The 256,823-nt window shown below is 43.8% G+C and overlaps 10 protein-coding genes across 23 annotated transcripts in view; 4 read left to right on the forward strand and 6 right to left on the reverse strand.

Moving 5' to 3' along the window:
• The window catches only part of SPATA22 (spermatogenesis associated 22), a 12,584-nt gene extending 3,446 nt beyond the window's left edge, over positions 1-9,138 (reverse strand). Inside the window, exons 1-6 of one of the 4 annotated variants that reach the window (XM_089772161.1) lie at positions 8,778-9,138; positions 8,063-8,191; positions 6,526-6,580; positions 6,285-6,380; positions 2,879-3,236; positions 562-691 (exon numbers count right to left, since the gene is read on the reverse strand). In XM_089772161.1, coding sequence (XP_089628287.1) covers positions 562-691; positions 2,879-3,236; positions 6,285-6,380; positions 6,526-6,580; positions 8,063-8,191; positions 8,778-8,820 — 811 coding nt within the window. In that variant the 5' untranslated portion in view covers positions 8,821-9,138. Of the gene's footprint in view, positions 1-561; positions 692-2,878; positions 3,237-6,284; positions 6,381-6,525; positions 6,587-8,062; positions 8,192-8,777 lie in introns of all 4 variants that reach the window. The other 3 variants (XM_089772160.1, XM_089772163.1, XM_089772162.1) reach the window with 3 other exon arrangements.
• A 6,503-nt stretch (positions 9,139-15,641) lies between these two features.
• ASPA (aspartoacylase) lies at positions 15,642-67,327 on the forward strand. Of its 5 annotated transcripts, XM_089772254.1 has the most exons (8): positions 15,718-15,794; positions 16,140-16,222; positions 18,046-18,308; positions 20,454-20,649; positions 21,975-22,068; positions 26,652-26,759; positions 27,458-27,567; positions 29,868-30,618. In XM_089772254.1, the coding sequence occupies exons 3-8, from the start codon at positions 18,070-18,072 to the stop codon at positions 30,063-30,065; spliced, it is 945 nt and encodes a 314-aa protein (XP_089628380.1). In that variant the 5' UTR covers positions 15,718-15,794; positions 16,140-16,222; positions 18,046-18,069; the 3' UTR covers positions 30,066-30,618. The 5 variants fall into 5 exon arrangements, with proteins under 5 accessions (XP_089628379.1, XP_089628380.1, XP_089628377.1 ...); XM_089772253.1 differs by lacking the exon at positions 16,140-16,222 and having other exon boundaries at positions 15,642-15,794; XM_089772251.1 differs by lacking the exons at positions 15,718-15,794; positions 16,140-16,222; positions 29,868-30,618 and adding an exon at positions 67,286-67,327.
• Positions 35,752-72,350, reverse strand: TRPV3 (transient receptor potential cation channel subfamily V member 3). Its single transcript, XM_014581349.4, has 19 exons — positions 72,212-72,350; positions 66,876-66,920; positions 66,470-66,592; positions 60,665-60,769; positions 58,659-58,745; positions 55,263-55,420; positions 54,617-54,793; positions 54,262-54,402; positions 50,432-50,712; positions 49,074-49,250; positions 46,538-46,696; positions 44,943-45,044; positions 44,153-44,226; positions 43,289-43,454; positions 42,707-42,773; positions 42,014-42,285; positions 40,546-40,658; positions 39,789-39,859; positions 35,752-36,025 (listed from the first exon to the last, which is right to left on the reverse strand). The coding sequence occupies exons 2-19, from the start codon at positions 66,914-66,916 to the stop codon at positions 35,931-35,933; spliced, it is 2,409 nt and encodes an 802-aa protein (XP_014436835.4). The 5' UTR covers positions 66,917-66,920; positions 72,212-72,350; the 3' UTR covers positions 35,752-35,930.
• LOC102459211 (transient receptor potential cation channel subfamily V member 3-like) lies at positions 67,375-131,775 on the forward strand. Of its 5 annotated transcripts, XM_089772247.1 has the most exons (21): positions 67,375-67,439; positions 71,186-71,257; positions 98,090-98,218; positions 102,904-102,954; positions 107,880-107,954; positions 110,948-111,033; positions 113,039-113,126; positions 116,293-116,399; positions 117,815-117,979; positions 118,109-118,252; positions 119,509-119,816; positions 120,058-120,243; positions 121,185-121,343; positions 122,760-122,891; positions 123,900-123,973; positions 124,498-124,663; positions 125,648-125,714; positions 126,345-126,616; positions 128,250-128,386; positions 129,350-129,438; positions 130,302-131,775. In XM_089772247.1, exons 4-21 carry the CDS (start codon positions 102,914-102,916, stop codon positions 130,322-130,324), a joined length of 2,319 nt encoding a protein of 772 aa, XP_089628373.1. In that variant the 5' UTR covers positions 67,375-67,439; positions 71,186-71,257; positions 98,090-98,218; positions 102,904-102,913; the 3' UTR covers positions 130,325-131,775. The 5 variants fall into 5 exon arrangements, with proteins under 5 accessions (XP_089628373.1, XP_075760750.2, XP_075760757.2 ...); XM_075904635.2 differs by lacking the exons at positions 67,375-67,439; positions 71,186-71,257 and adding an exon at positions 81,017-81,273; XM_075904642.2 differs by lacking the exons at positions 67,375-67,439; positions 71,186-71,257 and adding an exon at positions 81,017-81,273 and having other exon boundaries at positions 122,799-122,891.
• A 9,155-nt stretch (positions 131,776-140,930) lies between these two features.
• LOC102445716 (transient receptor potential cation channel subfamily V member 1) lies at positions 140,931-160,259 on the reverse strand. Its single transcript, XM_075904634.2, has 15 exons — positions 154,861-160,259; positions 153,765-153,931; positions 153,279-153,431; positions 152,648-152,788; positions 151,321-151,619; positions 150,518-150,694; positions 149,822-149,986; positions 148,898-148,993; positions 147,845-147,915; positions 146,964-147,129; positions 146,379-146,445; positions 145,431-145,747; positions 144,214-144,341; positions 142,729-142,844; positions 140,931-141,828 (listed from the first exon to the last, which is right to left on the reverse strand). Exons 1-15 carry the CDS (start codon positions 155,172-155,174, stop codon positions 141,662-141,664), a joined length of 2,544 nt encoding a protein of 847 aa, XP_075760749.1. The 5' UTR covers positions 155,175-160,259; the 3' UTR covers positions 140,931-141,661.
• Positions 160,260-167,535: 7,276 nt separating this feature from the next.
• SHPK (sedoheptulokinase) lies at positions 167,536-183,950 on the reverse strand. The gene is made up of 7 exons (XM_006138684.5): positions 183,573-183,950; positions 178,624-178,765; positions 174,929-175,112; positions 172,676-172,828; positions 170,433-170,608; positions 169,652-169,852; positions 167,536-168,549 (listed from the first exon to the last, which is right to left on the reverse strand). Exons 1-7 carry the CDS (start codon positions 183,729-183,731, stop codon positions 168,134-168,136), a joined length of 1,431 nt encoding a protein of 476 aa, XP_006138746.3. The 5' UTR covers positions 183,732-183,950; the 3' UTR covers positions 167,536-168,133.
• Positions 183,951-184,097: 147 nt separating this feature from the next.
• CTNS (cystinosin, lysosomal cystine transporter) lies at positions 184,098-210,127 on the forward strand. Its single transcript, XM_006138685.4, has 11 exons — positions 184,098-184,223; positions 191,479-191,561; positions 192,843-192,921; positions 194,007-194,091; positions 194,207-194,310; positions 195,410-195,541; positions 199,202-199,301; positions 199,393-199,512; positions 200,372-200,542; positions 200,942-201,059; positions 202,071-210,127. Exons 2-11 carry the CDS (start codon positions 191,498-191,500, stop codon positions 202,202-202,204), a joined length of 1,107 nt encoding a protein of 368 aa, XP_006138747.2. The 5' UTR covers positions 184,098-184,223; positions 191,479-191,497; the 3' UTR covers positions 202,205-210,127.
• On the reverse strand, positions 203,660-215,202 carry TAX1BP3 (Tax1 binding protein 3). The gene is made up of 4 exons (XM_075904631.2): positions 215,063-215,202; positions 211,774-211,893; positions 210,818-210,895; positions 203,660-205,578 (listed from the first exon to the last, which is right to left on the reverse strand). Exons 1-4 carry the CDS (start codon positions 215,099-215,101, stop codon positions 205,441-205,443), a joined length of 375 nt encoding a protein of 124 aa, XP_075760746.1. The 5' UTR covers positions 215,102-215,202; the 3' UTR covers positions 203,660-205,440.
• Positions 215,167-218,532, forward strand: EMC6 (ER membrane protein complex subunit 6). Of its 2 annotated transcripts, none has more exons than XM_075904633.2 (3): positions 215,167-215,300; positions 215,964-216,030; positions 217,666-218,532. In XM_075904633.2, the coding sequence occupies exon 3, from the start codon at positions 217,707-217,709 to the stop codon at positions 218,037-218,039; it is 333 nt and encodes a 110-aa protein (XP_075760748.1). In that variant the 5' UTR covers positions 215,167-215,300; positions 215,964-216,030; positions 217,666-217,706; the 3' UTR covers positions 218,040-218,532. The 2 variants fall into 2 exon arrangements, with proteins under 2 accessions (XP_075760748.1, XP_075760747.1); XM_075904632.2 differs by having other exon boundaries at positions 215,195-215,331.
• A 2,850-nt stretch (positions 218,533-221,382) lies between these two features.
• On the reverse strand, positions 221,383-243,195 carry P2RX5 (purinergic receptor P2X 5). Of its 2 annotated transcripts, XM_006138686.5 has the most exons (12): positions 242,672-243,182; positions 240,138-240,288; positions 236,841-236,912; positions 233,284-233,359; positions 231,357-231,453; positions 230,736-230,816; positions 228,865-229,003; positions 227,596-227,732; positions 226,793-226,886; positions 225,774-225,839; positions 224,297-224,379; positions 221,383-222,219 (listed from the first exon to the last, which is right to left on the reverse strand). In XM_006138686.5, exons 1-12 carry the CDS (start codon positions 242,806-242,808, stop codon positions 222,111-222,113), a joined length of 1,242 nt encoding a protein of 413 aa, XP_006138748.2. In that variant the 5' UTR covers positions 242,809-243,182; the 3' UTR covers positions 221,383-222,110. The 2 variants fall into 2 exon arrangements, with proteins under 2 accessions (XP_006138748.2, XP_014436883.2); XM_014581397.4 differs by lacking the exon at positions 225,774-225,839 and having other exon boundaries at positions 242,672-243,195.
• Between the last annotated feature and the right edge of the window lie 13,628 nt (positions 243,196-256,823).

Consider the following 256,823-nt stretch of genomic DNA (forward strand, 5'->3'; position numbering starts at 1 on the left):
AATGGTTGAGAAACACTGCTCTAGCTACTATGTCCATACCCTTTTCAGACAGCCCACTTTTGATGATGTGCTATCCTCTATGCCTTTACCTTTGCACCCACCTGTATGTGGAGTTGTGGCTGCTTTGCACAGTGCTACCAAATCCCCAGTAGCATTCTCATTCCCTGGAAATTCACACTTCTTTATATCAGCCTAAGCCACTGATTAAATTAGCACAGTTAATTTTATATTGCCCTGGAACTTATGCTAGGAACTATTATTACAGAAATCAAGACAACAGTAGAAATATTATGATAGGAGAGTTTAAATATTGTAGAGTGATACATTTCATTGTGTTACGCTCATATTTTGGTCTCCTTGATGTATGGACAAATGTTTGGATATGAAATTAATTGGATGCCCATGTCAATATTAAAAGGGATATGAGTCCAAGATTAATCAAAATCTGAGAACTGGTTCTTTAAATATTGATACTGTTGTCACACAACCGTAAAAACTACATTGTGCTTGTGGTACTTAAGTATCAGTATTCTTAATTACAGCATACATTACTATACATACCTAATACTTCAAATAAGAGTGCAATTTTATAAGTATACTGGCTCCAATGTTTCATACTTTCAATGACTGCACATATAATTCTCAGAGAATTGTCTTTTTCTTTGAGTTTTAATTGATATGCTGGAATTTTCTTTCAAGGGAAGATGAGAACTCAAGTTAAATAGAGATCTTTAAAGTCTTTAAAGTCAGATAGGCAGTTGGACATTGTTCTTATGTTAATTATCCAGTATTTAAAATAAACACTTTATTTAATTTATTTAGGTTAAAAAGCACCAATATATTAAGTGTTCAATATAACTTGTTTTATGATATCACAAAAGTCACAGAATTCTCTTTCTGTTCAAATAAGTACCCCTGTTCAAAACAATAGTCACGCAACCCTCCTTTCCTACTCACACCCATACAGATGGTAAAAATGAAGATTTTATTTAGGGACTAGACTTTCTAATATTTCTAAATGGCTTAAGAACCCAAGTCCCAAAATCTGCATTAGTTGGAGAGACTAAGTAGGATAAGATCCCATAGATAGGCACTAGACAACTGATATGAGTCCAGCTAAGTGAAAAACAATTTCTGGCAATGAAAGAAACAATGTAAACATGCCAGAAACACACAAATTTGCACCATCTATTTCATGCTAAGTAGCAGATAGAGACAAATTCATGATTAGCAGTTGGCTAAAATACCGTGATAAAGTGACTCCCATTTACTGGCAGAAAAGGGGTTTAAAAAGTCTTAGGAAGGCTGTGCTAGAGCAGCCAATGAGAAAAAGGCTGAAGGGAGCAGCCAATGAGGGCCAAGCCGGTCCATATGAAAAGGAAGCATCAGGGCAGCGGAAGGGAGTTTTGGGTTGAGAACCCAGGGAGGAAGGACTGTGTCTCTGGAGAGCTGAGAGAACTTCCATCGCACTGGGCAAAGCAGTCCTGTGAGCAGGAACCGGCCACGTGGGAGACAGCTCCTGGATGGCTCTGGTGTTTGTAGGCTAAGACCCTGACACAAGGGCAAAGAGGGTGCTGGAGCTATATGGGAGCCCCAGAATAATGGACTGCAGTTGGCCACTCAGGAAAGTAGCTAGACGCTGGACAGCAGTTGGCCACTGAAGGGAAGCAGCTGAACAGTGGACTGCAGATCCCTTGGAAGGGGGAAAGCATGGTGTGTTGCACAGCAGGAGAGCTGCATTGCTGAAGAGGACACTGCAATCCTTGGAGAAACATGGGTCCAAGAGAAGGAGTGATGGTACAGAGGTACCACCTAAGGAGGTAATTTCCAGGACAACCAGCAGGCAGTTCTACCCCCATTACACATATACACATAAATCTAATCAATAATGAAAAGTTATTCTGTTTTTTATTTTAACTGTACTACCATGTAAATCAGCATTGACCAAATAGATAATTATCATTAATTGTGAATGTACAGCATACCATGGGGGTACAAACAAAGAAAAAGAAAATTGTATCTTTAAGTAGGATGGGATTTTTATTTAAAAATAAGTAATGAAAACATTGTTTAGTCTAAATTTGTGCTATTTTTGACAGAAATTGCATGTAGCAAAAGAGAAAAGAAAAATGTAAGACTGAGGGCTGAAGCAAAAGTAAGTAGAGATTTAACGAATTGAAGGAGAGACTAAACTTTTAAAATCAGTCATAATTTCTATTTCCCTGCATTAACAAGAGATATGACGTGCAAAGAGATATGAAAAAGGTTTTGTAAATACATGAGTAAATTAATAAAGATATATATTTGTTCTCCATACAGAAAATAACGACAACTACAGAAACTAGGAGACAAAGCCAGCATTTCTTCAAGCGGGGCAACTCTTCACCATTCAACAAACAGTTGAAGAATAAGATCTATTAATTACCTCTATATTGTATCCATCACAATATGTGACTTGAAGAAGCGAAATTTTATTTCACTAGTAAAAATTATTTAAATAAATTACATTAAGAGCATGTCTTCTTTAACACAAATCCAAAATGTAACTTCCAACATTTCCACAAAATTTCCTGTGATAGTTCTAAGAAAAACCCAGGACTCTGAGCAGAAGGCTGACCAGAGTGAGTGTGTGGTCACAGGACCTAGGGATAATTGTCTTCAAATGTTTGGAAATATTAAGTAATTTTAAAGTTAAATTCGTAATTCCGAGCCCTCCCAAAGTTGAATTCATGAAGGCCTCCCAAAACTATAATTCATGGTAGATTCATCTTCACCCAAATAGTTTCCTCCCACAACAAGCATTTGTTCCCTTATTGTTTTCTTGGGAGATGTCCTGAGGCCTGTAATTTCTTCCCCTTCCTACTCCCCAAATTTTTACCTGAATTGTTTTGTCTTCTGGAACATGATCAAATTGTTTTCCATTAACTTTATTTTCTTGAATATAATGTTTAAATGTATATGCTGGACTATGATCCTGTAGACTTTTTGACATGGTGCTGGGTATAATTGGCCATTGTCCTTTGGATGAACATTTTTGTCCTGTTACAGTTGTCTCAATATGCTGTGATGTCGTATAATGGTCAGGTAGTTTGGGCTGCAGAACAGTTCTCAGGTTATTTGAGGTATTCTCAAACTTTTGAATGATTCCACTATCAGATATTAAATTGGTTCTGCTACTTGGCGGCATATGCTCATTTCTGTTCCAAACTTGAGCACTGTTATTCTTTTCTTCTTCTCTGTAGTGTAACATTATACATGGTTCAGTATCACAATACCTATCACAATACAAGCAATTAGAAACACTATCCCAGAGGACACTACTGCCAACCTGATAGCAGACCTATGTAACTTTGTTCTCACCCACAATTATTTCCAGTTTGAGAACAACTTATACCTCCAGATCAGCGGCACAGCCATGGGTACACGCATGGCCCCGCAGTATGCTAACATCTTTATGGCTGACCTAGAACAACGTTTCCTCAACTCCCGTCCCTTTTCACCCCTCCTCTACCTACGGTACATCGATGACATCTTTATGATCTGGACGCATGGCCAAAAACCACTGGAGATATTCCACAGAGATTTCAACAACCTACACCCCACCATCAACCTCAGCCTGGACCATTCTACACGAGAGATCCACTTCCTGGACACCACCGTACAAATCAACAATGGAAAATTAGACACCACTCTCTACAGAAAACCCACCGACTCATACAGTTACCTACATGCATCCAGCTCCCATCCAGAACACACCACACGATCCATCGTCTATAGCCAAGCCCTTCGATACAACCGCATCTGCTCTAATCCCACTGACAGAGACCAGAAGCTTCAGGATCTCTACCAAGCATTTATAAATCTCAACTATCCACCCAGAGAAATAAAAAAGCAAATTGAAAGAGCCAGACGAATACCTAGAAACCATCTACTTCAAGACAAACCCAAGAAAACCAACAATAGAACACCACTTGTCATCACCTACAACCCCCAACTTAAACCTGTCCAACACATTATCAATAAACTACAGCCTATATTGGAACAGGATACCATACTCAAAGAGGCTCTGGGAGACAGACCCATAGTCTCCTATAGACAACCACCTAACCTCAAGATGATTCTTACCCAACCACCACAGGACATACCACACTAATACCAACCCTGGTACCTTCCCTTGCAACAAACCCCGTTGCCAGTTTTGTCCACATATTCATTCTGCTGATACCATTATTGGACCTAACCAAGTGAGTTATAAGATCAAGAACACATATTCCTGCGCATCCAGAAATATAATCTATACTATCATGTGCCGAAAGTGTCCGTCTGCTATGTACATTGGACAAACATCTCAGACACTTCGCCAAAGGATTAATGCCCACAAAACAGATATCAGACAAGATCACAAAGAGAAAACAGTTTCTTGCCATTTTAACCAGAAAGGACACTCTCTCAATGACTTGACCACCTGCATTCTGCTACAAAGACCTTTTACATCTGCACTTGAAAGGGAATCCTCTGAACTGTCATTCATGTTAAAATTCGACACTTGCCAACAAGGACTTAACAAACATTTGAACTATCTCACCCATTACCAAGACAGTTTCCCCAATTATCACCTCTAATACCATTAACTCACAAACATCCCACTCTCCCTACCTTTAATATCATCAATTCACAGACACTTACCTTCCTTCCTTCCCTCCCCCCCCGCCCGCATCCCCCTCCTGTTCTGCAATGTGATTTGTCCTTTTCATATTTGTTCATTTTTTTAATTGTATCCTTTGGTATATATGGTTGTGACTACTTTCTTCCACTATTTGATCTGAGGAAGTGGGTCTGGCCCACGAAAGCTCATCATCTAATAAACCATCTTGTTAGTCTTTAAAGTGCTACATTGTCCTGCATTTTGCTTCAAATACCTATTGAAATATTGACCTGCATATTCAAAATGTATATAAATGCATTCCATAGATTATTCTGTGGCCTTTTAAAAACACACTGTAATTCTTTAAGCCCAGATAAATCATTTAAATATGTACTTAAATTTATCCTTATTCAGCATCATGATTAAGCATGTGGTTAATTTTACACATGTGCTTAACTTTCATTAACGTCAATGGATTTTAAACGTTTCAACTGATACCTTCAACAGGGATGCTTTCCAGAATCAGAGCCTTAAAATCATTTTCTCAAATTAAATGCACAGTAAAAGTAAGTTCTCCAACTGATAGAAAAGAATACCGGTACCTTTGTGAACTATACCCCATGGTCACCACTCAAAAAATACCTCCTACAATAGGTTGTAAATTTGGCTTTATGATTTCAGAACTGTACACTTCATAAAGAAAGCCAATGAACTGCTTTCACCTCCAGTCTTGCCAATAGAGGTGAGTTTAGGAAGGTTTTGTCAGAAAGATATCTACGCTCCCATTGGTCTTACAGTGGTTATAGAGCGAGAACTATCCTGTGACTGGGAGTGTTTCCATGGTATTGGAGCCTCCAAAAAATCACAACCCCAAGCAATCACATACCTGGATTGTAATATGGCTTGATAGTGACTTTCCAGTTAAGATTCAACTCCCAATTTAGGATTCCCTAGGACTCCCAAGTTAGTCAATAGGTGTATGGCACCTGGGGCTAAATTAGGCCACCAAATTTTAAGAAAAATTCAGCATAGCTACATAATTCTGCTTGAAAATTCATAGCGTAATATGATCTATGACATAGAGGCAGAACAGACCCTTCCATGTGTGCAATATATATGTTTTGGAATTTTAACAATAAATTGTGGGGGTGAGGGGTTTGTACCATTTATCAATGTACATGGGTAGTGGCTTAAAGATTTTGCAATTGAAAATTATTTTTTGAAATAACATCTGAAATTAAAAGTAACAAATTGGAGAAATGGACTCTGGAATTTTTCCTAATTATTCCAGAAATTCCAACATCTTGCTATTTATCACCTTTCATTCTGAAAGCATTGCTGATTCAACAAATGGACAATATTTTGCTGAATTGGAATTGTTTACATAAAAAGACAAATTTGGTTTGAAAGTGTACAGAATACACTTTGCAGTGTACATATCTGGTAATTATTCCCAAAAAGGTTAATATATCATTCGAAAGAAATTATTAGTTAAAAAATAGATATGCAACATTGCCAACTAAGATTCTTTTGACTGTTTCAAGAATATGGAAACATATAACAAATATCAGATGTACTTTCACTTGAGAATAAGTGTTATTCTGTTTAATGATAAGAAGAAATTCCAAATTTTACCAACCTCATAATATTCAGGTTCTTTCCAGTATGTGATATATTAGGCTTTGATGCATTTTGTTGTTTCAACAGGGAAGGAGCCACAGAAGTTTCTATTTGACTTTCAAAGTAACATTTTAAATGTTAGAATGCCAGAGTAGCAGCCTGATTTATAGGTTAAACACGTGAATTGTGTTTTGTGAAATATTTAAATGTATAAGGCATTAAAATAAACACAGAAGGCAAAAAAGTTTATTTTTACATACCCACTGTTTGTTGTTTTCTGTAGTTGAGCCAGCTCTGGCTTTGAAACTTCCCACCCTAATTCTTAAAAGACAAAGATGGATAAAAATTGAAAATACAGAATGTAAATATATTAAATATGCTTAGGCCCCCTTCTGCAAATAATTGTGTGTGCTTTATATGCCATAAGTAATCAAATGCCATTCACCTGCCACAACAAGTGGGAGAACTTGATAGAGCTGGTGGGCAAAGGGACAGTTACAGCAGTGATGGAGAGAGACACTTGCTGAAGGACACCAAGTACCTCCTCCCACACTTTACTGGAGACTTTGGCACCTGTTGTCCAGGTGGAGGGGAGGGGCACTGATTGGCTCACATCCCCTAGCTTCACGGATGGAACCAAAAGAGACTCCAAATGGCCCCTTCCTACCTGTTATATCCCTGGAGCTAGGGGATGTGAGCAATCAGTGCCCCCTCCCCTCCAACTGGGCAACTAAGAAGGAGGAATCCAGCCTGGCAAATTTCACTGATTCCCTATTTGAGGTCAGGAAGGATTTTGTCTCATGAGATTCAATTACCAGAGGCATAGGGAGCTTTTTTACCTTCCTTGTAACCTTGTGGCACCTACGGATGGAGGTTCCCACCCTTTGGCATTCTCTGTCCCTTTAGTGAAGGGGTGGGATTGGTAGGATTCTGAGCAAGATAAGAATCTGAGGGGAGGGAGAGGAAGGCAGAGGAAAGTTTACCTCCAGTGATGGGTTATTTCGTAGGCACCTGTAATCACCATGTTGAAACCACTTAAAATGCATGGTTTATGAGAATAAGGGTGATGAGTGTGTGGCATTCCTCCCATGTTTAAGTTGAATAAAAAGTTTTAGCCTGCCACTTTAAAATCCATCCATGTGTCTGTCTTAATTTCACTTCTGTGCCCAGATCAATGGGGAATCTGGTTGACTGATGTTTATAATCACACAACTTTTTTCAAAGTGAATTTTAATTAACTTTTTTTCTAACTAATGCTTAAGCTATTAGTTTTAGAACTGTCTGCATTTAGCACAAAGAAACTTTTATTTTAAGCTGTAATAATAGGGACAACACTATTAACAATAAATAATCGTGACAGAATGCTGGGTCATAACCTTTTAAAACCTCAGTATTGGGGACAGATTATTTCTCTTTTACAAGACTACAATAGCACACTATACATTTTCCATCTTGTAACATGGACCTTGAATTTCTATTGAAACCACCCAAAAACAAAAGGTCACAATTTCAAGAGAGTCCATTTAAATGCCAGCATGCTACTTCATTCTGTAAAACAGAAAAAAGTCAACTTCCCTGAAGGCACACATTAAAATGGCTTAATTATACAGAGTAGAAAGAAACTTATTGTAGGACAGAAAAGAGTGAAATATTTTTCTCTCACAAAATGAATTTTTCTATAGAAAACTTAGAGCATGTTTATGAACTCTAGATAAAGATTACTTTTTAAAATGTTATGATAAAGTTAAAAATAAAAATTCCATTAAAACTGTTGGGTTTTTTTAAAAGCTTATTTACCTGTTGTTCTAGCAGAAAAGTCATAACTATGAGTCACAGAATTGGTACTTGCTTCATTTTTAAGTGGCTTTGATGTGAGTGGCTGTCTGGTTCTTTTTTTCTGATTGAACAGTGGTACAGGTAGACAACCTAAATATAAATTAAAATAACTGTATTGTATATCATTGGAAAGCCATCAAATCTTTCTGGCTAAGGGATAAACAATCTACATTTTGCATTTGGAAAATGGGTAAATTATAATTATTTAATTAACATTTCCATCCATGATTATTATCTTTATTGTTTACTAGAGGGCTAAGCCATGTGCTGTCTATGCTTGCCAACTCTCGTTTCTGGCTGTTTTCGTGGCCAGAGAGCATGAGTGTGATGACATCATTCTGTCAGCCGGCAGGAAAAGCTTTTTTATATAGAAAGATTTTATATCACCTAAAAGTGTAATATATCACACAGAAGATAAAGCCCTTACCCTGAAACGTTTACAATGTAAAATCCCTGGGCTGCAAACACTTGCACATGTGCTAAGCTCCTTACTCTGTGGAGGTTCCACTGCATGCAACATTACCACTATGATCTCAACGTTTCAATAACATACACATTTAAGTGGAGCTCGGTTTGAACATTAGGGTCTGGCTTAGCAGGAAATATTTGCAGAAATTGGGTAAATACATTGATAAAATGATTTTCAAATTGTACAGTAATAAAAAGTTATTGATACCTGCTGTGCTACGAGTTGAACTGTCACTTAAATTTCTCTTCATTTCTTTCACAATATCCAAATATGTGATAATTTATTCACTATTCCATATTCACCATATGAAAGTTATATTTCAATTAAATCTACCTGTAGGGAAAAAACCTCTAATTCACATTTTAAATATAGCTAAAGTACATGCAGCTTTTCATTAACTTCACTTCATTATTTGTGTAACAGTTGTGTGTACCAATTTAGGCATATTCTTAACTTTATTTTGTGAATAGTCTCAGGATATATCTACACTGCAGTGTTATTTCAGAATAACTGATGGTATTCCAAAATACTACAAGTATTCCAAAATACTGTTGAGCTGGAGGACTTCTTACTCTGACTCCTGTAACCCTCATTTTACGAGGAGTAAGGTAAGTCAGATGAAGAGTGCGCTTTCTTGGACTTCCTGCTTTGTAGACAGCACCAAAAGCTGAAATAAGCTATTTCAACTTAAGCTGTGCATTTGATGTAGCTCACGTTGCGTAGTTTATTTCAGTTTTAGCTCTGCTGTGTAGATGTACCCTCACTGACTTCCTGTGAGTACCATGAATGTGCATAAAATTACATCACATGAGTGTGACTTTCTAGGATCAGGCCCCCATTTTTTAAGTAAAAGGATATATTTGCATAATTACATTTATATCTGTCCTAGTTTATTTTTAATAAACTTAAACCTAAAAATCCTTTGAACTGAAAACAAATCATTAAAACTTTCAATTCAAAGGGTAATTTTATCTAAATCCCTGAGAATAGGAAATTAAAAAGAAAGTGATGACTTAACCATAACTTTGTTATAAGTGTGGCGCTATAATAAATCCTAAAAAGTTAATTATAAAAATGGAATGCCTTATGATTATGCATAAGAACTAAAGTTAACCATTTCATGAAAAATAGTGTCACTGTATAGGATATGAAAATAATGAAAGAGATAAATTTGCTTAGGCCCAAAACCTGTAAAAACTTCCCTTTTGCAGGAGACATTAGATGTGGCCAGAATCCATCAGTGAATAATTATAAACTGGAGATTCTGTAGGTAGAATTAACAAAAGTTAGCTTTTAAAATACATTCACATTTGACATACATGAATTTTTGTTTGCCACGTTTCCTTTCTGATTAATCCATTACATTATTATAAGCAGAAACAGTGAGTTCATTTCACTTTAAATGTTTAAATGGCTTTCATCTCATTGACCTCATGTCACGTATTTATTCACATAAAATCACTATTAGGTTATATCTACACTGCCACGCTATTTGATGTCTTTTGAGTACGCCCATTATTTTGAAATATAACAGGCTCGCTATTCCAATAACCCTGTAAACCTCATTCCATGAGAAGTAAGGGATATTTTGGAAGAGATTTATTTCAAAATGAGTGCTGTGTAGACCAGGGACATAGTGGGGAGGAGGAGGAGAGCGAGGAGGGCAGTTACCCCCAGGCGCCATACTAAGGCTAGAGCAGGGAAAAAGGTGCGGGCAGGTCTATGACAGCCTGGCCCCACCGCAGCAGCCATGGCCACATCAGACACACCCGTGATGTTCTCCCTACGCTTGCCTTAGCACTCAGGGGCACCTGCCCCCCCCTCCCTCACTACGCCCCTGGTGTAGACATAAGCTATTTTGAAATAACATAGAAATAACATACACAAGTTGTGTAGCTCAAATTGAGTATCTTATTTTGACCTATGGTGCAGTGAAGAATCAGAGCGATTAAATTTTGTGCATTTCTAGATGTGGTATTTACATGAGTTTTGTGAAACTTTTGTAAAGTGATACGTAATTGTGGTATTAGAGCAGTGATGCCAACTTTTTTCAATTTATTATGAGTCTTGAGATACTGGGTGTTTTTATGATGCCTCACCTGCTGAAATCAAAAGAATACATGATAATCATAGCATTCATTAGATAGATAGATAGCTTGATCGCTAAATAGATAGATTTTAACCCCGGCTGCAGAGAAAAGTTTGAAAACATGAAACAAGTAATGTATTGGAAAGGGTACAGAGAAGAGCGACAAGAATGATTAAAGGTTTAGAGAACATGACCTATGAAGCCAGACTTCATGAACTGGGCTTGTTTAGTTTGGAAAAAAGAAGATTAAGGGGGGACATGATAGCGGTTTTCAAATATCTAAAAGGGTGTCACAAGGAGGAAGGAGAAAATTTGTTCCTCTTGGTTTCTGAGGACAGGGCAAGGAGTAATGGGCTTAAAGTGCAGCAGGGGAGGTTTAGATTGGACATTAGGAAAAAATTCCTAACTGTCAGGGTGGTCAAATATTGGAATAAATTGCCAAGGGAGGTGGTGGAATCTCCTTCTCTGGAGATATTTAAGAACAGGTTAGATAGACATCTGTCAGGGATGGTGTAGACGGAGCTTGGTCCTGCCTTGAGGGCGGGGGGCTGGACTTGATGACCTCTTGAGGTCCCTTCCAGTCCTATGATTCTATGATACCTTAAAGCCTCAGAAATGTAAAGAAAATAAAAAGAACTCCCAATGTATTGGTTTTAATCTTGTGATTCTTAACTAATCTTTTCATGGGGAGAGGGGAGGAGGTTGACATTTATTTTAAATGTTTGACTTTCTGGTTGCCATTTCTGAGGAACAAAAACCCAAAACACCTGAAAAAATAGGACTTCCTAAAACTGGACAACCCACCAAACTGGATAGCTGGCAGCATTTACTGAGCCCATAAATCTGGACAACTGGCAGTGTTTACTAAGTACCCTCAGAGATTATCCAGGACAGCTATCTCAAAAAAGTGATGATACAGGGAAAATAGGAACAGATAGCAGAATTGGAATTGGCCGTATTGTATAAGACTGATCTTGCAAAATATTATCATCTGTTTGCAGAATGAAGCTCTAAATGATTTATTAAAATTAACAATAAAAATAAAAAGTCACAAACATAAATTAGTTGCCCCTATTCTTAGCATGTAAATACTTATGTACATGTTTATCTATCTCTGCCTTTCATGTTTGTAGGATCAGAGCCCAAATACCTAATACAAAAGATAGACTCTCTAGCTCAGGGTTTCCCAACCTATTGGTCGGGACCCAAATATGGGTGCCATTACATTTCAAAAGGGTCACCAGGTGTCTCCCAGGATGGCTCTTAAAAAGCCATTTTCACATATTTTGAATTGCCCTGGGTCACCAAGTCTTCCTGAATTGTCAAAATGGGTCCCCATCTGGAAAAGGTTGAAAACTGCTGCTGAGTCTAGCTGATTTATGCCATGGACATCAGGGATAAATGTGCATGCATACATTAGGGCAGAATGTGGCCCTGAGGTTTGTAATCATTCATATGTCAAACACTTTTTGGTGGTACCCCAACTCATCAATGAAAATGAATGTGTGAGATTTGCAAAACGAAACAAAATAAAACGCACAGGCAATCCTCCAACTAAATGTTATGCCTTGAAGAGCTTGTTGTGCGGGGTGTGATTTTTTTACAATGACTTTTGCTTTTTGACGAGGTTAAAACGTGTCCACTGCTGAGGACGGAGGGCCAAGCCAGGGACAGGACAAGGGGCTGAGGGGAAACGCAAGAAAACTCAAGCGCCCGGGGGGTCAAACTCTGCCTGGAGCTGAGGGAAGGCGGATTGAGCCCGCCAAAAATCAACGGCTGGAAAAAACCGTTACTCCAGCGCGGGAGGGGCGGAGGCGGGAAAGCGCCGACTAGCGCGCGGTTCCATAGTTCTCGCGCCTTCTCTCAACAGATAAGGGAGCCTCCCTGAACGTGTGTGCGCGGAGCCTGGGGGGGGGGGGGAGCATAAACAAGGAGATTGCACGAAACGAATAAACTCTTGTGTTTTATTGCCTCTCTGCTTGCACAGGACAGTGCCCAGGGGGCGCCAGAACTCAGCCAGAAACCTGCACTCAATCCTCCTGAACACTAATTACCTACACGTATCCCCGTTCCTCCGCCTGTGGCAGGCTTTCCCCTCCGCTCTTAGCTCTGTGCTGGGGTTCGCCTGAGCTTCTTTTCGCTCATCCTCTGGGTGGCTTTTTCCTTCAGTTCTGGGCGAGCTTTTGCCTCTGCAAGGAAAAAAAATTATGAAAATACAACGCCTGGGAATCTCACAATGAAAACAAGCACTCCCAGCTAAAAGAATGGAGATCTGTTTGGTTTTTAGACTCACCCCTACCCTAAGCTCTGGTGCCTTTACAAGATACACAAATGGTATTTCATAAAAAAAAACTTTAAAATTAATAGTATGCTTAACAGGGCTATCAAGTGAGTATAATAAATAAAGGCTTCATTTCTTTGGGGTGAAAAGCTCCAGTTGTCAGGATAGAATAAAACCTACCTAGTCTTTGCAGTTACAAAATGCAGGACAATGTAGCACTTTAAAGACTAACAAGATGGTTTATTAGATGATGAGCTTTCGTGGGCCAGACCCACTTCCTCAGATCAAATAGTGGAAGAAAGTAGTCACAACCATATATACCAAAGGATACAATTAAAAAAAAATGAACAAATATGAAAAAGACAAATCACATTGCAGAACAGGAGGGGGATGCGGGGGGGGGGGGGGGGGAGGAGGAAGGAAGGTAAGTGTCTGTGAATTGATGATATTAGAGGTAGGGAGAGTGGGATGTTTGTGAGTTAATGATATTAGAGGTGATAATTGGGGAAACTATCTTGGTAATGGGTGAGAGAGTTCAAGTGTTTGTTGAGTCCTTTTGGAAAGTGTCGAATTTTAACATGAATGACAGTTCAGAGGATTCCCTTTCAAGTGCAGATGTAAACGGTCTTTACATCTGCACTTGAAAGGGAATCCTCTGAACTGTCATTCATGTTAAAATTCGACACTTTCCAAAAAGGACTCAACAAACACTTGAACTATCTCACCCATTACCAAGATAGTTTCCCCAATTATCACCTCTAATACCATTAACTCACAAACATCCCACTCTCCCTACCTCTAATATCATCAATTCACAGACACTTACCTTCCTTCCTCCCCCCCCCCCCGCATCCCCCTCCTGTTCTGCAATGTGATTTGTCCTTTTCATATTCGTTCATTTTTTTTAATTGTATCCTTTGGTATATATGGTTGTGACTACTTTCTTCCACTATTTGATCTGAGGAAGTGGGTCTGGCCCACGAAAGCTCATCATCTAATAAACCATCTTGTTAGTCTTTAAAGTGCTACATTGTCCTGCATTTTGCTTCAGCTACCCCAGACTAACACGGCTACATTTCTATCAGATATTATTAGTCATCTTCTTCATTGTAATCAATTGATGTCAGTGTAGACGTTCAATTCAGCAGACTACTGCAGTAGTTACTTGTTCACACATGGGATATACTAGCTAAAAAACTGGAGGTTGTCCCTTCCTCCTGGTCTGAATCGAGTTGTGTGCACTCTCCTACCCTAGGGAAGGAGCCCTTATTGTTTTAGTGCATCACCACTGGCTTCTTGTTTTTAAAGTAGTGCTGCAAGGGTCACTCTTAGCATTATGATGCTATAAGCAAGTTGGCAAATATCATTCCATCCAGACTGCACTGACCTATACAGTTAGGGTGGATCTCCACTGCACCCGTAGGTTGAAATAAGATACACAATTTGAGCTACGCAAATTTCATATCTTATTTTGATATAATTTCAGAATAAAGCGCTTTCTGACAAGTCCCTTAACCCTTGTGGAACGAGGGTTACAGGGACGCTGGAATAGCGTGCCCATTATTTCGAAATCTATTTTGAAATAACGGGTGTGTTTAAAGACGTGGAATAGCTATTTCAGGATACTTCCGGTATCCCAAAATAGCGCTGCTGTCTAGACGTAGCGTTACAATGAACATTTTACTGGCCCTAGCATTTTGCTTTCAGGGATAACTATTTATTAGGAGGGATGGAGGCAGCCAAGTTCAGCTCTCCCCAATCTTTAGGACAGCCAGTCACTCTAATAGAGAGCACTGAGGGGAAGAATGCACAGAGGAACCTCTATAAAATGATTTAGCCTAAACAGTTTCTATTATCATTAGTAATAATTGTACAAGTCTTCTCAACCCTGCTCTAAAGGCTTTTAGTATTGTGACTCACTCGCTCTCTCTCTCTCTCTCTCTCTCTCTCTCTCACACACACACACACACACACACACACACACACACACACACAGAGCAATAGTGACTCTCTCTCTCTCTCTCTCTCACACACACACAGAGCAATAGTTATGGAATGTAAAACCAAAACATTTCTAAAATTATATTAAAGAAACCAAAATATGTTCCCGATTAATTTTCCAGGGATACAAAATATAGATGTTGGCACATATTTCAGTAATAAGGCATTATATTGTTGTCAGCATCTTAACTCAGAAGAATGAAAACTCTTTGAATGTTTCTTTTTTCATTTATTGCCATAAAGCCACTAGAGTTAGTACTGGGAAACCAGGAGTTAAAGATTCTTTGGAAGTTAATTTGCTTTAAGGGAATAAAAGAAGCTTCCGTGGCTTTAGTCCTAAACTCATGTTTGGAAATGCATTGTTTCTTTTCTATTAAAGTTCTTCTTAGGAGACAAACTTCTTGCATGTTAAATAAGGTAAGTGTATAAACAAATACCGTGGTTCACTCAGCTTCTTGTAAGGAATTATAAACATTATCACACATTCAACAATAAAATATAAACTGTATTTACTAGCATTGTGTAATTACATTTTACAATTTACTTTCGAAAGGGTTTTAGTGTTTAAATTCTATAAACGAGATTCAAAATGTGAATCAGTTGTTCAGTCACTTTGCTTTGTATCCATGACCAAAAGCAATGGGGTCAAAAGTTGGTACAAAACAGTCTTTTGGTGTAAAATATAACTACCCTGGGTTATTTAATCAATTATTTACTACACTTATTTTCTTTTATGTGACAAGTTACTAAAGTGAAGAAATAATACCATTGGGTGGCTGAATAAACATAGTCTCTCCAGATTAGTTCACTACAAGACTCGGTAAATCAGCATGAATAGGCTGAAATTTAAAGTGTAAGTTTTATTATGTGAATTCAGTGCCAGACGATTTGGTTAAGATGTCTGAATCCTGTGTTCGGCTTTCTCATCTTATACCTTTAACATATCAAATCTTGCTTCTAAAACCTTTTTCATATAGTAGTGACATATTTTTCTGTATGATTGAAATATAAATTTTATACAAATCCTAACATAAAGTAAATTTTGACAAAAAATTATATTTTATGCCTTTGAAATGTAGATTTACTTGTATCTCTGTGGTGCACTGTGAGTCATTACAGAGTTGTAAATACAATTAGTACAGATTACTGTTGCCTATAAAAAAAGCTGGCTTTTCTTGTTGGAACTTTTATTCTCCAGGGTGTGCATCTTGTCTGTCCGTTTGTGAGTCTGTTTGTTCAAGAACTCCTCCTACATGATAAGAAGTAGGACCACCAAATTTGGTATGCAACTTCCTCTTATCTTAACTTAAAGCAAGGTCAGGGTTGGTTGTGCAAGGAAAATGGCAAGTCTCTGAAATGAGTCTGTTTTTCATAACATAGAAAGGGAGGAGGTTGAGAGGAGGGATGCGATACTGAGAGTGACCATGGGAGACAGCAAGTGCAAGGCTTAGCTATACTGTAGTCACCATTCAATGGAGCCACACCACCAAGAGAGTGGCCATCTGGGGCTGGGACTATCTTGCCTGCCACCAGACCAAGTAAATAGCCCCTGTGCCCCAAACCCTTCTCTCCCGACCTTTGGCTGCAGCGCTGGAGGGGGAGAGGGAGAAAGCCCTGCTGTAAGTGGGGGAAGGCCCCTGGTAACCAATGAAGCTTAAGGAGAGAAAAAAACCCTGCCGGCCAGGAGCACTGGGGGGGAAGGGGAGTGAAAAGGACCCTAATGGCTGAGGCACTGGGGGAGTAGAGAAATTCCCTACCAGCTGGGGGTGGGGTCGGAGAGACAGTCCCACTGGATGGGAGCCCCCTTCCTGAGCCCCTCCTCACCCTCCAATCCTCACTTTTGCATCCCCTCACATCCCCAGCCTCCTGGCCTAAGTCCCTTCTCAGCCCCCACTGATTCCTGCACCAATCACACTCCCAGCTTCCTGCTCTGTCCCCCATCTTCAAGGCCCTGCCCTAAATCCTGCACCCCCTCTCCTCCCCGCCAAACTATCTGCCCTCTGAGCTGAAGGACCCGGGTAATGGAGGTAGGTCTTCTAGTATTATTATGTGATAAAAGCCCTTAGGAAAGGATGAGTGAAATTTTTACACATAGGTTAGCCTAGACTTTAGAATACCCCATATAATGGATTGGGATTGCAGATATAATTCTGCTCATGAAATATTGCCAGGATGCCATTGAACATATGTGACAGCTGCATAGTTTAATTTGCTTTTGAGAATATCCTTTGTATATAATAGGTATGGCATATGTATTGGAATCATGGGAAAATTCTGAATTTGGAAAAGAACAAGTTCTTGATCTCTGAAGATATTGAGAGGCACTTCCACAGAGGTCCATGCTAGCAGACCCTATTGCAACACTGAGATCAAGAATATTACATTCAGTTGTGAATATTAAATTTTATTTTTAATTAAGTCCCCTGTAGTCACTGTTCACTAATTATGATAAAACTGTCATACACACACACCTACAAACTCACATGAACAATAAATATATTAAAAAAAATCCATCTGTACTCGCATACAGACTTCTTTGGTAGTCAGTAATGAGCTTTCAGCATTTTGTCTCTTACAGTACCTAAGATGTGAAATCATAACTTCATATTTTGTTGTGTATTTTTGCTCACTATAAGCCATTTTTATTGCATATTGTGCTGCCTAAATGATATAAAACACATGTAAAATAATAATTTGATCTATCAAATTTGAAGTGCTAGCATTCTGTGGATTTTCAGTGTAGAATGTGAACATTACTTTAAAGTACAATTTAAAAATGATACTGTTTTTCATTAGCATAGTTTTTGATTACACACATTACAGACTGAGTACAGGAGTTAGTTATTGAGCTATGTGACTGTATCTTTAGCTGATTTATACATATTATTATCCAAATATGGTAAAAAAAGGGCAGGTCTTGGAAGGGAGGAGTGTCAGTTTACCAACACCGGTGTATTGCAACAGACAACTCTTTAAACTTGTTAGGAGAAATGTTAATACGCTTCAGATAAAATCTAGTCTAGACAGATTTTAAAAAATTAAACATTTTCTGTCCTTTCTTAGGAACAAATGTTTTACTTTGCTATTTTCTGTTTTGATTGCAGCAAACATTAAAGCAGCTTATTAGAATGACTTCCTGTTTTGTCATTCATGAGGCTCCTGTACGAAGAGTAGCTATCTTTGGAGGGACTCATGGCAATGAATTATCAGGGGTATTTTTGGTCAAGCATTGGCAGGAGAATGGAGCTGAGATTCAAAGAACAGGGCTGGAAGTGAGACCATTTATTACCAATCCAAGAGCTGTGAAGAAATGTACTAGATATATTGACTGTGACCTGAACCGTGTTTTTGACACTGCTAATCTTGGGTAAGAATAACTGTGTGCTTGTGTATTTTCAGTTTTCTACCTTAAATGTTATCAGGAGCTTCTTTTATTATTTTTTTTGGTAATTTTTTTGAATAAACACCACAATCACATGATTCAGTGACCCTTAACCTAGAAAGACCAAAGAGATTGTACTTAGTTGATTCATTGTTTATATAGTGCTAGTGCAACAAGAGACAGGTTGCCACAGGAAGTTATACTATATTTAAAATCAATATAGAATTTGCTGTATTCTTGTGGAGCTAAACTAATGCTATTACTCTGAGTGTGTCATTTCTCACATGTCCTGAAATAAACACCGTGAGCAATTTAATTTTGAGACTTTTGCTAATGCCACTTTACTAGCAGCCACATAATCAGTTGTTAAAACACAGAGCTTAAATATTGATAAACATGATGTTAAGTGTCTCTGAGAATGAACACAAATGTTCTATAAATTGTGAAAGTATTTTAAATTTCAGTCACATAAAGTGTAGACTGAAATGTGAAAATAGTCAAGTTTGAAATGTGAATAGTATGGCAAAATTATACAGCCAAAATTGTCAGTAAAGTGATTACACTGTGATTATTTCTTGATTGAAAGAATCTAAAACAAAGTGCAACTATTCAGATTTAAGAAGCTATTTTACAATGATAAATGACATTTTAAGTGAAACTTTATGTAAGCTCTATGTTTGAGATGTTAACTGCTTAAGTGGACTTTGGTAGGTGAACCAAGCATTTTTAGCTATGATATATCTTTGATAATTATACAACACAAAGGTCCTAATGAGAAAGGTGGATAAGAGCAAAGACTATTTGAATTATACATATTGTGTAAAAGTAATTGTCTTTACAATGCATCTATTCATTTTCATTTGGCATTTTATCTAAGAGAGAATTGTTTTATTGGTAGTGTCACTTATAAGATAAATATGACTTTGCAAGAGACTGAGGTCTGCATCAACTTTTTAACTGTTTATGCATAGATATTTTAAGCATTTAGAATAACTTCTTTGTCTTTCTGTTTATTATTTCACCTGCTTTGAAATTGAAATGGTTTCTTAAATGCACTCTCTGGTTATCTAATTTAAAGTATTTCTTCTGAACTACTTTTTGAACAAGTTTTATTAATATTTTTTCAGTAAAACCCGTCAGATAATCCAACCCTTGAGTATTAGAAAGTACCATTAGAAGATTATTATCATTCCCCCTAGTCTCACCCCCAAAGTGGGAGACATACTATTACCTATAGCTTTACAAAAATAAGTATGAAATCCCAGCCCCATTGAAGGCAATGGTATAGTTCTCAATGACTACAATAGGACATGATTTTACCCAGAGTACTTAGATCATTCCCTTATTCCACGAAGTTCTCCATTTCAATTACAGTAATGCACAAAGGAAGTCTATAATTTTATATGACATCATATCAGATGCCATTTTACAATTAAATTAATAAAGTTCAGTACATTCAACTGTAAAATCTCACAACCATAAACTATATTAAAAATAACAGTTTGATTTAGTTTTAAAGACATTGAGATGGAACGTACTAATATATTGAGGAAAAGGATTCCAGATGGAATTCATAAGTATCATTTACTTTATGGAGCAAGAGCACTTAAATCAAATATTTTAGAATCTCTTCAGAATATGACAAGAAGTAGATCAAAAAGGAAACAAGCAATGAAAGACATTATAGATGAGGACCAAGGTTTAAGGACATGAACTAACTGAAAGACTTCTGTGTTCAGCAAATGTTGGATTGGGCCCTAGCAATGACTTTACACGGGGAATAAATCTTGTGCTGCCTTTATGTACAGAGGGAGAACTTTAGTTTCAGCCCTTGTGAACTGAAAGTAAATGCAAAGAAGTACAGCAAAAATAATGTAAAACACAATTTTAGATTAGGTGAGAAGTCTTGCAAAATACTGAATGAGACAGCAAGAAAACATATTGTCTACTAGCATGAATACTTGCTGAGTTCTATCACAACCTCTTACAGGTCAAACAGTTTAATAAGGTAGTTGTATATGATGTATCAATTCTAGTTAATTATGGAAAAATCAAATGAAAAGGTACTCTCATTTTTTACAGCAAAGCGATAGAATTAATTAATTAATTTCTTTGTGATAATATTAACAGTAGGCAAACGACAGAAGATATTCCATATGAAGTGAGAAGAGCTCAGGAAATCAATCATGTATTTGGTCCAAAAGATAGTGATGATGCCTATGACCTTATTTTTGACCTTCACAACACAACTTCTAACATGGGTGGCACTCTTATTCTTGAAAACTCCAGGAATAACTTTACAATCCAGATGTTTCATTATATTAAGGTAAAATTAATTTTAATAAACTATGAGAATAAATTCAGATTTGTATTTGAAACATATTACTGTTTATCAGCTTTGTGCCTTTATTTAAATACATGTATGCTGTTTTGTTTAATTTTCTAAAATGTTTGGTAAAGATATTAAAATTAATTACAAAATGGTATTTTTATTATCACAAATAATTATGAAATTCAGTTTAATACTGGTTAGTACAGATTACAACCTTTCATATAGACAGCACTAGTAAATAAAATTAATCTGTTATTAAGACAAATGTGGGGCCAGTAGCAAAAAATAAGAAAGAAAACAAAATTAGTAAAACCTTAAAGATCATTGCATTTACTTTTAATCTAGTATGCTATAAAGCAAGAAAAAAATAGCGTCTGCATGCAAAATATTGTAAGACACGAGTTATTTACAATGCAGTCTAGAAAAATGAATGAAATAAGATTATGACAAAGGAGGCCCTGATATACATTCGCCACAGTTTTAATGAGTGTTGAAAATGTTTAATTTTGTTGGTATTTTGTGTGGGGTTTTCATGAGTGACCCATGTTGGCCTGTTATCTCAAGAAGTTAATGGTGATCATCCTATTGTATTTAATGGGACAAAAATAAGGTTAATATGGTACATTTTGAAAATCTCCCTCCCTTAATTCATATACTTCAAGATAAGATATTCCATATACTTTGACATATGATATTTAATCTTTCACGTGTCCCATCCATTTGAGATGCACAGTGCTTCTGAGAAAACCAGTCAGGTGGGCGGCCAGGTTCAGCAAGGGCTTGATAACTCTGCTGACAGATACCCAGTTCTGGTCCCCGCACGTGTCCCCCCACAAAGATGTGGTCAGTTTATGAGTAAGAGTATATAAAGATTATCATATAGCTAATCAAAATATAGAAATGAGAGGCAGTAATCTAGAAAGGAATGGCTAGAAAAGCGTTCTGCCAAGACATATAAAAAAACTGGGTTAACTCACTGCATGTGTCTCATAAGAGACTCTAACCCTAGCAAGAAGAAAAATATTTGAAATCTCTCCTAAAGCAATTTGATTCTCGGTAAATTAAGACTGGAACTGTGTTCATGTATATTATTGTTCAGCTAAGTTCAGTGGAGCATGCCTGACATGAGCTAAGGGAAAGCAGACCAACAAATACAGCTTTGTATGTTTTCTAAAGATGTCCTACTTATTTTAGGGCCAGGAAATAAAAGCAACATATTAAAGATTTTGTGTAAATCACTTCCGCATCAGTAGTCTTTTGTAGCACATTTTTAAAGTATTTGCATAACAAAGACTTTTTTTTTTTACTAATCTTCACAGAATGCTTTGGCCCCAGAATGCTGTCCTGTTTTCCTGATTGAACATCCTAACTTGAAATATGCAACAACTCGATCTATAGCAAAACACCCTGTTGGTAAATATGAATATTGAGAATACTTTCCAGTCTCCAGACATTATTAAAATAGATGCTTATCTCCAGACATTTTTGTTTCTAAGGTGTTTCTTTAAGATAAACAAATTCCTCACAATTCTAAGGAAGAGTAGAAGGGAAAACAGCAAAATAGGGACAATGGATTTCAGGAAGGCAGATTTTGGTAAGCTCAGAAAGCTGATAGGTAAGGTCCCATGGGAATCCAGACTGAGGGGAAAAACAACTGAGGAGAGTTGGCAGTTTTTCAAAGGGACATTATTAAGGGCCCAAAAGTAAGCTATTCTGCTGTGTCGGAAAGATAGAAAATATGGCAAAAGACCGCCTTGGCTTAACCACGAGATCTTGCATGATCTAAAAATAAAAAAGGAGTCATATAAAAAATGGAAAGTAGGACAAATTACAAAGGATGAATATAGGCAAACAGCACAGGAATGTAGGGGAAAGATTAGAAAGGCAAAGGCACAAAATGAGTTCAAACTAGCTACGGGAATAAAGGGAAACAAGAAGACTTTTTATAATTACATTAGAAGCAAGAGGAAGACCAAAGACAGGGTAGGCCCAATGGTCAGTGAGGAGGGAGAAACAGTAACAGGAAACTTGGAAATGGCAGAGATGCTTAATGACTTCTTTGTTTCGGTCTTCACTGAGAAGTCTGAAGGAATGCCTAACATAGTGAATGCTAGTGGGAAGGGGGTAGGTTTAGAAGATAAAATAAAAAAAAGAACAAGTTAAAAATCACCTAGAAAAGTTAGATGCCTGCAAGTCACCAAGGCACGATGAAATGCATCCTAGAATACTCAAGGAGCTGATAGAGGAGGTATCTGAGCCTCTAGCTATCATCTTTGGAAAATGATGGGAGACATGAGAGATTCCAGAAAACTGGAAAAGGGCAAATATAGTGCCCATTTATGAAAAAGGGAAATAAGAACAACCCAGGAAACTACAGACCAGTTAGTTTAACTTCTGTGCCAGGGAAGATAATGGAGCAAGTAATTAAGGAAATCATCTGTAAACACTTGAAAGGTGGCAAGGTGACAGGGAACAACCAGCATGCATTTGTAAAGAATAAATCATGTCAAACCAATCTGATAGCTTTCTTTGGTAGGATAACGAGTCTTGTGGATAAGAGAGAAGTGGTGGATGTGGTATACCTAGACTTTAGTAAGGCATTTGATACAGTCTCGCATGATATTCTTATCAATAAACTAGGCAAATACAACTTAGATGGGGCTACTGTAAGGTGAGTGCATAACTGGCTGGATAACTGTACTCAGAGAGTAGTTATTAATGGTTCACAATCCTGCTGGAAAGGTATAACAAATGGGGTTCAGCAGGGGTCTGTTTTGGGACTGGCTCTCTTCAATATCTTCATCAACGATTTAGATATTGGCATAGAAAGTACACTTATTAAGTTTGAAGATGATACCAAGCTGGGAAGGGTTGCAACTAATCTGGAGGATAGGGTCATAATTCAAAATGATCTGGACAAATTGGAGAAATGATCTGAGGTAAACAGGATGAAGTTTAATAAAGACAAATGCAAAGTGCTCCACTTAGGAAGGAACAATCAGTTTCACACATACAGAATGGGAAGCGACTGTCTAGGAAGGTGTACGGCAGACAGGGATCTAGGGGTTATAGTGGACCGCAAGCTAAATATGAGTCAGCAGTGTGATGCTGTTGCAAAAAAAGCAAATATGATTCTGGGATGCATTAAAGGTGTGTTGTGAGCAAGACACGAGAAGTCATTCTTCCGCTCTACTCTGCGCTAGTTAGGCCTTAGTTGGAGTATTGTGTCCAGTTCCAGGCACCGCATTTCAAGAAGGATGTGGAGAAATTGGAGAGGATCCAGAGAAGAGCAAGAAGAATGATTAAAGGTCTAGAGAACATGACCTATGAAGGAAGGCTGAAAAAATTGGGTTTGTTCAGTTTAGAAAAGAGAAGATTGAGGGGGGACATGATAGCAGTTTTCAGGTACCTAAAAGGTATCTTAAGAAGGAGGGAGAAAACTTGTTCATCTTGGCCTCTGAGGATAGGACAAGAAGCAATGGGCTTAAACTGCAGCAAGGGAGGTTTAGGTTGGACATTAGGAAAAAGTTCCTGTCAGGGTAGTCAAACACTGGAATAAATTGCCCAGGGAGGTTGTGGAATCTCCATCTGTGGAGATATTTAAGAGTAGGTTAGATAAATGTCTATCAGGGATGGTCTAGACAGTATTTGGTCCTGCCATGAGGGCAGGGGACTGGACTCGATGACCTCTCGAGGTCCCTTCCAGTTCTAGTATTCTATGTTTCTATGATTCTAAATTGCTATACTGAGCTTCATCCACCTGCTTCATAATCATATGGGCTTGATTTGGTAAATAAATTATCCATCCTGCTTCATAAAGTGCCTCCCCCTCTTTAATAATTAGTCTACTTTTTGTAGGAATATTATTTTATGGGAGATATTTATAACATTTTAGGATACAAAGAAAATTCTGTTGTTTAATTATCAGCAATACTGATGTTTACTTCAGAAGAGGTATTTATTTTTCATAAATAAAACTAGGATGCAGTATTGGTTATAAACCAGAAAAGGGAAAAGGTATGGTGGGATAAAGGAAAGAAGAGTAATGTTTGAACTGAAATGGCTAACTTGTTAATTTATACTGCAATAAACAGTATAACATAAGAGAAATTTTGCATTATTTTGCTTTCAAAGTTAATTAACCTGGTAATTCTCTGAAAGAGAACGAAAGATGAGGAGAAGAGACTAAGAAGAATGTACATAAGTTCTGGATCCTCACTCTAGGGGTATGTCTACACTATAGTGTTATTTCGAAATATCTTATTTTGAAATAGTTAATTCGAAATAAGTTATTTCGAAATAATGCGTCTACACACAAAATGCATTTCTAAATAGCATTTTGCTATTTCAAAATAGCACGTCCACACTGAGTGGACGCTGAATTGCATTTAAGGCGGCTGGAACCAGGTCTGGCAGGGCATCAGGTCAGGAGTTACTTTGTGTGGCTGCTACCTGAGGCTATCTGAGGCCTGGGCTTAAAGGCCCCCCCCCCCGGACAGCCGGTTCTCAGGTTTCCCTTGCTTGCCTACCTCAATGAGGGACAAAAAAGCATTTTGTCTCTGTGTCCTCTGGTTGCCCTCACTCGAGACACCACAACACTCTGCAGCATGGAGACAGAGCAGCCCCTAGGCACTCTGGTGCTTCTCTTGGAAGCGTTGCTGCGAGCCTGGCTGCACTTTCTGCAGGCTGCCATCTGGGAAGTCCATCGGAGGGCTGTCAGTATCCAGGAGGCCCTGCAGGAGAGCTTCCACCCGGAGAAGCACTAAAAGCCTCCCTGGTCTGCCCCACTGGGGGCTTGTGCCTTATTCCTCCCTCACATCCTTCCACTTACCCCTCTCTAACCACTCTTCCTGACGTAAAATAAAATACACGTATTTTCATAAACACAAACTCTCTTTACTTAACAAAACTGGGGGGGGAGGGGAGAATGAAACTCTGGTGAGACTGGGGAAAGGAGGCGGGAGAGAGGAGAAGAGAGGGGACGGAGAAACCTGAGAGGAGGGAGCTGGAAGGGGGAAGCAAGGGTAAGAAGGGGGGGGAAGCTCAGGGCTCGGGGTTGGGGGGTCTCGCCAGACCAACTTGATTTTCATGTGAACCTGCTCCTGGGTTCGCGTGTGGCTTTTGGTGGCCAGGCTGGCAGCTATCCTGCCATAGACTGCCATGTTCCTCCGTCTAGTGTGGAGACCATGGATGTTGGGGGCATCCCCCCAAAACCTGAATAAGGTCCATGATCTCCATCCTGGACCAGGAAGGCACCCACGTTTTCAGGGCCCTGGCAGGTCCTGGGAGCTGGCAGACTGCTCCTGGGGAGAGGTGGAGGGCTGGCTGCCAGTGGCTTGCTGGCTCATGTTTTGGGGCCACTGGGTCAGGGGCAATGACTGCTGGCTCTGGGCTGGCAGGCTTGGAGCTGACACAGGCACTGTGACCAGAGTCTACCCCTTTAAAGGGTCCGGGGAAGGGGGGAGGGAGAGAAGTGTTCTTGGTTGAGGGTGGAGTGGCCACCAGGGCACCCTGGGAAGGCTATAGGCCCCCTATTTTTGAAATAAGTGTCTACACCGCACTTATTTCGAAATAGCTATTTCGAATTTGGTGTTATTCCTCGTAGAATGAGGTTTACCAAATTCAAAATAAGTGCTCCACTATTTCAAATTAATTTTGAATTAGCGATTTGGTTGTGTGGACGCTAGGAAAGTTATTTCGAAATAACGGCTGTTATTTCAAAATAACTATGCTATGTAGACAGACCCTAGCTTAGTATGACAGTTCTAATTAAAGTATGTTACTGAGATTTCTTTAAAACAGTTCGTATAATATTAACTGGTGAGTTACATAGGTTCAAATCCTGCTTATGTTAGTGAAAGAGTCACACAGACTAACTCAAACATTAATACTTCATTCTAAAATGTTAAGTACAGACAGGAATGTATATTTTTAGTGTGCATTTTAAACATGTGACATATAATATGTTTGTCAATATCTACTTCATTTGTACACAGGTGTGGAAGTTGGGCCTCAGCCCCAAGGAGTGGTTAGAGCTGATATTCTGGACAAAATGAGAAAAATTATCAAACATGGCCTTGATTTTGTGCACATTTTTAATGAAGGTATAGTAAATTATGCAAGCATGAACACTACTATTCTCTGCTAGTTAACTCATTGCAAAAGAGTAGATTTTTAAAAAATAAATGAAGCTATAGCATTTTGCAATGCAACAAAAGATGCTCATATTTTGTATTATTTTTGTAGCATTAATAGTAAGTTCATTCATACAGTCTTTAATATCTTATTTCCAATTTATTTTACTTATTCTGAATTACAGCATGAATAATTTATATGAATGTTGGAATTGAGAAGTGCACGTAAGCCTTAAGAATTTCTGTTGCTAATGACCTCTGCCCTTTTTATTGAATCTTGAGCATCTAGAACTATAGTAAAAATGTATTTTAAAAGGTACGTCACTTATAGAAAGTAGTTCACAACTGTGTTCACAACTTACTGTACAATAAGTATACACTAAGGCTGTGTCTACATTGGCATCCCTTTCCGGAAAAGGGATGCTAATGAGACACATCGCAATTGCAAATCCGCGGGGGATTTAAATATCCCCCACGGCATTTGCATTTACATGGCTGCTGCTTTTTTCTGGCTTGGGGATAAGATGGAGAAAAGCGCCAGTCTAGACGTGATTCTCTGGAAAATAAGCCCTTTTCCGGAGGATCTTTTATTCCTACTTGAAAGGAATGTAAATGCAAATGCCGCGGGGGATATTTAAATCATTCTCTAATATATTTATTCTTTTTAGGAAAGGAATTTCCACCATGTACAATTGAAGTTTACAAAATAATTGAGAAAGTAGATTATCCCAGGAATAAAAATGGTGAAATTACTGCTGTTATTCATCCTTGCCTGCAGGTAAAAGTCTATCATTCTTCTTCGTTGCCTGGGTATACCAAAAGAAGGACAGGAAACACTTGATATGGATTTTAATCAGGCCACAACTTTATTATAGATGTCTGAGATTTCCTAGCAGATAAAGTATATAGTGCAGGCAAAATCATGTTTATTGAAACCATTGCCTGGGGCTTGCACCAACACCTCTTCATTTTCCATTCAGGTCTCCTCAGCCAGATGATGGCTTGTACCTTATTATCCACCCCCCTTGCAGATGGATTAAAGTGGGTTGTGAAAACAGGAGAGAGTGGGGTTTGGCTCCTTGCTGTACCATAGTAGGAGTACCCAGTAGTGTTCCCATTATATTGTTATATCTCTATGCTGAATTACTTTCATTATGTGCACCAATATGGACATGATGTATCACATAACAAAAGTCATTCTGCATATGGACAGTGTGTGGTGGAGGTAGAGCCTAAGGATTGGGGTAAGGGCTTTCAGTGGGAGTTTGGCTCTAAATGAGACTGAGCTAGTTTGGTTCCAGGCTCAGCTAGTTTGGATGCAGGAGGGGGTGAGGGCTCTGGCTGGGGGTTTGGGCTCTGAAATAAGGGGTTTAGGGTACAAGAGGGGGCTCTAGGTATGGGGAGAGGCTTAGGCCTGGGGATTTAGGTGCAGGAGGAGGTGCAGACTCTGGGCTGGGACTTCAGATGCACGAAGGGGGTATGGGCTCTGGACTGGGGTTATGGGCTTTGGGGTGTGGTAAGTGACTATGTTTGGGAGGGCTCAGTGTGGGGCAGGAGGTTGTGGCTCGGGCTTACCTTGGTGGTTCCTGGTCAGCGGTGCTAAAGCAGGCTACCTGGTGCTTGCCTGTCTGGGGTACTGGCCAATGGGTGTGCTGAACAGGTGCTTAGCACTGAGAGTCCTGTAAACCCTCCTGCTGTGCTGGCTGTTTCTCCAATGGCTCGTACACAGCTATCTCATCTTCAGCATCTCCATGGTGGGGCTGGAGAGGAGCGGGCCATCTGCCCTGCCACAAGGGCTCCATGCTGAGACCAGGGGAGGGGTGCATCCTCTCTGACCACAGCGTTCATGCTGGGGATGTGGGATGGGTTCCTTCCTCTGCCAGATCAGCACCATTCTGGGGCCCATTGAAGAGCTTTTCTCCCCTCACTGCAGCAGTTCTTTGCTAGTGCTTGTGGGGAGAGGTGCCTCTGCCCTGGCCATGGCAGCTTCAGGGCTTTGGGAGAGATATCTCTCCCCCTGCAGCCTTGAGCCCCTGTGTGGGGCTTAATAGGAAGCTATGTGGCTGTCTCCAGCCCCCAGCCTTTGTTCTGTTCCTTTATCCACCACCTCCTTTCAAGTCCTTTACCAGGCCATTTATCTGGTCATTGTATGTCTTCCCTATGGAGCACCTGTACTGAGCATCCATCCCACACTTATAGAATAAGTTGTGATATGCAGCCTGCCCCTTTTCATTTTACTATTAAAGGTCCTTTCTGACACCTGCTGTAAGGAAGGCGAAAAAAACCTCACTCCACTAAAGTCAATCGAGTGGTGCGGAAAAAATGCCTTCCAATCTCATACACAGAGCTTGCACCTTTATGACTTTCAGATATCACATTTCTGGGGGGTGAGTCAGTGAGGCAAAGCTTACCATCATTCACCTTTTGCAGTGGTCTCTGACCTCATTTGCCTCTCCCCTTTATGGCTATAAAACACGGCTGCCTTCCCAGTCAAAATTGTCCCCATTTTAAGTACAGAGCATTTATTTGCAACATTTTATAGGTATTTCTTTGATGTTTGCTTTATAGCATAGTATGTAGAATAACATTGAATAAGATATTTATAATTATTATTATGTCAAATCCACAAATGGAGAGATTGAATGATTTAGGATCACTCGTACAAGTTTTATAACTAATGGTTTACAGTATTTCAGGAATTGATTTGGAAAGTTCTAAACTCAATTTTGAACAAAAACTCAAGGTAAATAAGGTATGGTATACTTTAATTCTCAACAGGTACTTCCAATTTTGGGAGCCAAACCTTTGAGAAAACTTGTTCCTGATTTTCAGAGTTGCTGGACACTCATAGTTCCTATTTATTTCAACTAGAAAAGTTTAGCACTCCTAAAATCAGGCACAGGATGTTTAAAGTCACGCATACCAAATCAATGATGCCTTGAAAGTTTGTGCCATAAACCATACAAAGTGGTATAATTATACATAATTAACTTAACAATCTTATATGAAAGTTTTCAAAACATATGAAAGTGAAAATATCTATTTTCTAACATAATCTATAATCTGATTTCCTATAAGGATCAAGATTGGCAGCCACTGAATAATGGGGATCCTATATTTTTAACTATGGATGGTGAGACTATTACATATGAAGGGGATTCTACAGTATACCCAACTTTTGTGAATGAGGCTGCATATTATGAAAAGAAACAAGCTTTTGTAAAAACAGTCAAAGTAAAGCTTACTGCAAAATGTATTAGATCCCTTTTGCCTTAAAACTAGGACATTTGTAAAAGATTGTGAAACTTTATATATAGGACCAAATTAATTTCTGATTTCTGCTCCATGTAATTTAGGTGAAGTCAGTGGGGATTTATTGAACATAAGTCAATGCAGAAATTAACCCTTAATTTAAAATTCCGTATTAATTAATTTTGCTAAGGACTTTGAAAATGAGAAGCACTTTTGAACTACAAATATTATTACTTTTAGCCATGTTCATGGTTTATTGCAGATACTAAAATTAAATATTATTAGTTTATATAACTAATTATTGAATGTATTCTGCAAAATTGTGTCTATACAATATATCAAATTATTGATCAGTATGTTATAAAATCTTATCTAAAGTTTTTTTCACAAATGTTAAGTCTTTCCCAAATGTTTTTCAGAATTTTGCACCTTGAAGTCTACATTACTGAAAAAATACACATTGTTTTAGGAAATGCTTTAAATTTGAGTAAGAAAGTTACTCTGAGTAAAATACACTTAAAGGATTTTCTAATTAATGTAAAATTTCTAAAGACAAATAAAAATGGATTTTGTTGAATTAGTGGCATATTTACTGGTACAATATTTCTCTTAATGGTCAACATTTGTGGGAAGTGTAAGAATTTTGATGAAAATATGATACAATTTCTGCATCAAGGAAAATATAAAACTTTCTGCATTTGCAATTTGGATTACATTTACATGGCATAGTGTACGATCAAGCAATTCTTGTACTCCAGAACTCCTGTTATTTCAAAGGAGTTTTATATATACGAAGAATGCAAGATCAGGTTAATATGTTATAGAATTGCCACATCCAATCTGGATAAATAATTAACTTCACAATTAGAAACATGTTGTAAAGTAATTTGTTAATAAGGTCAATTAAACTATCATCAACCAACTTCCACTGGAGCCTGTTGAAAAATATAGGTCAGAGAATTTTCACTGCACAAACCTTTTCCTAATTGTGAACTAATTGTCATAATTTTTTGATGGAGGATGATTCATAACTTCTGTATCAGATATATGAAAAAAAAGATTCCATGTGGAGTTTATCAGGATGCTGAAAATGTAATTTAATTATTCTGTATTTTTAGGAACTAGGTCTGAGTATCACAGGGACGGAAAGAATGGGGGACACGAATTAACTCTCTGAATATTTATTATGATATATTGATGCCAGTCAGGGCAGAGAAAGCATTAAAAACCTTATGCATTATTTTTTATATTTGAAGTAACTAGCTGTATTACTGAAAAAAAACCATGTGCAGTAACAAGTTGGAGATTCAGTTAATTACAAAAAACCAAAAGGTTCTGATATTAATGCCTTTCCTCAAAAATCAATATAGCAAGAACAAAAAAACCACAACAGGATATCAATAGGATGCACATATCATTGTACAATAAAATCTGCAGAAGGAAAAGGAATTTGCTGTTCAGTATTCTCATATTTAAATTTTCCTTTGATTTTTATTTTATTCTTGATAACTTGCTAGCCAAAAATAGTTTCTTACATTTTTACAGGTCCAACCACTGTTTGAACTGAAAAAAGAAATTATAGCTGGATATTATATTTTCTCTTTCACACATTACAGCTGCTGAATTTAAAAAGGAAGGAGAATATTGAAAAAACTGAGGATTGGTGAATATTGTAATTTTTTTCTATTTCGAGTACTAGCTATAATACAGTAAAGAGACAGATTACTTAGAAGGTTTTAATTTAAAATATATTATATTTGTAATTAGATTTTATCCCTCATAAATTAATATTAATTATATGATAAGGCCATTATAAAATACCCTGATGCATCTACAGTTATACTTCATGGTATTATTTTGAATGATGGACCAGAAAGGCTATGTTTACACAGCTGTTTTTTTCGGCAGAAGATATGCAAATCACACACTCATTTGCATATCTTCTGCCAATCCTTTTTGCAGAAGAGGTTTTGCCGCTAAAAAGCCCATGTAGAAGGGGCCATTTGTTGGGGGGAAAAAACCTTTTGAGCAAGATCTCACAAAAGGGTTTTTTCCAACGAATGGCCCCGTCTACACGGGGCTTTTTAGCGGCAAAATCTCTTCCGCAAAAAGGATTGGCAGAAGATATGCAAATGAGAGCATGATTTGCACATCTTCTGCCGAAAAAAACAGCAGTGTAGACATAGTCAAAATGTCACCATCCTTTCCCTTTGACAAGTGGTATATTCTTTCTCCATCACTCCCAGCCAATGTTATTTATTCTTGCTTTGTGTTTCCATTGCAATGTCAAGACAATAATAAATGCAGGAGAAATATATGTTTATTAAATTATCTGATTTATTTCTTTAATTTTAAATAAATAATATATGAAAAGTACAGAATTTGGCCTCCTCTAGCTATTATCATTGTGGCCATATTCCTTGCAATCCTACTGCATATAAACCATCTGATAGTGCATGTTCTAGCTAGGCTCTTTGGCCACAATGGCATAAGTATATCCTGACTGGAAAACTACTAGAAGCAATCACGCAAGATGACCAAAGTAAGGTTCTGTGCATGTGCTGTGCCTTTTCAGTTCTATATAAAGAGGAATGTTCTCCCAGGTAGCTAAGGCTATGTCTAGACTACATCCCTCTTTCGAAAGAAGGAAGTAAATTAGACAGATAAAAATTGCAAGTTAAGCTGGGATTTGAATTTCCCGTGCTTCATTTGCATAATGGCAGCCGCGCATTCTTTAGAAAAAGGTTATTTTGAAAGAACTGCGTCTAGACGGCAGTATCCCTTTTGAAATACCTGTTTTCGAACGAACACGCAGCTGTCATTATGCAAATGAAGCACGGGAAATTCAAATTTGCAATTTTGATCTGCCTAATTTACATCCCTCTTTTGAAAGAGGGATGTAGTTAAGACATGTCCTAACAGGCATAGGTGAAATAACCAAAAGCCAAACATATGGCCATACTGCAACATTCTTGGCTAACAGTTTATAACTTCCACCCTCAAAAAGAGAAAAAAAGCTATTAGCACTGAAGAAATATTCCCACAAGACTCTGCTCTCTTAGGGTATGTCTACACAGCAAAGCTATTTCGAAATAACAGCCCTTATTTCGAAATAACTTTCCTACCGTCTACACAGCCAAACCGCTATTTCAAAATTAATTCGAAATAGCGGAGCACTTATTTTGAATTTGGTAAACCTCATTCTACGAGAAATAACACCAAATTTGAAATAGCTATTTCGAAATAAGTGCGGTGTAGACACTTATTTCAAAAATAGGGGGCCTACAGCCTTCCTAGGGTGCCCTGGTGGCCACTCCAGCCTCAACCAAGAACACTTCTCTCCCTCCCCCCTCCCCGGAGCCCTTCAAGGGGTAGACTCTGGTCACAGTGCCTGTGCCAACTCCAAGCCTGCCAGCACAGAGCCAGCCCCTGACCCAGTGGTCCCAAAACATGAGCCAGCAAGCCAGCCCTCCACCGCTCCCCAGGAGCAGTCTGCCAGCTCCCAGGAACCTGCCAGTGCCTGGAGAATGTGGGTGCCTTTCTGGTCCAGGATGGAGCTCATGGACCTTTTTCAGGTTAGGAGGAGATGCCCCCAACGTCCATGATCTCTGCACTAGACGGAGGAACACTGTCGTCTATGGCAGGATAGCTGCCTGCCTGGCCACCAAAGGCCACATGCGAACCTAGGAGCAGGTTCGCATGAAAATCAGGTAGGTCTGGCGAGCCTCAGGCAGCAGCTCCATGCAGTAAGTCTTGACCTAGAGCCCTGCTGGAATTGGTTCTGGGCAGCCTTAAATGCAATTCAGAGTCCACTCAGCGTGGAGGTGCTATTTTGAAATAGCAAAATGCTATTTCGAAATGTATTTTTTGTGTAGACGTGTTATTTCAAAATAAGCTATTTCAAAATAACACTAGTATAGACATACTCTTACTCACATGTGCTACTAGGATAATCAAACATGATTCAGTCATCAAATTGATACCACACAGGAATGTCCTCCAGTAAAAGTAAGCTTGGCTGTTTAGGATTTCAACTTTGAGGAGTTTGTTTCAGTTTCACTTGACATCTGTACTGGGGCTGTTCATAGTAAGAGACAGACAATACAGGATCTATAGAAATCTGATTACTAACAACATTTACCATCCCAAATAGCTCTGCACCCTGCTCCTTGCTGTATAGGTTCTTTATGTTCTTTTCCCTTAATACAGTAGTCTTGTAGACCAGCTGATCCACTGTGAAGATAATTCATGCAATTTATTAGGATCTAATGCATCTCTTACTACTTTTTTGAATAGGTTCCTTAAAATAGACTGTAACTATGAAAATATTAGATCAGAATCCATGATGATTAAGGCACATTCTGCAGGAATACAATAACAAATGTTGAACATACGTAAAGCAAAAACATTTCTTTTATATATGCACATGTACATAAAATAGAAAACCAAACATAATTCAAAATGACATGTCTTGAGGACTGATTAAATACAAAGTGCTACAGAAACTGCAACATGTGATACTCTCAATAGAGAGAAAGAGTTTAAAAATTCACAATTACATTGCATTCAACTGATTTTTAAAAATAATTTCTTCACAGATAAAAATTTACTGCTAATCTTCCCAAAGTAGCAGGTATTAGGCATTAATTTAAAACAATAACAACAACAACGACAACAACAAAACCACTCATGGAGGTAACAGTTATTCTGTTAAAGCAGTAAAACATGACAAGAGGTGGATTTTCAAATGGTACTAGCAAAAGGCCAGAGACCCAGTCATTTAAAGAAATCCAAACAGCAACCCTTCTTAAATGAATTAATTTTAGTGACCTATTGTTCTTGTAAAAGGGAATGCATATGTACAAATGAAAAAAAAAACCCTAGCCATTATAGATCAGAAAGCGGATCCTGCAGGTTCAGTGAAAGTTGATTACACTTTTTAGAATGAGATCCATGATGATAACACTTTTAGTCAAAATGAAAACAACACTATAGTCAGAACTTTCTAAATTATACACTTTACATTGTGGTTCTAATTCAAACCTGAAATGTCTTTTTTCATATTTTTAAAACTTAACTATTGTAAGTACATAAAATGATTTTTATGCATTAGAGCGATCAGTATAGAAAGTACAGTACCAGACATCAAAGAGATCTGAATAATTTTTCCAAAAGGAGAAAATATTGTATATTACATTTGGTTTTGCTTGTTTAACCAATAGAAAGTAAAGAACTTTATTTAAACATCACCAGATAAATGTTGACACCATGGCTACATCTACATTGGCATGATCTTGTGCAAATACTCTTTAATGCAAGAGTTCTTGAGTTAAAGTATTTGTGCAAGAATACGTCTACATTGGCGTGTGCCGTTGTGCAAGAGATGTGCTTTTGTGCAAGAGCATCCGTGCCAGTGTAGACGCTCTCTTGTGCAAGAAAGCTCCGATAGCCATTTTAGCCATCGGGCTTTCTTGCGCAAGAAATTCATGTTGCCTGTCTACACTGGCCTCTTGCGCAAGAATAGTTGCGCAAGAGGGCTTATTCCTGTGCGGGAGCATCATAGTTCTTACACAAGAAGCACTGATTTCACACGTTAGAACGTCAGTGTTCTTGCGCAAGAACTCCCCACCAGTATAGACAGGCAGCATATTTTTACAGAAAAGTGGGTACTTTTGCACAAAATCATGCCAATGTAGACACAGCCCATGGGTTTTGTTCAAAAGGCTCACAACAGAGCTAAATGCAATACTCTCTTTTCCTTTGGCTTCTCTCTCTTGATATGTGGGTTGAAGTCATATAATCAAAGTGTGTTCTCTGACTTCTGGCAGCTGTTCCATATATAAAGGTAGGATTTCAATAAATATCAAATAAATATTGAGTACTGTGCAACTAAACAGTGGTTTCTATCAAATAATCCATTTCATCAAATGTATTCAGGGTATTTTTGCTATTACTTCTTGAGGTATCTTGAATTCTGTTGTAACCTACAAAATAAAATATTTTAAAAACTTTCTATAGCAGAAATTGTATTTACATAATTTTTTTAATAATCTAATTTTATATATATTCTTTTTACATTTTAAAATTGAATATTTTATTTGTTAATAATTACAGTATAGTTTAATAACATAATTTCATGAAACTGTTTTATGCTTCTCCCTTTGGCCATTATTGAGATTTTTTTCCCACCTAGTAATTAAAAATATTTTAATAGGGCTCTCAAGCAATACAAAATTAATTATGATTAATCTCATGACTAATCCTGCTGTTACACATAATAGGATACCATTTATCTAAATATTTTTCGATATTCTCTAATGTTTTAAATATCTCTATTTCAATTACAACACAGACTATAGTGTACAATCCACACTTTATATTTATTTTCAATACAAATTACTGTGAAAAACAAAAGAATTAGTATTTTTCAGTTCATCTAATACAAGTACTCTAGTGCAATCTCTTTATCATGAAAATTAAACGTACAAATGTAGAACTATATACAAAAAAACTGCATTCAAAAATAAAACAATGTAAAACTTTAGAGCCTAAACTCTGCTCATTTCTACTTCTTGTTCTTCCAATCACTCGGGCAAACAAGTTTGGTTACAATTTGCAGGAGATAATGCTGCCAACTTCTTGTTTACAATCTCACCTGAAAGAGAAAGCAGGCATTCACGTGACACTGTTTTAACTGGCATTGCAAAATATTTACATGCCAGATGCACTAAAGATTTGTGTGTCCCTTCATGCTTCGACCACCATTCCAAAGGATATGCATCCAGGCTGATAACGGTTTCTGCTTGGTAACCATATAAAGCAGAGTGGGCTGGTGCATATTCATTTTCATCATCTGAGGTAAATGCTACCAGCAGAGCTTTGATTTTCTTTTTGGGTGATACAGATTCAGTAGTTTCCATATCGGACTGTTACTCTTATTCTGAAAACAGGTGTTTTGTAAGCATGCTTCACACTTTGTCCCTCTCAGTGCTCATTTTTAGAAATCTCACATTGGTACCTTCTTAAAATGAACATGTGCTAGGTCATCATCTGAGACTGCTATAACATGAAATATATGTCAGAATGCAGGTAAAACAGAACAGGAAGCATACAATTCCCTTCCAAGGAATTCAGTCCCAAATTTAATTAACACATTATTTTTTAACAAGCATCATCAGCATGGAAGCATGTCCTCTGGAATGGTGACTGGATCAAGAAGGGGCATACAAATGTTTAGCATATCTGGCACATAAATTCCTTGCAATGTTGGCTATGGAAGTGTCATGCAAATCGTGACATTGTAAATAAGAAGCAGGCAACATTATCTTCTGCCAATTATAATCAAAGTTGTTTGTCTTAGCGACTGGCTAAACAAGAAAGGGGACTGAGTGGACTTGTAGGCTCTAAAGTTTTGCACACTTTAATTTTTAATTTTTGAGTGCAATTATGTAACTCAAAATCTTTATTTGTAAGTTACACTTTCACAATAAAGAGATTGTGCTAAACTATTTGTATGGGGTTGTAGTTGGGCAGAGTGGCCACCCACTGACCCAGAGGCAGAGGAACCGCCCCAGAAGCCATTTTGGGCACAGCATTGCCTCTTCCAGTCACCTGACTGGAAGCCAGGCGGCGTGGCCAGGACTATAAGAACCCAGCCTGAGAGCTCAGTCTGGGCCCAGCTCCTGGAGGAACCAGAGGCCTGCTCAGTGCTCCCTGCCTGGGAGGCCGAGGCCTTCGACTGTATCTGACTTGGAAGACCTGCTAGAATGCCTGCACCAGCTTGTACCCAGAGGATCAGCCAGAACACCTCCTCCAGCTGTTACCAGAGCACTGGTTGGGGCCGCTGGACCTTCAAGTGGCTGAGGACTGGCCTGGACCCCAGCTGGATGTGACCACCCTTAACTCTCCGAGTGACCTGATGGACATCTAGGTACCCGCTGAGGGGGAGAAGGGAAGTGGCCCAGGGGAATAGCAAGAGCTGCTAAAGACCTTAAGCCAGCATGTATCAGGCTTGAGCCCCTGTTGATCCTGCACTACTGCTTCTAGGGCCTTGGACCTGGGGTGCAGTGGAGTGGGTGGGCCTGCGCCCCCCCAGCCATCCACCAACTGGGTGGCAGGTGCCCCTATCCACCACTGCAGCAGAGCTGCCTTTACCCTTCCTGAACCAGGAGACAAAACTGATTGTTTGTTGGCTGCCCTGCCTGACCCATGGCTAAGGCCTTTAAACTGCTCCTGTTTGCCCTGTGCTGAAGCAGGGCTAGGGCCCCCTTACTCACTGGTGTTGCCTGAAACAAGGCCTGGGCTCCTGAACTAATAAACTGTCAGTGTTTGTTTATCTGTCACCCTGCCTGAACCAAGGCTTGGGTTTATGAACAACTGTCTGTTGCCTGCCCTGAACCAGGGCCAGGGCACTTCGACCTAATTGTAACTGTGTTTGCAGCCTGCCCTGAGCCAGGGCCGGGCCTCGCTATTAACTGTATGTGGTTGTTGCTCCACCCTGAACCAGGGCTGAGTATATAGAATAAATGTGCTTGCTGCCTGCCTTGAGCCAGGGCTAGGCTTCTATACTGATGGGGTTTTTTTTGCTGCCCGCCCTGCACCGGGGCTAGGGCTCCTGAACTGACTGCCTGTTGCTCACCCTGAAGCAGGGCCGGGCTCTGAACAGTGTGCCTCTTGCCCTGACCTGAACAAGGCCGGGTTATTGAACTATTGACTTGGGGGTTTATTTTAAGTGTCTTTACAGTGGGGCGGAGTGGCTGCCCACTGACCCAGAGGCAAAAGAATTGCCCTAAGAGGCCTAACTGACTTACAGGGGTGAACTGAAAAATACTATTTATGTTTTTACAGTGCAAATATTTGTAATAAAATATTATAAAGTGAGCTCTGTACACTTTGTATTCTATGTTGCAATAGAAATCAATATATGTGAAAATGCAAGAAAGCATCCAAAATTTTTAATACATTTCATTTGGTGTTCTAGTATTTTAACAGTGTCATTGATCAATGATTAATTTTTTAAAACTGTAACTTAGATAATCATGTGAGTTAACTATGATTAATCAACAGACCTAATTTCTAACTTTCATGTACTCACATACTGAATCTGGGGCCAACTGGTTAGAAGGTTGAGCCAACAGTAACACAGCTAGGAATTTCCATACTGAAACAGACTACAGGCCCACCTAATCTTGTATACTTCATTTGCTTTTGGTCTTTACCTGTTGCAAAATGTTCTAACCTTTTATGAAAATGTATTTAAAGTAACTAAAGATATTGTGGGCTTTTTCCTCTGAAGCATGAGCTGGCCTGTTCATCAAATGTTTTCAAGAGGCCCAGAGGAAGATTTTCATAGGCACCTAAATTAAATTTCAATGGGAGTAAGACACCTAACTTACTTAAGGTGTTTTTGTAAATTCTTCTAGGTACCTATCTGCATTTTTAGGCACCCACATACCTTTGAAAATTTGGCCCCTGCATATTTATGATCTTAATCCTGTATTTTGTTGTGAACAGGCAATTTTCCTTTGAATTTCACCTGTCCAAAATACTGTTTTCAATACATCTTATTTACTAAAGTCTTGTTTGCTTATACCGTATATATTTTTCCTCTCAGTATTAATAGAATTTTCATTTTAGCAACATTTAAGTTTAAAGACGTAAAATACATTTTCAGGTTCTAATAACAAAAATACGTTATTGATTCATCTAGCATATTAATCCAAATAAGATAGTTTAAGTGAACAATACCTGTTGGCCCAGGATCTTCATTAATAAATGAAACATGTGTTTTCCATTCAGTCCATTTCACTTCATTAATCCTGTTTATATTGTATATAAATTGTATTATTAGCATGAATTATCTTCAGTTTCGGAGCTACACTTCCTCTTTTTTTCTTAATTAGTTTTTTTTGAATTGTCATAATACACCATCAATACACAATTTACCAGTATGGAAATTATCTATGTATTCTGCAGTATTATTCATTGTATTTAGCTAAGAATGTTGCTTATTGAGCTACTTTATATTTTCATTCATTACAAACATACATTTTGAACAAAATATTCTGATACTATTTTGCAGTATGTTAATTATGTTAAAGAACAATCCATTTGTAAATATTAATTTTAAATTAACATTTATAAGAGATTACAACAAATTAACATTTACTGCAAATACTTATTGTGTATTAAAATCAAATATGAATATGAGGAAATTCCCCTTTTTGCCTACAAAAAGCTGAATTGTGTTTTTATAAAACTATATATTACTATCTCTTATTAGCAATTGTGAACTGCAGAATATCTCAAGCTGAATTTTTACACAGTTACCAGTTTACCACAGTTGGCCAAATTTTGTTTTATCTTACAAAAATCCAAATCCAAGAAGCAGAAAAAATGATTTTATAGATTTAAATGAAAAGTATTTTACAGTGGCAGTTATGAACAGACAACCCTGAATGTACATTCACAGAAGACTCACCAAATAGTTCTCGTGTAGTATTACCTTAAACACACTCTTGTGTCATTTTCAGCCACTTTACACATTTCTCCCAATAGGAATTTTTTCTTCAGATATTTTGGTAATATTTTTTCAAATTCCAAAATGGTCTTGGCTCTCTAGTAATAATAAATAGTAACAATATTGCAGTGTTCTTGACCACATTCATAACTAATCTTTTCAACTCTCTGGGATGGCAGGACCTCCCTATCGGGGATTGATGTACGTAGAATAGCGGCAGTCTAGATAAGGCACTGAAGAACCAGTACAACATCCCTTCAGTGTGAATGTTAGCTAGTAGCAGGACTACAATGAGAGGAAGCAACGTACTACTGGACCCTTTTAAACTCTCCCAACACTGGTATTGGGGAAGAAAAATTCAAACCCTGTCATTCTCCTTTTACGTATTTTAGGACACTGAAAATGATATGGGTGGTTCTGAGTTAGAGGTTAAGCTAATATACATGAAATCAAGGTAAATCTGTATATTATGTATGTTCTAAAATAAAGGTGGGAGGATACATTATATAATAGTTACCAGATAAAGCCTAATGGCTAGCATATCAAGAATTAAAATGAATAGTTGAATGGGAATTTACAGCATTAAAATCTGTGCCATAAAACTACTATTAAACTTTTGTTCATAGTTGCTTATGCCAAATTAAATATTTCACACAGTTAAACTAGCATAAATGTTGAGTACTTCAATGATTTTTGTCCAGCCTGTCCATATGTTATCTATCTCTGTGGTCTCTAAGGCCTGGTCTACACTACAGCAGAAGGTCAAAATAAGATACGCAACTCCAGCTATGTTAATTACGTAGCTGAAGTTGACATATCTTAAATTATGTTTCTGTGCCATCCACAGTGGGAGGCTGATGGAAGCAAATGTTCCTGTCAGCTTCCTTTGGTCCTCACAAAAGGAGGAATACTGGATGCTAGCTAGAGCTGCCCTCAGTGTTCGATGTACAGTTCCATACTTGAACCACTACAACGAGTGCTAGAAGATCACCCTCTGGATTATTGATCTTCCGCATAGTGTAGATGTACCTTAAATGGCGTGACTTCAGTGACAGGACTCCAAGTTTACGCTGGTGTACCTTAGAGGTGAATCTGGCTTACTGCATCTATTTTGTAAGTAAGAACAAGACTGTGTGGCTGGTGAGATGCCTGTCAAATTAAACTTTAAATATAGTCGTCATAATATGATAGTTTCTAAATTCAGAGTGAAACTTTGTAAAAATGCCTGGGTTTTGACTAAGCCAAAGAGTACAAAGATCTATGGTAAGAGTAGTCAATAGGCAGACTATGGGCTAAATCCAAATCACCAGATACTTTTGAGTGGACCAGAACATCATCATTATTATTATATTTTCTCTGGACTCTGCATCTTCACTATATCTTAACTCAGAAATTTGGACCCTGAAAAAAGTAGTTGATTACCCCCATCTATAGTTTAATGTTGCAAACAAACCTGGAGTCTCCAAATGTGTTCACTTTCTTTAGAAATATTTTCCACTGTTTCTCCCATTAATGCAATCAGCATGTTCAGAAGGAGAACAAAAGCCAATAATACATAAGTTATGAGTAGAAGAAGAAACAGGACAGGATATTTTGATTTTTGTTGCATCTCCAGATCTCCCAGTCCTATGGTGAGTTTAAAAAGCTCCATAAGAACAGTACCCAAACTGCTGTATGAATGACATTTATTGTCATTGGGACATTCTTCAATCAACGCAGCAAGAGCTATATAAGAAGCAAATGAAAAATCCATGTTAGTTATCATAATATTGCACGGTTATATAACATCTTCTGTAGCAAAGAATCAAATGCTGCAACTGTAAATGCAGCAACTGTCTAGCAACACACAGCAACAAAATATGACAATTTCAGAAAAAGTTAATACCATTTTTAATTGAAACTTATGGACAGTTCAGACAGACAGAATGTAATAGTATTCATCCGTATGTAGCCAGAACACTAGATGTAAACTTGCCTACAAAAATTATGGATTTTTTTTTATATCCATTATTAGCACATGACATCAGCTTGGAAGAAGTAATGTTCTGACTACAAATATGTTGTTCTTATTTGTAAGAGTGAAAAAGTTTTACTCAGACAATATATCAGTGCTTTTCTGCAGTAATAGTCAATACGTTATACTTACCTACGCTAAATCCCAGCAAAAACACAATGTATACAACTAAAAATTTTAGCACATCATGTAAGATCACCTAAAAGTTAAAATGTTTATGATTAGTAGAGTTGCAAAAAGTTATCTTTACAGTTACATATTTTGCAGTGATGAAGATGTACCACAGTCTATATGAGAGTGGTTACATTTAAAAAATGAACACTTTAGCAAGTGTGACATTTTTAAAAATTATTTGGTCAATCACTAGGATTTGACTCCTTGTCTTATACATTTGTGTGCTAAATACATTAATCGAGGGGCAAATATAACTCTGAAGCTAGTAAACATTATACTGTTTGATTCAATTAAATATCAGAACTCTATTAGCTGAAAAATACCATATGATTTATAGATTTAAAATTGTCAAGCTATCACTATTACTTTTTAAAATTACATATGCATACTGCATTCTATTGCAATAAAACAAATCTTAAAGAAAAGAAACTGGAAATTTCAGTGTGGATTACTTATAATATCAGCAACATCTAAATTTTAGAATGTACATGAATTAGATAATGATAAATAGAATAATATGAGAAAAAAAAGTATACATGCCTTTTGGATCATGACACTATAAATGCCCATGGATTGGAAACCCCTGGTAAAGTACAGCATATTTACCCATCCTAGTGCCATTGCTAAGACAAGACACATCAGGTGTTCTTTGTAGGAAAATAAATACAGGAAGACGGAGAAGATCACAAGCACTGCTTGTATAAAACTGTTGGGGAAAAAAAAACCCCAAAGAGTATAAAATATAGTGGAAAATATTATGCAGAACTTCCTTATTTCTTCCTATTTCACTTCTAATTTTACTTTCCACACTACGTCCAAACTGTGCTTGTTGTAGCTGGAAAAGCTATAAAGGTTGCTCTGTCACCTTTTGTTTTCCTCAGTTTTGGGGTCAGCCTAAGGCCAGGCTAGCCCCCAGTGTAAAGTAGAGCAATTTTAGAACTGTTCTTGTGCAATGTCTCCCAAATGGTCATTCCAGAGTCAGGGATCACAGAAACATAGCATCACTGTGACTACACCCTCTTTCTGCAGTCATAGCTTCTATGCTAGGAACAGGAGGAGGTACTGGCGGCATCCCTACCAGCTGATTAAATTGCAACTCATAGAAGATGTAATGGCTATCAAAATCTGGCTAACTTGTTTCTTTTATAAACAAAATAAAAGTCTCTAATTTGCAGTACTTGCGAAGATAAAAATAGTTTATATGTACCAATCCACAATACAATTACTGGCCAGTAAACTATTACTATATAAAACTACATATAAAATTATGTTCTTACCTCAGACAACTGACAGTGTAAATTAAGAAGTGAATAACTTTTAAAAATTCATTTTCTGTGAAGCAAGGAAATATAACTGACAGAGTGCATGTTATTTCAGAAACAACAATTTATATACCAGACTTACAATGCGAAGTGGAACCATGCATCTGACAAAATTGACTGAAGATCGGAAGGTCTTAGCAGAAAGATGGCTACACTCTGTGTAGACAGATATATGTAAACAGATTAAAAATAATATCAAATTAAAGGTGAATGAAAATTCAAAATCAAGTAGCCCACTAAAATCAGCTATAGTATCTAAAATTTCAGAATTTTCAAAGTTTTTTGTGCCTCAAACACTTTTTCAGATTTTTTTTTAAAACATGTCTGCATTTTTTGCTGTACTTAAAATAATATAACTATTAACTTTACTAATTACTGTTACTAATAAATAGCCTTAAATGTCTTAAAGGAAAGTAAGTCATCTATGCTTGTCCTTTATGATATAGATCCTTATTAAAAATGTACTTAATACAATACTTTAAGCACATGAACAATCCTATTCACTTCATGATTTTAAAGTACATTGTTTAAGTATGTTGCTGGATAAGGGTAAGAGTTTAATACGATCACCATACTTCAAATCACATTTTATTCCCAGTCTGTCAAAGAGAAAGGCCTCACATCAATTTCAGATAATATCTTTCAATTATTTTAGTATATCTTTAGGAGTATCAAGAAGGATTATCATCTTTATCCACAATTATCCATTCACCTAGTATTTGTACAATGCGAGACATTATGAAAGTTATAAGTTATAAAACATATAACTACTTAAAAGTTATAAAATTATTATCAAAATTGTCAGTGTTTACAAATCTACAAAACACCTATATACATACAATTATTTTATTTGAATTATGAAAGTGTCTCACCTCTTTTATGGCTAAAAATATTGCTTCTATTATAATAAGCACTTGTCCCAGCAATTGCAGCCATCCCAAGTTGTGTGTCAAAGCTAGTGGATAGGGCGGAGCCTGGAAAAAAGGGTTAGAAATGAATAGTGGGAGTTTAAAGCTAGCTATTTGAAGGCACAATAAAGGAAAAGGTCCCAGACAAAAAATCCAGTCTTTCTAACCCTCTGTGTACAGAAATTCTATTGAATTCAGTTATGTAAAACTTCCTTATTTCTTCATATTTCACTTCTAATTTTACTTTCCACACTACGTGGAGGAATTGCAGGATCAGACTGAAAATAAAGTAAGATTATTTTAAATATATACAGGACTATGTAGCACTTTAAAGACTAACAAGATGGTTTATTAGATGATGAGCTTTTGTGGGCCAGACCCACTTCCTCAGATCAAATAGTGGAAGAAAATAGTCACAACCATATATACCAAAGGATACAATTTAAAAAAATGAACATTTGAAAAGGACAAATCAAATTTCAGAACAGAAGAGGGATGGGGGGGGGGGGGGAGGTGAATGTCTGTGGGCTAATGATATTAGAGGTGATAATTGGGGAAGCTATCTTTGTAATGGGTAAGATAACTAGATCCTTTGTCTCAACAACCTAACTACCTGCATCCTGCTACAAAGACCTTTTAAATCTGCACTTGAAAGGGAATCCTCTGAACTGTCATGCATGCTAAAATTCGACACTCTACATCTGAGTCTAAACAAAGGATCTAGTTATCTTGGGGAAGCTATCTTTGTAATGGGTAAGATAACTAGATCCTTTGTTTAGACTCAGATGTAGAGTGTCGAATTTTAGCATGAATGACAGTTCAGAGGATTCCCTTTCAAGTGCAGATTTAAAAGGTCTTTGTAGCAGGATGCAGGTAGTTAGGTTGTTGAGACAAAGGATCTAGTTATCTTACCCATTACAAAGATAGCTTCCCCAATTATCACCTCTAATATCATTAGCCCACAGACATTCACCTCCCCCCCCCCCCATCCCTCTTCTGTTCTGAAATTTGATTTGTCCTTTTCATATGTTCATTTTTTTAAATTGTATCCTTTGGTATATATGGTTGTGACTATTTTCTTCCACTATTTGATCTGAGGAAGTGGGTCTGGCCCACAAAAGCTCATCATCTAATAAACCATCTTGTTAGTCTTTAAAGTGCTACATAGTCCTGTATTTTGCTTCAGCTACACCAGACTAACATGGCTACATTTCTATTACTATTAAAATACATACTTATTCTTTCCCAATTATTAAAAAATATAATTTTTAAAACACAGGCAGGTCCACACACTGGTATGCATAAACAGTATTTTGTTTGTTTCCTAACTCAAATGAATTTCTCTTCTTTCCTTAATGTTCTCTATCCCTTCACGTGATAAACCCATAGAGGGAAGTTCTGGCCCTATTGAAGTTAACGGTAAAACTCTCATTTCCTTCAGTGGGGCAATACTTCATCCTAGAATCTCCATTTATATTTAAACATGTTAAATCTGATTTAGAGAATATTACTGCATTTTGAAAACAAAATTGGATGAGATTTTTAATTGCTGCACATACCTCACCTCTCCAGGGTCTGTAATAGGAAACCAACGTTAACAGTATGTTATATATGAAATAAAAACAAAATGACATAAAGAACATGTGTCTTGCAAACTTTTTCCATTTCATTCGCAGTAGTGAATGAAGAGGCTCCAAAGCCAACATTTCATGACGGTTCTATAGGGAAAAAAAAAAAAACAAAGAGAAAGTCAAATTTGTAACTTGTGAGAACTGAAGGTAGGGCAAATAAAAAATATCAACTACGTATTTTAAACATTTCATTTCTCTTGCTGTCAGTCTATAAATACCACTTTGCTCAAAGACCCTTGGGCCAGTTCTTTAGCTGGTATCAGTAGGCATAGTTCTACTGAATCCAGTGGTTATATACCAGTCCCCAGCATGAGAAAATGCCTGAGATGATTATCTGCCGAATTAATTGTATCTTGTTCTGTTGAAAATATGATTATATTATACCAATTTTCTACCAAACTTTTATTTTTTCAGGAATTGTCACTTCAATAATTTGAATGTTAGCAATATGCCAAATTCTGCTTTTAAATAGTGAAAATTCCTTGATAATACACTGCTTCTATGCACAAAACACCTATGTATAAAGTAAATTTAATGTTTACTGCTTATTATAGTATCCTTGCTTCCTAATACTATTTTCTTTTAAATAAAGGAGATATTTATATCAAGTGTTTATCGAAGGGTATGTCTACACTACAGCGTTATTTCGAAATAGTTATTTTGAAATAGCTTATTTCGAAATAACGCATCTACATATACAATGCATTTTGAAATAGCTTTTTGCTATTTCAAAATAGCGCATCGACAGTGAGTGGATGCTGAATCACATTTAAGGCCGGCGGGAACCAGGTCATCACGTCAGGAGTTACTTTGTGTGGCTGCTGCCTGAGGCCTGTGCTTAAAGGGACACCCCCCCCCCCTCCGGAAAGCCAGTTCTCAGGTTTCCCTGCTTGCTTGCCTGCCTTGATGAGGGACAGCAAAGCATTTTGTCTCTGAGTGCTCTGGTTGTCCTCACTTGGGACACCACAGCACTCTGCAACATGGAGTCAGAGCTGCCCCTGAGCACTCTGGTGCTTCTCTTGGACACGTTGCTGCAAGCCTGGCTACACTTTCTGCAGGCTGCCATCTGGGAGGTCCATCGGGGGGCTGTCAGTACCCAGGAGGCCCTGCAGGAGAGCTTCCACCCTCAGGAGCACGAAGAGCCTCCCTGGTCTGCCCCATTGGGGGCTTGTGCCTCATTCCTCCCTCACGTTCTTTCACTTACCCCACCCTAATCACCCTTCCTGATGTAAAATAAATACATGTATTTTCATGAACACAAACTCTCTTTATTTAACAAAACTGGGGGGGGGGAATGAAACTCTGGTGAGACTGGGGAAAGGAGGCAGGAGAGAGGAGAAGAGAGGGGACAGAGAAACCTGGGAGGAGGGAGCTGGAAGGGGGAAGCAAAGGGAAAAAGGAGGAGGGGAAGCTCAGGGTCGGGGGTCTCACTGGACCAACTTGATTTTCATGAGAACCTGCTCCAGGGTTTGCATGTGGCCTTTGGTGGCCAGGCTGGCAGGTATCCTGCCATAGACGACCGTGTTCCTCCGTCTAGTGCGGAGATCATGGATATTGGGGGTATCCCTCCCAAACCTGAATAAGGTCCATGATCTCCACCCTGGACCAGGAAGGTGACCACCTTCTCCGGGCCCTGCCAGGCTCCTGGGAGCTAGCAGGCTGCATCTGGGGAGCAGTGGAGGGCTGGCTGCCAGTGGCTTGCTGGCTCATGTTTTGGGACCACTGGGTCAGGGGCAGTGACTGCTGACTCTGGGCTGGCAGGCTTGGAGCTGGCACAGGCACTGTGACCAGAGTCTACCCCTTTAAGGACTCCGGGGATGGAGGGAGAGAGACAAATGTTCTTGGTTGAGGTCTGAGTGGCCACCAGGGCACCCTGGGAAGGCTGGAGGCTCCCTATTTCGAAATAAGTGTCTACACATCACTTATTTCGAAATGGAAGTTTCGAAATTTGCATTATTCCTCATGGAATGAAGTTTACCAATTTTGAAATAAGCGCTCCTCTATTTCGAATTAATTTTGAAATAGTGGTTTGGCTCTGTAGACACTAGTAAAGTTATTTATAAATAACGGCTGGTATTTCGAAATAACTTTGCTGTGTAGACATACCCTTAAAGTGTGTGTGACTTAAAATGAAGTGTCTACCATTAGTCTAAGACTATTTTAGGTGTCCCAAGAAGGCCCAATAAAGGAAAAGGTCCCAGACTACTCCAGTACAACAAACTAATGTCCCCAAAGCTGGCCAAACTAAAGTTCCAATCCTTCTTTTGGATCTGGACCCACTATAATCCTAATGGGACTTTTCATAAGCACAGGGGTTCATATTAGTGGTTACCTGCTGAAAGACTGAGATCTAAAAGTTATATTTTTACTAGTTTATCACGTTCTCCAGATAATTTGTAGGTTTAAAAAAGCTAGGCCAATGTATTGCTAGAAAACATATTGACTTTAATAACAGGCAACTTACACCAATATTTGTGTTATAAACAATAATCTCCAGTAATGAGTTGTCTGCAGTCGTATCTAGTTCTGTCAGGTCATAAAGGGAAGATTGAACGGGACCATACGCCCAATCTGTGAATTTTCTGGAAAGGCTTCTGTTTGGTTTGTCTCTTATTTCTCTACTGAGAATGTATTTCAGAATCTAAAACATTAACAGAATCATATGTAAGTTAATTAAGTCTTCTAAATGGAAGCAAGGGTGAGTGCACACTTGCCAAAATGTGCTTTTTTTTTTTTACTGACATATGCCAAAATGTCACAATAAATTTACTTTGTAATTCAATTAACCTTTTGGTAATCGAGGGAAGACATTACAGATAACCCATCCCTGAAAAACAAATACAGTTTTCTTTAATTGCCCTGAATTTTCTATTAGATCTGCACTTTTTTTCCCATTGAAAGCATTCCACTGCATTCTTTTCTATAACTTTTCTTTAACTATGACTTTCTAATTTAACCCATTGTGAATCATTAACCAGGTACTCCAAGCTTTTGCTTTCAGAGGTCCAAATTCTACTCTTTACTATAAATCAGACTGATTCCATTTATTTCCTTAGAGTTAAAACTGTGTAAGAGAGAACATCACAGAATTCAGCCCTTCATAACACAGATCAAATTTTTAAAAAGAAATGAATTTACAAAATTTAAAAAATTTCCAATCACTATTTCTGCTGTGTTATTGGTTCAGTTTTTGTATTTCAGCTCAGATTGCAGCAACAGACTCTTTAGTTCCAGTTTTTGGCTATCATGTGCAGAACTCTAGTGCTTGAATTGCAAATACTGCAGGGTAAAGTTTAAATTCAAGCAAAACCGGTTTTGGTTTTATATCATTAAAGTATTTCTATTATTGGAAGTGTCATGACATCATCAGGTGTGCTATACTTCCAACTATTCACAATCTTTCTGCAAGTGTTCCTTATTTGTAATAATCCCTGGCTCTCCACTCCACAATTCCACCATCCAGAAATTGAATCTGTGTCTTCCTGTGAATGCTTCAACAGATCCAAATGAGCTTGGACTCCTGTTGGATAATTATGCTTCTTAAGAAGATATGCAATCAGCAAGGGTTTGTAAGATTGAGTTTTTAAATAGCATTTGTATTTTTAGTAATGGGATATTGAGGAAAAGGTGTGAAAATCTGAGAAGCTGAAACAATAGAAATAATGGAGGAGTGGTTTACAGAAAAAAAATTACTCTATTTTTACAGTACAAGACAATCACCATGGTGAACTGCAAATTTGTGCACCTGTAGTGCACACATAGCGACCTAGACTCTGTCTCTCTCTTTAATTTCTTTCATTGGATTTTAGAATAGAGCCTTACCTCTAATTTTCCACTTTTTGCAGCTAGTTGCAATGGAGTTAAACCATCTTTATTCTTCATTGTCTCTAAAGTTCTGTTCTTACTTTTCAATAGAATCATGTCATACATTCGGATTACAAAGTCATTTTGTGTTTTAAAATCCTCTGCTACAGTAACCAATGCATGCAGTATATTGTTTCCTCGGGAATCTTGGGAGGTAATGTCCGTCCTCCTATTGTCCATCAGCAGTTGAACTATATCTGGTTGATTGGTACATGCAGCTAATGCCAGTGGAGTTTCACCTAACAAAATACAGTGCACAATAACTATTAATTTAGAACATAAGAACATAAGAATGGCCATAGTGGGTCAGACCAAAGGGCCATCCAGCCCAGTAGCCTGTCTGCCGACAGTGGCCAATGCCAGGTGTTGCAGAGGGACTGAATTGAACAGATAATGATCAAGCCATCTGTCTTCTGCCATCCATCTCCACCCTCTGACAAACAGAGGCTAGGGACACCATTCCTCACCCATCCTGGCTAATAGCCATTAATGGACTTAACCTCCATGAATTTATCTAGTTCTCTTTTAAAATCTGTTATAGTCCTAGCCTTCAGAACTGCCTCTGGCAAGGACTTCCACAGATTGACTATGCGCTGTGTGAAGAACTTCCTTTTATTCGTTTTAAACCTGCTGCCCATTAGTTTCATTTGGTGCCCCTAATTCTTATATTATGGGAACAAGTAAATAGCTTTTCCTTATTCACTCTCTCCACAGCACTCATTATTTTATATACCTCTATCATGTCCCCCCTTAGTCTCCTCTTTTCCAAGCTGAAAAGTCCCAGTCATTTTAACCTCTCCTCATGTGGCACCTGTTCCAAACCCCTAATCATTTTAGTTGCCCTTCTCTGAATCATTTCTAATGCCAGTATATCTTTTTTGAGATGAGGAGACCACATCTGTACTCAGTATTCCAGATGTGGGAGTACCATGGATTTATATAAGGGTAATAAGATATTTTCCGTCTTATTCTCTATATCTTTTTTAATGATTCCTAACATCCTGTTTGCTTTTTTGACTGCTGCTGCACACTGCATGGAGGTCTTCAGAGAATTATCCACGATGACTCCAAGATCTCTTTCCTGATCAGTTGTAGCTAAATTAGCCCCCATCATATTATATGTATAGTTGGTAGTTCTTTTTTCCAATGTGCATTACTTTGCATTTATCCACATTAAACTTCTTTTGCCATTTTGTTGCCCAGTCACTTAGTTTGGTGAGATCTTTTTGAAGTTCTTCACAGTCTGCTTTGGTCTGAACTACCTTGAAAAGTTTAGTATTGTCTGCAAACTTTGCCACCTCACTGTTTACCCCTTTTTCCAGATCATTTATGAATAAGTTTAATAGGATTGGTCCTAGGACTGACCCTTGGGGAACACCACTAGTTACCCCTCTCCATTCTGAAAATTTACCGTTTATTTCTTCCCTTTGTTTCCAGTCTTTTAACCAATTGTCAGTCCATGAAAGGATAGTTCCTCTTATCCCATTACAATTTAATTTACATAAGAGCCTTTGGTGAGGGACCTTGTCAAAGGCTTTCTGGAAATCTAAGTATACTATATCTACTGGATCCCCCTTGTCCACATGTTTGTTGATCCCTTCAAAAACTCTAATAGTTGGTAAGACATGATTTCCCTTTACAGAAACCATGTTGACTTTTGCCCAACAAATTATGTTCTTCTATGCGTCTGTCAATTTTATTCCTTACTATTGTTTCAACTAATTTGCTCGGTACTGACGTTAGACTTACCGGGCTGTAATTGCCGGGATCACGTCTAGAGCCCTTTTTAAATATTGGCATTACATTAGCTATCTTCCAGTCATTGGGTACAGAAGCTGATTTAAAGGATAGGTTACAAACCATAGTTAATAGTTCCACAATTTCACATTTGAGTTCTTTCAGAACTCTTGGGTGAATGCCATCTGGAACTGGTGACTTGTTACTGTTAAGTTTATCAATTAATTCCAAAACCTCCTTTAATGACACTTCAATCTGTGAAAAGTCCTCAGATTTGTCACCTACAAAGGACGGGTCAGGTTTGGGAATCTCCCTAACATCCTCAGCCATGAAGACTGACGCAAAGAATTCATTTAGTTTTTCCGCAATGACTTTATCGTCTTTAAGTGCTCCTTTTGTATCTCGATTGTCCAGGGCCCCACTGGTTGTTTAGCAGACTTCCTGCTTCTGATGTACTTAAAAAACATTTTATTACCTTTTGAGTTTTTGGCTAGCTGTTCTTCAAACTCCTTTTTGGCTTTTCTTATTACATTTTTACACTTAATTTGGCAGTGTTTATGCTCCTTTCTATTTTCCTCACTAGGATCTGACTTCCACTTTTTAAAATAATTTACAATTATTATGAGTATCAAAATGTACTGGAATAGCTACAGTTGCACAATAATACATTTTTATTGACAATTTCAGTCTTTACAAGCAATTGCCTGTCAACTATTTCTGTATATTTAATGTATTGTGGAAAACTGCTTTCTACTTACTATGTTGTAATTTGTAATATAGTCGCTACTGAAAGTTACATTTCCCAATATTTGATATGTTATTTCAGCACTTACATTAAATGCTCAATTAAACAAGATAAACATACACACTTTCATGTCATTATGTGATGTGCATAGAATTATGGAGAAGAATATTTTAGCTGCCCTGCACTATGTATACCCACTAACTCTACTCTGTGTAAATAATTCATCAAATTCCCTCCTGTCATGCAAATATTCATTCTGAAAGCATGAAGAGTAACTAGTCTTCGGGATTCTGAATTGCAGGGTTGCTGGAATTTCTCTTTGACGTATATTTCTATTAACTGGGCATCTGCTTCATAGTCTATTGAAATTAATGGAGAAGACTCTCATTGACTTCAATGGGCTTTTGGTCTAGTTTTGTATGTACAATAGATGTAGTTTGGGTTGCTATCAACCTATCTGCTTATGTTGTCTGCATCACTGTGGAATCTGAGGGCTCATCTAGACTATAGGGAACGGTCGAAAGAAGATACAAGTTGGGGACATCATAACTCGAACCCGCATTTACGGTAGGCACATAAGTACAGTAGGTAGTGTCGTAAGTTGGGGGTTTCCAGCACCTTCCTCACTTACAAAAGTGGTTGTAAATGTGAGGTTCGGAACTTGGGTGGTTGCATCTCGGGGGACCTCCTATAATTCTGTAGGAGTTTGTCTAAACTACAGATAAGATTGATGCTGCTGTAGTTGACCTTCCAGGGTTCGAAATAGTAGGTCTAATGAAGTCCCGCTAATTCTGAGAAGGCACTCCCATCGGTGCTGGTAGTCCTGCTCCTCTATGTGGATGGCACCAAAATGCAATTTAAGATGCTTCAGCTCCAGCTACATAATTAATCCCATGGACATTTTTATGTCTTGTGTGAGTTTGAAAGACCTATTTTCTGCATTTCTGAAGCTACTGCACTGACTGAATGTTTCATTTTCTTAGGTTAGGTCTACACTACAGCTTTTTCTGAATTTCTTTTTTTTGAAAGACGCTTTTCCACAATTTGGCTCATCTACACTGGGCCAAATTTTGGAAAATCTCCCTCTTTTGGAAGATCCCTTCTTCCTCATGGAATGAGGAAGACAGGGCTTCCAAAAAAGCGCATTTGCACTTACGCAAAAAAAGGTGGAATAGCAAACTCATTCCTTGTATGCGGCTGAGTTTTTTTTTCCGGAATATCGCTGGTATCCCAGAAAAACCCCGCAGCCTCGACATACCCCTAGCATCCCAACTCAATTTTTCCATGGTGATCACATTTCACTTACCAAAATAAAATCCATCATGCTTGCGTTTGGGGTTAAAGAACACACCCTGAGCATGGGCATTGACATCTGCCCCTTTTTCTATGAGGGTATGAGCAATAACATATTGTCTTCTTTCAATAGCAATATTTAGAGCTGTCTGGCCTAGAACAAAATAGACATGAAATGTTAGAGTTTAAAGTCCAATTTTTGCATCTAGCACCTGCTAAACTCAATTATGATGCATATAACAGCATTAATAATAGTAAAAAAGAACCATTGTTACTGTCTTCAGAATGTATCCAGAATACATTAAATGTATGTTGAGGATTAAAATACATACAAACATATACTCTAAATGGCTTCTAGAGGGAAATACCTTTGTATGCTTCTTCTGTGTACTTTGCATTGATAAGCCTTTCCAAAAAACTATTTTCTTCCCCAAAGGAGAGTAGCATTTTCACTATTTCATTCGTGTTCTGGTTGATGTTCAAAAGGGCTTTCATCAGACAGGTTTTACCAGTATCTGAATCTGTTAATTTTTTCATCAGATAATCTACAAAAGCGAATGTTATAATTAAATTACAGTGGGTTTTATTATGGCTAAAGGAGAATAGGAAAAATTCTAATCATATGTTATTGGGAAACATGCATCTAGACTATTTTCCAAACTACACTTCATCTATTCACTCTATTAATTCATCTTTATATTCCATACATACTAAGTGAAGGGACATATATTCATGAACAAACATCTCCACTAAATAGCCCTCGAAAGCTCATGATCCCATCTACATGTTTTATTAGTCTTTAAAGTGCTACCAGACTATTTGTTGTTTTTTAATGTTTATCCTGTACAGACTAACTCGGCTACCCCCTGAAGCTACTATATTAATGCTATCCACAATTTTCACCTAACACCAGTTTGGGGTGCAGAGCTTAGCTGCTCATGTATAAAACCATTACTCAATTCTCTAGCACCTAGATAGTACAAAATTAGAATGTTGATACAGTATATGGCTTACCTTGCACTGTCATATTTCTACATCTATTTGACCTTTCTTTCACTTCCATAAGCAGATGTTGTAATTCCTCTGTGTTCCCCTCAGACACTGCCCTGAACATATACTTCTTCAGCTTTTTTGGGGCATTGTTCTGGTGATCTCCTTGCAACATGTGTGTGCTGAATTAACAAACAAACAAAAATCATAATTCTTGGTTAAGTTTAGCTCATACCGAAGTGTTTATTTTCATTTCTACCTCCTCTTGTTTATTTAGAAAAAGAAATGTTATTACATACCTCAGGGTAATGTGTCATTATCACAAAAGAGTGTTTGTGTGTTCCTCCAAAAATAGTTAGCCATTTCTCCCCAAATAAATTATTTGTATTAAAGCAATTTTAACTGAATGAAGGATACCGTTAACCTTTCACAAGTGATTTCTTTTGTTCTTGTATAATAAGAATTCAGCCCTTTGCACTCAAAGCTGAAGTAATTTGGCTTTCTGGGGAGCAGTCAGGAGAGACAAAGAGTGGAATTAAAATCCTACTGCCCTGTAAACTGTAGAATATATTGGCTCTTGCCTCTTTGCAACCCCTATGCAGGAGTGTTGGCCTACTGCCTCCACATGAGTACAGATTCAATAGCCTCTTCTCTGACACATCTCCAGTAAAGTGAATGCAGAGTCCTCCTTGCACTGCCACTCCACTGTACACAAAGTATTTGTTCTGCTATTGAGGTGGTGGAAGGAAATTTCACCAGGTTTCATAATGTTTGCTGAACATGTTATTACAAAACTGGGATGGTTGGATGACATTTTATATCAATGAGAAATACATTTCCACTTGCGTTGTGACTCTATTCATATTAAGTTCATCTTGGTGTTCAATTCTGCTATCCTGAATAAGACTCTCTCAGACCATGGACCGTTTTTACCTATATGCAAGCCAATGTGGTTGAAATTTGGATGACTCATTTGTTTGGTCCTTCTATTCTGCAGATTATTACAATTTTCTGTCAGCCTTGGTCTACACTAGAACTTTATTTTTAAATAATACCCCCCAGGTCGAAATTATAAGTGGAGCATCCATACCATAATGGGCCATGGAATTCAAAATGTGTACTCCTGCTTGCCATCAAGAGTAATAGTCATTTTGAAATAGTGGAAGTGTAGGAGAATAAGCTTTCGTGGGCAAAGACCCACTTCGTCAGATGCATGTAGTGGAAATTTCCAGAGACAGGTATAAATATGCAGGCCAGAATCAGGCTGGAGATGACAAGTTGGATCCAATCAAGGAGGATGAGGCCCACTTCTAGTAGCTGATCTGGAGGTGTGAATTCCAAGAGAGGAGAAGCTGTTTTTAATCAACTCTGGATTAAACAAAGACTGTGAATGGCTTGCTAACTACAAAAGCAGCTTCTTCTCTCTTGGAATTCACACCTCCAGATCAGCTACTAGAAGTGGGCCTCATCCTCCTTGATTGGATCCACCTCGTCATCTCTAGCCTGATTCTGGCCTGCATATTTATACCTGCCTCTGGAAATTTCCACTACATGCATCTGACGAAGTGGGTCTTTGCCCACGAAAGCTTATGCTCCTACACTTCAGTTAGTCTATAAGGTGCCACAGGACTCCTCGCCACTTTTAATTTTGATATAGTTTCCTAGTGTAGACATGGCCTCACAGAATATTAGATCTATCTGATCTCTGTTCCAAGATTGTCCAAGCTGTCTTCAAGAATATATTATATAGTGTGTGTGTGTGTGTGTGTGTGTGTGTGTATATATATATATATATATATATATAGTATAGTTGAATATTTTAAATAGAAAGGTGGGGTAAAAATATTTAAATAAATAAATAAATAGTACCAAATTCAGTACATAAAATCCCAGAAGTCCTGTTTTTACTGATTAATCTTGTACTTCATAATTTAAGTGAAAAGAAACTCATAATATTTCATTCAATATCTAGTGCACATTTTAAACTATATATATAGTAGCCCAATGTCTGAGAGTCTGTAATGCTGAAATGTTGGTTGTTCCCTCTGGGCGGCCCATGCTGCATGGGGAATGCGGGGCCCAAACAGCCACTTGCTCCACCGTGGTGGCCCCGCTGAGCGGCACAGAAGTCAGCCGAGCACCACGGCGGGAGGGGAAGAAGGGTGGGGCGGTGATGTGCGGCGTGACAGCGGCTTCAGGCCCCACCCCCTGGCTGTGAACGTCACCGCCCTGCCCCCCTTTGCCTCCCGCCGTGGTACTTGGCTGACTTCTGCACCGCTCAGCCGGGCTGCCGCAGGGGGGGGGTGGGGGGGAGAGAGAGAGAGAGAGAGAGAGACACTGAAGGCTCAGGAGAGAAGACCGATGAGGGGGAGAGACCTGAAAATCCTGTCTTATGACAGGCTAATTGGCTAGTTTTAAAATAATAACTTACATTTATATAGTGTCTTTCATCCCGAAAGATCCCAAAGCTTTTTACAAACTACATGCACAAGAATCACTTCACCCACCACTGGGTTTCCTGTTACATTGCTGACTAAGCCCATTCCTACAAATGACATTTTCCAAAATTAGCTCAGCAATTATAAGCAGAAAGTCTTTAATACTTAAATCATATGTTTTGTTTGTTCCATCCTCCCGTCCATTTCTCTCTTCCCTCTCTCTCATAGGAATCTCTGGCACTCATTGGCCACATGGGAGAAAGGGGAGCTGAGCTGACTGGACAGCATTCCCCAGCTTCCAGGATTTTGGCACCCTACCTGAATTAGAAAAGAGAATCTAGCCTGAAAGATGCTGTGGGCCTAGCCCACCTGTTTAGGGGATCAGGAAGGAATTTTTTCCCCTTTCCTGGACCAACTGGGACCAGTTAAATGACTGATACAGGAGACTATGGTTATGGGTGGGCAGTGACTCTCGTATTAAAAGTTTAATAAAAGTTGTAGCCTGCTGCTTAACTCCATGCATATATCTCTCCTTTTACTGCTGGGTCCACATCAATATCTTCCACCCAAACTATCAGTTTTCTATGTGCGTGACATCTTAATGCAGCATTCTTTTAAAAATGGACTTTAAAATGAAAAAGGTTAAGTTACCAACAAATAGTAATGGTGCTTGAGCACTGGACTTGCTTATTGCTCAATATATATAGAATTTAGGTGCAACGTTTTCTTTAGTGAACTAGGAATTAGTGATTTTATAGACTTTGCCTTTCTCTGATCTTGGATATTTAATATGAGGATGCATGATATATACTTTCTAAAGAATTTATTTATTGGTGATGAGGCTCAAATGTATAAATCAATATCTCCTGCAGTCTTATGGGCTCATTTTTAAACCACGACAAGGAAAAATCAGTAAATCCACTCTGTCATACACTTAATCCATAGACAACACACTGCAGAAATACATTATGTCTCCACTTACCAATAACTGTCTACATTTGTGGCATACTCAGTAATATCATCTTGAAGAGATTGTGGGGAATCCATATCTTCCCCATTTCTAGAGGCACTGTAGAAAATACAGAAAAGGTTGAGTGTTTAAGTAGGTGGACATCTTTGCAAATTACACTGACTCATTCGATTAATGGGGGGCAATATCAACAAAAGGGCTGAAATTAATTTAATTTGACAATGTGATTTTTCATACCATCATTTAACTCACTTTGTGTTTTAGAATATAGGCCAAAATTGAAAAAGACTTTTGGGATTTTATCATGTTAACAAGTTTCATATTTGAAACCCTACTTTGTGTTTTTCCATGTTATTTCACTCAGGCTCCTACTACTGTATTTTTTCATTTTTCACTCTGTTTTAATCACATCACTCTTAATACTACATTGTAACACTTAGGCTGAGTCTAAATTATGATCCTCGTCTGCCAGAGGAAATGCAAATGAAGTGCTCATTTGCATAGGTCGTGCTCTCACTTGCATTTCCTCTTTGGATCCCTTTTGCACAAGAGGTTTTTGCACAAAAAAGAGCTGTGTAGGCAGCTCCTTTTTGCTCAAAAACTCCCTTTTGTGCAAAAAAGAGCCATCTACACAGCTCTTTTTTACACTAAAATCTCTTGCGCAAAAGGGATCCAAGGAGGAAATGCAAATGTGAGGGCAATATATGAAAATGAGTGCTCCATTTGCATTTCCTCTTGCGGAAAAGCCTTGCAGTTTAGTCGTAGCCTTACACTCTTCCTTTTCCATGTGTTCATTATTAATGTGATATCATCCACGTGACAAATATGAAAGTGAAATTGTGTAGATATTACATATGCACACAATAGTGTGCAACAATGGCTATTGTATATACTTTCCAGCTTTCCTTAGTGTTGGTCTGACATAAAGGACCACTGTCAATTACTTTTTAGTAGATTGGATTTTCTTTTTAGCTTGTTTTTGTAAGAAATTGAACGCTGATGGAACATCTCAGCTTAAAAACTCAGAAGACTGAAAACTGCTATTTATCTACAAAATGGATACATAAATAATACAGTGGCCCACATTACCCTACCAATGTTCTTCTGCCCTAATCTAGAAGGAACAGTCTTAAAATAAAGATGATTGTTCAGATTCTATTCCCATTCAGTCTGATCTCTCTGCTGAAAAATACAAGGAATATATGATGGATTTTTTAATTTATTTTTTGTTGGTGATTTGGGCTTTAGGAAATAAAACAAGCTTCTCAACTAATTAATTCCACATCAACAACCAAATAATCATTGGAAAAACAATTGGTCATTATTAACCTTGCTTTGATTTGATTAATATGTTGCCATCCAGCCTCCCTTTTCATAATTTTAAATTTGTCCCATTTACAGCTAGTATAAACAACTATTGAAAACCTTGACAATAGAATGAGGCTTTCTCCTGTTATTTTTCTTATCTATTTGTCATAAATGGTGGTTTTTTTCAATTTCCTGAGCACAAACAGTCATGTCTCTCATGAGTTTAAAACATTTTTTGGGCTGTCTTTAATACCGATGAGGACAGAATAGATCTAATAGGGAGTTTTGTTTATTTGTGCTCCCTCTGCTGGTTCTGCAGCAAATCTCAGGTTACCATAGGCCCAACACAGCCGAGTAAATAGTGTGGTTTTCCCAATCTTAATAAGAAACAAGGTACTAAAAAGGAAAAAACATTCAGGCTACAGGGGACTATATTAATTTTAAGACCAGTCAATTTATAGGCCTAAATTATTTAGCTGTGATCCTTTTAAAATAATGACAGAAGTATGAAAGTTTGTCTTTAGGGCAATGAGTGCAGGGGAAGGGCTGGCTGACTGAAGTCAACAGGAGTTTGACCCTGAGGCAATCAAAATGAGAGGCCCCTTTTAACATTTTAGCCTCCTTGTCGTCTAGGCAGAACTTTCAAGCATTTGTTCAAACATAACCATGTGTGCAATGTGATTAAGGAATATACCATATATTATACATACCATGGGCGAATATTTGAATCCATGGGTTTTGAAAACACCGGTGGTGATGTCTGTCTCAGAGATGAATTGCTTTCAAAGCCTTCAATTTCTAAGAAAAACTGTGAACTGTTGAATACATCATGTTGAAGGTTTGTTAGTGGGAAATGAAGTAAAAACATAACATAACCATAATAGAAACAAACTGTGTGGATGCCTAGCTAGGACCAGCTTTTAGTAGAGGTGCTATGCAGCATGGCATCACTTCTGATGAGGGGCTAAAACAGCATGTGATGTTGTATGGAATTTGGGGGGACACTTTAGGATATTATGAATATAAATATTATAGAATGGCAATGAATTATGCCATGTAAGATATCTGCAAAAAATGTTATAACCTCATGGAGATGTTTGTATCAGCTTTGTATTTCGGGTTATGGATGTGCATGTATGTCTCTGTATTACAGAACGTGTGCTCTGCTTCTGGATAGTGATAGAAATGTAGCCGTGTTAGTCTGGTGTAGCTGAAACAAAATACAGGACTATATATAGTCCTGTATTTTGTTTCTGCTTCTGGATGACACCCACAGACAGTTTGGTAATGCACTGCCTAGCCTCCTTGATGACCCAAAGCCTATCAGCTATTCAACTGACCCACTGAGAAAAGGCCAGGGATACGCCTCATGACTCAGCAAGGCATGTAGGGGCTGGACAGCTTGTGTCTGGAATAAAGGAAATGCCAGACACTTTGTAAAAGACTATAAAAGGCAGGAGCACCTTCTCCATTTTGTCTTCAGCCTGGCTACTTACCTCTGGAGTAACCTTTCTACAAACAAAGCCCTGAACAAAGGACAGAATGACCCATCCAAGCTGTGGATGCATTCCAGAGGGTCTTTCAAGTCTGCAAACTCACCAGTACCGCTGGGATACGAACTTCGAAGTCTTTGTATCTATCTGACTGCTTTACCATTCAACATCTTTCCTTTCGTTCTTTCTTTTTTGTCTGTATAATAAACCATTAGTTTTAGATACTAAGGGACTGGCTGGTGGCTTGGTATTTTGGGTAAGATCCAACCTATACTGACCTGGCTATGTGGCTGACCCTGTGGGATCAGAACATTTTGTACAAGTGAACAGAGGTTTAAAATAACTTCCTGTACTGGAGCTAGGTACTGACTGGGAGCCAGAGACTGGAATGCAATAAAGGGGGCTGTGTGATTTCTTTTTCAGCTTCTTGATAACCAGTGTGAGACATGAGACGCACAGTTTGTGACGGGTTGCGGAAGCTAATTTCAGTGTTAACCACCAGGGTTGGGAGTTCCTCTCTTTTGCAGTCTGGAATTTCCAGTGAGAGCTGCCCCAGGCACCCCGAGTCACACAGGGTGTATCCTTTCTAGGCACTGAAGAGCTCTACCTTCACATGCATTGCCAATCAAACATTAAATTCTTTGTGTTGGCAGACATGGGAAAAGATCCTGAGATGTCTTTAGGAGATATGGTATCAAATCCAGACATTATCAGGGGCACCACTGCAACCAGGAGACACCTTTGTATCCAGATTTTGTGCACTCCACAAAATGTTAGTGTAACTCCAAAGAACACACACACACACAAAATATTTACACATCCACACTCTACTCTGCTCTCTGCAGCCTTTGCATTGGAGCTGTCATCCTTCCATCCAAGAAGTGGGGAGGAACCCCACCTCAGTCCACTGACACTGATGAACACCTAAATGAACCACAAAAGTTGAGAGACCACAAGTTAAATAACATGGGCCATGCCACCATCTAAGACTGAAATGTGCCCACCTCCGAAAATGAAACTTTTCTATGTTCAGCTACTGCATTGCTGTTTAGAGAAAGAGGAGTAAGAAAGATAAATGAAACGCTGAAAAACCTGGCATACAGGTTTATGAGGAACTGTGATGACCAGGTTTTTAAAAGCAAGGAGAGATGGTAGGCAGAAGCGAATGGTTGATGTTACTATGCACCATTCAAACAGCTGCCACATTTCACGCATGATGGCTCAGTTTTATTGGTGGATGAAATGACATTCTATGTGGCATTCTATTCTTGTTTGTACACTGGCTTTCTAAATCTCTAAAATGCTTTGAGAGTCACCTTGAAAAATATTCTGGTTCACATTCTGGTATACTCAGTGGGGTACTAATTATTTCTCCTTTCTTTTTTCTAATTTCCCTTCTTAAAATGTTCAGGGCAGTTGAAACAAGCACCCTAGGATCAATTTACAGCATGCTGCTATGCTGCTGCTTAGCAACCTGGGGGCGTATGCCAAAAATAGTGTGGTGTAATATCATCTCTGGTTAACATAGCTTCCATCTTTGAAGGAGGGAAGTGTTAATATGCTACACATGGTATTTTAAACTTAAATGACCTTTTAACATTTCCTATGTGCATGTGAGTTATTCCACTAACACAAAGATTAAAATATCCATTATATTTGACAGGAATGTGTATCTGAAATCATATTGAGGACAACTGTTGTTGGTAGCACAGGAAGTACCAACCTATTTTGCCATTACGTACACACCATGAGCTGGATTCTCAGCTGGTGTGAATCAGTGTAACTCCATGGAAGTCTGAACTTGGCACAGAGGCTGAGAAGGGGTGGTGGAAGAAAGATGACTTTTATGCCACTCTTCTGTGCCCCCTGTCTTTGGATGTCTTGGGACTGCCCTGGCTGGTAGCCAATTGTGTATGGCCCCAATGAACCTGGAGGACAGACAGGAATGCCCAATCTACATAGCGCTCTGGCCCTGTCCTTGACACAGCCCCTGAACTGGGTGGGAGGAGTTGGAGTTCCTTTAGGGCAGACTATGTTAGCTCAACACCAGGAGAGAACTGCCTTATGCTTGGGGCATTCCCCAGGACAGGATCTGCTGTCTTCACAAATCCTCAATGGCAATCTGCCTAGCACAAACAAGCCACAAGGCAGTGATGAATTGGGTCACACGTATCTTGGAGGTTGGCATAGCGTGCATGCCCGAAGCCTTTTCTCTGTTTTATCAGGGAAATGGCCTCTCTGGGACGTACCATGAGTAAAAAATGAGTAACTGCCAACCAATACTTATGTGCTTACATATTCAAACCACGTTACAGGGAACACTAACCATGAAAACAACCTAGTCATGCTCAAACTTCATTGCTGCGCTCCTCCCAAGCCACCTCTAACTCTTCCTATACTTAATTATGTGCCTTTAGTTAATGCCTATGCCCTTGAGTTAAAGAAGGTAGAAATAAATGGTACTTTTTACAATATATGTTGCCAAAATAAAGTATAAGAGAATGAGACATGTTCTTTAGGTCAGAATGAAATCACCACTCAGCTTGCCAATAATGATATATTCAGGGAATGAAATGTTGAAAAGCATTAGAAGTATACCAATACAGAAACATGTAATTAAATAGAATATGATAATGTTTGTAATTAAAACGCATGTGATTTTTGTTTTTTACGCACCCTAGCTCCTAATGTAAGATGGTACAGCCCTCCCATCGTACTTTTTTTCTACAGCTGCAAAAAGCCTGAATCTGGTAAATGAACATAAGTGACTTATGATTAATGGCCACACGTATATACTGTAACTTGTCAGTCTTCTGCAAATTTGCTTCAATTTTGAAACACTAGGGCTACGTCTAGATTGGCATGATTTTCCGCAAATGCTTTTAACGGAAAAGTTTTCCATTAAAAGCATTTGCGGAAAAGAATGTCTAGATTGGCACGGACGCTTTTCCGCAAAAGCACTTTTTGCGGAAAAGCGCCCGTGCCAATCTAGACGCGGTTTTGCACAAGAAAGCCCCGATCGCCATTTTCGTGATCGGGGCTTTTATGCGCAAAACAATACTGCGTTGTCTACACTGGCCCTCTTGCACAAAAGCATTTGCGCAAGAGGGCTTTTGCCCAAACGGGAGCAGCATAGCATTTCCGCAAGAACACTGACAATCTTACAAGAGATCGTCAGTGTTCTTGCGGAAATTCAAGCAGCCAGTGTAGACAGCTGGCAAGTTTTTCCGTAAAAGCAGCTGCTTTTGCGGAGAAACTTGCCAGTCTAGACGCAGCCTAGGTGTATATATTGTGACCAGTTCAGACAGCCTTCCTGTTGCCCACATTGTACTACAAACACTTTGATTCCAATTTAGATGTATATAGGACCACCCTTGTACTTTGGAGGACCAAGAATGCCAAATGAAGGAGGAGTGGAACAAGAACATCAACTTCTTTCTGCACTTAATGACAGAGGGAGTAGTCAGGTCAATCCCCGAGTTTTCAGATTGTGACACCTGCTTGCATCATTTCTGCGTAAGGAGATCACTCAAATAATTAACAAAATTATCCTTGGTACTAAATCAGTATTAAATTCTCTTGAGGCCTAAGGCTTTCTGATTGGACTATATTTTGTGTTTGCACAGCAGTTAACAAAATAAAAAGAATCAGTTGCAGAGTTAAAGTTTATAAGCCCAATTAATCTCTAAAATTCTGTGATTTCAGTGCCATTACATCAAGGACAAATCTTATCACTTGTAGTATCTCTCTCCATTAATACTAGACACAATCTTTATCAGAATATTATTGAACTAATATAAAATATGCATAAATATATGGGGAGATGGACGCATGAAAAATAGTGAGTTGACCATTTTACTAAAAATCTCTATGTACAAACATTTTTCTACATACTTCTCACCCCATATGCTACACCCCTTACTACTCTTCCTGTGTCCTTCCACATTTTTTTCACACTGTCTTGTATCAATCCATATGACCCTATTCTTGGGAGAACCTCTCATTCCTTTTCTGCCAACCTTGCTCTCTTCTTTAAATGCTTCTTTAAACCCCAGATTTTCCCTAAATGTCTCATTACAATCCTTCCCATATTTGAACTGTTGTTCTTTGTGGGGCCTCAATCCTGCAAGCTCATACAAGCCTGCTGACGCCAGTGCCTACAGAGAATGACCCTCATTGACATGAGGCATGGGCTTACCCAGGTAGGGATGTATTAGTGTAATCATTTAACCAATAAGCAAAAGCTTATAGCTTAATGCTAAAGATTACATGCATTCTCCCTCCCCCTTTGCCAGTAAATCTGTAGAAGGCTTGTCAGCAACCTAGCTCAGTTCTAGCTTATGCTAGGTCTGGGAGCTCAGCCTTCCCCTTGGACAGGAGCTGCTGCCACCCTGCACTGCTGCCTCTGTATCAGAGGCAGAAGCGTGAGGCGGCAGGCAACTAGTCCGTGAGGGTAGCTGGATTTTAAACTGGTTCCCCTTGCAGACTAGCTGTCACCTGATATAGAGGCAGCAGCGAGGAGTGGCAGAGACTCCTCAGGAGTGGGGCCGGAGTGCACTGGCTGTGAGCCCCAGCTCTGGGACTATAGAATAGACAAGTAACCAATAAGAATTCACGAGGTTAATTGACTATTCAGTTAACCGATATTTAACATCCCTAGTAGGGAGCCTGAGAGTGCAAGCGCTTCAGAGCAAGCAATATGTCTTTGTGCATATTTCCTAAAGCATGGTATACATTTTCAGATCTATACAGCATATAAAGCCTACAAGCATATAAATGTTTGTTATTAATAACACAATATTAGTATTGTAATCAATATCATATTGATTCATCAGTTACTTTTTCAACATACATTCCATTCATTAGCACTTTCTTATTCAAACATTGCATGTGTGCTGTTATCAATTATTTCAATGTTAGCATCTGCTGGATAACAGATAATAAAAGGGTTTACAAATAGCAGAAATCTGCCATTTCTAATAAATTGTCTAAGGCTGGTCTTGTGAAGCTATGATGTTCTACCTTTTCTTTGTGGGGGTGCTTTCAGCCGGCTTTTTCTCCTGGTTGTTGGTAGGAGGAGGACCTAATGTATTTGTTCTCTTGCCCATGAGTGGAATATTTTCTTTTTTATCTTTAATCTTGTTTCTGTAATAGATAGATTCATAGTTGTTTAACCCCCTTTTTATTTGAACATGCCACATGATCAAATTGCCTATTTCTACTCCTTACACACACAAACACAAATCTTAATTAATTTTTTCAAGGTTCCTCCTTACAAAAGATTAAACACAGCTTAGAGCCAGACACTAAAGGTGCTGAAGGCAGATGAAAACAGAAATTCTGCAAAGTGCTGGATCAGTAGAAGCAATCTCTGAGTAGACAATATTAACATCATGGACAGAACTCAACTAAAAATTAAGTCTTTTACCTGGACAGCCAAGGTCTCCTGAGATCTGGTACCACTCCCATAAGACTAGTACAAGAGAGAAGAAGAAAAGTTATGACCCTGTTATATATGAAGAATGTTCATCGCCCAACATAGCATGAGGACTTTGATACTTGCATCTGCCCATCAACTTTTAGAATGTTAATGCCCTAAAAAATTGTTACCTTTTACAATCATTAAGGATAATTTCTAATGAAGATGTTAATTTTAGGAACTTGTAAGGTATGCTTTTATTGTAAATAGAAATAGAAAGTTCAATGATGTAATCAAGTAGCTTCTCCAGGAAAGTGGTGAAAGCACCCTTGGTAGTCAAGAAGAATGTACTGTAAGGAAAATAAACTGGCAGGGGATGGACAACATGAGTTACAAAGAATGGCTTTGTTTCATTTCAGAGTTCCATGGTGCTGACGAACCTATAGAAGATCTCTTCTACACAACCTTTGACTTAAAGCCTCCATGACTAGATGGGAGTACAGACGGATTTTACATTCCTTTGAGTCTATTCCTTCGGCGTTGTGATTCCTCTAACATAGAAATAACAACATGGTAAAATAAGATTGAAGAGAGTGCATGATAACTGAAGATGGCTGGAATGATAAACAAGGGTGTGCATGCGGCATGCATGACTAGGTGTACGTGGTAGAGCTGCATTTGTGTGTGGAAATATTATCATTCAGCATGTGCAGGGAACAGAGCAGTAACAAATGCTAACGCCTGTCAATGAACTCTTTTTGCTGCTTCTTTTATCTTCACCTGGCATGTCAAAGAACTCAGAAATGCTTAGTAGTCTCCCTGCCCCAGCTGGCGTTGGTTTAAAACATTCAAACAGAAATCAAATAGTATTGTATATTGCTGTTATATATGTTTATAGGAAAAATGTTTAATCAAACAAACACAGCTCAGAAAACCCCAGTATTTGGATAAGTATCATAAATACAAATCATACCTGCATAGAACTCATTCATAAAGAGCAATGGCAGAACAACTTATTTAGTATTTCTATCATATAAACAACACAGTCTCCCTCCCTGTACTAAAGGTGCATAGGAATAGAACAGAGTGTTCAGAGAATGTAGCTGTGGGGGGAAATTGTCCATCACCTTGCAAATGTAGTATATTCTGTAGACCTCAGATACACTATTTATCAGTTATTAAACTGATACTTTGATCTTAACTCAGCCAAGAGCAAATGATTACTGTCTTGTCTAGTTCATAAATAATATTGTTATTTATCTATTCCAGAGCGCCATAAGAATGCAGAGTACTTTATGAATGCATAAAACACGTGATCCTTATCCAGAGGAGCAGACTAATATGATACATGGAATAAATAACTCAAACACGAGTTAGTAAAAAGACAAACATGGAGATTAGCATTAGAAAGGTTCAAAAAAGAAATAGTTTTAAGGAGGAATTGGAAGTAAAAAGAGAACTGCTTGTCGACAAAGACATAGTGGGAGAAGCACACAAAGAGCAGCCCTGGGAACAAGACTAGGAAGGAGGAAGTAAGAGTATAGGCAAAATGCTGTAGCATATAGCTGGCTGAAACATTTCTGAAAGCTAAAATGTTTCAGCGAGATGTATTCGTTCGGATGAAGTTTTAGCCAGGAAGGTTTCCAAGGTCCAGAAAAGACTCTCAGATCACTTCAAGAGGAGAGAGAAACCCAAAAAACCCAAAATAAAATAGGCTATGTTTTCAAACCAAAACCAGCCATTTCAACATAATTTTGTGTCACAAAAATGTCTGAAAGCTTTTGGTTTTGTTCCCGTGAGGCATGAAAGCGTGGGAACAGAGGGCGAATGATGTTAAAAGGTCAGAATAGCTAGATGACTAATGGATTTCTGTATGGATTGGAGAAATGAAAGGCAAGATACAAGGAGGTGAGGTGGAAGTTAACCAGCCAGGGGCCTAGAGAGGAAAGGACAGTTGACTGTGTAGACTCACCCTTAGAAGTGATTTTTAGTTTTTAGCAAGAGCCAAAATATAAGGAAATGGAGAAGAAGACAGTGAGGATTCAAAGATGATATTGAGGTTGTATATCTAGGTGATGGGAAGGATAATGACATTTTCAGTGATGCTAAAGCAAAGAGACACAAGAAAGAATCTGGGAGGAAAGAGGAGACAAAATTTCTAGAAATCTCAGCTGAGGAGTGTCAAAGCTCTTTGAGAGTTCTGGATGGTTAGTCTCATCCATAAGGCCACATTTTTAAACGACGGATCTAATTTTGCACCAGTAATTGAATGCAGCATAAATAGTAGAATGGAAATATCTAACTGCCCGAGCGGTAGATTGTGAAAGATTTACATTTTATCATTTAGTGTGCATATTTAATTGCATCAATTGAAAATAAGCACAAAAATTAGTGGCCAGGTTTGGGACTTTGAAAATATGCCCCATAGAACTAAATTCTTTTCTTAGATATATCCATGCAACTTTCACTGAAGACAGTGGACATTTAATGTATGTATCATTAATTCTGAGATGCCTGTGTATCCTTAATTTTTCCCTCTCTATGTAATTGGTCTAATGACTGAATGATAATCTGTTCATCATTCAATACCCTTCTTCTGCTCTGCTGTTTTCTGTCATTTATACCAGACTCTCTCCAGTATCTTACATCATTCTGATCTTGTAAAGTGATTTTACATGATGAGCACTATACAAACTAAAGTTGGGTTGCTTTATTGTCATAATCTGACAGGGGATGTGCTCCGCATTCTCTGCACATTTCTATTTTTACTCCAACCAGCTATTCTGTCATTATTTTTCAGCCAGTTTTTTCATTACCTATTTGCAGAATTGAATGCGACAATAAAATATTGTGCTGGTTCTTAGCATTAAGAAATAATATGAAGTATAAAGTGAATGTATCTAGAGAATAGTAGATATATCTTGTACTTTAGGTATGCTGTAAGGGCATAATTTACTGTACCAAAATCAGATGATTCCATCCCTACAGTGAGTAGTACTTCATGATGCAAGCAGTCATAGGGTATGTCTACACTACCCCACTAGTTCGAACTAGCGGGGTAATGTAGGCATACCGCACTTGCAAATGAAGCCCGGGATTTGAATTTCCTGGGCTTCATTTGCATAAGCGGGGCGCCGCCATTTTTAAAACCCCGCTGGTTCGAACCCCGTGCAGGGGCACGAACTAGGTAGTTCGAACTAGGCTTCCTAGTTCGAACTACCGTTACTCCTCGTGGAATGAGGAGTAACGGTAGTTCGAACTAGGAAGCCTAGTTCGAACTACCTAGTTCATGCCCCGTGTAGCCGCGCTGCACGGGGTTCGAACCAGCGGGGTTTTAAAAATGGCGGCGCCCCGCTTATGCAAATGAAGCCCGGGAAATTCAAATCCTGGGCTTCATTTGCAAGTGCGGTATGCCTACATTACCCTCCTAGTTCGAACTAGGAGGGTAGTGTAGACATACCCCTATTGAGTAACCTTATGTATACATCAATTATAACAGGCATGTCCAAAGTCCGGCCCGGGGGCCAATTGCGGCCCGTGTTCCAGTTTAATACGGCCCCACAGGTAATTTGGCAATATCTATCTTTTATGGCCCCCAATGAATCCATATGTATTGAGATGACTACATTGTAAAATCTCAATGTCAGTTGGTCTAAATCAGTTATAAATATATTTGGACACAACATGTATACTTGGTGTTATGTTCCTGTTCATATTTTTTGAACTTAAAAGTTGACAGACAACCTTTATTACCAATAATATGTAATGTACTTTACAATGTTCCTGACATATATTTCAGCTTCCTGGATTTTTTTTTCATCTGGCCTTCAGATATGAAAGGCAGAGTGATTTAACACCTGTTTAGATTTGTCAGAGTGATTTAACACCTGTTTAGATTTGTCATCCAGGTGACGAAATGAAAAGTATGCCATTTGCAATAAACTTTGCATAAAATAGTTAATTTGCGTTTAATTTTAATGGTTCAAAGAATGTCAGGCAAAATGGTCGGCCCTCACGCATGTTCATTTCATAAAACCTGGCCCTCTTTGAAAAAAGTTTGGACACCCCTGAATTATAATATAACAGCAATCATCTTGGTTAAGACATAGAGAACAAACAAATAAAAAACCAAAACAGTGAAGTGGGTCAGAATGGAATGGTAGAATCCTCTTCTCTTTTCCTAATTCTCAAAAACAAACAAACAAACAAAAACCAAATAACTACCTGTAATGATTTCTATTCTATGTTTTTTTAAAAAACACTTCTACAATAAAGGTGTTCTTTCTGTTCTTCAGCTCTTTTTATTATTTGTACTACAGGTTGAATCTCTCTAGTCCAGCACCCTTGGAACCTGACCAGGGAAGAACTAGAGAATTTGCCAAACCGTGGAGGTCAGTATTTTCTAGCATTACCAACATTTTCACTGCCAGGTCAAACAAACGTTATGGTACTGCAGGAAACTTGACTACACCCCTCATAAGTGGACATCCAGCTAGCTAAAATGATGCCAGACCACAGATGTTGCCAAACCAGAGAGTGCCAGATTAGAGAAGTTCAACCCGTACCAGAGTATCTATAAAACCCACAAGTCCTGTATGCTAGGTGTTGCACAATATTCACACTTCCTTTAATAAGTTGCAGCTCTCTAATATGTGACTGACTGACATAAACTGTAAAAATGTGCAAAGCAACCCCCAAAGAGCAAAGAATCTGGTTTATCCTCTTCCCTTAATATTGTCATGCTTTTGGGGGGAGGGGAATGTGTATTTTGGGGATGTGACACTAAACTATAACTTAATTTTTCCCAATAGAAAAATGAGTTTTCCCATGAAAAACTGTTTTTACAAATTGGCAGAATCCTCTGTGAAAAATAATTTCTTCCCTAAGGAATACAGGATTTATCGATCAGAACTCTTTTCTTTATAGATCTTAGCATTATAGAAACACTAAGGAACTGATCTGACTACCATTCTGCTTTTGGGAGTGAATGTAACATCTGAGTCCTTCAGAAAAAGATGGAAATGTTTTTTAAATTTAGTTTTTTCCCCAACAGAATTGTGAACAGCTGTATTTACTAGATTATAAATGATAAAAGGTCACTATGGATCAGATAAGTATACATAAAAACATTTTATCTGTTTTCACTTCTACATACTTAGGGAATTAAGATTTGTCGTGTCACACAGCTCTGGTTTAATAAATCACAAAAAGCTTTACTACATTTAAAAATAAGGAACTCTTTTATCCTTTGCCTTTTAAAGAATGGCAGAGTCACATAAAGTCCTCAATCTCCACATGCGTACCATAATGCAATCTGCATCCAGATGAGCTCTAAGATGACTTACCCTGGTTAGGAAGCTCCCATTCGTGTATCGGAAAGGTGGCTTATGGTTGTTAGAAGGAACTCCAAAGCGGTTGCCGCCAATGCTGCTATTGTATCCAAAAAGGTGAAAGAGCACAATAAACAAAAAATGTTTCTTGAAGGTTAAAAGCATCCTAAAAATGTGAGGCACCCTTTCCGTGTCATCTAGTTTGTTTGGGTGCAGTTTCCATTTGACTGTAGTACTTAAAACTGGAACACCTCAGGGTTACGCCTGAAATTGGGCAAGCGACAGACAGACTTGCTAGACAACAATTCCTTCACTGCACTACTCACAAAATTGGGAGATAAAACACTGCCAATAATTATATATTTAAAATAGTTGCTAATAAATCTGAGTCACTTAATGATGAGGCAATGGCATTTGAGTCAAGGGTATACATAGCTTTTTAGTTTCTGTGTTCCGTATTAGTAAGAATATATCCATTGATATTGTAAATCGTGTTATGTCATGCTTCATTTGTTGTACAGGTTGTACCTCCCTAAACTGGGACACTCTGGTCCAGCAACATCTGTGGTCTAGTAGGACCGTGGAAGTTCCTAGACCACAGAGCCAAGGGACAGAGAGGTCTGGCACCAGGGCAGGAGTACAGTGGGTGGGGAGGGAGGCGACTTGGCTGGGGAGCCCCGTGGCACAATGGGGAGCTCTGGCTCTTGCAGCATCAGGGCATCTCTGGGCCCGGTGGTGGCTGGGGAGCTCCAGCCCCAGTGGTAGCTCCTGACCCAGGGGCCATGGAGCTCCAGCCCCAGAGAGCCCCAGCTGGGCCAGCGGCAGAGAGGCGGGGGCCTGAGGGCCAAGCATAGCCAGAAGCAGCCTGCGGTAGGGAGGGGCAGAGGGTTAGGAGGTCTTTAGCAAGAGAAATCCCCTGGTGCGGCAAATCTCCTTGTTCGGGACTGATCAGGTCCTGAGGGTGCCAGACCAAGTTAGTCCAAGCTGTATAATATATAACTATGTTACCTATTCAAAAAGCACAAAACAAATGTGAAAAGATCAATTGAGAGCACTCCAAAAAGAGACAAAGAAAGCAAAGACATGTATAGTTAATTGCTTTCGTAACACATTGGGGCTGTGTCTAGACTGGCAAGTTTTTCCGGAAAATCAGCCGCTTTTCCGGAAAAACTTGCCAGCTGTCTACACTGGCCACTTGAATTTCCGGAAAAGCACTGACGATCTCATGTAAGATCGTCAGTGATTTTCCAGAAATACTATGCTGCTCCCATTCGAGCAAAAGTCTTTTTCCGAAAGACTTTTGCACAAAAGGGCCAGTGTAGAGAGCACAGTACTGTTTTAGGCAAAAAAGCCCCGATCGCGAAAATGGCGATAGGGCTTTTTTGCGGAAAAGCGCATCTAGATTGGCCACGGACGCTTTTCTGCAAAAAGTGCTTTTCTGGAAAAGCGTCAATCTAGACACGCTTTTCTGAAAATGCTTTTAATGGAAAACTTTTCCGTTAAAAGCATTTCCGGAAAATCATGCCAGTGTAGATGTAGCCAGAGAGTTTAGAGAGCCATTCGTTTCCAAATAGTGAGGATACAGCAGATGTTTTAAAGCATTTCCTGTCTTTAAAGGGATTCAAAAGATGTATCTTTAGGCTTCATGAGGATATGAATTTGCATGTTTTGTATCAACAACACTAATTTCAATGCATTGTGTAATGCCAATTCCAAGGGAATGGAATTTTGCAACCTTGCTTGTTTTTCACAGTTTGCTATATAGTTGAGAGAGTCTGTGGGTCTGTCTGTTTGTTCAAGAACTCCTCCTAAACCGTAAGAGCTAGGACCACCAAATTCGGTATATGGCTTTGTCTTATCGTAACTTAAATCAAGGTAAGGAACTGGTTGTGCCAGGAAAATAGGATGTGCCTGGAATGGGATTGTGTCTCATCAAACCATACAGAAAAGATACAGAATTACCAGGTGGGTAACAAGGGCTGGCTGTGCGTGTGCCCTCCTCGGTTCAGGACTGCCCCAGCCTCAAACTTCTCGCTTCCAAGTGCCATTTAGGGAGAGCTGGGGGGAGGGGGTGAGCTGAAGCTCTCTCGATTCAGACGGGAACATTGCTGGCTATTCCCCTTCATCAGGGAGTAAAGGGAAATTGCAAAGTTTGCTGCATTGCTCACTCTGGCTAGGAAGCTCAGGGGGAGAGGAACCTGGACCTCTCCCAGCTGGGGGACAGGTACCCCTCTCCTGGCTGTGCCTGCAGGAGCTGCAGCAGCCATGGAGAGGCACTTCTCACCTGGCTCCAAATTTCTGCCTCTCTCCTCTCTCCTCAGGGCAGTCTGCATCCTGAACCCTTCACTTCCAGGCTCCCCCAGAGCTCTGATTCAAGTGAAGAAAAATTAAAATTAATTGAGTTAAGGACCCGAGCAACATCAGGTAAATCTCCTAATGGAGTAATAATTAACACAATGGACTTCTTTCCTTCGGGCACCTATAAAGCTATATCTAGACTGCAGAGTTGTTCTGGGATACCAGAGGTATCCCAGAAAAACTCTGCCGCCTCCAGGGAAGGCATCCGCCTTTCTGGAACAGTTTCTGAAAAAACGGGCGCATTCTTTCGGCATCCATGTATTCCTCATTTTATGAGGAATAAGGGATGTTCTGAAGGAAGAGGTTTTTCCAACATTTGGCTCCATGTAGATAGGCCAAATGTTGGAAAAGCCTCTTCTGTTAAAACAAGCATAAAATGATATGCAAGTTGCGGTTCGCAATTTGCTTATCTTTTTCCGAAAAAACCCACCCACAGCGTTGACAAAGCCTCACAGTGTAGCCTCAAGTTTTCCTCTCCTTCCCTTGGTTTTACCTTTATCAGGGAACAGTTTGTGTGCATAAGATATGTAGCCATGCCTCGAAGATATGCTTAAGATTCTCTCAATTAACTTCACTGAAGTGACAACTCCATTGGATCTTGAGAGTTATGTACTTAACGAGGTGAGTCTAATGGACCAACAGCTCATGTTATAAAAGGGAGCTAGAAGGCATAAGAAGTTTGGAAAGCAAACAAAAAGCAAATATGAAGAGGTTTTGGAAATGGAAGCTTATGAATGGCTTAAGAAATTGACTCCTGGAATTAGACATTTGTGGCCTGAAGAAAAATTTCACATTCCTCCACTGGTTCCCCCTTCCCTTTCACATCAGACATAAGTATCCTGTCAGAAGACAGGTATTGAGCTAAATGGATCTTTGGTCTGACCCGGGATGGCTGTTCTTATGTTCTTATAAAATACTTGTCTTCACTTTCAAGATTCTTTATCTTGGCCTATCCCCACCCTCTTTCATTCCCTATCAAAATGTCAGCTCCTACCTAGATGGGTCCATGGTACCAGCCTTTATCACACACTTGTTACATTTTCAAAGAGTACCTTTCTCCTTTCTCTCATCCTTCCTCTTGTGCTTGGAAGGAGCTCCCCATAAACCTCTACAAAACCAACTCATTATACTCCTTCAAATCGTTTCTTAGTTATTAATGGTTCACAATCCTGCTGGAAAGGTATAACAAGTGGGGCTCCGCAGGGGTCTGTTTTGGGACCGGCTCTCTTCAATATCTTCATCAACAATTTAGATATTGGCATAGAAAGTACTCTTATTAAGTTTGTGGATGATACCAAACTGGAAGGGGTTGCAACTGCTCTGGAGGATAGGGTCATAATTCAAAATGATCTGGACAAATTGGAGAAATGGTCTGAGGTAAACAGGATGAAGTTTAATAAAGACAAATGCAAAGTGCTCCACTTAGGAAGGAACAATCAGTTTCACACATACAGAATGGAAAGCGACTGTTTAGGAAGGAGTATGGCAGAAAGGGATCTAGGGGTTACAGTGGACCATAAGCTGAATATGAGTCAGCAGTGTGATGCTGTTGCAAAAAAAACCAAACATGATTCTGGGATGCATTAAAGGTGTGTTGTGAGCAAGACACGAGAAGTCATTCTTCCCCTCTACCCTGCGCTGGTTAGGCTTCAGTTGGAGTATTGTGTCCAGTTCTGGGTACCGCATTTCAAGAAAGATGTGGAGAAATTGGAGAGGGTCCAGCGAAGAGCAAGAAGAATGATTAAAGGTCTAGAGAACATGACCTATGAAGGAAGGCTGAGAGAATTGGGTTTAAACTGCAGCAAAGGAGGTTTAGGTTGGACATTAGGAAAAAGTTCCTAACTGTCAGGGTAGTTAAACACTGGAATAAATTGCCCAGGGAGGTTGTGGAATCTCCATCTCTGGAGAATTTAAGAGTAGGCTAGATAAATGGTCTAGACAGTATTTGGTCCTTCCATGAGGGCAAGGGACTGGATTCGATGACTGCTTGAGGTCCCTTCCAGTCCTAGTATTCTATGATTAATACTCTCCTCTGCTGAGGTCCCCACAGAAAAAATCACAACATTTAGACTGGTAATATGCAGAGACCATAGCTTATCCTGCTGTCCATATTGTCTCATTGTTTCTTTGTACTTTCCCATCTGCTTTCCTGTGCCCATCTGTTTTCTCTTTACAACTTACAAGTGATGATAAGCTAACTGACATAGTGCCATGAATAATAATTATTCCGGCATCCCTTATGAAAAAAATTCCTTTCATATCGTAACTTTAAAAGTACAATTACCTAATTACTAAGTAACCACTAATTTCCAAGGAATTAAGCTGGAGGAAGCTGCTAGTGGAAAAAGTTTCCAAGGCTCGTGCATGCGATGCACGCACACCTGATTGGAATGGACGTGAACAACACATCTCAAAGAACACCAGCTACTACAGAAAAGTTAATAGTCTTTTCTTGATCTTTGGACTCAGATTTTCTTAGCGACACGTCCCACCGTAATGCTGAGGGGATTCATGTGATTGATTTTTCACTAGACAACTGTGGTATAAGCAGCCAGCTGTCTCCCATAACAGAAGAACCTTTTATTTTGTGACATCAGAAAATACAGTAGTGGCAGGATATATGTCATCCCATCCTATGCTGTCAAAGTTATCTTGCTCCCTACACTTTCCTTCATATGGCATGTTACACCCACTTTTTAAGGAAAAAAATATAATGAAAAGGAGGTATTATATAAATGAACATTATTAAACATCTCATTTCCCCTTAAAACAGTGTAATGAATGATTCAAACCAATAGGAATATATCTGGCTTGAAACAGAGTAAAGAATTTTTGCTGTGTGTGGTTCGGTCTCTCAATACTCCAAGCATGCAATGTGTGCATTCCTTTGGATACCTGCTGAGATGCATTCCTGCTGAGATGCATTCCGCTTTTCCCTGGCAAATAATATTTTTGATTTATCAAAACACTTGGCAGTCAGTTTCTCACATCAATAATATACACATCCTCTAATAAAAGAAAAGTTCATTTCACACATTTATGTAGTACTTGACTCATTTCCATCAAGTTTTGCCCCGTTTACCCCCTTTTGAAAGTCCCACTAATTATTTGTGTCTTTTTGTTTGAAAGGGTGGAGAGTAACTAGGGAATTTGAGGAATACTAAAAATCTGGACTGAACTTGTTTTGGGGTGCTTCAGACTTTCTGACATATATATTACATGAAATCCCCAGCAAACTAGCACTTAATACATTCTTAGATTCAGTGACTGCAACCAGAAGAATGAAAATAACTTAGACTTGCTTATGCATTAACTATGTAACTTCAGTAACATTCTCCCTATTGCAAAACTCTCATAAGCCCCACATTATTAATTTCATTCTCATACGATCAAATCTTGATACCACCAGACACATCTGAAAAGCTTTTCACCCCTACCAACTGAATAATATTAGCACATACTGAGGAATCTGTTTATGAATATGAGCTGTGAGAACAAGTTCCATTCTGAAAAATGTTTAAGGTAACAAGGTGCCTCCGTGGGGCCCTGTTTCTCTGCTGTGGATGGGCAGAGAGAATAGCATTTTACTTTTCACAGATAAGTAGACATTGCAATCTGTGGGCTCGCCTACATTGGCCCCTTTTCCGGAAGGGGCATGGTAATTTTTGAGATCGTAATAGGGAAATCCGCGGGGGATTTAAATATCCCCCGCGGCATTTAAATAAAAATGTCCGCCGCTTTTTTCCGGCTTTTAGAAAAGCCGGAAAAGAGCGTCTACACTGGCCAGATCCTCCGGAAAAAAGCCCTTTTCCGGAGGATCTCTTATTCCTACTTTGAAGTAGGAATAAGAGATCCTCCGGAAAAGGGCTTTTTTCCGGAGGATCTGGCCAGTGTAGACGCTCTTTTCCGGCTTTTCTAAAAGCCGGAAAAAAGCGGCGGACATTTTTATTTAAATCCCCCGCGGATTTCCCTATTACGATCTCAAAAATTACCATGCCCCTTCCGGAAAAGGGGCCAGTGTAGACGTAGCCTGTGTGTATAAGTTTTATAGAGTAAGAGACAAACTCTAGGGAAATCTTAAAGTCAGATAATATCTGCTATTTTGTGAAATCCTACCAATATTGTTCGCACAGCCTTATAGCACCTGTACCTTTGGGTATGTCTACACTACCCTCCTAGTTCGAACTAGGAGGGTAATGGATGCGTACCGCACTTGCTAATGAAGCCCGGGATTTGAATTTCCCGGGCTTCATTAGCATAAGCGGGGAGCCGCCATTTTTAAATCCCCGCTGCTTCGAACCCCGTGTAGCGCGGCTACACGGGGCTCGAACTAGGTAGTTCGGACTAGGGTGCCTATTCCGAACTACCGGTACACCTCGTTTCACGAGGAGTACCGGTAGTTCGGAATAGGACCCTAGTCCGAACTACCTAGTTCGAGCCCCGTGTAGCCGCGCTACACGGGGTTCGAAGCAGCGGGGATTTAAAAATGGCGGCTCCCCGCTTATGCTAATGAAGCCCGGGAAATTCAAATCCCGGGCTTCATTAGCAAGTGCGGTATGCATACATTACCCCGCTAGTTCGAACTAGCGGGGTAGTGTAGACATACCCTTTAGGTTTTGTTTCTCAAAATTTTTTGCCATGGATACAAAACCATAAACCCCTATTCCCTAAGGAGTGGTGAATGTTCAGCGAGGCTTCTAGCACTTACTTGCTCTCCGTGTTTCCCTCAGCTACACTTTTTGGCTACGTCTACACTGGCCCCTTCTCCGGAAGAGGCATGCTAATTTCAAACTTTGGAATAGGAAATCCGCGGGGGATTTAAATATCCCCCGCAGGATTTAAATAAACATGTCCGCCGCTTTTGTTCCGGCTTGGGGAAAAGCCGGAAAAAAGCATCTAGACTGGCGCGATCCTCCGGAATAAAGCCCTTTTCCGGAGGATCTCTTATTCCTACCTGAAAATTTTAAAAAATCACTTTGACTAGTATAGCCCATTGTTTTCTTTAGCTTCCGAAAACATATTTAGCCACTCCCCCAAAACTGTTTATCAGCTGTGGTTAAGACAGGCAATAGAATCTGACTTTCAAAGCATCCGCTATATTTGGATATCCCAAATCTCACATGCAATGTACCAAATCGCAGCTGTGACAACACGACTCCATACTCCTGGTAAACCTTCACTGTGGGGTTCACTTTTTTGTACGTTTGGCAAAAGTCAAGAATTGAGCAATAATCCGTTGCTCATGGGATTGTGCCACACACAAACAGGATGTGCCCCGCCTTGCTGACTGCTGCTTTTTTCTCCAGAATGTGTCTACTACCATTTGACTCAAGCCACCTTTTGATGATGATTACCAGAAATAGGTGCAGGCATCAGAAATGAGGATAATCTGGGTTTCAACTGGTAACACAGTTGCTTTGGAGATAATAAAATAACTTGTTTTTGTAGCTGCCTTCTCTCCCATACGCACACACACATCTTCCCCCTCAACCTTTGGTCCTTCCATTGTGAAAAGTTGTTTAGAGCTGAAAAAACGTTTTGGTTGAAATCTGAAGCCAAGAAAAATGTATCTGGTTTCAAGCGGGAAGCAAAAATCTTCACAAATTTGTCATACCTGGTACACTCATTTCCAACTCCTCCCAAAAAAGGCCCTGCTATCTAAATAAAATAAATTAATGGAGATTGCCTATCTCCTAGAATTGGAAGGGACCTTGAAAGGTCATCAAGTCCAGTCCCCTGCCTACACAACAGGACCAAGTACCATCCCTGACACATTTTTGCCCCAAATGGTCTCCGTAACAATTGAACTCATAACCCTGGGTTTAGCAGGCCAAGGCTCAAACCACTGAGCTATCTCTCCCACAGACAGTCTTACAATGGTGGATCAAGACAATTTTAAAATCAAGATTGGATTTTTGTCTAAAAGATTTGATCTAAGAAATAATTTTGAAGAAGTTCTTGGGCCTGTGGTGAAGGAGTTAGGAAGATGATCAAAATGGTCCCTTCTGGCCTTGGAATCTATGAATAATTCCAGGTGAACATTAGCAAATTCAAACAAATGCCACTGAATTTGGTTCACCAAAACTATGACAGGCTTCTGGCTAAGACAGAACTCTGCCACTACAACCTGGCTGAAAAGGGCAGTTGAAGCCAGCTGAGCAAGCCCATGCCTGAAGGGCTAATGGGAAACAGCTGTGGGCCTCATTAGCCAATGGGCTAGATAAGGCAGCCTGAGAGGTAGTTGAAGAGGAAGAGCCAGAGAGTGGCTGAGTGTGTGTCTCAGCCAGTAGGAGAGGCTGTCTGAGTGAAAGGAAGTTATTGAGTCCTACCCAGAATATGTGAAATGAGCACCAGTTTAATTGTAAGTGTAAAGGAAAGGCAACATTGTGAGATACAGGAGATAAAAACAAAATTTGATTGGATGACCAACAATAACCCTGCTTTTAGGGAAGTAACTCAGACAGCAGTATGCAACAAAGTACTGATTACCCCAAATGGAGCAGATGAAAGTTTTTGTAAGGGCAGAATGAGACAACAAAAATCTAACGTCAGCAATTGTCAGGCGAGTGGAGAAGTACCAAAATACTGAAACAGGGTATATAAGGTTGGATGGAACAGACCAAGAGCGGATGGGTTGCGAATCTGATCAACCAGAGCTCCCTCCCCGGCGCTGAATCTCGCTGCCACACACAAGCTCCGAAAGGGGAACAACACCTGTTGTAAGTTGCAACGAAAAATTCAAAAAAGGAAAAACATAATGAAAAGAATATCTCCTGAATCTAAGCAATGCTTCTATCTTTCTTAACATGAGTATTATATATTTGTTAACTCCATAAATTGTTTAAAGGTAAATCAAGAGGGTATATCTGTAGGAGAAGTTATTTCTTGGGTTTTTTTAACTGTACTGTTTTTCTACTTTTTCTTTGTATATTATATTGTCTTAAAAGAATCAAAAATAGTGAATTGATTTAAATAAAAAATTAATTATAAAGTAAATAGAAAAAATAAAAAATCTTTGTTTGACCCTAAAAAGAAGTATTCCTCTCTGTGGTTTCAAATCCTTTAAAGAACCAAACCCGGATACCAAAAGCTGCAGGAAGGAACAACCAAAGCTCTGTAAATAGAAGATGGTGGAAAATTGGCACAGACAATAAAAGGCATGGGATTGTGCAACAGAGGGTCTCTGGTTGATTTGTGGCTGAAGAAGGGGTCCCTGGGCGAGGACTTTGCCACACCTAGTCTATGTCTACACTGGCAGCTTTTTGCGCAAGAACTCTTTTGTGGAAGAGTTCTTGTGCAAAAAAATCTTCCACAAGAGTGCATCCACACTGCCATGTGCTTGTGTGCAAGAGATGTGCTTTTCACAAGAGCATCCATGGCAGTGTGGAGGCTCTCTTGTGCAAGAAAGCTCTGATGGGCGTTTTAACCATAGGGGCTTCTTGCACAAGAAATTCATGTTGCCTGTCTACACTGGCCTCTTGTGAAAGAGCTCTTGCACAAGAGGGCTTATTCCTCATGGGGAGAGGACTAACTTTCGGAAAAAGCCCTGTTTTACAACGCTATACTGTAAATTTGCTTGCGCAAGAACACACATACAGTGTAGACAGCCGGCAAGTTCTTGCACAAGAAGCTGCCAGTGTAGACATAGCCCAGGTGATAGAGGTGGGATTCAGTGCTAGCAAACATGGTGGGTGGCCCCGGGATGGAGGAGACCCTGCAGTGGCTGGTCAAACAGCAAGAGCAGGTGCAGCAGGCCCTACAAAGTTTTTAGTAGTCCCACCAGGTGGAGAGGCAGACCACGTTAACCTGGCAGGCAGAGCAGCAGCAAAACCTGCAGAACTTTATCAAGGAGCAGAGCAAGAGACAGCAGTAACTCCTGCAGCAGGTGGTGAGTCCCAAGGAAGGGGATGGTACACGGCCACCATGCTTGGGACTCTGTAAAATGGGGCCAGCAGATGACCTGGATACTTCTTGGGACATTTGAGCAGGTAGCCATGGCTGCTAGATGGGAGAGGGCTACCTCGGCCCTATGTCTGGCTCCTTATTTGGCAGGAGAGGCTCAAGCGGCCTACATGGCCTTGGGGGATGAACAAGCCTGTAACTATGAGGTAGTGAGGGCAGCCATTTTGGATCAGGTGGGTCTGTCTCTGGAAAAATATCTCCAGAAATTTCGGTCAGCCCAATGGACAGCAGCAGTGAGGCCCCGGGCGTTTGCTCTGAAGTTAGCAAACTGGGCAACGTGCTGGCTGAGGCCGGAGACACAGACAGCAGGAAATAAAGGACATGCTTGTACTCGAGCAGTTGCTGCAAGTCCTACTGGAGACTATTCGCTTGTGAGTCAGGTGCCACCAGACTGCAACAGTGGATGCAGCAGTCAGGTTGGCGGAGGAGTACGTCGAGGTGAAGGTTCCCCGTAGAGAAGGCCAACCCTACAAGGACCCAGGAAGGAAGCTGGAGGAGCCCCTTTCTGGGAAAGGCCTGGAGGGGAAGGAGGCACCCTGAGGAGCACTTGTGAGGCTGGCACAATATCCTGCTGGCAGTGCGAAAGGGCAGGGCATAGGAAGCGGGACTGCCCGGACAGCATGGACTGTGTGTATGTGGGTGGACTCAGGAGGGGAGGACCTGGTAAGAGGCAGAGTCTGCCCACTGTCCCGACACAGGTGGGGAGAAATGCCCTTGCCAAGTAATGGACTGCTTGTCAGCCCACTCGCTAGTGTGGAAGGGGCTGGTGAGGCTGCACAGAATGGTCCCCGGAGCACAGGTGATGCTAGAATGCATCCCTGGGGACAAGAGGTCCTGCCCGGTAGCCCAGGTGCTGCTGAAAGTAAGGGGCAGCTTCTGATGGAAGCAGGTTGTGATAGTTGACCTGCTACTGTATCGGGTGGTGGTGGGCCGATCCCAGTCATGACCTACCACAGAGAGAGAGAGAGAGAGGTCTCAGGGAAAGGTGAGAGGTTCCCCCCAACCGTCAATGTAGCTGTTCATGCTCTGGGCGTAGGGAACTATGGCACATAGCAGGGCAGTGCCCTAACCCCATGGGGACAGACATAGGAAGTGTGTCTGGGGGAGATGGGTGGCCTAGCCCCTCCCAAGGAGAGAGGGGACAACTGGATCTTTCCCCAGAGCAGCCCCCAGGGGAGGAGATGCTGACCTCAGGGAGATGAGGGAAACTGAAGCTCAAATGGTACTGCACTAAGGGGGCAGATCTCTGACCCCTCAATTCAGGTTGAAGGAAGGGGGGGTGAAGGAGGGACCAGAAGGCCCTGATGGGGGTGTGACTGGTATGAGGACCTGTGGGCAAGGGCTGAATTTTATGGGCCAGGCCCCTGCCACTGTAATTTTTGTAGGGAGGTAACGAAGGAGCCTCCCAAAGTCCCTAGGGAATGCCTAGGCACAAGCGGGGGTTTGCCCCAAAGGGACCCCCTTAGTGAGGACCGGAGTGGCCCAGGGAGGGTGGAACCCCTAAACAGGATCCCCAGGGGTCACCCAGCCCCGAGTGAGGGACTGCCCCACAAGGACCCCAGGACAAAAGGGGTCGGGCTGCTCCCAAGAGTGGAGAGCTTTAAGGACTGTCAGGCCGCCCTATGGCTACATTGGCAAGATTTTGCACAAATACTTTTAACGCAAGAGTTTTTGTGTTAAAGTATTTGTGCAAGAGAGCGTCTGCACTGGCATGTGCTTTGTGCAAGAGATGTGCTTTTGCGCAAAAGCATCCGTGCCAGTGTAGACGCTCTCTTGCGCAAGAAAGCTCTGATGGCCATTTTAGCCATCGGGCTTTCTTGCACAAGAAATTCATGTTGCCTGTCTACACTGGCCTCTTGCGCAAGAACAGTTGCGCAAGAGGGCTTATTCCTGAGGGCTTATTCCTGTGTCTTGGGACACACAAAGGCTACGTCTACACTGGCCCCTTTTCCGAAAGGGGTATGTTAATTTCACAGGTCGTAATAGGGAAATCCGCGGGGGATTTAAATATCCCCCGGCATTTAAATAAAAATGTCCGCCGCTTTTTTCTGGCTTTTAGAAAAGCCGGAAAAGAGCGTCTACACTGGCCCCGATCCTCCGGAAAAAGCGCCCTTTTCCGGAGGATCTTATTCCTACTTTGAAGTAGGAATAAGATCCTCCGGAAAAGGGCGCTTTTGAAGTAGGAATAAGATCCTCCGGAAAAGGGCGCTTTTTCCGGAGGATCAGGGCCAGTGTAGACGCTCTTTTCCGGCTTTTCTAAAAGCCGGAAAAAAGCGGCGGACATTTTTATTTAAATGCCGCGGGGGAAATTTAAATCCCCCGTGGATTTCCCTATTACGACCTGTGAAATTAACATGCCCCTTTCGGAAAAGGGGCCAGTGTAGACGTAGCCAAAATGTATTCTGCACGTGGATGGAAAAATCCACACATGGATGGAAGAGATTGGAGGGAACTTTGATGACAATAGTAACAATATTTGATTAAATGTGCTGAAAGATGGAGTTTTCACCATTTTTGAAGGTAATTAATTCCACATACTAATGAAGCATGCTCTCTGAATATACACGTCAGAATTACATGATAGTTACAGGCTACATTTGCTTATTTAAAATGTCGCCTTCTTACTAATTAAAGGCTTATTTCTTTTTGGTGTAGGTCAAAATAATTAATAACTCTTTTCTTTTTGTCCTTACAAATTGGTCCCTCAAGAGTCCCATCAAAATTTCTGTTGCCTTTCCCTGAACTCACTTCAGTTTTCAATATCTTTCTAGAAATGAGGAACCTGCCTTTGAGTACAGTATCCCAGCAGAGATGTCGTGAGAAGGGACTATTCTCTCTTTGCTCTTCAACATGACACCTCAGAATATCTAGCCCAAAATTACATTGCCCTTTTCGATGCCACAATATATTGCAAATGTATGTATAATTTGCTTTCCACTCTCACCCTTAAATCCTTTTCAGGATTACCAGTAACACTGTTCTAAAACAAAAGTAATATTCCTGCCCAAGAGATCACCTTTTCATAGAGTGAGCAAAGACTGTGTTATCAGTATGTAATTTGCTTAACTTTCCTAAACTTTATAGCGAGTTCCTTCATGTGGAGAAGTGTCTGCAGTTGCTTGATGTGTGAAATGATTTGTTAATTTGTAAATCTGTCCATACACTTTGTCAATTCTGCCATACTAGGGAGAACAGAGAAACAATATGTGGGGAATGAAAATAAACAAAATTTGTGAGAACAGAAGACTTCTAAATTGCTCTTGAGTTTCTCACAAATGTTTCAGCTTTATCAGCCTCCTATTTGTGGCTCTGTTAAACATCCAGAAGTATGTGGCATTTTTTTTTAACCACAAAAATAGAGAAGGGTGGGGTGAAAAACTTGTATGCATGCTAAAAATCTGGCATTAACTTATTTTGGGGTGTTTCATCTGATTTCACATGTAAAATGGTGATATCCCTGCCTAATTAGTATTTTTGAGATTCTTAAATGCAGTGACTGTCATTCTTCTGGTTAGGATCAAAAATTATATGTGGTGTAGTTGTAGCATTGTCCAACCCAGGATATTAGAGAGACAAGATGGGTGAGATGAGATCTTGTATTAGATCAAATTCTGTTGATGAGAGTGACAAGCTTTTGAGAGCTCTGGGTGGCTTGAAAACTTGTCTCTCTCCTATAGATGATATTGCCTCACCCATTGTGTCTCTAATAACAAACTGCACACTTGACTCTGCTAGAATGACCAGATTCTAATAACACCCTCTAAAAATATAATGATCGTCTACCTTTAGTCCTGCACAGTCTAAAATTACTTTATCATTATATGGCTTCTCAGGACCTTCCTATACCCCATTTATACACTAAGGCTGTGTTTAGATTGGCATGATTTTCCGGAAATGCTTTTAACGGAAAAGTTTTCCGTTAAAAGCATTTTTGGAACAGAGCGTCTAGATTGGCACGGACACTTTTCCGCAAAAGCACTTTTTGTGGAAAAATGTCCATGTCAATCTAGACGCGCTTTTCCACAAAAAAGCCCCGATCGCCATTTTCGTGATCGGGGCTTTTTTGCGGAAAACAAATCTCAGCTGTCTACACTGGCCCTTTTGCGCAAAAGCTTTGCGCATCTTAGGGACTTTTGCCTGAATGGGAGCAGAATAGTATTTCCGCAAGAAGTACTGATTTCTTCCAGTAGGAAGTCAGTGCTTTTGCAGAAATTCAAGTGGCCAGTGTGGACAGCTGGCAAGTTTTTCCGGAAAAGCGGCTGATTTTCTGGAAAAACTGGCCAGTCTAGACACAGCCTACAGGTTTTTCATCTCTGACTAATTGCCTACTAATGACAGGCAGTTGAATAATGCTTTTACTTTATGGCTGTGTCTACACTGGCCACTTATTCTGGAAAATCAGCCGCTTTTCCGGAATAACTTGCCAGCTGTCTACTCTGGCCCCTTGAATTTCCAGAAAAGCACTGACGATCTAATGTAAAATCGTCAGTGTTTTTCTGGAAAAACTATGCTGCTCCCGTTCGGGTGAAAGTCCTTTTCCAGAAAACTGTTCCGGAAAAGGGCCAGTGTAGGCAGCCCAGATTTCTTTTCCGCAAAAAAGCCCTGATCGCAAAAATGGCGATCGTGGCTTTTTTGCGGAAAAGCGCATCTACATTGGCACGGACGCTTTTCCGCAAAAAGTGCTTTTCCGGAAAAGCATCCTGCCAATGTAGATGCACTTTTTCCGAAAATGCTTATAACGGAAAAGTTTTCAGTTTTAAGCATTTTCGTGTGAGGAGAATGGCGTGGCAAAGGAGTTTTCTGTTCACGTTAGGGCAGGGATTCTCAAACTTTAGGATACTGCGACCCCCCTCTAAGTTGCTCATGGAACCCCGGGGGTCAGGACCCACAGTTTGAGAAACACGGCTTTAGGGTATTGGTAATTCTAAAAATGCCCAGAGTGTTGAATTTATAGTGAGGGTGGGCTATATCTTCATTCTAAAACATACAATTGGAAGGTGATTGTTGGTCTGTGAGGGTATGTCTACACTACAGAGTTTTTTTCAGAAAAACAGCCATTTTTCCAAAAAAACTTCACACTGCAATTGTGTTCTTTCAAAAGAAAATTGAAAGAACAGGGGGATTTTTCCAACATTGGTAAACCTCTTTCTACGAGGAAGAAATCTTTTTCCAAAAGAGCTCTTTTGGAAAAGACGTGTGTGGACAGGGAAGAGGGCGTTCTTTTGAAAGAAGAGGAAAGAGGAAAAAGCACAGGTGCCCCGATGGCCGTTCCGGCCATAGTAATCAGCTTAAATGCGAGCTAGCGTCCACACTGAATGGACATTATCTTTTAAAAAAGCAGATTGCTTTTTCGATGTGCTTTGGCAGTGTGGACGCTGTCTTTCAGAAGAAGTTTTTTTCCGAAGATTTCTTCTGGAAAAGCTTCTTCCGAAAGAAGCCTGCAGCCTAGACATAGCTTTACTGACTCTCAGGGTACGTCTAAACTACATGGCTCTGTCGACAGAGCCATGTAGATTAGTTTATGCGAAAAAGGGAAACGGCTGTCGCGCTGTGCCAATCAGCCGTTGTTTCACGAGGCATAAAGGATCTGCCGACGAAGGGTTCTGGGGTCGGCAGATCCCCATTTAGACTGCTCAGCGTGGTGGCCATTTTGATTTAAATGAAGCGGCGATTATTTAAATTGCAGCTTCATTTCCCTTTGCCGTCCTGCCTAATCTACATGGCTCTGTCAATGGGGTTTGTCAGTTGGCCACTCCAGTGCCAGAAGAAAGGGAGGTTGGTGGTGGTGGTGAGAAACCAGAACCCTGAGATGGACAGTCCTCAGCACCAATGGGGAGAGGCCAGAGTTCTAGGCCAGCCCAATGAAGGAGTCAGAATGTTGGGGAGGTCCCGTCCTCGGTGTGAAGTCTCACTGCCTGGGCCTGAGTAGGGCTGAGGTTAAGCAAGAGCTGGAGCCTGAGCTGAGGGGGCAGAGCCATGCCTGGCAGAGAGGCAGCCCAGGGGGCTGGGGCAGGGGGCAGGGGCAGTGAGCAGCCAAGAAAGTGAGGGGGGGGCCCTGGGAAGAAGGCTTAGTGCAGGAAGACACCACCAACCCTGATGGGAGGACCAACCGTGGGGAAAAGGGCCCCCCTCCCCCCTAGATCCTGAGGGCAGGTGGCCGTCACTAGAGCGAGTGTCTGACCGTGGCATCCCTGCAGCACAGCCTGGGCCTAGGCAAGAGGTGTGAGGAACTGACTGAACTGCCCTTGCTCTCCAGAGGTCGCTGTTTGTGCCCCAGGCTGGGGTTTTCCTTTCACATTTCCCCTTGCTTCCTTATTTTGAACTGGGTGCTGCTTAATCACGTGCATTTGCTTTGAACGCTAGGAAACGATCAGGGACGCATCCGGTGCAGAGAAAGTATCCTGAAACTGGGGACAGCCTTTGTCCTGACCATGACAAGGGGAGGGGTGAGCCCTCAGGAATTCTGGGCCCGGCTTTGTCAGGGTTCCAGAGACTCTGTCACGCAGGAACTCCTTGAGGTCAGGCAGGCCTCTGGGGAAAGGACGTGGGGACAAGGACTCAGATCCTTTCGTGACCCGTTCCACTGGAGAAGCGCAGAACCCAGAAAGGGTTGCCACAATGGAGGGAGTACTCTCCCACTTCCGCAATGATTGTGTAACCTGGGATTTTTCAGCTCATCTTGGATATTAATTAGCTAATGTTTTCACAGGGCTGCGTAGGTGTAAAGGGCTATATAAGTGCTAGGGAGTGTTACTAATGGTGTGGTTTTTCCCTGAATCATAGACACATTAGCGAGAGAAGTTCCACTGATTCATTGAGTCTATCCCTTAGGCAACATAGGGTATTTTCTTGTGCTTTTTCCAGCCTAATTTAAAATGTCTTGATTTATGGAGCTTCTACCTTTCTCCTGGGGAGATTGTTACAACCTAATGGAAGTTTTTAATAATGTTTCAGCCTTAATTTTCAATATCTTAATCTAATCTCAGAATAGTTCTTCCCCTTGTTTCTTTTTTCAAATACTCGTAGGCAGCTATCACCAGTCATGGTGAAAGTTGTGGTGAGGTCATATTACCTGTAGCCACTTAATAAGGGATTATTTTAGCTGGCATTGATTTAACTGGGTGCAGATAACCAAATATTTAAGGGGTGACTACATAAGGTGCAATTAAGTGCACCTTCACTGAGAGAAACACCTCGTAAAGAAACTACATAACAAAAATATAATTGTCAGGTGATAATGGGTTCTAGATTTCATAATGGTAGTTTCAGCAATAACAAGGTAATGCCATAGGATCCTGTTCAATGATGATAATATCCAATTTTACATTAAAGAAGCTCCCCGAGACAACAGAATTCATCTGCATTCTGTGTGTGATTATCCTGTTAGTAGAAAACAGTGATGGGCTTTAGAAAATACTGTAGCAAAGTTTAATGGTACCTCCCAAGGACAGCCAAAGAGTGAGAAGAAATTTTGCAACAAACCAATCTTCTCTCATTCTTCTCCCTATGACTAGGCTGGCTAGAATTTCAGACTAGCTGGTTGTGACCATCAGGATGCAGAGGGAATACCTATTCTCATAGTAGATATGTACTATCTTGCTATGCATTTTCCTGTAAGGTGTCCTTCTGCATAGTAGATCAGCCCTTTCCCCTACAAGTAGGTGATTGGTACATCTTCCAGACGAGTTACCTTCCCTAGACTAAAAGAGGAGGGACACACCTTTTGCTCTTAGATGTTGACAGATGTTTGGTTGTGTGTGTGTGTGCCGCCATATGCCTCCCCAGCCCTGCACAGACAGCTAGCATAGCAGAACTCGAGCAGATCCATTAAGGTACAAAGACACTTGGCCAGGTTTATCCTGCAGACTCCACTGGATTACTAATACATGGATGCCCATAACAATGGGCCAGATCAGAGAATGGTGAGGCTTTTTGCTTTTTTCAGGTTATTTTAGATTAAACACAGATACTCCCTTTGAAATACATTTTTATACCTTGATACAAACAAGTTAGTACTGTCTTTCTGACAGTTATTGTAGTTACTGTCTTCTGACGTGGCTAGTTATTAATCACCTTGTACATGTTCATTTGATTAAAACATTTGTACTATGAACTGGTATATTGATCTAATTTTTAGGAGTGGTCAGTGTATTCCTGTTATCTTGGGGGATGTTTTTGTGCCACGTTTGATATTAGGATGTCCTGGCATGACTGATATTGGAGTGTGCTTGTGTGAGTGCTCATGAGTAGGGATGAAATAACTCCTGAAAAAACGATTTCGAAATAAGTTTATTCCCCAAGGAAAGCAAGAGTTATTATTTTGAAATAACCAGACCCTTATTTTGAAATAATGAGCTTGATAGCATGGGTGCTCTGCTTGTTATTTCAAAATAACTCCTTTGTGTAGACATGCCTAAGGTGCCACACAGCCATTTTTTTTCAAGTATTTCTTGAAACTCATATGTACTGTGATGAGTTCCTAACATATCAGGTCCCTATCTTGGTTGTAACTTCCAGGTAGTAATAAATCTTTGTAAAGATCTGAAACTCAAAAGGCCCAGCTTAAACATCTTCACTCTTTCTGCCCATCAATGTAAAGGCAACTAGTGGGTATAATCTTTCCTTTATGAAACCATTCTTTGACAGATTTCTTTCCAGATCCAATATAGCACAGCTCTCTAGGAATAAAAAAACTGCTCTCATATATTCACATAACTGCCACAATGCCACACGGAGAGAAAAAACAAGTCAATATACTAGGGGTGTGTCTAAACTACATGGCTCCATCGATGGAGCCATGTAGATTAGGCTGATCGGCAAAGGGAAATGAAGCCGCGATTTAACAATTGCGGCTTCATTTAAATTTACATGGCTGCTGCGCTGAGCCGACAAACAGCTGATCAGCTGTTTGTCGGCTCAGTGCACTAGTCTGGACGCTCCCACACCGACCTGAAAGCCCTTTATCGACCTCCCCGTTATGCCTCGTAGGATGAGGTTTACCAGGGAGGTCGATAAAAGGCTTTCATGTCGACAGGGGAGCGTCCAGACTAGCGCAGCTGTTTGTCGGCTCAGCGCAGCAGCCATGTAAATTTAAATGAAGCCACAATTATTTAAATCGCAGCTTCATTTCCCTTTGCCAAACAAACAAATCTACATGGCTCCGTCGACGGAGCCATGTAGTTTAGATGTACCCCTATAAAAATGCAACAGAAAAGCAAGGAAATGCAGATGAAAATGCTCTCTAAATCTGGCATCTGGAAGCAGTCCTATAAAAGCATTATACTAGCTTTTTTCAGTGAGGTAGCATCACCCAGTGGCCATTTACCAGAAGTGCATTGTTTACAGTAACTACATGATTTCGTAAAACTCAAGCCTTTCGTCAAATTTAAAACAATTCACAAGTAGATCTGTTTAGAGCTGCAAGGAACAAATAATGAATTTTTTCAAATAGTTTGGTGAATTCAAAAGTTTGTCTTTTAAGACCATCTCAACTCAGCAGGGCACTTCATTGTGCAGAAGAGTTTTATGAATCATAGTTTTGGTGCTTGCACTCTGCTGAGACACTGAATAAGATTACTAGGTGCAGTGATGGTTTCTGATTTAACAGCCTCCTAGCAACTGGACAGAGATTTGCCCCATCCCCAAACTGTGTTTTATAGGCTAATGGGCAGTACTGGGTGGTAAAAATTTCTTCTTCCTAGTGACATGGGCTAGATTTCAACTAAACACCATTGGAAGCTAGAGCATGTCTACACTACAGCATTATTTCAATATTCAGTAGACTTCCGATAATCCGGAACCTATGGGACCTAGGTGGTGCCGGATTATCAGATATGCCGGACTATCAGGAGATACTATAAACTGGTTATATATATACTGTATACATTATATACTGTATATAAAGTGTTCTCAACCCTTTTTAGTGTACATACTGTATACAGTGTACTGTAATGTTTTAGTTTTTTTAAGCCTTTTTTACCCTTTTTGCTCAGTTCAGCTGCTGCTGCTGTTACCTTGTGACTCATTTTTTGCCGAAGCTCACTCACTAGGCTCTTGCCATTTTGAGGCCGGACTTTCAGGAGTGCCGGACTATTGGATGCTGGACTATTGGAGTTTTACTGTAATAGGTGAGTGTCCAGACAGAAAAACTGTTATTTCAAAATTATTTCAAAATAACGGGCTTCTTATTTTGAAATGATAAATCCTTATTTCGTGAGGAATAACGCTTATTTTGAAATTGGTATTTTGAAATAGCGTTAGTGTGGATGCTCCCCTTCTGCTATTTCAAAATAGCTCGCTCCGGCGCCATTCAAAGTAATTGCTCCCCAGTGCTTCCAGGGGCTCTAAATCAAGGTAGCCTGCCTCAGACTAATTTTGAGGCTTCCCTGTCCTGTGGATGTGCTATTTCGAAATAGTTATTTCGGGAGTTATTATTCAAAATAACTTATTTTGAGATACCCTTGTAGTGCAGACGTACCATTAGATAACTAAATACTTTTTTAGGGTGTAGGTCAGTGGTGGGCTCCTCCAGCACATGGCTCATCAAGGTAATTCACTGGTGGGCACGAGACATTTTGCTGATGTTAACTGTCTGTAGGCATAGCTCCCTACAGCTCCCACTGGCTGCAATTTGCCGTTCCCAGCCAATGGGAGCTGCGAGAAATGGAGCAGTTTGCAGCGCTGGCCATCACTTCCCACAGCTCTCATTGGCTGGGCAGAGCAAAATGTATCCTGTGGAACCTTGTGGGGTGGGGAAATCCTGCAGATCGTTAATGTCAGTGAAATGTCTTGTGGCTTGCAAGTGGATTAACCTGATGGTCATATGTGGCCTGCAGCCACTGATGTAGGCCTTGCTACTATTGTTGCAACTTGGTGTTGCTGTGTTCATATTAACTAGGACAATCTAGTTAATCAAGGAAAGAGCTTCAGTTCTATCCTCTGTATTTTCTTTCTTTCTTTCGTGGGACTCCGTCCTGTCTCTCACATCAATACAAGCTTAAGAGGAGCACAAAGGGGACTAGTACTTGCGGGGAATGTTTGTGGTGGAACGAGGTGTACAGATAGTTCGGAATAGGAGGCCTATTCCGAATTACCTAGTTCGTGCCGCGTGTAGCCGCGGGAACGGAGTCCGAACTAGCGGACATTTAAAAATGGCAGCACCCGGCAACATGCAAATGAAGCCCGGGAAATTCAAATCCCGGGCTTCATTTGCAAGTTCGTATGACTACATTAACCACTCTAGTTCGAACTAGGTAGTGTAGACATACCCTTAGTCTACATCTATGCAGCAGGCAGTTATTTTGAAATAGTGTCAAAATACCATCAATCTGGAGGACTTCTTACTCCAACTCTCATTGTACAAGGAGTAAGGGAAGTTCGAGGAAGAGTGCTCTGTTTCGAAATAAGTGCTGTGTAGATGCTCCCTATTTCGAAATAAGCTATTTTGAAATAAGCTGAGCAATTGACGTAGCTCAATTTGTGTAGCTTCTTTCAAGTTAAACCCTGCAGTGTAGACACACCTGTAGAGAAATATCCAGTGAGTCTGCCTCCCTGTTGAAGAGATCTTGAAAAGATTTAAAATTGTTCCTTGTAATTGGGGATAGGGGCGTGATTGTCTTGTCTGGAGAGGATGACAACAAGTGTGTTGGGGGGCATGGTCTTTCCCTCAGTGACCTCCACTATGTCCTCCATGTCATCTTGGGGGCTTCACATGGAAGATGGATGGATGGCATTGAAGGAACAGTTTATTGGGCTCTAGACATGGTCCATGTCCCAGCCTAGCTAAGCAGATGGCAGAAGCATGGGTGGAAGCCATAGGAATGGATGCCATACTTTTCCTAGTCACTGTGGTGGTTGTGGTTGCGGTGCCTTCTTTGGCGGGGAATGGATATCCTTTAGCTCTTACAACTTAAGTGAAAGGATTTATTCCTACAGATGGGAGCTGTGAATAAAACACAAGAGGAGAACTCACAATATGCATTGAACAACACATTACACAGACAACATCAAGAACTGTTACAGCATCATAGACTAGGCAAAGCAGGTAATAGAAACAAGGACACTTGTGTAGAGTTGTCTTCATATTTGCTTGCTCAGGTTTAGTGAATGTTACAATTTTCAACTAACAAATTATTTAGAAGGCTCTAAAATATTTTCAGGTGATGAGGTGATGACTTACAGCTTCTGAGTCACAACAGACGTAATAAAAAAATTGGAGATCATTACCTGGAGTTTTCTCTCTGGGATATAATATGTTGTAGAGTGAGCACCCACATTGGTCTGGGATGGCCATTTTTGGTCTAGTTTTCCCGGAATGTTTCCAAGTATACTGAGGCAATCAGTCTATGTCTACACTGGCGCGATCTTGCGCTAGAGCGATGCAAATGAGGCTAAGCGTGGAATATCGCTGAGCCTCATTTGCATACCTAATGAGCCACCATTTTGTGGAAGAGGATATTGCACAAGAAGGAGCTGTCTACACGGCCCCTTCTTGCGCAAGAAAAACCCTCTTGCGCAATGCCGTTATTCCTGAAAATAATCAGCATAGCGGCATTGCACAAGAGGGTTTTTCTTGCGCAAGAAGGGGCACTGTAGACAGCTCCTTCTTGCGCAAGAGCCTCTTCTGCAAAATGGCGGCTCATTAGGTATGCAAATGAGGCTCGGCAATATTCCAAGCTTAGCCTCATTTGCATAGCTCTGGCGCAAGATCGTGCCAGTGTAGACATAGACTGACCTTTAGACAATGAGGCTAAGCAGCTTCATCCACCCATTCCCATAAGTTGAGGACAGCCAATATGGCATTGCAGGTGTGTTTCCTAGAGCATGAGGAGAATAACTATAGATGGGACACTGGACCTTGCAGGGTTTCAGACATCGAAAGAAGGAACAGGACATAAGAAAACCAGGAACCTCTAGGTGGTGAGCATTTGATAGCAGCTATCTAAACACAATGTGACTTTGTGGAGACCACATGAGTTAGCAGAAAAAAACCATAAACTATAAGAAAATTTATTTTTCAATATTAATACTAAAAGAGAGGATTGTTAAGTGTTGAGTAGGAAGATATAAGCAATAATGAATTAATGCTACAATTCTAGGCATTTATACTTTGTCTCATAACCAGAAATAAGTGGATATTATATCTTTTGTAAGTTGCGAGAGAGGATTATGCTGAAGTATGTGAAATGAGAATTTGTATCTTCACCAACTGAGGAACCAGATATGTACTTTAATGGATCGAACATATTTTTTCCAGCAGAGAATAAAGACACACATAAAAATAACTATATAAACTCCTTTCATTTAAAAATGGAATATGACAGCATCTTCCTAAACTTAGCCACATTGTAGGTCTTATTGCAGAAAATTGTATTTCAAAAGTCTGCTTAATTTTCTGTTTGTTCTGTTTACCTGTCAGTCGATGGTCAGGGCAGCGCGTGTGTGTGTTATACACCTGAGTTTTCAACTGCTAGGACCGGGGTCCCTTCGCAGCGGGCGGCCTAGGGAAGGCCGACGGATGCCACAAAGGATCTGTCCTGTGGAGGCGACACGATCCAAACGCCCAGCTCTTACTGCATCTGCCCCTATGACTGGCTGGAGTTTTTAATTGTGTTGGGTTCTGTTACAGCAACAGGAGGAGTCAGGTTAAAGCTTAAACAATTACAGGTTTATTAAAGAAGCTTATGAATCATATGGTTACAATGGCTATTGCTCTATTTCTTAACTGCTAGCAAATATAGATCTTAAAAGTGGTTACAAAGAAAATAAAGATAGAAAATAAGAATAATAATGGTACCAAGTGACAGCTTAATCTTTAAAGAGCTCTAATTCTATGTGTGTATATATATACTTAAACAAAAGACACATACAGGTACAATTTTTACCCCCTTCTGTGCCTCTCGACTCCAGTGGGTCAAGCCAGGGCTGGTCCCTCAATTTCTAGGAAAGATGAAGATGAGGTGGGCATCCCCGTGGAATCTCGGGAGGCCAATCACCTAACCCGACCAGCAGATAGATGGTAGATTGACATTCAGAGTGAGTGTGCTGCTGGACCCATCTTTATACCCATAGGGGCCCGTATCCTCTTTCTTATCTAAGATGCCAAATTATGCTGGTCCGTCTTTGTGATGCCAGTTCTTACAGGGGAGTTTCAAGTAATTTACGCTTGTAAGAGAGAGAGAACTAAATTAGGAGTAATGGACATTCTTTACTGGGCAGGAGATTCCTCCCCCTGTGGATGACTGTGTGTTCATATCAATGTGGGTTTCAGTCAAGGGCACTCCTCTGCAGCCTCTTGGTCAGCGATTAGCTCGATCACCCTCATATCTCTGCTTACAGTTATCCAGGGTCACTGTGAGCCAGCATATCTGGGCCTCCTGTCAAGGCTTCAAAGACTATGCTGATTTTACTGCTCTGTGTGTGCCCTGTATGCTCCAGGCAAGCAAGATGGATGTTACGGGGGGGAGGACGCCGTCAAGGGGAGGTCATTTCTGGCCCCCCTTCCAACATTCCCCTCCAACGCTGGCCCAACCTCTGGCCTCTTGGCTAGCTTTCCCCTCTCGCTGGCAGCCCCACCACCTCTGCATGCACCAGGCTCCCGCTGCCTCGCCCACCTCGTGCTGCCACGCAGGGTAGACCTGCTGCCTCTACATGCTGGGCGCCCGTTGTTCTAATGGACAGCCCCGCTCCTGTGTGTTGGGCTCTCACTGTCCTGCCAGCCTGCAAGGCTCCCTGGTGCTAGCTCTCCACCAGGACTCTCTGGTCCTGGAACATCCGTGATCTGCTGGATCAGAGACTCCCAGTTAAGAAAGTTTCAACCTGTGCAATGACGTGTATGATTTTTATTCCTTAATCAAAATCTTCTGATAGATCATTAGCTGAGGAGTCTGAACTCAGTCCTGGAAGGTTCTGAGCACTCTGGCCCCAGCACAGAAAAAAGCTTAAGCACACACCTACTCCAACTTAAAATTTCTTATAGGTCCTGTCCTATTGCAACCTAGGGCTGTGTCCAGACTCAGGGGTTTTTTCGGGAAAAGTAGCCTTTTTCCGAAAAAACTTCCCCTGCGTCCAGACTCAAGCTGCATTCTTTCGAAATTAAATCGAAAGAACGCGGCTTTTCTTTCGATGGCGGTAAACCTCATTTCACGAGGAAGAACGCCTTCTTTCAAAAGTTCCTCTTTCGAAAGAAGGCGTTCTTCAACGTAAATAGGGCTTCTTCGAAAGAGAGCATCCAGACTCGCTGGATGCTTTCTTTCGAAAAAGCAAGCCGCTTTTTCAAAAGTTCAACGTGCAGTCTAGACGCTCTCTTTTGAAAGAGGCTCTTTCGAAAGTATCTTTCGAAAGAGCCTCTTTCGAAAGAGGCTTGCAGTCTAGACATAGCCTAGGTCTCTACTAGTTCTTTAAATAGCTCCTTTCTGGGCTTTTGCCATAGCTCAGCCAGCTTTTGCCGGACCAACTTACTTTCACTTCTGGTATGTGCTTAAAACTGTGCATTTGTGCCTTTCTTTGCAGCAACTTCCTCTAGACAGGCAAACAGTCTCAAAATCTACAGTAAATAAAACCTTTGTATTTCAGGTTCATTCGCCTCTACAAGCTCCACCCCATGGATCCACACCAGATTGGGCACTTGTGAAAGTAATACGAGTAATTGGACGTGCTATGCACTTAGAAAGAGGAAAGCTCTACGAACAGAACTACAAACAGGTAATCTATTTTTGCTGCCATTTTACACAAAAGAGAAACTGAAATACAAAACCGTTCACTAATGTGATATTGAGATTACTGTTCTAAAAATTCAAAAGTTGGGAAATGCAAACATTCAGATAACTTTAACCCATCTAGACTGTACATGTGGGCTGTGTCTAGTGTCTAGACTGGCAAGTTTTTCTGGAAAATCAGCTGCTTTTCCGGAAAAACTTGCCAGCTATCTACACTGGCCGCTTGAATTTCCGGAAAAGCACTGACGATCTCATGTAAGATTTTCAGTGCTTTTCCAGAAATACTATGCTGCTCCCATTCGGGCAAAAGTCTTTTTCTGAAAGACTTTTGTGCAAAAGGGCCAGTGTAGACAGCACAGTACTGTTTTCCGCAAAAGCCCCGATCGCGAAAATGGCGATCGGGGCGTTTTTGCCGAAAACCGCGTCTAGATTGGCCACGGACGCTTTTCCGCAAAAAGTGCTTTTCTAGAAAAGCACCCTGCCAATCTAGACGCGCTTTTCTAAAAATGCTTTTAACGGAAAACTTTTCCATTAAAAGCATTTTCGGAAAATCATGCCAGTGTAGACGTAGCCGTGCAGTATGGTTAGCAGCATAATTGATATGGCATAAAGGAATATCTGTTTTTTTAGCTTAATGCAGGGGCAATCAAAATTCATTGCACCATGATCCCCTTGTGATACCAAAACATACTGCACAATCCCGGGAGTGGGGGTGGGGATGAAAACGGGAGTGCCATGAGTGGAGGGGTCAAAGTCTGAGCCTCAGAAGCCCAGGTGAGGAAGGGGTCAAAGCTCAAGGCCATTACATTGAAACATAATGTAAAAACAACATTTAGTTTCCAAAACATCAATATTAAACCAAAAAAACCATAGTTCATCTGACGCTATAAACTGAATTTGACCCACATTCACAAATAATTTCAGTTGACACAAACTACATTTTTCCGTGACTGAAAGATCTTGCCGAACTCTTATTTCTGAAGAAAAATTCCATATTACTGTTGTTCACAGCTCGGGGACAGGACATGTACCCATTTATTTACAAACAGCTCTTTTTACTCCAAAATGGGGTTTGCACAGCTAGGCTACGTCAGAATTATGAGCCATTTCCGAAAGAGGAAATGCAAATGGAGTTCTCATTTACATATGCCACGTTCTCATTTGCATTTTCTTCTTGGCTCCCTTTTGCGCAAGAGGTTTTTGCACAAAAAAGAGCTGTGTAGACGGCACCTTTTTGCGCAAGAGCCCCTTTTTGTGCAAGAGCCGTTCTTCTACACAGTGCTTTTTCACACAAAAACCTCTTGTGCAAAAGGGATCTGAGGAGAAAATGCAAATGAGCGTGACATATGCAAATGAGCGCTACATTTGCATTTCCTCTTGCGGAAGAGGCTCGTAGTTTAGACGTAGCCCTATTATCAGCTGGTTCAGGCTCTAATTATCAACCGCTCATTTCCAAGCACTACTGTACTTCTGTGGAAAACTGACATCACATACCTCCAAAAGGATGATGGTGTTTAAATTTCTTGTAATTTCTTGTGTGTTTTACTTTTTTTCCATTAATTGCACTAAGAAATCTGGAAGCATGACAAAAAAATTTTTGACTTGGGATGCTGCCAGGGTAATATATGGCTCACGCACATACAGGGGTAATTTTGTCCATATCGATCTCAGTGAACTTCTGGATGGAGCAGTGTGGGAAATGGTTTTCCCGTCCCATTAATATATTTGCTCCATTTATTTTTTTCTCCCCACCACAAATCAGGAGAAAAAGTTCAAATCACACACTATGAAATGTTTTTCATTTAGGATCAATTGAAGCTATTTGTCTAGATAATTGCAGAGCCTTTTAGTTAGATTTATACTTTTTCTCAGATTAATTAGCTTACATTTCAAAACAAAAAAGTTGATTCATGCTGGAAAAAATGCACTCAAACTTTCTATAGGAAAAGAATGAAAAAGCGGAAAAGAAATCACGATTAAACTTGAGGATTTAAATCAAGAGTTTCTTCTTCCTAAATTAAAATTATGATTACAGTTGATGATTTAAAGAGCTGTCAGTTTAAAATCAGCCTAGTTGTGCCCTTTGGCCTTCCACTGAATTTTATAATTTAGCAGTGAGACAAATAGTAATCTGGTGTTTTGATATTATCCAAAAGTGCTTGACATAACACAGGCAGCAGCTATCAAATGGGTTACATTAAAACAGCATGGCATCCCCTAGAGAATGTTGAAAATCTTGCCTCTTGTAAATTTGCGTTGAGGGAAATGTATACTGAGCTGGAGGGCAACTTTTAATCTCTGAACACTAGGATACACATTTTGGTCAAGGGCACCAAAGCCCCCCTATGTTTTGTACCAGGATGCTGCTTGCTCCTGTCCCCTTTCCCTCACTAGCAGGGTGTGAGAGGAATGCATGCAGTTTGAATTGCTTACTCCTCTCTCCCCTCCCCAGTTGGGATCAAGAGGAATGAACACTCATCAGTGACCATCTGGGATCTTTCCCTGCTGTCAGGAAATAAACATGAGGTTTCCTACCACAAACATTGCTTAATTTACACTGAAAACTTTTCCATTTTTTCCCAAAGCTCCGTCTTTTGTGAAATGACAATAAAGCTGGATCACAGAGGACCCCTTGGTGTGCTGACATAGACATGTTTATGATATTTATGTTTAAAAATGTTTCCAAAGATTTTCGGTATAACAAAGGATTTTATATCTTACTATGTGACTGATTTTGGTGGAGGGCTTTCTTAAAACTACTTCACAAAGAGTCAGAAGTAAAGAAAGGGAAACTCAGTTGTCCAGCTATCTGAAAGAAAAGGGATATTGTCCCTTTAAGGGCTCTCTTCAACAGGGAAAGGAAGGGGGAGAGATTACTGCAGGGATGGACAGAAGGGACAGAGACTTTGGAAGCAAGTTTTTTTTTGGTACTATAGTAATTACTGTTAAAATGTGTATTTTAGAAAAGGATTTTTTGAATAATTTATTTTAAAATCGATAATGTATGAAGATAAGGAGCACCTTTACTTGAACTCTGATTCTGAAAAACATTTCCACATCACAATTGTGTACAGACTGAGGGTGGCATATTTACCAATCCATTAATAAAAGCTCATTTACTCAGAATAGGGGTAGCCCAAGTCTTATAACTTGGTTCAGGCTCTAAATATCAACCCTTCATTCCAAGTGCTACTGTACTTCTGAGGGAAACAGACCTCACACTCACATCAGTGGGTAGAGGTCAGGCCTTTTGGATATCCATGGCTGAGGGTGAAAAATTAGTAATTAGATCAAACTCCCTTTGATTAAGCATGGACTGTATCATCATAAAACTTTGATTTTATACGGCATACATAACTGTTTTATTAATCTTTAAAATAGTTGTAAAAGTTAGTATTTTTCAACATCTTGCTTGGCTAGCCTATGGCCCACTCTGGATAAAAAGTATTGTGAGCTTTCGTGGGCACAAGAAGTGGGTTGTGTCCATGAAACTCATGATACTATTTATATTTTTCTTTGTCTCTAAAGTGCTATAATTCCATTGTTGTTTTTTTAGTTACAGACTAACACAGCTACCCCTCTGAGACTGGAAAAAATGTTTTATTTCTCAGCTTGTCATCATGCCAGAAGTGTTCAGTTGAGGCATCTCTTCGGAGACCATTCTCAACTTCAAATACATTTTTCAAAGTTTGGTAGGGATGAATTTAAAAATGATAACTCATAAAGGAAAGAAGAGGTTGACTTGAAAATTCATTCTGTGCTGGGATATATACATATCCGTATAGCTATGTAAGATGGGTATCTAGTATAGCTAGAGTGTGTTTGGACATGAGTGTGTTCATGGTGTGTTGGCAATTGAAGCAGGGACTTTCAGTTTCAAGCAGCCAAGAAGTATTTGTACAAAACAACTTTGTTATGGACTAGGAAACTATAAGAAGAAACAGATGGGGAAAGAACACCAAATGGACAGCTATAAACATATATAAGAATTGGTGGAAATTGCACAACTTGGATCATAGCATTCCACCCAGGACTGTTTAAGTGGAATTGTGTGGGTGAAAGGAAACCGAGATAAAAGACTAATGATGTCATGAAGTGAACTATAAATTAAGCTTCATGCATTTGCAGTTTAGCATCTTTCAGTAATCCAAAGCCCTCTTTGGATATGGTGTGATGTTTGTGGACTCTCTGTGCCTTGTGATTGGACTGAACCCCGAGTGGCAGTTGGAACTTCTGACCATGGACTCTGATGTAGTATAATTTGGGGTATAAATATGGAGTGAATGAGGTTCATTTTGCAATTTAATAAAAAGTAATTAGAGTATTATATACCAAGAATGTATGTAGTATCTGCCTGCCCCCATACAGTAATATCTAAGACTAGTGTAAAGATTGCAAGGGTACATGGCATTATTGATACATACCAGAAAGAGTAATAATTATTCCAAGCCGTTCATTGTCAAACATATTTTGACAGGTAGGCACACTCTGCATTGTGCTATAGTGCCAATCAGAAGACCCTAGTAGATAACTTCTCCTCTTATTCCTCTCCTCCTTCTGTCCAAATGAGGTGTCTATTTGAACCTAGACAACTCTCCTAATCTTTCCTTCCAGTTTACGGTCCCTCGCTATGATTTTGGAATGTATAATGTTTTCTCTCTTTCTCCTTAGAAGGCAAATTATGTTCAGCCAGAACCCAACCACCCCAGAGCAGTCTGTGGGGTAAGTAATCCGTGCCTAGACATGAAAGGCATCATGTAACCTTTGTCATGGGCTCAGAAACATGCCTCTAAGTCTAAAAGGGTGATAGTATTTAAAAGGTGATTGAAGGCTCGTGTAATTTCTTGTACGCTTTAGCATCTTTTCCATTAATTGTACTAACTAATCATCTGCAAACATGAAAAAAAAAATTTGACTTGGGATGGTGTCAGGGTAATATGTGACTCAAGCACATACAGAGGTAACTTTGCAGTGAGTTTCTGGATAGAGCTGTGTGGGAAATGGTTTCCCATCCCACTAAAATTTTGATTGATGGAGGTTTTCTCTCCGTCTCAAATCAGGATAAAACATGGAAATCTCACAAACTAACAAACTGTAATGTTTTTCGTTTTGGATCAATTGAAGCTTTTTGTTTGAATAATTTCAGAAGCGTTCATTTAGAGTTATACCTTTTTTCTGATTTAATTAGCTTGAATTTTAAAACAAAAAGTTGATTCACACTGGAAAAAAATGGAACCGAATTTTTTTTAAGGTAAATAACTAAAAAGTACAAAAGGAAATCAAAACTAAATGTGAAGATTTAAATTAAGAATTTCTTCTTCCTAAATTAAATTATGATTTCAGCTGGTAATTTAAATGGCTGTCATTTTCAAATCACCCTAATTGTGCCCTCTGGCCATCCACCGAATTTCATAATTTAGTAATGAAACAGAATAAAAGTTTCATTTTTTTAATATTATCCAACACTGCTGAATGTAAAACAGGCAGCAATTATTGCATGGGTGGCAATAAAACAGCTTGATACATGTTGTAAAATGTTGAAAAATTCATGTCTTACCAGTATGCATGGAGGGGAAGATATATTGCGCTCAAAGGCAATTTTTCTCTTCTGAGGATCCATGAACAAAACGTGGGGGAAAAGTTTTGAAACTGACACGTTTTATTACATCATGCAACCTGATCCTTTTCCCCAGACCCTTTTAGTTTCAACAAATCTGCATTTTTTTTTCAGAATTCATTGAAAAATTTCTGATCAGGTTTATTTCATGTTCCAGACTAGACAGTAAATGATCCCATTCCATGCTATTTATAAGGAAAAAACGAATCCTTTAGACTATTTTAATTGTTAAAATCTGTTCCATTTTTAAAATACTATTTTCCTCCCACATGGCATACCCATAGACTTGAATGAGTCCTTGACATTATGGACAGAATGTTTAGCAACAGTATGGCAGTAGGTGACTTTTCTGAAATTGCTTGTTGTTGACAGTTGCAGTGTCGACAGTTCATGGAGTCATAGGACACTAGAACTGGAAGGGCCCTCGAGAGGTCATCAAATCCAGTTCCCTGCCCTCACGGCAGGACCAAGCACCATCTAGGTCATCCCTGATAGATGGTTATCCAACTTGCTCTTAAATATCTCCAGTGATGGAGATTCCACAACCCCCCCAAGGCAATTTATTCCAGTGTTTAACCATCCGGACCTTTAGGAAATGTGTCCTAATGTCCAACCTAAACCTCCCTTGCTACAGGTTAAGCACATTGCTTCTTGTCCTATCCTCAGAGGTCAAGGAGAACAATTTAGGAAAAAGACCCACGGTGATTAACCCTATGGCGCTGGCCCCATGTCCTCACTGTCACAGCTCTGCCCCAGGTTTACATCTACTCCTGGCTCACAGTATCGCCCCGCATGTGCTCATCACTGCTTCTTCATCAGAGGACAAAGGGAACAATTTTTCTCTCTCCTCCTTGCAATATCCATTTAGGTAATTGAAAACTGCTATTATGTCCCCTCTCAGTCTTCTCTTTTCCAAAGTAAAGAAACCCATTTCTTTCAGTCTTCCCTCACAGGCCATGTTTTCTAGACCTTGAATCATTTTTTTGCTCTTCTCTGGACCCTCTCCAAGTTCTGCACGTTTCTAGAAATGTGGTACCCAGAACTGGACACAATACTGCAGGAGAGGCCTAATCAACGCAGAGTAGAACGGAAGAATGACGTCTCGTGTTTTGCTCACAACAATGTCAGATCCAGACATTTTAAATGTATGGACAATAGGCAGGATGGACACTCAAACCTTTGCAAACCCAGGGCCTCTCTCTGTTGCCCTTCTGTAGACAAGCCCTGAATCATTTAGGAACATATCACTCATCTTTTACTGCACATGCTCATTCTGCCCTGGAGTGTTGGACCTATGTGGAATCAGAATGATGTTTCTCAGGCAGGGCAAAGGCCATGCATTCTGGGGCTCCTTGACAGGTTTATACAGTACAATGAAGAGATGGAGCACTTTGGACATTACCCTGGAGCAATGCCGCACCAGGAACCCACATACAGCATCCTGGCTATTTAGTGCACAGTGTCTGTTAGCAATGTGGTGTTCTATTAGACGTTAATAGATGTTTGGCTCTGTGTGTGTGTGTTTGTGTTCCCTCTCTGTACCTCCTCAGTTCCTTGTAAAGAGCTAGCAAAGCAGACCTCATGTGAATTAACCAGTGGCCACAAAATCAGATAATTGATGACAGCACTGGGCTAGATTTATTTCCTATTGAAACAGTCCTAAGTCCTGTCTCAAAGGTTACAGGTACCTTATGAATGTGTATACCTGGAATGAGGACGTAGTTTGAATTGCTGTTTCTCTGCCGCGCGTAACCGTGGGCAGTTACTTCAGGCTAGTGGAATTTCAAAATGGCGACTGGATGGGAACATGCAAATAAAGCCCAGGATATTTAAATCCCGGGCTTCATTTGCAACTTCGAATGCCTACATTAGCCTCCCTAGTTCGAACTAGAGGGCTAGTGTAGACATACCCTAAGGGTGTGTCTAGACTACATGCCTCCTTCGACGGAGGCATGTAGATTAGCCAGATCGGAAGAGGGAAATGAAGCCGCGATTAAAATAATCGCGGCTTCATTTAAATTTAAATGGCTGCCCCGATCTGCCGATCAGCTGTTTGTCGGCAGATCGGGGGAGTTTGGACGCGATGCCCCGACAAAGAAGCCTTTCTTCATCGACACAGGTAAACCTGGTTTCACGAGGCTTACCTGTGTCGATGAAGAAAGGCTTCTTTGTCGGGGCATCGCGTCCAGACTCCCCCGATCTGCCGACAAACAGCTGATCGGCAGATCGGGGCAGCTATTTAAATTTAAATGAAGCCGCGATTATTTTAATCGCGGCTTCATTTCCCTCTTCCGATCTGGCTAATCTACATGCCTCCGTCGAAGGAGGCATGTAGTCTAGACACACCCTTAGAGACTTCCACTTGAGAAGAGATGTCTTTTTCTATTCCATTTGAAAATATTGTTTTCCTTCAGCACAGCATGCCCATTGCCTGCTACTGCTTTCCTTCTGCAACTCGCAACGTAATCTGTGTGATTCTGTACTGTCTGACAATGGAGACATTTTGTTTCATGAAATAACTTCTCTGCAGACATGAAGAGGATGAATGCCTAATGCAAACAAGAACATCCTATGAAACTCAAATGGAAACATTCGTTGGTTGTGGGCATGTGCCACCTACTGCTTCCCTTCCACTTATTGCTGTTGCCTTTCCCTTTGAACTATTGGTTACATTTCAGGTTTTTCCCCTGACTTAAAAAATTAGAACAAGTTAGAATGAAAACAAAGAACAAAAGGAGAAGTGGTCTCTTATTGTTAGTGTTAAGGCCCATGAGAAGACCGAAGGCCCGCTGAAGGGTCTATTCCCATTTACTGTAGCCAACCGTAGAAAAGCGAAACATGTTTAAACCAATCTTTAAAACAAGGTTCCTCATTCCAGGAGTGTCCCTAGGAATGCTCCACTCTGGGTGTACTGGCGTGCGTGTAGTGCTGATCAGAGAGCTTCAGGATCAGTGTCCATTTCGCCCACCCCTGCACTGGGACAAGGCTAATCAGCACATGCATGCTAGCCTCCCAAGCCCATTTATACTAACCTAGACCTGGTGACAATGAAATATGTTTGTTCATTTAGAGGCTTGCTTTTGTGGACAGATCTCTTTTTCTATTCCACTTTGAAAATACCAGTTTCCTCCAGCAGGGGATGCCCATAGACTTGAATGACTCCTTGAGCTCATAGCTAGAACGTTTAGTAAGACTTTGGGAGTAGGTGACTTAAGGTAGAAGATGCTTCCCCATAAGTAATTATGGTGCTGATAACAAAGGTCCTATGAAACTCAAATGGAAATGTTCCTTGTTCATGGGTCTGTGTCACCTATTGTAGCCCTTCCACTTATTGCTATTGACCTTCACGATGAACTATTGGTTAGATTTCAGGTTTTTCCTTGCAACACAAAGTAAAACAAAGTAGACTGAAAACAAAGAACAAGAAACTGGTCTTTAATTGCAACCCTCAGTTTTATGGCCTCTCAGGAGACTGAAGGGTTTATTCCCATTCACTATTGCAAACCAGAGAAAAGCAAAGAAACATTAAAACAATAATTTAACACAAGGTTCCGTGTTTGAGTAGTGTCCCTATGAGTGATCCACTGTAGGTGTGCTGGTATCCCTTTACTGCTGATTGGAGAACTTCGGGAGCAGTGTCTGTTGGGCCCACAACTGTGCTGTCTCTACTTCTGTCACTCCACAAAGGCCAATCAGCACAGCTGCACTTACCCCGTATTAGTGCCTTTTCACTTTCACGTTTCTGCTTATGCGAATCCAGTCCTGGAGACAATAAACCTGCATGGCCACTGAGAGACTTTTGCTTCTGGACACAGCTCTTTTTCAATTCCACTTTGAGCATATCATTTTCTTCCAGCACAAAATATCCATAGAGCTGAATGAATTCCCGAGCTCATGGCTAGAATGTTTAGCAACACTATACCATGGAGTGACTTTTCTGTGGTTGCTTCTTGCTACTTTCCTACTGCATCTAGCAATGTAATCTGACGGTGGAGTCCTTTTGGTTGATGAAATAACTTCTCCTCTGCAGACGTGAAGAGGATGAACCCCTAGTCTATCTGAGAGACTCCTATGAAACTCAAATGGAGACGTTCTGTGTTCATAGGTACGTGTCCCTTACTACAGCCCTTACATTTATTGCTGTTGCCCTTTACCATAAACTACTGGTTCCATTTCAGAATTTTCCTTTGAAAAGGAAAAAGTAGATTGAAAACAAGGCGAACTGGTCTTCAATTGCAACCTTTATTATTAAGTCCCCACAGGAGAGAGTCCTAAAGGGCCACTGAAGGGTCTATTTCCAGTCACTGTAGCAAACCGTGGAAAAGAAAAACAAGATTAAAATCAATGATTTAAAACAAGGTTTCTTGTTTGAGTCGTGTCCTGTGAATGCTCCACTGTACTGCTGATGGGAGAACTTCAGTGTCCATTTGGCTCGCCCCCGTTCTGTATCTATTCGTGCCTCAGCACAAGGCTAATCGGCATGTGTGCGCTAGCCTCCCAAGTCTATTTATACAAATCTAGTCCGGGTGACAATGGAATATGGTTGTTCATTTAGAGGCTTCCATGTGTGGACAGATCTCTTTTGCTATTCAATTTTGAAAATATCATTTTCCTACAACACAGACTGTTGTGAAACCTGAAGCTCACGGCTAGAATGTTTAGTAAGACTTTGGCAGTAGGTAACATAAAGTAGAAGATGCTGCCACATAAATAATTATAGTGCTGATAAGGCAGCTAATATTATTTGCTGGAATACTTCCGAGTTGCCATATGGATAGTGGCTTGTCTAAATCTTCTAATTTTTTTATATGCCTACATCTTAATAAATTATTTTTTTGAAAAACCACTCCCAACTCTGTTGTACATGTCTCCTATCACAGCTGTGTACAATAAATGTTATAAAATATAAGATGGGATAGTTATAGGAGATTAAATTTAGCTCTCATTCTATATGTCTTGAGAAACCAAATTTTGAAATGTTTTTTGCATAAATAGCATTTCTAAATGGCTTTCTGCTTTTTAATATCACAGGCGTCATTGTGTCACAGGGCAAAATTATCTCAGGCTCTGCAACCTTCAGAAAACCAGTAGGCACAAATATATATTTTATGCAAGAATATCTCCTCTGATAGCAAATGTGGAACAGCCCCAAAGCTATTGTCTTCCTAGAACAAAGGGTGGCAGAATTTCCCTGTGTCCAGAAATCTCTTTGCATCAGTGAGTCTGTCTCCCAAAAACTAACTTAGAAAAGAAATGCAAAGAGACCACCAGTTACAGAACATTGGGATTAGATGATTATCATTAAATATGACGAGCAGAAGAAGAATGGAAGATGACCCTTGTAGCAAAATACTAATAACAAGAAAGATGCTCCCTCCTCTTCTGCAGGCCCCTCTTCTGCAGTATGTTTGCAAGAACCAGTGTGTCATAGCTTTCAAACTCTAAACGTTTCAGTCCTCTTTCATTGGGTATCATGCTGTAGAAAGGGCCACAATAAACTCATCAGTCTGCCTATGCATCAGTACCCACGGTTGCATTCCACTCTCCATGTACAGTCAGGATATGGAGGTGGTGGAATCTCCCTCTCTGGAGATATTTAAGAACAGGTTAGATAGACATCTGTCAGGGATGGTGTAGACGGAGCTTGATCCTGCCTTGAGGGTGGGGGGCTGGACTCGATGACCTCTCGAGGTCCCTTCCAGTCCTATTATTCTATGATTCTATGATTCTATGATCTTTCTTGTGTATGTTACCTCGCAGTTAACATGAATCGTTAATATTTGTATACATTTTTTATCTCTCAAGTTGCCGACATTATTGTCTTTATTTTGAACTGGAATTTCTTTATTTTGAACTGGATAAATCGTGGAACCTGACTAGAAATGTCCACTTCTATTAAGAAGTAGATTTCGCTCTCCATATGACTAGGACAATAATTATTCAAAACAAAAGGATGTCCCCTTAAAAAACTTTGCACACGTGCTTCTGCAAATTCAGTCCTGATGAAAATAAGATAAGACCGATCATGTAGAGATTACTATTTTTCGACAGATCTCCTTTTCTTTTCCATTCTGAAAACACCATTTTCTTCCAGCACAGCAAGCCCATAGACCTGAATGAGTCCTTGAGGAGAAGTCTAAAATATTTAGCAACTCAGTGGCAGTAGGTTGCCTTTCTATGATTGCCTGTTGCTGCTTTCCTTCTGCAACTAGCAACGTAATCTGTGTGATTCTGACAATGGAGTCCCTTTGTTTGATGAAATAACTTCTTTTCTGCAGACGGGAACAGGAAAAACCAAGAATGTTCTTTGAAATTCAGTTGGATTTATGGGCAATAACTTTTTGCCAGGGGCCACTTCACACCAGAAGTGACGGAGCCTCAAACAGAAGGGATGGGGATTGGTTTACGGGTGGAGGTGCCCCTTTGACGCCCCCCAAATTCACCCTAAACACCCATGCCCTTGGAGACAAGAGGAGATTTTCCATGCTCCCCCACCCCTAGGCCAATCAGAGCTTGGGGGCGGGGCATGCAAATAATTTTTTGCCAAGGTCCCTCCTCCCACCCTGCCATGAGCACATGACCCTTCAAAGTGCTGCATGCTCCTGGCAGGCAGAGGAAACTTTGCGCATTTCCCCCCACCCCAAGGCCCTAATTGGCCTGGGGGCAAGGGAGTGACAGGGCCTCTGCAGGCCAGATCAACCCGCTTGGCGGGCCAGATCCAGCCCACAGAGGACCTTTTGCCCTCCCCTGCTCCAAGGGTTACATTTCAGTTTTTTGCCTTAGAATTAAAATATCAGAACAAATTAGATTGAAAAGAAAGAACAAAGAATTGGTCTTTAATTGTAACCCTCAGTGCTAAAGCCTCTGATGAGACAGAATGGAGGGCCCCTTGCTCTTCTTTCCTATTCACTAGTGCAAGCCATTGGGAATCCAACTTTCATTTAGAAAATAACTAAACCATAGAAAAGCAACACAATGGCAGTAGGTTACTTTTCTGTGATCGCCTCTTGCTGCTTTTCTTCTGCAACCAGCAGTGTAATCTGTGTGATTCTGCACAATGGAGTCCTTTTGTTTAATGAAATAACGTCTCCTCTGCAGACGTGAAGGGGATGAGCCCTCAGAGCAACCAAGAATGGCTGATGATTCATCCTTTCCAGTTCAAATGGACGACTTCATTATTTGCGGTAGGTACGTGTCATCGTGGCTGTGTCTAGACTGGCCAGTTTTTCCAGAAAATCAGCCGCTTTTCCGGAAAAACTTGCCAGCTGTCTACACTGGCCGCTTGAATTTCTGCAAAAGCACTGACTTCCTACTGTCTGAAATCAGTGCTTTTTGCGGAAATACTATGCTGCTCCCGTTTGGGCAAAAGTCCCTTTTGCGCAAAACTTTTGCACAAAAGGGCCAGTGTAGACAGCCCAGATTTGTTTTGTGCAAAAAAGCCCCGATCGCGAAAGTGGCAATTGGGGCTTTTTTGCACAAAAGCGCGTCAAGATTGGCCACGGACGCTTTTCCGCAAAAGGTGCTTTGGCAGAAAAGCGTCCGTGCCAATCTAGACGCTCTGTTCTGAAAATGCTTTTAACGGAAAAGTTTTCCGTTAAAAGCATTTCCGGAAAATCATGCCAGTCTAGACGTAGCCCTACTGTAGCTCTTTCAGGTATTGCTATTGTATTTTACTTTTTATATTTATTCAGATTAAAAAATTAGAACGATCTAGATTAGTACAAAATATTGTAACTGCAATTTAATACTGAGCTGTCCTGTGATACTTAATTATGCTGCGTGGAGATGGCAACGCTGGGCTGGATTCCCCTCTTATAGCCCTGGAGTTGCTCCTAGATTGCACGGTCAGTGAAAGGGGTATCGGACCTGCTTGTGTTGGAAGCAGCGCTGATTGCGGAGGAAGGATTTAAAGGTTCACTAGAAGTGTGACAAATTCAGGGTTTTTTCCCCTTTAATTTGATCTGGAGAAATCATGGAACCTGACCCTATTTCCTGGTTTCCACAAATGGGGATTTTTAATAATGAATGATTCACTGAAAAAATTCTGACAAAGTCAACTCTCCAGTGCAGAAAGAGCCGAAGGCTTGGCAATAAAAGCCCAAAGCCTTTTCCAGTGGCTCCCAAACGATCAGACTATGTTACCAAGCTCTCAGTGTGACCCCTCGAGGTGCTGTTTGTACGTACTCAACAAGATCAGTCTCCTCCCTCAGGAATGTCCATTTCTAAGACATCTATAGAGAAGCGACAAGGGCATAGTTCCATTCTTTTGCAGAACAACTGGGGATATTGCCTCCATTTGCCATCTTCGGCTCCACAGTGTCATTTGCAACTGACCCTGGGCAGGGCGGGGGCGGGGCAGGGGGAGGCATGGGCCTGGCTATGCGCTCCTAGCGGGGCCATGATGCTGCGTGGAGTTGGCAGAGCTGGGGGCAGCCCTTGGCATCGTTCAGACCATGCGGCACCGACCCCAGCCAGACCTTCAATACCACCTGGAGTGTTCTGCCTGGGGTTCCAATGGGGATTTAAAGGGCTTGGGCAGAAATTCTATTTAAGAGCAATTAATTTTGACATTCACTGTAGCATGCTGAACTTTCTTTTAATTAAAAAATTAGAATTATGGAGTTTAGAACACAACAGAGTACCTACTACGTATTTAATACTGAGTTGTTCTGAGATTCTTAAATTACCTTTTACTGTCAGACTGGTGTCGGGTAGAAGTTCAATTCAGGATTTGTTTGGGGTCATATGGGGTTCTCTGTAAATGTCAAAACTGGGCCTCTGACTTCTCCTGAGGAGAGCTACACCTGCTGTTAAAAACTGTTTCTCTGAAGGAGTCTTCTGGAAGGTTGGCTTGCCAATTTCTGTGTGCCCAAGTGCTGCTTTTTGCACCAGAAAGAATTGCAGGCTCAAAAATGTGGGTAAAACATTGGCGGGTATCAATTGCACTAGGAAAATGTAGCCAGACTTCTTTAAACAAGGAACGCTGCCTTTATTTTTCCTAGACAATCATATGTTTTCAGCCAGATGAAACAACAAAGCAGTACAAAGTAGAATTCTACCTCTGCTTGTAAATACTCTCAGGGAGTGGAATGCAGTTACCTGGGTTTGAATGACAATATTTAAAAAAAAAGAACAATCAACCAGACACAGTAAATGTTTTTCTAATGATCTCTTTTGATTTTACAACAGAACCTTGTGGAGAGCCTTCCCTTCCATCGACTAACGGACATTATGACCAAGTAGATTCATCAATAGAAACTTCAGGATGGGATAACAGGTAGAGATGTTTGGCTTGCAGCAGTTCAGTGAAAACATTACTTTTCTTTTTACAAATATCTAATTTCCAGTGTTGACCAATTTTGTTACATTTCTGGCAGGTCGGTTTCCTTTACATTTGAGCAGCTGACGTCTTCCCAAATATGAATGTACAATGTTGGATTGCTTATTACTAGTGTTATCACAGAACCATAGATAAGAGGATTGGAAAGGACCTCTTAAGACATCTACTTCTGGCTACACGCGGCACGGGTTAGATAGTTCGGACTAGCAAGCTATTCCGAACTATCTGTACGCCTCGTGGAACGGGGTTCGAACAAGCCGGCATTTAAAAATGGCGCCGCCGGCTTATGCAAATAAAGCCCGGGAAATTCAAATCCCGGGCTTCATTTGCACGTTCGGTATGCATACATTACCCCGCTAGTTCGCACTAGCGGGGTAGTGTAGACATACCCTTAAAGACTAACAAGATGGTTTATTAGGTGATAAGTTTTTGTGGGCCAGACCCACTTCCTCAGGTCTGAGAAGTTCATCCAATATAATAGCATTCAGTCACGTTAGGCACATGATGGCATAAATTATATTTCTGGATGAACAGGAATATGTATTCTTGATCTTGTAACTGGCATGGTTAGATCCAATAATGACTAACACGGCTGCATCTCTATCACTATCTTACTATAAGTAGAAATCTGAAATGAAAAAGCATGTTCTTACAGTCTGCCTCCGCTAAAACGGTTTTGTATTTTGGGGAAATGTAATCTGAGTAGAGCAGAATATTCAGAAAGCCCTAAAACAATTTTTTAAAAGTACACTAATTAGAGATACAGAAACCTGCTGGGGGGAAGGGAGAATTAGGGAGCAGAGGAATATGTGGGGAGGGATTGGGGCTGCAGGGAGGGGAGAGATAAATGGGGATGAGAGATAAGGGATGGGAGAATAGTTGTGGGCACAGGTTGGGGAAGGGAAACATGGGGCCAGAAAGGGGGGAAAATTGAATCAGGTGCACTTGTCAGCTTCACATCCTCCCTTGATCTGGTGTCCCCTGGCGGGGGCGGGACAGGACAATCATAGGAGGAAGGAGTTGGAGCCAGGTAACCTTACCTGTCCATAAGGGAGCTGTGATATGTCTGTGTGGGGGCACTTCTGCAGGGAAACTGGCAGCAGTGTGAGACACCCCCCCGTAAATAGGAGCTTCAGGGGGTAGCCGAGTTAGTCTGTTACAGAAAAAAAACAAATGATCTGGTAGCACTTTATAAACTAACAAAACATGTAGATGGGATCATGAGCTTTCGTGGGCACTGCCCACTTCTTCAGATGACCAAGAAGCCAGCTGTGCCCACGAAAGCTCATGATACCATCTACATGTTTTGTTAGTTTATAAAGTGCTACCAGATCATTTGTTGTTTTTTTCCCCTGTAAATAGATATTTAATTGCTCTTTAAATAGCCCATTAACAGCTCTTTAAATAGCTCCCTCCTCTTTAAATAACTAGAGAGTCCCTGTCAGCTCTTTAAATAGGTTCCTGCTAATTCTTTAAATATCCCCCCTACTATCTTTTGCCCCAGCTCAGCCAGCTATGGTGGGAGCTGTGCACCGGGGCGCACCCCCTTACTTTCACCTCTGAGTAAAACTCAGTAAAGTCTTCCTGAGACTTAAAAGTTTCAGAGGGGGAGCTGTGTTAGTCTATAACTAAAAAAATGTAAAAATCAACAAATAGTCCTGCAGCACCTTAGAGATGAACAAAACATGTAGAAAAAAACAACCAATGGTCTGGTAGCACTTGATAGACTAACAAAACATGAAGATGGTGGAAGCCTGGTATCATGATCATGATCAGGCTAAGCTTAAAGAAATTTAAAGGGACAGGGAGTAGATCTGGGTGAAACTTTTCATATGAATAGTTTATTGGGTGAAAAATTCCATTTTGGAGGAACAAAAACCATTTGTTGAATTCTACTCAGCTTGTTCGGCTGGAGGGAAAGACGGGGAAAATATCGAAAAGTTACATTTTGACATTTTTAAAAAAACTTTGAATTTTAATTGCAAAACAACATTTTGTTTATAAATTAGGCATAGTTTTTTAGAAGGGTAGAAAGCATTAAAAGACTAAAAGAAATTAAATTTTTAAAAACCTCAAGGCAATTTTTTCAGCTTTCCCTGAGAAGACAAAAAGAAATCAATTTTGAATTAACTTGAAAACAGCTGTATTTTTTCATTTAGACACACATCTGAAAAATTGCTCAGTTTAGGGAGCATCTATGTTGCAGGCCTGAGTAATCCAGAAGTTATATTTCTCTCCTATAAATGTTATTTCTGTGTCTGGCTTGTTCTTTTTTTCTTTTCTTCATAATTCAACCCACAGGAGTTCAAATCCTGCTTCAAAATCACTAATCTTAGGGGGAAATATCATGATGCATGATATACATTGACTTATTGATCTGAAACCGCAATAAACCCAGGATTTCACAGGAAGGTCATAATAGCACAACAGGGAGAAATGAAAAAATGCAATCCTTAACCCTAGTATATCCCATTTGACTGGGGCAGACAAGATGAGGTCTTGGACTGAATCTGGCCTGCTGAGCTACTGGATCCATCCCGAGGGCCGTGCTGCTGGGACTGTCAGATACAAAGCAGCTTCACACTCCTTTAAGCAAATAGGGAACTGGCAAATAGCATCTTAGAAATTGTGTTGGGGGCAGGAGCCATGTGTGGAAAGCCTTCCCTTCCCCGTCACCTCCACCCCCTGAGCAGAGAGCCACAGGGAGCAGCTAGCCATTTTGAGCAGCCTGGGTCTGTGGTAGACATGGAACTTGCCTCAGAATCCTGCAGGGTTGCTGGCTGGGAACCGCCTAGATAAATGTCTCCTGGCCAGAGCCTACCTCTGTCACCCCCCCCCCACACACACACACACAAACACACCTCAACTCCCTTCCTCAGGTCACCAACCAAACCCTCTGCACCCTTCCTCCCCCACCCCAAGTCATAACTCCCTCCCAGTCCTTGCACACTCTCCATGGAAAAGTGCACCCCTTGACCACTTACCAAAATGGCCCCCATCAAAACTTATCACCCACCCCTGCCTTAGGCCATGAGCTGTGCACTGGGGATCTTCGTATCAGTGTTTCATTATGCTGGCTGTTTGTTTGTTTCCTCTTTAACAGGGACGTATCAGACTTTTTTGATGATGTTGCTAAGGGAGATCTTAAAAAAATAAAATCCTGGCTCTCGAGAATCCAACGGAATAAGTGGCAAATGGATGAGCTCAGAGGTACAATGTGTCTCAGTTCCCATTCAAGCATACAGGAATCCCACTGCACCGACTTCTGATCTATTTTACACTGCAGTAGCTTGAAATTACTCCTCCAATAATACACTAGTAAATATTGGAGCTATTTAGAAGGAAATAAGGAACTAATGGGATGGAGAGTTTAGGAAAGACTGAGATGCCAAACTCTTATTGCTGGTGCACTGAAGAGCTTTGCTAGTGTGGAGTCTAAGTACATGAGTTGTTCCACGGAAGTAAATGGGATACTCACACACTTACGCACTTTACTAGGGTATTGCCTTAATTAAATACAGGAGGGTAAAGGTATAGTCACTAATTCCCTCTGGGGGTTTAAGATTTGGAGAATGGGACGGGCTCAGTTCTGGGGCAGAGGGTTGTGGTGCTGGGGGCTAAGGGCTGTGGCTGGGGGTACCAGCTCTGGGATGGGGCCAGAGATGAGGGGCCAGAGTAAGGGAGGGAACTCAGGGCTACAGCAGAGGGTCGGGGTGCAGGTGGCTGGGGGTGCAGGCTTTAGGGTGGGACTAAGGATAAGGAGTTTTGTGTGCAGGCTGCCCGGGACCACAGCGCAGAGAGAGAACTCTCCCCAGACCTCTTTTCCTGCAGCAGCACCCAGACTGGGGGAGAGGTGCCTCTCCCCACTGCAACAAGGCTGGGGCTGGGGTGAGAGAGAGGTGCCTCTCTACCACAACCACAGGGCTGGAGGAGCCATTGCATCCCTGCATGTCCCAGGCTCCCCCATCACTATTCCCCACCTCACCCCACCCCACTGCCTCCCTCCGCTTCCTGAATCACTCCACTGCCAACTTCCAGGTCCTCCTGTAGCCACGCCCCTGAGTGCAATGTGCATGGCTGCATGGTTCTGCTAAATAAGTGCATGGCTCTTGGTAGCCTCCTTTGTGGCCACCCAGGGTGCACCTTGGAGGGACTATAGGCCTGAGATCCCCAGGAGGTGTAAATCAGCAAAATTCTGTACACTAGCTAAAAACGTGACCCCACTGATTTCAGCGAAGCTCTGCAGAATTACCACCAGCTGAAATTGTGCTTAACCTGGCTCAAAAGAGGGAGACACTCTCAGTGAAACACTGGGTGTGTGCAGGTAAATATAGTTTAAAAAACGTCCTGGTCATTTTAATACTAAACGCAGGATCTGTGAAATATGGGGCTGCCCAATGCTAGGGAAGGCCCTAAGCTTTGGGGGCCGGATCCAGGAAACCCAGGAGCTGCATCCGCCCCCCAGGCCTTCAGTTCCCCACCCCAGTGCTAGACTATTAATTGTAGTCTCAGCTGTTTGAAATGCAGCCAGTTACACATATCTGTTTGCTCTGATTTTAGAAGTGCCATAATATTAGGGACAGGCCTGTTCGAGGGAGAATTAAAATGAAAGCTCATTTCTACAGAAAAAGAAACTGGAAAAACCTGTTTGATGAAAGCTTTGCTGAATCCAGTGAACAATTCCCCAGAGACCACTGAAGAGATCGTTACATCGCTGATAGAGTGTGCAAAAGGTTCTGGGTGTTTGAAGAAGCTGCTGGATGCATCTTTTACTGCTAAAGCATATGAAGGTAATAAATTATTCTGGTTTAGAGCAAGACTTCGATTTCTGGGGCTCAGAATTATTTTTTCTTTTACCATTTTCATCTTCCCTTCCCCCCACAAAGTTAATATCTGTCTTTGCTCATTCTTCGCTGCAGGGCAGACAGCACTGCACATTGCCATTGAGAAAAGGCTGGACAGGATAGTTAAGCTCCTAGTTGAAAATGGAGCTGATGTTCATATCCAAGCAAAAGGAACATTCTTCCAGCCACTTACATGGAGAGATGACTGCTTCTATTTTGGTAATTCTACTTCATGGCTCATTCCCACTGAACAAAAGCCATTACCCACTTGTCCTGAGCTTGTTCCTTTCCATAATGGTGGAAGGGGAGGGGTTGATTTTCTTCCTGCACATTGTGAAACTGTCCTTTTCAAGCCCTAATGAAGTCCCCAGCAAAACTCCCATTGACTTCAGTAGGGCCGAGATTTCATCCTTGTGGTACATCTGGCCCTGAAACAATATTGAATTATTTGGAGGTGAACTTAACCCATGTTTGGGAAGTAAAGGAGTTTTGGCAGGGCCTTGTGTGGACTCTCTACAGCTGGGTCAATTTCACTCTTTGAAAATGACACCTGGACAGGCCATCTTGGTAACCTAGTGGCTATTTCATGTCAATAAGATCTATTCTCTGTCATTTCTGCTCTATAGGGTACCAGTAGTCCTGTGGATAAGATACTCAACCTTAGAACATGGGAATGACCATATTGTATCATCCGGCCAAATATCCAGTCTCTGACAGTTTAATAGTCCTTTCAAAATTATACTAATTATGAGAACTTGGGATATTTTGTTATCTGTATAAAAATGGCCACACTGGGTCAGACCAAAGGTCTACCTCCCGTCATCCAGGTGCCCTTTAGAGAGGACAGGTGGGCTGAAGTTGAATCTCTCCCCTCTGACCCTGATTCATAGGGGATCATTGCTGGCTGTTCCCCTTCATCAGAGAGTGAGGGGAAAGTGCGCTGTTTGCTGCATTCCTTAACCTGGCAGGGGAGCAAAGGGGCCAGCTGAACCTGGACCTGCCCCACCTGGGGAACATGCATCCTCCCCCGGATGCGCCTGCTGGCGGTACAATGGCCATGGAGAGGTGCTTCTCACCTGGCCCCAAGCTGCTGTGGTGAGAGAGGTCTGGGGTAGACCGCTTTCCCCAGGGCTGCCTTCATCCTGAACCCTTCACCCCCACCCCACCCCAGAGCCATGATTTAAATGAAGAAAAGCAAAAATTGAGTTAAAGAGCAATGCTGGATAAATCTTGTAGTTTGTTTCTATATTAGAGGTTCTCCAGACCCTTGATCATTCTCATCGCTCTTCCCTGAACACCTTCCAGGCCTGCAGTAAGTGGATTGGTGGTTGAGGATGAGAGATAACTTCGGAGTTGTGACCTATATTTTCTCACTCAAATACTACTTAAACTGTGGCAAGAGGGAAGTGCTGTTGAGGAATAAGCTACAGCCATTCCGATAGAGATTCACTTGCAACTTTTAATGTTGTCGACAGGAGAATATCCACTCTCGCAGGCTGCTTGCACAAACCAACCAAAGTTAGTGGAGTTCCTGTTAGATAAAGTTTCAAATCCTTATGCCCAAGATTCCCTGGGAAATACAGTCCTTCATGCGCTGGTAATGGTAGCTGATGACTCTGAGGAAAATACAGCGTTTGTGACAGAAATATATGACCAGATTTTGAAGGCGAGTGAAAAAAAATGCATTGAAACTAGAAATGAGTCAAAGAAGAACCTGGAAAAGATCTCGAACAAAGAAGGACTCACTCCCCTACAGTTAGCTGCGACATATGGGAAGATCAAGGTACAGTCGCCTCAGCTGTCTAATAAAAGAAGGGGAGTTTGTCATGTGAAGGGGAGTGTGTCATGGCATGGGGAGAACCTTGTCAAAGGTTAGGACAGGAAAAGTGGTGAATGGGGAGTTTTCAGGGCCCTCAAACAGTCTTAGAAGTTCTAACAGGGAAGAAATAAGAACTGCAGTGTCACAGATCCAGAACCCGGCAATGATTTTCTTTCTCCCTCTGGGTTATTTTGCTGCTAAATAGATCTTCCAGCATATTTTAGGAAGATCCTTTCCATGTGAAGGCAAACACTCAATGGCTCATCTCTCGAGGAAGTTTGTGGAATGGGCGTATGGCCCGGTCTGCTGCTCCTTATATGATTTATCAGAAGTGGATACTGGAGAGCGCCATTCTGCCCTGAAGATTGTGGTGTATAACACCAACCATGAGGTATGTGCCCGAGAACCGGAACAATGAAAAACAAAGGATTGTACTGCCTTGGGAACACACGGAGGGAGTGTGAGTCGTGTCCCTTCAGCAGCTGACCTGCTGTTGCCAGCTAATGGAGTTTCTCCTTCAAGTGGTAAAAGTGTGTGCGTTGCAACTGATGATTCCTGGATCATCAACCAGCTGACAGTCATAGCAAGGGCAAGGAGGGTCAGCAGCCATGAGTACCAGGATGCTTCTTGCTTTTCTTCCTGTTCCCCTGAAGACCAGGGAGTGAGGAAAAAGTACACAGGTTTTGTGATTTACTCCTCTGCCCTCTCCCCTCACCAGCCAGGAGTGAGATGCATGCACACACACTTTGTAATTTCCCCCCGCTCACTGCCCAATAGGGGAATGGGAAGAAAAGCGAGCAGTGTCCCGGTACACATAGCTACTGCTCCCTCTGCCTCCTGAAATGGTGCCCTGTCCTAGAGTCCTGGGAGGTGCTAATAAACACCAGCCCACCGTACAAAAAATGGCTGAGGTTATGGCTGTGTCTACACTACAGGGTTTTTCTGGGACACCAGAGATATTCCAGAAAAACTCCACCGGCATCCAGGGAACCCGTCTGCTCTTCTGCTTTTTTTTGCAGAAGAGCAGACTTGCTCTTTTGGAAGCCCTGTCTTCCTCCTCCCATGAGGAAGAAGGGATCTTCCAAAAGGTTTTTTTTCAAAATTTTGCCAAATTTTGGAAAAGCCTCTTCTGAAAAAATATCAGAAAAAGGTGCACAAATTGAGGAGCGCATTTTGCGTAAATTTTTCCGATAGATTCTTGTAGTGTAGACATAGCCTATGAATATCTTAAGAATTCAGTTCTCACTTTTAGACACTTTACTTTCTCTCTCTCTCTTTCTCTCTCTCTCTATCCACGAGAGAGAAGTTAACAAGTGTTCTTCCCCTTTGCAGAAACACTATGACATGCTGGATGTGGAGCCTCTGAAAGAGCTGATTGGTATAAAATGGAGACATTTTGCGGCAGTGATGTTTGGCATCAGCACAGCCCTGTATCTGCTGTACATCACCATTTTCACTGTGATGGCTGCATATCAGCCCCAGATCAACCAGGTGAAGATTTCTGGAGAGATTCAAGCTTGCTGCATGGAGCTATTTAATGTATTTAACTTATATTGGCAGATCCCACACCTGGCTAGAGAGCAGAACTAGAACTCTGCCAGAAGCCCTGCTGTGGGTGTCCCTCATGCATGCAGGTCACCATCGTTCAGCATCAGGAAGTCTTGTGTGTGTGTGCAGTTACATCTCCATGAACTGTAGAAATATACACACTAGTGCATACAAAATGATGGGCTCTAAATTAACTGCAATCACTCGAGACAGTTTTTGGAGTCATTGTCGATAGTTCTCTGAAAACATCTGCTCACTGTACAGCAGCAGTCAAACAAGCTAGTACGGTATTAGGGACGATTAGGGAAAGGAAAGACAAGATAGTAAGTGTCATAAATCATATGAATCCATGGAACGCTCACTCCTTGAATGCCGCATGCAGTTCTGGTTTCCCCATTGCCAAAATGATGTATTAGAAACAGTGCAGAGAAGGGCAACAAAAACGGTTAAAGGTATGGAACAGTTTGCATATGAGAGCTTAACTAGGCTGAAACTATTTAGTTTAGAAAAGAGACAAGGGAGGATATGCTACAGGTCTACAGAATCATGAATGGTGTGGTGTAAGTAAAAGTTATTTATCACCTCACATGATCCATGAATTGGGGTCACCTGATAAAATTAACAATCTGTGGATTTAAAACAAACACCAGGCAGTACTTCTTCACAAATCGCATGGTCAGCCTTTGGAACTCACTGCAGGGGATGTTGTGAAGGTCAAAAGTAGAAATGAATTTTAAAAAGAATGAGAAGTTCATAGAGGACAGGTCGATCGTGGATCAGTCGCCAAGATGTCCCTAAGCCTCCGGCTGCCAGATCCTGGGAGCAGGAGAGCGAGAACCTTGGTAGAAGTTGGGGGGAGGATCATGAGGCTCTGCCCTTCTTGGTGGCCAGACCGGAAGGCAGAGCCAGGCAGTGGCAAGAGCAACTCAGGGAGACCTGGACCATCCACCTGCCCTAGGTGAGGGGGATTACTCAAGAGCAGCCTTTGGCCATTCTCTATCCCCCAGAGGTTGTTCTATTTATTCCCTTTGAAGAATCTGGTACTGGCCACTGTCAGAAGACAGGATACTGGACTAGATGGACTATTAATCTGACCCAGTGTGGCTGTTCTTACATTTGACAGATAATATTCAGCAATTAAAAATCCTGGCTGTGAGTCTTGGCTGGTATTACACTGTGGGCTTGGGAGACGTGAGTAGTACTAAGGTTGACGCCTTCAGTGTTCGATTTACTGGGTCTTTACTCGACCTAATAAATTGAATGCCGGAAGATTGACCGACATAGCGTTGATCTTTCCACAAGTATAGGCATAGCCTCAGATTACTTTTTTTGTCTTGTTTCCTTCCCTGTTCCTTTCAGCAGATGGCAGCTCCCAACACATCTGTACATATTTTGCAGCAGGTTCTCCATGAGGCAAACGGTGGAAACCCATGGCTTCTTGTGGCGCAAATTTACACTTTAATAGCAGCCATTTCCTTCTTGGTTAAGAGTGTAAGTAGAACCACACGTCTAGCCACTGGAATATGATACAATTGACGTCCATGAGGCTTCTCTGACAGAGACAGAATAGAATATAGACATACACATTTTCTTTTGCTATGTTAAAAGTGTACACACTAATGTATTTTGCACAATCAAAGCCTCTTAACTGTAGCAGAGCTGCTACTCCACAATTATAAAACCATCACAATATTACTGCTTAACTATAGCCCTGTTAGTGATGTCTATTATGATATGTTAAACACATGAGCTGCGTCTAGACTGGCATGATTTTGGGCAAATACTTTTAACGGAAACATTTTTCCGTTAAAAGTATTTGTGCAAGAGAGCCTCTATATTGGCAGTGCCTTTGCGCAAAAGATTTGCTTTTGCGCAAGAGCTTCCGTGCCAGTGTAAACGCGCTCTTGAGCAAGAAAGCTCCGATGGCCATTTTAGCCATCGGGCTTTCTTGCGCAAGAAATTAACATTGCAAGAATACTTGGGCAAGAAGGCTTATCCCTGAGCAGGAGCGTCGGAATATTTGCTCAAGAACCACTGATTTTGTACATTACAACGTCAGTATTCTTGCGCAAATACTCTCGGCCAGCGTAGACAGGCAGCAAGTTTTTGCACAAAATCATGCCAGTCTGGACACAGCCAGGCATTATGGAGCAGTTCACTTCCCACAGAGGACCAGCGCAAGACATGCACCACTTAGGTCTTCATATTAAGTTAGATGTATGTGGTGCATTGGCCTTGTGTTGACCTATACTGAGGAGAATCTCACCACTAGTGAGCTAAGCAATGCACATGGTTTCCCAGGAAACTTCAGTGCTAAATACTACTGTCCTTTCAGAGGGTCATAGAGGGATTACCGTATGTCCAACCGACTGTAGGTAGCAAAGTTAATGAACTGGAACATATTTCAAAATCACATTTTTAAAAGTGTTGACTAAGCTTCTAAGTGTTAACTAACTTAAGCGGAAGGACTTGTATTTGATCCACATATTTGTGTTTCAGGGTTTAGAGATCTTCTGGATGTGGCCTTTCACATTTCGCTCTATTCTTCAGATTAACTATTTCTACGTTCTCTTGTAAGTTTTACTCTTCTTGTCCCCTCTGAATATAATATAGTATTAAACCTTGTCCCAGTGGAACTAGTGTCTTGTGTTTCTGTAAGCCAGTCAGGCTAGACTTTTTAGCTATTTGAAATTGCATTGCATGTATTTAATAAATACAGGTTGAATGTTTCTAGTCCAGGGATCTCTGGTCCTGCAACATCCATGGTCTGGCATGATTTTAGTTAGCCAGATGTCCATTTACTATGCATGTGGCCAAGTTTCCCCGTGGTAACGTTTGTTCAGAGTCCTGGCTGTCTGTGTACACAGCTGCTATTTAGCTTAAATTTACACCCAAATGTCTTTTAAGAGCCTTGTAAGCAGTGGAAGGGTTGGTAATGCTGTTAGACAATATTGACCTGTGGTTCAGCAAATTCTTATGTTCTGCACCAATCAGATCCTGAGGGTGCCAGACTAGAGAGGTTTAACCCGTACATATATTTCAGTAACAACTGATGGGAAATATCTCTGTTGTGACTATAGTTTCTTTTTTTTCCCAGTTTCATTCAAGCACTGCTTGTGATATGTGCACATATGTTGTGCTTCATGCAGATGGAAGTTTATGTTATAGTGAGGGTCTCAGCCTTAGTTTTGGGATGGTTCAATATCTTGTACTATTTCAGAGGGTTCCGAATCACTGGCATTTACACTGTAATGGTTCAAAAGGTAGGTTCAAAACCTTTAACATGTATTTACATATTAAAAGCATGTTAATATAGGTATAAAAACACAACAAAACTGGTTCATAAGAGAGTGGAGAATTTTCCCAGAAGTTGGAAAGAACCTATTGCTAAGGTATTCCACATAAATATTTTCCTGTGTTTGGATTGTGAATATAAATATTGACCATAGCATTTCTCTTTGCTCCATTCAGGCATGTTTTGACCAACCAGCAGTAAAATATGCGAAAGCTAAATTATTCCTATTCGCTTAAATTTTCCTTGCAATTGGTTTCCTTTACTTAAGACATGTTTTATATAAACCCTAAGCTATCACAATGTGACAGATTTACTTTATTATATTGAGTGCACCGTTAAAAGATCTGGGAATATATGGATATGCTGCTATGCCCCTAAATAGTCTTTATGTCTATAATAAGGCTGCGTCTAGATAGGCATGATTTTACGGAAATGCTTTTAACGAAAAACTTTTCCGTTAAAAGCATTTTTTGAACAGAGTGTCTAGATTGGCACAGATGCTTTTCCGCAAAAGCACTTTTTGCGGAAAAGCGTCCATGCCAATCTAGACGTGCTTTTCCGCAAAAAATCTCCAATCGCCATTTTCGCGATTGAGGCTTTTTTGCGGAAAACAAATCTGAGCTGTCTACACTAGCCCTTTTGCGCAAGAGCTTTGCGAAAAAGGGACTTTTGCCCGAACGGGAGCAGCATAGTATTTCCACAAGAAGCACTGATTTCTTACAGTAGGAAGTCAGTACTTTTGTGGAAATTCAAGCGGCCAGTGTAGACAGCTGGCAAGTTTTTCTGGAAAAGCGGCTGATTTTCCGGAAAAACTGGCCAGTCTAGATTCAGCCTAAGATTATATACTGTCAGACTCCAGACCTAGATATATTAGTGAATTACAGCACTTTCATGTCATTTTCTGCAAATTTCCAGTAATACACTTCTTTCTATGTTTCCTATACATTTTCAGATGATTTTAGTGGATGTTTCCAGGTTCCTTTTGGTTTATGGGGTTTTCCTGGTAGGTTTTGGAGCAGGTAAGAAGTTTTTCATATCAATATATTAAATTAGAGTAAATATTAATTTGATTTTAATTATATGGAAATATGAAGAAGGCAAGAAATTAAATCAGTCATATGATTGTGGGATTCTGCAGGCATCCAGCATCGCTACCACTGGTCACCTAGGCAGCCCCTCATTTTAGCTAAATCTAAAGCTGTTCAAACCTTTTCTATTCATGGGTGGTGCTTCTGGGGTGAGCCTGTTTTTATTTCCCATACATCACTGAGAACATAAATGTGAACTTATGCAGTAAAAGGTGAGACATTACATTTCAAATATGTAGTAAGAGCTCAGGAAATATGTAGCAGAAAGGGCAACAATAAAGGATTAGCCAGATCGAGTCCTGGGCATTCATAGTGGTCCTTGCCCAGGAACAGTAGAGTCATTACACAGTTATATCCAACCCATGCCAAACGAAGTGGTAACTACATTTGCAATATCAGAAAACAATCTGGACAACATCAAATCTCAATTTGTACAAGGAAATGACGATGGTACCTATTACCAGTAGCTCAGACAATAGAAATTCAGTATTTTCTTCTGTCAGTTCAGTGATTGGTCCGTCCTTTTCCTAAGTCTGATGCTGGTTTTCTGTTACCCTGCAGGTCTTGCTTCTCTGATGAACGATTGCCCCCAGGACACAGAGTGCAGCCGATTCCACAGCTTTCACTCTGCAGTGTTTGAGCTCTTTAAGCTTACCTTAGGGCTCGGGGACCTCTCAGGGCATGAGGATTCCAAGTACCCGAAGGTTTTCATGCTTCTGCTCATCTGCTACGTGATACTCACCTTTGTGCTCCTCTTAAACATGCTGATCGCACTCATGGGGGAGACAGTCAATTCAGTGTCCCAAGAAAGTGAGAAAATCTGGAAGCTCCAGGTGAGGCTCCTGCCTTTAGCAGTTCAAACCCAGTGACAAGACACTGTAATGTGATCAGAAATGCCCAATAGTTGGCATACACATGTCTCATCTACCTGTCAATTCTTTTACATTTTTCTTAACCCTCCCAGGAACATCAGAAAAATGAAACGTGTATTTCACGCTGCAGTTACAGGTAACAATACCTGGAATTGGCTGCATCCTTGTCAGGCCTCAGGACTGTTCCACTAGGGAAGCTTTCCAGCATGACACTAGCGAGACACAACACATTCATTGGGACCATATTATCCAACCTGAATACAGAGTATTTCCCTTTCATAGGCAAAATCTAAACTACTGTGCCCACTGAGTATCTATAGCAATCATTCAACTGCAATGTCCTTATGTGGTGACTAGATGTCACCTTTCTCCATGTGAAGGCGGCTGTGCAAGCATGAAGTGCTTTTTTAAATGGTAGAAAGTCACACCAGGAAACACTTACCATTGGTTGCATTTGTACAGTTGTAGGTGAGATTTTCAAAAGCTCTCAGACAATGGCCTGATGCTGCCCACACTGTAGATAAGTTCATAGAGGATAGGTCCATCCATGGGTATTGGGTAGGGATGTAATTGTGTAATCGATTAACCAATAAGCAAACGCTTATAGGTTAATGCTATAGACTACACACATTTCCCTCTCCCCCGCCTGCCAATAAATTTTTAGCAGGCTGGCTCAGTCCTGGCTTGCCACATGTCCAGGACCCATCCCTGCTGCAGCTCTGTATTAAAAGTGTTTTAGGAGCTGGGTGGGCAGGCAGCCCGGCTCTGTCCTAATTCATGCCAGGCTCTGCACTTAAAGTGTATTAGGAGCCAGGTGGGCAGGAAGCTCTGCTCAGTTCCAGCTCATGCCAAGTCCAGGAGCTCAGATCCCCTTAGACAGTGGCTGCTGCCACCTCGTGCTACTACCTCTTTATCAGAGGCTGCAACACACTGCGCCAGGCAGCCGGACCACAAGAGAGGTGGCTTTCAAATTGGCTCCCCTCATGGATCAGCTGCCGCTTGGCATCCAGCGCTGCTTCCTCAGATAGAGGCAGGGGTCTCCTCAGGAGTGAGGCTGGAGTGCACTGGCTGCCGGCCCCCGGGGACTATAGACTAGTCTATTAACTGATAAGAATTCATGAGTATACTTGACCATTTAATTAACTAATATTTAACATCCCTCGTATTGGGTAAGTTGGTCAGAAATACAGCCCCATTCGACAGATGTCCCTAAACTCCAGTTTTCAGAGCCTGGGACTGGATTATTGGAGATGGATCACTCAAAACCACCCTGCCCTATTCATTTCCTCTAAAGCATCTGCCTCTGGCCAAGGCAGGAAGAAAGGACACTAGGCTAGATGGACCATTGGTTTTCATGCTATGGCCCTTACGTTCAGCTGCTACGTCAGTGGGTGCAGCGTTAAGAGCACAGACAGGAAAATCCCACTCCAAGAGCACTCATACCTTCTGCAGATTTTCAAAAGTGCATCCTTTGAAAATTCAGGGCAGGTAGAAAGACCGGCAGACAGTGAAAACATGCCACACGCAGTAAGAGCCATATGCAAGAACATCTCCAGAATGATTCATTGTTTGCCATCGTGTTAATTATACACAGAAAGCCATGACAATACTGGATCTGGAAAGAAGTTTGCCAGTGTCCTGGAGAAAATGGCTCCAAAGGAAAAAAATTCACCCCGATATGCTAGTTGGCTATACCCCTGATGGCAAGGAAGATCAGAGAACTTGCTTACGGTATGTACAGTGAGACCTCTAGAGATCGAACTAACCATTTAATAAAAGTGTGATTTAAACTATTTTATTATGTCTAAATGTGATGGGCCCGAGCTCTGTGTGGCTCCCTGATACAGCTTATCACCAGAAGACCTTTCAGGGGTCTGTGGGCCTTGCAGAGACTGTGGAGGTGAAGGTAATCCTCCTACCAAAGACAGTAGAGAAGGGCAGCAATCCACACCATCAGGGCCAGGAGAGAAAAATTTGTGTTTACTTTTTGTGGAATGCTCTTGGATACTGAGGAAAAAGGCCCCCCTGTGACAACAGATAGGCTACGTCTAGACTGGCAGGATTTTCCACAAATGCTTTTAACGGAAAAGTTTTTCGTCAAAAGCCTTTGCGGAAAAGAGCGTCTAGCTTGGCACGGACACTTTTCCACAAAAGCACTTTTTGCGGAAAAGCGTCCGTGCCAATCTAGATGCGGTTTTGCGCAAGAAAGCCCCGATCGCCATTTTCGCCATCTGGGCTTTTTTGCGCAAAACAATACCACGTTGTCTACACTGGCCCTCTTGCGCGAAAGCATTTGCACAAGAGGGCTTTTGCCCGAATGGGAGCAGCACAGTATTTCCGCAAGAAGCACTGATTTCAGACAGTAGGAAGTCAGTGCTCTTGCAGAAATTCAAGCGGCCAGTGTAGACAACTGGCAAGATTTTCCACAAAAGCAACCGCTTTTGCGGAAAAACTTGCCAGTCTAGACACAGCCATAGAGTTGGAGGGAGGTTGCATACAACAGAAGGTCACATTGATGGTGAATTATTCATGGTGTTAGATACTTTAGTTACTCATCGTAAGCCTGAACCTTCTGATGCCCCCCATCCCTAAAGTTATATGGTGCTTGGCCATGCTGAATCCAGCTTTTATACGAATATAAATATACTTCAGATTGGTAAGCTTCCTCTTGATATGTTTGCTTATAATGAACAGGGTGAATGATGTGAACAAAACCTACTGGAGTAACACACTAAAGAACATGAATGAAGATCCAGGCCCTCTTGCAAAGGAAAAGAAAGACGGTAATGGCTGAGATCCTGTTTTTAACTGTAGGAGAACTTTTTATTGCCCGTAAACCTCAAAAATCATTCCAATGGAACTATCACTAGAGTTACGCTATCTACCATGTCAGCCACCTCCAAGACTAGCCTAGTGTTGAACAGAGGAGCTTTGTAGCTTAGAACTACACGGGGGCCCCTTGAAGTCCCTGTTGATGCACGACTCCCGCTAACTTCAAAAGCAATTTCAAATCAGAATTTCAGGACTGGACTGTTATTGAACGGCAGCGACACAGTTATTTCTGCCCAGTGAAACTCGGTGTTCTGATGAGATGTGAAAACTGATAGTTCTAAGTCACTTCATTTCTTACAAAAAAGCATTTAATTACATTGGATGAAAACCTGACCCTACTGAAGTCAATAGCAAATTCCCATTGATTTAAATGGAGACAGGATTTAACTGATATTATGGGTTCTGTAGATGTTACAGAGCTACAGATATAATAGATGCAGCAATGAAAGTAACTTAACATTTCTTACCGATACTGACCTATTGCTACCAGGTCTCTGGGTGTTTTTTGTGATGTTAAATAAAGTGCTGCCAATGAGAATAATGTCATTGTTTGTGATGGTTAGAGCAGATAAAATTTTGAGGATAAATTCCAAAATATAAGTTAATTTACAAACATAGGTAGTGGTTGGATAGGTTTTTTTCTTCCAGATCTTGTAATTACTAGTGTTTGGATTTCTGTCTGTTTCACTTGAGAGAAACCCAGACTTCTAACAGCAACTGACTCCTTTCTCCAAAGTACATCCAAACTAAACAGAGATGATTGGCTTGTTCTTCTCATGCCAGCAGTTTCACCTTCTCCGTATTTCTTTTCCAGGTTCAAGGAGAGATGCGGTATGAAAAAAGGAACCTGAGGAAAGAAACACATCAGTACATAAAATTGATATCTGAAGAGGTGTTGGTTCAGCAGTGGGTAACCTAGGCTAGTGGGTAGGCTGCATGAGTGGCCTCTTTCATGTCAATGGTCTGCAAGATTGTCATAATGTTCTCCTGGGATAGGGCAGTTTTACTATCGGCATTTGCATACTTAGAAATTGCAGGGTGTAACAGTAAACACAATGTCTTATGGCTGCACATAGAATCTTGGGCTGTGTCTACATTGGCAAGATTTTCCACAAAAGCACCCCCTTTTGCGCAAAAACATGCTGCCTGTCTACACTGGTGGGGAGTTCTTGCACAAGAACACTGACGTTCTAACGTGTGAAATCAGGGCTTCTTGCACAAGAACTATGATGCTCTCGCTCAGGAATAAGCCCTCTTGCGCAACTGTTCTTGTGCAAGAGGCCAGTGTAGACAGGGAACATGAATTTCTTGCACAAGAAAACCCGATGGTTAAAATGGCCATCAGAGCTTTCTTGCACAAGAAAGGGTCTACACTGGCATTGATGCTCTTGCGCAAAAGCACATCTTTTGCGCAAAGGCACATGCCAGTGTAGACGCTCTCTTGCGCAAATACTCTAACGCAAAAACTCTTGCATTAAAGAGTATTTGCGCAAAAACTTTCCAATGTAGGCGTAGCCCAGATGTCTTGCAGCTGCACGTAGAATCCGCATGTGGCCCTCCACTGTGTTGGCTTCTTCAACTTCTTGCGTGCATATACTTTCATGGCAAGTCAGAGTTCCTCTGCTTTTACTTTTGAGTGAAGCAGAAGGATGTAACTAAATATAGTCTGCTCTTCTCTCAATAGATATAGACATTTATACTCTTCTTTTCTCTTGCATATCATATAACATGTTAGAACAGCTCATTATAAACTTGACTATCACTCTTACACAAATTTAGAGCCCTGCACAGATACAAAATTTATATCCAGTGACGTGGATACCTGTGGACATAAATCAGTATCCACAGATCTGCAGGGCTCCACCAGGAACAACAGTGGCCAAAGCAGCTGCTTGTCAGGTGGTCACTCCCAGGAGCCAGCTAATCCTCTGGTAGGGCTGTGGTGACCCCGGCCCTCCCCTTGGAGTGCCATCCCACAGGAACAGCTGCCGCTGAGCCTGTTGCCATCCCAGTAGCCATACTGGAGAAGCTAGCAGTGCAGAGTTCTATGCAGATATGGATTTAGAGGCACGGATATACGTTTTGTATCCACACAGGGCTGTCCTAACCATTCCCTCTGATATTTTATACCTGTGCTGACGTAATGGATGTTAACTTTTGGTAACTGTTCTCAGGGAACTGATAATAGATTCTATCCAATAACCAAAACAACACGGCGATTGCTGCCATTCTGGGTGTGGTAACAATTAAGATAAAATCTCATTATCAATAAAAATCATATTTCTGTATCAGAGCTACATTCTGTTGACTGAAAACTTACATCAAGCTCACTGCAGCCTGAGTATCTGTGTTAGTCGGGGTGACCCTGTCTATCCCACACAAGCCCCAGGGTCTGAAGGCTGCTCTAGGACATTTCTTCCAGCAGTTGAGAAGTTTCCCAAGGGTCTATTACGATGTGGAACTGGGGAGCAAGCAGATGGGGAGCAAGCAGTGAAATCCAACTGAGAACCTCAAGGTCTAGGCCATTTGTAGTTTTTCCACTGAGAGGTAAGAAAAGCTTCTTGTGGGCAAAAGCACTCAGTTTATTTCTGGGACTCAAGCCCCTAATGGCCACCGCAGATACTCACTTGTTGAACAAGTCAATGGTGATGGCAACTACTGTGACGCTTAAAATATTGAAATTACTTTCTTGTGTATGGAAGAAATATTCTGTACAGAAAAGTATTTCAGGACCAAATGTTCATACAATTACAATGGAAACTTTCGCAGTGGTCCCTAGAATGTCTACTATGGAAGAATAATTCTGGTAGTTTTTGTTATTATCCTGATCTTTTATTTCCCTGCTAGTTTAGTTGTAGGTATTTCTAATTCCAAACTAGCACAAACATTGTGCCCATTTTATGGTAATACACTCTACTTAGCACTAGCCATAAAGGAAGGGGGCATCCCCTTTAAGCTCACCAAAATTTGTATCTCAGTGTCAGAGATGAAAAATTGCCTTTGAGTTCAATACACCTTCCCCTCAATGCATACTGGTAAGACATGAGGTTTTCAATATTTTACAGCATGTATCAAACTATTTTATTGCCACTCATGCAATAATTGCTGCCTGTTTTACATTCAGCGATGCAGGATAATATCAAAAAAATAAAACTTTTATTCTGTCTCATTACTAAATTATGAAATTCAGTGGAAAGCCAGAGGGCACAACTAAGCTGATTTTTCAATGACAGCCATTTAAATCATCTGCTGAAATCATAATTTAATATAGGAAGAAGAAACTCTTAATTTAAATCCTCAAGTTTAATCTTGATTTCCTTTTGTACTTTTTAGTTATTTTCCTAAAAAATGTTGATTGCATTTTTTCCAGTGTGAATCAACTTTGTTTCGAAATTTAAGCTAATTAATCTAAAAAGGATGTAAACCTAAATGAAAGGTTCTGAAATTATCTAAAGAAAAAGCTTCAATTGATCCAAAAAGAAAAACTTTTCAGTTTTGTTAGTTTGTGAGATTTCAACTTTGTATCCTGATTTGAGACGGGAAGAAAAACTCAAATAATCAAAAATATTAATGGGATGGGAAACCATTTCCCATACAGCTCCATCCGGAAACTCACTGCAAAATTTACCCATGAACATGCTTGCACCACATATTACCCTGATACCTTCCCATGGGAATTCTTTTTTTTTTCATGCTTGGAGATGATCAGTTAGTACAAATAGTGGAAAAGAAGCTAAAGCATACAAGAAATTACATGAGCCTTGGATTAGATTTTAAATAGTATCATCCTTTTAGAGGCATGTTTTTGAACCCATGATAACGGTTGCTTGAAGTTTTTCATGACTAGATACTGATTACTTACCGCACAGGGGTGACTGAGTTCTGGCTGAATATAATTTGCTTGCTAAGGAAACAGAAAAAACATATTTATATTATAGCTAGGGTCCCTAAAATGGGAGGAAATATTAGGATAGTTTTTAGATTCAATTGAACAGTTCATAGGACAGAAAAAGGGGAGGAATATGAAAAGAAGTTATCTAGTAGGGTCTTCTGATTGGTGCAGTATCACAATGCAGAGTGCACCTGTCAAAATATGTCTCACAAGGAAAGACTTAGAGTTATTATATTATTTAAGCACATAAGAACATAAGAATGGCTGTACTCGCTCAGACCAAAGGTCCATCTAGCCTAGTAGCCTGTCCGTTGACAGTGGCCAGCACCAGGTGTCCCAGAGAGGGTGGACCGAAGTCAATGATCAAGCGATTTGTCTCCTGCCATCCTTCTCCTGTCTCTGACAAACAGAGGCCAGGGACGCCATTTCTATACCAAGGACAGGGTAGGCCCATTGCTCAATGAGGAGGGAGAAACGATAACAAGAAACGTGGAAATGGCAGAGGTGCTTAATGACGTCTTTGTTTCGGTTTTTGTCAAGAAGATGGATGGTGATGGGATGCTTAAAACAGAGAATGCTAGTGGAAATGGGATAGGCTTAGAAGTTAAAATAAAAGAACAAGTTAAAAATTACTTAGAAAAGTCAGATGTCTGCAAGTCACCAGGGCCTGATGGAATGTCTAGAATCCTCAAGGAGCTGACAGAGGAGGGCTATGAGCCTTTAGCTATCATCTTTGAAAAATCATGGCAGTAGGGAGAGTTTCCAGAAGACTGGAAAAGGCAACTATTGTGCCCATCTATACAAAAGGAAATAAAAACAACCCAGGAAACTATAGACCATTTGGTTTAACTTCTGTGCCAGGGAAGATAATGGAGCAAGTAATTAAGGAATCCATCTGGAAGATAAGGTGATAGCCAGCATGGATTTGTAAAGAATAAATAATCTCAAACCAATCTGATAGCTTTCTTTGGTAGGATAACAAGTCTTGTGGATAAGGGAGAAACAGTGGATGTGGTATACCTAGGCTTTAGTAAGGCATTTGATACAGTCTTGCATGACCTTCTCAATAAACTAGGGAAATACAATCTAGATGGGGCTACTATAAGGTGGGTGCATAACTGGCTGGATAACCGTTCTCATAGTAACAGTTTGCAGTAACAGTTGGGACGTTACATTTTAAATATGCAGTAGGAGATCATTTAAATTTAAATGAAGCCGCGATTATTTTAATCGCGGCTTCATTTCCCTCTGCCGATCTGTCTAATCTACATGCCTCCGTTGACGGAGGCATGTAGTCTAGACACACCCTTTTACTCTTCTTTTCTCTTGCATATCATAACATGTTAGAACAGCTAATTATAAACTTGACTATAACTCTGACACAAATGTAGAGCCCTGCACAAATACAAAATTTATATCCAGTGACATGGATACCTGTGGACATAAATCAGTAGGGCTCAACAATTAGAGCAATCTACTCGCCCATGGCGAATAGATTTTAGCCGGGTGCGGCCGCACACCGCGGTCGGTGCATGTGCAGAGCAGTCGGTGCATGCGCAGTGCAGTCTGCACATGCGCAGCATCCCAAACAGCGTGGCTGGCGAGCAGGGCTCACCGCCGCTTGTCAAGCCCTGTAAATCAGTATCCACAGATCTGCAGGGCTCTCCCAGGAATGACGGGGGCCAAAGCAGCAGCTTGTCAGGTCGTCACTCCCAGGAGCCAGCGCCCTGCACTGGTAACTCCTCTGGCAGGGCTATGCCATCCCCAGCCCTGCCCACGGGGCACCTGCCCACAGGGACAGCTGCCACTGAGCCTGTTGCCACCCCAATAGCCATACTGCAGAAGCTAGACGTGCAGAACTCTATGCAGATATGGATTTAGATCCACAGATGTAAATTTTGTATTACACAGAACTGTACAAACCGTATCCTCCGCTCTTTCATCCTATACTGGCATAGTGCATGTTCGCTTTTGGTGACTGTTTGTGTGTCAGGTAGGGATGCAATGCAATAACTGTTTAAATAATTAACCAATAAGCATGAGCTTAATTAGTTACCAGTCACACACCACTTCCTGGCACTGCTCCCAGGGAGCTGGCTGCCACCCCACTCTGTTTGGGCTGCTCCCCCTGAGACAGAACCATCTTCAGGAGCGGGGCTAGAAGGTGGGAGTTGGTACCTGCCAGGAGCTAACTTAAAAGCCGGCTTCGTGAGCACCGGCTCCGGAGGTGCCCGCTGCCACCCCACGCTGCAGGCTCTGCAGTATAGCGCCCCTGCTCCCAGGGAGCCAGGCAGGCGGCAGGCTCTGCAGTATAGCGCCCCTGCTCCCAGGGAGCCAGGCAGGCGGCAGGCTCTGCAGTATAGCGCTCCTGCTCCCAGGGAGCCAGGCAGGCTGCAGGCTCTGCAGTATAGCGCTCCTGCTCCCAGGGAGCCAGGCAGGCTGCAGGCTCTGCAGTATAGCGCCCCTGCTCCCAGGGAGCCAGGCAGGCGGCAGGCTCTGCAGTATAGCGCTCCTGCTCCCAGGGAGCCAGGCAGGCGGCAGGCTCTGCAGTATAGCGCCCCTGCTCCCAGGGAGCCAGGCAGGCGGCAGGCTCTGCAGTATAGCGCCCCTGCTCCCAGGGAGCCAGGCAGGCGGCAGGCTCTGCAGTATAGCGCCCCTGCTCTCAGGGAGCCAGGCAGGCGGCAGGCTCTGCAGTATAGCGCCCCTGCTCCCAGGGAGCCAGGCAGGCGGCAGGCTCTGCAGTATAGCGCCCCTGCTCCCAGGGAGCCAGGCAGGCGGCAGGCTCTGCAGTATAGCGCTCCTGCTCCCAGGGAGCCAGGCAGGCTGCAGGCTCTGCAGTATAGCGCCCCTGCTCCCAGGGAGCCAGGCAGGCGGCAGGCTCTGCAGTATAGCGCCCCTGCTCCCAGGGAGCCAGGCAGGCTGCAGGCTCTGCAGTATAGCGCTCCTGCTCCCAGGGAGCCAGGCAGGCTGCAGGCTCTGCAGTATAGCGCCCCTGCTCCCAGGGAGCCAGGCAGGCGGCAGGCTCTGCAGTATAGCGCCCCTGCTCTCAGGGAGCCAGGCAGGCGGCAGGCTCTGCAGTATAGCGCCCCTGCTCCCAGGGAGCCAGGCAGGCGGCAGGCTCTGCAGTATAGCGCTCCTGCTCCCAGGGAGCCAGGCAGGCGGCAGGCTCTGCAGTATAGCGCCCCTGCTCTCAGGGAGCCAGGCAGGCGGCAGGCTCTGCAGTATAGCGCCCCTGCTCCCAGGGAGCCAGGCAGGCGGCAGGCTCTGCAGTATAGCGCCCCTGCTCCCAGGGAGCCAGGCAGGCGGCAGGCTCTGCAGTATAGCGCCCCTGCTCCCAGGGAGCCAGGCAGGCGGCAGGCTCTGCAGTATAGCGCCCCTGCTCCCAGGGAGCCAGGCAGGAGGCAGGCTCTGCAGTATAGCGCCCCTGCTCCCAGGGAGCCAGGCAGGCTGCAGGCTCTGCAGTATAGCGCCCCTGCTCCCAGGGAGCCAGGCAGGCGGCAGGCTCTGCAGTATAGCGCCCCTGCTCCCAGGGAGCCAGGCAGGCTGCAGGCTCTGCAGTATAGCGCCCCTGCTCCCAGGGAGCCAGGCAGGCGGCAGGCTCTGCAGTATAGCGCTCCTGCTCCCAGGGAGCCAGGCAGGCGGCAGGCTCTGCAGTATAGCGCTCCTGCTCCCAGGGAGCCAGGCAGGCGGCAGGCTCTGCAGTATAGCGCCCCTGCTCCCAGGGAGCCAGGCAGGCGGCAGGCTCTGCAGTATAGCGCTCCTGCTCCCAGGGAGCCAGGCAGGCGGCAGGCTCTGCAGTATAGCGCCCCTGCTCCCAGGGAGCCAGGCAGGCGGCAGGCTCTGCAGTATAGCGCCCCTGCTCCCAGGGAGCCAGGCAGGCGGCAGGCTCTGCAGTATAGCGCCCCTGCTCCCAGGGAGCCAGGCAGGCTGCAGGCTCTGCAGTATAGCGCCCCTGCTCCCAGGGAGCCAGGCAGGCGGCAGGCTCTGCAGTATAGCGCCCCTGCTCCCAGGGAGCCAGGCAGGCGGCAGGCTCTGCAGTATAGCGCTCCTGCTCCCAGGGAGCCAGGCAGGCGGCAGGCTCTGCAGTATAGCGCCCCTGCTCCCAGGGAGCCAGGCAGGCTGCAGGCTCTGCAGTATAAAACTTACACTACGGAGTCCGCGGCATGTCACCACTAAGATTTTCAGCAGTTACACGGTTACTCAATTAATTGCTTTTTCACATCCCTTGTCTCAGGGAACTGATAATAAATTCTAGCCAATAACCAAACCAACACAGTGATTGCTGCCAGAGAATCATAGAACCATAGATCTGGAAGAGACCTCAGACGGTCAAGTCCAGCCCCCTGCTCTAGGCAGGACCAATCCCAACTAAATCAACCCGGCCAGGGCTTTGTCAAACCGAGACTTAAACACCTCTAGGGATGGAGACTCCACTACTTCCCTAGGGAACCCATTCCAGTGCTTCACCACCCTCCTAGTGAAATAGTTTTTCTAATATCCAACCTGGACCTCTCCCACCACAACTTGAGACCATTGTTCTGCCATCCGTCACTACTGAGAACAGCCTCTCTCCAGCCTCTTTGGACCCTCCCTTCAGGAAGTTTCAGGCTGCTCTCAAATCCCCCCTCACTCCTGCAGACTAAACAGAGCGCCGTTCTGGTGTGGTAACAATGAAGCTAAAACCTCCTCATCAATAAAACTCGTATTTCTCTAGCAGAGCTACGGACTGTTGATGACTGAGCCTGAGCTCACTGCAGCCTGAGTAGCTGCGTCAGTCGGGGTGACCCTGCCTACCCCACACAAGCCCCAGGGGCGGACGGCTGCTCTAGGACATTCCTTCCAGCGGCTGAGGATCCCAAGCGTGCGCGTGGATGTGGTGCTGGGGAGCGAGGCGTGAAATCCAACAGGGCGCCTCCAGGGCTAGGCCAGGGGTCGGCATCGCCTCAAGCAGCACGTGAGCCAATTTTCACTGGCCCGCGCCGAGGGCTCAGCCCCGCCCCCTGTCCCTTGTGCAGTGGGGCGCCTCTGCTGGCACTGGAGCCCTCCCTCTGCCCCAGTAGCAGGTTTGCTGCAGCGGGAGGAGGCCGCGCTGGGGCTGAGACTCCTCAGAGGCACGAACCCGCCACAAGCCACCGCGGCAGCCACAGCCAGGCCCCCAAAAGTGCCTCTGACCAGGTTAGCTTGCGTCTCGGCTGCCTCTGGAGGGACTCCTGTCCCCGAGCCCCACCTCAGAGGGGCTGCGCCCCCACCCCACCCTGGCCCAGGCTTGCCTCCCCTTCCCCCGCTGGACCTGGGTGTCGCCTGCAGGCAGCCACTGCCTGGCCGGGGTCGCAGCGTCGCTGGGCTGAAGGGGCCCAGACTGTGAAGCCCTGGCTTATGCCTTGCCTCCCTTGCACGGTGCCTGTGAGGGGCCGGGGCCCCCTCACCCTCCTGCCCCTGTCTGGACCCGCGCACCTGGTGCACAACTGGCGCTGGTGCTTCTGCCTTACAGTGCGCCCTTTGCAAGGGGGCTCCCTTCCTGTGGGGGTTTCAGAAAAATGCAGGGCAGTGGGAACCCCAAACTCTGGGAGTGTCGCGCCGGGCACCCCAGTACGTGCCCCGAGAAGCACTGGCCCCTGAAGGAGATTCGGCAGCATCCCAGCTCTAGCTCTGACTTTCCCCTGTCAGAGTCTCTAAGTTCCACCTTCCGCTGCTCTCATGCAAAGCGCCTCAGCACCTGAGATCTCTGAGCACTTCGCTGTGCTTTCTCTCGGACCATGTGGCCGTAAGGGCAGCCCTGGACCTTGTGGCCATGGCCGTGGCTGCAAGGGGGTGCAAAGCCAGGTAAGCATCCCCCCATGCCCAAACCCCCACACTCAATTCCCTCACTCACCCCCCTTATCCCGACAAGACCTCACACCCCCAGCTTGCTCTGACACCCTCACTTGCTCCTGCACCCTCTGCTCCCAGCCTGCTTCTGCACCCTACCTCCCAACCTCTCCCTCTTCTGCACACCACCTCCCTCCCAGATCCTGCACCCCATCCCTATCCCACTTGATGGCAGCCCTGTCTTGCACACTGAACTCCTCATTTTCGTCCTCACACCAGAGCCTAAGGCTGTGGTCACCAACCAGTTGATCACGATCGACTGGTCAATCGCACGGTCTCGACCAATTGATTGCGAGGCATTCCAGGCACCTCATTTCCCCCCACCCCCCAGAAGTCCCCCTACCTACCTCGAGTGACAGTGGAGCTGCCCATGGGGTGGACGGAAGTTCTGCAGCTGCATGTCACTTCCGGGGGTTCCGGAAATGCACTGGCTGCTTCCTTGCTCCAGGTCTGTGGCATGCTGGGAACTTAGCGGGTGAGTCCCAAGAGGCGTGCGCTGGGACGTCCCTTCTCTGTGGGGAGGGGGGGTTGGAGGAGGGTTTTTTGGGTTTTTTTGCAGCTCACTTGTGTGGCTCCAACTGACTTTTCTGTGGGTCAGTGCCCCCCTGACTCAAAACAGGTCCCCGCCCTTCTCATAAAGACAATGCAGAAATTTTCTGTGTTTGACACAGTATTTTATTTAAAAATGAAGCCTGGCTGACAAACCCCCAATTGGGGCCAAGCCCCCATCTGGTCACAGCATGACAACATTCCTGCACCCACCTTTGTCCTAGATCTGAACCTCTCATACACTGGAACCCCCTGCCCTGAGCCCCTCACATACCCCAAACCAAATTCCTGAACCCTCACATCCACAAGCCTGTGGCTTGCTTAGTACCTCAACCCTCCATCTGACCCCAACACTGCCAGGCCTGGAGCTCCCTCCCCAAGCCAGCATCCCCTTCTCCACCTCCTCCTGCATCCGGATTTCCTCTCAGAGCTTGCACCTCTCACTCCTTCCCACACCCAAATCCCTCATTCCCATCCCAGAGCCTCACATCCTGTCTCAACCCAGCAAGGGTACGGCTGGACTGCAGGAATTTTTCAGGATTCCAGAGATATCCCAGAAAAACTCTTCTGAATCCAGGGATGCGTTCGTTTGTTCTTCCACTTTTTTTAATGGAAGAGCAAACAGGCTCTTTTGGTCACCCCTACGTTCCTCTTTCCACGAGGAATAAGGGGGCTTCCAAAAGAAGGGGTTTTCTCACATTGGTTCCAGTCTAGACAGGCCAAATGTTGGAAAAACCTCTTCCTACAGAAGAATTGGGGAAAAAAGCAGCAGTATAAGGGTTGGGGATAGCAAGTGATGGAGAGGAGGAGAATAGAGAGGGCGGGGCTTCAAGGAAGGGGCGGGGCAGTAGATCTTGGCTTGTTCTATCATTTAAAAAGTGATCTTGGGTGTAAAAAGGTTGGAGACCACTTGTCTAAGGGGTCCATAAAATCCACTAACTCTGGCACCTCAGAAAAGTAAATCTGGCCTATGGGAAAGCCTAAAACTCAGTCTTCTCTATCCCTTCCCCTCGCTCTGTGGGGCTGGAGCACCATAGCAGTGAGGTGTCTCAGTTGGGGGCCACATCAGTGAGGGTTGGGTTTTTTTTGGAGGAATTTTTTTGCTTCTCACTCATGTGGTCCTCAACTGATTTTTCTGTGCGTCAGTGACCCCCCGACCAAAAAAAGATTCCCAACCCCTGCCATAAATAAAGAAAACATCGGAACCTTTTGTGTCAGATGTAATACTTTACTTTATTTAAAATGAAGTTTGATAAACTAACATGAGAAAGTTAAAACATTTAATCTGTTTAATAATTTAAATTAAACCATTCTCCCTAGCTGCAGCTGGTTCAGAAAATATGGTCACTGTATGCAGCCTGCCCCTGCCCCCTAGCCCTCTCCTCTGGCGCACAGATCCACAAATAAGTTCAATCTTGGCATGCCACTTCTGAAAGGTTGCCGATCCCTCGTCTAGGCCATTTGTAGTTTTTCCACTGGGAGATGAGGAAAACTCCGTGTGGGCAAAAATACTTACTTTATTTCCTGCTTTTAACCAGCCTGTGTGAAGTACCGTAGAAAATTCAAAGGAGCCTTCAGATGTTGATCTGGAAGTAAATAGCTAACGAATCACAGAGACTTAATGACCAATTTTTGGCAGACATGTTGGAAATAACCATGGAAACATGGCCTTAACCCAACACACTGTTCACTCAGCATGTTTAAGTCATTACAAGTCATTACATACAGTAACGTCCTCTGTCCTTTAGCCACAATGCCCTGTTCACATAAAGGACTCCGAATCCATGGTCTGTGAATACAGGCAATACACTTAAAAACAATTATACTTAGCCACCTTCTTAAGAACAAAATACAACAATAAAAATCTACGCCGACTTCGGAAGTGAATCCTTCCTTTCCTCAGAGGCTTCAGGCTCACAATCGCGTTCCAAAATGGGTTTTAACTTGGCGTCTTCTGGCTGTTTCTGTGCCACTTCTCGCCTGCTCCCATCTCTCAAAAGTGGAACCAAGGTCTTCCAGTTTTTCCCTGAAACTTTTCAGAAAAGTGGCTGTTATTGTTTTTCTCCTATAGAAACAGACTAGAACATTCCTGGTTGCCAACACAGAAGGAAGCTGGTGTAAACTTAATAGAATAAATTCTCTACTTCTGCTTTTTGGCTACGTCTATACTGGCATGATTTTCCGTAAATGCTTTTAATGGAAAAGTTTTCCATTAAAAGCATTTTCGGAAAAGCGCGTCTAGATTGGCCACAGACGCTTTTCTGCAAAAAAGCCCCGATCACCATTTTCGCGATCGGGGCTTTTTTGCGGAAAATAGTACTGTGCTGTCTACACTGGCCTTTTTGCCTGAACGGGAGCAGCATAGTATTTCCGGAAAAGCACTGACAATCTTACATGAGATCGTTAGTGCTTTTCCGGAAATTCAAGCGGCCAGTGTAGACAGCTGACAAGTTTTTCCGCAAAAGCAGATAATTTTGTGGAAAAACTTGCCAGTCTAGACACAGCCTATGAGTTTTATTTTTCTGTTAGTTTCCCATTCTTTTAAGCTGACAAGTATGCCCACTGATGTATGAGTTGGGTTTTTCTGCACTGGCTAGTGGGCTACTATGTTGGGGGGTCGGGGCCCTCTAAGGGCAACTCCCATGGTATTCTGCTGCCATCACCAAGAAGTGCCTCTCCTTACACACCATCCAAACATCCAGAGTGAGGAATCTGAGGGAGCTAGCATGTTCCAAGGAATCAAAGTGGACAATGAATAAGGGGCTAGTTCATTTTAATTCTTTTGCTCACTGTATTCATTCTGCGACTGTCCATGTAGCTTTTGAAGTCTCCCTGAGAAATGTATAAATTGCACTACCTCGATAACCCAAATGTATAATCTAATATCTGACTATGGGTAGAACCAGCGTGTCCACATGCCTGGATTCCTCACCTCTGCTAGACTTAAAAGAAAAACTCAAGTTTCGCTTCAAGCCCGTGCTGTACCCAGGCTCCTCGTTGATTATGCCCAGGTTAGTGTTCCACGTGGACCAGTTCACCTCATCGACTCTGGAGAGAGAACAACAAGAGGGATTTCAGCTTGAAAAGGGGATCTCATCTATTCTGCAGAAAGGGATCTAGAGTCTCAAGGCACTCATGGTATCACTTGCTTACTCAACCAGTTCTCTGTGGGGACAAGTCCCACGTAGAACCGTAAGTACTAGTCCTGAAGTACTCAAAGTTCACAGCAATGACCCTGGAATTTTTGTGCAGTAAAGTATTGCAGAATGCTGCTGGCCTAATCTTCCTGACGGATTAAAGCTCCCTGTGGGTTAATGCTCTATATTAAGGTCCTTAATATCCCAAATACAATTCTCCATCTACTGGATATTTGCAAAAGGTCACTCTCAGCGTGATGGAGAGCGGCAATTTCACACAGCGAATTCAGTACTGTTTCCTGAGCAGGCACCCTCCCGGCTCAAAGTCATCTCATGTGATGCAGAGAAACAGCGAAGGATCCCCCCAGTTACACACTGTCCTTGAGTCCCAGGGCAAAGGGGGTGGCCGTGAGCTTGGGAATCCATGAGTATGCAGATCCACTGGCCAAGGAAGAGTTCAGACTCTCACCAGCTCGCAGTTCTGCCAACACTTCATGGTTTGCCAAGGGAATGTCATAGACATTCCCGCTGCACAAGTCAGATACTCATCCTCTACGCTCAGGCAGGATTCTCCTCACTGAGAAATTTGCATCATGAGGGCCCAAGAAGTAAAGCAACGTGGAAAGGAAAAGCTCAGCTGCAATATATCTGCTCATGAATAACTGAGCTATGAGTTTTCTCGAGTCTGACAGCAATGATAGATGCTATAGACACCACTCCTTACCCATCCTGGCTAATAGCCATTAATGGACTTAACCTCCATGAATTTATCTAGTTCTCTTTTAAACCCTGTTATAGTCCTAGCCTTCACAACCTCCTCAGGCAAGGAGTTCCACAGGTTGACTGTGCGCTGTGTGAAGAACTTCCTTTTATTTGTTTTAAACCTGCTGCCCATTAATTTCATTTGGTGACCCCTAGTTCTTATATTATGGAAACAAATAAATAACTTTTCCTTATTCATTTTCTCCAAACCACTCATGATTTTATAGACCTCTATAATATCCCCCTTAGTCTCTTCTTTTCCAAGCTGAAAAGTGCTAGTCTTCAGTATTAAACAGGACACAATGCTGCTAGTATAATATAGAAGTTCTCCTTGGCGTTGTGGCATCGCAGACCCAGCAGCCTGGACCCAGTCTGCTGTGAATCCGACTAAGAACCCGTTTCACCCAGGCCACTGAACTGCCATCACTTAGTGCAATTTTTGGTCACCCAGTTTCAGAGCCCCACATCCAATTACCAGGCCTGTCAAGATGTATCTACTGAAGCTAAAACCAGGTTACCTGAAACACCATCTATAGTCATCCTTGTCATCAGGTGTGGTTCCCACTAAGACTCGCTTCCCAGATCGGAATGAGCTTATCATGCAGTTCAGGTAGCTATTTTCGATATTCAAGATGGTAATGGCTCGCTACCAATTGAAAAAAGCAAGGGGAATGGGGAACAGCTGTGTTTAACTCTATTTATACAGAAGGCAATTCCTATCTTTATAAAACAAAAATCCCCAAAGGTTCACCTGCATTCCCAGCGTAGGACAATGATCACACCACCCACAAGATACACAATTTCTCTACAAGTTTGCTTTTTAAAATGATGGACGATTACTGCTATGCAGTTAAACTACAGGGTTTCTTTTCTTACACAAAAGCTGACATGGCAGTGCCTGCAAGCCTGGCAGAAGGCATTTGCTTTCTTCCAATGCAGAATGTCTTTTCAGAGTCTGATCATGGCTTTCCATTGTCAAGAGCCTAAACACCTTGGCTATGTCTAGACTGGCCAGTTTTTCCAGAAAATCAGTCGCTTTTCCGGAAAAACTTGCCAGCTGTCTACACTGGCCACTTGAATTACCACAAAAGCACTGACTTCCTACTATAAGAAATCAGTGCTTCTTGCGGAAATACTATGCTGCTCCCGTTCGGGCAAAAGTCCCTTTTGCGCAAAACTTTTGTGCAAAAGGGCCAGTGTAGACAGCTCAGATTTGTTTTGCGCAAAAAAGCCCCAATCGCGAAAATGGCGATCGCGGCTTTTTTGCGCAAAAGCGCGTCAAGATTGGCCACGGACGCTTTTCCGCAAAAAGTGCTTTTGCGAAAAAGCGTCCGTGCCAATCTAGACGCTCTTTTCCGAAAATGCTTTTAATGGAAAACGTTTCCGTTAAAAGCATTTCCGGAAAATCATGCCAGTCTAGACGTAGCCCTCCTGATTTTGAGCCTGTTATTGTCTGATGATAAAAATATTTTCTTAAACTGCAAACATCTGTGAACTATTTGGTGCCTATTGAGAACATCTACTTAAACAGCGCATCATACACTAAATGAGGAAAGGGGCCAAGGACAGTCCTAAAGGCTTGTACTCATGCACAAGGAATCAGGAGATACAAAGCCATGAAGATCTGCAAGTTTAGAAACATGCCAGTCCCTCCTGATTCCCCTCACAGCTCTTCTCCCCTAAGTTCTCTTTCCATTTCCAAAAAGAAGACCAGAATTCTGGGTGATCGACAAACCTGGAGCTTCCAGATGCTCTTGCTCTCTTGTGCGATCTTGTTCACAGTTTCCCCCATCAGCGCAATCAGCATGTTGAGCAGCAGAATGTAGGTGAGGATGACATAGAGGACCAACAAGATGACGAAGACAGACTTGAACCTGTAGTTTTCAGTGAACTCTAGATCTCCCATGCCGATGGTGAACTTGAACAGCTCCAGGCAGGTGTAATACAGATTATTGTACGACAAGCAGCCACGCTTCACCTGGCTTCCTCGGGAGCAGGGAGAAGTCTCATTTTCTTGTCCCTCATTGTCATCTTCAATCAGAGTCACCACAGCTGTTGCAAATGTACACAAGAAAAAAATACTCAGAGACCATGCTCATTTTGCAAACACTGAGAAACTTGCCAAAAGGAATCTGATTAGATATAATATCGTGATGGCCACTAACTGCAGGCAGAGTTGTGGGAAGTCAGGAATGCTGAAAAATCAGTCTCCAAGATTCTGAAGTTGGGCACTGAACATGGAGAGATCCAAAATCAGAGGTTCCTTGAAAATGTAGTATCCTAGGGTATGTCTACACTACCCCGCTAGTTCGAACTAGCGCGCGGCTACACGGGGCTCGAACTAGGTAGTTCGGACTAGGATTCCTATTCCTATTCCGAACTACCGGTACACCTCGTGCTAGTTCAAACTAGCGGGGTAGTGTAGACATACCCCTAGTTTCTCCATCTGTAAAATGGGAACAATGCTGCTTGGGCAGCCACTTTGAGATCTATGGGTAAAAAGCCCCACATAAATGCTAAGTTGTATTTTTTGTGCACTAGAGATTCTGTTCCGGGACATGATGTAGATTTCTTAGGTTTTTAGTTGATAAAGGGAATTCTAAATTAACTGAAAAGGTGATTTTTGCTAAACGTGATTCTCTAAGAAAGAAACAGGAATAAATAACCCCCGGGGTGTTATTACCTGTGGAAAATCCAAAGAGAAATACTAGGTAGACAAACATGAAGCGACATAAATCCCTCAGGATCATCTGAAACAGAACATTTCATAAGAATGTAACACAAGCTACACCCAAGAGTGGTGGAAAGTCCAGGTCTGGCTCCAGGAAGGCACCCTACAGTGTGAATTCAGTGCCCTTGTCTTACGCCATGACCAAGTTTCCTTGTCAATATAGGCGACCAAACCCTTAGCATTATTCCTAAAGCCTCTTTCATCCATATGTAATCTATCTCATGCCAAATATATCACATGCCAACCTTTCATGTGAACCAAGTTAAGACAATGTGGCTTTGTGTCCCCCTCTATGGGCTGGTTGGTCAGACCACATGAAGAGGTCTGATTTCATTGCAGAGAAGGTCTGAAAATAATGGAGGAGAGGAGAGTTATGGGCATGCGCCTTTTCAAACTCCCTGGGAGCAGTGAGGTAGATTATCCCCCAAGTTGAAAATAAATCGGCTTTCCCTGGTTTAAACCATGGGGTGAGCCAGTGGTGGCACCTCTCAGGCCTGGGCAAATTCAGCAGAGCTTGCAGCTGCTCCCTAGACTGACCTTCTCAATCATGACAGAGTAAATTCCCATCTGCTGGAAGCCTCGGGTGTAGTACAGCATGTTAGCCCAGCCCAGTGCCAAGGAAAACACCATGAATGCCACGTAGAGCTCCTGGCCACAGAAGTACAGCACCGCCGAAGTCAGCAGGAACAGGGAGTGGACAAAGCTGAAAGACAAGTGTGGGCCAAGCATAGGGTGCAGATCCTCCCAGGCAGGCAAGAAAGGAGGGAAGACATATGCAGTGGCATCAGCTCATAAGAACCCAGGTAGACATGTTTTCCTAGGCCAGCCTCCATCCCTTGAGAGACTCCTTCCCTTTCCTCCGCACTTCTCTTCTCCACCCCACTCCGTTCCTTTCCCTTTAACTCCCAAGCGTCCCACACTCCCGTTTTGCCAACCCGCTGCTGTTTTACTGCCTTGCAGAGGGTCAGCAGGACCAGCCACAACTCCCTGTGCCGTCCTCGAGGGGGCTGTCTCTGGCACGCCTCTGACCACTGAACTGCCAGCCTTTCAGGGCACCGCACTGCAGAGCAGCCTTCTAACTGGAGAGGGCAGAAGGCTCCAGCAGCATAAGGCTGAAGGTGCCACTGGGGACAGGAGAGGGCCTGTGCACAGAGCATCGGGCTGTAAGTCGGGAGTCCTGGAGCTATTCCTGGGACCAGACAGTTAACCTCTCAGCACTCACTTTCTCCACCCGGTGATAACCTGGAGTCTCCCTTTCCCCCCATGCAAAGTGCCAGGAGAACTAGGGATGGAAAGCCCTGTGCTCACTATGCTTATTGCAAAGCCTGGACATGTGATGCCTGGCTTGAGACCATGAGTCCCGTAGCTTCCTAAAAGCCCCATTCAAACACAGAGCAAGAAGTTGCTGAGAAGCTTACAAAAGAACCTCACTGTAACTGTCAGCTAGCAGAGTCTTTAAGGACGGCCGCCTCTGCAGGAAATATTGGATCTGCAAAAAAGGGAGACGAAAGGCCAGTTTCAGGTCCCAAGGACATTTCTGCTGTGCAGCTGCCAAGGGGACCCTTTAACTCCCAAGCGTCCCACACTCCCGTTTTGCCAACCCGCTGCTGTTTTACTGCCTTGCAGGGGGTCAGCAGGACCAGCCACAACTCCCTGTGCCGTCCTCGAGGGGGCTGTCTCTGGCACGCCTCTGACCACTGAACTGCCAGCCTTTCAGGGCACCGCACTGCAGAGCAGCCTTCTAACTGGAGAGGGCAGAGGGCTTCAGCAGCATAAGGCTGACGGTGCCACTGGGGACAGGAGAGTATCTAAGTCCTGGCTGTTATCTCGGTCAAACGGTTTGAAAATGCTGCCGCTGCTGCCACCGCTGCCCCTAAGTGCCGGGGAGGTCTGCTGAGTCGGGTCCAAGCTGGAAAACAGCTCAGCCCAAGTTAGTCCACAAGGACCTCTTAATGCAACATGCAGTCCAGGAAGCACAGGCCTTAATTCCGGTTATCCCCTCAGGGCAGGGCTAGATTGGATCTTGTGGCTTGTGCCGGAGACAGCAGCCCACTCACTCACTCACTGAGCAACTGTGCTCACATTGTACTTGCGGTGCGTCCTTTACGCTGGCCACAATACAGTTGCTGTTTGTCTCCAACCTGGAACTGAAGAGCTCTTAAGTTCTTAATGGTGCAGGCCCTGGCTATATTCAGCACCCCCTTGAGCCTGGTCTTGGCTGGTATCCATGCTCAGGCACATGTAGACTTTGTAGGGACTTTCCTCTCATACAGTAGGATGACAGGCAACTGCGCTTTAGCTTTGTAGCTCAATAGAAATGTGATAAATCCCGGCTGTGCCATTAAAAACTAGCTCTAGCTTTCAAGTGAGAGACAGACTCTAAGAGCAACTAGCCCAAACCAGGGGAATGACGCCTATTTTTGGCTCCCACTCATCCACGGGGCTTGAAGGAGAAATTTCAAAGCTCTTACCCCTCTGCAAAAGAAATAGACACCTCCCAGCACACTCAGGATCTCTCCGATGACTCGGAAATACTCCCCGGTTGTGTATTCAAATCTGAAGGGAGGCTGCAGAACATAGGAGCAAAGGGTCAGCTCAGCTGGAGATGGAAAACAACTTGTCTCCCAATGTTCCCTCTAATCTTCTCCGTCCGTGTGCAGAATACATGTTTTATGTGCATGGAGGCGTGTGCGAATGTGCACCACCAGTAGCAACCAAAGACCTAGCTATGGGCGCTCTGCTAATCAGCTGGAAAGCGTGTGAATCTCTCCTGGGAAATTGCACAAGGGCCTGGCTTACAGAGAACACTGCTATCTGCTGAGCAGCTAAAGGTGCTCAGCTTCCCCTAGGATTGGTCCCTAAAAACACAGCTTTCTCCATTCTCCAAGGAGGGGACTGGAGGAGCAATCTCTCCCCTGCGCTTATTGTCCCCATCACTCGGGACAGAGGGAAGAATTCTGTAGAGTCTGAAACAAAATACAGGACTATGTAGCACTTTAAAGACTAACAAGATGGTTTATTAGATGATGAGCTTCCGTGGGCCAGACCCACTTCCTCAGCTCAAATAGTGGAAGAAAATTGTCACAACCATATATACCAAAGGATACAATTAAAAAATGTATTAATTGTATCCTTTGGTATATATGGTTGTGACAATTTTCTTCCACTATCTGATCTGAGGAAGTGGGTCTGGCCCACGGAAGCTCATCATCTAATGAACCATCTTGTTAGTCTTTAAAGTGCTGCCTAGTCCTGTTTTTTGTTTCAGCTACACCAGACTAACACGGCTACATTTCTATCACTATTCTGTAGAGTCTAGCATTGTGAACATGGCAAGCAGGCCTGGGAATTCATACCCGGGGTGGTCGCACCGATGCGCATGACCAGGAAAGTACCTTTTTATCTTTCTCCACTGGTCTGAAGTAGGCGGCCAGGGTGAGTATGACAATGTGCATGGTATAAACAAAGAAGTTGAAATAAAACAGGCGTTTGACAAATCGGTCCCACTTGTCCTGCAGCAGCCTGTTCAGGGGCTCCACCAGCAGCATCTCATGGCGATTCTGCAAAGGTGGGGAGAGAGAGAAGGAAGCCAGTACACACATATGCTGAGATCGCACCTGCCAAGGGTGAAATGTCATCACCCCCAACAAACAGAGTCTCCAGTTCTCAGCAGGCAGGGAAGTGTCATTATCCCTACAGCCAAGGGATCTGTCCAGAGCTGCCCAGAGACGCAGGAACAGAGCTGTGCACAGAAGCCAGGAGGCCTGTCACCCAGGGCCCTGCCCCAAGGAGTGCAGGGAAAGACATACAGCACAGACACGCAGTGTGGCATGACTGTGGAACACGTTTACTTGTCTGAGCGAGCGTTCCAATGAATTGTACTATTGGCTTCAAGCCAATGGGGAGAATTTGCAATAGAAAGTCCTGGGGTCAGCTTCCAAAGTCAGGTGGCAAAAGAAGCATCAGTAAATATACCCATGCCAAGAACTAAATCACTGCTCTGTACCATGGCGCAAGGGAGAGATACACTGCACACATCACAGCTCACCACTGAACCCAAAATCAACGTGTAGAGGAGGTTTCTTACTCACTGGTGTTTTGCTGCTATATGCGATGATCTCAAGCACTGAGTTTCTCTCACAGGTGTCGATGGAGGACAGGTCATAAAGAGATGAGTGGACGGGGCCATAGGCCCATTCAGTGAACTTTCTCGACAGATGCCTACACTCAGGCTCTTTGATCTCTCGTCTAAGGATGTAGGCGAAAATCTAATAAAAAAAGAAGGACACATGATCAACGTTTCAGCTGTGGTAGATTTTTTGTTGCTCAATGACATAGGAGGCCTGATTCTTCCCTGGCTTAACTTCACAGAACTCAAGCCATTAGGATACTATATAGCTCACAGCTTGCAATATCCACCAGCCAGTGATCATGCTGGGTTCTGGGGAACAGGGTAATACAAATGTAGCAAACAGGCCAATGCAGCAACACAAAAGTGCCTCTCCAGTTAAGATTTGTGGCTGTCTTTGGCCTCTCAACACCTCTTTCATACCCCTTTGAGGCCACTGTCCTGGTGAAGGGGAAATGTTTCGGAGTTGGCCATGACAGCCAGTCAAAAATGTGCTACCTAGTCCACCCGAGAGAGCAGCCAGAGCACTTCTACTGTTTCCATCTAGGCTGACAGATGTGACATGGAACTGCAGGATTCTCTTGGGATACATAACCTAGACGATGCCAAAGAAGCTTTGCTTTTCCATCTCCAGGGTTAAGTCCTATACAATTTTCCACCCTCTTGGTCCGCTAAGCCCAGGCAGCAAATAATGACATGTTCCCTATGTAAATGTTTAACTATAGTGTGTGTTATTTGAAATGGTAACAGTATGTGTACACCTACCCCTATCTTCCCTTTCTTTGCAGCCAGGGTTAAAGGAGTCAATCCCTTCTTGTTAGTGATCTCTTCCAGCTTCAGCATTGGGTTAATTTTGGCACCAAGTATCAAAATGTTGTTGTACATCTTGGTTACAAATTTGGTGTTATCTTTGGTGTTATCTGCAATCTCTACCAAGGCGTGCAGAGCTATATTGCCCATGGAGTCCTGGGCAGCTATATTGGCTGGATGATACGGATTCTCCAGGAGGAATTTCACAATGGCTAGCTGGTTGGTGCAGGCAGCCAAGGAAAGCGGGAGTTCACCTAATGGCAAGCAACATGAACCACTGGTCAGAAAACTCACCGTATGTACAAAAGTCACCTTTATGAGCTTAAAGGGGAAGGAAAATGTAAAGTCCACACCTCCCACCATGCCTGGATAGGGGAGAGCAGTTCTCCATCAAATACTGTGCCAAATCCTAGTCTCACTGTAAAAAAATATATTTTCCGATGGGATTAAGCACCTGGCTCTGACACCAGGGAGGCAGGATAAGGGATGCCCTCAAGGTAGAGCAGTAGGGTGGGTTCTGCTGTGGACTAGGGGCTAGGGCAACCACCTAGGGCACGCAGGGTAGCAGGTTCAAATGCTGCACCTGTCACATGGGTGAGTTTCATCCCTTAGTCAACATGTTCATACCTTGCTGATCAATACACTGAGGTTATGTGGGCCCAACATATAGAGAGTTGAAAAAACCCAGAATTATCAGATTAGAAATGCACGTAGACTGGGACCTATGCATTTTGATTAAAAGGACTGAATGTGCCAGGAGAGTTTCCCCAGAAAGAGAATTCTCGTGCTGGGATCTCACACACTAAGTTTTAGGCAGGGACAATTTTTTAAGACTGGATTATAGCATCCCCAGCCCATTGAAAATAGATTATTACAGAAATATCAAGTGCAGCACTAGAAGCTGCCTCTAATAAAGATACAAACGCATAAAAAAATACACATGTAATTCAAAAGGCAAAGGTGGTTTGTTTGTTTGTTTGTTTGTTTGTTTGTTTTCGAAAAACCAAATGCTGCAATGCTGACATACCCTGTATGCACCATGAATTTACAGAGAAGCAGTTAAGATATTTTCTGTCCTATTCTCTACCCCTTTTCTAATGACTCCCAACATTCTGTTTGCTTTTTTAACTGCACATTGCGTGGACATTTTCAGAGCCGCGCTGACTCCTAGATCTCTTTCTTGAGTGATAACAGCCAACTTGAACAGCTCACACTTGAAACATGTCTCTTGGTAAGTTGACCAGTGAATGAAATCAAGCATCATGCTCCTCGTTTTCCCTACCAAAATAAAAGCCAGGCTTCCCTTTGATTTTCCGGAAGAACTCCCCGTGGGCTCGTGCATGAACATCTGCTCCATTTTGAACCAAGAGCTTCACCAAGTACATATTCCTCCTCTCGATGGCAATGTGGAGAGCAGTCTGACCTAGGGAAACACTCATCAGCCCGTGGAACTCTCAGGTCACATAACACCGAGAAACAGCTGTTGGACACTACTGGTGCCTTCTTCTGAGGCTAATGCAGTGGTGAAAAGGGACACATTGAACAGCCCTGGAGACAGCAATGTTCTATTCGTTAATGGAGGCAAATGCAGGCTTCGTTGCTCCCCCGCCAATGTACCCCCAACCCTATCCCACCAAAATGCCTCTAGAGGGGTAAGAGCATTATACCACATTGACCAAGCATGTCACTGGCATAAATGGCAGGTGTGAGCCAGGTATTTCAAGAACACGAGCACCCACTACAAGTCAGGCTCTCTAGCAGTTTGTGGTTCTGCTTTCCCAGAATCAGAGCTTCAGTTTTGGTCAGATATAGAGGAACATCTGAGAGCTCAGATAGTCTCATGTAGCCTATTCATAACCTTTCTGTACAGGCTTAGGCTTAAGCAAAGCCAGACATTCTCCCAGCTGCCTTACCCTTGTAGTAGTTGTCGGTATATTCTGCATTAATTAACTCTTTCAGATTGCCTGTTTTCTCCGCAATTTCCAGAAGCAGGGGAATGGTGTCATTCTTCCCATCATGCAGATTCAGCATGGCTTTCAATAAGCAGGTTTTCCCAGTTTCTGGCTCTGTAACACAAAGAGTTACAGCTGTAAAACGAGGCATAACATACCTGCTCTCAGACACACTGACATGCAGTCATCACAAGGGATCTGGGATCTTCTGATTGGATGGAAGAACCCAGGGACGTTCAAAGTGTCACAAACATTCTTTCACACTTTTCTGACACTTTCACTAGCTTCACAGAGAACTGCCCAGTCTATGGGAAGATACTCCATGAGCCAGAGCCCTTTCCAACGTCTTAATGTGTATTTAAGTTACTACCATGCTGATCTTTTAATCTCGGCATCACAGCTGGAAGAGGGAGACGGTATTTGGATGCATCAGACACTACCAGGTACCTTTGAATTCATTGTCTGTGAGATGCTTCAGGGTCTCATGGAGATAGATCAGCAGGTCATCCAAATCACTTGTGTCACCTTGGGCTACAGCATCAAAGATCCTTCTGCGATCGTAGAATTTGAAAGCTTTTTCTGAGCAGCTTGCAATGGAATTGGTAGATAGGAGCCTGACGAGGATAAATTTAGTTACTGAAATGAAAGGATTAAGCAAGCCTCTTAAAAGCAATCAGACGATTATACTTCCATTACTGGCTTTCAGTGGCATGCGCATTAGTGAATAGTACATATATGGAACTGTTCAGTTTGTAAAATCATAAAGGCCCAGACAAGCAAATCCAATGAAGCAACTATGTCTCTAACACCTGGATCATGCCCCGGGAGCCAAGAATGCCTGGGTTTTAATCTCAGCTTTGCCCTGAATACCCTCCTGTTGACTTCCTCTGGAGATTAGATTGTATTCAGAGATACCGCTCCAGGATGGGAAATAGTCATTAAATGTACTATAGTATTTGGGGTACTTCCCATTCAGCATAGGAAATCCTGAAATGTATGCTGTAAAATCAAACGCCGTGGTGCAAGGAGTGAATACTGGGAGTTTGCAGCCCCAAACCACATCATAACATGCATAGCTCTACCAAATTCATGGTTCACTTCAGTCAGTTTCATGGTCTTAGGACTTTAAAAATTGCAAGTTTCATGATTTCAGCTACTTAAATGTGAAATGTCAGTGTTTTGTAAATTGTCATTTGGGTCTCCCCTAAATAGGAGATGTGGGGGGATTGCAAGATTATTGCGGTGGGGCCCTCAATCAGCAGCCCCCACTCTCCAGCCGCCCAGCTCTGAAGGCAGCACAGATGTGAGGATGGCAATACTGTGATCCCCTTAAAATAACCTTGTGACCCCTACAATCCCTGTAGGGTTAGGAACCCCAATTTGGGAAACTCTGGTTTCCCTAGTGAAATCAGTATAACGTGAAAGTACACAAGAGACCAGATTTCAGGGGGAGACACAAAAGTTCACAGTCTGTGACACATTTTTCACGGCCATGAATTTGGTAATGCCCTAAGAATATGGATCCACTATATCAGGAACTTACTTGGCAAATTGACTGTGTAATTTTGCCCTTTCCACATTGATATTAAACTTGATGACGGGAGCAGACATCAGTTCCATCTGGTACAAGGAGTCCATTGGCGCCATGTTCTTATCGCTGTCCCCCATCCCAAAGCGGCCTCGTCTCGCGAAGATGTTGCTTTTGGGCAGCTGCTGGACCTTCATGCTCTGGATGCTATGAAGACTGTCAGGGGTTCCCAGAATGGAATCCTCGCCATCTGTGTGCTCATCCATGACTTCAGAGTCCTCCACATCCGAACTGCCAAGTTTCTTCATCTTTCCCAGGATGGAGGACATGGCCAGCGGGCTGCAGGGAACCCAGTGCCGTTAATACTGCCACCTAATAAACAGTGAGGGTGTAGTCTGGCTTCCCTTACAGCTCTGTACCAGTAACGGGTTTGGTTTTTTAAGTGAAGGCATCCTGTATCAGTAGGGTGCATAGAACAACCATTTTGGCTTTCTACTCACTGCTCCTCCTGGCCAGTGGACCTCATCCCTGAACTGGAGCAACCAACTTTGGATTAAGGGAGGAATTCAGCCTGACTGCTGAGAATGCCAAGAAGAGGCCCATGGGTGCCAGCTGTGGTCACGGTTCCTGTGAGACAGTCACTTCCTCGCTAGGGCTCGGGCTGTCTCTTTTCTATTCTCATCACCTCCAACTCATTTCGCATGAGCCCACCACAACAGCTGTCAGATGGTCCATTGCTCAACTAACTCCACCCTGCTCTGGTGAATCGCTGACTTAGTATTCTGTTTCACAGACACACCGAGCCTCTCTTGGCTCGCAATGCTCTGACTCTCAGTAAAAGCATCCGATTCGCATCATCCAGGGTAAGGTTTGAAGGAAAATCAACAACAGGGATTCTCCCCCACTCGCCAGTACGTGGCTGACAGTGGGAAATAATATGGCAGACTCTCAGAGTGTTACAAAGCTAGGAGCAAATCAAAACACACACATGCCTGGAGGGAAAGAAAGCATGGCCAGATGTTGGGTACCTACGCTGCAGGGCAGGAATAGGAAACAAAGGTACCTGGAGCTCTTATAAAGCTTATAGAAAGATACAGACTGCTACACGGGCACACTGATCTGGTAAGGTCCTGGTGTCCTGTCTTGGGACGAGGCAGTATCTCAAATGAAAACTTCACTAAAAAGCAGCATCTTGTAGAGTGAAGAGAAATTTTCCTCTTCACACTTGCAGCAATCGACTGATGCCTCGAAGCATGAAGTTTCACTATCTGTGTCATTTTTTATTTTTTTCCATGAAACTTTTTTTCACTATTTTACCACAAACATGAAGAGAAGAAATGTACCATGAAGGATCTTGTCTTCATCAACCATGGAGCCATTCGTGGCAAACAGGTTTCTCCCCACCCAGTGAAACACTCAACTGTTTAGAACATGATCCTTAGCGCACGCTAGCTTGTCCTTTAGCATTGTGTTAGGCAGGCAGCTTGGTTTTCCCCAGGGATCTTACCTGGTCACTCAAATAATTCCTGACGTGAGGGAAAGAGTCTCAGTATGTGGAATCAGTACACAACAACATTCCTTCTGATATGATCCGGCCAAGAGGCAGCAACAATGATTAATAAATCAACAAGCCTAACTATGAAATGGAAAATTATTCTTACACAGGATCGCGTGTGCAAACTACATCACCTCAGATCATCATAGAACCCTGGCAAGGAGAAAACAACTCACAACTCTTTGCACCTGAATAACTAAAGTTCAAAGTAAGTTTCTCTCTCTGTTTGGAAACAACAAGGCAAACTCTGTTCTCAGACCATGATAAATCAAGAGTCGCTTGTTTATGTGAAAGGAGTTGCACCGGTCAGTAATGGCTTGCTAACTACAAAAGTAGCTTCTCCTCTCTTGGAATTCACACCTCCAGATCAGCTACTAGAAGTGGGCCTCATCCTCCTTGATTGGATCCACCTCGTCATCTCCAGCCTGATTCTGGCCTGCATATTTATACCTGTCTCTGGAAATTTCCACTACATGCATCTGACGAAGTGGGTCTTTGCCCACGAAAACTTATGCTCCAACACTTTGGTTAGTCTATAAGGTGCCACAGGATTCCTCGCTGCTATCCCACACAAAGCTCTCTCGTTCTACCGTTGCCCATCTGATGAGAGTCAGGGGACATAAGGGTAGGGAGTAAGTTGTGTTAGTGCAAGAGAAGTATCAATCCAGAGAAGCAGGACTAAGTAAGGAGCCAACAGCAGGGAAAGCGGATGAGAAAGGGATGGCAAGGGGAGGTGTGCTAAAGAAATGAATGAAACCAGTGTTTGTAGGGTCTGAGGCGGAGAGGGATTTGGAGGACAGGACTGTTCAGAAGATGCTGAGTTCTTGTGGACGGGCCTGTTAAGAGCACATAACTAGATGGGTAGTAGTTCATCTTTTGTGGATAGAGGTTAAGGCCATTACTCCAAAGGTTGATCTATTAGCCAGTGGACTGAGCCTCGACAAATGTTTCTGTGCATGAGGACTGCTCAGCAATATAGGAGCAATAGACATTCAGCTAACGTGGGAAATTACCACTTACTGACTTCCATGGAGTCACAGTGGTGTCTAACTGATATAATGGAGCTAACAGACTGGAGAACTGGTTCCAGTAAAGATAGCCACTGGACAGGCGAATCTTGGAAGCCCAGCACTTTGATCTTGTTTGATTTACAATGACAACAAATGCACTAAAATGAAGTGGTGTTGTAGTCGGGTTGGTTCCAGGATGTTAGAGAGACAAGGTAGATGAGGTAATATCTTTTATAGGTACAATAAAATACACTGCCTTGTCCATCTTGCCATGCTGAAGTCACGATATTTCTACATTTGTTTTCTTATTAAAGTGTTTCAAACAGCCAAGTATACATGCAGTATGATCAAGAGGAAAAGAGGCAAATACCGACACATCAAGGAGAATGTGACATGCGGGTAGGAACTGCTGCTGCTATCATGGTTAGATGTAAAACACTCTGGAGGATCAATAGTAAAGAAAGAAATTCACTGTACCCCTCTAGACAGATTTGAGAATGTGCGGAATGTTTTTGCAGGAAACATTTCCTGAAATCCCAGATTCTCTGGAAAATATAATGCTTCAAAAATAAGGTTTTTATGAAACCCTGCAATAAAATGTGCCCTGAGCTATAAAAACATTCCTATGCTGAGTATTATTATATAGACAAATAATATCTCACCAATAATCTCAAATGTGCTTCAGGTCTATTTTATTCCTTTCGAATATATTAGGGTGGAGAGTTAGCAAAACCATAAAATAATATCGGGTATTTTCAGTTCAGTAGGATTCATTAACCGCTCAACATCTCTTTGAATTTTCAATAACTATACCCACTATGTTTCTAAGTAGTCTTAAAATATTCATAAATGTACATTTACAGCATCAACAATAAAACAAAATAGACATCATAATACCATAATTTAACACTGGGCTGCATTTTTGCTTAAATTTCCAGTTCTGTGGATCCCCTCACAAAAATAAATTGAAATAAATAGAACATAAAATTTCCTAATACTTTAACATTATTCTGCAAATAAGGAGAATAATGCAATACATTACTTTTCATTTACAGTTTGGTATTAAAATACTTAACAAGTATTTCAGGGAACATTTTCTAAATGGGTTTAAAGAATGAAAAAAGACTGGCAAACAAAATAATCATGAGGCTATGGGGAGTTTTTTTGTTTGTTTGTTAAGAAGGGGGGAAAATGTCCCCTTTAAGCAAATATATATCTGGCACAAAATGCCAGACTGAATCTTGGAGTCCTTTGTGTCTCCACAGAATAGATCCAATAAGGCAGCAGCACAATGGCCTTTCACTCATCTCCTTGCCAATATGCCAGTTTTATTCAATCCAAAGGCTTTAGTTTTAAAAAACACTTGGTAGAAACCTCAATAATGACAGGAAAGCTACACAGCCTCATACATGTCTGAATTTGCAAGATGTAAACATATTCCAGAAGAGACTTCAACATTCACTGGATATTTTTTCTTTAAATTTCTCATGTGCTATCTATATAAAATGTACCTAACTTGGGCTCTTCTAATCCAATTAATATCAAGATTCAATCCTATACAACAAAAAACAATACTGATTATAACAGCCTCCAACTGAACCACATCTTCTTATAAATACCATGGAATAGTTTACAAACAATGGACAAGCATGCTGTTCAAATATACGTGCAAGACTTACAAAAGTTCCAAAAAATGCCACTTTCTGCAAAATAACCCAGTCTCAGTAAGTACTCTCTGATCTACAGGAGTTTTTTCCTCTATAAACTTCAGGAGTCTACTCTTCTTAGGTGATTTGTTTGGAGTAACAACACAGTTCTCTGCTCCAATTTGTCTGCAGGATTGTTCTACACTCTGATGGTTTTGTAAGTCAGAGGCTGTGCACTAGAAGAACACGGACTTGACTAATATAATAATTAAGAACTATACTAGAAGCAGAAGTAGCAATAGCAGCTATTCCCGAGAGTGTATCAAAGCTCTTTACAAGAATTCCAGTATTTTTTTCAAATTACATTTAGCAATGAACACTCCTTTTCAGATTTCCTCTTCACAAATACATTCAGCCTGGGAAAATCAGTTCCTTTTGTGGTTCAGCTGCACACATCACTTAATGTGAAAGTTTGTAGAATATCTGTAACTCTTATGGGATCGTTCATCTTTCTGGTGGTTGCTAGTGTCATTATAATGTGGATATACATGCTATCAAAGGAAGAGTTTGATTTTAAACAGAGTTGATGAAAGCTGATAACCAATAAATAGAGCCCTGCAAACCCACAGATATTCACTTTATGTCCACAGGTATCCACACCCTTGGATATGGCTGCCTCTATCCGCGGCTCATTTTTGTGGATACAATTTTTTTAAAAATGTAGCCGCACAGAGTTCTACCAATTAAAAAAAAATTCAAACACCATCTTATTAATCTGTTTTCACACCACATTTAACTGAAATAATACTTGTTTATTTTAATCAGCTGTGAAATATCGAGTACAGCTTTAATATTTGAAGTGTTTCTGTACCTATGTCAAGCTGGTTTATTAGTCTGTCCTTCAGCCTAAGATATCTACATCAAGGAATGGGCTAGAAAGACAAAGCATTTCTAAAAGATGTGCTTTACCCCTGCCAGAAGCTTTGAACTTGGGTGAAATATCTGGCCTGCATTCTGCAGTTCATGCTAGATGATCACAATGGCCCTCTATGGCCTGAGCACGTATGAAAAGGCATGCTGCAATAGTCACAGCAAATTGTAACGACATTCACAGCCTATGATGTTTTATCCAAAGCAAATTAAATGCCTGTTTACATATGTGACGGGGCAGGCCAGCCCCGCACGGAACAAGGGGAAGAAGAGCATGCCTATGGGGGGGAATATGTCCCTCCCCTGCGACTAGGTTTACCAGGTAGGTTTAGAAAAAATACCGGACATGATTGATGGGTGGGGGGGGGAACCGGACGGGAGAGGGGCGGGGCTGGCCAGGAGGGGGGGCGGGGGCAGCATGGCTGGCCATGGGAGATGGGGGGGCGGGGCTGGCGGGCAGAGGGTCAGGGGCAGCGCGGCTGGCGGGCGGGGGGTTGGGGCAGCACGGCTGGCCGAGGGAGATCGGGAGGAGGAGAACCAGCCGGCAAGAAACAGGCGTGACCGGGAAGGGGTTGGGGGCAGCGGAGCTGGTCGGAAAGGGGAAGGGGCGGAGGGGGCGGGACTGACCCGGGCACGTGCAGATCCCGGGGCGCTGTCAGGCCTGCACACGATCCGGAGAAGCGCAAGTGAGTCCGGCTGCAGCTCCACCACACGTAGGGTTGCCAGGTGTCCAGTGTTGTACCGGACAGTCCAGGATTTGCGCTCTCTGTTGGTAAAAAAAAATCAGACTATACCGGACATGTGCAATGTCCAGTATTTTCTGATTTTTCCAGCTGCGCACCGGACGGAAGCCTGGCGTGGGTAGAGAGGAGCACCCAGTTGGTTGAGTGTAAGGAGGAGGAGGAGAGGAAGCCTCCTCCCTCGCTAGTGCATCGCCAGGAGCCTGCGCGGGACAGGGAGTACCCTGGGATCTGTAAGTGCCTGGGTCAGTCCTACTCCGCGCTGGCCGATTTGCTCACACCCCCTCCCTTCCCAGCCGGCCGGTTCTTCCCCACTTCCCCTCCTGATCTTCCCCGGCCAGCCCCGCTGCACCACCCACCAGCTCTGCTTCCCACTGGCCCGTTCCTCTTCCTGATCTCCCCTGGCCAGTGCCGCTGCACCCCTCCCACCAGCTCTGCTTCTCACCCTCCCTTCCTCCCAGCCAGCCTCGCGGCCCTCAACTCCCCCCAGCTCTGCTTCCTGCCCACGATCAAGTGTGTCCGGGGTTTTTTTGGGGGGGGTCTACCTGGTAACCCTAACCACGCGCTCAGGAGCAGGGACAGGGCTTCTCCTCCTCCCCAAGGCATCAGACGCACCCAGGGCTCCCAGCTCCAATTGCCCCATGCCTCTCAGCAACTCCCCTGCCCCCACCAGGCTTCCGTCCAGTGCCCAGCCAGAAATCCAGAAAATACCAGACACTGGGCCTGAAAACCGGACACCTGGCAACCCTACCCGTGACCCTGCCGGGCATGCTCTCAGTGCAGCCCGGGTAGAAAAGCCTGCAGCGCAGCTCAGTTGGGAATGACCTCGGGAGGGAAAGGAAGCAGCCCAGGGCAGGCCACGGGAAGTGACCCAGCGGACTCGGCATGTTTTGGGGAGAGCTCCCTGCTGAGCCAGTGGTGGGAACCGCCCACCACTGATAGGCCCCTCGGCTGGGGCCCGGAGGAGAGGGAGGGCCTGGGCTCCCCTACCCAAGCCCTTGCTGCGGAACTGTGATTCGGCCTCTGGGCCTGCAGGACAGTGACTAGGCCTCAGGGCCTGGGGGACAGTGATTTGGCTGCTGGGCCTGGAGTCCGGAGGTGCCAGGTTAGGGAGAGACCCGGGGTAAAGCAACCTGGTACAACATATAATTCAACAACAGGCAAGCTCTTCAGCTGGTGTTACTAGAAGGATCTACACTGAGCATCTGACTCACTAATACTCTGATTAATTTCTCCACTGATCCCCAGAGCTGGACTTGATAACAAAACTAGGTATTCTGAGAGTTGGTTGCACACATTGAACCTCTCTAGTCCGGCACTCTCTGCTCCAGCAACATTCGTGGTCCAGCAGATTTTAGTGAGCCACATGTCCACTTATCACAGACGTGGCCAATTTTCCCTCAGTCCCATAAAGTTTGTTTCCAGCCACCAGTCCTGGCTCTCGGTGTTCTCGGCTGTTACTTAGCTCTAATTTATCCCTAGATATTGTCTAAGAGCCCAGTAAGCAGTGGAAGGGCTGGTAATGCTGCTAGACAATATTGACCTTCCGTGATTCGGCAAATTCACTGGTTGAGCACTGGTCAGGTCCCAAGAGGACTGGATTAGAGAGGTTTAACCTGTAAGAATATGTGCATTCCTGAAAGATGAGCACTTAGCATCTGTTCTACCACTGACCGTTACAGTTTGAGTTTATATTCAGGCAGAGGGGTTTGATTCTGCTCTGGCTTGCCTAACAGTACGTCTGGAGCAATTTATTTTGAAGTCAATGGAGTTAAACAAGCGTAAAAGAGATGCATTAAGCACCCCAGTGTCCACATTCATTCGCAGACACATCTCCAGATTTCAGACACTCTGAGACTTTCTGTTTCCAGGATATCCACAAAGCAGCCAGAGGAGAGTGAATGAAACGAGAGACAGGATGAAAATAAGCCAGTGGCAGTTTGCTACAGCTGAAGAGGACAGGGAGTGATGGGACAACACCCACACTTTTAAAAAAGGATAACATACGAGGAAGACTGCAGAACCAAAGCTTGCCTGCAGGAATCTGTGACCTGCAGTTTGTCCGAATTATGTCTCGCTTAGCGAGTCGCTAGAGGCAAATTCCCAGCAAAATTTCTTCAAAATCGATCCTCTGTTGAAAAAAAATAAACAATTAACAAAAAACCCATCCCTGAATATTGACACTAGTATTCACGATAGGAAAGATTCACGTCTCGAAGGAAATAAAGTCCATAATTGATCTTGCAGCCCAGTCTCTGTCAAGCAGATTGCTATGCAAGAATCCACATTTCCATAGATAACCCAAAGGAACAGTCCTGGAAACAGAATGGCTGTTGGCCACCAATGTATGATGAGCTCACAATTGCTGAATCAATTGGTGGAGAAAGCATGGGAAAGTACATAATCAGGCCTACCGTGTCTGAACAATGCAGAATAGCAGCAAGCTCCAAGCCTACCAGGATTTACCTACAACGCAAGTAATAACCAGAGAACAAGAATCTTAAGAACGAGTACAACATGCTTTCAAGCTAAGCAATGGATATGGATCCCATGACTGTCATACCACAGGCCAATAGAGAGATCCACTGATTTATCCAAGAAACCTACAACGAAACAGGGTCCCAGGTCCCAGGCTAGTGTTCTCACCACAGGGCCATACTTCCTCTCATCCTTGCTCTGCATATTGCTGTCATGACTCACAGCAATCCGTCTCCACAACACGACAGCATTACAATGCACAGGGAACTAAATATTCAGTAAACTACATTATGCTGGGCTATTCACTAAGATAATCACATCCAGCTTTTCAGAACTATGAGGAAGGAGAGTTAAGTGCTTCAGCTGCAATAGCTAGATTTTCAGGGCTAATTCAATTAGCCCTATTGCTGGCTTTTACTTCCAAAAAAATGACCCCCCTGAGGCTCTGTGGCCAAGTCTCTCCTTCTCCCCTCTCTCTTTCTAGGCTTTTCTCCATTTCTTTTTGCCAAGGCCTTCTTGTGTCCCCATGTCCCATTCCTGGCTCCAGAACTTCTCTAACCCTTCCTGCTCCACAGATGCACACTTTTGGAACCCCCCTCCCATTTCCTGGGCATCAATGGCCTCCTCTCTCCTTCTCATCAAGATGCTACTGCCCTGCTCATGTGTCACCTCCTGAGGTCTCTGCGCTTTCCCATGCCTCATCTGTTGTCCTAAATACTGGTCTGGTCTGGATGAGAGTGGACAGGGACCTGGTTTGGGTGTATCAGAGAGTTATCAGTATACTTGCAGTGGCATGTGGGTGAAATTTATCCAAGGGGATCCACGTACATCTGAGGCACCGTGAAGGTTTAAATGTTGCCTCGGTGTTCTGTACACTCTGCACATGGGAATTAATTTCGCTCTGCAAACATCAGGGCCGTCCTTACCTATATGCAGAATATGCAGTTGCGTAGGGCACCCAAAACTTTGGGGGACCACAGAGTCTTAATGCCAACCTACCTGTCTCTTCCTGTCCCATGGCTCTGCTTCCTCTGGAGAGGCTCTAGTTAACTTAAAAGTCAAAAAGCCTGCCAGACGTATTAGCAGCGCACAGAACCTGTGAAAGAGCCATTCAAATGGTAATGAAACCATTTAACAGGCATTTGCCAACCCCAGGTCTATGCTGTCAGTTTCTGAATGTACTGTGTTAGTCAACAGGACCTTGCTTTAAAATTTGCTTTACAAATATTTCATTAGTGTGTTACTGAAGATTGGAAGATCACATATCTAAAAATCGTTTTCCCCCCTCGGCTGCTGTTGGACATGGAGGCACCAGTTTAATAGTACTGTATAGGGCCTCATAAATGCTTAGGACAGCCCCAACAAACATCCTGCCTCATCAGGTGGCAAAAGAAGACAGAAAAGTAACAATAGAGAGTTGTGTGGGGCTTTAACAAACACAGCTGGTGATGGGACACTAGATGGAGAAGACTGAGTTACTACAGAGAATTCTTTCCCAAGTGTCTGACCGATGGGTCTTGCCCACATGCTCAGGGTCTACCTAATCACCATGTTTGGGGTAAAAAGAAATTATCCATACATACATACAAGATGGGAAGCGACTGTCTAGGAAGGAGCATGGCGGAAAGGGATCTAGGGGTCATAGTGGACCACAAGTTGAATATGAGTCAACAGTGTGATGCTGTTGCAAAAAAAGCAAATATGATTCTAGGTTGTATCAACAGGTGTGTTGTAAGCAAAACTCGTGAAGTCATTCTGCCGCTCTACTCTGCACTAGTTAGGCCTCAGCTGGAGTACTGTGTCCAGTTCTGGGCGCCACATTTCAAGAAAGATGTGGAGAAATTGGAAAGGGTACAGAGAAGAGCGACAAGAATGATTAAAGGTCTAGAGAACATGACCTATGAAGCCAGGCTTCATGAACTGGGCTTGTTTAGTTTGGAAAAAAGAAGATTAAGGGGGGACATGATAGCGGTTTTCAAATATCTAAAAGGGTGTCACAAGGAGGAAGGAGAAAATTTGTTCCTCTTGGTTTCTGAGGACAGGACAAGGAGTAATGGGCTTAAAGTGCAGCAGGGGAGGTTTAGATTGGACATTAGGAAAAAATTCCTAACTGTCAGGGTGTTCAAATATTGGAATAAATTGCCAAGGGAGGTGGTGGAATCTCCCTCTCTGGAGATATTTAAGAACAGGTTAGATAGACATCTGTCAGGGATGGTGTAGACGGAGCTTGATCCTGCCTTGAGGGCGGGGGGCTGGACTCGATGACCTCTCGAGGTCCCTTCCAGTCCTATGATTCTATGATTCTATCCTTAGGTCAGACTGGCAGAGACACTGGGAGATTTTTGCCTTTGCAGGATGAGACACAGGTCACTTGCAGGTTTAAACTAGTGTAAATGGTGGACTCTGCAACGTGGAGTCTTTAAACCCTGATCTGATGACTTCAGTAACTCAGCCAGAGGGTAGGGGTCTATAGGAGCGGGTGGGTGAGGTTCTATGTCCTGCAATATGCAGGAGGTCAGATTAGATGATCATGATGGTCCCTTCTGACTCTAAAGTCTCTGAGTCTATTATGGAAATTCTTGTTTTGATGAAGCCTAGTAATGATCCATATTCCATATTTTATCAGCTCCCTGGAACTGGCTCAGCTGGATTCAAGATTAGTAGAGCCGCACCTGCAAAGCCCTACTTATTGAAGGGGAAATGTTATTTGCCCCTGGAAGTATCATTCGAAAAAGGAAAGAAGATCTGCTGACGGAAAAATACATCATAACTAGCAAAGAGAAAACAGAGTGCTGCGGAATCGAGTGTTTTACCATAATCTTCAACTATTCTGCACTTCCTCTATGTTTCCCGATGATGCCAATGGCTCTTTACCCACCACATGGAATAGATTGGTCATGAGGAGGCTGGGAATTAATCCATCACTGTAATTACTGTCCGTGGATTTAGAGCTTTGGGATAGGAAGCAGATTTCTCATTAATATGATATGAGTCAGTCCCAATGCTGCTAATGAACAAGATGGAAATGCAGGTCCATATTTCAGATAAAACAGATGCTTCTGGTTAATACAGTTGTAACCAAATAATATGGAATCATTTTATTTCCTTCCCTCTCTCCATGTCCAACATCTGGATGATGAAAAACAGTACCAACCCTTTCACCTTAAAGGAGAAGGTAGAATAATCAGCAAGCTGCATTAGGATCTTGACACATTGGCAATACTTTTGGCAAGTTCATATGAGCAACGTTTAAAACTGAAGATAGATTTTAATCCAGCCTGCAAGTTGCTATGTCAAGTCTCAGTTTCTTCCAATATATAAAAGACAGAATTATAAACTCTTTAAATTAGAACGTATCAAGGAAACTAGAAAGGATGTTCTTGGGCTGACAAACTTGAGCACGTTTGACCTCTCGCTAGCAGCAATTGATTGTACTTCAGTCACATTGTAGTAAGAGGAGAGGGGACTGGATCGGTCAGGAGGGTTACTATAACTTTTCTCAAAGGAAAGAAAAGCTCTGAATGAAATATCAAATATTCTGCCCAAACTGGCTACTCAACTCCTCACACATAAATGTAAATAACTGTGCATTAAAACATAATGGCTGCATCTAGACTGGCAAGTTTTTCCGCAAAAGCAGCTGCTTTTGCAGAAAAACTTGCTAGCTGTCTACACTGGCCGCTTTGAATTTGCGCAAGAACACTGACGATCTCATGTAAAAGCGACGAGGAGTCCTGTGGCACCTTATAGACCAACTGAAGTGTAGGAGCATAAGCTTTCGTGGGCAAAGACCCACTTCGTCAGATGCATGCATCTGACGAAGTGGGTCTTTGCCCACGAAAGCTTATGCTCCTACACTTCAGTTAGTCTATAAGGTGCCACAGGACTCCTCGTCGCTTTTGCAGATTCAGACTAACACGGCTACCCCTCTGATACTTGATCTCATGTAAGATTGTCAGTGTTCTTCCGCAAATACAATGACTCTCCCGTTTGGGAAAAAGCCCTCTTGCGCAAATGCTTTTGCGCAAGAGGGCCAGTGTAGACAACTGAGAACTGTTTTGCGCAAAAAAGCCCCAATGGCGAAAATGGCAATCGGGGCTTTCTTGCATAAAACCACGTCTAGATTGGCATGGACGCTTTTCCGCAAAAAGTGCTTTTGCGCAAATCGTCCGTGACAATCTAGACGCTCTTTTCCACAAATGCTTTTAACGGAAAAACTTTTCCGTTAAAAGTATTTGCGGAAAATCATGCCAGTCTAGACGTAGCCAATGAGAGATGTATCTTCCTGACTACCAGCTGGTAACCAATCTGTGCTCTGAAGCATGAGCATTGATGTATATAAAAAATCATTATACAAGCTAGTCACGAATCAAACTTGGATCAGCAGCAATATACTTCAGTGACCTATGCAAAAATAACCTTCCCTCCTATATGCTTAAGACCCAAAAAAGATGTTCAACCCCTCAAAGAGAAACTCTTCAGTCTATAAGATATGGAAAATTATTCTTTTATTTGTATTACAGTAGCACTTCTCAGCTTCATTGTGGTGCCCATATGTAGGGTAAAAGATAGTTTAACCACAAAACATCTCTAACAAAGGCTACACATGCTATTACCACAGACCATAGCTATTATTAGCTATCCTAAGCTTCTTTTCTAATAGGAAAATGAGCCTCTGATGAGGTATCTTTAACTCAAAATTACTGGATCTTTTCCCCTCGCACAGTCAAATCTCATACAGTAATTGGATCTCATTGCAGAGTTAGGAATGACAACATAAGGGCATGTAGAGCCCTAAGAACTTGTGGAATCAGAGAGGGACATTAATGCGAGCTGTTCTTCTTCACACTGAGTGGGATGGTGGATTAAAAGCAACGTCAGGAATGAGGAGGAAAGAGAAAGTTTCGATATGTCCAGAAAAACACAATGTCAGACAACTCTGAACGATGGACTTCTTCTGTGCAACATCACCATCGCAGCACCCACAGCTGCATCCACATCCTTCCCATAGATCACCGGAAATGGAAACATTTTCTCCACTTCTTGCTTCAGCACCTCATTCCTGGAAAGGGCACTTCCACTGCCTAGAATTCGCTTCACTCCTGCCTCTTTCAGGTGTTGAAATGGCAACATGGAATGCAGATTTTGAATGATCCCGTGGCACATAGCTCTGGTTATGTGACCCAGAGAGAGCTCAGAAGCAGAGATATGAGTCACTGAGGCCATCTGCTCAGGCATGTGTCTTTCTCCAAATACAGTTGGGCAGATTGAGAGCCTGGTCTCCTTTTGGGCCAAAGCTGCATTGATCATTTGAGCATAGACATTGGATTCTAGAACGTCATACCCTGCCAAAAGAAAATAGTGTTACTGATTTTATCCGCTTGGGGTCCCTTTCGCCTGTCAGACAAAACCTGGAGACTGAAAGTATGTTAATGATGCTGGGTGCTGTTCCAGTGCTGTGCGCTGGCTCAACAGACCACTTTGTATTTGGCTTCTCCTGTCCCGAGGGAGATCACTCCTGCAGGAATTCGAACCTCCACGTCCAATATAGTTTTGATCCAAGAAGTCTTCAGATTACAGACACTGCAGTTCTGGTAACGGAACAGGTTTATCTGAAACATTAGCTACTGGCTTAATTTAAATGAAAAAGCAGCAGTAAGGGCAATATTGTATGTTTGGAAACTAACCAGCTAGTGACCTTTTCTTAATAGCGGCAATCAGCACAGCCTCCGCCTCCTGTGCTGACAGTGCAAAGGTCACTCAATCGCTGGTTGGAAGGATTTTAAAATTCACTGTTGCTCTGAGACATCCCAAGCAAAGGATATCAAAGCAGTTGTGACAACACACTTTAAAGCACTTTGGGGAAATGACATGATAGTCTTGTACGATACTGCACTAAATCTGGCTCTTTGAGTCCATTAAGCATTTCAAGTTCTGTGAGAATTGCAACTCAAGGCAATTAATATAATCAAGTCACACTTTCTAAACTCTATGAACAGAGAAATTAGTGACTGAATTCTGATTGATCGACCTATCATTTTTCCTTTGATTCTGAAATGGAACCCGCAGAGATAGTCTCACTCACTTAAGTGCTTGGGAAGAGAAAAGAAACAAAAACAAAACCCAGACAGTCAAAATGCAGGCTCCAGTTAGTGTTGTTCCCAGTGTGTCTGTCCCCTAATAGTTGCAGGAAATTCTAGCACTGCAGTGGGATCACACACTCTGTACACAGCAGTGGTTTTCAACAGCATATGCAGACCCCTAACATTTTTTCAATGGAGGTGCAGTCCCTTTGGGAAATTTAGACACCATTTGCAACCCCTCCCGAGGTCTGTGAACCACAGACTGAAAACCACTGCTGTACAAGACTTGCTGCTTTGGCTCAGTCCCTCCAATCTTGCTGATTAGCTCCCATTTTAAACTCCGTCTCTCCCCAAAATACTTTACCCAGCTCTGCCATCCAGCGTGCCAACATATCCACAAATGTTGCCAACACGTTTCCTCCATTGAGCGATGCTGCCACTGCCAAATAGTTACCATCAAAATAGGGAAAATAGGCAACAGCTGACAAGGAATCGGGTGTGTCTGGAGGCTGAAATCCCAAGGGCATGGGGACTGTCAGCTGAGCAGAGGTGCTGATATTGAGAACTACGACACAAGAAAGATAAGATGTAGTCTTTTAGCAAGCCACCCTGAAAAAGGAAAATAAGTTATCCACATACCATGGGGTTGAGCACAATATAAATTCTCAGCTAGGAACAACAGCTATGGAACTAACAGAAAACTTAATTAGTCCTCTCACTTACTAGAAAATGGAACTAAAACCTATGGAAAAGTCTTACAGTGGAAGCTTGAAGTTATGAACACCTGAGGAACCACATGCCTGATTTGGAACTAGAAGTACACAATCAGGCAGCAGCTTAGACCCCCCCCAAAAGGCAAATATGCTACTATGTTAAACACAAACTAATAAAAAAACAAAGGGAAAGTTTTTAAAAAAGATTTGATCAGGTAAGGAAACTGTTTCTGTGCTTGTTTCTTTTAAATGAAGATGGTTAAAAGCAGCAATGTTCTGCATAGTAAAGTTGCAAATCTGTATTAAGTCAATGTTCACTTGTAAACTTTTGAAAGACCAACCATAACATGTTGTTCAGAGTTACAAACAACCTCCTGTGGCGCTTATAACTCCAAGTTCTACTGGAGTTGTGTCCCAACTGTAAAATAATACCTGCATCAGATCTCTCAGTCATACAAGAATAAACAGAGCACTGGAAATCTCCCAGAGCAATTCCCACTTCCGTTCCCTTTGGTATTCCATGCCAGTCATGGGGCATCTTCCCTGCAATGCCACCAGGTTCACTCACTTCAGGAAGCAAATCAACAGGAAAGCCAGACTCACTCAAACTGCAACCCAAAAACAAAACAAAACAGGTGGATTAGTCAATACGAGAGCAGGCAAACTGGCTTATGTGAACAATTTCTGATGTCACAAGCTAACCTGACTACGTGCTTGTGGTTGCTGGATTTCCAGAATCTTTTGCTCACTCAATTAGCTCTGTCTAGGACTATGGGGCTGCCAGTCGCCTGGGGGCCGCACATGCGCTGGGCGCCCGGGGCGCAAGAATGGCTCGGGCCAGCCTGGTCACTAGGCGGGCGCCATGGCGCCAATGGACACTGCGTTGGGAACCACTGGTCTAAGACAAGTTCAGACTTCCAGTTCCATTGACTGTGTTGGCTACAAATACACACAGCTTTGTACAGAAGGGTAAATAAATCCACCTACATTTATACTTGATTTGATCCAGCAGAATCATGTGCACCACCACATGTTCAAACCACCGATGTTACACCGCCAAGCAGTATGGGAAGGGACAATCAAAACAACAGTCATATAACCAGTTTTCAATGCCAAAGATCATTGACTCTCAGGGAACTTCCATGCAGAGGGTTAGCAGGTCAAAAACAAATCAGAAAATATTAGCTAAAAGCACCTGAAGCAAACAAACCTCGATGTGTTTATAGACCACTTCACTACAACCACTACTTCACGTCAGAAAAAGCACAGTGGGACAAATCCAAGCTTCTGTTACCCTTTCAATGGGCTAGGAAGTATTTTACCTTCACTGTTGGAAGATCTTTTCACCCTGGAGTCATGGCCCAAATTGATCCCTGAAATGTACAAGCCCTGGACTCCACCCCTTGAAAGAGCAAGTCATTTAAAAAAAAAAGAGAGAGAATAAAATTCATTTCATATCAGATGCCTGGTCACCTTTAAATGACACTGTAAGTGAATTTAAATGCTTGTTAAAGAGCTCAGCTGAAGATACCAAAGAAATTCTCTTTATAGAATATAACATGGACAGCACCCGTGCAAGCTGACCCACTCTGTCCCACCGCTGTACCTCATCCATGCCCTAAGGAGACCATCTGCAGGAAAGAAGCAAATAATTCAATATCCACGGCCTCTTGCCTGAGCCAGCCACTAACACCTTCTCTTAAGGTTTCTAAAAACGACAATGCCCGAGAATGCCAACAGCAGTGAGGTTTAATATGGTGTCCTTGCCCAGCACAAACTGGAGTGAGACGCACAGACTCATTGCGCACAGGTCAAACTGTGGTCACCGGTGTGGTGTCCTGACAGGTCTCTTGGTTTGTCCAGTGATAACTGTTCGGCTGCATGTGGATGCTCCTTCTGCATATTGTATTAGCTCTGCTTACACAGCTAATATAATAGACTCTAAGAGAGCCCCCAAAGACCACAAAAACAGATAAGGATCGAAGGCGCTAGGCTTATTGTACACTCAGTAATAGCCCCAGATGACTACAGGTAGGCTAAGAATGTGGCTGATGACAACGGACTCGACTCATGGGATCTTCCTCAGTTGGACAAAGACAACTCCCTTGGGGTACATTTTTGTATACAGACACAAACAAGTTACACACCATTCCTGACATATCAGATTGCAACCCTTTGACATACCTAGATCCACATATCACCTTGTACATAGGAGTTTGATCACTTTCTATCATGCTGTCAGTTTAGACCCTGTCCTGAACCTGGGTCAGTATGTTCCTGTATCTGGGGAGGGTCTTGCTATCAAGAGGTTTCTTCACAAAGTGTTCTGGTACGACCCCTCTGAAATACATTTACAACCTGTGCCTAGTACCTCTTAGGTATGACTATTTCTGTAATATCAGCTCTGTTCTTGCCAACTTCTATAAACAGGGGCCTTTTTCTTGCTCACAGCTATACTTTGCTTTATATTAGTGTATAATAATATACCTTCACACCAGGCCAATGATACGTGGGCTTATGTTCCAGGCCGTCATCTTACTACACAAAACAACCATCTGAGAAAGTAGCTTTCAATCACTTCCTGTCTGGGCTACAGTCATACTTACAGTATACAGAAGTATCCACACCATGTGAGACAGATAACACACCAAATCCATTGGATAACTGTCACTTACATCTCAGTATTCCACCTTTTACTTCTGCAATTAAAATATCCCCAGCTGGCAGCATTCTGGATGGACATCAATGGCCTTTTCAGGTCACACAACATGGCAACCAAGTAATCATGGATGGTACCCGCTGCATCATAATGCTTCAGAAAATCTGGGCTATTTAACAACAAAACAAAAATAAAACAGCTGCTTTGTTAAACAGTCAGTTGCCAACAGTCTCTAGTCATAGTTGATATTCAGGACAAAACCTGAAACACATGACTAAATAAAAAACAAAAAAAAACAAAAAAACCAACCTTCTGGAAACATGTTAATTGCATGAGAGATAAATCCTAGGAAAAAGTTTCCATTAGAGCTGGTTAAGAAACATTTTTTCTGTCCACAAAAATATTCTACAAAAAAACTTGTTTTTGCAAAAAATATTTCAAGACTTTGTACAGAAACATCAAAATCTGAATTAAGGGGGAGGAAAATCACATTTGGCAACTCAAAAATTAGAGCGAGACTTCCCTGCAAACATATGTTTTGATAGAAAAAGAGCATTCTTTGTTGATTAATAAAACCTTTCAAGCAAAAAATTTCAACCATCTCTAGTGTCTACCTCCAACACCACAGTTCCTCCATTAGTACCTGGTTTGGAGGCCAATAATCCAATTAGATCTTTTCCAAACATTCTGACTAAGCTACTTTAGCTTTACTGTAAAAATGATTTAACAGAGAGTGTCTGGGGGAAAACAAAAAAGCTGTTTATTGAAGAAAAACAGAAAAATTTGAAGTGTGAGACTAATGTTCTTCAGTGAATTGTTACTTTGCAATGAAACTTAATTACACTGTTGCAGATGAGTACTGTATTGCTGAATTCCTAGCTGTGTATAAAAGGAAATAGAGTAGGTATAATTCCTACTCTTATTTTTGCTATGAAAGTCAAATGACACAGAGCACTATGAAGTAAAGACAATGAGGAGTAACTCATAAGGCTCTGTTAGTAAAATACAATATTGACTCTGCCCCATCAGTAAATGCATCCCTTATGAAAGACAAGATTGTATTTAATATTCTTTGGAGTAATAGAATCACACAGAGTACCAAATCAAAACAGCACAGAACCAACAATGAAGACTACCTCCGTGATCAAGTCCTAGTTTTTCCATGGAACTGGTTTTACAATGTGCTACTATGCGCAATACTCACTCCTACCAGGAGATGGGGGAAACCAGTTTTAATACACCAGTTCTCTTTGGCAAAGTACACAGCTGCAAAAACTGTTATAAAAAGGGAAACAGTAGCATATTTGCACAGAGAAGTCCTCATCTCAGCTTTGAAGCATCTGAAAAAAATCTTAATTCCATCCAGTTGAATTAGGGTGCTCACTATATACATTAAAGCAAAAGCACCAAGGATGAAAATAACAGTATAAAATGAGTGTGGAGAGATCAACCATGTTTCAGATACCATCTTCTAAACAGACTTTAGGAGGAAAGCAAGATCAAAAGAGCCTTTTCTTCTTAGCAAAACTGAATCCTACTTGATGTGGAAGATGGTAAAACTTTGGGAAGTGTAATAACTTACTGACGTTGAAGTGGTTTCAGAATCTGTGCAAAAATGTGTGGATTCCACATCCTGCTATGGCTGAAGGCAAGTTGTAAGTGAAAAACTATGTCTCATGCAAAACATGGGACAACCAGCAGATTATGTATAAACCGCATCAGAGGCTTGGTAGGACTGCTTACTGCGTAAGAGGGAAAGGAAGAGCAGCTAATGTAGGGTCCAATTCTCATAGCACCTTAAGGAACTGGCCCAAAGCAAATCTCCCAACATATTTTAGATTTTCATAAATCTTTATAGGATCTATACTTAAGATACAACTATAAGGTTCAAATTGTATTAACTGATGATGTAGAAACAGAGATGGTTCTTTTCTTAAGTGTTCTGTGAAGTTTTTTACTAAAAGGAGGAGAGAATATCCCAAACCTCAATTAGATGTATATGGTTCATGCTTAATTCTTGCATTGATTTGAAATGATCTTTAGTCGTTTAAAGAATATTAGGATTAAAAGGAACTTCTGCTTCATCTCACAAGTCTCCTCCTGCTGGTTCATTCTGAGAGATAGGAAGAAGTACAGCTGCTGACCCTGACATAGTATTCACCTTCTAAAAGAGCGCTCACTGTGGCTTTAATTCCAGACAAAAGAATGGTAATGAAACAGCTGGACACAGAAAATCTAATGCATACAGCTGAAGTTACAGTGCTTCTACCTGTTCTTTAAATACCAGTAGATTGTGGCACACCCAAATCCGGTAGCCAAGCTGAGGTGTGACTGTGGTTGAGGAAGAGAAGAGAGGAAACTGCTGCTGCAGCGGCCATCTTGCCACGTAATCAGATGACTGACTTCTCCAGGCTGAAAGGTGTGACCGGTTCCACTCTCTGCCCATTTGCAACCTGAAACGGGCAGTATTTGAGAAGCACAGCATAACTGCAGTTCGTCTGGCACCTCTCAACTCCTGTGACTCCGATCATTCTACAAACACATTTAATGCTTCAAAAATATACACCAGGACTAGAGTCAAAGTAACCAAGCATATTTTCAAGCCCTGACTAATCTACTATAAAGCCCATTACCCTGAGATGAAGGAAAAAAACCATGCTGCCCAAAGACTTCAGCTCTGTCCTTCTGCTACCCATAATATCCACACAAACCGGCACAGGTAGTGACTGACATAAGACAGAATGTCATATTTTAGACAGCATGATCCACCAGAAACATGCAACACCCAGTGAGAAATGGGGCTGTAGGCTCTTAGAACAGCACTCCATTGTTAAAACTGCATGCAAACACTATCCATTATACTATGGCTGCCTGGTTTTTAATCCAAAGTACCAGTTATCTGATTGCTTGATAGATCCAGATGCAACCATCTACAGGAATATATAACCGCCAAGTAGTAAAGGGTACATGGCATCCTTGCTCGGTAACACAGCCTCACTGAAAAGATGGCATGTTCTCACTAGGATTTATGTGGATTCAATCTTCTTTTTAGCTTTATTGCCAAGGACCCCTACCTTGTTCCTATTAAATACAAAGGTAGGATTCTGTGCTGTGTCCCTAAGCCTCCTTTGCACCCTCTCAATCCTAGGCCACCTGGAGGGGCCAGTCTAAATTATGGCAGTCTCCCAAAGCTGCCCAGAATCTCCACAGCGCTAAATCCTCATGCTCCATTCCTATGCCCCAATCCCACCTCAGTATGTTCCCTACACAGGGCCTTCTAAAGGAATCCAAGGAATGCAGCCTTATGGCTGTCTTCCACAGTTCCTGTGCGGGGGAAGTCAGCCCCTGGCCAAATGTAGGCCTTTTAAGACCCTTTATGCAGCTCCAGCCATTTTACGTAGCATAAAAGAGACACAGTGGGAGTGAGGCCCTCACTCTCAGAAGTTAAGCCACACTTGCAGAGGGGGAACTAATGCCAGGCAGAAGGCATCATTCGACAATTACCACTGTCTCCACTAGCCTGGATTGAAAATTCAGTACAGCACCTGAACTCCACTCACACAAAGCAACCGTAAACTAACCGTGTAAAATGTAAAGTATTGTGTGAAGCTTACAAAGTCCATTTCTATCTCATTTCCTCTCCTTTGTGTGCTGTTCCTTTAAGTCAATTTCAACTGTATTTCCACTGCACCTAGTTTTAAAATGGATTCTAAGAACTAGTATTAACCACAAAGCTAACCCTAAAGGATGCCATTAAAAATATTTGATCTGTAATACAGAGGGTGCAGTTTCACTTAATCTAATCAAAGTGAGAACAAACAAAGGTTCTCCTTCATTTTGTTGCATACAGAAATTTAAAACAAAAAAATGATGTGGCTTTCTGAAATGAAATATTAAGCACCTTCACATGAGAATTTGTGTGGATGATGGACTCCTGCGGTTTTGTTACGCAGACCTCATGGGACAGCTAGAAAGCAAGTACCAGACCCATAAATCCATCAGCCCTTCAATATATTCCTTGATGATGGAGTTAGTATTTAAAATAAAATTGCAGCCAGTAATGAATAGTTCAGGATCACTTAAGGCAATTGAGATCTTGCCAATATCTGGCAAACAATGACCAGTACTTTCGGGAAGTCAATTTTATGGTCTACAGCAAATCTTTCCTTCAACTAGGGAATTCAACAATAGCTATTATTATTATTTAATATTTGCATTATTGTATATAGGTATGTATTCTGAGTTGGGAAGACTAAACACACAGAACCACTAATCTCAATGGATTTATACCTGTGTATCAGAGAAAAATCCACATTATAATCCCTGCCCCTACAGAGTTTACAATCTAAGACCCCAGTCCTGTACACAAAGCCATGCAGTTACACATTTACTTGAGTATTTGCAGAATCAGAGCATATGTGAATAAGTCACAGCGGCTGATTTGGTTGATGAGCCTACAACTGCTTACCCATGCAGCATTGCATTTCCATTTCCTTATACTCATGGGCTGTGTCTAGACTGGCAAGTTTTTCCAGAAAATCAGCCGCTTTTCTGGAAAAACTTGCCAACTGTCTACACTGGCCACTTGAATTTCCGGAAAAGCACTGACGATCTCATGTAAGATCGTCAGTGATTTTCTGGAAATACTATGCTGCTCCTGTTTGGGCAAAAGTCTTTTTCCGAAAGACTTTTGCACAAAAGGGCCAGTGTAAACAGCACAGTAGTGTTTTCCGCAAAAAAGCCCCGATCGCGAAAATGGCGATTGGGACTTTTTTGCGGAAAAGCACGTCTAGATTGGCCATGGATGCTTTTCCGCAAAAAGTGCTTTTGCGGAAAAGCATCCTGCCAATCTAGACGCGCTTTTCCGAAAATGCTTTTAACGAAAAATTTTCCGTTAAAAGCATTTCCGGAAAATCATGCCAGTGTAGACGTAGCCATGGAGTCATCATCAATAAGAATATTGTGCATGTGTCATCTACGGCTTATCAGAAAACCATTTCATTTAATGAACTGTTGCTTTTGTTTTTAAATCTGACTGGTTAAAATATTACATTTCACTTAAATTCAGTCCTTGTATTCTGCTTTCTAATGGGAATCTTTAAAAACAATATTCCAGTGCACTTCAATATGGGTAATGCTATGTAACATTTCCATAAAATGTCAGTCTAACATGGCAAGACAGACTCGGTAAGCTCTCTAAAGAAGAGGAATTACTGGAATGTATTCAGACAACTCACTGGGCCACAGACAGTAAGCCTGCGTCTAGACTGGCAAGTTTTTCCGCAAAAGCAGGTGCTTTTGCGCAAAAACTTGCCAGCTGTCTACACTGGCCACTTGATTTTGCGCAAAAGCCCTGACGTTCTACTATCCGAAATCAGTGCTTCTTGCGCAAATGCTTTGACGTTCCTGTTCAGGCAAAAGCCCTTTTCTGGAAATGTTTTTGCGCAAGAGGGCCAGTGTAGACAGCTAAAAACTGTTTTGCGCAAAAAAGCCCCGATGGCGAAAATGGCGATCGGGGCTTTCTTGCGCAAAACCACATCTAGATTGACACGGACACTCTTCCGGAAAAAGTGCTTTTGCGGAAAAGCGTCCATGCCAATCTAGACACTCTTTTCCGCAAATGCTTTTAACGGAAAAACCTTTCCGTTAAAAGCGTTTGCGGAAAATCATGCCAGTCTAGACGTAGCCTTAGGGTACATCTACAGGACAGCATTATTTCAGAATAACTGACATTCTGAAATAACAAAGAATGTGTCTACCCTGCAAGCCATTATTCTGAAATAATGTTGAGCTGGAGGACTTCTTACTCTGACTCCTGTAACCCTCATTTGATGGCCATTTTCCACTGATTATTCCAGAACCAAAAATTATCTCCAACATCAACAGATCCATCTTTCATGGCTTCTGCCATTTAGCTTCTACACTACAGTATATATAGCAAACATGTAAAAAAATGAACATTACCTTGGTTTGTTTTCCAAAACACAACCCCGTGCATTTGCCCTGAAATTCCAATGCGACTAACTCTTAGAAGGCGCTCCTGGGGAAAAGCCTCAAGACATTCATTCAAGGCTTTTATTATTCTCTGGACATCTTGCTCCGTTCCCTGCAAACATAAAATCAGGTATAAACATGCTGAGACAACCTATGAGGATTCAAGCACGTATCTACTAAAATGGTGTACTATACAGGAAGGCTCCAACTTACTAATGGGTTGCGTTCAAAAAGTTCATTTGTAAGTTGGTTATGTGGAACTCAGAACACATTTGTCCATAGCAGAAATGTTATAAATGGTCGTTAGGTTCCCAGGCTAGTCCACAAAAGCCTGTTTAACCCATAAGATACCTGAAATACTGTTTATTTGCCATGTAAAATAGTAGAAATCGTTTTTTATTTAACCTTGAATGTTGGTGCTTGAGGTAAAGCAGGTTCATTGAGGATGAGGAGGTAAGTGGAGATTCTGACCAGGATTTCTGAGCATCCCCCAGTCGCCACCTCCCACCGCGGGCTCTGTGCTGGCTCCTACAACCAGCCCCATTCCCTGGCCGATTCCCCACCCCTCACCCCGTGGGCTGCGCCCAACCTCAGTTCACAAGGAGGCAGTGAGCACAGACCAGAGGACTTTGGACGAGCAGGGGGCAGCCATGCAGCCAGCATCTGGAGAGAAGTGGCTGTTTCCCCGTCAAAGCAATGCTTTTCTCCAGCCGCTGGCTGCGCAACCTGCCCTCCCCCTCCCTCCCCCACCTCCCCCCCAGTCCTCTGCAGTCCTCTTGCCAGCACTTGAGCAACCCACCACCCCCTGTGCCTCGTGCCTGTTTCCGAAGCCAGTGCCGTCCTTACCCATATGCCCAACATGCAACTCTTTAGGGCATTCAAAAATTTGGGACACCCTGGATCTTACTGTCCACCCGCCTCCTCCTATCCCTGTTCTGTGGCTCCGCTTTCTCCAGAGGGATCTACTTAACTGAAAAGTGACAAACCCTGTCAGCCCTATTAGCAGCAGACTGAACCTGTGAAAGAGCCATTCCAGTGGTACTGAAGCTATTTAACAGGCATTTGCCAACCCCAAGTACCTCTTGTCAGTTTCTGAAGTTATTGTGTTAATCTACAAGAGCTTTGTTAAATATTTGCTTTAAACTTATCTTATCTCTACAAAATTGTCATACACACACACAGCTATTGGGCATAGGAGCAGCAGTTTAATAGTACAGTAAACGTCTGATAATTCGGCACCTTTAGGACCCAGGGGGTGCCGGATTATCAGATATGCCGGACTATCAGAGGGGGGGCTAGGAGGGGTCTGGAGTGGGGTGGGAGGGGATGCCACCCCAGACCCCTCATAGCCCCCCCCCTTACGATAGTCCAGCTCTGCCCCAGGCGTCCCTGATTCAGCTGCTGCTGGTCAGTTTCAGCAGCGGCTGAATCGGGGATGCCTGCAATAGAGCAGCTGGGGTGCTGTCGGGTTGGTCCCGCAGCGCCGAGGGGCGGCGCTATGGCACCAACCCGGCAGCACCCCAGCTGCTCTTGGGGACGCTTGGGGCAGAGCAGCTGGAGTGCTGCCGGGATGGTCCCGCAGAGCCGCCCCTCGGCGCTACTGGACCAACCCAGCAGCACCCCAGCTGCTCTGCCCCAGGGGTCCCCAAGTCAGCCGCTGCTGAAACAGATCAGCAGCTGATTCCAGGAAGCCCGGGGCAGAGCTGCTCTGCCCGGGGCTTCCTGGAATCAGCCGCTGATCTGTTTCAGCAACGGCTGACTTGGGGACCCCTGGGGCAGAGCAGATGGGGTACTGCCGGGTTGGTCCCGCAGCGCGGAGGGGCGGCGCTATGAGACCAACACCGCAGCACCCCAGCTGCTCTGCCCCAGGCGTTCGGATTCAGCCTGCTGGTGAAACTGACGCTACTGGTCAGTTTCAGCAGCGGCTGGATCCGGATGCCTGGGGCAAAGCAGCTGGGGTGCTGCCGGGTTGGTCTTGTAGCGCCACCCCAAATTACCAAATTACTACATAGTTCTAAGTGTCAACTCACACTAATTTAGATAATTTGTGGCTAAATATTATACATTAGAAACTAAAGTTTAATTTCACACACTAATCTATTAATATATAATTTTTATTGCATAAACAAATATTATTACTAACCTATTGCTGTTATTACCTCTCTAGTCTGGCACCCTCGGGACCTGACTGGTGCTAACCCAGAGAATTTGCTGAACCATAGGAGGTCAATATTTTCAAGCAGCATTACCAACACTACAACAGCTCTTCGAAGACATGTAGGGATAATGAGAGTCAGGGGCACAGAACACTGAAAGTCAGAACTGGTGGCTGTAAATAAACTTTATGGGGCCATGGGAACTTTGGCTACACAAATGCTAAGTGGACATCCAGCTAACTAAAATCATAATGAACCATGGATGTTGCCGGACCAGAGAATGCTGGATTAGAGAGGTTCAATCTGTACTTCTTATATGTACTACTTTAGCCCCTTTATTACTACCAAAGTCAATGGCCTTGTTATGATCTTAGGCCTTAAGAGAAGAAAGAGGTACCTTCCATCTTTCTGCCCTGTTTTTCGCCGGATGGATCTGTCATGATTATGAGGGTTAGCCAGCAGCCTGGGGATTAAGGGGTTAACTACACCTAGCCAGGTGTAGTGACCAGTAGGAATGTAGGTGGGACTTTCAAACTGGGACAAAGGAATTTGGGTTTTTTTCTTTTCTCCTTTGTCTCTCTGAGAGTCCTCTGCAGCTACAGGGAGGGACAAGCATGTCTCTCTCTCTCCAAGAAACAATTCTTCACTTTCTGTAAGTAGTGTAAAGTTTAGGTAGTTTTGTTAGGCTTTATTGTTTTAAGGGTTAGGTATGGGATCCGATATCTGGCACTGCTTAAGAGTTGTTTGGCTTTTCGTTTTAACTAAGTTCTAGCCCATGGTGTAATTCCTCCATGAGTATATTTTGTTACCTTTCCATCTGATCCTTATACTTGCAACAGGAATATTGTTGTAATAATAAAAGTTTTCTCCTTCCTTTTTATTAACCTGGCATTGGTTACTGTGCGTCTTGATTTTTATAATAGGGGTGAGATTTCCCAAATGACCTTTCCCCTAATCTCGTTATTAATATTTGGGTGGTGGCAGCAGAAGTTTTAGTCCCAAAATCTAGGTTTTTAAGATTTTTGGGGAAGTTTTATACCAAAGCCTGATAGATAAGGCTTTGGAGTACACTTGCTGGCCCCCACTTCTGCATTTATCATGTCAGAGTGGGGAAGGAGCCATCCAGGATCAATAGACAAAATGGACCAGAAGCCCTTCATGATGCCCTACTTAAACAGTGCCCATATGAAGTTACTGATCACATTCTAAGGTAAAGTTCAAAATGGGTTAGGGTTGTTAGTCTTTGTTCCCTGAGAAGCCACATCACATACAAGATTAAGATGCCAGGAAAGATCTTTTTTCTTTGAGGAGTGTCCCCGTGGGTGCTCCATCTTAGGGTACGTCTAGACCACATGCCTCTGTCGCCAGAGGCATGTAAATTAGGCTACCAGACATAGTAAAATGAAGCGGCGATTTAAATAATCGCCGCTTCATTTAAATTTACATGGCTGCCATGCTGAGCCGACATCAGCTGATCAGCTGTTTGTCGGCTCAGTGCGATAGTCTGGACGCGCGGGTGTTGACATCAAAGGTATTTGTCGACCACCCAGGTATGCCTCCTGGGATGAGGTTTACCTGGGTGGTCGACAAATACCTTTGATGTCGACACCCGCGCGTCCAGACTATCGCGCTGAACTGACAAACAGCTGATCAGCTGTTTGTCGGCTCAGCGCGGCAGCCATGTAAATTTAAATGAAGCGGCGATTACTTAAATCACCGCTTCATTTTACTATGTCGGGTAGCCTAATCTACATGTCTCTGGCGACAGAGGCATGTAGTCTAGACGTACCCTTAGATGCTTCAGCGCCACTGAGCCCAAGGAAAGTATATAATTTGGATTTGGCCTTTCAGTTTCACTCTATCGTGACAGAATCAAGTCTACTCTGACAATTAACTGTGGTGTCATGTCAGAAAGGGTTTAGTGCTATGTCTGTCTTGAAACTCCACAAATTATTCAAAAAAAAAAAAGAGTTCCTAAGGATTCATGACCTACAGTCTAGAAAAAAAGTGTGGGGGGTAATATTTTTTATTGGACTGTCTTGCAAATACCATGGGATCAACATCCTGTCTATTACAAGATAGACAGAAACACTAATCAGCATTTATTCTGCCTTTATCTGACTTAACCTTTCAGATACTTAACCACTGATTTAAAAAAGAAAACCTGACCTGTCTAGAAGCTTACTCAGCTTGTTTTTTTCATACAGCACAAGAGAAGTATTTTAAATTAGATTTCAGACATACAGACTAGGGATGTGGTTAATCGGTAAGCCTAACCTACCCATTCCAGTTAACTAGTAGGGGCTGGAGCACTCCCATCCACCACCGCTGCAGCAGACAAGGGCTGCTCCAACCAGCCAGCTGAAGCAGCCCCTGTCCAAGGTGGATCTGGCCCAGCTCCCTCCTCCTCTACAGCAGACAGAGGCTGCTCCAAGTGGTTGCAGCAGCTCCTGCTTGTGGCGGAGGTGGAGAGCAGTGGGGGGGGGCACCACAACCCATGGAGCTGGAGCGGCCCCCGTCCACTCCCCACTTTTAATCGGTTAACCTGTTAATCATAACGTTTAACCGGTTAACCGATCCGGTGGGATTTTACCTCCCTGACACACTGCCACCGACTCCTTTCCCTTGTGTCGGTAAAGGGCCAAGCGGCACCCTGCCAGGCCGCGACACCGGTGCGGCCAGGACACGGTGGCACACAGCTGCGCGGGGGGGAAGGCGCCGCCGCCGTCTTGGGCGACCTCGCCACGCCGCCCCTCGTCTCACCTGCGCGCCAGCCGCCGGGCCCCCGGCCTGGGTCTCCCGTGAGCAGCTGTGGGTCACGACGGGCCCCTGCTCCGTCTCCTCGAGCAGGGCAGCCTTGACCGAGGTGGTGCCCAGATCGATGCCCAGCGCGCACGCGGGGCCGTCGCCCGGCTCGGCCATGGCCCTGCACCGGGGCGCTCAGGCAGCAGGGGGCTCCCTGGGGCGGCTCTCGGTTACCCGGCCCCGGCAGGCGGCTCTGCCCCGCGCAGGCTGCAGGGCGGCGGCGCCCCCTGAGGGTGAGTCCCAGCCTCACACTCGGCCTGGGGCTCGCGGCCGCGCTGACCCTTGAACCAGCCGCTCCCCGAGGGGGGAGCCGGCGCCTCCATCTTGAGTGTGGCAAGACGCGCTCCCGCGGCCCAGCCCCCCCCCCCCGAAGAGTGTCAAACGGGACTTGGATCGAACCGAAAGGGGAAACCGCCCCCAGCTGCCCCCCCGCCCCCGTGTGTGTGTGTGTGTGTGTGTGTGTGTGTGTGTGTGTGTCAGCCGCCACACCCAAGATGGCGGCAGGGCGCGGCCATTGCGGCTTTACGGCGCGCGAGACGGAAGCCGGCAGAGCGCAGGAGAGGCCGCCGCTCACGTGAGGGGGGAGGACGCAAGAGCATCCCGGCGGCGGTGAGTGCCCCGCCAAGGGGCTCGTGCGGCCCGGCTGTGGGGGGGGGACTATGGGTTCCTGGCATGGGGGGGTAGGTAGGGCAGTGGGGGGGCTATGGGTTCCTGGCATGGGGGGGTAGGTAGGGCAGTGGGGGGGCTATGGGTTCCTGGCATGGGGGGGTAGGTAGGGCAGTGGGGGGGCTATGGGTTCCTGGCATGGGGGGGTAGGTAGGGCAGTGAGGGGGCTATGGGTTCCTGGCATGGGGGGGTAGGTAGGGCAGTGGGGGGGCTATGGGTTCCTGGCAGTGGGGGGGTAGGTAGGGCAGTGAGGGGGACTATGGGTTCCTGGCATGGGGGGTAGGTAGGGCAGTGAGGGGGACTATGGGTTCCTGGCATGGGGGGGTAGGACAGTGGGGGGGGGACTATGGGTTCCTGGCATGGGGGGGTAGGTAGGGCAGTGAGGGGGCTATGGGTTCCTGGCATGGGGGGGTAGGTAGGGCAGTGGGGGGGCTATGGGTTCCTGGCATGGGGGGGGTAGGTAGGGCAGTGGGGGGGCTATGGGTTCCTGGCATGGGGGAGTAGGTAGGGCAGTGGGGGGGCTATGGGTTCCTGGCATGGGGGGGTAGGTAGGGCAGTGGGGGGGCTATGGGTTCCTGGCATGGGGGGGTAGGTAGGGCAGTGAGGGGGCTATGGGTTCCTGGCATGGGGGGGTAGGTAGGGCAGTGGGGGGGCTATGGGTTCCTGGCATGGGGGGTAGGTAGGGCAGTGAGGGGGCTATGGGTTCCTGGCATGGGGGGGTAGGTAGGGCAGTGGGGGGGCTATGGGTTCCTGGCATGGGGGGGTAGGTAGGGCAGTGGGGGGGCTATGGGTTCCTGGCATGGGGGGGTAGGTAGGGCAGTGGGGGGGCTATGGGTTCCTGGCATGGGGGGGTAGGTAGGGCAGTGGGGGGGCTATGGGTTCCTGGCATGGGGGGGGTAGGACAGTGGGGGGGGGACTATGGGTTCCTGGCATGGGGGGGGGGTAGGTAGGGCAGTGAGGGGGCTATGGGTTCCTGGCATGGGGGGGTAGGTAGGGCAGTGGGGGGGCTATGGGTTCCTGGCATGGGGGGGTAGGTAGGGCAGTGGGGGGGCTATGGGTTCCTGGCATGGGGGGGTAGGTAGGGCAGTGGGGGGGCTATGGGTTCCTGGCATGGGGGGGTAGGTAGGGCAGTGGGGGGGCTATGGGTTCCTGGCATGGGGGGGTAGGTAGGGCAGTGAGGGGGCTATGGGTTCCTGGCATGGGGGGGTAGGTAGGGCAGTGGGGGGGCTATGGGTTCCTGGCATGGGGGGGTAGGTAGGGCAGTGAGGGGGCTATGGGTTCCTGGCATGGGGGGGTAGGTAGGGCAGTGGGGGGGCTATGGGTTCCTGGCATGGGGGGGTAGGTAGGGCAGTGGGGGGGCTATGGGTTCCTGGCATGGGGGGGTAGGTAGGGCAGTGGGGGGGCTATGGGTTCCTGGCATGGGGGGGTAGGTAGGGCAGTGGGGGGGCTATGGGTTCCTGGCATGGGGGGGTAGGTAGGGCAGTGGGGGGGCTATGGGTTCCTGGCATGGGGGGGTAGGTAGGGCAGTGGGGGGGCTATGGGTTCCTGGCATGGGGGGGGTAGGTAGGGCAGTGGGGGGGCTATGGGTTCCTGGCATGGGGGGGTAGGTAGGGCAGTGGGGGGGCTATGGGTTCCTGGCATGGGGGGGTAGGTAGGGCAGTGGGGGGGCTATGGGTTCCTGGCATGGGGGGGTAGGTAGGGCAGTGGGGGGGCTATGGGTTCCTGGCATGGGGGGGTAGGTAGGGCAGTGGGGGGGCTATGGGTTCCTGGCATGGGGGGGTAGGTAGGGCAGTGGGGGGGCTATGGGTTCCTGGCATGGGGGGGGTAGGTAGGGCAGTGGGGGGGCTATGGGTTCCTGGCATGGGGGGGTAGGTAGGGCAGTGGGGGGGCTATGGGTTCCTGGCATGGGGGGGTAGGTAGGGCAGTGGGGGGGCTATGGGTTCCTGGCATGGGGGGGTAGGTAGGGCAGTGGGGGGGCTATGGGTTCCTGGCATGGGGGGGTAGGTAGGGCAGTGGGGGGGCTATGGGTTCCTGGCATGGGGGGGTAGGTAGGGCAGTGGGGGGGCTATGGGTTCCTGGCATGGGGGGGTAGGTAGGGCAGTGGGGGGGCTATGGGTTCCTGGCATGGGGGGGTAGGTAGGGCAGTGGGGGGGCTATGGGTTCCTGGCATGGGGGGGTAGGTAGGGCAGTGGGGGGGCTATGGGTTCCTGGCATGGGGGGGTAGGTAGGGCAGTGGGGGGGCTATGGGTTCCTGACATGGGGGGGTAGGTAGGGCAGTGGGGGGGCTATGGGTTCCTGGCATGGGGGGGTAGGTAGGGCAGTGGGGGGGCTATGGGTTCCTGGCATGGGGGGGGGGTAGGTAGGGCAGTGAGGGGGCTATGGGTTCCTGGCATGGGGGGGTAGGTAGGGCAGTGAGGGGGCTATGGGTTCCTGGCATGGGGGGTAGGTAGGGCAGTGAGGGGGCTATGGGTTCCTGGCATGGGGGGGTAGGTAGGGCAGTGGGGGGGCTATGGGTTCCTGGCATGGGGGGGGTAGGTAGGGCAGTGGGGGGGCTATGGGTTCCTGGCATGGGGGGGTAGGTAGGGCAGTGGGGGGGCTATGGGTTCCTGGCATGGGGGGGGTAGGTAGGGCAGTGGGGGGGCTATGGGTTCCTGGCATGGGGGGGTAGGTAGGGCAGTGGGGGGGCTATGGGTTCCTGGCATGGGGGGGTAGGTAGGGCAGTGGGGGGGCTATGGGTTCCTGGCATGGGGGGGTAGGTAGGGCAGTGGGGGGGCTATGGGTTCCTGGCATGGGGGGGTAGGTAGGGCAGTGGGGGGGCTATGGGTTCCTGGCATGGGGGGGTAGGTAGGGCAGTGGGGGGGCTATGGGTTCCTGGCATGGGGGGGTAGGTAGGGCAGTGGGGGGGCTATGGGTTCCTGGCATGGGGGGGTAGGTAGGGCAGTGGGGGGGCTATGGGTTCCTGGCATGGGGGGGTAGGTAGGGCAGTGGGGGGGCTATGGGTTCCTGGCATGGGGGGGTAGGTAGGGCAGTGGGGGGGCTATGGGTTCCTGGCATGGGGGGGTAGGTAGGGCAGTGAGGGGGCTATGGGTTCCTGGCATGGGGGGGTAGGTAGGGCAGTGGGGGGGCTATGGGTTCCTGGCATGGGGGGGTAGGTAGGGCAGTGAGGGGGCTATGGGTTCCTGGCATGGGGGGGTAGGTAGGGCAGTGGGGGGGCTATGGGTTCCTGGCATGGGGGTAGGTAGGGCAGTGAGGGGGCTATGGGTTCCTGGCATGGGGGGGTAGGTAGGGCAGTGGGGGGGCTATGGGTTCCTGGCATGGGGGGGTAGGTAGGGCAGTGGGGGGGCTATGGGTTCCTGGCATGGGGGGGTAGGTAGGGCAGTGGGGGGGCTATGGGTTCCTGGCATGGGGGGGTAGGTAGGGCAGTGGGGGGGCTATGGGTTCCTGGCATGGGGGGGGTAGGACAGTGGGGGGGGGACTATGGGTTCCTGGCATGGGGGGGGGGGGTAGGTAGGGCAGTGAGGGGGCTATGGGTTCCTGGCATGGGGGGGTAGGTAGGGCAGTGGGGGGGCTATGGGTTCCTGGCATGGGGGGGTAGGTAGGGCAGTGGGGGGGCTATGGGTTCCTGGCATGGGGGGGTAGGTAGGGCAGTGGGGGGGCTATGGGTTCCTGGCATGGGGGGTAGGTAGGGCAGTGGGGGGGCTATGGGTTCCTGGCATGGGGGGGTAGGTAGGGCAGTGAGGGGGCTATGGGTTCCTGGCATGGGGGGGTAGGTAGGGCAGTGGGGGGGCTATGGGTTCCTGGCATGGGGGGGGTAGGTAGGGCAGTGAGGGGGCTATGGGTTCCTGGCATGGGGGGGTAGGTAGGGCAGTGGGGGGGCTATGGGTTCCTGGCATGGGGGGGTAGGTAGGGCAGTGGGGGGGCTATGGGTTCCTGGCATGGGGGGGTAGGTAGGGCAGTGGGGGGGCTATGGGTTCCTGGCATGGGGGGGTAGGTAGGGCAGTGGGGGGGCTATGGGTTCCTGGCATGGGGGGGTAGGTAGGGCAGTGGGGGGGCTATGGGTTCCTGGCATGGGGGGGTAGGTAGGGCAGTGGGGGGGCTATGGGTTCCTGGCATGGGGGGGTAGGTAGGGCAGTGGGGGGGCTATGGGTTCCTGGCATGGGGGGTAGGTAGGGCAGTGGGGGGGCTATGGGTTCCTGGCATGGGGGGGTAGGTAGGGCAGTGGGGGGGCTATGGGTTCCTGGCATGGGGGGGTAGGTAGGGCAGTGGGGGGGCTATGGGTTCCTGGCATGGGGGGGTAGGTAGGGCAGTGGGGGGGCTATGGGTTCCTGGCATGGGGGGGGTAGGTAGGGCAGTGGGGGGGCTATGGGTTCCTGGCATGGGGGGTAGGTAGGGCAGTGGGGGGGCTATGGGTTCCTGGCATGGGGGGGTAGGTAGGGCAGTGGGGGGGCTATGGGTTCCTGGCATGGGGGGGTAGGTAGGGCAGTGGGGGGGCTATGGGTTCCTGGCATGGGGGGGTAGGTAGGGCAGTGGGGGGGCTATGGGTTCCTGGCATGGGGGGTAGGTAGGGCAGTGGGGGGGCTATGGGTTCCTGGCATGGGGGGGTAGGTAGGGCAGTGGGGGGGCTATGGGTTCCTGGCATGGGGGGGTAGGTAGGGCAGTGGGGGGGCTATGGGTTCCTGGCATGGGGGGGTAGGTAGGGCAGTGGGGGGGCTATGGGTTCCTGGCATGGGGGGGTAGGTAGGGCAGTGGGGGGGCTATGGGTTCCTGGCATGGGGGGGTAGGTAGGGCAGTGGGGGGGCTATGGGTTCCTGACATGGGGGGGTAGGTAGGGCAGTGGGGGGGCTATGGGTTCCTGGCATGGGGGGTAGGTAGGGCAGTGGGGGGGCTATGGGTTCCTGGCATGGGGGGTAGGTAGGGCAGTGAGGGGGCTATGGGTTCCTGGCATGGGGGGGGGTAGGTAGGGCAGTGAGGGGGCTATGGGTTCCTGGCATGGGGGGGGGTAGGTAGGGCAGTGAGGGGGCTATGGGTTCCTGGCATGGGGGGGTAGGTAGGGCAGTGGGGGGGCTATGGGTTCCTGGCATGGGGGGGGGTAGGTAGGGCAGTGGGGGGGCTATGGGTTCCTGGCATGGGGGGGTAGGTAGGGCAGTGGGGGGGCTATGGGTTCCTGGCATGGGGGGGGTAGGTAGGGCAGTGGGGGGGCTATGGGTTCCTGGCATGGGGGGGGGGTAGGTAGGGCAGTGGGGGGGCTATGGGTTCCTGGCATGGGGGGGTAGGTAGGGCAGTGGGGGGGCTATGGGTTCCTGGCATGGGGGGGTAGGTAGGGCAGTGGGGGGGCTATGGGTTCCTGGCATGGGGGGGTAGGTAGGGCAGTGGGGGGGCTATGGGTTCCTGGCATGGGGGGGTAGGTAGGGCAGTGGGGGGGCTATGGGTTCCTGGCATGGGGGGGGTAGGTAGGGCAGTGGGGGGGCTATGGGTTCCTGGCATGGGGGGGTAGGTAGGGCAGTGGGGGGGCTATGGGTTCCTGGCATGGGGGGGTAGGTAGGGCAGTGGGGGGGCTATGGGTTCCTGGCATGGGGGGGGTAGGTAGGGCAGTGGGGGGGCTATGGGTTCCTGGCATGGGGGGGTAGGTAGGGCAGTGGGGGGGCTATGGGTTCCTGGCATGGGGGGGTAGGTAGGGCAGTGGGGGGGCTATGGGTTCCTGGCATGGGGGGGTAGGTAGGGCAGTGGGGGGGCTATGGGTTCCTGGCATGGGGGGGTAGGTAGGGCAGTGGGGGGGCTATGGGTTCCTGGCATGGGGGGGTAGGTAGGGCAGTGGGGGGGCTATGGGTTCCTGGCATGGGGGGGTAGGTAGGGCAGTGGGGGGGCTATGGGTTCCTGACATGGGGGGGTAGGTAGGGCAGTGGGGGGGCTATGGGTTCCTGACATGGGGGGGTAGGTAGGGCAGTGGGGGGGCTATGGGTTCCTGGCATGGGGGGGTAGGTAGGGCAGTGGGGGGGCTATGGGTTCCTGGCATGGGGGGGGGGTAGGTAGGGCAGTGAGGGGGCTATGGGTTCCTGGCATGGGGGGGTAGGTAGGGCAGTGAGGGGGCTATGGGTTCCTGGCATGGGGGGGGGTAGGTAGGGCAGTGAGGGGGCTATGGGTTCCTGGCATGGGGGGTAGGTAGGGCAGTGAGGGGGCTATGGGTTCCTGGCATGGGGGGGTAGGTAGGGCAGTGGGGGGGCTATGGGTTCCTGGCATGGGGGGGTAGGTAGGGCAGTGGGGGGGCTATGGGTTCCTGGCATGGGGGGGTAGGTAGGGCAGTGGGGGGGCTATGGGTTCCTGGCATGGGGGGGTAGGTAGGGCAGTGGGGGGGCTATGGGTTCCTGGCATGGGGGGGTAGGTAGGGCAGTGGGGGGGCTATGGGTTCCTGGCATGGGGGGGTAGGTAGGGCAGTGGGGGGGCTATGGGTTCCTGGCATGGGGGGTAGGTAGGGCAGTGGGGGGGCTATGGGTTCCTGGCATGGGGGGGTAGGTAGGGCAGTGGGGGGGCTATGGGTTCCTGGCATGGGGGGGTAGGTAGGGCAGTGGGGGGGCTATGGGTTCCTGGCATGGGGGGGTAGGTAGGGCAGTGGGGGGGCTATGGGTTCCTGGCATGGGGGGGGTAGGTAGGGCAGTGGGGGGGCTATGGGTTCCTGGCATGGGGGGGTAGGTAGGGCAGTGGGGGGGCTATGGGTTCCTGGCATGGGGGGGTAGGTAGGGCAGTGGGGGGGCTATGGGTTCCTGGCATGGGGGGGGTAGGTAGGGCAGTGGGGGGGCTATGGGTTCCTGGCATGGGGAGGGGGGTAGGTAGGGCAGTGGGGGGGCTATGGGTTCCTGGCATTGGGGCGGGTAGGTAGGGTGGCGAGGAGGGGCTCTGGGCCCCTGTTATGGTGGGGGGAACAGAGACAGTGATGCAGGGTGGCAAGTGGGGGAGGGTAAGTGGGAGTTTGGCAAACTGGTCTGAAGGTGCCTTGGCTAAGTGGAGGGCTGGGTGTGGAGGGGAGGGGCAGTCTGGGCTAGCCCTGGGATAGCGGGATGTGGGTTAAAGATGGCCTGGGCAAGGCGATGGGTCACATGAAGTGATGCAGGGCGCTGGGGAGAAGGAAGGTGACAGATCGGGTTGCTCTGTGGCTGAAATCGTACAGGTGCTTAAACAAAATTTCTTTTTGTTTGTCTTGTAGCCAACTGAAGACTAGCAGGATGGTGAAAAGATGGCTACTTCTCTCCGGGTTGTGTCTTTCGCTCTCATTGCTAAAGCTCTGTGGTAAGTGTCTTCCCAACTGGGAAGTTTACCTAATCTTGCACAAGATCAGCAGTAGGTTGTGTTGTGTTTTGGTTTTTTTTTTTTTTTAAGCTCAATGGGCTGTAAATTAAAAGGGTTTCTGTAATAGAAACCAAATAGTCTCCTGTTCAAGGTGACCCATGTGAAATAATGGTGTGTTCATAAGGGTCTTGGCTTGTATAACAGCTTTCAAAGAGTTGTTCCAACTGCTGTTGTGGTTTTGGGAACTATCTTCAGATTGTTTTGTGGTGACCAGTCAGCACGATGTGTCTTGTTTTGCTATTGATGTAAGTCATTAGGGTAGGTCAGCAAGCTACATAGTGCACTGCAGTCAATGCCAGCTGTGTGGTTTAGAGCTTCCAGAAGTGCCTACAACAGTGGTTCTCAAACAGGGGTCTGGTACCCTTCAGGGGCTGCAAGCAAATTTCAAGAAGTCTGCCAAAATAAACCAGAGAGCAGGGCTGGTATTGGACATGTTGGGACCCAGCACAGGAAGACCCTGGGGCTGAAGCTGATGCCGGAGCAACTTAACTTTGAGACCCTGGGGAGTTGCCCTGCTTGCTACCCCTTATGCCAACCCAGGCTTCTAATCTACCGGCTAGTTGTTTCACAGGCTGTGGAATTTGTATAGCATGTTGAGGAAGGGGCCAAAGGAGTGGGGAGACCTCAGAGAAAAAGTTTGGGGAGGTCTATAGGCTACTAAGATGGGACAACAAAACTCAGTCTCTTGCAATATTAACACAAGATTTCTAAAAGTTGCATTTAAAATCCATCTTCCCCCCCCCCCCCTTCAGGATAAGCTGTGTATATTCTTTGTTTTTATACATTTCACATATTGGTCACTAACGTTTTACCAGTTAACTGATTAACCAGAATTTTACATCACTAATTATTAAAGATAGCTAGGCTCCATTGCTGATCACAGCAAGAAACACTTAAATTAGAATTTCATAATTAGTGTTTAAAATATCCTCTAATTTCATGTGTATAAGGTATTTGTTCCAGGAGTCTATTGTTTTGCCCACTTAGTTTTCAGTCTGTATTTTTTCTTATACAAGTTGCAAATTATTCAGTCACTTGAAAAAGGGCTAAAGTTTTCTTTCACACTGTCACAAGACACAGCTGTCTCCCACACTAACATTTCCTGCTAACCAAACCTATGAATTTGTCTAGCTGGTTTGCATTCTCAAATGGCTTCTTTTCAGGAAGAATACAGATTTCTACAAGCTATAATTAAGCTTAATTCTCCTTTTCTTTTTCCAGATGGAGCCATTATGCTCTCTGTCCCTGAAGTAGTTTCATTAGAAAATGGTAGTGAGACAAATATCACTGTGACTCTAAGGTAAGGTTAGAACAGCAGTTTGTTTCTCTTCCTTTAATTGACTGCTTTTGGCAAAATCTTATTACAACCACAGTCATCAGGCCAGAATCGAGAATGGACAAGACTAGTTAAGATGACAAACTAGATTTGCAAGAAAGATAAGGTGGCTTTATGTATGTAGGGCAGCAGTTTTCAACCTTTTTTTTTTTTCTTTTCAATTTCAAATGGAGGTGTGTACTTCTTTGGTAATGTTACACCTAGTCTGCAGACCCGTGGGAGTCCATGATCCAGAGGTTGAAAGCCATTTTTCTTTGGCAACTTTCCATGGACCCCCATAGACATAGTTTGTAGAAAATGCCTCTGATGTGCTGAGAACCACTGATTTAGGGTGAGTTTCATCTGTGTGTAGTGTTCCATTTAAGTCCTGGTACATAGGCTTCTTACTGACTTTCCTGGTGATGAAAATTCACTGTTGGGTACAAGCTCAGACATTCTGTATTTTTGTACCAATTAGTTTGGCTAGATATAATATCCAATATTATATGGCCTGTGTTGGGGTATTGAATTCTGCGTTTGCAGAGAGATGGACTCTTGTCTCTTCGAGCGCTAGCTATTATGAGCCCAACAAAAACGTGCTTCAGGTACAAGTTTATTTAGAAGGACCCTTAAATGCCATACTCTACTTCCTTCTCAATGTGAGATGATTTTGGGGAGGAGGGGGGCAGAAGGAAGGAGACTTCACCTCTGCAGTCTTCTCTGGGGATTGGTGGGATGCTTCCAAAGTGGGAGGAAGAATAGGGAAATACCAGACTTCAAAAGGTGTTTATCCATCTTTCAAACCCCTGCTAGAATTGACTAGTGGTTGCATAAAGGGAGACGTGCTAGTTCTGTCCAGTTCAGATTGGTCTATCAGTCGGTAAAGGACAGTATCTGTTTCTAGAGTAGGATATAATGTTGGTGCCACAAGTGATTAAATATCAGTTATTATATGTGGTCTTTCCAAAACAATATTGCCTGAGCTGTGTGGAACCAATTCTCTCAGAAGGCCTGAAACCTCCTTTAACACATGGATTTGTAGGCTTCATTTGACTTGTCTATCTTCACAGTGCCCCATTAAATGAGACATTGGTGATAACATTTAATGTCACATACTCATCAAAAAATGGAACCATTGTTGAACTACCTGATCAAGTGAGTAACAGAACTGGCTTCAGACCTTCTGCTAATGCTTACAATTGGTCATAGTCTGACCACATTTAAAAATGTGAATAATTACACTTGTAGCCTTTTTTTCCTTGTTTGACAGGTAATATTATCTACAGGTCTAAAGAAGTCAAGCTTTCAAGTGAAAGCGAAAGATGTTGGACAAGTTACCATTTTTCTTGTTGCCAATAATTCCAACCAAACTGGGTGAGTTAAACTACAGTTCAACCCAAAACATGTGCAACTCCTTGTTCTCTAAAGTGGTATAATCATCTCTCTCTCTCTCCTGCTCCCACACCATTTCCCAGTATCCTAATTACACTGCTAGTTTTCTTGATTAACATCAACATAGTAATCTCTTCCTCCCCCGCCCCCCCCCCCCCCAATAATAATTGAGATAACTGAACTGGTACTGGTAGCTTCTTTATCCAGTATGTATCTTTGAATCGTGAAACTTAAAATCCTAGCTGTTCTTAGGTCAGGTTCAGCGGCAACATCTGAACCACACACAAGAAGCATCTCAGAGTCTGCATGACTCAAGCTAGGGCTGAATGGTGTCCAAACTGCATGAGCTGTTGCTTTGTCTGTCTTGCTCACACATTTCTGAGTCTGAAATATCCTGGAATGCTAACAGCCTGACTCTCCTCTGCATACTCACAGCTTTCACTAACTCCAGTGTAAGCCCCAAGTACTTAGCACATCCACACATCTTCCTGCTTAAGGAGTCTCTTAGAGTCATGTGTTCACAGGTGGAACTCTCTTCCTTGGTATCAGATCAAATGGGTGTGATGGGGAATGCTGAGTTGCACATGCTTGTTACCGTTAATGCCGCAGCTCCACGGGATAACGCACAGTCTTGCCACTTCCTCATTTCATTTCTGCTTTTTTCTGTGTCTTGATCATGTCTATTGTTACCCACATCATGACACATCCAGGAACACGGGACAAGCCAGATCACAATGCTTGGCTTGCAGAGCATGAGGGTAAAACCCTGCTATTGCACAACACTAACATACTAAGAGGACTGGAAGTAATAGTGGAAGGGAGGAGGAAATATGAAGGAACAGAGGAAGAGTGAGGGTAGGTGAGACATCACTAAGATTGGTGGAAACCTTAAAACCCACAATGGTGTGTGGGGGAAAAGGGGAAAGCTTTATTACTGCTCTACTAAAACCAGCCCTATGTTTTTTGAGAAACTGACTTGAGTTTTCTGCCCCACACATTAGAATTGAGGGTGCATGATTGATGCAGAAGCACAGAGTCTATTCATAATTTAAAAACTGATTGAGTGCAAATTCCTTTGCAGCCCAAGGATTCGATTCCAAGTGATCCATAGTAACATAGTGAAAATTATAGACCAGGTGATCGGCTGGATCTATTTTTTCGCCTGGTCGATTTCCTTCTACCCTCAGGTTTTTGAGAACTGGCGACGAAAAAGGTAAGGAGATTCACTGGAAGTGAATGAAGTCTCTTGTGGGTAAAGTAGTTGAGCTTGCAACAAGGTTACTTTCCTAACAACTGACAGTATTTACTCCAAGGCGCTGACCCTGGAATTGGTTTTGCCCAGATGGACACTTGCAAAGTAGCATTGAAGTCAGTGAGCACCAGTTCACATGTGTAGCTCAGGTCTTGATTCTGCAATCAAAGTCACTACAAAATTAAAAAAAAAAAAAACCTCAAAACAATTCTCCCAGCTGGAAAAGTGATCCATCACTAAGCGTTTTTTTAGCACAATAATGGACGCTTGCCACCAGAGGGAGCTCCTGTAACAGTTTCATTAGCGTACTGGCAAAGTTGTAGATGATAAATGAGTTAACAATTCAGAGAAGTACACTCACTAGTACCGCTGCCTCCTGGAGTGAGGGGTGTATGTGTGTGAATAATTTCCCCAATCGCAATTCTGTTTAACTCCACACTTGTCATCTGTTCAAATGAATGGTTATTTATGATGTAAACTTCACAGCTAGAGACTGCAGCCTAATTCTACTAGGCATTGTACAGATATGCAAACTATACAGCCTACTCCAGGGCATGGCGGGAGTGCGTATTGTTGGTTTGCAGGTTTCTTTTGCATGTTAAACACGTAGGCTACATTTCTGCAGCAAGGTTTTTGCGCAAAAAAGGTCGTTTTTGTGCAAAAACCTGCGGAGCGTCCGCACCTCAAATGCGCTTTTGCGCAAGTAAAATGGCAGAACAGAGGACTTTTGCTGGTGTAAGTAAACCTTCTGCAAGGCATAACTCCTTTCTGTGCTACAGCTAATGTTCAAAAAGGCAAGTGTGGATGCTCCAGAGGGGTTTCATGCGCAAAAAAGGCCATCAGAGCTTTCTTGCGCAAGAGTATTCATGCAGTGTGGACGCTGTCTTGTACAAAAGCACATCACTTCAGCGATGCGCTTTGAGGTGTGGATGTGCTCTTGCATGAGAAGTTTTTGCGCAAAAACTCTTGCGCACAAGGCTTCTTGCGCAAAAAGACGGCAGTGCAGACGTAACCCTAGAGTAACTTTTCCTATATGCCTAATCTCATATATATATAGTAGTCCAATTTCTGTGACTCTGTAATGCTGAAACACTGGCTGTTCCCTCTGGGTGGCATTGTCTCCCGCAGTGGCGCTCAGCTGACTTCTGCGCCTCTCTTTTCCTCCTCTTGCCTCGCCCTCTCTCAGCTCTCGTCCACCTCCTGCCTTTTTCTCCTTTTCTCTCTCTTTCTCTTCTCCCCCTCCCACCTCTCACTCTGTGTTTCTCTTCTCTTCCTCCTGCTGAGTCTCTCTCTCTCTCTCGCTGTCCTCCGTCTCCTCCGCGTCAGCTCCGCTTTCCTCCTTTTGAATCTGGTACCCTTTCCTGATGTGAGAGATGCACACTTGTCCAGGCCCTGCTCCCCCATGCAGCACAGGGAGCGCGGACCCCAAACAGCCACTTGTGCTGCTTGTTCCCGCGCGGTGGCCCGGCTGAACGGTGCAGAAGTCAGCTGAGCGCCACGGCGGGAGGCAAAGGGGGGCGGGGCCTGAACGAGCATGCATCCCCGACGGAGACAGAGGAGAGCGGAGAGAGAGTGAGAGGCAGGAGGGGGAGGAGAAGAGAAAGGGAGAGTGAGAGGCAGGAGGGGGAGAAGAGAAAGAGAGAGAGGCAGAAGGCAGAGGAGAGCTGAGAGAGAGAGGTGGAGACAGGAGGAGAAGGGGAGAGAGACACACGGAGCGAGAGACCGGAAGCTCAGGAGAGAAGACCAACGTGTAGGAGAGACCTGAAAATCCCATCTTATGATGGGCTAATTGGCTGGTTGACTTAAGAACCAAAGACCTATTTTCAAATCACCAAAGTGTTTTTTTGTAAAGTTTACCCCCATCTCAATCACATTCATTTCAGTTGCTATGTGGATAAGTTACTTGTATTTTAAACACTTCTATAATACACGCGCTCACTGTAGTGGTGGTGTGGTCACCCTCCCCTTCAGAGCTTGAGGGAGGCCGCTCTGACTCACTGCACCATCAGGATTGCTGCCCGGGGTCAAGAGGAATTAGTGGATCAGGTGTTGGCATCTAGACCAGTCTAATGGGGCAGAACCACAATAATCTACATACTCTGGCCCTTAGGCAGGCGCTGGGCCACCAAGGAGACCATGGGCTCTGGGGCTTAGGCAGGGGTTAACAAGCCATCTATGGGTTCAGACCCGCAGGCAAGGCCAGGACTAACTAGTAGTTTGTCATAGTAGCCCAACTCTCTGCCAGAGCTGACACTCGCCACCTGGTCTACAGTGGGGTGTTGGCGGGGGACTCAACTGGGGCTTAGCTCAGAATCCTAACTGGTGGAGTTGTCAGCGTGTTTCAGGCAGCATCATAGGTGGACTGGAGTTGCCTGCCCCGTGTCACTTTCTACCTTCCCCTTGGGATGTTCCTGGATCTAAGGGGTATCTTCTGTCTCCTGGAATAGGTGCCCAGTGGCAGTCCCTGCAGACGGACTCGTCTGTGAGCAGGGCATCTCTAGGCTCGGAAACAAAATTAGCAGCTTGGAGCAAACGTCGGTCTTGTCTCCCCTCTTCTTCCTGTCTCCCTCTCTCTCTCTCAGCTCTCCTCTGCTTTCTGCCTGTCTCTGTCTCTCTTTCTCTTCTCCTCCTCCTCCTCCTCTCACTGTCTCTCTGTCTCTCCCTCTGTGTCTGGGACCCAGCTGAGCTAGGGGATCTGTTATATGTCCTGTCCCACTTATCTCCTTCCAGAGGGAGGGGTAGTCTGGCTCTGACTACCTGGGCAGAGAATGGTTCTTCACCTTAGTTTGGAAAAGAGAAGACTGAGAGTGTACATGATAGCAGCTTTCAAGTATCTTGTCTGATACAAGGAGGAGGGAGGGAAATTGTTCTTGTTAACCTCTGAGGACAGGACAATGAGCAATGGGCTTAAACTGCCGTAAGGGAGGTTTAGATTGGACATTAGGAAAAACTTCCTACCTGTCGGGGTGGTTAAACACTGGAATAAATTGCCTAGGGAGTTTGTGGAATCTGCACCAGTGGAGACATTTAAGAGCAGGTTAGACAAACACCCCTCAGGGATGGTCTAGATGGTGTAATGGTAGAAAAGATTTTCTCTGTTATAGAAGCCGCTTTGTATTTCTAACCAATCCATTTAGAATGCATGCCTTTAACAAGGAGTTATCTTGCCTCTGACTTGAGGTTCTTTGTCTTAGTGAGTTAAACAAATGATGTCTCCACAAGTTTTTAAAAATTCTTTCCTGAAGTGTGAGAACAGAGCAGTGGGCAGCCAGGATGGACTCCTTCTGATGGCTGTAATGATTCTGGTTTTGGATATAATGTAAAATGCTGTAATCTCCTTCATTGCAGTTATATGGGAGTTGAGATGGACAACATGCATTTTTTGAAAGTAAACTATCTTAAAAACCACTCACATACTAATCTATTTAAAAGAGGCAACCCTCACCCCATACAAATTACTTCTTTATAAAGAAATATGGTCACATTTCTGCTTGTGACAGTAAATGTAGGAAGCCCTTAAATCAGAATATTTTGTCAGAATGTCAGTCCCTCTGTCACTGGCCAGATAGCTCCGTAAATCAATTTTTACATGTAAAGTGTTTTTTGTTTTTTCTTTTTTAGTGTGGTTGGATTAAGCTTTGATTTCCTAGCACTAAACCTCACTGGCTTCATAGCATACAGTGTATTCAATGTGGGGCTTTTCTGGATTCCCTACATCCAGGTAAGCACCCTTGTCATTTTGTCAGTGAAATATTTCATTAGCTGATGTAACTCTGTTCTGCAACTAACTTGCTTCGGTTTTTAATACTCAGGAGCAGTTCCTACGCCAGTACCCCAATGGAGTGAACCCTGTGGACAGCAATGATGTGTTTTTCAGTCTCCATGCACTAGCTGTAACGTTCTTTATAATATTTCAGTGCTGTATATATCAGGTAGGTTTGTCCGATACTTTTATATTCTGAAATCAAGGCATTACAGTGGATTTATGTTTAAACTTTGAGGCTGGGTATTATAGAATAGCTATCAATTATAGGGCTCTTCATTTGTATGTCACTTACATAAATTCTCTACGTCCCTCTCAGAAAAGAGAATACTATTGCCATACCAGGGAAGATGGAGGCTCAATTTGTATTTCTCTTCCAGAGCCATGGGGAGCAGCAGAATCCAGTTTAGAATTTGGGAGTTCTGGGGTGCCACTCCTGTGCTGAGTTCACTGCCTTTTTCAATTACAAAATATGAGCCAGAGAGTGAACATGCTCAATGACAAAAATATTCAGACCTCTTCTGGATAACTGAGTTGTGAAAGTCTGTTCTTCCCGTGTGTGCGTCTTTGTTCTTTTCCCCTTCTGCCAGAATGGGGTGCTTTCACGAAAGGTCAGGATGTGCAGTAAGAGTGATTTTGGAGGTTTCTCTTGCTCTAGTCATTGGGCATCTCTCAAATGCAAAGAAGAGCATAAAGCCCCACAGATTTACTCAGTCCTAAATTAAGGCATGCAATTCCACAAATCTCCCATGAAAATATTACAGAAAGATTGTAGCTCCTTTCTCCTGGGTGCTAACATTCTGAACAGCATTCCCATGGTAATTGGACTCTGAAATTGCACTGTCACAAACCTAGAGCAAGCTCTTATGATACTACAACAGAGTGAGGATACTTGAGAAGGAGGGGGGTCAATTTAGATGGTTCCATGGGGGGCTCTGGTTGCATGTTGTTGTGCATCCTATGGCAACAGGGGTGGGAGAGATCTGGGTATAATGAATTCTAAAAGTATAAAATGTCTTGTCTTTCAGAGAGCTAATCAAAAAGTGTCCAGAGTTGCTATTGGGCTGCTGGTGATTGCATGGATCTTCACATTTACCACATTGTTTGTGGCTTCAGCTGGAGCAATCACATGGCTACAGTTCTTATTTTTCTTTTCTTACATTAAACTGGGAATGACACTGATAAAATATTTTCCACAGGTAAAAATGGGCACTAATGTCTCCTAACTCTGGTGTAGCAAGGTGCCATTCTACTAATATGAGGCGATTTGGAAAGGTGTATTTGTGTGTTAAAGGTGGTACATATGATCCTAGAATTGTGATCATAACTAGTAGCTTTTGTGCTTACTAAACATGCAAGTACTTTTGCAATATCTGAAAACTTTAGTCTGTTAAACCAGCCAGGCTCTGTTTTACAGCTGGGGTTGACTGAGGCATCGAAAGGTCAGTCTGCTTATCTGAGGGCAAAATAAGTTCAGAATTCTGTATTGCTGGAGTAGAATACAATTTCCTTTTTCTGCAGATCAAATAGTTTTCATAGGCAAAACTTAAAAGTATGAAGCATATTTGATCTGACTCCCATCTGCGCCTCTCTTGTAGGCATACATGAACTTTCGGCGGAAGAGTACTGAAGGGTGGAGTATTGGAAATGTGTTGCTAGATTTTACTGGTGGAAGCTTCAGTCTCCTTCAGATGGTTTTGCAGTCTTACAACAATGGTAAGTCTGGAATTGAAGTTCCTTTTGTGGCCTGCATTTTTTTCCCACAAATCACTTTCTTCCAATCCACACTCACTAAGGGTTGTTCCCAAATCTAGGTGGCCTGTGAGCCATCAGTGCTATAAAAATGTGGTAAAAGATAAATATTTGGCTGTCTTCTAATAAGCTACTAGATTTCCCTTGTAGTGTGCAGGTTCTTAAAACAATTAATTTTAATTTTTTTTTGGGGGGGGGTGGAGAAATAAAATGAAAGTGTACATACTTCATGCTCTGAGGATGAGGGGTTCAGTGTGCAGGCTGCCCTGGGGAGAAAGAGGACCATCTTAGCCCCGTCTCACTGCAGCAGCTTTGGGACCAGGTGAGAAGCACTTCTCCATGGCCGTTACAGCCGGCACAGCCGGGGGAGGGAGTGCATGCATATCCCTTTACTGGGGCAACTCCATGTTCATTACTCCCTATGATTCCTAGCCAGAGTGAGGAATGTAGCAAACTGTGCACTTCTCCCCCCTCCCTGATGAGGGGGAACAGCTAGCAGTGTCACCCTATGAATCCAGCACCTGGGGGTTGGGAGGCTTGGAGGCTAGGGCACTCCCAGACAGGAGGTGGAAGAGGATTTGCCCCCCAGCAAGCTACATTCACCTGCCTACTGATAGGGTCTGTCCCCTGTGGGGTTTTATGAAAAGCTCTCTCATTCTAGGCACATCCCATTTTTTTGTGGCACAACCAAACCCTCACTTTGCTTTAAGAGGAAGCTGTATAGTGAACTAGCTCTTACCACTTAGTTCTTGAACAAGCAGATGGACAGATAGACAATCTAGCTATTTCAAATATATAGTAGATTTACACAGTTGCTATAGGTAATTCTACAGCAGCAAAGACTACTTTGACATGGGATTTTTTAACTGAACAATGTGTAGTGAAATCAGACTATAAAGCTGAATAATGCCTGTGCTGTTAAAAAATAAGCCATTTTAGTAATCTGCAGTAGTAATCTTCTCCTTTTTTGGACAGATGAATGGAAATTAATCTTTGGAGATCCAACTAAGTTTGGACTGGGCTTTTTCTCCATCATCTTTGACATAGTCTTCATCATCCAGCATTACTGTCTATATAGAACACGGGTATATGAATCTTTGGACTCCTAAAGCCTTACCCAGATGGACGCAATAATGTAGATCTATTGGCCATAAATTTACCTCTATATGGGCTGGGAGAATTTCAGACTGCTCACCAGCACAAATAGTTTTGCTTAATGCCAAATGCCTTAACGGATATTCCATTATCCTAACCCTTGCAACTGGAAAACATCTGCAACACCGGAAGCTAATTCCAAGCCAGCCTGTCTTGAGATGGATTGGTCAAAGATAGCCACAGCCTTCTGTGGGGAGGGTATGTAAGAGCTGGGCTTCCTTCAGGTGCGAAGTTTTTTTTTTTTCCCCAGAGAAGAGCCAGAACATGACTGGAAGGTGAAAAACCCAATCAGGTGTCTTTTTTTTTTTTTATAATGACCAAGGAACAAGTTTTTGTGGACTAGGCAGACTCTAATGTGCTGCTGACTTCATCTTCTTCTCCCAAACCAAGTTGTAAGGAAGACAGTGACTCAAGTAGCTGTGGCTACCAAGTAGCTTCTTAATATTACATGTAGGTACAATGGGTGAAGGGGGGCACTAATCAGAATAATATCACAGCATGTTCTTAGAGTGCTAGCAGCTACACTTAAAACGTTAAAAAAACGTAATGTGATTTCTGCTACTTTATACCACTGAGCATTTTCAGCAGAGGTTTTAAATCTAGTGCTGGAGACCAAATTTCTAAATACTTATTACTAAGTTGTCAGGTTATTTGTATTTGGTTCTATTAAAGTGCCTAGGTCTGGGCTGTTGATGCAAGGGGAACAATTTGTATTCTATGCAAGTCCGATCATGTTGTTCAATAGCCTAATGATTAAAACTTGTGTTAGTCTTCAAGTGTTTTTCTTTTTCCTGAGTAAGCAAGACATAGCTGATAAGTACAATACTCACATAGCACCTCCCAGGTAAAGAACTCAGTCTCTACATAACAAGACCTTAGCATAAGGCAATGCAGCAGGATGGTGAATTGGGAATAAAACTTAAGTATTGTCTCTTGCTCCACTGCTCTGAGTTGCTTTCTCTGCAAGTATTGGTGCAAAGGAAGGAAGACAGTTAATTTCCAAACATAGTTGAACATTCTTACACTTTAACCTATAGAGGTTGGCACCATGCCTTGTTATCTTCGACAGTAAGGAGTAGTGTACTAAAAAGGACTTTAAACACAAGCTTTATATTCACTACTGTTCAAGTTCTGACATCTTAATCCTGCAAACCCTTCTGGGAGAAATCAACTTGTCCTTCTTCATTGAAAAGTTTGGTAGTAAAACTCAGACGAAAATTGACTGTGCTCCAAGTTGCAAATAGGTGCAGAATTTGCTGTCAGTTGGCTGTTTTAGCTTACCTTTTTATCATAATATGACTGTTTAAAAGTTGTCAGGTGGCACTCAATCAGAAGAATTGGAGGGGTAGGAAGCTGGTGGGTATAAATCATGTAACTTGTGTCCTTTTAAACTGAAATCTAGATAGTGAGACTGTTAAATTCTTTTATTGTGTAAAATCAAGAAACCACAGTACAAATAGCAGTGTACTTCTCTACAGTAAACAAAAATAAGGCCTATCTGTAAAGCTATTAAGATATTTTTCCACCACAGTATGTGTAATTTAAATGTCAAATTCCTTTTGGATTTTTTATATTACTGAATAAGGTAAAAAACTGTATAAAAAGATTGATGGGTAGCGGAGTTAGTCTGTAACAGGAAAAATTTAAACAACTAGTCTAGTAGCACCTTAAATACTAACACAACATGTAGATTATATCATGAGCTTTCATGGTGCAACCCACTTTACATCTACATGTTTTGTGTGACTATTTGCTGTTTAAGGTTTTTTCCTGTATAAAGAGAGGCATCTAGTGGCATGTAGATATATGGAGTGGAACACTTTGAGCTGCATTTATCAAGTTTATAAAATTCATTGAACTCAGATCCTATATAGCACTGCAGTAATAACCTAGTATACAACTTCTCTCCACTGCTCTAGTTATTTTTAAACTAGTGTGAAGACAGTTGAAGAGGTTATATAGTGTCATCTAAAACTAGTTATACAAACTTAATTTTCAGATTTCATCTTCTTGAACTAATTAAAGCTAGCCTATATAATGCCTTTAAAGTGTTAATGTGGTTCACTGATGGGTTTAAAACCCACTTAAGAGCAGCTTCTGCAGAAAAAATTCCTACAACCCCTTAGTTTGGCCATGGTGAAGGATTGCTTATAGTTTGCCTACCACAAGTCAGGAATAGGAATTTTGGTACAATAGACATTGGCAAGCTCATTGTGCATATTTCTACTTAATACAAGATTTAAATATGTCTTCCCCCTACAAAACAGACCAGCTGCCCTTTCTATTTGAAAAGACTTTACAAAATGTGCAGTGAGGAAGTGGAACCATGTCTCCTGTATGTTCACCAAAGACAAAGCCTTCCATCCCTTTCCCAATTACAGTATATTTTTAAAGCTTATACCCTAGAGTTGCAATAGTTATGGCATGTTAAAGCTGGCGTTTGTTCCCTAGTATTCTGTGAAGCAGCCATCACTGTTTCTTGTATAGAGGCACTTTGCAATTGTAGTGTCTTGAAATTTGTTACTAAATCCCAGTTTCCATTATTACATTTAAGCATTAACTGCTCATTCAAATGTCCCTCTTATGACAAGCTGTTTGGTGAAGGGGTCTAAAATCTTGTAGTGAACACTTCAGAACAAAAGACTAGCCTTCAACCCGACAGACTATTTACCTCTTACCAGCATGTGATGCAAAGGGTAGTGGAGCATTTTCCATACTGAACTTGAACGATCAAGGAACTAGTCACTAACCTTTTTTAATCCCAATAAAACACTGCCTCCTCTCCCCTCGGTGGTAATTATTTGCTCCTTTGCAGAAGGAGCTAAGTTTTCAATGCTCAGCAATAGGGAACTTTTGCCCTATAAAAAAATCATCTCCCACTAATTGACTTTTTTCACAATTTCTTCCCTCAAGTATCTAGTCTTTTGCCTCTTTTCTTCATGTAATTGCTATCTTCTCCTGCCACTGGCATGGTAAAGCTTTGAGCACAGAGGGTTAGGTGCTGTTCTATGCAGTGTACATCTTGCTGCTGAAAGGGCTAGAGTTGACTATTCTCAGTTTAGGGTTGAAGCAGTGCATGTTTACCTTGGGCAGTACGAGTGTTTACAAATAACTCCAGTTTAGTATTTGTTTCCTTATAACAAGGGAGTGTCACCCTATAGTGTCGTCCTTCCCCCTACTTGTTGCATAATTAGGACATCATGGACTGCTGCACAGCCTTCTGGAGGGAGTGTCTGGTCACCAGGAGCCGTACCACTTCTTCATTCCTCTTTGTCAGTCTCTTCCTCGCTTGGTCATGGGTTACCATTGTCATGTCCCACCCGTTCACCTACAATAGAAGTTTTATCAGGAAACCATTATTGTCAATGGAACTAGCCTTGGTAAGGTGACTAGCAATCTGGGACCTCGCACACTGCCTTGGCACCACCGGACTGGGTGAATGTTAAGTTTGCTTCAGAGATGCACTAGACAATTCAAGAGCTGCTAGTATGACAGGCATACCGGCAGGAGCCTTGGTGCTGCCTGGAGCAAGTGAGTACGCGAGAAGACTCCTCTTACACAAAGCCTGAACATGCCACCGAAGCACTTAAAGATGTGGAGAAGGCACAGATAAGTGAGTGGAAACACAGATCGCTGCTGTACACATGATGAATAGCACCTGCTTACTTCACTGTCACATGGATGCTGAGGTTACCCAAGGAAAAAACTGTTCGTTCATTTCTGCTGTTTCAGGGGAATTCCCTCATTGCAAAACTAAGGGGGGCTGTGGTGGAGGATGCTCTTCCTGGAGCTGGTCCGTTTTAAGAAGTTACACAGTAATTGGGCCCCAGCCAGTATCAGCATCACCTCATAGCCCAGTGGTGGTTTATTCAAGAAGGATCCTGAAGTCATTGTAGACAGCTCTCTGCTCCTGCACACTGAATGGATGTTTTCAAGCAAAAAAGTAAATAGAATGTTGAGAATCATTAAGAAAGAGATAAGAAAATATAGTGCCTATATATAAATTCAGGGTATGTCCAGCTTGAATATTGCATGTACCTGTGGTCACCTCATTGCAAAAGATACTGGAAAAGGTTCAGTAAAGGGCAACAAATAAGAGTATCAAATGTATGATGAGAGATTAAGATTGGGATTTTTTTTAACTCAGATGGACTAAGGGGGGATATAACAAGTCTAGAAAATCATGACGTGGAGAAAGTAAATGAAGTCTTATTTACTCTATAACAATGTTTCTCAGCCAGTGGTACAAGTACCCTTAGGAGTACTCAAGAGAAGGCTAGGGGCTAGGTCAACACAACTGAAATTTGGAGAAAACTGAATTTTTATTTTGAGTTTTACAGCGCATTATTATTTTTGTACTTTTTACACCTAAAAATGTCATCGCCCGCCTGGCTACGATTAATCTGTTTAAACAAATGCATTGCAATGATAGAAAAAAATTCTCTCTAAAAACCGTAGGTACTGGGGGGTACTTATTTTTTAAAGGGGTACTTTATAAAAAAAAGTTGAGAAACACTGCTCTAACATAAGAACTGGGGGGCTCAAATGAAATTAAATAGGCATAAAGTTTAAAAACAAAAGGACACTTCTTCACACAGGCTACATCTAGACTGGCAAGATTTAGCGCAAATACTCTAAATGAAAGAGTTTTTGTGTTAGAGAGTATCTATACTGGCATGTGCATTTGCGCAAAAGCATCCGTGCCAGTGTAGACGCTCTGCTGCGCAAGAAAGCTCTGATGGCCATTTTAGCCATCTGGCTTTCTTGCGCAAGAAATTGATGTTACCTGTCTACACTGGCCTCTTGCGCAAGAACACTTGTGCAAGAGGCCTTATCCCTGAGCGGGAGCGTCAGAGTATTTGCACAAGAAGCACTGATTTCATACAGTAGAACGTCAGTGTTCTTGCGCAAATACTCGCGGCCAGTGTAGACAGGTGGCAAGATTGCGCTAAATCTTGCCAATGTGTAGACAGCCACAATGTATAGTCAACCCGTAGAATTTTGCCAGAGGATGTTGTGAAAGCCAATCCTATAACCAGGGCTCAACAAATCACGTAATCTACTCGCCCATGGTGAGTAGATTACAAGCCGGCACAGCCAGCGCCGCGCGATCTGCGCATGCGCAGCTCACAGAACTACGCAGCTGGCGAGCGGGACTCGCCGCCGTGTGGTGAGCCCTGCCTATAACAGTTCAACAAAGCCCTAGATAAATGCACAAAGCACAGGTCCAGCAGTGATTATTAGCAGGGCTCACCAAGCAGCAGCGAGCCCCACTAGCCAGCCGCGTGGTTCTGCGTATGCATAGATCGCTCTGCGCCAGCTCTTCCGGGGTATAATGTACTCGCCACGGGCACGTAGATTACATTGTTTGTCGAGCCCTGGGTATTAGGCAGGGATGGTGCCCCTAGCTTCTGTTTGGCAGAAGCTGGGATTGGGTAACAAGGGGTGAATCTTTTGATTACCCATTCTCTTCAGTCTCCCTCAAGCACCTGGCAGTGGCTACTGTCAGAAGACAGAACATTGAGCTAGCTGGATCTTTGGTCTGACGCAGTATGGCCATTCCTATGTCACCCCTGGGATAACTGTCATGGAAAGCTACTTCTCCTCTCAGAACAGTCAAGCAATAGTGGCTTGCTGTTCAAATCCTACCTCATCAGGTAATGGAGGAAAGTGACCCAGGCTCACCTCTCTCCCAGCTGAGTACCCTAACAGAGCTAAGCCTTATAAGGGAGGCCAGTTGGTCCTTGGCTGTCCTGTGCCCCTGAGTAGGCCTACCAGACTGTTCTACAGGGAATTTCCGAGCCTGCTCCCATTACTGACAACATGAGTGTTTTGAGGGCAAAGAGCTGAAACACTGAGGTACACTCACTTATCAAAGATGATCTGATAGTCTAGGACAGTGCAATCAAGAGGGAGATGGCAAACTCCAAATACAGACCTGAACAGATCTTGAAGTCTTCTATTTACTTATTTTCTCTGGAGTGTGGACCTTTATACAAAATTGGTATCCAGTCTACCAAGAAGCTATGTCTCTACCTGTTTGTTTTTACATATTAGGACCATCTCTTTGACTTCACAGAGAGGCCTGAGCTAATAAAGAACCCAGAATAGCTGAATCAAGTAGCCCTTACTCAGTATTACTAGCAAGGTTTCAAGATATATAACCAACTGCCTTTATTTTCCAGTTTAGTCAACAGCTATGTCTTACAGGTGGTTTTTATTGTATTGGGGAATGAAACAACCCATCTCTAGATCATGTGGCTGAGTTTGGTAAGCAGAACCTGAACTGGGAATTATACTACAGTATCTTCAAGTGTCCCATCAGCACCAGAGGGGTGCTAGCTAGCATGGAACATCTTGATCCTAACATGATGGTGCAAGCACCTGCCCCAGCAGCCAGCCTCCCCTTTGTGCAGGATAGCTGTGAGAGTATCTGTGCCACAAGGAGATGTCAATGCTGCAGGGAAAATCTATGACACACAGTTGTGACAACAAATGAGCATTGAACAGATTCTGAGGGGCAGCAGAACGGTTTCAACAGTGACTTTGAGAGTAAACATAGCTCAAAGGGGCATTGCATTAGGTATCTACTCAGAGGTACTCTCACAATAGATTTGGTTCTGTGTGCAACATACAGCTTCCAGATAAAGGGAGCACGTAAGATTGTTTTCAAATGAAAGCCACATCACAAGCATGGTTTTTATATTTACTTAGACAACGAGCACAGATCTCTGGATCTGAAACCCACTGGCATGTAGGAGCAGTTGCTATCTATCCCAAGGAGACAAGCAAACTTAAACTGGGCAACAAAGCTGCTTGTTAATTTATTCTCTTTAAAAGATATTCTTAAGATGAATCATTTTTGTCGTTCAGCAGTAACTGAGGAGCATTTTTTGTGCTTGCTAGCAAGCCACAATAGAGATAAGTATAGCCCTATGGTTCAGCTATACAGCAGGGCTAAAGTCAAATTAAGTTATACAACTTGAGCTAAGTCGAAATAGCTTAATTCGGCTTTTGGTGATGTCTACACAGCAGGAAGTCGAAGGAAGAACACTCTTCCTTTGACTTCCCTTACTCCTTGTAAAATGAGAGTTACAGTAGTTAGACTAAGAAGTTCTCTAGCTCAACGTTATTTCAAAATAAAGGCTGGCAGTATAGATGCACACTGTTATTTTGGAATGACATCAGTTATTCAGAAATAACGCTGCTGTGTAGACACACCCTAAATGACTTGTCCCTTAGGCATCTAAAGAAGTTTAACTTCTACCACAATGCAATTGGAGGGAGGGCACCAATAGCAGTAAAATTATACTAGAGATCGTTTCCTTCAAACCAATGAAATCTAGAGTTCATATTCATAAGAAATACAAGACATTGTACAGTCCAGCTACTGTAACCTTATTGTGATAAGTACTAGACACACTGCCATCACATTGAGAGGCCTTAAGATGATATCGTTATATCATGTGCTTGTTTAGCTTTATCTCCAGCTGAGCAGATATTAAAAAAAAAAGTTTAAAAAATAAGGAATAGGAGTCATTTACATAACTTCGAAAATAGACAACTTCTACAAATGAGGGCAACATATTGTGAGGTATTACACAGTACAAACAAGCTCATACTATCACGTGACTATAGATACCTGCTTTAACTGAAAGTAAAAAAAAGTACAAGAAAATGCCTAACACAAACACACACACCAGAAGTTATATTTCCACACTCATATCATTAATTGCATTTAAAAGCTCTGCCAATTATGGTAAAAGTAGACTTGGATTTTGAAGTTACAGCCCTTTTTGTGATTTTATGATGTTTGCAAAGTTTTATAACAAAGTTTTATGGATTCCCATAAAATTAAACATTGTGATATAAAAAAATTCAAAAAAACAAAACCCTCACAAAGAGGGTTGCATCTACATCTACCCTGGAGAGGGCTGCCGTGTATGTGCCTAACGTAGTAGCAATGACATTTTATGCCTGCTGGATTACCCTTAGTAACTAGAATGGATCATGGTAGGCCACTATTAAATCCCAGCCCCACAAAGGCATGTCGAAGGAAAAGAACATACATGAATCTGCTTCCTTGTGATCTGCCTCCAGTTCTGGTATTGCAGAATGGTTGTCAGGCTCTACTTTCACAAGAGTTAACAGCTATTCAAGCCCATGTGCTCAGTTGTGACTTACATCTAGTTTATCTGCAGTGCCATGCTGCTCACCCTGAAGCACAGTCACTCCGTTCTCCTGTAGGGGGCACTCGTGTTGGCAGTTACAGCCTCTTGTCTAGAGATAGGGAAGCTTTTCCAGACAGATTCCCACGTCCATTCATAGGAGAAGGCAGTGAGCTTTTATACATTTCCTTGGGTAGAATATACCGCAGCGGGACAAGCAGCAGGTGAAATAGTCCAGAATGGAGCAAATGGCTGGGATTCACCATGCCCCGACCTCCACCCCAGCTATGAAGGGGCCTGGAAAGCAGTGCTGCTTAGGGGCACTTCTGGGCTGGGACTGTCCTGCATTGTCTGCTTCCAGGTATTCCAGAATGTTCATCTTCTGGTCTTTGAATTTACCTGCATTATCTTGTCTCCAACCTGGAGTCCTGCAACTTCTGCTGGGCCTCCTTCTGTCACCCTTGTTACATAGATGCCCTGTAGAAGTCACATTTTAGATTATTCTAGTTGCAACTGTTACAGAGGCACACAAGGCAATAACCTTTATTTCGCAGCATCTTATGAATGGATTTCATTTAAAAACCAGTCTGATACTAAAGAGCAGATGAGTTACATGACAGCCCAAATGCAGCAGCAGTGCATATTAGCTACATGTACTAACTGGGAAGGGGGTATTAAATGGGCTAATCTGACTGCGGGAGGACCAGGCATAGGCCTACAAAAAGTGAGGTTACAGCCCTGCTTGTGATTTTATGAATTTAAGGGGAGATGAGGGTAGGGATGTAATCGTGTAGTTGAATAACTGAGTAACTGACAAGCAAAATCTTATAGGTTGATGCTATAGACTACACGCATTTCCACCACCACCACCACCACCACCAGAAAATGTGTTAGCAGGCTGGCCAGCAGCTTGGCTCAGTCCCGGCTTGCACTAGGTTCGGACCTACCCCTGCTGCAGCTCCGCATTTAAAGTGTATTAGAAGGCAGATGGGCAGTCATCCCAGCTCAGTTCTGGCTCACACTAGGTCTGGGACCTCAAACCCACCCTGAACAGGGGCTGCTGACACTCCAAGCTGCTGCCTCTGTATCAGAGGCAGCAGCACAGGGCAACAGGCAGCCCAGTTCACAAGGGGAGCTGGTTTTCAAACAGGGTCCCTCACAGACCAGCACCCTAGAGGCAGCACTGCAGTGGGAGTGGGACTGGAGTGCACTGGCTGCCAGTCCCACCCCCAGGGACTGTATAATTGTCGAGTAACCAATAAGAATTCATATTTAACATCCCTAGCTGAGGGCACTCAGTCTTACCGGGGGGGGGGGGGACGGTCTGAATTATGTAAGTTCAAAAAGAATCTGACCTTGTCAGTTTTATCTTCAGAGAAAGGATTCTGAGCAGGGTCCTGATCAATTCCACCTCCAATACTGAATCCAAGAATCAGATTTTCACCTTGCCGGAGTTTATGGATTTCAACTCTTTGCTGAAAAAGATGGAAGGAAAAAGTGCAAGAGTCACATTCCTTCCCCAACTCCAGACAGAGTAGAGTAAATGTTAACTTTGTTACCTGTAACTCTCTCTGAGCACAGTACAACAGATTTGGTTCAGTGTGCAATGTACAGCTTCCAGATAAAGGGAGAACATAAGAGAGTTTACAAATGAAGGCCACAACACAAGTGCGGTTTTTATATTTGCTTAGGCAATGAGCAGGGAACTCTGGATCTGAAACCTACTGATGAATGGGAACATTTGCTGTCTATCCCAAAGAGACAAGCAAACTTAACTTGGGCAACAAAACTGTCTGTGTTAAACTTTAAAACTGAATCAATTATTAGGATGCCCTGCCCTTCAGCAGTAACTGAGAAGCATCTTTTGTCCTTGTTAGCAAGCCACAACAGAAATAAGCATCTCCAATCATATCCCTAAATGACTAGCCACTTAGGCATCTAAAGAAGTTTAATCTCTACAACCACAATGGAAATGAAGGGAGGGAGGGATTTTAAAACGTTGTATGAGTAACAGCAGAGGAACTCTTAGTAAGGAAGTCTTACCCAGAACCTTGTCCAGCAAGGGCCTCTTCAGTCTTTCCTCTTGAATTAAGCCCAGATTCTCTCCTCCTCCCACCCCGCCCTGGCTACAAACTGCTCTACCAAACCAATATTTGTGCACTCTGCTGTGTGACCTACTTTCACCAAAATTATTAGATTTATCATATACGTCACCAGGAAGCCTGGTTTAAGTGTGATTTTTAATTTGAAGTGAGTTGCTCTGCAATCTTCACCAAGGAAAGTAGTTCACATGTTAGCACATTTTAATTTCATAGACTCAAGTGTGACCAACTATTGTTACTATGCCTTTTAATACCTGTAATAATAGAAATCAATAATAAAATCAAACTCAAGGACTGAATTCTCAAAAGTTTGCTTAGTGTCTAATTTTTCACAAGGAATATCTCTAGTTAAGCACGAAGCATTTTAAATCTACTTCACAAGTCTAGAATAGCTTAAGAAGATGCTAGTCCAACCTTTTAAAGACCACCATGTAGCCCTGTATAGAGGAGGACATAACGGTCAATAATGCCCCATGCTATCGGATTGACACTTTATACTGTACTGAGATTAGAAACTGTTATATCCCCTGCTCAGGGGCATATTCTGCCATGCGAGATATTCTAAAATCTCCTCCAGGTACATATTGGATATGGTAACTAGCTTTCCCTTCCGACAGTAATTCCTGGAAAGAAAGCATGGGGGTAGGGGTGTAATTAGAGGCTACATGAAAGATATTTCAAGTCTCTAAATTTTCTTCCCTCAGGTTTGCCTTTTTCCATTCATCAGAATGCTTCCTTGCTCAAGTTAGCTCATTTGTCATACAAGAGGGAGGTGTCTGTAACTTAGCCAAGTAAACAGTCTCATTTTAACTGAAGAGTAAGACTCCACATGAGCTCATTGGAAATACTGACAACTTCCACAGACAAACTACAAATTTGCAGCCGAGCATACAAAAAGTCAGACAAGGAACAGACTCCAGGCTGGCAGCCAAACAAGCGGATGGCAGCAGCTTTGATATCGTTTTATGTCATCTTCCACACTGGAATTGGCTCAGAGGCAGGTTGTTGAGAACAAGGCTCAAAGGAACAGCATGCAGTCACATGGCATTTTTATTGAGTATGTGTCTGGGATGGGTATTTTAAGGCACCACAATGTAAGCCAAACAAGGACATTCTTGGTTTTTATTAACTATAGCTGAGATTCCAATCAAGAAAACCTATGTTCCTTGAACAGCATGATGTGCAGGGGTTTTACCCACAGGAAAAGTGGCTCATTGTAATTCTGAGCCATTATCTTCTATCCCAGAAAGCACCTTAACAGAAGGCAACATCTGGCAAGCTAAACAGTGAGCACTTTCCATCAAAATCACAATGGTTTTCAAAGAAAAATACTGTTAGAGAGGTCGGACATCTGAGAAGTCCTCTGATAAGTGGCAAGTTGATTATGCGTCTTAATCAAAGCACAACACATACCATGATCCCAGTTTGGGCTCAGGCTGCCTGGCATGGCAGGAGATGTCAGAAGTCTGACTTCATTTGACAATCACTTGGCTGGACAGATAGTGCTCACCACATGGATATGCGGCAAGTTTTCACCTCTACACTTACAGGGTACATTTTCCCAGACTATTTTGTAGTCGCCATATAGCCTCTAGTTCTTTGTTCTTATATGACTTTAGGCCTTTTGCAAAAAAAAGGGAGGAGGGCGGGGGAGTTGTTTCTCACTTTTCCGTTTTCTCATCCCTTCAATATAGCTACTGAAAAGTAGCATGCATGCCTACAATCCTATACTCATCCGAAAGGTAACCATAAGCAACTCGTGGACACAGCATAATCCATTAGCTCATGACCGGAGAGACAGGACAGCGAGCTTCTGTTCCCTATTCTACCACTGACCCTGGGCAAGTCAGAGCACATCATACTCCAGTTTTCCTGAGTGTCCAGAAGGGTTAGCGACCGTACAATAGTTCTGTACAAAAGTGGTAAGAAAAATGGAATAGCCGAACACATACCGTATTTAAACACACAAAAGGGGGAGCTACGTCATGCCATCCCTTCAGACCCGCACAACGAAAAGGTGCAATTTTCACCCCCCCCCCTCTGATTCGTTTGCCTCGGGGCAGATGTTTCAAATTCTGTTTTACCCCCGTAGCAGGGTGCGCGGGGCAGGTGCATCAAGGCGGGGGGGGGGGGGGTTGCAGTGACAAGACGCAGAACTAGAGGGGTCGGGGAGGGCGGGGGCGCTGGGGGGGCGCTGCGGGGGAGGGGGCTCCAAGAAGAGGCATTTATCGGGGGCGGACACGAGCGGGTTTCCCCGCGGAGAGAAGGGGCTTGGCCCCGGGCAGAGGGGGGCCCGCGGGCAGGACCCCCCCCCCCCGACGGTCGCGCTGGACGGACTGACGGAGACAGGCCGACCCGCGGGGGCGGGGGGGCTGCTTTGCTGGCAGCAGAGCGCGGGGGGGGGGGGGACAGTCCCCCGCCCCCTTGCCCCCTCCCGCTGGTACCGGCGGCGGAACACGCCCTGAGGAGAGAGCCGAGCCCCGCCCTCAGCCCCGCGAGCCGAGCCCAGCGCGGACCGGCCGGCCGCCCCTCCCCCACTCACCACCACGGCGGTGACCGGCTGCCCCGGGATGTACGACATGGCCCCGCCGGCAGCTCGCGCCCCACTCGCCAACAAAAGCGCCCGGCGGCCCCGCCAATCGGGGGCGGCGCCTCAGGCCGTGGGAGCGGGCGGCGCATGCGCAGCCGCAGCGACACCTGGGCTGGGCGGGGGTGGAGGGAGCGGCGCGCGCGGCGTTTCCCGGCAGCCTCGGTTCCAAGATGGCGGCCGGTAGCGACGGGTGAGCGGCGGCGGTTACCTCAGGGCGGGAGGTTAGTGACCCCCCCCCCCCCCCGCTGTGGGGCCTGGCGCTTCTCGGGCCGCCGGACGGGATCGGGCCCCAGCTGGAGCCTGCCCCCCAGGCCGCCCGTCGCCGCGCGCCCCTAGGGCGCTGCCGGGGGGAGAAACTTCCAAATCCCGCCCCGCCCGACGGGTCTCAGACGTTATCCCCGTGGGGAGGGCTCCCCCCGCCCAACGCGGCCTTCCCACGGACCGCCAGCCAGCCGTGGGCACCACGTGGGGGCGGGGGGGAGCAGAGTGGGGGGGGGTGCAGGAGATGGGGGGGGGGGCTGCTTGCCTGGTTCGGTGCCTCCCGCCACTCTCAGGCACCCGCCCCTGCTGCTCCCATTGACTGTGCTTCCGGCCAATGGGAGCACTGGGGAAAGCCCCCAGCCAGGGAAAGGGGGAGCAGCAGCGCACAGAGCTGCGTCCTTCCTGCCAGCCAGCACTGGTGTGCCAGCCTTGTGGGGGGTGGAGTAACAGTTCCCCCCTGCAGGGGGGTAGTGAGCCCCAACTCCGAGACCCACCTGCAAGATAATGACAGACCACACTGACATATGGATTTAAATCTTTTATTGGTACTTTGTAAAACGTGATTACAGTTTAACCGATTTTTCTTTTGCAGAAAAGCTACGTTTGGGGAGTAAAGTGCTTGACCAAATCCCTTTTGTTCTGATTGCAATCAACCTCAGGTAATTACATTGTGAGGCCCTCCAGATTTCTCAGAAGCTTCAGTTAAGCACAACACATTTTGTTTTCAGTCCTGAGCTCTTACACAGTGTTGCTGTTGAAGAGCTGTCATGTTTTATCCTAACATTAATGTATTACGCTGTGGAAGAGAGTGTTTAGAATTATACCTATTTCAAGGGACCATTCAAAGTGAAGTGGCCGGTAAGCATTCAGTGCTCTAGAAGAAATCTATTCCATGCTGGTATAAGCATGTGTAGGATCCACGGTGGTTTCCTATACTAGCACAGGATATACCTCTTCTAGAGCACTGAATGCTGACAAGCCCGGTATCTAGTTACTTTGAGTGGAGAAAGGGTTCTTTAAAGCACTCTGAAATCATTGTTTGAAAAAGGCTATAGAATTGCCAGTGTTTTAATGCAGTGTGCAAATTACATGAAGCTAATTGGGTCCTGTAGTGTTTAGATACTTCCTCCTTGGATTTAATTACAACCTCAGAATTTAGGTAGATAAGTAGAAGTGGCTAGAAATGTGAATGGTTTACAACATGTAACCATTTAGAGGGGCACTCCAGCCCAGGGGAATGGTCCTCATTTGGGCAGGCTCTGCCTGGCCGGAGCATTGCAATAGGGGCAGGCCCAGAGCAGCCTCCACCCCTGTTTAAGCCATTAACCAGTTAGACATAATGTTTAACCCGTTAACTCAGGTTCTCAAACTTTGTGATACTGCGACCCTCCCCCCTTAAGTTGCTTTCAACCCCCCAGGGGGGTCAGGACCCACAGTTTGAGAAATGTGGGGTTAACTGATTAAACAGGATTTTACATCCTTAGAGGCAGCATTGTTGAACAGAATGATAGAAATGTAAATGTAAATAAGAAATTTTACTCAAACTCTTATTAATGATACAAAATGGAGGATGTGAAAAAGTTTGCTATTAGAACTACATGGATGAGGAAAATGCCATATAGAGCTAAGTAACCTCATTATAAATTGGGCTTGCACATCTTATACTGGAAGGATAAATTCTATTTTTTCAGACTTAATAAAGCTGGCCTAAATTTTTCTTATTGTAACAAATTTATGTGCTGTAGCCATACAGTAGTGAGATTGGTTCAGTTTTGTTTATATATGTGGTGCAAATGACAGTAAAGGGCTCTAAGTAGAGACAATCTTACCTGATTAAATCAAGTTAATTTTATATTTGCATAGAATTGAAGAGTAAACTACATTATTTATTTGAATGTTTTAGTAACTCTTTAAATACCAGCAGTTATAACAGCTAGTAGATATGTGACTAGTTCCTTAATTTATTGTAGTTATTCAAAGACCACCACTTATTTTTAATAAGAGATAACTGGGAATACAGTTTTTTTCCCCCAATGGGCATGAAAAATATTCTGCTGAATGCATTGATGTAAGGCCTGACATTACCATATGTTGAAAAGATTATAGGAACTATCAGTTTACTGATGGTGATTTGTGCTAAAGTCGTCAATTTCCAAGTAGCAGTGCATTTTTCATTATTTCAGTTCCTGTTGTTAGTTATTGACAGGAGGGAAAAGAATGGTTCCATCCCATCATCCTAAGTAAAATGAAATAAAACTGACTTAGTACAGTAGTTTTTCTCTCCTTTGACCTAGTCTTGTTGGGAGAAAAAGATCCTTGACTCCAAACCGGAGCAATGGCTACAATGGTGGCCAAGCGAGAAGGACCTCAGTTCATCAGCGAAGGAGCAGTCCGAGGGAATGCAGCCATTCTGGATTATTGCAGGACGTCAGTTTCTGCCTTGTCAGGAGCAACAGCAGGAATTCTTGGTCTGACTGGTTTACATGGCTTTATCTTCTACTTCCTGGCTTCTGTCCTTCTCTCCATGCTTTTGGTATTGAAAGCTGGACGGCGGTGGAATAAGTACTTTAAATCCCGAAGGCCACTTTTCACTGGGGGGCTTATCGGTGGCCTCTTCACATATGTTCTCTTCTGGACCTTCCTCTATGGCATGGTGCATGTCTACTAAAATAGTAACCACTTCAACTGCAATGGTTTTAAAAGAAATAGGACTGTTGCCAAAAACTCATCTAAACAACTATGCCAGCTTTTTACGTTGTTGTTCACTGCTTGTATTCTTAAGGCTGTCAGTAACTTATGTCTGAGTACAAAGTTCTGTAGTATTTGTCTAATTACATGTAAAATGTCTTATGAAAGAGTCACTTAAATTCTCATATACATATAAATAGCCTATCACTGGCAAGGTGGCATTTTCCACCTTTATTACAACTGTATCAATCATTCTTGGCTGACTGTGTTCCTTTTACATTCTGCATCTGTAATATCAGAAACAGCTCTATTTTATTTGTGTTCCTACTATGTTACTGTTTGCACCAGCATACAAGCATTGGTAAAGAGTATATTTAACTATAAGCTTAATGCAACAAAACCTGAAAGGAAATAGACACAAAAATGGTTTCACAGTAATATATAATTAAAGGTACATGAAACTCTGGACAGAAGTATCTTATTTGTCTGGCTCATAAGTGCTGTGATCCTTCACATTGGGTACAGTCCATTTTACAAAAGGAAATTAAAGTTAATAAAACATTTCAGTCTCTTCCATGCATTGACTTTGCAAAGCATACATTTTAGTGGTAGATATCAAAGGCAATAAGTAGCACCATCATGAATCACTGTTCTGGGGTTTTAGCTGTTTGCACAATACTTTCCAATGAAATATTATACTATCCCAAAGGCAACCACAGTATCCTAGGAATCTGTCAGTTATATCTAATGTGAACAACCTACTGCCAGACATTTGAAATAGACTCACTATTCATATTTCCTTAATCATCTAATGCATTCATTTTCTGCAGGACAGACTAAGCTGTAAACTGCAGCTATCAGCTACAGGATGGACCTTACAGTCCCTCACCAGTTTTTTTTTAAGTGGGTATATCGTCTCTACGCTTGTATGGTGACAGGGCTCTAAAGCATACTTTCTATATATAGCAGTTTTTTCCATACAAAGAGAAAGTCAGATAATAGCATTTTTACAGTTCACCTATTCTGAAGCATAAATTACTAACCAGTGGCATGGAACATTCACTGTAAAACATTCTCACTTATGCTTTAAAATGCCTTTTTTTTTAAGTATTCTATCCATTTTTAAACTTCATTTAATAGTGAAACAAACTAGTTCTATAGGAAAGAGGGAGACTGACAATACTATAGTCTGCCATGCTATATCTTTACAATGAATTTACATTTGGTCACCTGCAAAATAACATGGTCTAGTTATTTCTGTCAGAACTGTTTTTCAGTATTGAGTCATGCATCTTTTAAACGTGAGCACTTTAGTTATGCTTAGATGGGCATCTTATTAAGAGACGTGTATTGTTCAAAAGCTGTGTATTTTTAAAACAAAATGCATTACAGTCAGTCCCCGGGTTACGTACAAGATAGGGACTGTAGGTTTGTTCTTAAGTTGAATCTGTATGTAAGTTGGAACTGGCATCCAGATTCAGCCGCTGCTGAAACTGACCAGCGGCTGACTACAGCAAGCCCGAGGCAGAGTTGCTCTGCCCCGGGCTTCGTGGAATCAGCCGCTGATCAGTTTCAGCAGCTGCTGACTTGGAGACGCCTGGGGCAGAGCAGCTGGGGTGCTGCTGGGTTGGTCCAGTAGCGCCCAGAGCAGCGCTGCAGAACCAACCGGCAGTGCCCCAGCTGCTCTACCACAGGAGTCCGGAGAAAAGCCTGGTCTGCTGGGAGAGGGGGGGGCACTAGCTGCGCGCCCCCCCCCCAGCAGACCAAGATGTGGGCGGCAGACCGAGACATACCACGGTCCCGCCGCCCGGGTCCTCCGCGGCTTTGCTCCGTGTCTCCCTGGTCTGCTGGAGACAGCAGACCAGGGAGACGGGGAGCAAAGACAGCCGCGGCGCGTCTGGGCTTTCCCGCTGCCTGCGTGCTCCGCGGCTTTGCTCAGCGTCTCCCTGGTCTGCTGGGGGGCTTACATAAATCGGATCCGTGTAACTCGGGGACTGCCTGTACTTAAAAAGAGGAAATGGCATGTGTGTGGTTAATCACCATTATCTAAAATAATACAACTTACAAAAGACATAACATTGTCCTAAAATAGACAAATTCCGTTGCTATATATTAACTCCAAGAAAAATATCAGACTCTGAAAAATGAAAAACTCAGAATCCGGTAGTTATGAACATTGTCTGTACTCTTAAATAAATACAAGATGAGAATCAAGTTTTGTGAGGAGTGACATAAGCCTTTCAAACTCAGGAAGTGGCTTAGGTCCTTTCTAATAAGGTAGCATTGATTTGGCAAGTTAAAACAGACTACAGAACAAGCCTAGCTTTGTTTTTGTGATGAATCATACCTTGGTATGAGAAGATATAGCATTTTACTCTATTTGTTTCAGATTCAAAAATTTAAGCATAGGTAGTTAAGACCAAGGGATATTGACTTAGTTACGTTTACACTGCCCTGTTTGCATTAAGCTAAGGCTGGCAGGTTTCACCTAAACAAGTCACTCACCAGTTTTTTGTTTTTTAACTGGGTGAAAAGTCTGACCTAGAACTGTCATATTTGAAAGCACCTACCATTCTCATTCAGGCTAGTGAGTCAAAGTAATCTCAAGGAAGTTTTGGGAAGTTATATTGCCATCTGAATTTAGGCCCTAGAGTTTTATGAGTCAGAAACAAAGGCCCTTTTTTTCCAATATCCAAAGTATAAGATTTCTAATTTTTAAATAAATCCTGTAACTTTTAGTGGTTGGGAGACCCAGAGTGACTTGGAAACTGAAGTTCAAGTGGTGCTATTTCTCTCCCACACCCATATTTCAAGCTGTGAATAACGAAAGAGCAGATATAGTAGATGTGTCTTACTAGAGCCTGCCTGACCCAGTAACAGTAACTGTCCACCACTTGGTGGATAGGTCCACCAATGGCTATTAGCCAGGATGGACAGGGACAGTGTCCCTAGCCTCTTTTTGCCCGAAGTTGGAAATGAGCAACAGTGAATGGAAATTGAATAACCAAGTCTCCCTTTGTTTAGCAGTTGGTTTCCTCTGTTTTTCTCAGAAACTCCCTTTTACTGTTGCTGTGCTTTTCCTACGGTTCATGGATAAGAATGGCCATACTGTGTCAGGCAAAAGCCCCATCTAGCCCAGTATCCTGTCTTCTGACAGTGGTTCAACCCAGGTGCCCCACACAGAATGAACAAAGCAAGAAGCATCACGCAGCCTGTTTCAAAATATCCTCCTAACCTGTGCCACACTATGCCTTCTTGTACCCCATAATGAGAAGTAACCTGGACCAAGTACTCGGAGACAAACCTCATCCATTGTCAAAACACTCCATTTAACAAAAGTTCTGTATGTATTTTCTCCTTGAATTGTAACTATCGCTGAGCCTTGTTGGTTTTGGAGTGGGGTTGGTAAAGTGCTCCTCTGGGGATAAGAGGATATTATGGTCTATATAGTCTCACTCTTCCAGTGAGAACACCTTGTGAGTCACTTTGCCCTTGGTATGATGTTACTTGAACTACAGACAAACTGAACAGAATGCCGGATCTCATTTATCTTACGACGACAGCAGACAAAGTAATTTCTTTCTTCTCTTGTAGGTAGATCAAGCAGGACTTGGGAACTGGTGCTGCTGAGCAGAAAATGAATCTGTTTTCCCAACCTCGACTCTCCTGTCAAATGCCATGTCCATGTGATGTCACTGACTTTTCACTAACAGAAGCAATGCAATGCCACAGAATAATGCTGGTTATCTGTGTGTGTGTGTGTGTGTGTATGTGTGTATATAACAACATTGCCTGGTTTCCTCTACATTTTTCTTTGTGAAACAAATGTTCCGTAGCAATAGCACAGATGTCACCAGCTCAAGATAGGGAAGAATGTCTTAAGAGAGAAGATGTGATATTTATCTCTTCAACAGAAGAGCCAGAAGTGACCTCTTCTCTGGGCATCCAGATGGTGCAACAGACCTGCCCATAGGTGTCTCCACCTCAAAGTTTGGTTGCTGTGTTTTACCACCATAGTCTTGTTGGAAAGTGTTTTCCAATTGACAGACTCTTAGGTCTCAACTGTCTGTGGTTGTCTCATCTGCTCAAATGTAGCCAGCGATTCTGAGTTCTGGTTCCCGTTCACTGTTCCACCTGGTAAAGCTCTCCTTGAACTGGACCTGTGGGAACAAAAGGCAAGAATGGCCTTGAAAGGTTAGCAGTACCAGCATTACCTGGAGTGTTTTTACCCTGCTGTGATGCATAAGAGGAGACTTAGGGTGTGTCTAGACTACATGCCTCCTTCGACGGAGGCATGTAGATTAGCCAGATCGGAAGAGGGAAATGAAGCCGCGATTAAAATAATCGCGGCTTCATTTAAATTTAAATGGCTGCCCCGATCTGCCGATCAGCTGTTTGTCGGCAGATCGGGGGAGTCTGGACGCGATGCCCCGAGAAAGAAGCCTTTCTTCATCGACACAGGTAAACCTGGTTTCACGAGGCTTACCTGTGTCGATGAAGAAAGGCTTCTTTGTCGGGGCATCGCGTCCAGACTCCCCCGATCTGCCGACAAACAGCTGATCGGCAGATCGGGGCAGCCATTTAAATTTAAATGAAGCCGCGATTATTTTAATCGCGGCTTCATTTCCCTCTTCCGATCTGGCTAATCTACATGCCTCCGTCGAAGGAGGCATGTAGTCTAGACACACCCTTAGTGGGACCTTCAGCATTTCCAGGAGACAGAGTCAAAGAGGCTACGTCTACACTGGCATGATTTTCCAAAAATGCTTTTAACGGAAAAGTTTTCCGTTAAAAGCATTTTCAGAAAAATCGCGTCTAGATTGGCAGGATGCTTTTCCGCAAAAGCACTTTTTGCGGAAAAGCGTCCGTGGCCAATCTAAACGCGGTTTTCCGCAAAAAGCCCTAATCGCCATTTTTGCGATCGGTGCTTTTTTGCAGAAAACAGTACTATGCTGTCTACACTGGCCCTTTTGCGCAAAAGTCTTTTGGAAAAAGACTTTTGCCCGAACGGGAGCAGCAGGGTATTTCCGGAAAAGCACTGATGATTTTACAGGAGATTGTCAGTGCTTTTCCGGAAATTCAAGCGGCCAGTGTAGACAGCTGGCAAGTTTTTCCGCAAAATCAGATGATTTTGCGGAAAAACTTACCAGTCTAGACACAGCCAAAATGTTTAACTTACTGCTTCTGGAGATTTCTCCCTGGCTTACAGAGCTTGGCCATTTTCAGAAGTAGTCTATTTTGACTAAGTGTTCATTACAAACTTTTGTTGTTCAAGTGGATTGTTTTTAAAGGTCCATTTGTACATCAGAGAAGCTACGTTGAGTCATAGATTTTTTGCATAAATGCCAGCAAATAGCTTTAAGATGCCTTGCTGTCGCTCTAGTGGGAGCTCTGCACATATCCACAGGCACAAATAGCCTTATATATTCCATGAAAACGAACACTGGATTTATGTTGTCAAGTTTTTTTCAGAAAAAAAAAATCTCTCACACAATTTGCTGGCAACGTTGTGACTGAAACAGAGGGGTCAGTTGTTCTACTGCTGTAGATCTGTAAACTCCCTGTGAATTCAGGGAGATTGTACACATATCGAAAGGAAATCGGATGCTACTGAGCCATTTATGAAAAACAAATGTAAACGTGGCACTCAGACTTAAGGGTTCAAAGCAGCAGAGCCTGGACCATGTTCTATTACAGGGGTTCTGGACTTGAGTTCTGCATCAGATAGATGCTGATGCAGCAGAGTAACTCACTGCCATTCTCAGCTGGCTGAACTCCAGTGGCACAGAAAATGGATCTACAAGGTCTAAGTCTGTTGAAACTAAGAGCAGGACATGGCCCCTTTTGCATCTCTGCCTAGTCTACCCCCGCTTGGCCTTGAAGCCACCTTTTAACGCAGCAGCTCCCGGGCTGGAGTTCTGATTTCCCTCTATATGAGTGAAAGGCCATTCAGTGCTTTTAGTAGTTGCCATTGATTCCATTTGGCCTCATTAGGGATGGAGAGCCAGGAGGCCATTTGCAGCCTGAACAATGACACAGCAGCTTTCCCAGTTCCCTGACTCCAGCCAGGACCTATGGAAGGAGCAGGCTGGCTATACCCATCTGCTGGCATGTAATTTCCTGGAATCAAATGGCCTCCCTCTGCCGTTAACATGTCCCACGTTTCTGTATGTCTGTCCATTTAATCACTGCACACTATAAAACTTCACACAGGAATGCAACAAGGTTTTCACTTACATCGCTTCCTCATATTTTTTCCCTCGATAGAAGTTGCTCTTTTTCATCAAATACAGTAGCACCACATCACAGAAAAAAGCCCCCTGCAAAAGATTGGAGGCAGCATGTTACTGTAATAAGCAGCGGAAAGCCAAAGCATAAACTACCTGTAAAAATTCCCACAACTGCTATATTATCTTCCTGCTGCTCTTCTTAAAACTCACCTGATCTGTGATGCCTACAAAAGGTACTCGCAGCCAGTATCTTATGGCCATTGCTTATTATGGTAATTATGAGCCTCCAACTGTCACTTTGGGCTCTCATTTGGGTATTGCATTGACGTGCTCTCCTACACCATAAGCTCTTTGAGGCAGGGACTATCTTTGTTTTACCTACACACAGCACCCAGCACACTGGGGCACTAGAGCTATTCAAATAATCAGATCTTCAGTCCCAATCCTGCATATGAAAGGTTTTAGCAAAGCAATTATTTCCACTTTACGGGGTCAGAATACCCTGGGCTACTAGATATAACTTAGATAGCTCCAGGGCATCTAAGCACATCGCAAAACCCCTGTGAGGCAAGGCAGTGGTATTATTTAGTCCCATTGTACAGATGGGGAACTGAGGCATAGAGAAATTACATGACTTCCCTAAGGTTCCACATGAAGACTGCAGCTAAACCAGGAATTTAAACCATGTCTTCTAAACCCCATACTAGCACCCTAACCGCTGCACCCTGCTTTCTCTGAGTCATCCATATCCGTTCACTTCAAAGTAACTGGTGACTTCACTACCAAGAAATGCAGCCAGCTTTAAGACTGGTATATGTCGGTATGGAGACCACACCAAATTCACAATCATCAATATCCTCATTTGCTACACATGGAGCAGGCTTGTAGTGTGATCTTATTGAACTTTTATTCATTAACACAGCAAGACGTCAATTTCCCACAGGTGGAGAATTTTGCCTGAACTGATTTCATACAATGGGACAAACAAGAGGTGAATTGTGACTTGGTGTATTTTTCTTAGATTTATGATGGTTTATAAACTTTATAATGATAATTCAGGGATAATGGGATTCATCTTATCTAGACTTTCACACCAGAGTCATCGCCGTGGTATCTGAGCTAAGAAAGATCAGCATATCCCAGCTGCTTCCTTGTGTGTCTCTCAAGTGCAATAGTAGGTCTAATTTGCAGTGGACACTGATTAAAGGAGAAAAAGCAGGCTTTGGGTCAGTTTGCTGTCTAAGCATGTATACTGTGCTCATTATATAGTGTCTATTCTCCCATGCCAGGGTGCACATAGCAGAGTAAATCATCTGGTGCCTCCCTTTTAAAGGCATGAACCCAACCAATCAGCCTTTCCAAAGAATTTAAGGCTTTTTCAGGCAAACTGTTTATCTTGATAACATCTCAACCATGGGATTTGGACATGGCTCAGGTTCTGATGCTTGTCTGCCATCCATCCATAGGATGATATATTTACTTACTGCACCCATAAGCGCGAGTCCCGAGCCCACGTTGATTATTGTTGGAATGATGTTAAATTTACCTGCCTGAAAGAAAAATAAACCACTTAGTGCTAGCTGAGCAGTTACCACAAGCTGAACTGATGGCCGGAGTTACATTTGGGCTAAATCTGGCTTTATGTTTGTGTTTCATTAGCAGTACATGATGAAAGCCAGCCGGTAGAGTTCCTGAGCATGCTGAGACTACAGACTGAACCTCTCTAGTCCGACACCCTAGGGACCTGACCAGTGCCAAACCAGAGAATTTGCTGAACCACAGGAGGTCAATATTGTCTAGCATCATTACCAACACTTCCACTGCTTACTGGAAACTTAAAAGTCATTAAGGGGTAAATTAGAGCTAAACAACAGCACAGAGCACTGAGAACCAGGACTGGTGGCTGTAAACAAACTTTATGGGCCTGCAGGAAACTTGGCCACACCCATGATAAGTGGACATGTGGTTCACTAAAATCATGCTGGACCATGGATGTTGCTGGACCAGAGAGGTTCAACCTGTAGCGCTACATTCCAATCTGTCTGATAAGCAGCATGGCCCTGCTTGCCTCCCTGAACCTCTGGTGTCACAACAGACTAGGTCACTCCCAAATGCTGATCCTCTTTCTCCAGCTCTACTCCTCAGACTACCCTGGATACTGACAGGAAAACAGTATCTTCCATAGACCTTGCACTGCTGGACATCACACAAACCATTGTCCTCAATGAGCATCAGAAGTATAGAGCAGATACTGACTAATCTATTAATCTCACTTTGAGTCACCCTGTGCTTCCCTTCAGCGTCAGCTGCTCTCCTGGCTGTTTTCTTCCCATTGTGCATTAACTCTGAAACAAGGCCTGCCAAGATGCCCTCCCCACCACAAATAAAGGGGTGGTTTTGCCCTAGCACTGCCCTGCTGCACTTTGGTGTTACCCAACAACAAAAGTCTGACTCCACCCTTATTTCTTCCAGGACCAGAAATACCCTGGCATAGGCTGCTCACCTTGCCATTCACCATGACATCAAAGCGTATCCCATAGGCTTTTATCAGTGTTCTGTACTCGACTCCTGCAGCATCCTTGTAATATTTGGCAAATCTAGAAAGCAGAGAATGCAAGAACATTGATTTTCAATCTAGACACCTGCCTCCCTCAAGTAAGACCATATTTGAGTTCACCCTCTCTGTTCAAACCCAGGTATATTTCCCTTTTAAAATTCAGGAGCACATTTGCTTTAACAAGCATGACCTTGTCCTAAACTTGAGGTCTCAAAGGAGAAGGCAGATAGGTTCTAGGTCAGCTAGTTCTTGACATCATGTTTCATTTCTAGCCTTAGCCACAGTGATGGGAAAACCTTTCTTACTGGGTAGACCTAAGCCCACTGAAATCATTGTAATGGCCTCAGCGTACATCTCCTTACCATTACAGTGGGAGAATGGAGGGTAAAAACCCTGCACCTGTTCAACTTCATGACCGGAACCCGGGGATCACACTAAGTGGCTGGCTGACTGTGGGGGGAAGGGGTGATTCAGAAGCAGTGCTTAATGCAGAATAGGAAAGACTCAAGCAGAACTCACAGAAGAACTCTGTTATTCTAGATTAGGAATCGCTGCAAATACATCAAGAGTTCAGTATCTGCAGTGCATGGAAGGTACTAGCTTCGCAGAGGGAGGGAGAGAGAAAGAGAAAATTTAAGTAAGTAAAACTTGGAGAAATTGTTAAAAGTCATAGGCTCAGCTGAAACAGAATCTGATTTAACCTAGGAGCTGATACAGTGGTTCTCAGTCCCATCACCGCCTTGGATTACCTGAAGTTGTATCCAGAGGAGATGGATTTTTCTGCAAACTTGTTATCCAGACGGCTAAAAGAATAGTGAGGGTTGCATTCAGAAGGAGGTTTATCAAGATCACAGTCCCATTCAATCTGAATTCCTATCACACCACCCTTAACGAAAGAGAGACATGTTTTCAGTGCTTTTTTGTAGCTTGGCTTGTTCATTTTAAAAATCACATCAGCTCCTCCACCGAATGTCCCTCGAGGGAGACGAAAGGTGAGAAGTGGCCTTCCCCGTCCTGAACACATACTCAGATCAGGATAAACCACATTTAGGCAATTGAGATAATTGTATTTTTCTACAGTTATCCTGGCTCTTCCCATGCGGGGCATCTGGAGACCTTTCTCAGAGTACCTTGACACCAACTCCAACCCCACCTAGAAGGACCCATCTGTACTCTCTGTTGTAATGAGGATTTTCATGCCCAGAATGTTCATTAAGTTCCTGTCAGCTGACATGTTTACTTTAGCAAAGAGGACATTCGTACACTAAGATAAAATTCAGCCCTCGGCAGAGGATCAGCATGAGATCTGTGCATTACAAAACCCTCATTGTGTGGGACTTGATAAGGACTTAGGTCTTGGACTGTTTCCTCTGCACAGGGGTGAATGTCACCCTGCACACTAGCTGTAAAATATTCACTGTTTCTTTGGACTTGAAAGGATTCCACAGATGGTATATTCATGAAACCTACCTTTGGCTTTAGGGAGTTTAGTTAAATGTAGTCCTTCAGGGGATCTAAGTAAGAGCTCTGTGTAACTCAAAAACTTGTCCCTTTCACCAACTGGAGTTGGTACAATAAGGGATAGGACCTCACCCGTCTTGTCCGCCATGGGACACTGTTAAAGCTCGTTGTGGCAGGGGGGGTGACAATTTAACACACAAGATCTGGGAGTTCTTTACATAGATCCAAAACTGTAATTTCAACAGATTTTTCAAAACAACATCTTGTGAGCAATTCAAACGCAGCCCTACTGTAAGAAGACAAGCTGCTCTGCCAGACACGGACAATGTACTCTACAATAATGCACAACTGGGCAAGTGGAAATTCTCCAGTCCATGGGATTTAGTATAGGCAAGAGACAATGTGATTCTAAAGTTCAGCGACCTGCCATAGTTCTGGAACTGAGAAGTCCTCATGGAGGGGACAGGTTTTGGCCACTGGAAGGATTATCAGCTTTTCCAGAGAGAAGGCGTTTGTTTAGCTGGAGAGGTGTGTGAGAGAACGAGGAATGGTCATACCTCAGTGGCCATTTTCTGAAAATCGCTCCCAGCCCAGCTCACGAGTTTGCCCAGGTGGAAAATGGGGCAGTACAGGTGCTGCGCACTGTAGCGGCAGGTTTTCAGGTAGGAGTCATCATCAGTGTTTAGCACATTAGTCCTGTAGGTAGGAAACGACAGAACCAGTCCGACCTTTCTCTGTGCCTACCCTGCAGAACAGCAGGAGGCAGATTATCTTCCAAGGCCATAGAGATGAGTCTTCTTTTTGACACCCCTCATAATAATCCAATAGGACAGAAAGGGGCATCCTTGCTATTAACCCTACTATCTTGTGACATCTCTGCAGCCACCCCCAACGACTACATCATCCCACTGTGCTTCAGTGCAAACAAGCCCCGAGCCAGCAAATACATCCACACAGGCAGACTTGTACCCATGCAGACCTGACAGCAAGACCAGGCGCTAAAGAAAGCTCCAACCTTCCTTTAAGGCAGTGACTTTCGGAGCCATATCTGGTGTGGTCCTTCAGTTTTTAAGCAGTGTCCCCCCCCCCCAGGGCTTGGACCTGCCGAGAGGGCAGGGGACTGTACTCAATGACCTCTCAAGGTCTCTTCCAGTTCTATGTGATAGGGTGTGTCTAAACTACACCCCTGTGTCGGCAAAGGGATAGAAATTAGACGTATCGAAAGTGCAAATGAAGCCGGGATTTAAATATCCTGTGCTTCATTTTCATAATGGTGGCCGCCGCTTTTTTTTGAAACGGGGCTTTTCGGAAAAACCCAGCAGTTTAGACGGGGCATTTTCGACAGAAATGCCCCGTTTCAAAAGATCCTGTACTCCTTCTTTCAGGAGTACAGGATCTTTCGAAATGGGGCATTTCTGTTGAAAATGCCCCATCTAAACTGCCATTTTTTTTTGAAAAGCCCCATTTCAAAAAAAAGCGGCGGCCACCATTATGAAAATGAAGCGCAGGATATTTAAATCCCGGCTTCATTTCACTTTCGATACGTCTAATTTACATCCCTCTGCCGACAGAGGGGTGTAGTTTAGATGTAGCCATAGGTATATCTCCAGTGCCTATGAGGAAGGCTGCCAGCCCAGTTCTACTCTAGGGTGGGAGGGGACTATTCCATATACATGGGCTTGTTATTCAGTTAGGCTACATCTGGACTGCAGGCTTCTTTCAGAAGAAGCTTTTCCAAAAGAAATCTTCTGGAAAAACGTCTTTAGAAAGAGAGCATCCACAAACAAAAGCGCATCGAAAAAGCGATCTGCTTTTTCGAAAGACAGCAGCCAATCAACGTGGACACTATCTTGCATTTCAGTTGTGATTACTATGGACGGAGTGGTTACCAGGGCACTTGTGCTTTTTCCTGGAGGCCTCTTCTTTCGAAAAAAAACCCTCTTCCCCGTCCACACACACCTGTTTCTGAAAGAGCTCTTTCGGAAAAAGGCTTCTTCCTCGTAGAAAGAAGTTCACTGCTGTCAGAAAAACTCCTACATTCTTTCGACTTTCTGTCGAAAGAACACAATTGCAGTGTGGACGTAAGTGTAGTTTTTCTGGAAAAACTGCAGTGAAGACATATCCTTCGATTAATACAAACCCTATGATGGAAATAAAGGGTCGTATTGATCCCATTGGTGAATGCTGTGACAACTAGGATACATATAGCCAGACGAGACAGCTGTCAAAGACTACGTGGGAAGCTTTCACCAGTCTGAAAATCTTCCCCCTAAGCTGAAATCCTTCATTGCCTTCCCTGCTCCTACATAAGCAGGAGCCAAGTACTCTCCTCTGGTTACCAACGGACGGGAGAACTCAGGAGCTATTTGGATTATTGACAAGAGAAAAATGCTGCGAGAGAAAGTAAGTGAGACAGGAACATACTTACTTGGAGAATTTAAACTTAGGGAAGCGGATCGAGTTTTTGATGTAAACTGTGAAGTTTTCTGCACTCGCTAAAAGCGGTTTCCTGAAAGAGAGGGGTCAAAGTTCACTTGGGCTTATACTCATTGTTCTTCTGCCCGTTATGTGGACAATTAACAGACATGTAGTAAGCAGACTTAGAGTCCAATCCTGCAAACCACTTCTGGAGACAGAGAAAGGGCTGACGCCCCTATTGAGAAACAGTTCTGTTCCACACTCTTCCCCTTTGGCCAGCCCCCTTCGGTTGTCCTGTTTTGTCAACGAGTTGTTTAAGGAAAGGGCAGTGTTAGAGGGAGTCAGGGAACAGCAAGAGTGGGAAGTTGCCCTGCAAGAAGCACGTGCACTATCTTTAGAAGGAGCAAGACACAGGCCCCACAGCATCCTCCATGCCAAATTTCCAGCTGCGATGGCACATGTTAAACGTCGCAGATGTTTTCTAATCTCGTGCATTCAGGCCAACGGGAATCTCTCCAAATACAGCCCAGTGACTTATCCTCATTTGCTTCTTAGCAAACAGAGTTGTGCTTCAAAATAAGACAAAACCAGGCAACTCATGCTCAGTAACAGCGCAAGAAGAGGAACATACTTGGGCTTGAATTTTTTCTCCACTGGACACCAGGCTAATATTTCACATGTCCCATTGATGTTGCTCCTGGCTTTCAAACAGCGGCCGGTCTTGACCCCTGTGGTGAAAACAAGGTCATGGAAAAGGTCACTCAAAGCTGGCACCTCCCTTTTCCCTGGCCCACTAGAACTGATTAAATGAGTTCACTGGAATCCTAAACCCTCCCGGCTCTGTTGTTTTCTGAGCAGACTCGGGGTATGCGGGCAGGGTGACTGTAAGCCATCTGGCTCAGCAGAGCTCCGACTTCAAAAGGACTGTAAACAAGTCAGTGAGCTCAGGGCGTGTCTACACTTAAAAGTTTAAAGTGCAGCAGCAGCACTTTACGCTGAAGGCATGGTCACAGCAGCACAAGCGCTGGGAAAGAGCTCTCCCAGCACTCTGTGCACAGCACCACAGAGAGGGGGGTTGTTAATAGATAAACAGATCAAATAGATAGCCTCAGGGTCTCCATCGTTATTTGCTGACGTCAGTCTCAGGACTGCTGAGGGGCACTGCTGCCCGGCTCAGGCTGGGCTGCCTGGTACAGCTGATTCACTTCAGGAAAGCCAGGTGACCCAGGTCATTTTGGATGTAAGAGCCAGGCTGCTGGGAATCATCAGCCAGGCGTGGCAGCACTCCAGGAGGGCAGGAAGTAACATCTATGGCTTCGGGCTAACAAAACATACAAGGATAGGTATGTTTGGGTAGTGACACACCAGCCTCCCTCTCCCCAGAAAGGACCATGCCTGGGGATACTGCCCAGACCTAAAGCCCTAGACCCAGCTGTTCTGGAGTGCCCAAGGCTCTTGCCCAGTGAAAGCAATGGGCACATCCCATCTCCTGTTAGAAAGGAGTGTCCTGATAACATGTGCTGTAAATACATATTTGCCTTGTGTTCTCCTTTGCCCCTCCCTGGCTGTGCACAGGTAAAGAGTTCTGCAGCCTGGGCAGGTCAGTCTCCCGAAACGCAGGCCATGCCACTACTCCGGCACACCTCTCCTCCACAGCGCCCTACCCAGGGAGTTGCCGCGCTAGTCGGTATCTGCAAAAGCAATGAGGAATCCCCGGGCCCTGTAAAGCCCTAATGGATTTATCTGAGCGTGAGCTGTCGTGGGCAAAGACCCACTTCGAGGTGCATTGGAGTGGAAATTACAAATTCCCAGCCTCTGGGATTTCCATTCCAGTGCATCTGACAAAATGGGTTATACCCCCCAAAGCTTATGCACTAGTAAATCAGAGTCTTTAAGGGGCCCCAGGACTCGGAGCTCTTCACAGAGATATTCATGCGTTGGGCAGCTCCTCTAGAACCAGACTCCCACCTGCTGCATTCACAGTCAAGAACATGCGGTAAAATCTCTGTGCCAGGGAGATCCTTGGGAATTCTGCCATATATTTAATGCCAACCACAGGGAAACCTGCTAGGCCCAGGCTAGGTGCTGTAGGCAGCAGACCCTGTCCAGCTGCTGCTACCAATGTGTGTCCCAGGACAGGATGCAAGTCAAGCAATGGTGAAAATACAGTATTAACGTCATTTACCTCAGCTTTGTGCTCATGAAAAGAGAAGACTAAGGACACTGGTTAGGGCCATGTGCTCCTGATTTCCCCACAGCTCTCCTGATACAGCTCCCTCCTGCAGGACGCCCAGCTATTCTAGTCCTGGGTCCGCCCACGGCCACTTTCCCAAGACACCTGAATCCGGACCTACATCCCATTTCTCACCGAGACACCCCATAAAGCTCTGCCGTGACCCAGCCAGCCTGACCTGCAACACCTGTTATTCTGAGTCAGGGACTCCCATACATCTCTCCCTCCTTTTCCAATAGCCTTCTAAAGCGGAGAATCGTCTTCCTCCAAAGGAAAGCTAACTGCACAAGAAGGCGTGCGGGTGGGGGAGGAGCTCATCTCTTACCATTGCCAGCTATCACAGCTTCCCCCGCAGGGCAGTCCCTGTTCTTGATGCACTGTGCGTCTGGAATGCCAGTACTCTGCAAAGCAGACGATTGCAGCAAGTAAGGCATGTGATAGAAAGCATCATGTGCTTCCGCTGGAATGCTCCTCCACAGAGAGCTTCACGTGCCCTCCTCCCCAAAAGCTCTTAGACGTGTATTCCGAGGACCTGAGGAAAAGGGGCACATCTCAGCCTTCCTAAATTCTCATCCACTCTGGCGGGATGAGCAAGTGTTTTTATAGGGGAGTAAAATATTATGGTTTTCCATCCTCCTCCTCCTCACAGGAATTGTGGCAGGCTTTCAAAAGCAGCTAAGTGATTTAGAAACTTGAATTCCTTGTGCTCCCAAGTCAGTTAGGTGCTTGAGGAAATCCCATCCTTTCTCTGGACCGGCATTTGGGAGAAAGAATGATTTCAAGGATTGCAAGGGTGATTTCAATAATGAGTCCAAAATAAATAGGGGATGTGGGAGGGGGTGGTGAGAGAAGGAAGGGAAAAAGGGGGAGAAAAAGTCAATTAGAGTGTTCATGTTACATGAAACTGATAAAGAAGGTGCAAATTGTTCTTAGGTACCTATTGTTTATCCTAAAGACTTAAAAAGCAAACAATGGGAACTTCAGAACAATTTGCACCTTCTCTATCAGCTTCCTGTTACATGAACACTCTAATTGACATTTTTTCCCCCTTTTTCCCTTCCTTCTCTCCCTCCCCCATCTCCTATTTATTTTGCAACTGGACCTTTAATACTCCGGTCATCTGAAGAAGTGGGTTGTGCCCACGAAAGCTCATGACACCATCTACATGGTTTTTTAGTCTTTAAGGTGCTGCTAGACTATTCGCTGTTTTTTAGGTTTTTCCAGTTTACCCTAACTCGGCTCCCCCCTGAAGCTTTTCCATAATGAGGTCACCTTTACAAAGAGCCACTGATTGCATCCCTTATGCAATGGGAACCACATAAAATAGCATTCCCCTGGAGGGGAGGGAATGTGTAGTTTAACGAATGGGCGTGCACACTTGTCCTCCGATAACAAACCAGTAATGCACTCGGTGATGGGGTCTACATGTCATGTTATCTTTTTACACCAGGCCAATCCCTAGCATTTGAACAATTGTGAGGAGAGCAATGAGAGAAAAACAGATTGCATGCCCTCCCACCGGTCTCCAAAACCAAGCAGGAGGAAACAAAACTATTATGAAAGTGATGATAACACACTACCTTTGCTTTCACCTACAAGTTCTCTCATCTTGAAATAAAGCAGAAACATCCTATTTGATTGTCTCTGAGGGGTGGCCGTATTAGTCTGTAACTTTCAAAACAATGAGTAGTTCTGTGGCATCTTAGAGCATCAGGAGCTTTTGCAAGCAAAACCCACTTCATCAGATAAGCTGGAGAGGGAAGCAGAAACCCAGAATTTATAACAGAAAAAGAAGGAGAGAAGGTACCTGTCAATTATAGGACCAGAGCTAATGAGGCTAATTAAGTGGGCTGGAAGTGTCCTACACTTAGCTTTTGATGTAGGTGTTACATGCAGAGGAGACTGGCTTTATAATGCAACATCCAGTTAATGTCTTTGTTCCATCCCAGGGAAACAGTGTCACATTTGCAGATGAAAGACAGAGTGCGGAATTGACATTCATCTGCAAATCAGACACTGTGTCCCTGGGGTTCTGTTATTCCTCTCCAGCTCACCTGATGAAGTGGGTTTTGCCTATCTGAGTGGACACATTCTTATTCCTCCGCCATCTCTGCATGTGACGCTCACCTGGCCACTTGAGGGCAGTGTTGTCTTGCCCAGCTAAGCTCCGGTTACCTAGCAGGCCTTTGGAGTGCTTAATTTCAGATAACTTCTTTGGACAGATAGGGAGCCCAGCCCTGAAAGCTTGTTATCAGCACACACTGGCTTTCCCAGCTGCCTGACAGGTTGACCACTGCAGGGGTTTGCTACAAAAATGGGCCCAGGTTAGGGCGACATTAATAAGGACGTTGGCGAGATGGTAAATAATGGAGCAAAACATTTCAACGTGCTTATGACTGACAGCAGCCTGGCCAGTTCAAGCTTTGGACACGAATGAACTGGGACACCACGGAGTCTCTTACGACAGGTGTTTAAGGGACAGATAAGTGTTGAGAGACAGGAAGTGATCTCAGGGAATAGTTATAGTTTGCAGAAAGCCCACAGTACTGTCATTTGTAGTGTAGGACGGGGACAGGCTCCCCTCTCGCCGAGCCAACCAGGGCAAGCTCTGGGAAAGAGAGCAGTAGATGTTGTGGCTCCTCCCTCATAACCACAGACACATGCTGCTCTCTACGACTTTGTCTGCTCTTCTGAATTTAAAATGCCACGGCGGCAGTGCTTTAATGTGGCAGTCTGGTCCCAGCAGGAGGGCTGGGAGAGAGCTCTCCCAGTGCTGCAGGAAACCATTTACTCGAGCACTTGACAGCTCTGTAACTTGCTGTACTCAGGGGAAAGAGGGTGTTTTAGTCACACTCCGGAGCGAGAAAGCTACAGTGCAGTAAAGTGGCCATGCAGACCAGCCCTACCTGCCCAGCGAGAAAAGGACTGAACTACAAAGCTGGGAGAAGCTGGTGTGAGGCTGCAGCTGATCTGAAAATTCGCACACAAGCCCCAGGAGGCTGTCTGTCGGACACACGAACAAAAGAGAGGAGACTTGTCTGAATCAGCACACAGGGCCAAGGTGCAGTGCTCCTTGTAAGCTGAGTGCTTTGGCGGCCACCGGACAGAGATTCAGCTGCTGTCCAGCTGATTAGCAGAGTGCCCTCAGCTGGCATTATGTGTTTCTGCTGGTGGTGCACATCTGCACACACATCATAAAATTTATTCCACCCACGGATAGGAAAACTTAGAGGGAACTTTGCCCAGGAGGAGGTGCTGGGGAGTCCAGAAAACAGGAGAAAGGCTGTCCCAAAGGTCTGAAAGAGTTTGTATTTGTGCCAAGACTAAACAGCTAAGACCTCACAAAGGGGAACACTCTTGTAAGTATTCCAGCCAGACTGTAAATGACGGCAAAGAACTAAAAGAGATGAATCTGCCTGCCGGGCTACTTCAAGCGACGAGAAGGCGCTCTGAGATCACCCCTGACTACCGGTCCTTTCTTTGGACGCCGCTGCAGGAGTCTTCTCTACATGGAACCCAGGATGGTTCCACCTGGACTCCATTTAATCTCCTCTTACAACCACTCGCCTTTGGCCAAAGGTTACCTTTCTCTAACGGACCGTATGCTGTTATGGCCTGCTTTCCAGTGGTGCTGAGATCCGGCACCTCTGACTGGAGTCAAGGGAGGATACAAAGGGCTCAGCATCTCTGCAAATTAAGCCATCTGATTCTGCCCTCCCCTCTCCCCAAGGTTAATCCACCTCTTCCCTTGTGGAGTTACTCTAGGAGAACCCTGAACCCTCCGCTTATAGCCTCCCAAGTACTCAACTTTCCTCTTTGTCGGTCATATCCCTATTTGAGACGGGGAGTGAAGGAAGTGGGGGGGGGGGCAGCTCTTCCTACCTCAGGGCACGCGTCCTGCCTCTGGTTTGGGGTCACAATCAGATTTGTAATAACGAAGAAAACATTTTCACCCTGGAAAAAAGAAAAGAGGGAATGACTGATAAATGCTTTTTAGCTCATAGGATCTGCTCTAAAACATTAGTGCTAGAAGACCCAATCCCAGCAGGTGTGTTATTTTATAATAAAAGAAATCTAGTTCTTATCGAGCACTTCTCAGGTGGTAGCGTCTTCAGGAGCTGATCCAACTGTGCCAACTTTCCTCCACTCCCTACACTAGCGTCCTACAGAGCATCAAGTCATGGTCAAGGTCTTGGCTCTTATTTTCAAGATGCTCAAGAGCCTGTCTCCATAAGCACATGTAAAGGAACCTTAAGGTTCAGACTAAGGACTATGGTCAACAACTCCACCTCTCAGGCCCAGAGGATCTGTCTGCCCACGCAGGTAAAGCTCACCTGTGCAGAAGACAGTGCTTTTTTGGGGGCTGGTCTCAGACTGTGGAATGACCCTTCTCAGAATCAGGGACCATCCCAACTATTCACCACCTCTTCTCCAATTGCAATCTGCTCTTCTCCAACCTGCCTTCTCCAGTATAAACTCAGAGCAACATGCACATAAAAAATATCAGTAGCAAAACAAAATGCTCCTTGTCGAGGGATGACAACAAAAAGGCTAAACTACAGGCATCAGATGCTGGTCACATTGCTCAATACACTGCTGGAAAATGCTCAGCTACTACAGCGAGGAAAGCAGGATAAGAACTGTACAGAACAGATTTTAATTGCTGCAGCAACGTACAGGCACACACCTACTGGTTCTGTATTATTAATGGCATTGACTAAACATGCCAAGAGTGATGGTCTATAACCACACCAAGGAGGGGCTCTGTGATGCACTGTGTTTGCCGGGGTAGCCAATGGAAGACACTTTATTTAGTAGCCCATTACCTGGCTTTTAAAAATACATTTGGTTCTAAATTCACATCCTGTTTTGCTGCATTCCTGGGGCCAGCAACCCACAGTACCTGAGGCATTTGGGAATGGGTCTGAGTGAAATGCATTAACCTTGGAGCATAATCCAGAGCCGAAACTAAATCCTCTAGAGACCTTGGAAGCAGCATTTGCCAGCTCTGTTCACTCTCCTTTCGAAGCACAGCCCCTTACTGTGTAAGTTCTAAGAGCAGCTGCTGTCTGACAACTGATCAAATTGGGATAGAAATAGTTGTGTGTCCACATAGTGCTTCACTACCCACATTGCTCTATGCCAGTGGGAATTTCCAAGTATTCCCCAGCATCAATCCAGTAACTGGTGCTGCATCAGCTTGAGGCACTACTGCATAACACGGAAGTATTTGCGAAAAAGGAATCAGCCACAGTGTCTTTTGCTTTGTGATTTTTTGCAGAGCAAATGACTTACTTCCTCCCCTGAAGCGAGTGAGGCAGCTCAATGTCAGAGCAAAGCATAAGCAGCCATGGGAATGAGCCATGACAGTGATCTGCATCTTTTTCTTGCTTCTGATACACCCACTTTTCCCTGTTCATCCCACTCCGATCCACTGCAGAGGAAAAAAACTCCTGGGCCAATGTGTCTGTAGTGTCAAGTGCCATCTCTAGAGTTAGGGGAGGACATATTTTTAAAACACAGTACACCAGGAGGTACTACACTAGGGTGACACATAGTGATGGGGTCAGTGACAAATCATGGTGCACGAGTCATGTTGAAAATAATCATCAGTGTCCCTGTTTGGTTTTTGCAGATGGACACATATTCCCGACACCTGGCATGAAAGTCCAGGAGACCAGTGAGGGTGGTCAGAGTTTTGAGGCATTGCAACCATTCATCACACCAAGTCCTATTGCACATTACAAGCTGCCACGTACATTGCTCTTGGTTTACTGTCCTCTGTAATGAAATTAATGGGCAGCAGGTTTAAAACAAAAGGAAGTTCATTTTCACACAGCACATAGTCAATCTGTGGAACTCCTTGCCTGAGGAGGCTGTGAAGGCTAGAACTATAACAGGGTTTAAAAGAGAACTAGATAAATTCATGGAGGTTAAGTCCATTAACAGCTATTAGCCAGGATGAGTAAAGAATGGTGTCCCTAGCCTCTGTTTGTCAGAGGGTGGAGATGGATGGCAGGAGAGAAATCGCTTGATCATTACCTGTTTGGGTCACTCCCTCTGGGGCACCTGGCATTGGCCACTGTCGGCAGACAGGATACTGGGCTGGATGGCCCTTTGGTCTGACCTAGTATGGCCATTCTTATGTTCTGCAGTACCTCATTACCTCCATGAGTTGTCTCAGAGAAGTCTGCCAAAGACTGGGGAGGGCCAGACGTTCTGCCCTGCACCTCCTTTTTTTCCTGCACGTTTTTGTACACATGCAACCAACTGTGAAAGCAAAAGAGGACGTGCAAAGGGCCGTCTGTAAGTGCTAGTCGGGGCAGCTCCCAGCCCTGTCTGCAGCTATCCAGTACGTGCTCCCAGACAGGTACAGCTGTGTAAGGGAATGGGCAGATGTGACGCTTCAATTGAATGGAGCAGGGAGCCAGGACGGTTAAACCGGATCCTTTATTTAAGCATATACCCTGCACCACCATCATCTTATTCTTCTGCCTCCTCCTCTGGGCTTCCGCCAGAGTCTTCCGATAGGCACTGCATTTGTTTATGCCTGCTCTGTTCAGGCAGAGCAGTGGTGGGCAAACTGCAACCCACTGCGGTTCTATGCGTGGCCCATGAGACATTTTGTTTACTGTTGCCCACACACAGGGTTGCCAGTTCTGCTGGATCATCCCTGACAGGTGTCTGTCCAACCTGCTCTTAAATATCTATAATGATGGAGATTCCACAAGCTCCCTAGGCAACTTATTCCAGCGTTTAACCACCCTGACAGGAAGTTTTTCCTAATGTCCAACCTAAACCTCCCTTGCTGCAGTTTAAACCCATTGCTCCTTGTCCTAAAATGACACACAGGTAAAACAAGGGCACGTGGAGCGCGGTGCATGCTGGTTATACACACAGCACTGCCTGTGAGCACCATGTGCGCCCTCTGCAGCCAATCAAAGCACTGCTATGCTTCCATTGGCTCACCCCGCACATTCTACGTCTACAAATGCAGTGAGCAAAACCGCCCCATCCCAGGAGACTGTCTTGGTTATGACAACCCTGCGGCCCACTCCTGGGCATCAGCAGAGCTACAGAGACTGCCCACTTTGTCCCAGTCTTGCCAATAGCAACCAGGCAGGAATCTCCCATCCCACCTCCCCCCCAAAGCACAGGGAAGTCGGCAACGGTGCAAACCTGTGGGGGGATGACATAATCAGCGACGTCCCACAACCTCTCCCCCAGCTCGGAGGTGTTGGTGAAAGCCACGCCCTTCAGCTTGGTGATGACGGAGCTCTGGATGGAGGTGTCCGAGTCCTGGTAGCCTTTCTTGACAATAAATACCCACCTGTGAACAACACAGCAGGTAGCAGCATTAGCTCGCATGGCCAGCTGGATGGCCCCGCATGGCAAGGGAGCTAGAGAGGGGCTTGCGCTGAGGTTAAGCCCTTTGGAAACAAACCACTGGTCCAGCAAATCCCCCAAGGACTCAACCGCCGAACGTTTCCAAGGCACCCAAAACACGATGGCTAATAGACTCTGCAGCACGTTCCCTCCGCTGATCTCCCAGCTCCTGAGAACAGGTCAGAGCATCGTTATCACACAAGGACGCGTGAAGGGACATGACTTGCCCAGCACCATGCTAACTCTGTGGCAGAGCTGCGCATGCAAGGTCCCGGCTCAGCTCATACCCAGTAGCTAGTGTGTAACTCAGGTGGTTTTCACACTTCTTTTCTCACCATCTGGTTGAAGAAAATTGTTGATGCTCGTGACCCAACATATTATATGATGGGCAGGCGGGGGAGCGGGAATGAGAGGTCTGGGATGCCGGAGGGGGCTCTGGGTTGGGGGTTGGTGCTCATGGTTTGGCACAGGCTCACTTGCAGTGACTCCCGGTCGGTGGTGCAGTGGGGGTGCTGAGGCAGCTTCCTGCCTCTCCTGGCACCGTGGACCATGCTATGCCCCGGAGGCGGCCAGCAGCAGGTCTGGCTCCTACGTGGAGGCACACAAGCAGGTCTGCACACTGCTCTCGCCTGTGGGTACAGACCCCACCCCACAACTCCCATTGGTTAGGAATTGGCCAATGGGAGTGTGGAGCCAGTGCTCAAGGCAGGAGCAGCGCACGGAGCCCTGCGTCCAGGAGCCAGATAAACAATACAAATGTTATAATAGGCCACCGATTGCCAGCCCCGCAGCTGGTCCCTGCTAGGGTGATGCAGCCCAGGAAAGAGGGCAGGGATTGCTTACAGAAATCCTCAGGGGGTGTTCCCAGCTGGGACAGGCTCTTTTATACATCAGTACAACGGAACCAGCATGTCTGAGCTGACATCCCTTCCCGGGGCAGGGTTTGTTGCCCAGACTCCAGCCATCCTGTCCAGCAGGAGCGGTCGCCCTGCTGCATTCAGACACCACATGGCTCTTCCCATTGAGAGTCTGTAGCAGGGCTGGGCAAGATGCAACCCGGGCGCTGGCTCTGGCTTGCGGGCAGCATCTGGCTGCTTCCTATTTATATCCTGCTGCCCACGCCACGGAATTTCCAGCTGGTGTCTCAGGCAGCAGAGTCTAGTTCAATGGCTCACGGCTCCTGGTCGCGGCAGCAAAGGGGTTAACACGACCACAATCACATGTAAGTACATGGTACTACAGGTATGTAGGAGGCTACGCACACCAATGAAAGGGAACGGCCCATTCTGTTTTCAGTGTTTCCCAGGCAGCAGGCACTTGAGTATCCTCTTTTCCCTGGGGAGGGGTATCAGACCGACAGTATTCCTCCTTTAAGAGCTAACACATGCTAGTCTCCCATCCCCGTTCTGCCAACTAATGTACACAGACAGCAACTGTTCGCCTTTCTATAAATAGACCCAACCGGCAGAGTGACTCTGCGGTATTTATTCAGCCCCGCTGGGGGAAGGAGCGGGGGCACTCAAAGGACAAACAGCTATGCTGGTATTTTTGGTTGGAGACTCAGGAATAGCTTCCTGGATCATTTTGGGAAGCCCCTGACACTGGAGGGGAAGCAGCATGTGCATCACACAGAATGCATCAGCCAGCTGGGACCCAGAGCCCCATCCCTCAGAGCCCGATCCCGTGAGGAGTGAAGAGCTGAGTTCCATGAGAGATGAGGACACTCCGGAGGTTGCCGGATCCTCTTTTAGCAGTGCTGGAGCCGTCGCCATGCCAACCATTCCTGCTCTGAAATATACGTGAGGCAGTCCACAGAAGTGCCACCTCCCTCCACATTCCTGTCGCTGCAGTCTATCCCGGCAAAGGAATGTGCCATTCAGTACTGTCCTGTTTTGCTCTCAGCCACCATCACATCCAGAAACCTGCATTTAATAGAGCTGCCTGACCTGGCATTTCCCAAGTGTCAGCAGTAACAGCCACAAACACTCCTGCGTCTAACACAGGGTAGCTACAGTGGTTTGGGACCCTAGTTACAGAACACTGAAATAAGGACATAAATAATCCATCATCAGGCCAGAGTAACCATTCGCTCTATTTTCAAACCTCATGCTAATCTTACTTGGTAAAGGGGGTGGTGGGAGGTATCTAAATATTTCCCCTGAGAGACTCTGGATATTCAGGTCTTATTTTACACACAACCCTGTGTTCAGTAGGACATTCAACCATTCATATTAAGGCAGATAAAGCACTACAGAGCCCTCCCTGTAAATACACATCTCTCATTACAGCCACGCCACCAAGCTCCATCAGACCCAGACCCCACTTACCCCACCAGGTAAGCCAGGATGGAGAGCTGCACCACTCGATAGAGTATTCCCACCTTCTTGTTCTTCGCAATGACATATTTTTCAGTTTTATAATCGAAGAGGGACAGGCACAGTCCCTTCCAGCCGACCTGCCCCATTCTCCCTGCTCGCCCTGCATCAGTGACAGACTGAAAAGGCAGCTCTAGCAGGATGGGTTATTCACACGTGCTCTGAATTGAAACCTGACCACACCAATCCCTGCAGAAAAACTGCCAATCTCCACCCTCCTACTCAGCTGCTGTCAAGCAAGCAGAGGCACCTTCCTCGCAGCCAGTATTGCAGTAACAACATAAAGCTTATGAGGAACATTTTAACCGGCCTGGGCACTATTCAGTCATGGATTTTAAAGCAGCCATTCTTCCATAAAGAAACGTCACCTGCCAGTTACAGAGAGCACGCGCGGGGAATTGGCATTCATCTGCAAATTTGACAGTTTCCCTGGGCTGGAACAAAGACATTAACTGGATGTTACATTATAAAGCCAGTCTCCCCTGCATGTAACACCTCATTTTTACGTCAAAAGCTAAGGATGGAGCACTTCCAGCCCACTTAGTCTCATTAGCTCCAGTCCTACAATTGACAGGTACCTTCATCCCCTCTTCCCTTTTCTGTTTTAAAATACTGAGTTTCTGTTATTCCTTCATCATCTAAGGAAGTGGGTTGTGCCCACAGAAGCTCAACCATATTTTTGTTAGTCTCTAACGGAATGTCTAGGCTACAGGCTTTTGTCGACAGATACTGTCGACAAAGCTCCTGTTGACGAAGAGCACGTAGACTACACCCATTTCTGTCGACAAAGCAAGTCGCTTTGTCAACATGACAGTGTAGACGCAAAGGACAGTGTAGATGCAGTAACTGCTTCTGTCAACAGAACTTTGTCGACAAAAGGCGTTATTCTTCGTAGAATGAGGTTTACAGCTGTCAACAAAACTGCCACGTTCTGTCGATGTTATGTTGACAGAACTCAGCGGCAGTGTAGACGTAGGTATAGTTTTGACAACAAAAGTCCACTTTTGTCGACAAAACCCTGTAGTCTAGACACACCCTAAGGGTACGTCTACACAGCAGCATTATTTCGGAATAACTATGCGAGCGTCTACACAGCAAGTCCGTTATTTTGAAATAATTTTGAAATAACAGGTGGCTTATTTCAGCATTTGTAAGCCTCATTCCACAAGGAATAACGCCTCTTCCGAAATAGCTATTTTGAAATAGTGCCTGTGTAGACAGGACGGCTGGAGTTATTTTGAAATAATTGGCCTCCAGCCCTTCCCATGGCGCCCTGTTGGCCACTCTGTCTATATTCATTAAAACTCTGTAGTCCCCTCTTCCCCTGGACCCCTTAAAGCTGCAGCTTCAGGGGAAAGGGCTCGTGACAGATAGCAGCCCCTGACCGCTCTGAGCCACCTAGCAGCTGCCATTGCATCGAGGTAGCACAAAATGAGTGACTCTGCTGCTCCCACCCAACCGTCCTCTGCTCCCAGGAAGCAGGCTCCCAGCTCCCAGGAGCCTACCCAGGGACAAAAAAGACGCATGTCTTCCTGGTCTGGTGCAGAGATCCTGGACCTTACTGAAGTTTTGAGCGATGAGATCAACCTCCAGGATCTCTGCACCAGACGTCAGAACGCCAGTGTCACTGGCCACATGGACAACAGCCTGGCCACCACGGGGCAGGTGTAAATGAAAGTTAAAGAGCTCCACCAGGTGTTTGCCAGGGCCCAGGAGTACAGCTTCTGCTCCAGGGCTGAACCCCACACCTGCCCCTACTATGAGGACCTGCACCACATACTAGGGGTGGGGAAGTCCCTTCCTGCCCCCAGTTGTGGACTCAGGGCTCGAGATACCTATTGTCATCCTCCCGGAGAACAAAGACGCAGAGGAGGAGGAGCTGGTACCCCGTGCTCTGGACATGTCCCAGGCATCGGGCAAGGCTGGGGAAGCTACATCAGCTGAGTACCATTACGTTCCCTATACTCACAGGGTGGAGGTGGCAGGCAGCAAGGGACAGCTGGGTGCTGCTCACTCGGCCTTTGAGGCCTGAGGATCACGCAGCAGCCTATGCCCAAACTGTATCAACTACACAATTAGTCAATTACCCACTTCTTCACAGTGTAAACAGTGAAATTCAAGGGTAAGCGTCCAAGGCAGAATTTTCCAAGTATAATCCATAAGGTATCACTTTTATTTCTGACTGTGATTCTGCAGGTAGTGCAGTGTAACACAATACAAATCAGACTGCAAGTTGCCATGGCTATAAACAAGGCGTTGAAGAGATGGTTTGTTAGTTTGTTTTTTTAAATCAGAGGCGTGAAAATAGCATTTGAAATTTCACAAAATCAAATGCAACCTTTGTCCTACTTAGCGTTGACCCAGACTGGAAAAACAGCTCCTACAAACAGCAATTCTGGCGTCGCCATGCAAAGTGACTGGCAACACACTATAAAAATGGCATTTCATCTCTCCCCGGAGCACCCAAACCTGCCTGAGAGAAGGGAATGGGAGCATTTCCAGATTCCAGGAGATAGCCAGATATTTTCTGTTTGACTCATCTCCCCAGTCCTGTTCCTTATTAAGCCAAATGACAAAATCCCAATTAGCTTCCAAGAACGCGGAACTGAGCTTCAAGTCCGTAGGTTGTTTCCCAGTCATGTTGATACACTGGCTAGGTGAAAAAATAACTGACACACAACTGGCTCTCATCAACAGCGGTAACGACACCCGTGTTCCCCGTAAGCTGTGTACTTGGGCAGCCACCCAGGAGAGATGCAGGTACCAACCAACTGATTAGCAAGATGCTCACAGCCAGCAGCATGGTGTTTCTACGGGTGCCAGAGGGGTAGCCATGTGAGTCTGTAACTTTAACGAGTAGTCCTGTGGAACCTTAGATACTAACAAAAATATATAGTATCATGCGCTTTTGTGGGTAAGACCTGCTCCACTCTAACTCATCTGATGAAGTGGGTCTTACCCATGAAAACTCATAATACTATGTTTTTGTTATTCTCTAAGGTGCCACAGGACTACTTGGTTTTTCCACTGGTTGTGCACATCAGCCTTTGCCTAGGTGCATGTACCAAAATTTATTCCACATATGGATGGAAAAAATGAGAGGGAACATTGGCTGACACCCTTTAATTTATGGTATAAATTGGCCTACTCTAAAGAACAAGCTACCTGGTAGTTCATTAGCTTTCGGGTTACATCATTTCCTCATTCTTCTAGCCCTCTCAGTTGCAGCTTTCCTAGTCCTGGAGTCATCTCTGTTGCATGCAGCACATTTTACAAGGCTTTTTTTATCACCACCAGCTGGAGTACTTGCTACTTCCCCTCCCCAGGATCCACGGTACCAGCAGAGAAGGATTGTGAACAAATGGTGGGGGAAAAACATCTTGTGGAGCCGGGAAATTCATAAGACAACGTTTGATGGATTAAACTGCTGGCACTGTATCAGGAAATAGAAATTAAATAACACATAAAAATAATTTGGGAAACTTAAGTGCAGCTGTGGATGGAACGGCCAGTACTTTGCAATGCTGCAATCCAGTATTTTGACCTTCTCATGCCAGCCAACAAAAGCCTTGTTAGAAGAAATGTTAAATCAGGGCCTGAAAGCGAATGGTTTTGAATAAAAACTTGCCTTTATATTAAACTAAGGACTCAAGGCAAAAAGACTGTTCTTGGCTACGTCTGGCAGGTCTGTGCTTCACAGTACATGGATGCCTCTTTGCCAACATGATTCATGATGGATATGGAGAAATGAGGGCGGAGACCAGCCTTCACAGCTCACAATGCAGCCTGCTCTGTTGAGATGCCAACAAGGTGGCTCAACCTAGTCATGGTGATTACACTTCTAGGAACTGGACTGAGGCTCACCAAACTCCTTTGTCATAAGAACCTAAGAACGGCCAAACGGGGTCAGACCAAAGGTCCGTCCTGCCCAGTGTCCTGTCTGCCCACAGTGGCCAACGCCAGGTGCCCCAGATAGATTGAACAGAACAGTAATCATCAAGTGATCCCTCCCCGTCACCCATTCCCAGCTCCTAACAAACAGAGAGTAGGGACACCATTCCTACCCCTCCTGGCTAATAGCCATTGATGGACCTAACCTCTATGGGTGTGTCTAGACTACATGGCTCCGTCGATGGAGCCACATAGATGAGTTTACTAGACATAGGAAAATGAAGCGGTGATTTAAATAATCGCCACTTCTTTTACATCAAAATGGCCACCGCGCTGTGCCGATCAGATGTTTGGCGGCACAGTGGGGCAGTCTGGACGTGCCGCGGTCAACAAGGGAAGCCTTTGTCAACCGCTTCAGTAAACCTCATTTCACAAGGCATACCGGAGCGGTCGACAAAGGCTTCCCTTGTCAACGGCAGTGCATCCAGACTGCCCCACTGTGCCACCAAACAGCTGATCGGCACAGCGCAGCAGCCATTTTTATGTAAATGAAGCAGTGATTATTTAAATCGCCGCTTCATTTTCCTATGTCTAGTAAACTCATCTACATAGCTCCGTCAACGGAGCCATGTAGTCTAGACACACCCATAGAGGTTCGATCCATCAATGGCTATTAGCCAGGAGGGGTAGGAATGGTGTCCCTACTCTCTGTTTGTTAGGAGCTGGAAATGGGTGACGGGGAGGGATCACTTGATGATTACTGTTCTGTTCAATCTATTGATGATTACTGTTCTGTCAACGGAGCCATGTAGTCTAGACATACCCTATGATGTGCCTAGGTGAACCCTGTCAAAGTCCTGGCCTTCACAATATCCTTTGGCAAGGAGTTCCACAGGTTGACTGTGTGTTGCATGAAGAAGTGCTTCCTTTTGTTTGTTTTAAGCCTGCTACCTATTAATTTAATTTGGTGACCCCCTAGTTCTTATGTTATGACACTGTAGTCATTACTCAACCACTGTGGGACTCAAATCTGTGACCTGAGGAAGAAAAGTTTCTTGTCTCCTTAGCAATCCTCTGAGCCAACCAGTCCCCTCTGACTGACCCTGTCTGAAACTCGGAGGCTGACTATACACAGTGGTGGTATTTTCAATGCCCAAGTTATATGCTACTGAATCATCTCTCGCAGCAAGAGGCTTAAATGCCCTGGTTGCAACAGAATTCTGAAGTGCACCCAAGAGGATGTTCTGCTCTCTGATTAGCTTCACACATTTTAACTACCTCAGTGATACAGAATGAGCACTTCCTTCCCGGAAGTCTAGCGCTGCACAGTCACCTCTTAGCACTGTTAAGTGTTCTCAGAAATTATGCATGGGAGGCGCCCTGTAATTAATAGTCTGCTCTTTAGACAGCATTTGTATCAAGTCATCTCATACAGATTGCATCTGACACCAGAAAAGGAGGTTAGGGCATTGCCCATTCTAGAGCTGAGACAGGAGTCAAGAACCCTTTTTGCATGGAAAGCTTATAGGACATGGGTTCCCAAACTGGGAGCGTGCCCCCCTGGGGGAGCATGAAGAAATTCTGGGGTGTGTGTGTGAGGTGACCCAGTCCCCTCCCTCCAGTAATACCTCCCTCCCCAAGTTTTGCTGCTATTTTTGTTTTTTGTCCTGGTCAGTTTTTTTTTTTTTGCTCAACAAGTTTTGCTGCTATTGTGAGGAGTGGGGGGTGAAGGTTTCTCAAAAATAAAAAAGGGGGCATGATGCCGAAAAGTTTGGGAACCACTGTTATAGGATGAACCAATGGGATACCTCTGAAGACCTAAAGTGGCAATGCACAATGGCTCTCCGATAAACCCTAGTAGAGCATCTGCAGAGAACGACTTCACCGCCGCCCACCGACGAATGAGGGGAGCTCTAAACTGAGGTGTGACTGGGGGGTCAGCAGGTTGCAAAGCAAGTCCAGCCATGGGATGAGGATAAGGATTCCACCAACTTATTTAGTTTGCCCCAAGATAGTCCAGAGCAAGGTAACACACGGACATATGGTGAATTTAGTCTAATTGCAAATGGGAATATGGCTATTGCACAAATCATATTATAATTAGAGGCCTGCCAAAATTACAGTCTACTCTGATCAATTTTGTGGTCATAGGATTTTAAAAATCATAAATATCATGATTTCAGCTATTTAAACTAGAAATGTTATGGTGTTTCAAGTGTAGGAATTGGAGGGGCGGGGGAGGAGTGCAAGGTTAATGATGTTGTGAAGGCCAGGACTTGAACAGGGTTCAAAAAAGAGCTAGATAGATTCCTGGAGGTTAGGTCCATTGATGGCTATTAGCCAGGCTGGGTAGGGATGGTGTCCCTAGTCTCTGTGTGTCAGGAGCTGGGAATGGGTGAGGGGACAGATCATTTGATGATTCCCTGTTCATTCCATTCTCTGGGGGCATCTAGCAGGACAGGACACTGGGTTAGATGGACCTCTGGTCTGACCCAGTATAGCCACTTCAGTTCCTAGGTCTTGAGGTACTGCCACCCTTACTTGTGCACTGCTACTGGCAGTGGTTCTGCCTTCACCGCTGCACATCTGGACAGTGGCAGCTGCTGGCTGGGAGCCCAGCTCTGAAGGCAGAGCTGCCACCACTGGCAGTGCAGAACTAAAGATGGCATGGCAAAGTATTTCCAGCCTTACTCCTGTGCTACTACCGGCAGCGCTGGGTCCTCCATCAGCAGCCACTGCTCTCCAGCCCGCAGTTCTGAAGGCAGCATAGAAGTAAGGGTGACATGGTATTAACACCCTTACTTCTGCACTGCTGCTGGAAGGCAGTTGCCTACAGAGCTGGGTGCCTGGCCAACAGCTGCTGCTCCCCAGCCACCCAGCCCTGCAGGCAATGCAGAAATAAGGGTGTCAATATCACAGCCGCCATAAGATAACCTTGCCACCCCCCTACCACTCCCTTTTGGGTCAGGAGCACCACCAATCTGAGGAAGGCTGGTTCCCCAAGGAAATCTGTTTAGGGTTAAAGTACACAAAAAAACAGATTTCAGTTTGTGATGCATTTTTCATGGCCATGAACTTGGTAGGGCCCTAATTAAAATGATATGGTTGCCCTGTGTGCGTAAGTACTGACAATACAATAAAGAGCAATCAGCCCAGTTGTCTTTCCTGTTTTAACCCCTCCCGATGGTTCACGTGTCTGGCAGGGACATGTGTGTGTATGTGAAAGAGAAAGAGAAAATCAACTGAATTAACAGTCAGCTCATACAAAATGAAAATTTAATAATTCCTCTGCACTGCCTTTCCTTCAGGATGGGAGGAAGTGAAGATTTTGGAGCTTGTTATAACCACATTCCCGGAGACGATATATGTACAAGCCTCTGTGCTGGTCACTTCTTTTCTGATGTCTTTATTGTAACGGAAGGGGGAAAAAGACACCGAAGCTTCTACAGGGGAAATGCAGGATTGTGGTTTGGGTTGTTATAAGATCTTGGCAGTTCTGGCTAATCCCTTTAGTGCCATCCAATCACTCTGAATGGATTTGGCATCTGCTACAGCAGCAGCAATTGTGGGGAATTAAATCATCAGATGGGGCATGTCAGGTTTACAAGTCAAGGAGCCTTATAATGCATTTAATAAAGAAAAGCTGCTTCAAAAGGCTCTGTTAGAACCATACTCCCTCCTCACAGACAGCATTAGAGACAGAAAAAGTGACTGGTGGCATCAGAGAAGTCACATAAGGGGACACTGGAAAGGACAAGAGAACAAGGTGATATAATAATGAATGGAATGGATTTTATCCTGTCCCACAACACAAGATTATTAGGATACATACTGAATTTAAATAGCAGTGAGTTCCAAGCCAATGCAAGGAACTACTTTTTAAAAAGCTACACAGAATTAAACTGTGGAACTCACTGAGACTGCATCTACAATAGAGCAGAAAGTCACCCTAAGCTATGCAACTCCAGCTATATTATTCATGTTCCTGGAATCAATGTACCCTAGGTTGTGTCACCGTGGGGTCTACACTTCCATTGACTTGACTTCCCTTACTCTTCTTGTGTGGGGTAGAATAAAGAGGTTGACTGCAAAGCGATCTGCAGTCAATTTGTCAGGTCTTAACTAGAGCTGCTAAATCTACCACCAGTGGATCAATCTCAGAGCATCAGTCTGTGCTGTGGTGTACTCATAGGCTGATGCATGATGTCATTAAGACAAATGGCAAAGAAATATTACACACCGAAAGAGAACTGCTTCTGTAATGTTCAAAAGCTTCAAAGGGGTAGCTGAGTTAGCCTGTAACTGGAAAAACTTTAAAACGGTTGTTTTTTATGCTTCTGTCATGACACACCAACAGAAAACATCCTCAAGGCGTAGCCTGTTCCTCATCAACAACTTCTCCCACTCACACGTTCTTCCATAGGATAATATTGCACTGTTAAGGGTGTTGTTGAGCTATTGCTCGTTGCAGAATAGGAGCAGATTGCAGGGCCACACAAGTCAATTTACAGCTTGGAGCAGAAATAGGAGACATGAAATCAGGTATTTTGTTACTGGCTTATTTAGTAACAACATGTACACTGGCTTTTTTCCTTGGTAACAAATAGGAAACTCCCATTTTTCAGAAACCCCCAGGGAAAGAGACCTCTGCCTTGTCCCCAGTAGCAGCTGCCTATGGCCTCTATATTTCTCCAGGATCTCACTCAAAACAAACTACTAAATACGGTTCCTCTCCCTGCCCCTAGCCCCTGAGGATTTTCCCTGGGAAACCCCTCCAACTCAAAACTCCTCCTCTGGAACCTTCTTTGTGTGCAACTATTCTGGCATTCAGAGGAGCCTGAGAGCTTTAAGTGTCACACAAAGGAGAATAGTGATAGAAATGTAGCTACACAAAGGAGAGTACTTTTACCCACAAGTCTCCTTAATGAGCATCTGGGTGCTTATACATTCACAAACTCTACTGGACAAACCATTTAAGCAAAAAATGGAGTTTTGCACCTTCTGATGCATCTGTTACCAATGCCGATTTTGGGGACAGAAAACCTTACTGCAGCAAGAATTAATCTGTCCACACAGAGAAATTATTCCTGGATAAGATATTATATGAATTTAAAGCACTATAGTTATTCTGGACTAATCCACTTACATGAACACTTTTACTCCAAAACAAGAGCGCCTCTTTCCTGTTTAACTTAATCCACTTCAGAAGCGTATTAAGCTAAATCAGCAAAAGGCGTTCTTAATCCAGAATAAGAGCGTCCACAGGGAGTTAATCAGGCATAGTTTATTCTTGATCAAATGACCTCAACTATTTGAAGCATGTCCCTTTACAAATAACCTTCTTTTACTAGATGAGCAGCCAAGAGATGTATATCAGGTGTTTTCTTACTCCACACTTACCAACTATGATCTTCCTGTAGATTTCCCCCTTGGTAGATGCAGCACTGCACAGCAGTAGAATCTTCCATGTGAAATGAAGAGTATACGAGTGTAACAAGGTGCTGAGAGATTGGGTGAGGAGCAAAGGGAGCTGGAAACAAGGAGAGCCTGCTGGAGGAACTGATGGCTTCTTTTCGGTCTCTTCTCAGGAAATATTAATAGACACCTGTCCAAACTTAACTTCCAAACACTGTGAGGCTGGCCGATTGCTGGAAAGAAAGCAGAAGATGTCCATTCGAATGAGGTGTGAGGGCTCTGCATGCATGGTTCCCGGAGCATTTTTTCCCCAGCAGTTCCCATTGGGCTGGCAGGTCGCCCCCCTGGAGTGGCGCTGCTATAGTGGAGCATAAATACCCCAGACAGCCCTCCCTGACCTCAGTTCCTTCTTGCTGGAGACTCTGATGCAGGAGAGGCAGGGGGGGAATCGAATGGAAATGGGCAACACATCTCGAAGAACAACAGTTACAGGTAAGTAACCATCTTTTCTTCTTCGAGTGGTTGCTCATGCCCATTCGAATGAGGTGACTTCCAAGCTATCCCACCGGAGGAGGGGTTGGAGCCACCTCTTAGCGAAAACAGAACACCTACATGGGTACATAACCAAGAACCAGAACTGTAATCGAGAACGCAACCAACAGAACATAGCACAGGAACTCAGTAGAGGTATGTACAGCGGATATGTAACACATTAATCTCCCTCCCTTGGGTGATGGCGGGGCTCGGGACAACGAGGCAGACGGTGTGGACCGCCTGCGCAACTCACTGGCCGAACGGGAAGGCGGAACCGGGCCCTGCCATTGGTGGTAGGCCCAAAGTGTCCAAGAGAGCCAGGGCTGCTGCACCTGTGGTGGCCATGTCTGCTCAAACCCCTGCGGTATCAGTCGGTGCCGAGAACGAGATCGGTACCGCAAAGACGGGCGAGATGAACCTGAAGAGCGCAGGGATTCCACCTCGGATTCATAGAACAGCTCTGACACTGACCATGGCGGTGCCATAGATCAGTGGTTCCCAACCCTTTTGTGGCCAATAGCACATTCATGTTTTCAGAACAATGTGGCAGGCGACAACAATTTTTCAAGGCTTATTTTGTATTTGTACTTTAAATAATATGAAAAACAACATATTTAATATTACATAATACATGAATCCATAAGATTAAAAAAAAGGTAATTTTACATATAAAAGGTATTAATTATTCGGCAATTAACCTTACCATATGAATTTGATCTTTTTTATCTACCTGTAAGAAGGTATTGCCGACAAAATCTCACGCTTCTTAGAAAATCCGTGAAATAGGCAATCAGCACCAGTCAAAAATGCTTTCTTCAACAATTCACCATTTTGAAAGGGTTTTTTCTTCTTTGAGAGCAGAAGAGCAATTTTAAAGGAAGCAATAGTAGCACTTTTAGACTTTGCCACTTATCGAGTGAAAACAGATTGCTGGGCAGATAGAAGAAAATTAATCATTTCAAATCAAACCTCTCTCAACTCAGATTTAAGTGGATGGCTAATGTCAAAAGAGCCGTGATTAGTTTGCAAATGGCGTTCGACATTATGTTTTTTCAGCGCTGCAACAGTACCACCGCACAATAAGCAAACACATTTCCCTTTATTGTCAATAAAACAACAGGATTCTTCCCACTCTGCGTTGAAATAATACGTACATTGTCTTTTATTTGAACCATAGACTCCAGCTTCCCAGCGTGCACACAGGGCTGCGGGTGCGGCAACTGTGGCACCGGGCCACTGAAACCCGCTTGGTGTGGCGGCACCGATCCGGGGGGCCGAGCCGAAGCCAGCGGTGCTGGCACAGCTGGTGACGGTGCCTGAAGCAGTGCCTGTGTTGCCAGTACCTAAGGCGGTGCCGGTGCCTGTGGTGCTGGTGCTAGTGCCAGCACGGCTGACAGGGCTGGGTGCTGGCAGCGTGAGCAGTGCCGCAGATGTTGACGGGGCGGGGGACTTCACCGCCCGCACACCTCCAATGGCAGTGCTGATACAGGCTGGCCCCGTACACCTGGTGCCGGCAACAACAGCTGGTGTCCCGACTGGGCCCTGGAGGCAGGGAAGTCACCAATGCCCCCAAGGCTTCCGGTACCAAAGTCAAAGACCCTTCCGAGGAAAGGGGGGAAGGAGGTGAGGCTGTCAGCTCTATCAGTTCATGAGCCGCCTCAAACGTCTCCAGAGTGGAGGAGTGATGGGTCAGGATAGGTATGGGGCTTCTGGCCCTGTGCGAGGTCTCCTGTCTCTTCTGTATCCCCTCATGCTGAACAGGCAAGGACAGTGCCGGAGAAGGCCTGCGTCAGTGCCAGTCTCTATGGACCTTCCATCCGAGTGATCTCCCTCTGGAGTCCTTCACCCGTTTCGGTGCCAGGGACTGAGAACAGTGCCGCGGTGCAGTGTTCTTCGGTACCGTGGTGCGGGGGAGGCCAGAATGTGGTTCCCGCATCGATGCCGGTGCGCTACACACCGAGACTTCTCTGGAGGGTTGGAGTGCCGACTCCATCGGGAGTAACTTTAGATGGGAATCTCTTTCCCTCTTGGTGCGAGGCTTAAACCCCAGGCAAATTTTACAGGAATCTGTGAGATGAGATTCCCCCAGACACTTAAGGCACTGGTCATGGGGGTCTCCTCTGGGCATAGGCTTAGCACAAGCCGCACAAGTTTTGAAGCCTGTGGGTCTGGCATCACCGTCCCCCAACAGTGGGACAACTATCTACTAAGTGCCTAACAACTACTTAACAAATAACTAAACGACAACTATTTAAGAACAAAGAACTGCCAATGGCAACAATAAACTAGCTGGGATCTGCACGAGACAGCAAGCTCCAACAACCATAACAGGCGGTAAGAAGGAACTGAGGAAGGGGAGGGCCGGTGGGGTACTTATGCTCCGCTATAGTGGCACCACTCCAGGGGGCGACCTGCCAGCCCAACGGATACCGCTGGGGAAAAAATGCTCCTGGAACCCTGCACGCGGCACGCGCACACCTCATTCGAATGGACATGAGCAACCACTCGAAGAAGAATCAATATTCACTACAATACCCACTGTTCCATGGGCCTGATTCTCTCTTCCCACTGTTATAACTTTAACCTGGTTAACCTAGATTTTTCAGGTGTAAGTGACATCACGTTCGATCACTGTGTTTGATCTTCTCTTGTTCTGGCTGATTTCACAGTTGTCACTTGTGACCAAACCTACCGCATACTGAACACCCTCATCTGCCTTCCACAGAGATAGTTTGTATGGAAGAATTTACATAGTCTGGTGGCAGTGCAATATGCCACAGATCTGGATTTAGGACTAATCTCGCGTCTCCAGTCAATTCAAGACTTTGACAGTAACAGACACTGTATAAAAGTGTCTCTTGTGGGTTAACAGTCCATTCTAGGAAAGCGAAGGGGGGAGGAACAGATTAGCATCAAACCCACAAGGAATCAGCAAAAGAGAAAATTATTTCCCATCCACCACAATATCTTCCATGAAGAGCTATTTGTAATATTTCCGGTACATATTTTTCAGTGGCGCATACATCTAATTTGACTGTAATTAGTGACAATGTTAAGCCATTATTTTCCCCACAAAATGATAAGGTTAATCATTCTGTGAGTCCTCCTCAGTAGATGAAGCAATTTCCCTCTCTGGTTACTATCTGTTTGAGTGATCTCTAGAAATGTGCATGTGGCCAGCTGAGTCACATATAATAATGCTCTCTTAGAGATGTTATTGTTTTATGGGTGTGATTCCTGCCTGTGAACCAGAATGAATAATCTTCTGCCCATCAATTTCCATTGGAAATACTGATGCAGTAAATAATGTTGCCTTTATTGTTAATAAATGTATACAGTGCTATAGAACACACAGCACTATAAAGCTGTGGATCAGTGACAAATAGATAACAGGTGCCTGCCTTCAAGGTGACACAATCTAATGGCCTGATCCTATGAGGTGATGAGTACTCTCAACTCCCTTTGACATTAACTAGAAATCAGATGGCTGGGAGTTATTCTTTTCTTGTTTCATAGGCAGTGCTCACATCTATGAATTGACAGCTTCCCTCAGTGGTTTTATTATAGGTGACTCAGCAGGACCACACACCCGCCTTGTACAGTATGCTGGTTTGGGATTTGTTTGCAATAAATCTATAACAACTACTACGTGCGCTATGCATCTGTCTGAATGCAGCAAAAATTTGCACTATATTCACAGATTGTGATAATTCACTATCAGGTTTGTCAAGGACTGTTCCCAGAAAAGAGGGACAAACATCTGAAGGACAGTGCTGTAGTACTCTGGCCAGACCCCCCTGTGGCCTTGCCAAACAGGCTTCTCTGGCAATGTCTCAATCCGGTGAAGAAAGTGGGTGAGGGGGAGAAAAGACTCACTAGGTTTTAAAGACACAAAGGCTCTCACGGATACAGTTGACTCAGAGGGAAAAATACCTTCAATCTGGGAGAGGTTGGAGATGTCTAGGAAGACGGACCTACTAGTGTTCCTATGTAGAAGATGGAATGACTCTTGGTAAAATAGATGTGAATAGGCCTTTTGTTGTTTTAATTCTTCTGCCCTGCTATGTCGTGTTCCTACTGTTAAGATTAAATAATACTTTGCTTTAGAAGGCTATTTGTGATATTGTATTCACTGCTGGTCACACCCTGTGGCTGAGTAAGGAAGGCTGATATGCTGCAGGGGGTTGTAACCTAGTACCCTGATCTAAGCATGGGAGACTCAGGATTCTGTCCCAGGAAAGTAAAGGCATGAGCTTGAAATCTC

This window comes from Pelodiscus sinensis, chromosome 21 (genome assembly GCF_052426305.1).
Source record: "Pelodiscus sinensis isolate ZL-2025 chromosome 21, ASM5242630v1, whole genome shotgun sequence".
Taxonomy (NCBI): Eukaryota; Metazoa; Chordata; order Testudines; family Trionychidae; genus Pelodiscus; species Pelodiscus sinensis.

Coding starts and splice junctions, on each gene's coding strand:
- ASPA (XM_089772253.1), top strand. CDS start 18,070: ATGACTTCCTGTTTTGTCATTCATGAGGCTCCTGTACGAAGAGTAGCT. Junction 20,650..21,974: donor AGATGTTTCATTATATTAAG/GTAAAATTAATT, acceptor TAATCTTCACAG/AATGCTTTGGCCCCAGAATG. Junction 22,069..26,651: donor TATAGCAAAACACCCTGTTG/GTAAATATGAAT, acceptor ATTTGTACACAG/GTGTGGAAGTTGGGCCTCAG.
- TRPV3 (XM_014581349.4), bottom strand. CDS start 66,916: ATGGGAGTGGTACCAGATCTCAGGAGACCTTGGCTGTCCAG. Junction 46,697..49,073: donor TTTATAACACAAATATTGGT/GTAAGTTGCCTG, acceptor TTTTCCCTATAG/AACCGTCATGAAATGTTGGC. Junction 39,860..40,545: donor GACACAAGAGTGTGTTTAAG/GTAATACTACAC, acceptor CAATATAAACAG/GATTAATGAAGTGAAATGGA.
- LOC102459211 (XM_089772247.1), top strand. CDS start 102,914: ATGTTCAGCCAGAACCCAACCACCCCAGAGCAGTCTGTGGG. Junction 102,955..107,879: donor ACCCCAGAGCAGTCTGTGGG/GTAAGTAATCCG, acceptor TCTCCTCTGCAG/ACGTGAAGAGGATGAACCCC. Junction 121,344..122,759: donor ATCAGCCCCAGATCAACCAG/GTGAAGATTTCT, acceptor TGTTCCTTTCAG/CAGATGGCAGCTCCCAACAC.
- LOC102445716 (XM_075904634.2), bottom strand. CDS start 155,174: ATGTCCTCCATCCTGGGAAAGATGAAGAAACTTGGCAGTTCGGATGTG. Junction 152,789..153,278: donor TACCGACAACTACTACAAGG/GTAAGGCAGCTG, acceptor GTGTTTCCCTAG/GTCAGACTGCTCTCCACATT. Junction 151,620..152,647: donor GAAGCCTGGCTTTTATTTTG/GTAGGGAAAACG, acceptor GCTTGCCATTAG/GTGAACTCCCGCTTTCCTTG.
- SHPK (XM_006138684.5), bottom strand. CDS start 183,731: ATGGCCGAGCCGGGCGACGGCCCCGCGTGCGCGCTGGGCATCGATCTG. Junction 172,829..174,928: donor TACTGGTATTTAAAGAACAG/GTAGAAGCACTG, acceptor GTTGTTAAATAG/CCCAGATTTTCTGAAGCATT. Junction 170,609..172,675: donor AAAAGGTGGAATACTGAGAT/GTAAGTGACAGT, acceptor TTTGGGTTGCAG/TTTGAGTGAGTCTGGCTTTC.
- CTNS (XM_006138685.4), top strand. CDS start 191,498: ATGGTGAAAAGATGGCTACTTCTCTCCGGGTTGTGTCTTTCGCTCTCA. Junction 192,922..194,006: donor AATATCACTGTGACTCTAAG/GTAAGGTTAGAA, acceptor CTATCTTCACAG/TGCCCCATTAAATGAGACAT. Junction 194,092..194,206: donor TTGTTGAACTACCTGATCAA/GTGAGTAACAGA, acceptor CTTGTTTGACAG/GTAATATTATCTACAGGTCT.
- TAX1BP3 (XM_075904631.2), bottom strand. CDS start 215,101: ATGTCGTACATCCCGGGGCAGCCGGTCACCGCCGTGGTG. Junction 211,894..215,062: donor AGCCGGTCACCGCCGTGGTG/GTGAGTGGGGGA, acceptor CATCTTTTTCAG/CAAAGAGTTGAAATCCATAA. Junction 210,896..211,773: donor CTGAAGATAAAACTGACAAG/GTCAGATTCTTT, acceptor TGACTTCTACAG/GGCATCTATGTAACAAGGGT.
- EMC6 (XM_075904633.2), top strand. CDS start 217,707: ATGGCTACAATGGTGGCCAAGCGAGAAGGACCTCAGTTCATCAGCGAA.
- P2RX5 (XM_006138686.5), bottom strand. CDS start 242,808: ATGGGGCAGGTCGGCTGGAAGGGACTGTGCCTGTCCCTCTTCGATTAT. Junction 240,289..242,671: donor ATCCTGGCTTACCTGGTGGG/GTAAGTGGGGTC, acceptor TGTTGTTCACAG/GTGGGTATTTATTGTCAAGA. Junction 227,733..228,864: donor TTCAGAAAATGGCCACTGAG/GTATGACCATTC, acceptor TCTTTCGTTAAG/GGTGGTGTGATAGGAATTCA.